Source organism: Lissotriton helveticus, chromosome 3_1 (assembly GCF_964261635.1).
Source record: "Lissotriton helveticus chromosome 3_1, aLisHel1.1, whole genome shotgun sequence".
NCBI classification, from domain to species: Eukaryota; Metazoa; Chordata; class Amphibia; order Caudata; family Salamandridae; genus Lissotriton; species Lissotriton helveticus.
The window spans coordinates 490,853,110-491,141,467 of NC_136061.1; the positions used below are offsets into that span (position 1 = coordinate 490,853,110).

At 45.6% G+C, this 288,358-nt stretch overlaps 1 protein-coding gene across 1 annotated transcript; it reads right to left on the reverse strand.

Moving 5' to 3' along the window:
- Positions 1 to 7,091: 7,091 nt before the first annotated feature.
- Positions 7,092 to 172,363, reverse strand: INPP1 (inositol polyphosphate-1-phosphatase). The gene is made up of 6 exons (XM_078680376.1): positions 171,959 to 172,363; positions 99,172 to 99,390; positions 68,161 to 68,221; positions 34,110 to 34,310; positions 10,804 to 10,978; positions 7,092 to 8,222 (listed from the first exon to the last, which is right to left on the reverse strand). Exons 2-6 carry the CDS (start codon positions 99,373 to 99,375, stop codon positions 7,649 to 7,651), a joined length of 1,215 nt encoding a protein of 404 aa, XP_078536502.1. The 5' UTR covers positions 99,376 to 99,390; positions 171,959 to 172,363; the 3' UTR covers positions 7,092 to 7,648.
- Positions 172,364 to 288,358: the final 115,995 nt, after the last annotated feature.

Sequence of the window (288,358 nt, forward strand, 5' to 3'; positions counted from 1 at the left end):
TGCTAAGTCATGGTCAGGTTCATCTGACGGGTGCCTGACCTCTGGGCGAGATTATGACCTTGGACGGTAATTAATGTTACCAGATGACTCCGTATCACCTGGGGCAATGAGCTGTGATGCGGGCTTTCCTTCTGTATATCACTTTTGCGTAGGTGCAGATGCTTGCCTTGAACTAATCCGAAACTACAACACCCATAATGCATTAGGATGCTAAAGTAAAACCCAGCACGGGCGGCCGGCCGTGATGGCGAATAACGCTATAATTTAAAGCCCAGCTTTTGCGCAGGGGGGACGGCGTCCACCCGGTAAGACCCCTTAAAATAAGTGGGGGGACGCCGTCCACCCGCGTGGTACCCCGACTCGAGCCCTGTGACCAGTGATGACTGCCTAATTAAATATTGGCACTGCTTGATGAAATTAGGTTTTACTAATGAGCAGTTGCACAATATGCACCATCCAACTGCACTGAAAAGTGAGGCAACAAAGGCACAAACTAAGTAAAGTTATTCTGCTCACATCTTAGTATTCAAAAAGTCGATGGCTGTCTCCGATTTGTTTCATTTGAATATAATAATGGGAAGAGGGACCCGTTCTTCCAATTCCTAGCAAATCATACCTTCTGGAGATTCTTCCTCAATTTGTTTTCAGGAGATATCCTCTACAAGAGAACTTAGGAAGATGGAACGACCTGCCCTGTACAGAAAGAACCTGTGTACTCTGCAAGGCTTGTTGATCCATGTTTCAGCATATTTTATTCGTTTGCTCGAATTTGCTGTATCCAAGGAAAAATAAAACGTACACAATGTTCCTGGGCAATAATATCAAAACCTCATTACCAGCACTAGATTTATCATTTTCCCTGCAACGCCTTCTGTTGCATAGAAGGTTTTCAAATATGTTCAATGTTTGTACTCATTTTAATGAAAGTTGTTTAAATTAATTCTTTATAATACACTTACTTTTATTTGAATATCATGTTTAAAGTATTGTTTTGTTGGCCTTCTGTTAAACTGTATATCAAAACTAAATATAAACTTGTACTAAGCAAATAATTGTTTTATTGAGATGTAATCCGGCCTCGATAGAGTAAAATAAATCATTCTTTTTGGTGACATTTAAATAGTGAGCATGCTACGCACTCTTCTTGCATATGATGTGGTTCCCACCTTCTAACAATGAATTAAGCTTTCAAGCGATTACAAGAAAGCTAGGATGGAACTGTTGTTCAGCCATATATGTTAGAAATTACAAGTGCTCAAATAGCCTGACAATCCTGTATGATAAAGAAGTAATTTATGTACTGGCTGGAATGCTTTAAACATTTTGTTCTTTCAGTAAAGTAAAAAATGTCCAGTGCTTGTACATCAACCAGTTGCAGTCCTCGTTATGACACCGCCATACCAAACAGTAGGTTCCATCTGATTTTCTGCCATTCGTGATTTTTTAATATCTTTTTTTTTTGCTTCATTTATATAAAAACAAATACCTCGAAAAGTTATTTTCATTCACACTTGTCACTTTATACAAGCTCCATAACACCAAAGTTTTACATTTTGGAATTCAGCAGACTTCCCCTTGTGTGTAAAACTTAAAAAAGATAATCAAGACATTGGTACACTGAAGAGGCATTAAAGAAAGTGCATAGTTATGACAACGGAATGGAATAATGCTAGCAGTACATTGAAACATTAACAATTAGGACACTAAAGCATTAGGTAACTGAATATGGAACTAAAATACATTATAGACCAGCTCGTGCAGCTAAAATTTCCAAATCTTAAAAGTACTAAAGAATTAATTACATTAAAAAAAAGTTGCCACTGTTAGCAAATTACAAAATGTGCATTTACCCATATTGGTACAATAAGAACAGACTAAGAGTGACCAGCAAACCATAGGATAGATCTATGGGTCTAAAACCTAGCGGGGTTACCCCGTTAGGGGGAGGAGCATTGCCCACCCTGCTGCCAGCACAGCAAACATCAAATAGAAAATGGTAATAACATGATTTTATTGCTATTTTATTTTTCAGCATGGCCAGCCCGAGCCATGTGTCAGGGCAGGGTGAGCCCATTGCAGCGGATTGTAAGCAGGCAATAATGGTGGCTAGTACTCCAGTTTAAAGTGCGCATGTCACTTTGACCGGCTGTCTTGTTACAGCCAGTCTGACGTGCACTTTAAAACTCTCCAACCCAAGCTGCCTTAGACAACAGGGCAGAGAGCAGGCACAGTCCTCCAGTGCTTGTAGGTGTGCTAAGCCAGCCTGCTCCAACCAACCTGGTTCTTCTCTCTTGCTGGTTAACAGGATGAGAGCAGCATTGCATTGGTTAGGGGAGTCCCCACACTGTCTACAGACACAGACTGCGGGACTGGAGTAGGTAAATACATATTTTTTTTATAATTTACAGTTGTTATTTTTAAGCACTGACATACAGTGTGAGAAACTCGCACTGCCTTCAGCCTCAACTGCAGAGAGCTCAATCGTGGCCCATTATAAACACCGTTGATAACAGGCCACGATTGAGAGTTTTGAGGTTATGCCTAAGGGTATTCTTGGTGAGTGGATCGAAATATTCACCTGATCGCCACACACCTTTCAAATACATGCAGCAGCTACAACGATCACATAGAAACACCTGTCTTCAAGTAGTGAGCTGGAAGAACAAAGATGAAAGTGCTCCGGGGAAGAAGTTTCTCTTTTCAGCCCGATTGTCCAAAATAACTTCACAGTGTTATCAAAGCTGTGAATCTGGTCCCGAAAGATGCGCAAATAGGCATGCTTGATTAGCCGAATGTCCTTCATTTAACAGGTTTCATTTATTGTAGAGTATTTTTTTAAAGAAAATATAATAAGCTTGACAATCTGTTAATACACCTGTACACAAGAGTTACGGTTCCCATGCATTTAACATGATCTTAAATGTTGATTTTGTTTTGTTGTTATACTATCTGTCCGGGGTGGGGGTGTTCAGGGAATGGAGTTGTTCAATACTACTTTTTTATTTTGGAGTTCGAATTGTTGATTGCAGTGCATGTGGGATTCTGAGCTACACCTTTCCAATGCATGAGAAGGTCTTTGTAGGCACCTGGTCGGGAGGAAGCAGTGTCCAGTCTGGTCGAAAAAGCATTGAAAATAGCCATAGCTGAATATCTTGATGTGGAATATTTGGGGCATGACGGGTTACTCTAAATGGTATAGGATTCACTCATTCCTCCGACATCATAAGGTGAAAATAGCCTGTCTGCAGGAAATCCATCTCCTCTAGGATGAGTCCCAGAAGCTGGGGAAGAAATGGTCGGGGCAATTGTTTTCAGCTACTTATTTCTCCTATGCGCGGGGTTGCTATTTGGATTGTACCCTGGGTACCCTTTCAACATACTTACAGTAAGGCAGATATAGAAGCAATCTTCTGATCCAAGGTACACTGGATGGTAAGGCTGTCACACTCCTCAATATCTATGCCCCCAATGTCGATGATAAACTGTTTTATGACCCCATTCAGGATCTCTTGGAAGACAGTGTTGGGACTCCGAAAATTTGAGTGGGGGATTACAACGGTATCCTGGATGGGGATGTGGATCGTCACCCACCCAAACGAGGTACTAAGGCACAGATGTTGTCCTTCCTTGCAATGGTTATGCACAACTTGGGGTACCGCGACAGTTGGCGTGTTCTGCATTCTGATGGCCGCAAGTATACATGTCACTCCTTGAACCACAACACCTATAGTCGCCAGGATTGCATACTGGTGGGAAATATAGACATGCAGAACTTGGTGGGGGTGAAGCATCTGGGGTGAATTCTTTCCGATCATGCATCAGTGTTGCCCAAATTACAATGGGGCACAGACGTGCACCGTGTGCGGATCTGGCGCATGCCCTCTGACCTCTTGGCAGATGCTGTGTGTCATGACGCACTGGCGACTTCCTTTGCTGATTATTTGGATGTTAATGAGGGGTCTGCTGCTTCTAGAGCTATGGATTGGGAGGCTCTCAAGGCAGTCATGCGCGGGGCCTGCATAACAACTACCTGTGGCGTGCAACAACAACAGGAGGCTGAGCTGGGGGTGCAGGAGCATCGATTGGTAGATCACCAAGGCTCTGAGGTGTTTTCGCCGAGGGTGCGGGAGGGGGAGCACCGGGCACAGCGAGAAATGATGTCGACCTGGGACTCTTTGGATAAGTGCACGATCAGGGTATATTGTCAGCATCTATACAGGGAGGGGTACAAATTCGGTAGACTTTGGACATTGACATTGCGGTGGGAGAGGGAGGTCCCTCCTAACCAACATGTTTGTGCTCCTAGCAGAGAACCTGTGACTAGATGCCGGGATATCCAGGGGGAGTATTACGCAGGGGAGTTGGGTCCCCTGGGGCAGATTGAAACGTTCTTCACAGACGTGGTGTTGCCTACCTTGTCTCAAGACCTGGTGCAGGTCTTGGAGAGCGATATTTCCTTAGAGGAATTGGGTGCGGCCATGCAGACCCTCCACAGATCCAAGACTCCAGGTGGAGATGTATTCCCTGTGGAATTTGTATCAGATTTACTTCCGTTACACTTAGGAAAAAATCTCTACCGGTCCTCCAGGAGGCTTGGGCGAACAGAATACTTCCACACACCATGAGGGAGGGTATGAACTGTCTTCTACTGAAGCCTGGGTGTGACGCAGCTAACCTCTCATCATATAGACCCCTCACAATGATCAACATGGATGTCAAAATTCTATGTGAACTGTTGGCGTTACGCTTGGGGAGAGTGATTCACGAATTGGTGGACGAAGACCAATGGGGCTTTATGCCGGGCCGTAGTACCACCTTTTATTCTCCAGAGGCTCATACACCTCTTGCACAAATCAGTGGATGACGATTGTGAATTGGCCTTGGGTTCTCATGATCTATAAAAAGCATTTTATATGGTGGAGTGGCCATTTCTGATTGCAGTGTAGTGGGCGATTGGGTTTGGCTCCATCTTTTGTAACTGGGTGCAGCTCCTATACACTAGCCCGACAATATGTGTCAAGATTGGAGGCAACCTCTCTGAGGAAGTTTGGAATGGGATCCAGGTAGGGTTGTCTCCTCTTGCTGCGTCTGTTTGGTCTCGCTATTGAGCCTTTGGCAATTCTCCTGCATAAAGGATTGGAGTCATGGGGAATTTGAGTGAGTGGTTCAACACATGTTATCTCTCTTTACATAGATGACGCGCTGGTGTAGGTCTCCTTCCCCTGCCAGGTGGTGCCAATCTTAATGGGGCTCTTCACTGCCTTCAGGTTCATTTCAGGAAATCACTTGTTTTCACTTGGCAGCTTGATTGGGGTGCCCACTGCCTGTTTGCCGGCTGCCTGGGCTCGGCCTCTGCAGGAAAATGAAGGGCTTTAGGTACTTGGGTATATAGGTAGACCACACTAAGGATGTGTACTGGCATCTGAATGATATACTCATAGCAGGCCTCAAGTGCTCCGTGGCATTCTGGAATATACTTCCCTTGTCGGTAATAGGCAGGGCTGCAGTGGCCAAGATGGTTTTTCTTCCTCGCTGCCTTTACTTGGTCCAAACTGGAATGTTTCCACTGATTCCATCTTTCTTTCTCAAACTGGATAGCTTACTTAGTTCCCTAGTCTGGGCTGAATAGCATAGTAGAGTGGCATTATTGATCCTCAAGCTTGATATGGAGGAGGGAGGTCTTGCTATACCGGACATACTGCACTATTATTATGCGGCCAACCTACAGCATGCAGCAAGGTCGCTGACAGAACTGAATAACTGGGAGAAGAGATTGTTCCTTGACATATTGGGGGACACGCTGGGGTGCTTGCTAATGCGGGGGTGGGGGTCAGTCTGAGTTCCGTGCGCGGTGAGGCAGGCCGCAGTGATTTGGGAGGCTGTGGTGGAAAAGGTGTTACGCATGGCCCCCGTCGATAGGGAGCATCGTCTTTGGGAACTCGCCCCTTATAGTGGCAATTGATAGGGATATGTCCATGGATCTCTAGAGGGCTGGGGGTTGCCAGGTGACCAACTCCCCGGGGTGGTCTTCATCACGTTCCAGGAGGTTCTGGAGTCCTTTGAAGTGTGATTGGTCACTACCTCCATTATGCCAAGTTAGATAGTGATGCATGCGTGGACTGGGCTGGGTTCCTTATGGCTCCCCAGCCCTCCCTGATGTTGGGCAGCCTGCTTCAAAGGGGACAGGGGAGGCATCTCATTTCCTTATTTTACAAGTCAATCCGGGCGACATGGTACCTGCCCTATATGTGTCACGGGGGGCCTGGGAGTGTGAGCTGGCAGAGCCTGTAGAGGATGTTGACTGGGCGAGTGCGTGTGCTTTTGTGAGGAGGATGTCCTGCAAACATAGGTTCAAGTTACTCCATTTTAATTTCCTACATCGTACCTATGTAACTCCTAGGTACTTAAACAAGGTAGACCCCTCGATGGAAACAGGATGTGGGAGCTGGGAGCCACTGTTTTGCACTTGGCCTGGGCATGTTCCCTGGTTTAGGGATTCTGGAGGGATGTGGTGCCTGAAATAGCAGTTGTGACAGACATTGGATTCAGAGGAACCACACTGGCCTGCCTCTTGGAAGTGGCAGTAAAGCCCCGGGGGCGGAAGATCCACTCTAGAATTCCCCAGCAAGCACTGTTATTGGCAGTAATGATGGTGGCCATCGGTTGGATGGGCACCGAGCACTGTTAGTGTTTTCATCGCAACGAGATCTCCCTGGACGGGGCATGGTGGAGGAGATGAATATGCGTATTGTCCGTATTGATGAGGATGTGTCGGATGTGATAATGTTGTGAGGGTCTCTTCTTAATAAATTTGGTGATAAGGATGAAACTGGGTTGGTGGAGGGCTCAAATGAAGAGGGGTGATGTTCATGCCTTTTGTACCATGGTAATGTGACTATGGCAGTTAAGCATGTATAACTGTAATGTTCATTGCATCGTTGGCTTGATAACTTGGCCCAATGTGCTCTTGTCCCCTAATCATTCTATGTGTCTGGTATTTCAGTTCAACTGTGTAAATTGTTATCTCTAAACGTATTATCATGGCATATGACTGGAATCTCTACCCCTCTCAGAATAGAGCCACGCACCGCTTGATTGTTTGTTTTTATTGAATAAAATCAATAAAATGTTTTTTTTTTTAAATGGTTGATTTTGTCTTGGCTTGTTTGCTTCAGTTTAACACCTGCCAATTGAACATTAAATTTTTGGGATATGGAGAAAGCTTTGTTCAGATGAGGAGGAATATTTTCCTTACAGAAAGCTATACAATCTTCAGGTCTGTTGAAACCCTTGTGTATAACATTGTGTAGGTTTGAGCAGAACGTAAGGCAGCAGTATTACTGAGAGACACCTTTGGCTACTCACAAGTAGCCTTCACAGCCAAGAATCAACAACGTGTTCTCCCTTGCCTAATGTTTATGCTTAAAGTCAGGCCTGGGCCACAATAAATGACGTTTTAGCAGCAATATTAAAATTGTAACCTAAAATATGTGTGCAATGCACACTTCCATAAAACAAACGCCAGTCTTCAAAAATACATACCATTGGTCTGTTCTAAACCAGCATTTCACAAAACAGAAGTAAAAATTCTATCTAAAATTAAAAACATCATACTGCAATACTGTATACTGCAAAATTTTCCTGTACCTTATAAAGGCAGTTTTCTTACTAGGAGGTTCAATAGGTTTTCCAAATGCTTCTTAGACCTGTAAGCCACTATTCCTCCTTTATTGGCCCATCTGTCAGCACCTGTGGCCCCTCCCACTTCTGCATTGTACAGTACCTGTGACAGATTTTGTTCGGTTTGGCCTTGCCTTATTTTTGCCAGGCAGTCTTTCCAGTCCACCATTCCCCCACCAAGAGACATCAGGATGGCATGAGGGGCGCACGAGTCCCACTTGAATGTTGTGTCCTCTGAAAAGATATAAACATCAGCAAGTCCTAGTATGACACACAGACTCTTGTAGCCAGCTCCAGCTGCATAGTGCAGGCATTCTTCGCAGATATCTGAGAGCGCTGTTCTGATGTCCTCAGCTTCGCCCGTACTGGTAACAACTGAAAACCGATGCAACTTATTTTGCATGGCACCACTTTCTTTCCCCAACATCTTTGAACAATCACTATTCGGTTTATTGTCATTAGTTTCAGGAAACGTTGGTTGGGGCACCGAGTGAAAGTTGGCATTCAGGTAGGATATCCCCCAATAGCATTGCCCTTTCCAGCTGCAAAAAAACCCAAAAAACTGAGAATGAGAAATTTCAGCCTATGCAATTTGTTGCTTGTTTTGCGTTTCAAATTAAGATGGTGAAAATGCCTCTACAAGAAACGTGATTTCGTCATAATTCGTCATCGTGCTACCCTCTTATCATGAAGGTCGATAGATGTTGATGTCACATGCATGCAAATGAGACATCTTGTAACAGGAATAAAATGTAGCTACATCAGGCATATGTTTGCAGAGCGTACCATAGAGGTGCGTGGCAGTGATCAGGATAAGGTCGTGCATTCTTACCTAACTTGGAAACCACCTCAGAATGAAAAGGTCTTTCATTTGGCCAATCGTTATGGAGGATGACCACTTTTGTAATTTAGGAGGTGTATGAACAGGAAAAAATGCATTGAATAAAATAGTGGGATATGCGGACTTAATTACTTCTTACAAAGAGGAAAATAGATGGGATTTACTAAACATAAAAAATGCACATGCCCACATACATTAAAGCATTTTTTTGTTTTGCTGATTAGACACAAAAACAGTCCTTTTATTCATCTCAGAAGTCCAATTGCGCAGGATTCATCATAAAATCTTTATTCAAATTAATTTTAGAGAGGATAAAAACATCAGCCAATACATTTTATCCCACCATCTTCTGTTTGAATATGAATGATGTATGATTCAATTTTACCTGGTCCATGTAGCATGTAGTCCTAATGTGCACCGCAGTATATTTTATATACCTTTCTATTCAAGCTGCAAGGGTAGTTCTCAGGGGCATTATATTGGTAGGGTCCATGGTTGAACACTACTAGTATAATGCACTGTCACTGTGGATGGCCTATACAAGTGTCAAACTGCAACTTGATGCTCATGCTTGTTGCTACCCATCTGGAGAAATGAAAAAGCTAAACTCACTGGGGGATTATTTATTGTATTTTATGCAGTACAGCAGCTAGTTATATAACGTAATGAACAAGGAGCTCGGACAATTCAGGCTATATCATGGTACAAACATGCTTAAAAATTTCCTAAGGTACCAAATACAGGACTTTTGCCAAGGTGGAGGAAGCATTCTAGTTCCTTGAGAGAAAAGGTGGATTTGCACAAACCCAGTATGCAGTCTTCCCTACCAATAACACGGTCTCTAGGACATGTACCTACATGATGACAATGGAAAACCCACAATCCCGCTAACTCATAACTTATTTCAGACTCCGGTATCTGCTACTGCATGCATATGTTCATGAAGCAAATACACTATCTTTTTCCTGTGCACAAGCAATTAGGAGGAAGATAATTGGCTCTTGCATTAATGGACAGAAGGTTCACACAATGCAGGTCTGCTTCTCTTTATTGCTTGTGGACGGCAACCTCTTTGGTGTGCAATGCGTGGACCGCGCTGTTGTAAAGTGAAATGCATCTTTGGAATCACATACAGGTAGAATTTGTTAATCAGTGAAATTGTGAAATTTTACATTGATTTGTTATGGTGTCCAAACCAAGGTTTGTTAACCCTTTTTAATTAAAAACATTTACAATACTTTTTTAATTGAAACCCTACCTAGAAATACACTGACAAGTTCTTACCTTTAAAATTTTGACTTGTGGAGTACTTAATGAGTTGTTTACCTAAGCCAAATATTAGTTTTACATAGTTCACTACTCAGTTTATTGAGGTATGTTTTGCAATGTTTTATCATTATGTTTTTTTACATCCGAATTAAATATGATTCAGACTCTCTTTTGCTTCAAGTATTCATAGGTAAACTACAAACCCAGGTGTCAGTGGGCCAAAAGTGTTGTAGCTGCCCTTCCTTCATGCAGTAAGCCTTCTCCAGAAGTTGCGAGGTTAGGTATACCTTTCATTATGATCCAAACTTTTGTTCCACTGCAAGATGGCCAATGAGGGTGCAACCGTGTCAATAGTGTTGGTGACCAGGACATACACTTGAGACAGCACCCTGCTGCACACAAACCACCAAGAAAAGATGAGAGGTTTCAGTCAATGTTGACCTCAGATGAAAATTGAAGAAGTGAATCTTTAGGTGAAAAGCTTCACCAGATTCCCTTTTGTATATTTTCGCTGCTACATATTTGACCAAAATCGACTTTGTTGCAAAAACAAATCCGGGGGACAGGGGATAAAATGCTCTTACTTAGAAAAAACTACAGACATTCAGAATATCAGCAAATATTCAGATTCGAATGTATAACTCCAAAATGGGGTCTGAAAGCAGGAACAGAAATTGGAGAAATGATGATAGTTGCCTCATTACACCAGAATGCCACAGGACTGCAACTCCTTCATATCAAGGCTGTGAAAAGAACGTAAGTGCAGAACAGTGGTTTGCCTCCAGAGTGAAGTGTGTGAAGTTTGTGTATTTTGCAGTATAGGCTGCATGTTAAAAAAGGTCGGCAAGTATGTAAAAGCAATAGTATATGAACAATACGACCCAAACAGTTCTGACGACCAAATAAAGCTGTAATGCTTGTTTCTTGAAGCATGCAAAGAAAACATTAATGCTGCCCAACAGCTACTTTGATAACTGAACTTGTGCATTTGCACCAACAAAACATATATATACCTGAGCGTGTCTGGGTCCTGGGTGGCAAAAGGTTGGTTGACTACACCCATCAGAGGAAGGCCACTGTTAATATCATAGACTCCAATGAGGATCGTTACACACTGCAGTCCAGTGGGGAAAATTCCGTGGTTGGGTTTCACATGTGCAGATCCTTTGATGTACTGGTAAGTTGAATCTAGAAAACACCAAACATATTTTTACAAGATACACAAACAATATATAAATGGATCAACTCAAGAACTGCTTGTATCATGTTGTTTTAAGCTCGGCATTTACATTCACTAACGTCTAAAAGAAGAACAACTGCACAAGTTAGTCTTTTTGAAAATCAAACACCCTTTTTGTTTCATTAGATTTTCATTTTATAATATATTTATTTACACATATACACAGGAGAGATATTACATCCGAAAGAGATAACATTGTCCTCTCCCCGACCAAATATCCTATCTTATTTGTTCCCCTTCATCCTCCCTGGAGTCTAGGATCCTTTACTTTTCCACAATCACTGCTCCTAATTCAATAAATGTTTACATCTATTTTATAATCGCCTTTTGAGCACACTTCCCTTTAACTACACATTGATCGTATAGAGTATTGAGAACATAATTATAGGCTTTCTATAGTTGCTAGTCCAGTATTAATGCACTGGATAGCATATTGTTGTGGAAGCATTTTCTACGCTTTGTTCTACATATGCAATTTTTCCATGCCTGAAAGTGGCCTCTACCTGAAAAGGAGTGCTTGCTTTGCCACTGGCTAGCCAAGAGTTTCTTTGACTACCGGGGGCTGTATTACATAATGTACCCCGGGGGTGCAATGGGTGTTTGCGCCCGCTTTGCTCGTCCCGGGGCAGTTTGGTATTACAGAAGGGGCCGCAGACGTGTGTGTCCTGTTATGTAATACTGAAAGTGCTGGCACGCATACAGCGCCAGCACTTCCTCAAGAGGGCGTGCTCTCATTTGCATAAGGCGTGTCACCATGCAAATGAGGGAATCCCTTTGCCTCTGCGCCATATTACCAACACAGGCGCAGAGGCAAAGAAGCTGTCAGGAGGTGCACTGACAGTGCACCCCTCTCCCCCAAAATCAGCCCTCTGGAGGGTGGGAAAAGGGGTCCTATGGACCCCCAGACATCCCCTTTAAAAAGTGCAGGCAGGTTGCCACGTGCACAGGGGCAGTGAAAACTGCTAAATGACTCTCACCATGGGAGACAACTCTCATTATGCGGGGGTCATTCATTTTGTATTTTCAAGAACAAAATCCTGCATTGGGATTTTATTTAGGAAAATAAAGGTCTGACAGATGGTACTGTCATGTTGACGGACCAGTCGTCAAACTATTAATACATTGACAAGAACTGTTGTGACGGCGGTTTCTGTCCTATCAGCTGATGGCCATCTCTAGATTCCGAGGATGGGTATTCCATCAGGGCGACAGAGTATTTTACTCTGTTACCCGGCGGAGTAAAGACCGTCCTTTGTGGTCTAAATCGGCCCCTAAGTATTCGAAATAAATAAGACGGTGTGCAGAGGTTTATGGACCTCCCTCTTACTGCTGACTACTGCAGTTCTCTACACCCGGAGAGGAATGACTAATGCCTGCAACGTGTTATGGAGAGGCTCCTTAGATTACATGGGCTGTGTGGTAGGCATTGAGGATGGTATCTCCTCGCAGTACTGGGCAGTAAGAGATAACCTAAGTGCAAGGATGGAAGGTTTGCAGCGGCGAGATGCCCACGGGTGATTCAAGCGCTATATTAAATTTAATTAACATAACATAACAAGGTGGGCCTAAGAAAATTAGCAGGGTCACGCTGTGCTATTTGGGTATTTGTCAATTAGTAATGCTCAAAGAGAAAAGTAGATTAGGTTAAATGAGTGGAGGGACGAGAGGCTGCAGTTCTTAGTTCAATACAAACCCAGCACACACAATCAGAACCTCAGCTTATGGACTAATGTTTGGATTTCGTGAATATGAGAAGGGGGATTTTCTGAAGGTCCGGTTGGTAGAGAGTCTTAAACAGTTCAAAAATTAGGGAGGGGCAGGAATCCAGAATGTCAAAACAGAGAAAATTCTGCATCGCTGGAGGCCCTGTGCCTAAAATGTAATCTTATTCTGCATAGTTTTGCCTCAGTGTGGTGGTCCTGGGGTTGAAAACGTCAGGTTTGATTTCATTCTCTTACTGAATTTGCTTTTCTTCAGGTGCCTTATATGGATAACTGTACTCCCTCTCCCACACCGACCAGAATGACCATAGAAACGCATACTTGTGTGCTGTCTATGCTAATTCCTGAAGCCTGCCAGGGCTACTTGCCTCTAATTGCTGTGCAAACCACCACTTTAGCACCACCAGTTGTATTGCTCTTGTAGTCTTCATGTTGTATCTCTTGCCCTTCTACTTCTTCTATTTTCATCTATCTGAGTAGCAACCCACACGCCCAACTCTATATGAGACCAAGCGGTTGGCTCAGGAATAGGTTGAGTGTGTGACCTCAAAGTGGCTGGGTGCCCCCCCATGTCTCCCCCCCCCCCCTACCAGTGCCCTGTCTAGTTCAAACTACCCCCAGTGTCATCCACATGGTCAGGCTATTGTTAGGTCTCACTTTCTGGACGCCCATTTTTCCTGATGACCCACTCCGTCTGTTTGCCCTTCTGCGACCCTGGTCTTGCTCAGAGAACCGCCATACAAAGCATTCCATCCCTGTCCAGATTCTATTATGAATGCTGAACTGCACAACCATTTCAAACAAGAGTCCTCCATATTCACATTCTGCATGTGTCCGATCAACCCAGCGTCTCCTTTCCATCTCCCTTGAAGTTTGAACTCCTTCAGACTCCACAAGGATCTCATCCACGACTCCCAGGCTAGTACTTCTTATGAGCACCCCAGGGCCATCTTGTTTTCCTGATGATCTGAGGGGATTCTCTTTTGTCTTTCAGACTAAATATTATTTGACCTCCATATGGGTTCAGCAGAAAGGTTTTGCAGAATACCATGGGAACTCAGTATTGGGCATCTTGCTTGTCTACCATACTAGCCCCCCATGAAGCTTTTGAAAAAAGCTGGATTGTTTCTAAAAACATTTCTCTCTTTTGCAACACTGGAGAGAGGTTACACGTTTATAAAATAGAGGTATGCAGAACGTTCATGATGAACTTTCTACACTGGTGAATTTCTTGCCAGGACCACGCTGAAGACATATATTGCAGAAGACGCCTCCAAGAATAAGAAAATGGCATCAGAGATAGATGCTAGCAGCAATATGCGGTCTGGTATTTCAACAGGTTAGTAAAGCCAGGCTATTCTTCTGGGTCATCTCTACTCACATTAGTCCACCCACAGAAAGGATAGCAAGCAATGGGCCAAAGAAAGAAGGCATTGGTGGGGAGGGTCAAAAAAGCTTTGATGGGCCGGGGAAACTATTCAGCTGCAGTAGATAGGAAAAAATTATTTGTTAGGCAGAAAATTCCCGAGCAGGTCATTCACCGGCTATGCGTATTGCCACACTGAATTTACCTGGCAATGCATGGCATGCACTCTTTGTCAATAGTTAAGTACAGACAGGATGATTTCTTCGAGGTCCTCAGTATTAACTTTTCGGTTTTAGCACAATAAAGCATGGAAAAAATATTGCTTTAATCATGAAAACTGGGTGCATAGAGTAATGGTTTGTCTCTCTTTTTGGAACATGTTGTGAACTTATTCTTTGCCAACCTACACCAATGCCATCTGTGGAAGGCCCTCTTCAGACTTAAAAAAACTGGCCCAGTTTTAGAATAGCATGTGCTGTGCAGCTTCTCCTAAACACATAAGCCAGTGCAGAGTTTTTGCAATTATGATCAGCAGCACAGCTCATTTTTGTTGTCCACTATAATCTCAGATCCTTCCTAATGGTAATGTAACACAGCCCTTTACGACACATAGTGTTGTGTACCTACACTTTAATATTAAAATACAATGTGAATAGATTGTAAGATAGTTGTAGAAAATAACTTGCTATTCGCATTGGGTCAGCTTTCTAGGACCTCTTCGTGTTTTAAACTAATTGTCCATAGGATTGCCTGCCTTCCCAATTTCGAATCAACCAAATCTTTACAAAACTCATCTAGGAATTCCTTTGTCTGGACCACTTGTTAAGGTGTCACATAACAGTGTTCTAGTAGCGATCCATAAGGTATTCCACCCATATCCCACTCCTGAATGTATGTTCTACTTACCATTACACTCTGAACCACGCACAACTAATGTTGGGTGTAAACCACAACCTGCAAAGTAATGTATTTGTTTAACACGTAATGTAAAATTGTCATGTTGTACTTTCTAAATACTTTATTGAAGGCCAAGGACTCTGAACACAACCCTCTGCCCGCACACTCACAATTTCTACACATCAAGCCACGCAAATGACAAGACATGCTTAGTTTGTCAAGCATCATTACTGATGTGGTGGGGGGGGGGGTTGTAGATTTAACACCCCTTGATATGGGGACTGAGGAACAAATATTAAATAGAGGGAATAAAACTAATATTTCAACTCCAACAAAAACAACACTAAAGATAATGTTGGATAGCTTAACTTAACATTACTATTCCCACTCCAGGGAGTGCAACAGTAGGGAAAGCGTTGGATAATGTATGAGTATAAATTACTATTCCCACTCCTGAGAGTGCAACAGTAGAGAAAGTGTTGGATAGCATAGGGGAAAAAATGACTATTCCCACTCCAGGGAGTGCAACAGTAGGGAAAGCATTACTCCAGAGAGTGCAACAGTAGGGAAAGTGTTGGATAGCGTAGGGGTATAAATTACTATTCCCACTCCAGAGAGTGCAACAGTAGGGAAAGCGTTGGGTAGCGGGAGGGTAAAAATTACTATTCCCACTCCAGGGAGTGTAACAGTAGGGAAAGTATTACTCCAGAGAGTGCAACAGTAGGGAAAGTGATGGATAGAGTAGAGGTTAACATTACTATTCCCACTCCAGAGAGTGCAACAATAGGGAAAGTGTTGGATAGCGTAGAGGTTAAAATTACTATTCCCACTCCTGAGAGTGCAACAATAGGGAAAGTGTTGGATAGCGTAGAGGTTAAAATTACTATTCCCACTCCAGATAGTGCAATAGTAGGGAAAGTGTTGGATAGCGTAGGGGTATAAATTACTATTCCCACTCCAGAGAGTGCAACAGTAGGGAAAGCGTTGGGTAGCGGGAGGGTAAAAATCACTATTCCCACTCCAGGGAGTGCAACAGTAGGGAAAGCATTACTCCAGAGAGTGCAACAGTACGGAAAGTGTTTGGTAGAGTAGAGGTTAAAATTACTATTCCCACTCCAGAGAGTGCAACAGAAGGGAAAGTGTTGGATAGCGTAGGGGTATCAATTACTATTCCCACTCCAGAGAATGCAACAGTAGGGAAAAGGTTGGATAGCGTAGGGTTTAAAATTACTATTCCCACTCCAGAGAGTGCAACAGTAGGGAAAGTGTTGGATAGCGTAGGGGTAACAATTACTATTCCAACTCCAGAGAGTGCAACAGTTGGGAAAATGTTGGATAGCGTAGAAGTAAAAAATAACATACTTATAAATAAAATAACTTTTTTAAATTAATTAATGAATTAATTATTAAATAACTCTAAACTATTTACAAATAGAGGTAAATAATTAATAAAAACATAATTAGCAATGAATAATTAATTAACAATAAAATAATAAATACCAATAAATAATCATTAATAAATATTAATTACCAAATATTGATAAATAAAATGTGTTTAATATCAAAAAAATATAATTATTAAACATTAACCACCACTTAATAATTACTTAATAATATATTGATTAAATGTATCAATAAATATTTAATTGCCAATTAATGATGAAACAATAATAAATTAATTTTCATAATCAAGAAATAAATTATAATAATTACCAATTAATAATTAATGTCTAATAAATTAATTATCAATACCCCCAAAAAAGTAATATTTAATTACATTTCAATTACTTCAAAAATTATTCGGCTTTAAACACACAACACACTCCTATAATAAAATAATACACTTAACATAATTATCATTTAATCAATTAATAAAAATGAATGACCAATTAATAACAATTACTTACCAATTATTAATTAACAATTATATAATTATCAATACCAATCATTAAAAATAAATTATTACTTAATTACAATTAAATTACTTTCCACCCTATTCCCCTATAAACCCACAACCCGCTACGGTACTAAACAACAAAAATAACTTTAAAAACATTATTAACATATAAAAATTGTATACATATATTTTAAAACAAAACACATAACACATACATATTAAATGCATAATAAAATACATAACAATAATATAAATATCGATATTAGTAACATCGATATTAGTAACATCAATATATTTGATATCGATATTACTAACTTTGATATTACTTACATCGATATAAAAAAAATATCGATATTACTTATCTTAGGGTCGATATTCTGTCCATTGATATTCCTAACAACGATATTCTTCCCCTTCAATATTGTGACATCGATATTAGTGTAGGTCGATTTTTTTTCTCTATATTTAGACTGCTCACCACAAACCACACTGGCAAAGAAAGGAGAGAGCGACAGGTGCAACACTCTGGCCTGTGCGCAGTGAGCAGCTGAAAGAATGAAAAGTAACAATTTCCAATTGATAGATATTCTCGAGCCGGGTCCCTGTCTTTAGCTGGGTCTCTGTTTCTAGGAGAACACACGCATTTTGGCTTCTCAGGTTTAAAGGCTGTATAGAGGGGTAAAAATGTTGACCATGAACTGCACTTTATTTCTGGGTAACCAACAGTGGCAATTTATATATAAGCACATAGTGAGTGTAGATATAAAGCATACCTGATGTGTTTTTGGAGGGCATTATACAACAGTCGACAAAAACTCTCTGACGAATAATATATGATGGACAGACAGTGATTTACATTGTACCAATGCGGAAGTCTAGCTAAAAGTCCAAGAAGGTCATTGATAGTAAAACGAGAAATAACTTTGATTTTTACTACTGTAAGACAACTGATTAGTTTAATGTATGAATAAGGAGTAATGAAAGATGTCACTTTTTCCTCTACTTCTTGGAGCACTTTACTGGTCTCTATATATTTTTTGAAGAAGTCATCATGTCATACCATCAGTCTTATATTGACTAATTAGTAAAAAATAATCATTGTGTTTTTCTCTTAGAATCGCTTATATAAAGAAACTTGTATCTCACTACCCCAATTACCCCGTGCTTTACAAACGGATGTAGTACTTACGGGATGCGTATGCATTTTATGAAGGTTTTGCTTGTAGGATTTACCAACATTGTATACAGTTTCACATAAAGGCTGGCTGTGGTCATAATGTGAGGCTCACCCTATCACCAGGTAGGTCACCCCTCAGCCGCCACACGGTCCCCCTGTGCTGCCGCTGCCCGCTGTGCCACCTGTGACTGCCGCAAGCCCTCTCCTCTGCCCAGTCTGTTTTTCTGTTTATTTTCTGTGCCTTTTTCTGCCTTCTTTGTTTTCCTGTATTGGTCTCCTCTTTTTTTTCCGGTCGCCCCTAGTGCCCGTGCCCTACCCCTCCCCTGCCCCCCACCCGCTCCACTCCCTCGCACTTTCCGCCACTGCCAACCTGTGGCCCGACTCCCCTGGTGCCCCATTCGCCAACCCGCTCCCGCCTCCCAGCTGCTCCTCCCTCCCTTAGCCCTTCTTATGGAGGCCGTGCAGCGGACACGCGCAGTAGGTGCACCAAAGGCAAGCCCGCCTGTGCCCGTCTGCGCCTGGACCGCGCCCAGCGCCAGAACCCCTGGCCCCCGCCAAAACCAAGTAACCCGACTGAGATACGACACCACGACCCTCCACGTACTCAACACCAGCCGACCAGCCGCCTGCTACCAAGCCACTCCGAAGTGCACCCACGGACCCTTCTCCTTCCAAACCTGCAAATTCACCTGCGTCCGAACCTACGTCCCACCACCCAGACCAGGCAACAACAACAACCAACAAGTGCATCCTGCTCAACACCCGCCCCGTTCACAAGCACGCCGTCGAACTCTGGGACATCCTCGACACAACAGCCTTCCTCACAGAAACCTGGATGAACGCCTCCTCAGCCCCCGACATCGCCATAGCCATCCCGGACGGCTACAAGATCACCCGAAAGGACTGCGTCAACCAAACCGGAGGAGTAAGTAAGTAAATTCTTTATTGTTTGATTATTTAAAAGCTTACAATATTTCCAATACGCAATCATTTTCAGTTTATATAGTACAATACAATAAAAAATAATAGACAGTTTTGTCCTTAAAATTGAGATGCTTTGGTCTTAAAAACAGTAATAACATTTAAAAATTATTTATTTATTTTTTTCCCTTAAAAACTTTTTTCCTCATCTATTTTTCTAGTTCAGTAGTTATTATCTTTAAAAATTTTACAAAGGCAACATTCATGACTAAATCATTTGGATGAAGACAATTTTTCAGTGCCTGCCTGCATGTTCTTATACCCCGGAGATTAAAGTGAGGTTTGAGTAATGCACATCTTTCCCTACGAAGTCCAGGACAGATACATAGGAGGTGGACAATATTTTCTTCTCCACCTTTGCAAAGTCTGCACAATAGACTGGAGTTAGTTTTTTTCCATGGCAGAGCGTGACTAAGGCCTGGAAGAATTCCAAATCTTGCGTTCATAAAGCATTGTTTACTTCTTTCGGCCCATGGTATCTCCAGGTATTCTTGCACTTTCTTTTTTCCATATACATTTATTACTGTCCACGAATGTTTTCTTTTTGCCAGCACGTTTTTGTCATGTAGAAGTGATAGGTAGTTGGTTGTTCGATTCACTATTTTTTTAAATGATCCATTGTTTATCGTATTGTTCCATATAGGCATCAGCGAAAACTCTTCTAATGCCTCGTGAAGATATCTCCAAGCAAGTGATTTTTTATTATTTTTTACTTCTTGCCAGAGTATTTGTGAAATTTGATTGTCATGGTCATTCTTAAACCTATACCACATTTTAATAAACTGACCTTTTCTTGCTAACTCTTGATTGTTCAAACCAAATTCCAGTCTCATTTGTGCTGGCGAAGCATTGTTTGGGAGGTGGAAAAGAGATCTATATACTTTAGAAAAGTACCTTATTAACTAGTTTCGCATCCGTACCCATTAGTGCCTCACTTCCATATGTAATGGTTGGGAGCAATTTAGCTCCTATAATTTTCAATAGTGGCCCATAAGTTAGGTTCCCAAGGGATTTTTGTGCTATCTTGAATGCTGCTGTTAATGAGTTAGCTTTCCTTTGGATGTCCTGTTTCTGAAGGAGATAAGTTCCCTTCTGGTCAAACAGTACTCCCAGGTACTTGTACACATCTATTTGTTCAAGTTGATTGTTTCCCATGTACCATTTACTTTTTTGTCTCACATTTTTGTTCCTGGACACCACCATGATTTTTGTTTTGGTTTCATTAATAACCATTCCATTTTCATTTGCATACAAAAGTGTTCTGTTGATTAGACGCTGGAGACCTATTTTAGTGTGGCTTAGTAGGATTGCATCGTCCGCATACATCAAGTTGGATATCAGCTTATCCCCCAACTTAGGAGGATGTGCATTAAGGTCATCCAGGTTGGCTGATAAGTCTCCTAGAAATAGATTAAAAAGGAGGGGGGCCAGTACACATCCCTGTTTCAGCCCTTCCAATGCAGGGATTTCCTTTGTTAATGATTGACCATCCCCCATCCTTACTCTTACCCAGGTTTTGTTGTGGAGCAACTGTATAAGATTTAATAGCACAGCTGGGATGCCTTTTTCCAGACGTTTTTTCCACAATAAGTTTCTTTGCACACAGTCAAAAGCAGACTTAAAATCTACAAAACATAGATATAATGGCAGTTTTATCCTCAATGATTTTTCAATTGTTAACGCTAATGCCATGATGTTTGTCATTGTTCCAAGCCCTTTAATGAAGCCAGTTTGATTCATTGGCAAAATATTGTATTCTGTTACCCATTCATTTAGTTTGTTTAAGAGTACTCCAGCAAACAGTTTGGCATCTGTGTCTTGTAAGGTAATAAGTCTATAGTTCTCTGCAAGAGACCAATTACCTTTCTTATATATAGGAGAGATTAGAGATCCTCGCCAGGAATCAGGGATTTTTCCCACCTCTATCACTTCTTTGAACACTTTTACCAAATACGTCGACCAAAAGTCAGGATTTTCTTTGTATAGGGCAAATGGTATCCCATTAGGGCCTGGAGCCCCATCTTTCTGCTTCTTAATTAATTTTATTAAGTGCACTTTAGCAATTACAAATTGTTCTTGCATCTCATCACTAGCTGTACTGCTGTTTTGCATGCTCAGTGATTTTTGCTGCACCATTGTTGTTTAGGTGTTTTTCTAGGAACGTTGCCCATTCTTGTTCTGTTAATGTTGATGAAACTACCAGTTTGTTTGGCCGTACTAATTTGTTTATAATTTTCCAGAATTCTCTCGCATTAGCCTGTTTACTTGCATGGAATAGTTTGGACCATAATTCCTGTTTCGCTTGGTATTTCTCATTCCATACAAGTTTTTTTAAGTGCTGGTTCAATGTTTTTAAGTTAGCCAGGGACTCTTCACTAGTCGTTGTGGAATTTAGTTGTCTTCTTATCCTATTCCGTGATCTTTTTAACTTTGTTATTGTATATGGAAGATTCATATGGGAGTCTTTTTCCTCTGCTTCACGATTCAACAGGATATTGCTTCGGTTACTCCGGGATTGGGGTTTCACTAGTTTTTTTGTAAATTCCACCCACTGGTCAACTGCTGACTCCTTCCTATTTTCAATGAAGCAGCTCCTTATAATATTTTCAACCTTTTCATTCATGCTGTCCTTATTGAAATTAGTCCAAATTAATTTTTTGTAGTTTATCGTTCCAGTATATCCTGGGACAGTATAATATTGTTGGTTAATATTGTTTGTAATATTGGTGGTTATTATCTGCTGACAGTGGTCACTCTCTTCGACTTTAACCAGCTTATAAGAGATTACGTTTTGAAATATATTCAATGAGACCATTGTATAATCAATCCTGGAGCTTGCATTATGGGCTATATATGTGTATGCAGGCGGTCTATCGTCTTTAAATCTACCATTAAGGACTCTCAAACCGAGCGCTTCCATATCCTTGATGAATGTCGTACCTATTTGATTTCGCCCCTTGTTGCTCGTAAAGCCTTGAAGCTCTTGCTGCGGTATTAACCATTGTTGGTCCTGAGATTGTGATACATCATCCCTTATAAATGGTATTAATAGGTTCAGATTAAAATCCCCAGTCATCACGTAGTCTACTAAAGGATTATTTAGCATTTGTTCCAACAGTATAGTATTAATGGTAGCACATATATCAGTTCTGCTTGCTTTTGTTGGCTGGATGTATACATTGATCAGAATTATTGACCTATCATTTTGCTCAGTATATTTGTATTTCAATTTTACTATGAGAATGTTTTTACTATTTGTTGCAATTTTTTCATGTTCTGCTTGCAGACTGCAGGAGACAAAAGTTGCTAACCCTCCACTTGAACGACCGTATCTGTGATTTTTGCTTGCATTTTCATAGTAACCTACATAACCATTCAGTGCAAACGGGTGGGGTTCCCAAGTTTCTCGTAGAAATAATATTTGACATGGTATGGGTATGTGCGTTGGATAGTTTGGACCCTACTCCATTTATGTTCCATGAACACATTCTCAACTCAATTGTTTTTGATTCGGAGATGGGATTTTTAATCCTTCATTGCTCATCATTGTTATGCAGAGCCTGCACAATCCGTTTTTCGTTTATTCCTGATGTGATTTCATTTGTGGAAGGTGGCGGTGCCACTCCTGATGAACTAATGGATCTACCCCGAGCATTCCTAAGTACAGTTCCTTTTTGTTTGGTAATTTGCTCTGTTTGAACCAAATTTGCCTCTTTAATGAATGGAGTTGGATACACTTTCGGGGCCAATTTTGTAATAACTATCCCCCAGGCCTTAAATGTCGGAATTTCTTTTAAGATTTGCTCTGCTATTGGCATTGAATTAACCGTGACCAGTGTCATTTCTTGGGAGCTGTTCTTATCAGCAATAAATTTGATGGAGTTGATGTCATCGTTCTTAATATTGATTAATGCTGGGATTGATTTGAATAATCTGAGGATGTTCCCTCTATTTAATGTATCATATCTGCCTCTGGATTCATATTCAGGGTTAAATATCAGTTGAATTTTCTCAGCAACTACATGATTTTCTTTGCATGGTTTTTCCGTTATTTCTAATTGTTTTTTCTCCTTCTCGTTTTTCAATTACTAATTGATCCCAATACGGAGGTTTCATTTTATGCTCTACTATTGCTTCTGAGTTCCATCTAGGTACGTCGTTCTTGATTTCCCTCAGACATGGCTCTGTGTTTCCATTATAAAGCCCGTCTTGTTGATCGCAGGATTTACTCATTGTTTTTAGTGACTGAGACATTCCATTCCTATATCTCTGTTTAGAATCATTCACCTGGGCTTCAACTTTCTCCATTCTATTTTGTTTTTTAACTGGAGGGTTCGTTCTAGCTATCTCATTTACTTTTATTTCATTTTGTCCATTTTTATCCACATTATGTAACAGTTGTTCCTGTAATGGTTTTTGTGTGAACATTGAGAATATTTTCTTAGGCTCATTGATGGTCAAAGGAGAACTTTTTCTTTCCTTACTTGGTTCTTCTTGTTGCAGTACTCTATTTTTTGTTATACCATTAGATTTAATTGTTTCCTCATGTTCCTGCTGACTAGACTTTATTGTTTCCTCGTTTTTCTGTTGGCTAGACTTTTGATTTTTCCTTGCTTTGCGTAGTTTTTTCCTTTGCCTTTTTGATATAATATAACCGTTTGAGTCTTGTCTCTTACAATCATATTCTCCTATTCCTGCTGTATTTATATCTTTTTCGTGCATTACATTCCTTTGGTTGATTTCAGATATAAGGTCACTTACATCTTGTGTTTCTTCTTTGTCCTCTGCCAACCTCACTATTACTTTTTCTTCTTTGTTCTTTATAGAAGTGGTTTTGTCATCCTCCATATTAACTATATCCATATCTTTATATTTCCTTGTGCCCACTTCCTGCCCAGTTTCTTTCTTTAGAGCATTTTTTGTGTCCTCTATTATAGTATGCAAGACCTCTGGTATTGCTGCAAGTTTCTCCAATAGGGGGGAGCAGATACATTCCATGTCTGTTTTTTGTTTATCATTTTGGACTCTGATTATCAGATTATTAAGCTGTGCGAGTTTGTTGTCTATCCCTGCAACTGCTGTTGCCATCATTGTGAGGAGATCAATCTGAATGTCCATCTTGTTCAATTGATAATTTAATGCCTCTAGGGTTAGCGTTGATGTTTGATAGAATAGGTCCCATTTTATTCCAACAGTTGGCATATCTGTTCCAATTAGGTTGTTTTCAAGCGGAGCTTCATTTATAGGATCTGCTAGAGAAGCAAAATCTGTCTTATGGATGATATTTGCCTTTGAGAGCACATTCTCTCTTGTGGTATTATTTTGCCATATTTTCATCTTTTCTTGGTTTCCATAATCATTATTGTGATCCAGTGTATTAATTGGTCCGGTATGAGTATCATCATTGTATGAGTGAGGTTTCTTCCTAATTTCTACATTTACTTCCAATGGTATTACTGTCAGTTTTGATTCCATCATGCTGCTGACAGTTAGTAGATTTTGTTTTCCTGGCAATTCTGAATCCTTTAAGTTAGCTACGTTGACATTAATTGGGTCCGAAGTGATGGTTGCATTTAGGATATCGTGATCATTAATTTGGAACTCATAGTCCTTCATTTGTAAGACGCAATCTCCTTTTAGGGGAGTGCTTTCAATAAACTTGCCTCCTGTGTTTTTCAGTTGATATTGGGTTTATTGTTGCTTGTAGATTGTCCTTTTCCATATCCTTATGCATAGTAATAAGAGCACCAGCCGGATCTTTCAGGAACTCAAACTTATCCGGTATTTTTCCTGATTTTGAAAACATTCTAGCTATTGGTGAGATTAAGGTTTGATTTTGTCTTAGAGTACTGGCTTTCACATTTGGCTGCTGTAGTTTCTTTGTACGTCTGGTAGTTGTCCCCGCTGTTCTCACTTTGCCGGAGCGCATTCTTACCTTGTATTTTATCCTGTTTAATCCTTACTGCCAACAATTTATTTTCCTTTTCCGGGTCCTCAAGCTCAGGGTTAACACAGTTCCAATATTTTACGTTCTTGCAAACGTGCAGCCTGTGCTCTGCAGCAACAGCATTTATTGTCACAGGGATTCTTTCACAGCACTCACGCTTGCATAAGACCCTCTTGCAGGAGGATTTCCCACTTGGATGGTATTGAGTACCAGGGAGTATATATATATTTTTTTTTGTTTTGTAGTGGCGTTATTTTTCCAGCGAGGATATCTGCGTGTCTCTGCGTGTCTCCACACTCACGCACTCACGCCCAAATACAACAATCAATCCACTAGCCCACAATTTCTTGGTCTTTTCGTCCTCTCTCTGGGCGGGCTTTCCCCCGGTATTAGAGATTATCGCAAGGAAGTCAGTTTGTATGGGGCCGGGTTGTAAGGTTACCTCCTCCTATTAACTGCTTTGCATTGCTGCACTTCTATGCCTTCTATGCTTCCCCCCCACCTTGTAGGCACGCCCTTCCAAGCCCGTCTGCCCTAACGATAAGGGACAGCTGCCGTGAGGAAGGAACAGGGTCCGGAGCAGGGAGGTTGGTTAAACGCTGCAGCAGTTAAAACAATAAGGCAGCAAAGCAAGAGTCCTTACCTAGTGCCAAGTGTCCTTGTGTGCTAATAGTCTTATTTACTGGCATTCACCAGCACCAACACACCTCTTTAATTCCTCTGTAAGTCCACAGTGCTATCAAATGATTCAATCGCCTTGGATCAGTATTCACCTTGTAACAGCAGTCACCTTGGCACACCTTGGTACAATAGTCCTCCTCCCAGTACACAAGCCGACAAGTTCACAGCAAACCAAGCCGCAGCGAGGCAAGCAGCACAGATCCCCTGCTGCTTGTGCTGCTTTACTAGGTAGTCAGGAAATCAGCTGGTCGGCATTGACGGAACTGTGATTCCCAGCCACCTCCCGGCAATGCTTATTTGGAATGGGGTGGAACGGGGTGGAACGGGATGCTGCCGGCTAACTCGTGCCCTGCGGGGAACTGACGCAGCTGCCGTGGGTTAGGGGGTCAGACCAGCACCAGCGCCCATGCCTGCGACGTTGCCCGGTTCCTGGACACCAAGCCTGTTCTGGTGCCTGGTGAGTACCCGGGTCAGGAGGTGGGGGGCGACACGGGAGACACGAGAGCAACACCTCTGCAGTATCGCTGAGGGGCTGAGGAGCTGCAGAGCCTGGGGCTTCAGCGGACTCACAAAAGCGAAATCGATTTCGCTTCACGAAAGCGAAATCGAAACGCCGCGGGTCTCTGCGGACTTACTGCGGGTCTCTGTGGGGTTTCGGGGATCAGGTCCTGCCGCTGCGGTTCAGCTCAATCCCCACGCCACGCCACCGCAGCTGCTCCGCTCCGCTCTCGCAGACTCTCTGGTCTGACTCTCTCGCAGCTCTCGCTCTCGCTGCTCTCTAGCGCCACAGTCGTCACACGGTGAATGGGCTTCACAACTCCCCAGATGAGACCTCGATGGAAAACCGGAGGAGGAATCGCCATCATCTACAGGAACACCATCGACGTCACGACCAACTCCGAAGATGCCCTCACCACCGCCGAACACCTACACTTCCAGATCCACACCGACCCCAAGACCACCCTCAGAGGAACCCTCATCTACAGACCGCCGGGCCCACGCACACAATTCAGTGAAGCCTCTCTGACTTCATCAGCCCACACGCCCTCGCCTCATCAGAATACATCCTCCTAGGGGACCTGAACTTCCACCTGGAGAAAAACAATGACAACAACACCACCACCCTGCTCGACAACCTCGGACTCAAGCAATTGGTGAACACCCCCACCCACTACGCCGACCACACGCTCGACCCCGTCTTCAGCCACTCCACCGGACTACACTGGACCGACCACAGCTGCATCCACTTCACCTTTAAGAAGACCACATCCCACTGCCGCCCGCAACAGATCCCTCGTAGATGCTGGAGCAAAATCACCGCAGACCAGCTAACCACATCACTGAGCCAGAACCCACCCATCACCACCACTGACACAGACGACGCAGCCCGGAACCTCACCCAGTGGATAGTCAACTGCGCCGACGCCCTTGCACCACTGAAGAACCCTCCAGGCAAGCCCGGCAGCAGGAAAACAACATGGTTCACCGACGACCTCAAAGAATCAAAGAAATCCTGCAGATCCCTCGAGAAAACCTGGCACCGCGAACAGACGACAGAAAACATGACAGCCCTCAAGAACGCCACCCGCAATCACCACCACCTGATCCGCACCACCAAAAAGACATCTTTCAAAGAATGGCTGGACAACAACACACACAACAGCAAGGAACTCTACAGCATCGTAAAAGAGCTCTCCAATCCCAACGCCAATAGCAACGACATTCCACCGTCACAAGAACTCTACAACTCCCTTGCCATGTTCTTCCACCGCAAGATCACAGATATACACAACAGCTTCGGCGCCCAGACTCCGCCCCCAGCCACCGAACCAACGCCCCCTAAAACCACCCTCAGCGCTTGGACTCCCATCAGCACCGAAGACACCGCCCGCGCTATGAACACCATCCACTCCGGCTCTCCTTCCTTCACCACATCTTCAACAAAGCCGACACCATCATCGCTCCCCACCTACGGAACGTCATAAACAACTCCCTCACGTCCGCCACCTTCCCAGAGAGCTGGAAGCACGCAGAGATCAACACCCTACTGAAGAAACCCACAGCGGACCCAAAGACCTCAAAAACTTCCGCCCCATCTCTCTTCTTCACTTCCAGGCGAAAGTGATCGAGAAGATCGTCAATAAGCAGCTGACCGCATTCCTTGAAGCCAATGGGTCCCTCGACCCATCCCAGTCCGGATTTCCAGCCAACCACAGCACCGAGACCGCCCTCATCGCAGCCACCGATGACATCAGGACCCTACTCGACAACGGGGAAACCACCGCCCTCATCCTCCTAGACCTCTCAGCCTCCTTTGATACAGTCTGCCATCGCACCCTAATAACCCACCTCCACAACGCCGGGATCCAAGGCAAAGCCCTGGACTGGATCACCTCTTTCCTCTCCGACAGAACCCAGCGAGTCCACCTCCCTCCCTTCCGCTCCACGGCCACCGAGATCTGTGGCGTACCCCAACCCTCTTCAATATCTACACGAGCCCCCTCGCCACCATCGCACGCAAACACAACCTCAACATCATCTCATACGCGGACGACACCCAGCTGATACTCTCCCTCACCAAAGACCCAGCCACCGCCAAACTCAACCTCCAGGAAGGAATGAAAAACATCGCAGAATGGATGAAACTCAGCTGTCTGAAACTGAACTCAGACAAGACGGAGGTCCTCATCCTCGGACCATCCCCATCCGCCTGGGACGACTCCTAGTGGCCCGCAGAACTAGGCACCGCACCCACACCCACTGACCACGCACGCAACCTGGGATTCATCCTGGACTCCTCTCTCACGATGACCAAGCAAGTCAACACCATCTTATCTTCATGCTTCAACACCCTACGCATGCTCCGTAAGATCTTCCGGTGGATCCCTACCGGAACTAGAAAGACGGTCACTCAGGCACTCGTCACCAGCCGACTTGATTTCGGGAACCCTCTATACACAGGCACCACAATCAAACTTCAGAAAAGACTCCAACGCATACGGAACGCATCTGCACGACTCATTCTCGACATCCCCCGCCACAGTCACATATCAGCCCACCTGAGAGACCTGCAGTGGCTCCCCGTCAGCAAAAGGATCACGTTCAGGCTCCTCACCCACGCACACAAAGCGCTCCTCGACATAGGCACCGAATACCTCAACAACCGCCTCACATTCTACACTCCAACACGCAAACTCCGCTCCGCCAGCCTCACCCTCGCCACCGTCAATGTATATCATGATCCGCAGAACCACGGCCGGAGGAAGATCATTCTCCTACCTGGCGGCCAAGATGTGGAACTCCCTTCCCGCCGACCTACATCTGACCAAGGTCCACCTCACATTCAGGAAACCCCTCAAGACCTGGCTTTTCGAGCAGTGCCCCAGCGCCTTAGACCCTCACGGGTGAGTAGCGCGCTCTACAAGTGTATTGAATGATTGATACAAGTCCCTTTTTGATTTTGTTGTTGTTTTTAAATACACAACAAAATGGTGCAAACACAGGACACTATCAACATGAGGAACAATTTCACTGCTGGATGTCTGTGGGATACTACTCCACAAGCAGCCTTCATCATGTTTCACTTAATTCTCAAGATCAAGACCCTGGTTTTAGCGCAACATTTTTGACAGGTATTTTATTTTTCATGTCACATAAAGGGCCCCATTTCAAAGTAAAACATCATGCTACACCCACCTACAGCGCTACGCTTCTCAGGATACTGACACTCCTGGTAATTATTCTTGTATTTCTACTAGTCAGGTTCCTCACTAGTATTTTTTATGTTTGATTTAGCTGCACAGTCTACGAGATATTAATTCAAATCGTGCTTGAGTGGGTGACTCTGAGATGAGTCGACACCTCATCTCAGATCAAAATAACTTCTGTACATCGTTACATGGGATATCCCCGGGCCAGTGCCCGATGGATTGTCAACCTTTGAGAAGTTGGGAAACTCCAGGAATATCTGCAGGCCAGGCCCAATTAACACGCTGTTTGGCAACACGTGCTGCACGTAGCGAGAGGTAAAACAATTAAAATAGTGGTTACCTTATATGCTAAGGTATCTTTCACACACATGTAGTTCAATTTATTTCACACTTCGTGGAGTTCTCCACACATAATTTAAGTCTGAATCTTTTTCGTCTTCAAAGTAAAAATTGTTCAGCACATATTTGTAGCCTAGCATGTGTATACTCCCTGTATGCGGGCACCTTTTACCAAATAGAAATTGTGTATATTGCGACTGTAGATTAACTAAGTCCTATGATCGGTTTCTCTTGACTAGAATATAACTGGCACATTATATAAAGTATTGCTAAAGAGCTAATGTATACACCGCTCCCTCCCCCGTACTATTCACTAGCACTCAGAAAGATCTTGCATAACACGTCTTAAATGTAATAAACCAGTATAGTATATGACAAATACATTGTTCGTATCTCTAGTTGGTGTCATTGCTCGTCGCAGAGTCAGTTAAAGGAAAAGGGGACTGAAGCGGGTTTCTCTGCCTGAAATAAATGTAAAACCTTCTTCCCATGTTTGAAAGGTGCATGTTGCTGACATGATTTCCATGTGTATTTTGACTATTAGGTTGCTATTGAAAACAAGCATGGCAAAGAAATGAACTGTCGTTCACGTTTGTACACGCCACGTCTTCACAGGAAATCACAGAGAAAGGAAAAGAGAAACGTATTTTACAAGGACGGGGAAGTGTACTGTGTGGATTTCTTTGGAAGCGATGCAATGACTGCGTTATCGGATTTGTGATAATGTTGTGCCAAATTTTAAATAATAGAGTGAGCACTAAAAATAAACGTGACACACTAAGAATAGAAAGGGATTAGAATAAATGTATATCATGGTTTATGTCGAGTAGGTTTATGAGGTCTGAAAACACTTTGATAGACCTGTATATATGCACAGTTTAGAACAAATCAGAGACTATTTTGAATTGACATATATGGGAGTGTTGTCCCCAGCTGACGACATTGTTTTCTGCAGGATTCCAGCCTCTTCACTGGTGTAACTAACTATCTGAACGCTGAACCCGGATGCAGTCAGCAACTATCATATCACTTCCTGTCCCAGTCCTTCCCCCAGGTACTGTAATGAGGCCTGACTGAAATGATCCTGTTGATTATCGACTAACCCATGAATGAATAATTGCGCAATAAGAACAATTCAGACTTATCTTTTACTAGCAAAAAAGGTCACTTTTTATTTAAGACAGTCAAAAACAGAATATCCAATTCTTTGCATTTCTTGCTACAGAAAGAAAACACATTAATACATTTCCCCAAACATTTCCCATAAATGACTTTAAAGCCAAAAACACATTTCCAACAACTTGTCAAATGATAATCCCAATACTGTACAATCCCGAACCATTCTTTTCCTCCCCATTCTTTTTCCTTAGCCATTTTACCCCTAACCTCCCCCCACCCCCAGAGGGAAAGGATAAGTCCGCTCTAGACTATCCTAACCCCCAGCGCCTACAATCTTAAAAGAACGGATAACTGTAACAACTGTCATAACGTGACAGATTTTTTTTTTTTAAAGAAAAAAAAAGAAAATTAAAGGAAAAGAAACTAAAAATTAGGGAGGGTGGGTGGGACAAACAAATCTGCGCCACACTCCTCTAGCCTGTGAAATATACGTCACTCCCGCCCCACTCCCCTCGTCACCCATAGACCCTCCCCCTGACCAATCGCGCTAGGTGGATTGTTCCACCGCGCAAACTCTCCCAGGGGGACACCGGCTCGCGCCAAGTCCCCCTGGGACCCAATATTAGCACACACATCCACATTTATGGGTACTTTGGGGGCGAAAAATCAAAGACAAAACCTCTCTACGATATAAGATTGGGACATACGTATTTGGATAAGTAAGTTAAAATTACCACATGTTTGATGTTATCTGATCTCTTTCTCATTACATAATAGTCTTCTCCCACATTCCCATGTCATCGTAATGAGATGTGCCAGGTCACATGCTAGAAAGTGTTTTCACATTCGATTTGTGTCAGTGTTTTTCACCATAGATCGGGACATCGTTTCTTTTCTTCTTAATTAGAGCAGAATTCCAGGTATTTCTTCCATTTTGCAGTTATTTATAATACATTGCTAAAATATCTCTTATTGCCCTCAAGAATTCTGGAATCTGGTTTTTGGTGAAGCTCATCTCTCCGGATTCAATTACCTGAGCATTCTCTTGTTTGTTCTATAAATCGTACTTAGCATAGTATATAACACAGCATGGCGTAACATATGAAATTGTTTGTAGCTCAACAAGTGTGCTGTTGTTTTGCTGCACCAAGAAGAAATGGACAGGCCAATAACTTCTATAAGCCCACGACAGTAAAACTTGCCAGGCACATTCCTGCCAGTATGGATGGCATCACTGAAGGTGATCACTGCCTCGATTTCACCAAGACAGCGACTGCACCAGCAGAGATCACTTGTTATTCACCCTGTGATGGGCATGACAACCAGGGTGGGAGGTCATCTTTTTTCCGCAGAGGTGCATGTAGAAGCGAGCTTGGTCTGCCAGTGCTGTTTGTGGATTTCTTTGACATTAACATCCTAAAGGTTAGGGCGTCATAGGAGTGCAGCATGAGGTTTAGGGGTCATTTGAGTACACGATGACAAGGGGGGGGGGGGTCGTATAGGTGCCATTTAAGGATTTTAGGGAGTATAGTGATGCATCACAACATTGGTGTAGATCCAGGAGGGCTAGGCCGATGCTATATTATGGTTATGTAAATGATGTTCCTATAGATCCATTTTATGTAAATGTATATTATGCGGACATCCTAAACACAGGATTGATTTGGCACGCCTCAATGTATGAGTGATAGTCCAGCATTAGATCATTAAGTAGCAAGTAATCCAAAAGTGCCCAGAGCAGTTTTACTGTGTTTTTAGCAATATGAAAACCTTTGAGAGATAAAAATAAATTGAAAAATGACTGAGGGAAAAAAAGTATATAAATATATTTTACACCTAAAATGGTTCTCATGTTATTCAGTGAGACTAGGTTCCCAGTACATTTAAATTAACAGATTTTTGTCACAGACTAGTAAAATTCCTCCATTTAAAAAAATATATATATTTTAGGTAACTCAATATGTTGAATCAATTAGGGATGTTTAAATGGTAGAAAATTTAATGGTAACTGGCTTAGGGAAAGCTAAGCAACGGCATGGTTTTATCATATCTTTTGCACTGCCCTGTGGTTTGCTGACTTGACAAGAGTAGGACAAACCAGGATTATACCATAATGGACAGTGTATCTGCAGGTTTATCTTTATAGAATAGTTTAAAATACCATTGCTGTTTTTTACCATAAGGAATTTAACTAATGGTAGGCACCAGGGGCAAATATCTACAAAATAAAGATACCCGATATTAAAAATGAAAAGGCACTCATAGTAGAAATGAAAAACAAGAAAGGAATATTCAGGTGTACATATAAGACGGATTACAAACATTTTGGGCCCGATTAGGATTGCGGTGAATCCGCATCCTCGGGGCCGGCGGTCACCGCCGGCCCCGAGGATGCGGATTCACCGCTGCAGTGATTCACAAGACCCCCGCCAGATTAGGATGGCAGGGGGGGTCGGGAAGTCCGTACGCAGCTTTTCCGCCGCGGTCCCGCGGCGGAAAAGCTCTAATATGGTGGCGGTGTCTATCAGACACCGCCAGCCATATTAGGATGCATGCGTAAACATGCTTTTCCACGGCGGCTTTTCCGCCGTGGAAAAGCATGTGGTCTTTTCAGTTTGGGGGCCCGTTGCGGGCCCCCAGGGTGTCAGGGGGTGCACATGGGGGGTACCTATGGTACCCCCCTGCCTTTACATGAACAAAGCGGCAGGCACCGCGCGGTGCCTGCCGCTTTGTACATGTAAAGGCTAAACATGCATTTTTAACATTGCGGCGGGTGCTGCTTCAAGCAGCACCCGCCGCAATGTTAAACATACAGGATGTGACCGCCAGGGTGGCGGTCACATCCTAATTCGCACGGAGGGACCGCCGCTGCCCCTGCGGACGGTCCCTCCACCTCTGGGATTGCGGACGGACGCAGGTCCGTCCGCCATCCTAATAGGCCCCTTACTTCGGATTTTCGATATCTGTGTTAATTTATTTAGAATAGATAACAAAATAGAACCTAGAGCACGGAACTATTTAACTAGTTAGTACCTTTTTTCAGAATTGAATTTTGCAGTATTCTAGCGAAATAAAAAGCAAATGTTCCCCGTAAATATATAAACCAATGCAAATATTTTTTCTTAGTGAGACTAAATATGTGGTTTTCCCTTTTACAAATACTAAATAAAGCAATTGAATGAGGTCACCGATTCATGATTTGCCACTGCATTGTGATTAATGTGCATAAGTTTTTGTATCTTACCTATGGGGTCCACCCATATCCCCATAATAGTTTGTGGGATGTCCACGTCCACATTATCCAGAGCTGGATCCTCAAAGGCAATCTCCTGATGAACAACCTTGGCCAGGGCTATGGATGCAGCCTCGTTACCATCCAGGACGACGCGGAGGAGGTCTGCAGTCTCTTGCTCAGTAGGGCAAACTTTTACAATGATCTTTTCGCCTTAAAAATCAAGAAACAAATAACATACACAGTTAAAGTGCAAGATGAGTATTATGTGAATGCGTTTGCCTAAATAATAGTATATACTTGAAGGATTTCTGAGAGCAGATTTCAGGGAGTATTAATTTTAGAAGAGATGGGCAAAGAAGGAAATGTTCATTTTCACACGCCTGTATGTTACCAAATTTGTCATGATTTCTGAAATGATTTGATGAACAATAATAATTGCAAAGCTTTCTGCAAAATGTGTCCAAGTACCAGTCAGTGTTCAGGGTTCGTTCGACAAAATCGATCCATTCATACTGCTGTGAGGACCTCCACTAACAATAGCCATACTACTCAGCAAGGCGTGAATCCAGAAGGGATTATATAGCACAAATACATTTTTACCTCAAAGCGTATTCGTGATAGCTTGTAACTCTAGATTGCAATAAATTAGCTGATATTTTAAATATGAAGTGAATTCCCCGACAATATATACCGGCTATCACCCCTTCAAGTCAGTTAAGCAGGTGAGCAGATGGTTAGAAACGCACAACTGAAATAAGGAGTTTTCTGATGGTTAGTATATTCTTTTGAACTTGTGACCACAGGCACATAGACACTATAATGACTAGTTACCAAATACACTGATATCGAAGAATTCTGTAATTGCCCTTACAAACGTACCCTTATTCTTTCTGTTACAAATGAAACGTATCGTGCAGCTATAAGAGTAGTCAAGTTGGAATAGTCCAATATGATGTTTTCTATGAGTAGATGTGGCCTGGTTCTCTAAGCTCTTTTTCTGTTGGTAGGTGTGACATTCTACTCAAGATAAAGGAGTGACACTTTGATTTGAAATAAGCTACATTAACTCCCAAACAAAACCTTGTGAATCAAACACAGTGGGCCTGATTTAGAGTTTGGCGGAGAGGGTCCTCTGTCGTAAACGCGACAGAGTCCCCTCTCTGACAAAATGCAGGTCCACCTGCCTCATTTAGAGTCTGTGGACCTTCAGTATTTCGATGTCGGAGACTACTCCATCTGTAGCGTACATGTTCACCTTTGACAGCCTGACTGAGTAAGGGCTGTCAGAGGTTTTGCCATTTGTCTGCCCGCCCTATTTGGAGTGGGCAAACAAATGGGAAGTTTTCACTGTCTGTCACTGCCAAGGATTCAATGAAAACTTCATAATGGCCTGCTCACCAAGGGAGAAAATTCCCATGGCAGGGGGGTGTCATTGCTTTTTTGTAATTTCCAAACCAGAATTTTGTTTTTGGAAAAACCGCTGTCATGTTGACGAAGCCCTCTGTCAGACTTTCAGTGCATTGACAGGAACTGCTATGAGAGCGGTTCCTACCAATGCAAGAGATGTCACTTGGCTGACAGACATCTCTAAATTCACCAGGCGGATACGCCCTCAAAGCGCTGGAGAACTGCACTTCATCGCTCTGATGAAGTGAATCCCATCTGCTGAACTTAAAACAGGCCAACAAGGCCGGATTAAAAAAAACATTTTTGACTGGTGCTTTTTTGATGACTTTGGAGGCAAGGTAAGGTGGTGCTTTGTGTAAACACCTTTTTACACCTTACTACGAAAGCAGGCTTCTGGCGGTCGTAATGTGTGACAAGAATGTTTGTACATCTTTATTGAGACGCACTTGTTGCAGAGGTAACATGTTCTGTTTGTGTTGCTTCATTCTGCATATTTGCACTGTGATGCTGTGTTGTACGGTGTTTGTTGTCTTAACTTCTGTTTTGACTCTTTTTGTGGTGGTTGGTTCTGTTATGTTTTGAATCCCCTAATGTAGAGGAAGTGAACATCACATTCGTCTGGGGGTTCTCGAGGAAACCCTGGATTCTTTATGGTGTCTGGTTTCTAGGAATGTCTGGGTTTGGTAGATTTCCCTTGGAGGAGCAAAGCACAGACTCAAATACCACAGCTTCCCACATTGCCAAAATGGGTCCACTTTCAAGGCAAAATCTGGAAGCCTCTATATTATATTTGGGCACTTCCCAAATGTGGGTTATAGGCCCAGCAGCACAGGCGGGGTTCTGTTTTTATAATGAGAAATGGGGAATGCTAGCAGGCTGGAACTTAGGAGATCCCCTCTGAGTTCTGAACCTTCCCTTACAGGCATGTGAGGAGAATGCATGATTATAGCCAACATTTGCAGAACATTCTGTGCCTAGTTTTCAGAAATGTCTGGCTTTGGGAGGTTTCTTTGGGTGGCAGCCAAGCCCAGACCCAAATACAGTATCTAGCAACAACAGTAAAATGATTCAATTTTTATGGCCTATCGCCATGGAATCTTGATGACTCCATGGTGATAGGCCAGACATACTGTTTTAATTGAGATAAGTGCAGGAATACAGACCAAGAGAACATTTGTTATTAACAGCTGAATTTCTATCCATTTTTGGCTTCCAAATGTGTGCAAAAAAAGTTTTGCAAGATGCCATCTGAATCACAATAGTACAGGTAACCCCAAATTCAAAATCATTATTAGCTGCAGATAAGGTGTTGGCAATGGGTATTGCTTATTTTGGACAACTAACAAAAACGAAATAGTCCTTTAACCAGAAGGGTGTGACACATGTGACAGTATACTATTTTTGTAAATCCTCCATCTTGGCAAGCAATAAGAAGAAAACATTGTCATCCACTTCTATTTTTACAGACTTACTTTTATTATTATTGCTCATTTCAACTATTAGTTTCTTTGGGAAAACCCTCAGCCAGGTACACAAATTCCAAATTGTGTCCAATTTTTAGAAATGTATAGGTTTTGGGATTCACCCATTCATACTTATTTCTATCACAAACTACAAGCAGGTAGGAATAAAAACCAATAGCAAATATGGACTACCACTTAAAGTGCTACAACATTTCCAGCCAAAAGCAGCTACATGCCTTTAAAGTTCCTGTTACAAACAACCATTTATCACTGCATACGGTGGTAAAATAGCACTGCTCCAGCTCTTCAACTATTTAAGACATCAGTCACCCAAAACTGTGGCAGAGACTTTACTTTAAACTAGCACCTATATTGTTTACTTTGTGATACTGCCAGGTAACAGTTCAACATTGAAACAAACAAAAAAATGCTATTCGATGACAATAGCAAATATACTGAGTAACACTTCCCAACATTAATAAAAAAATATAAACAAAGTATTCATTTGTTTCCTGGGAGCAGTCTTGTAGATACTATTTCTGTATTTTAGACATGATGACCACTGACAGTTAGATATATGTTGCTGAAAGCTTAAACAGTATTCTTGTAAATAAAAACCTTTGAGAAATCAGCAAAATTCTGGTAATTCACAAATGACTGATTTAACCTTGAAAAGCAATAGAAGTCATTTGATGTTCTATTGCTTTGAACTAGTGACTACGTCTGTCACTATGTTAGCATTAATTTTCGAAGGATTCCGTGATGAACCATACACATCTCCCATGACTGATTATTTTTTAAATGTAAATGGTCACTGTGTAATAGAAGTCACGCAATGTCCTATGAATGGTTCAACATAGATGTGTATCGGTATAGGTGAAAGAAGTACTAATTCCGTTAAGTGTATACATTTAAGCATTTAACAGTTTTGCATGGATGCGTCTTTTCTCCGCTTATCATTTCCATAGACATGAAAGGTAATGACATTCAAAGCTCATTCAGCTCTTTTTCCAAGAGAAATGAATGGAGTGCAGTGCAGGTCAAAGTGGAATCAACATCCAACACATATTCCACCCACATTTATACAAACATCACACTCCATCGAATGTATTAGACAGAGCCCTGGAGCTTATGCATGCTGTAGGTCCTACCCCATACCTGATATTTGTCTCATGTGGTTTCATTACAGTATTCCAGCCTTACAATTGGACAAGTAGGTACTCGCATGTTTTTTTTGGGGGGGGGGAATCTTTTTATTAAATCAGAGAACAAGCTTCAGATACAAGCAATTCCCAATATACAGATACAATTTATGTGAAACACATGACAGTTACCAGACACTGTAGCCCGCACAGTTCTATACACAGCCGGATTAACTACGACAATTCACTCTCCTAGGGTAGCCTAAGTCACCCCAGCCCCATTTGTTCCATCAGAGGCCTCTGTACAATGTCCAGGCCCCCCCATATTTTCTCCCACTTTTGAGGGCAACCACGACTTCGATAGACCACCTTCTCCGTATTGTGACACCAGCCCATAACACACAGCCATGCTGCTACTGTTGGTGTTTCTGTCGCACCCCATGCACGTTCAATGTTCCTCTTAGCGACCCCCCTGCTAACGCAACCACAGCTTGGCCCACGGCGGCCATGTGATCTTTCCCGTGACGCGAAGTATGTGCCATCTGGGCTCCAATGGAACATGTTCGCCCACCACAGCCTCCATTATGCGGTACCTGCCCCTCCAGTACTTCTGAATCCTGGGGCAATCCCATAATATGTGGAAAAAAGACCCCCTCTCATCGCTACCCCTGACGCATAGCTCGAAACCGCTACCTTGAATACGGACCTGCACCAATCTCGAAGCGTAGGACCTATGAAGGAGGCGGCGCTGAACCAGCCTGAAGCGCGCCCTGATGGCTATTCCTCTGGGGCTCTGGAGGGCCTCCGCCCAATCATCATCCTTCAAAAGTCCCACCTCCGATTCCCAGGCCTACATCAGGGAACCCAGGCAGTCCGGGGAATTGTTTACTAGTTTTTTGTAGGAGAGTGACACCGCCTTCTCAATCATGGGATCTAAAAGGAACCGACCCTCCAGTGGATATTCCAGAAGCACAGTCCCTTCTTTCAGATGGCAATGGGGTGCCAAACACAGCTGTCGATATCTAAGGAATTTGCCTCCTCCATTTGGAAGCCCTTCCGCAGATTATCGAATGTCACCATTTTCCCACCTTTCCAGACGTCCCCGAGTACATCAATGCCTATCAGGTTCTATGACCGGAACCCCTGCAGATGTTGTACTTCCCTCAGAAAATCTACCCTCCATAGTGGAGCATGTTAAGTGAGTTTTATCTCCCACCCAGTCATTTTACTTGCTTAATGCCAAATGTCAATGACCGTCTTTGTGTGTGGTGGCAGGTGTACTGAGCCCCTACCCCTACGGTACAGTTCCTCCAGGTGGCTAAGTTCACCTAGTGCCAATCCATCCACCCTGTATGCTGGTTCCTCAAGCGGGGGAAAAACCAATCCATTAACATTGATAAGGTGAGCGGCCCAGTAATATTTCCTGATGTCCGGGACTGACAGCCCCCTTTCGTACACCCCGCTCTGTAACTTTTTTAGCGCAATTCTCGGATTGTCCCCCCTATAAGAGTTTGCAGAGCTCCGACTCAATCGCACGAAAGAACGTTTCCTGGATGCGATAAGGAGTATTCTGGACTGCGTAGAGCAAACGTGAGAGGGCCATCATCTTGAAAAGGACCGCCCTGCCCATAAGGGAAATTGGGAGCCCCCTCCAATGTATCATCCTCATGTAACCTGACTAGCTGCGCCTGTAGATTCAGTAGTGTAAACTCCTCCACAGACTTGGTTATCCAGATACCCGAGTACTTAAATGCATTTTGCAATACCATCTCTGAGCATGCCGATGTCAGGACAGGAGGGTCCCCAGCTAATAAAAAAAACAATGATTTGTCCCAATTAATGCGATATCCAGAGTAGGAACCGAAGGACTGTATTATATGAATTAGTCTATGGATTGTTTGCAGCGGCCTATGCGCATAAAGGAGGATATCGTCGACATACATGGATATGCGCTCTTTCCAGCACCCCCTCCATATCTATGCCACTCAGTACTGGGTCTCTCCTGATCAATGCCAACAGCGGTTCAAGCGTCAACGCGAACAACATCGGGGACAGCGGGCACCCCTGATGAGTTCCCCTGTATAACGCAGAGGCACTAGAGACGTCCCCGTTAACCCATACTCGTGCCATCGGAGCAGTGTAAAACAACCGGATCCACTTTTGCAGTTGCGGGCCATTGCCCACCTTCTCCAGCACCGCAAATAGGTAGGACCATTCGATACTATGGAACGCCATCCTTGCGTCCAGTGAGAGGAGACCGGCTGGGACCTCAGGCCGCATGACTCCAAACAAGCGTCTCAAGTTGAGTCTTGTGCTCCTATGGGGCATGAAGCCAGATTCATCTGGGTGGACCAAGGACTGGATGACAGGGCCCAAATGGTTTGCGATAATCTTGGCTAAGACCTTGGCCTCAAAGCTTAAAAGGGAGATAGGTCTGTAGGAACTGCACAGGTAATGCAGCTTACCCTTCTTGAGGAGTACAACTATAGTCACCATCCTTGTGTCCGCAGGTAGTTGGCCCTCCTGGAATACCTCCCTAAACATGTCCAACATGTAGGGGGCCAGCGTGCCTGCCACACATTTAAACAGCTCGGTGGGGAGCACGTTTGGTAACGCCGCTTTCCCGGTTTGTAGGTCTGGCATGGCATTTTCCACTTCTTCAACATGGAAGTCAGAGTCTAGAGTTTCCCTGTCCTTCGACCCCAGAGCTGGCACAGAAATATCCTGTAGGAAGTCAGTACAACCAGACTGTCCCCGCGTGGACTGGGACCGGTAAATGTTCTCATAATACTTGGCAAAGATTTCTGTCAGAACCTCACCCCAGTACCACCCTGCGTTCCTTCTGCGGATCGAATTTAAGAGACCCAGTTGTGGCTTCTGTCCCTCCTTTCCAGCGACGCAATCAATTTGTTGGCTTTATTGCCCAGATCATACACTCTCGCTGCGTGGCAATCGCGTGAGCCCAGGCCGCGTTTTCTTCGAAGTCCCAGAGGGCTTGTACTTTGAGTTTGCGCTCCAGAGCCAGTATCTCCTGCTCGAGGCCCTCGAACTGGACTTGTTTTACCCTACGTTGAGCACCACTCGCCGCCTGTACAAAGTCCCTCGCCTCCACCTCGTATGCTTCCCTGAGGATGCAGGCAGAGCTCACAGATTCAACATTTTTGGAAAAATATAGCTCTGTGCGCTCCTCAAAGCACTCCCGAAATTCCTGATCCCGGAACATGAAGGGATCAAGTCACGGGGGTAGGTACCAGTCGCGAGCCGGCCCATGCAACCTCACCACCACCGGAGAGTGATCTGATATCCCTCGTGCCTTATGACACACTCCCTGAAAGAGGCTCGCAGAGTAAGTGTGTGTAAAAATATAATCCAATCTTGCCCCGCTGCCGTGTGCCGCAGAGATAGGAGTGTAGTGTCTAGACATGGGGTTGTGGCTTCTCCATAGATCCACCAGTCCCAGTGCACATGCGAACGTGTACAATGGACGGGGCCCCTGCGCCACCAGGGGAGAACTTCCCTATTCATCTCGGGCGCCAGTGTGTTGTTCATGTCCCCTCCCAAATGCAAGAGCCTGTGTGGGAATTCCAGTATGAGCTTACTAAGATCCGGGAACATGATCTCATGCAGTCGTGGGAGAAAATACGCGGCGCACACATTTACCACCTGACCCTCCCACGTTCCGGATAAGGCAGCATAACGACACAGGTGGTCGCACCACGTGCGATGTATCACCAGGGGTACCACATTTTTAATGAGTATAGCCATACCCCTGGACCCGGACATGAAACCAGCATGTACCTGCAGTGAACAGCCATATCTATTAAGGGATAAATACTTGTTACCTTTGAGGTGCGTCTCTTGAAGTAGGACGATGTCCAGTAAGTGTCTGTGCATTTATTGCAGAACCATAGTGCGTTTAATGTTATCCCCAAGGCCATTCACATTCCAAGAGAGGATTGTTAGCGTTTTAAAAGGTCATGTGGCAATTGTGATACTCTATGCCCCCCCCTTGCAAATGAGGACCCCACCCCTTACGCGCAGCAGAGCCCTGCCCAATGGAACATGTCTCATGGCACACGTGTTGAAGCATCAGATCTGAAGCAATAATCAGCCCCTGGAAAACACAGAATAAAAAGGCCCTTTACAGTACCCCCCCCCACCCTGCAACCCTGCCTCGTAGGTCTGAAACATCCCACATCCCCAATAGCAGAGCACCTGTCGCCCTATTGAACAACTAACTAGTATAGGGCTGCCTGGCACCACCACCCGATATCTCTCTCCCCGGGCCCGCAATTCCACCCAGCTACATATAGAAAAACTGGAACATACAAAACGTTTGGCCCGTTAGGCTGTGTCCCAAACTTCAGTGTCCCCTGAGAATGAGCGTTGCACCTCAGCGGTAAATGAGAGTCTGTACCTTAAGCCCCACATAAACCATGCAACAGTTCGCTGAAAAGAGTCCAGTCCCTTACTTCCCAGGATACCTTGCTTCACTCGTGGGGCTTCCAGACTGAGAGCTCCTGGATCTCGACTCAGACAGAACCTCCTTGCTGCGTCGACTCGGGGACTCGAGAGTGCAGTAGCTACTCCCACGCCAGTTAGTTTCCTCTCGTCGCCTGTGTACTCGGGTAGGTGGGGGGTGGAGGAGGGGTCCTCCGTCCAGCCATTGTTGGACATCTGCAGGCGATGTGAAAAACCAGAATTTATCACCGTCCATAACCTTGAGCTTGGCTGGGAAAAACATCATATATTTTATCCCCTTCTCCCTAAGGGCACGATTCACCCCGTCAAATTTGCGCCTCTACTACTGCACTTTCAAAGTGAAATCCGGGAAAAATAGAACTGTTGAGTTCTTGTAGGGGAGATCACCTCTCACTCTAGCCACCTTCAAGATTACGTCCCAGTCTCGCAAGTTCAGGATACGCACAATGATCATCCGAGGAGGGACCCCGAGTTTCGGTTTAGGGATCGGAGCTCTATGCGCTCTCTCAACAGAAAACAGGGTGGACAACCTCTTAGGCTTGAGTGATTCATGATAAGGTCTTCAATGAAGAGGTTCATACTGGGGCCCTCCGCCCCTTCAGGCCCTCTCACCACCCTGATGTTATTGCGGCGGGCGCGCCCTTCCTGATCATCCAACTTCAGGGCCATCAGCTTATGTTGGTGCGCCAGCTTCTGTACACGTTCCTCCAACTTGCGCGTCACCGATTGGAGCTCCCCTATGTTCTCCTCGGTTGCTGTAACTCTCTCTGAGGTTTTCTGCATGTCCAATCTCATGAAGTTCATCTCAATTGTGACCTTGCAATTTTTGTTTCCAGGTTCATAGCCACGGATTGGATCGCCGTCATAATTGAACTAAGGGATTGCTCCTCTCCGTTTGACTTGTCCCCAATCGCCCCCGCCACGGATGCCAGCTGACGCGGGGCCGCATATTTATCCAGTTTATTAGACTGCACCGCAGCCGGGCCACCTTAGGTTTTGTCATGATGGAATTCAACTAGTTTGGGGACGAAAGTTCACTTCACCGCCTTACAGGGCGACTTCGCGCCACCATCCTGGCTTGATGCTGACCTCCTGATGCAACAGGCGCACAGTCTGATTATGAGATCTCCCCCTTTTGTGTGTCGTAAGGAGTAGCAAAAGGTCCTGCCTGTTGCACACACAGATCCAGGAAAATGGAGGGCACAACAGTGGTGCCCAACAGCCCCAGGATATTGCTGTGGCTGTCCACTGCGGCTACCAAGATCCCACTGGATCTGCTCTGCACCCTCCGTGGGATGCACTGGCCTTTCACAATCGCCAACCCCACGGGGTCAATGGTAGAGTAGGGGGCCTGTAGGTACTCCTGCACCCCCCTCCAGACTGGCCAGGTAGGGGCTCCCCGTCTGCCGCGCTGTGCCCGGCCTCACCTCCTCAGGCTGCCTCAAAGAGATCCTGAAACCGCCAGCGGCAGATATCAGGCCGGATGGAGAAGACTGCCAACGATACAGGATCTATGCGACCTCCAGGAGCCGTGTTTGAGGCACTGAGTCTTCCGTCAATCACTGGCCACACACTGCGGATCGCAAGCACAGGAGGTCCCGGGACAGGCGTGCCAGGTGTAGACCGTGTGACCTGGCCCTCGACCACTGGTTCCAAATCCTCACCGAGCCAGGGAGGAGGCTTGTGGATACTGCTGCGCTTTGTTTCAGCAGTCCAGGGAGGGCCCACCCGCCGGCCACCTCATGCGGTCTTTATGCTCTCTGGCACACCGTCACCACTCAATTACCGCCCCAGGATCACCCCGCAGGCGTCAGGCTGTACGGGGTGCCCTGCCGGCAGTACTCGCGCTGCGCGGCTCCAGGGAATAACACCACAGGTGAAGGGACCAGCTCCAGCTGCAGGCCCTATGCACTGGAACTCGGGTGTCGGAGATCCCGGGCTGCACGCTCTAGGTGCAGGTTGGCAAAGTACGCGACCAGATGGTGCCAGAAAGTTACGCCTCTATCATGGCCGATGCCAGGCCACGCCCACCTTGTTTTTAAATTTTAAGATTGTTCTGGATTTGCTTCTGTCCATCATCAATTACTGATTTCCAAGCGCAAGCTTATCAGCAGATTGCTGCCTGGGGCGAGTGCCTGGTTTCAGAGAAAAACTCTTGCAATTTATGTGATTCTGCTCAAGTTAATTGTCAAGTTTAATTGAATTTAAAGGTATATGTGAGTTCTGAGTGACAACAAATAGACAACAAGAGCATAACCTGAGTTGTCTATGATGTCACTCAGAACCTCTGAGGTGAAAAATGTCCCAGTAACTCACAGTTACCAGTCTATAATATCGTGTTATGTGTGGCTCTTAAAATCATCTACCCCTTCTTATAATTGGGAAGCTGAGGCAAAAGGATAATATATAATATGGCCGCTCCTCCCCGTCTAAACTTGAAAAAAGACCTTAGCTGGCATACTTAACTAACACCCATCACCTTCCTACCCTTTTTTCCACCCTCCTCAGCGTTTTTTTTACTTTCAATCTAAGCAAACAAGTAACGCTGTGCCGACTCATATGGAGTTATAATAAAATATTGTTTCATAGAAAAGCTGACCAATAGAATGATATGAGAAGAAGTCACTCCTTATGCGAGTCCCTCCCGGCTTCCATCCCAAAACCTGACTGAAATTCCACACAACTTGCCTCATATAGGCCCATTGCCATTCTTGGACCGGACCACAAGATTCTGGGCAAGACGCTTGCAGCTCGGTATGGCCAGCTACTACCAGGATAGGTGCATTCTGACCAGAACGGATTTGTCCCTAGTCGCAGTACTTCACAGGATGTTCACCGCCTTTTTCATATACAAGCCTGGATACGCTGTAAATTCCCTCGGGCGGCATGCTTTATATTAGACCTGGAGAAGGCGTTTTTGCCTTAATCTTTTTGATGTGCTGGACCACCTGGGGATAGGGCCTGGTTCCTGGCCTACACAAAACTATTATATTCCAATCTAGTCTTCCGTGTGCCCCTGGATTGCCTTATTTCTGCCCCGTTCTCTGTCCATTGGGGAAAACGACAGGGATGTCCCCTAGCCCCTTTCCAGTTCGCGCTCACAATTAACCCTCGGCGTAGGACTACGCTACGCTCGCGTAACCCGGAGCGTAAATTGCGCGAATTGCATGTAGCACAGTGCAAAAACGTGTAGCGGGCATTTTTTGTTTGGTCGCGGTCCTCAACGTCAAGTTGGTGACCGCGAGCGAGCATAATAACATCCCAGCAAGACTTTTTCCTCATTCACGATCAGCAACATCAAGTTGCCGATCGCGAGCATGGAAAATATACCTCCCGGCGAGATTCTCAACATGGGGAGGTCAGGTTTCTTATATGCTCGCGACCGCTTGCTATGAGAAACTACCAATTCGCGTTGAGCGGATTGGTACTCGAGCGGCAGAAAACGACCACTTGCACTGTGCAAGATGCAGTTTGCGCTAATTGCACAGTGCAGACAAGCATCCGGAACTGTGAAATCAGTGTGAACAGCATTTTGCACAGTGCCCTATGCAGTTCGCGTAGCTTGTGTAGTGCGAAGTGCACTTCGCATAGCTACGCGTAGTACTACTATGCCAACTACGCCCAGGGTTACTCACAATGGAGCCACTTGCAGTGCGCCTCTGTAGAGAGAGCCTGGAATGGGGCATTCCACTGGCAGATAGGACCCAGGCAACATCTCTGTATGCCGGTGAATTACTCCAATGTGTGTGAGACATTCTGACTCATCTGATGCCTATCTGGGAAACACTGTCGGAGTTTGCCGCCGTGGCAGGGCTTCAGGCCAACTGGGAGAAATCTGTCATTTACCCGCTCCACCCTGGGCAGATCCCACGAGAGGTGTTCCTGGGCACCTCCTGCCTTTGTTGGCAGAATCAGGCCCCCGCTATCTGGAATCTGCCTTTACCTCTATGAAAGGAACCTTCATTGAGTTCTAGCGAGCATCTGAGTCCAGATGCATTTCTGGAGTACACTGCCTCTGGTCCCTATAGGTAGGATAGCCCTGGTGAAAATGGTGGTGCCTCGCCTCCTCTACCATTTTGCAAACCTCCCGGTTGTGCCTGCTTCTTTTTTAAGGTGCCGGAATCCCTCCTCGTCGCCTTTGTCTGGGGGTCTGGTCGCTGTCGAATGCCTCTATCCAAACTGCAGATGCTGTCCGGCAAGGGGTATCTCAGGGCACCATACCTTGAGGGGTACTTCTTAGCGGCGCTATTGCAGTGGTTGTCTTGTTGAATGGCTGAGCATTACCTAGGGGAGGCCTCCGTAGAGGCGGCCCCTTGTCCATTCTTGCTCTCAGGCAACTACTCCTTCCAGGCTCCCACCGCACGACTACATGGCCCCTGCAGATGATAGTGGCACGGGCATGAATGTCCAGGATCCATCGCCTCTCTCAAAAGAGTCCCCTATTCTACCCTGAGCTACCCCTTATCGGTCTACGCTGGGGGCAAGACTATTACACTGCACACTATGGGTTTGGACTGCTCATTCTCTCCTCAAGGTGGCTGAACTCTTCAAGGAGCAGGACCCCCTCCCTTTTGCCCATCTACCTGAAGAGAGAGGGCTGCCACTGGGACAGTTCTTACTTCATCTGCGGTTCCTTCACACTTGTGGGATCCTCTGGGACGCACCCGGTCCTGTAGACCATTCTGACAATGGGGCCAGGACATCACCCCATCACCTGGTTGTATAAGGCCATAAGAGACTTGGTGGCTACATCCCTCCTCCCCCTTTACCTTAAATAGGAGGTGGAGGGGGAATTTGGATGGGCCCTACATGAGAAGGAGTGGGAAAGGTCGCTCAAATTTCCAAAGAAAGTCTCCCGGAATGCACATTTTAAAACATACAATTCTTCACACATACATTCATACATTCTTCAATTGCCCGGGTGTGAGGCAATTACACCGCCATTTTCACAGTTCGAATGTCCATGCTGCCGCACTGTGGATGCCACATTTATGCACATGCTGTGGTCATGCCCAGCCCTTTGCGCTTAACGGTGCACAGTGCACAACACACTTCGACGGTCACCGGATTTCCAGACATCTCCTGGAAGGCATGATCCCTTGGCATCTTTAAGAGGAAGAAGCAACACACAGTGCAGATGCGGTTCGCCGCGCTCGCACAACTGCTGGCAAAACACACCATCCCACTACACTGGCACTCACAACTACCCCGCCGATAGAGGCCTGGAGAGGCGCCCTATGCAAGGGGGGTGCAGCAGAGGAAGATGTGCTTCATGCGGAGGAGGTACGGCGGCTCTGCCGCAGACCTCTCTCCCCACAATGGGTTGGTCTTCTCCTACGCTTTCGGCAGTTGGGCGAGGGAGAGGACGCAATCCCCGAATCCCCTTGTCCCTCGAAGGGTAAACAGGAGGTACCCTCTTGCTCCTCTGAGAAGGCCCCTATCCGGTGTAATGATATCACTACCATGTCCCTCTGAGCCTCCCTCTACCAGTGTGAAAGGGCCTTGTTATTATATGCTATGTTATAGAGTTTATAGAGTGTTTGTGTACCCAAAGGTGTCTTGCTGCTGCCCTGAGTAAGCAAGATCTGATTCGGTGGAAGGTGCTATATGTTCACTATGGCTTAAAAGAGCCACGTTTTTAATGCTTTCCTAAAATGTAAAAGATTCTGGGAATTTTTTAGTTTAATGGGAGGGAATTCCACAGTTTAGAGGAACATGTTACAAAGATTTTTGTTCACCTCAAAATTTTTACTGCCCGAAGAGTGTAAAAGTCCTACAGAAATGCTGACTAAGAGCTACTGGTCAAATATTGTTTAGTGCCTTAAAGGCAGAGAACAAAGCCTTCAAAGCAATATTTTTTCCATCTGCAACCAGTGCAGTTGGTTCAATGCCATGGATGCCGACTGACATTTGGGGAGGTCAAAAATGAGAGAGCCTGCCGAATTTTGTAAGATTTGAAGTTTGGAAAGCATTCTTTGCTGTAGTCCGATGTATAATCCATTGCAATAGTTCCGTTTGGACAAGACTAGTGCTGACATAACCAGTTTTTGTAGATTCACAGGATATTAGGTAATATTTTTCTCAGAGTCTTCAACAGAAAGAAAACCGCAGAAGCAATTTGATTGATCTGGTTTTCAAAGGATAGTTTTCTGTTACAAATGACCCCCACATTTCTAATTCTTTCTACTGGGGTTGGGACCGGGCCCATATCTGATGGCCAACAATATGGAGACCAAACATTTGTGTTCATTACAAAAGGCAGAACCTCCATCTTACCAGAGTTTAATCTCAGGCAATTTTCAGCCATCCAGCTTCCAATGTTTTTAATTCAGAGGCGGAATTGGGGCTGCTGTAAGGATCGGATTCCCTGCGATCGACACCACGATTTGTGTGTCGTCCGTATAAGAGACAACTGAAACGTCGAAGGTTCTCACGATTTTAACCAACAGGCTGATATACAAATTGAATATAAGGTGGGGCTTAGTGGTGCTCCTTGAGAAACACCACAAGGAAGGTTCCATGATGTGGAGGCAAAATATTCTATTATGATGGATTGTTCCCTATCCGCTGGAAAGGAGATCAGTAAAGGTAGGTCTCTGTCTCTGAAACCTAGCTCATGCAGGCGGTTGGTCAGAATGCCATGATTGACAGTATCAAACACCGCAGAGAGATCTAAGAGTATCAGGGTTGCATTGTTACCTTTGTCAATTGTAGATCTAATGCTCTCTGCGGCTACTATGAGAGCTTACTCTGTGCTGTGCTGGATACGAAAAACAAACTGTGAGTCGTTTAACAAGCGGTTTTAATTTATAAAAGCAGAAACTTGTAGATTGAGAGCTTTATCAACTATTTTGGCTGGCAGGGGCAGGCAAGATATAGGACGATAGTTGGCAGGACCGGATATTATAAGAGTGTTTATTGTTATACTGTGCTTTGCCAGGCCGGGTCGCCCCCACGCTCCTCCTGCTCCTGTCCTGTTTTGCTGTTTTGCTGCCGCCACAGGCGACCCAGCCGCTGCTGAGCCGCCCGCACTTGTCTTTTCCCACCGCTGCCTCCCTGCGGCCCCGCCCCCGCTGGCCCTCCCGCTCCTGCCACCCAGCGGACCCTCCCTCCCGGCTCCCTTCTTATGTCGCCTCCACGCACGCGCAGTGGTCACGCGCAGCGGGCGCGCCGATTGTGCGCCGAAGGCAAGCCCGTCTGCGCCCGTCCGCGCCTGGCCCGCGCCCAGCGCCAGGACCCCTGGCCCCCGACGGACCTACGACGCCGCCACCCTCATCGCACTCAAACCCAACCGACCGAGAGCCTGCCACCGAGCCACCCCGAGACGCACCCACGGACCCCTCACCTGTCAGGCCTGCAAGTTCACCTGCCTGCGGACCTGCACCGCACCCGCCAAGCCGAGTACCAACAACAGCCACCTCAAGTGCATCCTGCTCAACACCCGCTCCATCCACAGACACGCCATCGAACTTTGGAACCTGCTCGACACAACCTCACCAGACGTCCCCTTCCTCACGGAAACCTGGATGAACGCCTCCTCAGCACCCAGCATCGCCATCGCCATCCCAGACGAATACAAGATCATCCGGAGAGACCGCGTCAACCAGACTGGAGGAGGCATCGCCATCGTACACAAGAACACCATCCGCATCACGACCGACTCCAACGACACCTTCACCACCGCCGAGTATCTCCACTTCCAGATACACACCGACCCAAAGACAACCCTCAGAGGCACCCTCGTCTACAGACCCCCGGGACCACGTACACAATTCAACGAAGACATCACGGACTTCATCAGCCCGCACGCCCTCCGCTTCGCTGACTACATCCTCCTAGGGGACCTCAACTTCCACCTGGAGAACAGCAAGGACCGCAACACCACGGCCCTGCTGGACAACCTCGCCAACCTCGGACTCAAGCAACTGGTCAACACCCCCACCCACTACGCCGGCCACACGCTTGATCCCGTCTTCTCAACCAGCAAGCACATCACCTTCAGCCACTCCACCGGACTTCACTGGACCGACCACAGCTGCGTCCACTTCAGCTTCAGAAGAACCACGACCCACCACCACCCGCAACAGGTTCCTCGCAGGAGCTGGAGCAAGATCACCGCCGAGCAGCTCACCACCTCCCTCAGCCAGAACCCACCCGCCAGCACAACGGACCCCAACGAAGCAGCCCGCAACTTCACACAGTGGCTGACCGCCTGCGCCGACGACCTCGCGCCACTTAAGAACCTACCCAGCAGACCCAGAAGCAAGAAAGCCTCCTGGTTCACCGACGAACTCAAGAATTCCAAGAAGAACTGCCGCACCCTCGAGAAAGCCTGGCTCCGCGACCAGACCACAGACAACATGACCGCCCTCAAAGACGCCACCCGCAAGCACCACCAGCTCATCCGCACCACCAAGAAGAAATCACTGAAGGAACGACTGGACAACAACGCCCACGACAGCAAGGAACTCTTCAGCATCGTCAAGGAGTTCTCCAATCCCAGCACCGGCAACAATGACATCACTCCTTCACAAGATCTCTGCGACTCTCTCGCCTCGTACTTCCACCGCAAGATCGCCGACATCCACAACAGCTTCGGCGCACCTTCCACGCAGCCAACCGTCGAACCAACGCCCCCCACCGCCACCCTCTGCAGCTGGACCACGGTGACCACCGAAGACACAGCCCGCACGATGAACACCATCCACTCCGGATCCCCAACCGACCCCTGCCCCCACCACGTCTTCACCAAGGCCGACTCGATCATCGCACCCCAACTCCGGGACGTCATCAACTCATCCTTCAACACCGCCACCTTCCCGGGGAGCTGGAAGCATGCCGAGCTCAGCGCCCTACTGAAGAAACCAACAGCGGACCCCACCGACTTCAAGAACTTCGGCCCCATCTCGCTCCTCCCTTTTCCTGCCAAAGTCATCGAGAAGACCGTCAACAGACAGCTTGCAGCCTTCCTCGAGACGAACGGATCCCTCGACCCCTCGCAGTCCGGGTTCCGAGCCAACCACAGCACCGAGACCGCCCTCATCGCAGCCACCGACGACATCCGACCCCTGCTCGACAACGGGGAAACAGCGGCCCTCATCCTCCTAGACCTCTCTGCAGCGTTCGACACCGTCTGCCACCGCACCCTAGTGCAACGCCTCAGCAACATCGGTATCCAAGAAAAGGCACTGGAGTGGATCATCTCGTTCCTCGCCGGAAGAACACAAAGAGTCCACCTCCCCCCGTTCCGTTCCGAGGCCACCAAAGTCATCTGCGGCGTACCACAAGGATCATCGCTCAGCCCAACCCTCTTCAACGTCTACATGAGACCTCTTGCAACCATCGCACGCCAACACAACCTCAACATCATCTCCTACGCCGACGACACCCAACTGATCCTCTCCCTCACCAGAGACCCAGCCACCGCCAGAACGAGCCTACACGAAGGGATGAAAGACGTCGCCGAGTGGATGAAGAACAGCCGTCTGAAACTGAACTCAGACAAGACGGAAGTCCTCATCCTGGGACCATCGCCCTCCGCCTGGGACGACTCCTGGTGGCCTCCCGCCCTGGGCACCGCTCCCAAGCCAACAGACCACGCACGCAACCTGGGCTTCATCCTGGACTCTTCCCTCTCGATGACCAGACAAGTCAACGCCGTCTCTTCATCGTGCTTCAACACCCTGCGTATGCTCCGAAAAATCTTCCGCTGGATCCCGACCGAAACCAGGAAGACGGTCACCCAGGCACTCGTCACCGCCGTCTGGACTACGGGAACACCCTCTACGCGGGAACCACAGCCAAACTACAGAAAAAACTCCAGCGCATACAGAACGCCTCCGCCCGACTCATCTTGGACATCCCCCGATGCAGCCACATCTCCGGCCACCTGAGGGACCTGCACTGGCTCCCCGTCAGCAAAAGGATCACGTTCAGGCTCCTTACCCACGCACACAAGTCTCTCCACGACCTGGGCCCCAAGTACCTCAACGACCGCCTGACCTTCTACACACCGAAGGAGCCTCGCCCTCGCCGCCGTACCATGCATCCGAAGAGCCACCGCCGGAAGATCCTTCTCCTACCTGGCAGCCAAGACATGGAACTCCCTCCCCATCCACCTCCGGCTGACACAGGACCATCTCGCCTTCAGGAAACAACTCAAGACCTGGCTGTTCGAGCAGTAGCGACCCCTCCCTCCCCCAAGCGCCTTGAGACCCTTCCGGGTGAGTAGCGAGCGATACAAATGCTATGATTCATTGATTGATTGATTGATACAGGGGAGAATCGCTGCTTTTTCCCATGAATTGGGGAAAATGCCAGTGCAGATAATTTCGTTAAAAATGAGTGTGACATGTGTGCCAGTGGTCTTGGTTGAAAACTGTAATAAAGAAAACTTTAACATTGAAAAATTCAACCACATTTCGATAGTATTAGAAAACGTGTGTCCATTCCTATATTTCCTCAAGCTTGACACTCTGGACTAGTTCGGAAATCTTTGAAAATGAACTCATTTTACTCTTGTTAACTGATCAAACATCTTAACATTTCTGGTTCGTGCTCTTAGATAAAAAAAACGTGCAGCCTGATACAAGGGATGTGGGATTTATCTACTGGTTATTGTGTTTTAATTATAGTTGTCACAGACAAATGTGTTGCATTGATTTGTACTTTGTTTGAATGTGTAACCAGGCTGCAATGCCTTGAATACTAATTCAGAAACAATACAGTGGGACAATCAAGCACTTTCTGTGCTGCATTTATCATCTTTATGGTTAAGGACTGCAGGGAATTCACCCTAAAACCTTGAAAGTAGATTTATTTGATGCCAACATGGTCTTTATTTCCCTCAACTTTGTGATTCTTTACGTGGTGTCCAGGAATCGTCCAACGCCTTATGCTCCCAGCTTGCCCTTGGAACTTCTACCCAGTTCATACTCCTGTCATGGATGTCCAGAACTGGGGGCGTGGAAGGAGAGCGGGCTGGACACATGGGGGGGGGAGGGGTGGGGACATGTATGTGGACTCGCAATTGCAAACATTTGAGGAATTAGTAGATGCATATGGGGTGTCGCAGGGATCCTTTCTATTGCATGCCTTGCTGGCATGCCACTACTTGCAAGCATGGGACACTGATCGGGCAGAGCCTACTACTTCACACCTACTTCACACACTGTTCACACATGGCCACGACCGACGAGACATAACAGCCATATAAACTTCCTTCAGATTGGACGATCCTCCTGCATCGGCGACACTGCGTGCGAACAGTCTATTACCCTAACCGACAAGCTGTGGTTGCAATGTCTTAACCAACCAAAAATCATTTCGGCCAACGCCAGGGTAAAATAAACACAATGTAATTATCTTTATCATACATACCTCACTCCCCACAGACTGGGACATATGTATAATACCGTCATGGACATATGCCCCAGATGTCGTGACCAGGGAGATACATTTACACAAATGGTATGGAATTGCACTACCATTCAAATATTTTGTTCTGAGGAGGCCACTGTGCCTACAGAAGCGGCAGACGTGCGGGTAGAGGTGGAACGCCTTCACTTCCTGTTGGGAGTCACAAGACGCATTTCGTCCCGTAAGAATCTGAACACATTTCTGGATCTTGCTCTAAACTTGGCCAAGCGCAAAATTGCCATGACTTGGAAGGCACAAACAGGTCCCAAGATCAATGCATGGCTACTTGACCTTCCAAGGGCATTGGTCTTGGAACATACAAATCAACAAGAGACTGTGGCATGGGCGTCAGTCCCCTGGAGGTAAACACCTATACAATGGCAGGGATATTTATCCGTGATCGAGACCAAACTCTCTGCGGACTCACCCCCCCTTACTAATTTTGCCTGCTCCTGCTGTGACCCATGGCTTTTCCTCCCCTCTGCTTCCTCCCCTCAGGTCTGCATCCCCCTCTCATCCTTGATACACACCCCTATACACGACCCATTACACCCCTACATTTATACATACGTCATTTATTATTGCACCAGACCGTAAATGTACTTATGATAATATTTCCATGTAGAGATCGGTATTCATTCTCTTTTTCTTTTTTATTCAATTTACTGTAGAACTGGATTTGAGGAACAATGACCGATTCTCTTTTTGGTACTCCTGTTACAATCTGATTGCGTTCGGCTGTGCAGCGCACAGCCAAAGTAACAAACTAGCCAGCAAAATGGACACTAAATGTCACTTAAATGAGTGTCTCCTTATACCCCTACCTATGCCATTCGATTGTATTGCTATTCTACAATGTTAAAAGCCAGAATCATCATGCAGATATTATTGATGTTACTTTATTGAAACTAATAAAAATCATTATAAAAAAAACGTTATGATTCTTTCCAGCTATAAAAAGATAACCGTTATTCAAACTACAAAACTATGGAAGAATGGATTACATGCAAGACTTTTTATTATTTGCTACTGAGCTGTTTTTAGGTCGAGCCTGGGGAGCGCATGCGCTGCTCTGCGAGCCATGCTGTACTGGAATATGAAAAGATAAAGGAAGGTGGGAGACCCAGTACACCCTTGCGGGCTTGGGCAGATACTGAAAGTTTAGATGTCAGCAAGGGAATTTATTTGAAGAAATTATTACCAGATTTCAGACTTGAATCTTATTTATATATATTAGTCTGTTCAATCAAAATTGGTGTCTGATCTCTATTAAATTGTTTGTCTACCAATTGGACAAGAAAATCATTTAAGTAGAACGATCAAAAATAAAAATGAACACGGGAAATCTTTCTTATCAAAAAATATGTTTTTTATATATTTATCATTCATAGGGTACATTTCAACAGTTAAAGCAGATTGTAATGCTTTCAAATGAAAAATAAATTTCTAAATCATTCCTATAATTCATCTGAACAAAAAGTCCAATCCAATAAAGCATGCACTACCTGAATTAGTGGAAAAAGCGATGTTTGCTTTCAAACGTGGTCCAAATTTAAGAGATTGGCTAGTGCATGCTTAAAGACACACAAGAGACAAATATAGTTGATAACATGCAACAACTGCTGCCAGTGAAAGGCCACTTCAAATGTAATTGTTGTATAGCCTGTGCCTCAACAAGCAACATAAAATCCTTCTAATTGAATGGAATAACCACCATAATCAAACATTTTTCGAATTGCAAAACCACTAACGTGGTGTATTGCATAAAATGTCCTTGTGGTCTGCCATATATAGGTAAGACCACCCAGATGGTGAAAAAGCGAATCTTACAGCACCAATCTAGAATTCGCTGCAAAGTTGAAAATGCCCCACTGGTTGTTCATTATATCCAGTCAAAACACACTGAAAAAGATATGAGCTGGTGGGTAGGGAAGGTCGTTAAACCGACTATCAGACAGAAAAATGTTGATAAATTCTGACACTAAAAGAAAATCGTTGGATTTACCAGGCCGACAGCATTAAATCCGGCTTGCATTATTTATTTATTTATCTATTTATTTAACTTTTAAGGCGCGCAGCTACCCACACAGGGTTTCCCGGCGCCAAGGGATAGATTAAAAGAATGAAAAGAGAACAAAAAGCAGAATATTGCAGAAAAAGCCATATCTTGAGGCCTTTACGAAAGTTGAGATAAATGGTTTCAGTTTTCAATGAGGTAGGCAGGGAATTCCAGATATTCGGGCCTAAGTGGGAGAACGAGCGACCGCCCATTCTCACCAACTTAAATCTGGGAATCACTAAGTCACCTTTACAGGGAGACCTGAGAGAATGTGTGGGATAATATGCATGAATGAGTTCCTGTAAATATAAAGGGGCAGTGCCCTGTTTGATCTTAAATATATAGCAAAGAGCCTTAAGCTTAACTCTGCTTGCAATCCTGAGCCAGTGACGGTCCAGGGGCGACTGGGAAATGGAGACTCTGCACGGGACATGGAATAAAAGTCGTGCAGTCGCATTCTGCACAACCTGAAGCTTTCTAAGAGCTTCTTGGCGCACCCCCCAGATAAAGAACGTTGCCATAATCCAGGCGAGAGATAACTAAGGCTTGGACTCAGCCACAGAGTGGCATACGTTAGCATGTATTGTGTAAAATGTAAAAATATCAAACCATCCTGAGAAAAATGCAGTTTATTGAACCAATACAAGCATTAACAATATGCATAGATCAAGATGAAAGTACAAACAATGATGCCCATGAATCTATACATGAGTTCAATGTCACGATGTATTGTTTAAGTTATAGCATAAATCCACACAACTTGATTTCATTACTGTTCAATTTAAGATCGTTTACAATATGCATGTTAGAAAGTTTATTAACTCTCTCTCAAGTCAGATTGTGAGTGCTTTAGAAGCAACATTAAGTGTTCCAAAATGTTGTTCGATCCATCTGAACGACAGTAACTCTAGTTCTCTACACCAAGGGTAGAATGAGAGCGCCATATACAGCAACAGAGAATGATCCATAACTATACTGGTGTTATATCAAGATACTTCTATGTAGTTACCCCCAGAAAAATGGAACTATATATAATCCAACTCTCAATACTTTGTATGGGTTAAAATACTTAGTTTAATTTTTTTAAATACGACACTCCAAGATGGCAGATATTAACTTCCATCTTCCATAATCCATTGCTTCTGGCTCAATCATTAATGTTGAGGTTTGAAAAGATATATAACTCTTGAATAACCGCTGACTGCCGTAAGGGTTAATCCTATACATTTTATATGCGAGCATGAGTAGCACCAGTCGACTGCATGTTTTACATTAATTCAACCCTTTGATTAGTCAGACCCCTTGGGTCGGACATGCCTGACGCGACACTCGACAATATATATCTATTTTTTCAAATAACTGTCACAATGGTTGTTTGATAATACATGAATTATGTGCATGAATATTATCATACTGCACAAATGATTTAACAAAAGACGTTCTTAGGTGGCCGACACTAACCGGCATATCTAGGATGGCTCCATCTTTGGGTGTGGACCTTTAAAAGGAGAGACACACCTAAGTCAAGTTGATGCTCGATCTCGCGTGACTTCCAAAGATTTGTGCGTTCCGATCTGGCAGGTCTCAGCGTCTCTACATTCCACGTTGACAATTAGTCTTTGCAAGTAAGTCAAACGAAGATGTGTTTAATGTTAACGTGCACAACTTTATCTGAATGAGGGTGCACAATTTTATTCTGAACCATCTTTTTTGCTTTGTTTAGCAAAACAAGTTTGCCGTTAACAAAAGCCGTTCACTCATGGTATTTTTATAAATATCGGAATGTTCGTAAAGTTTCAGACCTATGTTTTATCAAGCGGCTAAATGCAGCACTTAACATTCACATATGGCCGGCGTTGTAATGAGATACATTTTTGCAAGCTCACGCCACCCGTAGCATCCAATGTCTCGTCGAGGCATTTTGTATATTAATGCAATAGTCTTGCTCCAATACACGGCGCTGTATTGAGATTTTTGATGCCCATGCCACCCGCAGCGTCCAAAGTCTTGTTGAGCGATTGTATAAACTAATGCAATGGTTTTGTTGTAATTCACGTCGCGGTATACCTCTACCCTAATAAAGTGGCGCTGTAACGATAAAATTAGGGGAGAGAAAAGCACAATGCCCAAGTTGACGGCAACTGTGAATGACTCGTCGGTTATAGTGTCATTCCTATGGGGCTCAGGCCGCCGTAGGGTGGTGCTCCGGACCTTGCTGAGACCAAGAGCGGAGGGGGGGTTGGCGGCACCGGACTTTGAGACTTATTATTTGGCAGCCCAGTTGCAGTTCTACACCCAGGAAGTCACGCGTGAGTTCCGAGGCCCGGAGGACCTGAGGGGCACTGGCACGCCCAGACACGTTTTATCGTATATTGCGCTGCAACAGAAACTAGAGTTGAAACACCTCACTCTAGAGGACCGCACCATACGATCCTGCTGGAACCGGGTACATCGCAAACTGGGCAGACCACGACCCTATGCCCCGGAGATCCCGCTGGGAATGCTTACTGCATTGCCCCACGGCGGAGACTGGTCTCGTCTCAGTGTCTGGGAAGACATGGGGATACAGACGGTAGGTGACCTATACGAGGATGGAGTGTTGCTGTCCTTCCAGGCCCTTCTGGATCGTTACGACATCCCCAGAGGCGACTTTTTGATCCATGCGGCAGTCACAAGAGCGCTCCAAGCTCACTGGAGGACTGGTCACGAAGAACCGCAACTCTCAGCGGCATGCCAATATGTCATGATGTCCGCGGGGACATTTAAAGCGGTGTTGTGCCTCTACTCCAGAATGGTGGAAGAGAGATTGACCCCCCTGACGGCCCTCAAGGCCAGATGGGAGACTGATATAGGTAAGGAAATTCCGGAGGCCTTGTGGTCCCAGCTGCTGCTGAGGGTCTGGAAGGGGACGCGGAATGCACGATTCCAGTTAGTCCACTTCTACGTGTTACATAGAGCCTATCTGACCCCGATGAAGCTGCAGCAGTACTTTGATCTGGAGACGGCAGCCTGTCCTAGATGTAGAGCAAGCGGGGCGGACCTTCTTCACATGCTGTGGTCCTGCTCTATGCTGACCTCCTATTGGTCAATCGTAGGAGACACGCTGGCCGCAGTGACTGGTAGATCGCTACAGATGGAAGCAGCTGTGGGGATCCTACACTGGTTTCCGCATACCCCTAAAACTAAAATTACTAGTAAATTCATCGACTTGGATTACTGTTAGCTAAACGGGAAATCACTAGACACTGGAAGGCGCGGGTTGGTCCGTCGGGCACTAAATGGCGCAATGAACTGCTTAAGTGGGCGGGGAGTGAGAGCACGCTGAGATTTCAGCAGGCGAAGCGACGACAGGATGAACGGGCGCTAGAGACGGCGCAAGCTTGGGAAACGATAGTGCAAGCCCTGCGCGACCATAACACTCATACTGACTCAGACAGTACAGAGGGGAACAGCCTGGATCCCAATGACGCGCCATAATAGAACAGGGCTACCAATGCAGACTCACGGCCACTTTATCACTTGATGAGAGTCCACAAGTTAATCTACCGATGACGAGAGGGGTGGTGGGTGGTGGGTGGGGGATAGAGGAAGTGGGGTGGTTTCGCTGCCATACGGCGCCAGAACAATGAGTCGTGATGAACAACACTTTATTCCTCTGGGGGGTTAGATAAGTGGAGGGAGGGAGGGGACATTGTTTGAGGTGTTTGGATAAAAGCAGATGGGATTTATTCTATTACCTGTAATATGCTACGTAAATGGCGAGAAATACACTGCAAGAGAATGGCACACGCCGCCCGACCCCCGGGTTGTGGGCTGAATGGCCGTGTATAGAGGTTGTGTGGATCCCACCCACACTGGATTGTGACAGAATACAGATGCCAACGTGGTAATTACTTTAACTTCCTGCAATAAAAACCAATTTACAAAAAAAAAAAAAAAACTGTGAATGACTCGTCGGTGTTTAGTATTTGTAAATAGAATCGCATAGTTCCATCGTACATAGCAAAGCCATAAGTGGCAATTTTAAACATGCCGACTTTGCATTCCCGATAGGATTCAAATATGATATCCAACTATTTGCATTATATTCACTTGCCAACATTGAAATGAATGTCCACTAGGTAGTCACTGTTTTACATGATCCTTGTTAATAAGTCTAGAATAATGAGTGAGAATTTCAATTCTGACTTTCCAGATTGGTAAGCGAAACAAGAGCCAAAATAAATTAAAAGGAATAAAGGAAAGGACTGGTCGCGAGAAAAAAAATTCTACACACAGATCAGTCTATGAGACAAAAAAATCTGTTAAATGTCTGTAAAGAACAACAGAGGTAATTTATGCCCGCATTTCGAGTTGTAGTCTCTTGATATGCCCATTTCTGATTTTAGACAACCAGGACTGCCAAATAGAAGCCATTCTGATTATACGGATTCTGAAGTCACAACAGAATTGATTCAAAAAAGTAAGCTGATTTAAAAAAACAAGCTGATTTGAAATGAATGTACCACTAGAAATGGAAAAATGTTGACAAATAGGTTTATTATCCTGCCACAATGAATTTGTTTGTTTTTTGATTAGGTTTATGTAGAAATATGAAATCGCTGTAGACAATTGGTTGTCAGTTGCACACGCGTTATCTGTTATGAATATAAAGATTCACAATCATTTGGACATAAAAGTAATGTTTTACATTATGTCTTCTTAGGGGGTCACTGCTACATGCTCATGTTTGTTGTCCTGAAGAAGGTCGTAAGGAGTAATACAACAAAAGACCGAAACATCGACTACCATTTCTCAATCTACTATTAACTATACAAGTGACCTTTAATTTAAGAAAAATAAGAGTCACTTGCTGTTTTGATTTATTGGATTGGACTTTTTGTTCAGATGAATTATAGGAATAATTTAGAAATTTCATTCAGCTTTAACTGTTGAAATGTACCCTATGAATGATAAATATATATAAAATAAATATTTTTTGATAAGAAAGATTTCCCGTGTTTCTTCATTTTTATTTTTGATCGTTCTACTTAAATGATTTTCTTGTTCAATTGGTAGACAAACAATTTAATAGATATCAGATACCAATTTTGATTGAACAGACTAACATATATATATATATAAATAAGATTCAAGTCTGAAATCTGGTAATAATTTCTTCAAATAAATTCCCTTGCTGGCATCTTCTAAACTTTCAGTATTGGAATATGGACTTGAAGCCCTGTCCACTCTCCACCCATATTTGTAATTTGCTTGTGTCATTGTCCTCCGTAAATGCTGGCTTCTGATTCGTTAATAGGCTTGTTAGACCCTCCTTAGTACCGCCTTGTCTTCATTTAAAACCTCCCATGAGGACTAGCCCTCTTCCTGCAGTTGTTACACGGTACGTCCTATTTAGTCTGTAAGCACTATTTTCTTTAATAGTTTCCCCTACTGCAGGCACTACATGCTTTCCTACAACATTCAGCATGCCCTGCATGCTTTCACGGGGTGATTTTACGCAAAAAGCATTTGTTTGTCAACTTGACAAACAAAAGCTTTTTTTGGTAAATGCGTCCCATACAGTGCTTTCACTTTAATAGTTGTCGCGGACCTTTCTTTAGACACAGCTCGTCTAAAGGTAGGGTGTGGCCTTTATTATATGAAAGTGCAGCATGGGGCGCTTGTAAACAACAAGCATTTGCAATGCTATAGGTCTCGCATCTGAGAAACTTTGGCCTATTGGTATTGTAAATGACAATGCCTTTTATTATTGCAGGTTTTTTAAAACACAAATAAAAGGCATTGTCATTTACAATGTCAATAGCTCAAAATCTTGCATTACAAATGCTTGTTTCTCTTGAAGACACATGGTTATAAGGAAACAGAATGGTGAACATTGTGGACTATACCTCAGGACTGTTGGGGCTCAAGTATCCTGCCCTTAACTGGCAGTTCTCAAAACACTTTGCAGAGGCCAGAAGGTCACAAGCCATAGTGATAGTTTATAAAAACTCTAAATAAATAAAAATAAACAGCAGAAACCCATCCCTCTTCTTTGAGTTGTTTAGCTGTTGATCTCAATTAATTCTCCTATCAATGTGTGCAATGCTTTAAGAAGTGATAACCAACTTCTTTTGACTGGAGCAAATGTGTCATGAAATATGCTTCTTACTTCCTTTTGGTCCCTTTCCGGGCATTAAGGGTTTGGAAACATTTATTTGGGCTTTGCAATCGATTTCAGAAAACTTCACAAGGTATATGGTTTAATTAGTCATTGGTATCTGGCACACTACTTTGTCTGAATTCATAATCTGCAGACTTTTGCCAAGTTTTGGGTGAACAGATGTTTGCTTGAATGTACAAGGCAGGTGGTGCTTGGCACTGTGAGTGCCAAAAATGTGCTTGTCACAGGGGGGTCTTGCAAACATGAGGAAGGGGATATCAAATGACTTCCTATGCCTAAGGAGCAACGTCCAAGTAAGCCCTACTTCCAATCACATTTAGAGATGAAAAATATTTATAGCCGTGAAACTGATGATGCCATCACTTTGTGATAGTAGTATGTCCGTCTAGAGCACAGGCATAAGGTGTGGGGTGGATTACATGTGCTGGGGTAAGAACTAGCTGTTGGCACCACTTGGGATAAGGGTGACACTGATGAAAGAGGCATAGACAGGGCCACACATAGAATGAAGCTCTCTTTCGACTTCTTCCTTCATACTCGGTCCTTTTGAAGCATTCCCATTATCAGATTCATATCCTTTCTTTCATGAAGTGTTTGTTGCAGCAAATTTTTACACAAACCAAAGTAAACACCCACTTTTTCTAGCGGACCACAGTTTGAAATTTCTTTCAGCAGTTAATGATAACTTTTTAGCAGGATATATTTTGGTCCAGCTGTAGCTTGGCCCATCTTAGGTCTCGCTCTATGCATTCAATCCAAACTACTTTCCGCTGGGCCATTCACTCTGGCTCTGCTTTGCAGCTCCTCGACTCCTGCATCGTCCACCTCGTTGCGTTAAAGTCCTCAAGCATGAGAGAAGGAGGCTAGCACGTGCGTCTCCAGCTTCTCAGTTTTGTGATGCAGATTCCATAAGGACAGCCAAGATCGCCCACTTGGAAATATATGTTATCACCTCTTTCATAACCATATCTTAATTTTCTCCTTCAGTTTACTTGGTCAACAAGACTGGTTTCATATTATGTAGCCACTGCGTGATGTCTTCTTTGATCTGAACTTGGAGTTCTCCAGACCATCTGCACACTGTTCCTGTCCAAGCAAAATCTTTTTTTTTTTTGCCCATGTCCAGTCTGTTCCCTCAGTTGAGGGGTCCATGTCTTTACCCTTTTATGCTTCCAGTGCCCAACGTAATCTACGCTGTTAGTGGGTCATTGCCACTAGGGTGTCGGAGGCCTGTTTGCACACCTAACTGGTTAGTAGCTTTTTTAACATGGAGAGAGGCCACAAGGATACGGACGTGATGTTGAATATTTTGTGTGGTCTATCCAATGGCTAAACTAAGATCATAATCAGTAAATTGTGAGCACTTGAGCTCAAGTCCCTTTCTCTGTCGGACTGAAGTGAGTTGAGTGGTATCTAGTTCAGAAATCAATGTGCATCTCACAGCCTGCTGGCAGCCAAGTATCAGAAGTATTGATTCAGACACCACGGTTTTGCCCCTTCGACGGTCACTATTGCAAACCCCACGTGCATGCTGAGAACGGCATCCCTGCCTTGCGTGGCACAGTTCTTCCCAAACCATGGTGGTTTTACCTTTTATTTGCTCACTGCTGCTGTTCTGCTACCCTACCTTTTTATATACTGCGGAGTAGGTTGGAAGAATATTACTGGATGCAGTGTCAACTCAGAGCCCCTTTTCTGGATACAATTTGGTAGTCTCAGAGGCTAGATGCCACTCCAGTTTGAATAGTCTATCTCTGAAAGCCTGGGAATGTTAACAGAGGGGCAAGGGCATTCTCTGATAATATTCGCAAGGTCTGCATTGGATGCATTTCAAAGCAACCTGTACAGCAGCAAGCATCAAGTGGGCAAAACAGCAGACAATGGGTTTTCCAGCTGACAGTGCTGCTAGGGAAACCATTATTCTGCAAACCCAAGAAGATCCCCAAGCAAGCTCTAGACTTCTGATGAGGCATTCTGAGAGGTCAGCAGACCGACAAGAGGAACAGCAGGGGACACAGCTCTCTGTGTGGACAGAAACTTTAATGCACCGGAGCAGGGAGAGAGACCCTGGTTTGAAGGCTCTGTACATCCTAATTACCTCCAAAGTGACTTTCAGTCCCTTTGGGAAATTGGTTTCTCTAGCCAGATAAGTTGGTGTCAAGTTCAGGAAGCTCGCTTCCTACATGTGGATTGTTCTGGAGATATTAGAGGAGCACATGAGATCTAATTATTGTTAGACCTGACAGCCCTAGGGTGATGTTCCCTTCCACGTTTTGCCTTCCTCCTCCACCTTCCTGTCCTCGTTTTGCAGGCTTTAGGAATCTGCACACTTTACCACTGCCAACCTGTGCTAATGTGCTTGTGCTCTCTCCCCTAAACATGGTAATATTGATTCATAGCCAATTGGCATATTTAATTTACTTAAAAGTCCCTAGTAACGTGGTAATACCTGTACCAAGTGGCCTGTGAATTAAATGCTACTAGCGGACCAGCAGCACTGATTGTGCCACCCAATTAAGTAGTCCTTTAACCATGTCTCAGGCCTGCCATTTCGGGGCTTGTGTGTGCAGTTCTAAACTGCAATGACCTGGCAAGTTTAACCTCTTGCCAGGCCCAAACCGTCCCTTTTATTTTTTACATATATCACCCCGAAAGTAGCCCTTGGACAACTCAGAGGGTAAGGTGCACTGTATTTAAAAGGCAGGACATGTCCTTGTAGTGAAATACTCTCACATATGTTTTTGCCTACTGCAAGGCCTAGCTCTGCCATAGGATAACATTGGTATTACCTTATTACATTCTATAAGTATAATTTCCATTTGGGAAGAGATAAACACTTCAAGTCTGGTGTTTCTAGAATCACAATTTAAAGTTCAAACTTATGGTGGAAATCAGATTTTAAATTGCAATTCTGAAAATGCCACTTTTAGAAAGCTGCAAAAACAACAGTTGATGGACAGAATGCAGAACAATGTCATACATTCACACTAGTACAGAGATCTGGGCCTAAATCCATCGTTTTTTTGCTCACCATGCCATTCCAGTTTGAACCCAGCCATATGCAAATTAGTCTGGACCCTGTGCCCCATTGGAACAGTCCAGCCCGAACTGCCAAGCCAGGTCCTCCCTGGACTGGAAACAAGCATCCTAGGACTGGTTTCGGGCTTTCAGCCCTCATCAGCAAGGATAGCTTGATTCCAGTGGCATGAAGAGCATGGGACTCACGTCTGAGCAAACCCGTCCCACTAGGGGTGACAAATGCAAAAACAACAGGTGATGGACAGAATGCAGAACAATGTCATACATTCACCCCAGTACAGAGATCTGGGCTTAAATCCATCATTTTTTTGCTCACCATGCCATTCCAGTTTGAACCCAGCCATATGCAAATCAGTCTTGACCATATGCCCCTTGGGAACAGTCCAGCCTGAACTGCCAAGCCATGTCCTCCCTGGACTGGAAACAAGCATCCTAGGACCGGTTTCAGGCTTTCAGCCCTCATCAGCCAGGATAGCTTGATTCCAGTGGCATGGAGAGCACAGGACTCACGTATGAGCATACCCGACCCACTCGGGGTGACAAATGCAAAAACAACAGTTGAACAGTTGAAGGACAATGCAGAACAATGTCATACATTCACCCCAGTACAGAGATCTGGGCCTAAATCCATCGTTTTTTTGCTCATCATGCCATTTCAGTTTGAACCCAGACATATGCAAATTAGTCTTGACCCTGTGCCCCATGGGTATGCCCAGACGTGGGTCCCTTGCTCACTCTGCCACTGGATTCAAGATAGCCTGGCTGATGAGGGTTATGAAGTCGAAACCGGTCCCAGGATGCTTGTTTCCGGTCCAGGGAAGACATGGCTTGGCAGTTCGGGCTGGACTGTTCCGATGAGGCACAGGGTCAGACTGATTTTAACTAGTAACCCAATTTCTAACAATCATGATCACCTTTCCCGTCTAAGTCCCATGTCCACAGTTCTCTCTGGTAGTGTCTTTCCAAGATCTGGGCTTCACCAAGACCACAGACACAGTTAGTTGACCAATTATCCCAGTAAGTTACCCTGAGAGGCCAATTGGTCCCGTCCTCAGTGGAGGGTTATCTACCTGCCACCAAACATAGGCTGCTCCTCTCCAACAATGTGGACTGTCTTTGGGGGCCCGATTTGGCTTTTCATCTAAGTGGCTCCTCCCCCAGCCCACCCTTTTATTTCCAGACTCAAGGAGTAGCTGAATAGTGCTCACCAAATAGCTGGCAAAGCACAGAATAACCTATGTCCAGACAGGAATTAGGTGGGATGCAGCAAGAGGTGGAGGTGGATGGAGCTGCAGGGGAACATGGACCACCAACCCATAAGGTTTAGGCGCGACAGTGGGGCACCATCCATAACTTTCTTAGCAGAATACTGATAAAAGAATAAAAAAAAAAAAACTAATTAGAATGAAGAAAAACAGAGCCACGAGTAATGGATGTAAACATGCAAGCTTATCTACATCAGTCAAATTTTCTTGGCATGTTACCTTGTCACATATCAGACAAAATAAAGTATTCATGTCAGGCAATATAATAAAGGCTCTCTTGTGTTTTACCAGAATATTGGTTTGGTTTATATAACCAAAAAGTGGATAAAATGGATAGTATGACTTGGACAGACAAACATAATAGACAAGTCTTTGGCGACTTAAAAGAATGAGATAATAGTATATCAAGAAAAGCAATAGGCTCTGGGAAATGTGTTTAATTCCATGGACTCAACACCATCGTGTTTTAAAATCCAAGACCTTCTGTTTCATCCAGAAGTCCCAGGAGGCCAAGCACAAACCCAAGGACCCCTCCTAGTGAACAGCATGGGTAGTTTCACAAAGTATACAGATGTTCTGCTTTAATGCCTAGATTCTCCAGATTAAGGGGTCTATTAGGATCGCGGATTTTCCGCATCCTCTGGGCCGGCGGAAGCCACCGCCGGCCCGGAGGATATGGAAAATCCGCTGCGGACACACCAAAGACCCACCGCCAAATTAGGATGGCTGGTGGGTCTTGGTTTCAGTCTGCCGCTTTTCCGCTGCAGTCGGCTTACAACCGTGGCGTAAAAGCTCTAATATGGTGGCGGTGTCTCTCAAACACCGCCAGACATATTAGGAGGGTGTAGAAGAGATGCTTTTCCGCGGCGGGTTCTCCGCCGTGGAAAAGCATACGGATCTTCACTTCAGGGGCCCGTTGCAGACCCCCTGGGTGAAGGGTGCACATGTGGGGTACCTATGGTGCCCCCCTGCATTTACATGCACAAAGCGGCAGGCACCGCGCGGTGCCTGCCGCTTTCTGCATGTAAATGCACTGCATGCGTTTTTTACATTGCGGCGGGTGCGGCTTGAAGCCGCACCCGCCGCAATGTTAAAAATAGAGGATGTGACCGCCAGGGTGGCGGTCACATCCTAATTGCACAGGAGGGAACGCCGCAGCACATGCGGATGTTCCCTCCTACTCAGGGCTCACGGACGGACGCAAGTCCGTCCGCGATCGTAATGTGCCCCTAAGTGCACTACAAAACCTGTGTAAGTGTACAGCTGACGGGGTCAGTGATAAAATCCTTAGAAAAAAAGTTCAGATGGAAAGAAAGGGTGCAAGAATGGCACCAAAACCCACAAGGCTCACTGGTACTACTGCACACGATATCTCAAAGAACCATTCCAGCTGCCATCCCAAGGAGGAATCAAGTACAAACCAGGATTGAGTTGAATTAGAAATAGTTTATGAAATAATGATAATTGACGACAACTCATTTCAAAAGAATAAAAACAATTTGGAGTCACATTCCTATAAGAGCATAGAGCAAAAATGCAGGGATTATAATATTATTATTATTTTACAAAAAAAACATGAAAATAAAATTAGAGAAACAAAATAAAATCTAAATACATACCCAGGTCATTGGTAAATTCATTAGATTCTTCTCCATCAATATTTTTTTCTAAGCCTGGAAACTGTAGCGTAAGAAATAGAGCATTTTACTTACTTTATTAACAAGATAGATAAAATAAGTTTTAAAACAAACTGATTACAAATTGGAAGATATCTACCAAACCTTCTGGCGTAGCATTAAAGTGTTTTGAACATTTTAGTCTTACAATTCATAAAACAAATTTTTATTCCGAAAGGGAAATAATCGAAGTATTCTGTCCAGAATAAGCAGTTCTGGACAGAATACTTTTGGTGGCTAGTAAGAATAATTAATTTATATAACGTTAAACCTTGGATGAGATTTACAAAAGCTAGGGCAGTGTCCTGTCACAGGCATTTGACTTGAAATACAATTTCTCAGATGTATTTATATAAGTATGCGTAACAGGGCAAGGAGGACAAGGCCAGTGACAAGTGGTCTGGCGTATTTGTAAAGATCACCCTAAAATCAAGGTCAGAAAGAAGTATAATGCGTCTCTAGCAGGCATAGTGCAGCTCTAACTGACAATAGAAATCAAAAATATCTATATTACCTCAAACATTCAATCATCAGTGAGGAAACAGGATACTAAAGAACAGGAGGTCAAGAAAGAGCAATGAGGTAAAGAAGAACCACTGAGCAATAGAAAATGATATGTCCAGGCCCCCTTCATTATAGAGTCCTTCAGGGGTGGTAAGCACTCCACCTGCGCTCAGGCCTACCTTACTGTGCTAAGATCTCCCTAGACAAGGATTGAAGTATGGAACTACAGTGGTAGATGACAATCATAGATACATAGAATGGCAAAGCCATCTTTCACCCCAATTCCAGACCTCATTATTGAATCCAAGTTGAGCAACCATGGTTGGTGCATCAACCTAGAAAATCTGTCTACTAGCAGGCCTTAGTCTCAGGAAGAGTCCTCCCCACACATTAATTCTCAGTAACTGCTAGCTGGCATCTTCGCCTTCAAGAGTTTCTTTTGCCACAAATCCGATTGCTGTATCCTTCTTTGGATGGACAGCATTTCTGTGGTTAATTATAGGAATAAACGGGGGGAGGTGGGGCACATCCAAGACTTCAGCTTCTCTCATCCTGGAACGTTTAAACTTTTGCCTAGAAGCGTTATAGCTTCTGGGCAACTCAAATGGTATAGAAGGCTGGCTTTCATGTCACCTGAGTGACTCCAAGGATTGGATGCTGGATCACCAAATGTTTTCAGAGATTTCCATACTCTGGAGCCCATTAGAAGTAGACTGCTTTGCCTCCCATCTCAAGATGTTCCTGAGCAGGTGCCCAGGTCCAGTCCCTAGGGCAGCGAGCACCTTTCTCCAAGATTGAAGTCCTGTCATGGGTTACACTTTTCCTTTCGCTTTAACTGATTTACTGCAACCTGCTTCACCTTCACAGAGTCATTTTGGCTCTCCAAGCATTGCCTCACCTCCTATAGGTCACCATAGCACTGCCTTGTTGGTGCTTTTTCAGATAATCTGACATGTTAGAAATAAAGTGCCTAATGTACGGTCAGATTGTCCCAAAGAGTAGATGGGGAAATGTGTACATTAAGATAAGATTCAAACAGCATTTTAAATAACATTCAATAAGAATTAGCCTTGCCTAAAAGAGGTTTGAGATCAGTAATTTAGATTAAACTACGATCTATCTCAGACCTGCAAATACTGGCGGCACAACTCCCACATGCAGCCATCTGATACATGGAGGGTGACAACTTGGAGAAGCGATTACTGGTGGGTACCTCAAGAATGGAGCATTTGCCAAAGTGTCTGATGGCAGGTTCACAGCTAGATAAACACAGCCTGCATGTTGTACGATTGGTGACGCAGCCGTAGGAGAGGGTGATAAAAGGGGTGAAGTGTAGAACACTTTTTTCTCAGCAGCTGCCACTGAGACCCATCATGATTATCAACAAGAATATGACCATGGCGTTATGGAGAGAGGGTTTGACACACTTGGAGACTGACATCTGGGAGATCGCTGTATTACATTTCAGGAAGCCCAAGAGTGTTTTGAGGTAGGCCCAGTGTGGTTTTTGCAGTCTGCTAAAATCACAAAGACAGCAAGAGAAATCTGGATGAATTTCCAGAACACACCAAACTGACCGTACACGCTAGATGTACCTTTGGATATGGGGATTTCCTAGACACTGACGTTTGTACATGGACATTAATCAATCAATCAGCCTAATTTATAACACGTGGCTAATCACCCGCGGGGGGTATCCAGCCACTGGGTTCGTGCTGGGGTCAGTCAAAAAGTCAGGTCTTGAGTCCCTTTCTTAATTCCGGAAGAGAGGCTGAAGTTCGGAGGTGAAGCGGAAGGTTGTTCTAGGACTTGGCAGCGAGGTAGGAGAATGGGTGTTCTCCACTGTGGCTTCAATAGATGTGGGGAATGTGTGAGAGAGAGGTGGAGTGCAGGCGTCTGGAGGATTGGTGGAAGTTCAGGCAGTGTTTGATGTATGCGTGAGTCAGAATCTTGAATTGGCATCTTTCTGGATGGGGAGGCAGACTTCAACACATGGCACTTCATTTGTAGGTTTCTTGAGCGTACACACATTTACTGTTACTTTTACACCAATAGATTTTTGGACGTGATTGGACGGCACATGGCGATTTCATTTGGTTTTACATGCCGCATGACAGCATTAAACCTTCCTTTATCGCTTCACATTATCATCATCACTCTTTTGCACCGCTGACTCACCAACGCTCATGGTTTTACCTCATGACCCACATTTTCTTTGCTCTGGCACAACTTCAGCGATGTCCAGATGCATTTTCTGTCCGTTTCTTCAGAGGTGATTTTATTTAATACTCTCCACAAGGTGACACTCGGTGACGGTTTATTCATCTCTGAGTTTGGTGCCCTCTGACCATATTTCTGCTCTATTCACATTTCAGATATTTTTCCCTGACGAAAGGCTTTTTCAAGCCCGAAATGCATGGGGAGACATATATCAAACCTATGAGCATCTAATACATTTTTTGATGTACAATACTCGATACGAAGTGATAATATAGATAAAATAATAAAACAGCTTTACCAGCTACAACCTGTCATGGATCTTCTTCTTGACAGCTTCAATTAAGAGTTTTTAATCCCACTGTGGTGGAATTTATGCTGTGCTCAGGAGGACGTCACCTTACCAGATGACGCTACCTTTGAATGAGGTCAAGAATGAGTCTGGCAGCGGAGCCCTACATCATCTGGAGTCTCTTCAGGAGCTGGGAGGTGGATCCTACGTAGGGTGCATCGCTGTAGTGCCGCCAGGAAGCCAGTGACAGTTTTCCTGGTGTTGATGGGGAGCCATATGAAAGATTTTTCGGAGCTTGCGAAGAGTATGGAAGCAGTGGAGTAGACTGCATTGATCTGGTATTTCATGGTGACTTTGCTGTCCAGGATGATGCCAAGGCTGCGAGTGTGGTCTCTTGGTGTGGGTCCGAGTTCAGAGGGCCACTATGTGTCGTTTCACATGTTGAACTTCAGACAGTTGGCCTTCTTCCAGTTGGCGACGCTCGTCATGCAGTTGTGGAGGTTGGTCCTAGTGTTGGCGAAGGGGTCTTCTGAGAGCACGAGGATGAACTGGGTGTTATCTATGTAGGAAATGATGATGGGGCCATGGGTTCTGACGATGTTGGCCAGGGGTCTCATGTAGGTGTTGAACAGAGTGGGGCTGAGGAATGAACCTTGCAGGACACCGCAGATGATGCTCTTGGGTTCCAAAGTGAAGAGTGGCAGTCGGGTTCTTTGGGTTCGTCCTGTGGGGAAGGATGCGATCCACTTGATGGTGTCTCCCTGGATGCCAATGAGGCGGAGTCTCTTGATGAGATTGTGATGGGATACGGTATGGAACAGTGCTGAGAGGTCAAGGAGAATCAAGGCTGCTGTCTCTTCCTGGTCGAGGAGGGTCCTGATGTCGCCAGTGGTAGCGATCAGGGTGGTCTCAGTGCTGTGGTTGGCTTGGAAGCCGGTTTAGGAGGTGTCCAGCAGAGTGTTGCTCTCCAGGTGTTCGGTGAGTTGGTGGCTTTCTCGAGGGGGGGAACGGGAAAGTTTGAGTTTGCTTGGGTCAGCGGAGAGTTTCATGTGCTGGGGGTCTGACCTCTGCAGGTTTCCATTGATCAGGGAAAGCAGCTGTGGTGATGGATTCATTGAGAATAGGGGTGAGTTTGTTGCTGATTTCCTTGCTCCCGAGTTTGAAGAAGTGGTTGGGGCAGGGGTCCGTGGGTGCTCCGGAGTGGATGGAGTTCATGAAGGCTGTCAAGCTCGGTGTGTTGAGTTATTTCCATGCGGGAGGATGGTTGTGGGTGGCGTTAGTTGGCGCGAGGAGGCTGTGGAGGTGTAGATGGTGGATATCTTGTAGTGGAAATACTCCACCAGCGTGTTGCAGAGTTCCTGGGAAGGGGAGATTGTGTTCTCGGTGGCTGATGGGTAGGAAAACTCTCGGACAGTGTTTAAGAGTTCCTCCCTGTGGATTGAGCTTACTTCCATGAATTCTGCCAGGGCGCATATTTTCGTATCTTCCAGGCGTTAATGGTATTTGTTGAGGGCTGACTTGAAATTGGCTTGGTCTGTGGGGTCTTTGCTGATGCACCAACATCATTATAGCCATTTGCAGGTGCATTTCATGGTCCTGGTTGAGACCAGCTAGCTTGTTTGGTTGATATCCTGGTCTTGGCGGGCTTGAGAGGGCTCTGTCGGCACAGTTGGTGATCCAGGCAGTGAGGTTACTGATGGCCTGTTCAAGGTTGGAGGTGGAGTCCGGCTGGTGTTCAGGTTGTCTCTCCATTAGGCCTTGTTCACTTTGTTCCAGCTGTGGTGGGAGGAGCTGGGAGGCATGATGGTGTTCCAGGGGGATCTTGCGATGGTGAAGTGGACAATGGCGCGGGCAGTCCAGGTGCGTTGGATGACAGACAGAACTTGACTGTCGCTAGCTGTATCACAGATTTTGGTGGCGTGTTTGCAGAGTGATTGGGCATTGGGCAGGAGGCAGTGTAATAGTTCTGTGGTGGTCATGGTTGGCACTGTGGGTGTGTTGAGGGTTTCCGTGAGTGTGGTAGGTCCTGAGTCGCAAGTGAAGAGACAGTGGTGGCAGGTGAAAGGTACTACAATTGATCGAGGAGATGCGAGGCAGCAGTTGTTGTTGCGGCATCTGGGGTCTGGGGTTCAGAGCTCTGCGATAAACAATGGACAGAGCTCCCTGCGAGACAGAGATGGGATGGGGACCTCATACAGCAGCTGATGGACAGGAAGTGGGGTGCGGCATGTGCACTGATTTAGGGAGAGTCTAGAAATGCCAGCTTCAAATTAGCGTACCTCTATGAATTTCATTGCACATGTCTCTCACCAGTGCGGTTGAGTAGCGTGTACCCAGGCAGACTGGACACATGTCCCAGATGCGGAATGAGGCGGGTGGATTGCATACACCTAATGTGGGGCTGTAAGCATATAGAATCATACTGGATAGTATTAGTGAACTGTCTCCAGAGAATCACCAATACGGTTTGAACTCAGTGTTGGGCACTGTCTCCTAAATCTCTTTGCATGCTCCAAGAATCGTAAAATGTTATATAGGATGACACTTCTGGGATTAGTTCTAACAAAGAGAAAAGTGGCTATAAAATGGCTGTCCCTCATGGGTCCCCCTCTGCACCAATGGACTAGTGATATTGCCGAGTGGGCTTTTGTGGAGGCTAGGTGTATGCAGGAGGTTAAGACTGATGAAAAAGCAGAGGAGGATAGTCAGATGTGGGATGAAATGTTGCACAAACCGTTGATGAACAGGCCTCATAGGTCACACCCTCCATTACATCAGCAGAAAACACTGAGGGCGAGTATTGATAGATTGGAGGGAGCGAGGGTAAGATGTGTGTTAATGGATCCCCATGGACTGGTGCAAACCGCCCTTCCTCTACAGCCCTGTTGTGTAAAGGACTGTGTTCATGAGACATCTGACTTTGCAGTGTATCTTCTAGAACTGAAAATAAGCCCAATGAGCATTTATATGCGGTTTGATTGTTGTAAATTGAAAATGAAAAATAAAGATGTTAAAAAAAAGTTAAGGGCCAGATGTAGGTAAATGCATGTTTGCAATTCCTTAATAGCGATTTTTAGGGAATTGCTATTAAGGAATCGTAAAATGCCATGTAGATAGAATCGCAATATTTTTAGCAATTACCTAACATTCCTTAATTATGAATCGCAAATTGCGATTCGCAAATAAGGAATACCTTCCCATTCGTTTCTATGGGCCAAGAGGCCCATAGGAATGAATAGGAATTGCTGCCGCAATTTGCGAGTCACCAAGAGGCACTCGCAAATTGCAGGGGAAATTTCAAGGGTGCCAGGGTTCCAAATGGAAACCCTGTTGCACCCCTGAAAAGTGCATGTGTGCACATGTGGCGCACGTACATGCCCTAAGGGCATGAATGTGTGCCACATGGCACTAAAAAAAAGCAAAAAAGTGTTTTTTTAATGGAAATCGCTAATTACCATCAACTTGAAGTTGGTGGTAATTAGCGATACCTGAAGGTTAAAGTGCACTTTCTTTTGGGCTACTTACATTGCATTTACGGAATCGCAATTTGAGATTCCTTAAATGCAAGAGCAAAATAAGGAATCGCAATATTGCGATTCCTTATTTTGTTAGTAGGTTTCAACTTACCTACATTGCTCGCTGCCAAACAGCGATAGCAAATGCTGAAATTCTCCAAATTTCAGGATTAGCGCTCGCTATTTGGCCACCTACATCTGGCCCTAAGTGCAATACAGAAGGCAAAAATATACCAAAGTCAATTAAGATGCAGAATATTTCAGTCAGAAGTATAAAGCTCAGAAATCACTTAAAACAGACGCAGACGCTTTTTCTGGCTCAACCCCCAAAACACGTTTTTATAGAGAAATTAACTATAGAATGCAAAGGAAATCTCACAGTGAGTATAGGGTGAGCAAATGTATCAGCATATCATCAAATCATAATTAAGCATTACAAAAAGTCTTATAAAACCATCATCTTAGCCCTATACCCTTAAATAAATAATATTGAATCCCCTGTGACAAATGCTAGTACCAATCTAGTTAAATAAACAATTAATATCTTGTTAAGGAATAGTCCTACAGTGAGCAAACAAGGAAAAGGCCTTGGAGAGCAAAAATTTAACTAAATAACTTCCTCTAAGCCTTTCCAAGAACAGCATGTAAATACAAAGAAATGGTGCACATTTTATTTACTATGTGTGGTGTGAATGAGAAAATAAAACATGGCTACTTTTATATCCAAGATGGAGTCAATAAATAATTAAGGCCTAGTTCGGCCTATGCCAAGAAAACACAGTTCTGTACATCACAGCATTTTCGTTCCAACTGCAAAATGGTCAAATTACTGCGCAAATATTATTTAAGTCAAAAATAACACCAATACCATCCTTCCTGGCACTCCTATTGGATTTGAAAGGGCACCCCCAGACCTGCTCTTAAACCAGCAGTGTCCCGCGCAGGTCAGAGTGGTGGGGCCGGATTGGGGGGAGGGTGGATTTCAACAGACGACGATGAGGGGAAATTAATTATTTATTTAATTTTCCCTTTTGGTTGTCTGTCAAATCAACCCAACCCGGCCCCACTGCTCTTACCTGCACGGGTTGCGGCTGTCCTAAACAACCATCTTTCTCTCCTAGCTTGCTTAGTCTTATGGGTAAGAGAGAAAGGAACCACCTTTCAGGGAAGCTTCTCACCTCCAGCCACACATTTGGACCGTTGGAACAAGGAAAGGTTAATGCTCAGACTAGGCTGCCTGGGTTTTTTGTTTTTTGCAAAGAGACATGGATCCAATGTATGCCTCTTCTCTCATCCTTAGCCCATTTTCTTGCCTCCTCTTTTGACAAAGGCTTTTCTTGTTGGACCATCAATGTCTTACTTGCTGTGGTTTGACAGCTCCCTCCTGCTTATTCCCTTCCCTTGGACAAAACCCCTTTTCTTCTTTATGATCAGGAGAGCTGTTCACCCCTCACGTCCAATTTGTTCCACCTACACTTCCCCTAGGGGTGTTAAAATTAGTCCTCCTATGTCTCTCAACACGGCCCTCTAATCCAGACTTCTCCGTCAGGCAACTCTCTTTCAAGATAACCATCCCTCTTTGTCAGACATCCTTCAAACACATATTATATATCAATGCCTTATTTGTTCACCAATGTTTCCTCATCCCCAATGGGGTTGTCTTCATCAACGCTAAGAATGCCACGTCTGGCGGCTTGCTCCTACACCCCATTTGAAACTGCATCACTAGCTGCCTCAAGGATTATGAAAGGGGCAAAAGCTAACTCAGCTCAGGCTCCAAGGGCCAACTTATTATTTCCTTCAGAAAGTCCCATCAAGACTTTAGTTAACCACCTTAGTCCAAAGGGTCCATTGTCTACTATCCAAAACAGAAATCAGTGTCTCCAAATTCAGCACTCAGGGGTAGGCGAGTGTAAACAGAAAAAGGGACAAATAGCTAACAATAAAGAGAATAAACAATTTGATGGGATATGGACATATGCTGCCCTCAAAATGGCAAAAAAATACTTTTTGCTGACATGCCCACTTGAAGGATCTGCAGATACCAGGACTGCCTTTTCATCCTGGATGCATTTGTGATTACAATGATCCTGACAAACATAATGGGTAAGTGTGTATAAGAGAATGGGGGAACATTAGCCCACAACAGAGAGGATGGGTAAACATAAAAGAAATAGCTCTTGATTTCAGGATCAGGATCTGCTGCTCCAAAGCTAGCACCGTGGATTCAAAAGAACTGTGAGGGGCCACAAATCCACTGTATTATTTTGAATTCATGGACCGGATTTAATGTTTGCCGATTAAAAAAAGAAAGCATACCCATAGAGCCTCAGAACACCAAAGTGTGTGAGCATTTAAATCTGTGATTATGATGGGGCAGGTGAACAGAAATAACATTGGATTAAAACACATATGAAATTATTCATAAATCTTCAGTTGATGGGAAATTAGGATTATAGCAGAATCTAAAATCCACTTAAAATTCACAAAGACCACTCTGGGCATGGCAGAACACCCTGCCAGCTAACCTCTAAGTGGACCGGTGTTAAACAAAGGACTCTTGCTATAAGCCAGGAACAGAGCTCAAAGGGGGCTGAGCCAATCAGCATCAACGTGCTGAACATGGCCAATGGCCAAGCCCTACACACACTCTACATAGGGAATGGCTGTAGGCAATTAACAGTCAGATTTTGGATACAGGCACTGAGCTGTGGGTATTATCATAGGCCAGACTCCCCACCAATAGTACAGTAGGAAGTTGGCTTTGAAAAAGCAAACATTCATACTCTGTGAGGCCAGTTACAGAATACACAATGGGCATGAATGTGGCGGCTATACATCCTTGCTGCTCGGATGTGCCTAGGAATAGTGCATGTTTATGCTTAACTGCAGCTAAGCTAAAGCTTCAGATGTGCTGGACCTCAACAATGGTCCCCGAAGACCAGTTTCTCGAAGAAGAGCCAGTTTAGGCTGAAGTGTTTGGTCTTCAAGCAAATGAATCAAGAGTAGGTTATTGCTTGCTATATGACTTTCTTTGATCTGTCAACAGATCCGGTGTTACTAAATGGGCAGTGTTACAGCCAAACCATTAAAAGGTAGAGCTATTTTCAATGGCCAAATAATTCCAATTTCAAGGCCCAAACATACCTGAATGTTCTTGGCTGTCGGCAATGGGTATGCTCTGTGGCTCCCACTGCCAACAGTGGCGGGTGAGTGGGGGGTTTTGAACTGATGAGCTTCATTGGACCCGTCACTCAAAAAACTCCTGAATGCTCTTTGCTGTCTGCAATGGGTATGCTCTGTGGCTCCCACTGCCAACACCATCAAGGCCACCTCTAACTCAGTCGGTGTTTGGGGAACTTGTTGAGGAAGTGGTGAGGCCTTCCCTCTTACGTTACCACTGAGCCCTTTACCTTCAAAAAAGCCAGAGCTTTCACTCTCACTACTCCCTGTGGAAAGTGAAAGGGGGACTCCATAACACACTGAACCTTATACAATCTTAACCAGTTCTTTCTCCATCAGAAGTTCATGGTGCAGACTCTGGCCAGGTTTTGCAAGCAGTTATATATATATATATATATATATTCACTGAAAAAACCATAGGTTATAGACCATATATAGTTAGGAATTAGCATTTACAAAACCTTGAAAATTCACTGAAAAACCATAGGTTATAGACCATATATAGTTAGGAATTAGCATTTAAAAAACCTTATTTTACTCACACAAAACCATTGAAATTCCATATATAGTTAGTTGCACTAACTATATATCGCGCACCTGCAATCCACTGCTGATGATGTCACATATTACATCATTCATGACATGGTCAGTGACATCACTGATGACATCACTGATGACATCTCAAATGACATCACTGATGACATCACTGATGACATCTCATTTGACATCAATGACCACATCACTGATGATATAATTCATGTGACAATACAATGCATCTCCTCACATTTTAATATAACCTCTGTTTCACCCAGTGTTAAATACAGAATATAATTTTTGAAACCATTGACACACCAATACTAGTTACTACATACGCACTCACTGATTCCTACGTCTACACACACCTTCACTCATTCACCCATACTATCATTCATACATACAATCACTCATCTTTACAACACTATCATATGCACTCATACACCTATACAGACACTCACAGTCTGCCACTCATCCATGGAGTTACTCACACACCTAGTCAGTCCTGTAAAGAATCAATGACACTTCCATTTTCTTGTCTATACAGTTAAACATAGAGCACCTTACATTTTCAAACATATACTAACACATACTTACCTTGTTATACAATCATTGATACAAGTACACATTGATCTGCACAGAGTCACACACCTCCCAGCCAGCCACACACACACTCAGTCTCCCATACAAATACTTGGACAATCAATCAGTAACCCATATAGTTAATCATATAGCTACTGATCAAAACATGCAGCAGTTTACAGAACAACAGACATAATGATGCACAAATTAAGACACTTTAGTCACTAACCCATGCACTCAGTGAGACACATTTAATCACTCACTCATGCATTCAGTCATGCACCTACTAAATCCTTTGTCCAGACACTTATACTTCCACTCATTCTTCAATATGTAAGACACATTTTAACTTTACAGAAACATACAGTCACTGGATGTTGTCATCAGTGATGTCATCAGTGATGTCATTTGAGATGTCATCAGTGATGTCATCAGTGATGTCACTGACCATGTCATGAATGATGTAATATGTGACATCATCAGCAGTGGATTGCAGGTGCGCGATATATAGTTAGTGCAACTAACTATATATGGAATTTCAATGGTTTTGTGTGAGTAAAATAAGGTTTTTTAAATGCTAATTCCTAACTATATATGGTCTATAACCTATGGTTTTTTCAGTGAATTTTCAAGGTTTTGTAAATGCTAATTCCTAACTATATATGGTCTATAACCTATGGTTTTTTCAGTGAATTTCAATGGTTTTTTAATAGCAAATATCATAAGCTGTCGAATGTCAAGTACGTGGTAAGTGAAAACATTTTCGTGTTTATGCACACTGATCTGCTTTGAATGGTGCCCCCCCCCCCTCATTTCTATTAGGAGTACTCTCTCTTTGCAGATAGTGAAAGGTAGTTAACGCAGGTCTTTGCCCCCATTGTAATCCGTCGTGCCTGCTTCTCTCTCCATTTGATTCATTGTTATCCAAGTATTTACTGTTTTAGAATTAGTTCTCTTTGGTTCATTCTCTATTTACAAACAAACACAGAGTCGCAATACTCTGTTTAGTCTTTGCAGATAACGAAAAATCGTGTAAAAAAAAAGAAAAGGAATCGAGCAAAATCAGTAGGCCACTAATGGGATCTCTTTTTGACCTCGCTAAAATAGAAACATTAGGAACAACCCCTCATGACAAATACAAAACTAGTGAGATGAACTGAACTCCACACAATGATGGCTGCAAAACAGCTCGGCTCCGCCACCCACCCCGCCCAAAATAACGATAAAGAACGGCTGCCATGATTGGTTGCGGAATGACCACGACGGAGCTACGAAATGGTGCTGCTCTCATGCTAACCCCAGCTTCAGTCTGAAACATCCAGAAACACTGTAGACTACCAATTCGATCAGTTCCGGTAGCGCCCCAATGTAACCCGGTAGAGAAGAACTAGCCCTCCCCTCTTTGACTGATGGTTCTTGTTGCCTGTCCCTTCTGTTGTCATTTAACAGAACTATTTAGCCTGCTGAAAGGGGTTGTGTTCCGACCGCTGGTTGGTGGAGACATTTTGACTATATTCTGTACCTGCGTTGTCGCGTAATGCGTCATATGACGCGCCGCGTTAGCGCATCCGGAAGTCATCCGGGGCGCGCAGCGCGTAACGTAAGCATAACAAGTCATGTGACTTGTTAATAAAACTTTTCATTGGTTCATTTTACTTTTCTTATTGTAATGATGAAAGGCTTGGTCATATGACCTAAAAATTACGCTTTTCATTACTTCCGAACATTATTTTTTCTTAAATATATGTTATAATGTTCCAGGCTAATGTACTTTCCCGGAAATTTTACAACTGTCCTGCAAGTAAAATATATTCTTTTTTCGAGAAAAAGAGCGTTTCTTCGTCCCATGACGGAGCCGTTGAGCAAAAGAGGGTCGACCTGCTGTCTTAGTCGCCGATACGCCTGAATATGAGATTCTTATCGATCACTTTATGTTGCAGGAATAGAAAACACAACAGCCCTTGACCATTTATCTTTACTGCGTTCCTTCGTATTATACCTTTTACCCTTCATGTAATTGGTCTGCTTTATTTCACTTGCCTTTTAATGATTCTAAAACAGTGACTATTATTAAAAACTTTACCAATGTATATACTACTACCATGTTTTCTTTTAAAAACCTTTATTGTGAAAATTTCATTATACAAATACGAGCCTATAACCACGTGGGCCGGCCACGGAGCAAACTGTAATCGTATATGATGAATAGACATTTACACTGTAGAGGAACGTAACGGGCGGGCCATTAGGTTGCAAGAACTAAGGTGTCTAACAGTTACGGAATCGGTGGACGTACATTTTATAATTAAAATACGACAGGGCCAGTTACAATAAAATTATCTAGATATACATTTGCGGGCAAGTACCATGGGTGACGTTAATTCGAACTTTCAACAGTACAGTAATCAATAACACATCAGAACTTAATATCAATAGGGATGTCGAAATATTCAATCAATTCTCGTCCCCGCCCGCCATGTGCTTCAAAACTGCATACGTATCTCGTGATTTCAAGGTTCTGCAACCAGTACACAACAAGGAGTTACGAGTCCCATTTATTCTGGCGCCATTTTGGGCGAGGACGGGCAGGTCCAGGATATAGTCAAAATGTCTCTACCAACCATCGACTATGATGATGTTCATATGCTGTATTTATTAGAGTAACACTCATCTGTCCACATGAAATTAATTTGCCACAATCTAAACATGTCATTTTAATCTTTCCAAAGTTCTTCTAAATATTTGGGACCGTTTCCCTTGCCTCTGAAGCTCTCAGTGCCACTTCTTTGATGAATGTACTAGCAGGTCAGGGGTTCTCCTCCAAATCTCTCTTTTATGCAGCACTATAATTAATTGGTGCCACCTCTCCATATGACGATGCATGGTATAGTTACCACAACTATATTTTTTTTCGGTTCCTCTGGAGAGTTCATCGTGGCAGATGAAGCGTGTAACGTACCGGGCATTTACCTTTTTTTGCATGTACAGGAAAGGAAAAAAAAATCGAGCGTCCGAGTTCTAAGGTGTCCCAGGGCCATTTTAGTGGACCAGGCCCAAATCCAAAGAACAGGCCGCCATTTTGAGAGTCCTGTTGCAGCCGCCTGTCGCTGTAGCATCAAGAGCAGCCGAAACTCAGCTGAATGGCAGCTGAAACGGTAAAGGGGCGCCCCACTACAGCAGACGAGCCAGGCCCAAATCCAAAGAACAGCTATCTCACAGGCTAATGGGGCGACCCACGCCGAGTTTCAGCATTGTAGGATGACCACACAAGTACAGCAACTTGCTAGACATCACCTCGGTGCCATCCGGATCTCGGCGCCCCACTGCAGATGAAGTGCCTCTCAACTATGAAACCACCACGGTGACATCCGGATCTTGGCGCGTTGTGCTGCCTTCGGCCTATTCGCACATCGGTCCGCTACTGACGCCATCTCACAGGCTAATGGGGCGACCCACGCCGAGTTTCAGCATTGTAGGATGACCACACCAGTACAGCAACTTGCTAGACATCACCTCGGTGCCATCCGGATCTCGGCGCCCCACTGCAGATGAAGTGCCTCTCAACTATGAAACCACCACGGTGACATCCGGATCTTGGCGCGTTGTGCTGCCTTCGGCCTATTCGCACATCGGTCCGCTACTGACGCCATCTCACAGGCTAATGGGGTGACCCACGCCGAGTTTCAGCATTGTAGGATGACCACACCAACTTGCTAGACATCACCTCAGTGCCATCCGAATCTTGGCATCTCAACGCCTAGTGGTATCTTCCATACAAAAAATATTGTTACGCTGCCTTTGGCCCCATTCGCACATCAGTCCGCAACTTAGACATCACCTCGGTGCCATCCGGATCTTGGCATCTCAGCGCCTTGTGGTGTCAGTCAGAAAATATTGTTGTGCTGCCTTCGGCCTATTCGCACATCGGTCCGCTACTGACGCCATCTCACAGGCCAACGGGGCGCCCCACGCCGACTTTCAGCATTGTAGGATGGCCACACCAGTGCGGCAACTTGCTACACACCACCTCGGTGCCATCCGGATCTTGGCATCTCAGCGCCTTGTGGTCTCTTCTACACCGGAAATATAGTAGAAAATATTGTTGCGCTGCCTTTGGCCCCATTCACACATCAGTCCGCTACTGACACCATCTCACAGGCCAACGGGGCGCCCCACGCCGACTTTCAACATTGTAGGATGGCCACAGAAGTGCGACAACTTACTAGACACCACCTCGGTGCCATCCGGATCTTGGCGCGTTGTGCTGCCTTCGGCCTATTCGCACATCGGTCCGCTACTGACGCAAACTCACAGGCCAACGGGGCGCCCCACGCCGACTTTCAGCATTGTAGGATGGCCACACCAGTGCGGCAACTTCCTACACACCACCTCGGTGCCATCCGGATCTTGGCGCGTAGTGAAGCTGCAGCAGCTGCAAATAAGCTTCAGACAGTGTTACAACCGCTGCTCAGAACTCTCAACTATGACACCACCTCGATGCCATCCGGATCTTGGCGCGTTGTATTGCCTTCGGCCTATTCGCACATCGGTCCGCTACTGACGCCGCCTCACGTGCCAACGTATTTTCTCCGCATTTTATACCCTATGCCGCATAACAGGTCATGTGACTTGTTTATAAAACTTTTCATTGGTTCATTTTACTTTTGGTTTCCTAATGATGGAAGGCTTGATCATATGACCTAAAAACAACACTTTTCATTGGATGAAAACTTTTTTTTCCCCCCAAACGATGAAAGCCCCACCTTGTTTCTGGATGTTTCAGACTGAAGCTGGCGTCACCATGAGAGCACCACCATCTCGTAGCTCCGTCGTGGTCATTCCGCGAGCAATCATGGCAGCCGCTCCCCACCAGAAGCCTGCAGGAGTCGGGGCCCCCAAAACTTTTGATGAATTCTCAAGGCGGAGGGGACGCTTTCGAGAATGGGGTCCAAGACCTAGCAGACAAGCGTCCGATTTCCAAGGTGTCCCAGGGCCATTTCAGTGGACCAGGCCCAAAAAGGAAACAGCCTGCCGCCATTTTGAGAGTCCTGCGACAGCCGCCTATCGCTGCACCGCAAGAGTGGGCGCAACTCAGCTGAATGGCGGATTTTGACACAGTGGACCAAAAGCGGACGGAATGGCAACTGAAACGGTAAAGGGGCGCCCCACTACAACAGACGAGACTCCACCTGGAGAGGCCCGTTCACGCCGCCTCCCCCGGGGCGCTCCACGCCGTTATTCGGAGCAGCATTGTAGGATACCAAAACCAGTGCGGCAACTTACTGGACATCACCTTGGTGCCATCGTTCTGCTGCCTTGGAACTATTCGCACAACAGTTTGCTACTGATGACCCACCCCCCGCGACGCCCCACGCCGTTATTTGCTGGGTGGCAACTTACTAGACATCACTTTTATGTCATCTAGATTTCGGCGCGTTCTGCTGCCTTGGAACTATTCGCACAACAGTTTGCTACTGATCACCCACCCCCCGCGACGCCCCACGCCGGAAATCTGGACGTTGTGCTGCGTTGGGACTATTCGCACAGCCGACCGCTACTTCGTTGTTTTTCTCTAAAAATGTTTATATGTTATTACTATTTTTGTTTTCTTGTATATATTTATAAATTATTAAAGTTTTATAATCTTACTACTTTGTCGGAGTGCTATATATTTTTAATGTGACACATAATTGTAAAAACTTTGATGTACAAAGAGTCATCCCTGGAATCTTCCGCTTCACGCTCGGTCCCCTCCCCAATCACAATACAGGATGGTTTTCAGATAATAGCAACGCTTCTGCTGTGACGGATCTCATCGAGTGTGGGCCTTGATCTACTATAACTCCTTTGAAGACGGGTGATTCTTTACAGCTGTGGCCATAAACTACATCTGCAGGGCTAGCTGATAGCCTAGGACCGGCCTGGACAATCGGACACAGAGGAAAAGGAGTGTCAGAGGGTGCGGTAGTGAATAGGGCGAAAGGGAGGTGTCGGGCGGGCACAGGGTGTGATTCTCAGGGAAGAACAGCGCAGATGGGGGGAGGTTTATTACCCATGCATAAAACAGAGAGCGGGGGTGACCACTGCCTGGGGGAGATGCTTGCGAGGGTGGGGAGCCATGCTAAGGATCGACAGCGTGCACAGAGTGGATCTGGTCAAGGCATCTAAAATGGCTGCCGTGCACGACAAAAGTGTGGCATTTGAAAAAAGACAAGATGGCGCACACAATGTTTTTCAACAATTCCTGATTTCCTTCGAATCGAACGTTAACAGACGTTGGGGCATATTACCAAAGTTAAGCGATATTTATCCCTAACGATGCATTGCAAAGATTTTTTTACCGTCAGAAATTATCGCAGATAAACCTTGCTATTATCAAGGTTTATCGCAAATACGATAAAAAACGAGCGCAATGCATTAATATCGCTGAAAACTCCGCGATATTCATGCATTACCGAGCTAATGCTCTTAGCCATGTTATCCACCTCCCATTGGATAACATGGCTAAGAACTGCTCAGGGCAGCTGTTACTTTTTGGAGATATTCGCGCTTATCTCGAATATTTCCAAAAGTTGATAATAGGAGATAGCGATGTTAGCGACTGTTTCCAGTCGCTAACATCTTGGCATGCCCACTTTGCATGTCATTAGTGATAAATATCACTCACATGCAAAGTGGGACCCAAGATGGTCGCTATCTCCTACTAGCCGTCGCTAACTGGTGTTAGCAACAGCTAGGTAATACACATATAATTTTATCTCCGCGAAGCGGAGCGCTGTTACAGATATATATCTTGTTTTTGAACGTTAATTTCTCAAAATGCACTGAAGCACATATATTGAGACATAGCAAAGGCACATCGGGCTACCAGTCCCTAATATTTTACCAAGTTTCGTGCAAATCCATTCAGCCGTTCGATTATTATTATTATTTTTTTTTTTTGCCCCGCGGGGCCCTTTTAAAACCTCCACATCAAACCTAGGGGGTCAGCGAGGATCTACTATGCCCCCTTATGGTCATTTGCCCCTTCGCTTTGGCCTCCTCTTGTCTCTCGATCCTACCGAGAGACAAGATGGCGGCCGCTACGTACTGTTTGGAATGTTTACAGACACCGGAGAGCCAATCAGCTTCGCTTCGCAAAGCTCCGTAACGCGAAAAGTACGCGAAGCGGTGCGCTGTTACAGATATATATCTTTTTTTAAACGTTAATTTCTCAAAATCCACTGGAGCACATATATTGAGACCTACAAAAGGCACATCGGGCTACCAGTCCCTACAATTTTGCCAAGTTTCGTGCAAATCCATTCAGCCGTTCGGGCTAAAAGTGAGGCCAACCGCCCTATGGAAAACTCAATGTTAAAAACACGTTTTGGGACCCCCCTTTTTTCTCGGCCCCCACTGGACGAACCCCCCCCAAATTTTCAAGGGCTGCTCAGAAACAAAATGTGCCATTTTCCTGAAAATTTCAGCCGATTCCGTCCACAAACGCCAAAGTTATTAGACATAGAATTTTCAAAAAACCCATAGAGAAAAAATCCTAACAATATATACCTACTGGCGACCGCCAGTAGGTAATATATATATATATATATATATATATATATATATATATATATATATATATATATATATCGTTGCAGAATCTGTTGTTTTTTCGGCGCTTTCCACACCACACAGAAAGAAGGACCTCCAGAAGCAGGAAAATTGCTGGTGAAGAGTTTTAATAGCTCGCATGGAATAGTATTTTCGGCATGACGCGTTTCGGTTAACAGGTAACCTTGATCACATAACGACATAGCAGTTTCGTTTGATTTTAAATACTCATTTTTTTCAAACATTGCGATCATGTGATAAATAAACAGTGAAGAAATACTTCTGTCCATAATATGTCCTTAAACAACAATGATTTTTAGTTGTGGGAATCAACCAGTAAAAAATATATCACTAGTAATGTACGAGTACAAATTTCCTGCATTAATGCATTTGCTTTAAAATTTAAATTCGATAATTTTGCATAATAAATAGTTTGACTAAATACATGTAGATGCCTATTTGAGAGAATTAATTTTCTTTCTCATTAATTTTAGATCGTTCCTGTTTGATAAGAATAACGGCCTAAATGCCTTTCACAGTCTTTTGCATATTTTGTATAAGCATCTTATATATAAAAAAGCGATGATTCGTATCATAACAATTATACAATATAAGTTTAAAACATTTCAGCTTCAATGCCTATAAAATCAATATGTGCAAAATTATGCTTATTAGTGCAAATTGAGTTTTCTGTGCAAAATGCAGCAAATTGTTAAAGTAGTACCCTATACATTGTTCCAATCAGAACCAACATTCCTATTTCAACTATCATGATTGTATCCCATGAGTTAACACTGGGTTATACGGTTATGAGGATCCAAGCCTGGATATCCAACATTCACCCCACTATATAAACTCACAAGAAATTATGGTTTATAGACTAGACAGAAGGTGCATAGTGCTGTACAAAATGAGAAAAATAAGTGAATACATAAATACAAAAGATTGGTGTATGCGGATACAGATATTTAATCAAATGACAATTTCTCTCACGAATTCTTTTAGCAGAAATTGTAGATTGAGTTATTTTTGTTTTTAACAGAATTTCCTTATAAGAATGTGAGCATATCCTCAGTGGTGTTTAACCCATTGGGAGACTTGCTATTAAGGTTAAGTATGTACTTCGTCTCCAACTGCCTTAACATGTTCTCCCGATCTCCACCTCTTTTCGGGGTTTGAACCGCATCGATGACAAACCAGGATAGACACTTAAAGTCTTTGTTATGTTCGACCTTAAAGTGTCTCGCCACCGGATAGGTGGAGTCACTATTAATGATTGCTCTGATGTGCTGTAATATTCTCACGTGCACCGGCTTGATCGTACTGCCTACATACCTTAGGCCGCAGGTGCACGTGAGAACATAAACAGCAAAATCAGTGCGGCAGTCATAGTTCCCCCCTTATCTGTTGATCATTTTTACCAAAGGGTGTATTGTATTTACTGGTATTGACACCAATAGTGCAGGCTCGACATGTAGAGCACTTAAAAAATCCTTGCTTATATATACTAGCTTATCCATCGCGCGTTGCTGCGATCTCCGAAGAAAGGAAATTCAAGGAAACTCGTTATGATAACATTCAATTTACATTGTGTCATTTTGATTGAAACTTATTCATTATAATATGGAAAACATTTCAAAGTGTCGTTTTAATTCTATTTATTTATTTGAGTGCTTGTGGATACACGATTTTTAGTTTTTCCGTCTGGTGCCTACATCAGTATTCTAAAGATTATGAGGGCCCTGGGGGGCCGATATTTAAATATTTTTTATGCCAGAAACCTTCGCGGAAGTGTACTCAACAACTTTCCAAAGTTTCCTGGCGATCGGATGAATGGTGTTTTAATTCTATTTATTTATTCGAGTGCTTGTGGATACACGATTTGTTGTTTTTCCGTCTGGTGCGTACATCAGTATTCGAAAGATTATGAGGGCCCTGGGGGGCCGATATTTAAAACCAGTTTATGCCAGAAACCTTCGCGGGAGTGTACTTAAAAACTTCTCAAAGTTTCATGGTGATCGGATGAATGGTGTAGTAATGCATAAAGGACAAACAGACAGACATACATTCGTTTTTATATATATGTATATATATATATATATATATATATATTCACTGAAAAAACCATAGGTTATAGACCATATATAGTTAGGAATTAGCATTTAAAAAACCTTATTTTACTCACACAAAACCATTGAAATTCCATATATAGTTAGTTGCACTAACTATATATCGCGCACCCGCAATCCACTGCTGATCATGTCACATATTACATCATTCATGACATGGTCAGTGACATCACTGATGACATCACTGATGACATCTCAAATGACATCACTGATGACATCACTGATGACATCTCATTTGACATCATTCTTGTGCTAATACGATAAACCTCTTCAGACTCTAATATAACCTTAGATACACTCAGTGTATACAGACACTCACACACTGTCACTCATCCATGGAGTTACTCACACACCTAGTCAGTCATGCAAAGAAACAATCTCACCTCCATTTCCTTAACTATACAGTTATACACACCTTACTTATTCAAGCATATACTAACACATATTTACTCTCTTACACAATCCCTGATACAAGTTCACAATGATCCATACAGCCACTCACACATTCAGTGGCTCTCATGCACAGTTAATTATATATGCCAACTCTCACATGTACTGTGTTTTACATATGTACTTACTATGACATGTAGCATTGAGATATCCATTCACTCATCAATACACTCATGCACACAGTCAACTGCCCATGTAGCTGTTTCCACATGCACTCTTGAACTCATACACCTAGTGAATCAACTGCTGACACATCTATGCACAGAGTCACACACCTCCCAGCCACCCCCACACAAACTCAATCTCCCATACAAATACTTGGGCAACCAATCAATAACACATATAGCCTCTCGTATAGCTAATGATCAACACATGCAGCAGTTTACATCACAACAGACATACTGATGCACACATTCAGACTGTTTAGTCACTAACCCATGCATTTAGTACGACACATTTATTCACTCACTCACAGTCAGTCACGCACCTACTAAATCCTTCATCCAGACACTTATACATCCACTCATTCTTCAATATATCAAACATATTTAAACTTTACAGAAACACACAGTCACTGGATGATGTCATCAGTGATGTCATCAGTGATGTCATTTGAGATGTCATCAGTGATGTCATCAGTGATGTCATTTGAGATGTCATCAGTGATGTCATCAGTGATGTCATTTGAGATGTCATCAGTGATGTCATCAGTGATGTCACTGACCATGTCATGAATGATGTAATATGTGACATGATCAGCAGTGGATTGCGGGTGCGCGATATATAGTTAGTGCAACTAACTATATATGGAATTTCAATGGTTTTGTGTGAGTAAAATAAGGTTTTTTAAATGCTAATTCCTAACTATATATGGTCTATAACCTATGGTTTTTTCAGTGAATTTTCAAGGTTTTGTAAATGCTAATTCCTAACTATATATGGTCTATAACCTATGGTTTTTTCAGTGAATTTCAATGGTTTTTTAATAGCAAATATCATAAGCTGTCGAATGTCAAGTACGTGGTAAGTGAAAACATTTTCGTGTTTATGCACACTGATCTGCTTTGAATGGTGCCCCCCCCCCCCTCATTTCTATTAGGAGTACTCTCTCTTTGCAGATAGTGAAAGGTAGTTAACGCAGGTCTTTGCCCCCATTGTAATCCGTCGTGCCTGCTTCTCTCTCCATTTGATTGATTGTTATCCAAGTATTTACTGTTTTAGAATTAGTTCTCTTTGGTTCATTCTCTATTTACAAACAAACACAGAGTCGCAATACTCTGTTTAGTCTTTGCAGATAACGAAAAATCGTGTAAAAAATAAAGAAAAGGAATCGAGCAAAATCAGTAGGCCACTAATGGGATTTCTTTTTGACCTCGCTAAAATAGAAACATTAGGAACAACCCCTCATGACAAATACAAAACTAGTGAGATGAACTGAACTCCACACAATGATGGCTGCAAAACAGCTCGGCTCCGCCACCCACCCCGCCCAAAATAACGATAAAGAACGGCTGCCATGATTGGTTGCGGAATGACCACGACGGAGCTACGAAATGGTGCTGCTCTCATGCTAACCCCAGCTTCAGTCTGAAACATCCAGAAACACTGTAGACTACCAATTCGATCAGTTCCGGTAGCGCCCCAATGTAACCCGGTAGAGAAGAACTAGCCCTCCCCTCTTTGACTGATGGTTCTTGTTGCCTGTCCCTTCTGTTGTCATTTAACAGAACTATTTAGCCTGCTGAAAGGGGTTGTGTTCCGACCGCTGGTTGGTGGAGACATTTTGACTATATTCTGTACCTGCGTTGTCGCGTAATGAGTCATATGACGCGCCGCGTTAGCGCATCCGGAAGTCATCCGGGGCGCGCAGCGCGTAACGTAAGCATAACAAGTCATGTGACTTGTTAATAAAACTTTTCATTGGTTCATTTTACTTTTCTTATTGTAATGATGAAAGGCTTGGTCATATGACCTAAAAATTACGCTTTTCATTACTTCCGAACATTATTTTTTCTTAAATATATGTTATAATGTTCCAGGCTAATGTACTTTCCCGGAAATTTTACAACTGTCCTGCAAGTAAAATATATTCTTTTTTCGAGAAAAAGAGCGTTTCTTCGTCCCATGACGGAGCCGTTGAGCAAAAGAGGGTCGACCTGCTGTCTTAGTCGCCGATAAGCCTGAATATGAGATTCTTATCGATCACTTTATGTTGCAGGAATAGAAAACACAACAGCCCTTGACCATTTATCTTTACTGCGTTCCTTCGTATTATACCTTTTACCCTTCATGTAATTGGTCTGCTTTATTTCACTTGCCTTTTAATGATTCTAAAACAGTCACTATTATTAAAAACTTTACCAATGTATATACTACTACCATGTTTTCTTTTAAAAACCTTTATTGTGAAAATGTCATTATACAAATACGAGCCTATAACCACGTGGGCCTGCCACAGAGCAAACTGTAATCGTATATGATGAATAGACATTTACACTGTAGAGGAACGTAACGGGCGAGCCATTAGGTTGCAAGAACTAAGGTGTCTAACAGTTACGGAATCGGTGGACGTACATTTTATAATTAAAATACGACAGGGCCAGTTACAATAAAATTATCTAGATATACATTTGCGGGCAAGTACCATGGGTGACGTTAATTCGAACTTTCAACAGTACAGTAATCAATAACACATCAGAACTTAATATCAATAGGGATGTCGAAATATTCAATCAATTCTCGTCCCCGCCCGCCATGTGCTTCAAAACTGCATACGTATCTCGTGATTTCAAGGTTCTGCAACCAGTACACAACAAGGAGTTACGAGTCCCATTTATTCCGGCGCCATTTTGGGCGAGGACGGGCAGGTCCAGGATATAGTCAAAATGTCTCTACCAACCATCGACTATGATGATGTTCATATGCTGTATTTATTAGAGTAACACTCATCTGTCCACATGAAATTAATTTGCCACAATCTAAACATGTCATTTTAATCTTTCCAAAGTTCTTCTAAATATTTGGGACCGTTTCCCTTGCCTCTGAAGCTCTCAGTGCCACTTCTTTGATGAATGTACTAGCAGGTCAGGGGTTCTCCTCCAAATCTCTCTTTTATGCAGCACTATAATTAATTGGTGCCACCTCTCCATATGACGATGCATGGTATAGTTACCACAACTATATTTTTTTTCGGTTCCTCTGGAGAGTTCATCGTGGCAGATGAAGCGTGTAACGTACCGGGCATTTACCTTTTTTTGCATGTACAGGAAAGGAAAAAAAAATCGAGCGTCCGAGTTCTAAGGTGTCCCAGGGCCATTTTAGTGGACCAGGCCCAAATCCAAAGAACAGGCCGCCATTTTGAGAGTCCTCTTGCAGCCGCCTGTCGCTGTAGCATCAAGAGCAGCCGAAACTCAGCTGAATGGCAACTGAAACGGTAAAGGGGCGCCCCACTACAGCAGACGAGCCTCCACCTAGGAAGGCCCATTCACGCCGGCTCCCCCCCCCTTCGGGCACCCCACGCCGTTATTCGGAGCAGTATTGTAGGATGGCCACACCAGTGCGGCAACTTGCTAGACATCACCTCGGTGGTAACCGAATCTCAACGCCTTGTGGTGTCTCCTATTCAGAAAACATTGTTATGCTGCCTTCGACCTATTCGCCGCAAGTGCGCACACAACTCAACTGCATAGCTTGCTAGACACCACCTCGGTGCCATCCGGATCTTGGAATGTCAGCACCTTTTGGTGTCTTCTCTTCAGAAAATATTATTGCGCTGCCTTTGGCCCCATTCGCACATCAGTCCGCTACTGACGCCATCTCACAGGCTAATGGGGCGACCCACGCCGACTTTCAGCATTGTAGAATAACCACACCAGTACAGCAACTTGCTAGCCATAACCTCGGTGCCATCCGGATCTCGGCGCCCCACTGCAGATGAAGTGCCTCTCAACTATGAAACCACCACGGTGACATCCGGATCTTGGCGCGTTGTGCTGCCTTCGGCCTATTCGCACATCGGTCCGCTACTGACGCCATCTCACAGGCTAATGGGGCGACCCACGCCGAGTTTCAGCATTGTAGGATGACCACACCAGTACAGCAACTTGCTAGACATCACCTCGGTGCCATCCGGATCTCGGCGCCCCACTGCAGATGAAGTGCCTCTCAACTATGAAACCACCACGGTGACATCCGGATCTTGGCGCGTTGTGCTGCCTTCGGCCTATTCGCACATCGGTCCGCTACTGACGCCATCTCACAGGCTAATGGGGCGACCCACGCCGAGTTTCAGCATTGTAGGATGACCACACCAGTACAGCAACTTGCTAGACATCACCTCAGTGCCATCCGAATCTTGGCATCTCAACGCCTAGTGGTATCTTCCATACAAAAAATATTGTTACGCTGCCTTTGGCCCCATTCGCACATCAGTCCGCAACTTAGACATCACCTCGGTGCCATCCGGATCTTGGAATGTCAGCACCTTTTGGTGTCTTCTCTTCAGAAAATATTATTGCGCTGCCTTTGGCCCCATTCGCACATCAGTCCGCTACTGACGCCATCTCACAGGCTAATGGGGCGCCCCACGCCGACTTTCAGCATTGTAGAATAACCACACCAGTACAGCAACTTGCTAGACATCACCTCGGTGCCATCCGGATCTCGGCGCCCCACTGCAGATGAAGTGCCTCTCAACTATGAAACCACCACGGTGACATCCAGATCTTGGCGCGTTGTGCTGCCTTCGGCCTATTCGCACATCGGTCCGCTACTGACGCCATCTCACAGGCTAATGGGGCGACCCACGCCGAGTTTCAGCATTGTAGGATGACCACACCAGTACAGCAACTTGCTAGACATCACCTCGGTGCCATCCGGATCTCGGCGCCCCACTGCCGATGAAGTGCCTCTCAACTATGAAACCACCACGGTGACATCCGGATCTTGGCGCGTTGTGCTGCCTTCGGCCTATTCGCACATCGGTCCGCTACTGACGCCATCTCACAGCCTAATGGGGCGACCCACGCCGAGTTTCAGCATTGTAGGATGACCACACCAGTACAGCAACTTGCTAGACATCACCTCAGTGCCATCCGAATCTTGGCATCTCAACGCCTAGTGGTATCTTCCATACAAAAAATATTGTTACGCTGCCTTTGGCCCCATTCGCACATCAGTCCGCAACTTAGACATCACCTCGGTGCCATCCGGATCTTGGCATCTCAGCGCCTTGTGGTGTCAGTCAGAAAATATTGTTGCGCTGCCTTTGGCCCCATTCGCACATCGGTCCGCTACTGACGCCATCTCACAGGCCAACGGGGCGCCCCACGCCGACTTTCAACATTGTAGGATGGCCACAGAAGTGCGACAACTTACTAGACACCACCTCGGTGCCATCCGGATCTTGGCGCGTTGTGCTGCCTTCGGCCTATTCGCACATCGGTCCACTACTGACGCAAACTCACAGGCCAACGGGGCGCCCCACGCCGACTTTCAGCATTGTAGGATGGCCACACCAGTGCTGCAACTTGCTGGACACCACCTCGGTGCCATCCGGATCTTGGCGCGTTGTATTGCCTTCGGCCTATTCGCACATCAGTCCGCTACTGACGCCGCCTCACGTGCCAACGTATTTTCTCCGCATTTTATACCCTATGCCGCATAACAGGTCATGTGACTTGTTTATAAAAATTTTCATTGGTTCATTTTACTTTTGGTTTCCTAATGATGGAAGGCTTGATCATATGACCTAAAAACAACACTTTTCATTGGATGAAAACTTTTTTTTTCCCCCAAACGATGAAAGCCCCACCTTGTTTCTGGATGTTTCAGACTAAACTGGCGTCAGCATGAGAGCACCACCATCTCGTAGCTCCGTCGTGGTCATTCCGCGAGCAATCATGGCAGCCGCTCCCCACCAGAAGCCTGCAGGAGTCGGAGCCCCCAAAACTTTTGATGAATTCTCAAGGCGGAGGGGACGCTTTCGAGAATGGGGTCCAAGACCTAGCAGACAAGCGTCCGATTTCCAAGGTGTCCCAGGGCCATTTCAGTGGACCACGCCCAAAAAGGAAAGAGCCTGTCGCCATTTTGAGAGTCCTGTGGCAGCCGCCTATCGCTGCACCGCAAGAGTGGGCGCAACTCAGCTGAATGGCGGATTTTGACACAGTGGACCAAAAGCGGACGGAATGGCAACTGAAACGGTAAAGGGGCGCCCCACTAAAACAGATGAGACTCCACCTGGAGAGGCCCGTTCACGCCGCCTCCCCCGGGGCGCCCCACGCCGTTATTCGGAGCAGCATTGTAGGATACCAAAACCAGTGCGGCAACTTACTGGACATCACCTTGGTGCCATCGTTCTGCTGCCTTGGAACTATTCGCACAACAGTTTGCTACTGATGACCCACCCCCCGCGACGCCCCACGCCGTTATTTGCTGGGTGGCAACTTACTAGACATCACTTTCGTGTCATCTAGATTTCGGCGCGTTCTGCTGCCTTGGAACTATTCGCACAACAGTTTGCTACTGATGACCCACCCCCCGCCGGAAATCTGGACGTTGTGCTGCGTTGGGACTATTCGCACAGCCGACCGCTACTTCGTTGTTTTTCCCTAAAAATGTTTATATGTTATTACTATTTTTGTTTTCTTGTATATATTTATAAATTATTAAAGTTTTATAATCTTACTACTTTGTCGGAGTGCTATATATTTTTAATGTGACACATAATTGTAAAAACTTTGATGTACAAAGAGTCATCCCTGGAATCTTCCGCTTCACGCTCGGTCCCCTCCCCAATCACAATACAGGATGGTTTTCAGATAATAGCAACGCTTCTGCTGTGACGGATCTCATCGAGTGTGGGCCTTGATCTACTATAACTCCTTTGAAGAGGGGTGATTCTTTACAGCTGTGGCCATAAACTACATCTGCAGGGCTAGCTGATAGCCTAGGACCGGCCTGGACAATCGGACACAGAGGAAAAGGAGTGTCAGAGGGTGCGGTAGTGAATAGGGCGAAAGGGAGGTGTCGGGCGGGCACAGGGTGTGATTCTCAGGGAAGAGCAGCGCAGATGGGGGGAGGTTTATTACCCATGCATAAGACAGAGAGCGGGGGTGACCACTGCCTGGGTGAGATGCTTGCGAGGGTGGGGAGCCATGCTAAGGATCGACAGCGTGCACAGAGTGGGTCTGGTCAAGGCATCTAAAATGGCTGCCGTGCACGACAAAAGTGTGGCATTTGAAAAAAGACAAGATGGCGCAGACAATGTTTTTCAACACTTCCTGATTTCCTTCGAATCGAACGTTAACAGACGTTGGGGCATATTACCAAAGTTAAGCGATATTTATCCCTAACGATGCATTGCAAAGATTTTTTTACCGTCAGAAATTATCGCAGATAAACCTTGCTATTATCAAGGTTTATCGCAAATACGATAAAAAACGACCGCAATGCATTAATATCGCTGAAAACTCAGCGATATTCATGCATTACCGAGCTAATGCTCTTAGCCATGTTATCCACCTCCCATTGGATAACATGGCTAAGAACTGCTCAGGGCAGCTGTTACTTTTTGGAGATATTCGCGCTTATCTCGAATATTTCCAAAAGTTGATAATAGGAGATAGCGATGTTAGCGACTGTTTCCAGTCGCTAACATCTTGGCATGCCCACTTTGCATGTCATTAGTGATAAATATCACTCACATGCAAAGTGGGACCCAAGATGGTCGCTATCTCCTACTAGCCGTCGCTAACTGGTGTTAGCAACAGCTAGGTAATACAGATATAATTTTATCTCCGCGAAGCGGAGCGCTGTTACAGATATATATCTTGTTTTTGAACGTTAATTTCTCAAAATGCACTGAAGCACATATATTGAGACATAGCAAAGGCACATCGGGCTACCAGTCCCTAATATTTTACCAAGTTTCGTGCAAATCCATTCAGCCGTTCGATTATTATTATTATTATTTTTTTTTGCCCCGCGGGGCCCTTTTAAAACCTCCACATCAAACCTAGGGGGTCAGCGAGGATCTACTATGCCCCCTTATGGTCATTTGCCCCTTCGCTTTGGCCTCCTCTTGTCTCTCGATCCTACCGAGAGACAAGATGGCAGCCGCTACGTACTGTTTGGAATGTTTACAGACACCGGAGAGCCAATCAGCTTCGCTTCGCAAAGCTCCGTAACGCGAAAAGTACGCGAAGCGGTGCGCTGTTACAGATATATATCTTTTTTTTAACGTTAATTTCTCAAAATCCACTGGAGCACATATATTGAGACCTAGCAAAGGCACATCGGGCTACCAGTCCCTAATATTTTGCCAAGTTTCGTGCAAATCCATTCAGCCGTTCGATTATTATTATTTTGGTTTTTTTTTGCCCCGCGGGGCCCTTTTAAAACCTCCACATCAAACGTAGGGGGTCAGCGAGGATCTACTATTCCCCCTTATGGTCATTTGCCCCTTCGCTTTGGCCTCCTCTTGTCTCTCGATCCTACCGAGAGACAAGATGGCGGCCGCTACGGACTTTTTGGAATGTTGACAGACGCCAGAGAACCAATCAGCTTCGCTTCACAAAGCTCCGTTGCGCGAAAAGTACGCGTCCTGGGACGCTGCCCGGTCCGCTGTTACAGATATATATCTTTTTTTAAACGTTAATTTCTCAAAATCCACTGGAGCACATATATTGAGACCTACAAAAGGCACATCGGGCTACCAGTCCCTACAATTTTGCCAAGTTTCGTGCAAATCCATTCAGCCGTTCGGGCTAAAAGTGAGGCCAACCGCCCTATGGAAAACTCAATGTTAAAAACACGTTTTGGGACCCCCCTTTTTTCTCGGCCCCCCCTTGACGAACCCCCCCCAAATTTTCAAAGGCTGCTCAGAAACAAAATGTGCCATTTTCCTGAAAATTTCAGCCAATTCCGTCCACAAACGGCAAAGTTATTAGACATAGAATTTTCAAAAAACCCATAGAGAAAAAATCCTAACTATATATACCTACTGGCGACCGCCAGTAGGTAATATATATATATATATACATATATATACACACACACACACATACATACATACAGGCTTATGCTTGAGAAAACATCTTCACAATGGGGATGTTCTTTGTCACTTTTGTCCCCAATTGCTATTCATTTTTATCTCTGGTCTTTTGCCTTTTCCATCCAAATTTTCTCATGGATTTGAACTTCAGGAAGTCTTACCCGGGGCTCTTTCACAACCCTGATTCAGGGTGGTTTTGCTTCCTCGCTTATCAACCTCAATCTTGCCTCTCAACTATAATCAAGAACCACCAACATTACCAAGGAGGTTTTTTTGCCCTTGTGGCATTTTTACTACTAAATGGGAAACACTTAAGAAACTAGACACCTTTCACATGTGTACTAAAATGTACGATGGCACAAAGCTACTGCGAGTGAGTCACCCTTTTCAATTACTTGAAATCTAGAGAGAATTTTTTTGTGTCCAGTCCTTTACACTAGAGGACTGAATCTGGTCTAAAAACTCATGTTTTACATACTTTCCCAACTAACGCCCTACTACAAAATGAAGCTGCTGTCATAGAATGTAATATTCTTGATAGTCATTAAATCTAAAGTATTTAAATAGAGTTGCCAGCCCTTTGTGCCTCAGAAACATACACAATCTTTCATCTGGAGCAGATAGTATTTGAAACGCACTGCTACTTTGCTCCACAGGTGTTGTCTGAGTTCTACTTCAATGATGACTTACCTCATACACTTCAATCCACATCTAGCTTCACACATCCTTAGTTAAGGTGGAAGTAAAGAGCATTATTATAAGGCAGACAATTGAATTACACCTTAACAAAACTTGTCATCGCATACGCGGGTGCGGATGCAGGTATGGTGGAAGCCTAAATACTAAGAGGGAGTAACCATAAAGAGAACATTACTTTACACCTCATTTCAATGCATGCCTTACCTTCTTTCCTATGTCATGTTTGATAACTTCTTGAACTAGCACATCTGTTAGTGTTTTGAAATCAGTCACAAACTTCTTGTTCTTCTCTCCTTCCTTTTTTTCTTCTATTAAAAGCTGGAAAAGCGATTCCTCCAGTCGCACAGCACGAGCGATACTTGCTGCTTTTTCAGCGGAACGCACCAGCTCACGGAGCACTGCAGACATTTTGTGTTATTTAATCTGTAGTTAAAAAGACAGTGGAAAAAACCTTAATCCCAATATGTTAAAATATTTTACAAAAACAACGGAAAGCAGCATATGATCTTATTAGCCAGCTGTGTATATCCTACGTTTTTCTACAACTGTCATTGTCCAAAGTTGCTTGGTGGAAGATGTGGGTTTGTAAAGGGTGAATGAAAACACCAACAAATAACACTTGAGTTATTCAGTTTAAGAATACTGAAAATGACTAGTCACAACAAGTCTAAATAAACCCTTAAAATACTCTTTAGCTCAGCTAGGAGGATACTAATGAGGCAGACTCAGCCTTCCATCCTTTCCAAATGGATAAACAGAGTACCAAAAATTGGGTAATTGTAGCATCTGTTATTTACAGTACATAGAACTGGCTAAAGTGCGGGATTCAGAGATATTGGGCAACCCCCTATGCTTTTTAGGGCTCGGCCTACGTCCCACGAAGTGGGCGTGGCTAGAGTCCTTTACTGAGTGCTTCGAAAATCTAACCTACGAATTCCAGAGAAGCTCCTGATTTTTGCTCGTTATTTATGGCAGCTGCATGGCAATTGGGCCTCGCATGCCTGTCTTTTTAGAAGACAGCACGTAATAGGCCACAGACGGTATAGTTGCTGCGCCTCGTGCATATTCCGTGCGGACACGAGCAGCAGAAGGCCATATTTCTTCAAATAGCAGCTGTCATGGCTCGCGGTAATTGAAGACAGATGCTGGGCGTGCGTGCACCATTGTTTGCTGTCTGCTCTACGAAGCCTCGTTTTCTCTGCTGTGTGTGTTGTGCGCATGCCGCCTCCCGGTCAGAGCTTGACTTCAGTCTGACATTCTGACCCTCACAGAATGAACCTCCCCACTGTCTTTGCTACTTCTTGTACGTTGTACACTCACAATTGTCACTATTGCAACTTTTGCTTCTGTAATTTGTTCACTTGTAATGTTCTCTTATATCAGCTCTGTTGCTTTTGTCGAGCGCTCTGTCACCTTCGCGTAAAGTCCGCGCTATATAAAATAGCATAAATAAATCCACCGACTTCGCACCTCCCCTCCCTGTTGTCTCATCACCCATGCTGCCACCAATGCTAGCTGCCTGCTAACTGACTAGCTAACTGCATAGCTAACTGCAAAAAGTGCTTGCACTGCCAAGCATAAACGACCACGCACATGCCACTCTCAAGCTCGCGTGACCACATGCACGCTACAACACCGAAATACCCACAGCAGTCACTGGCGACCACTCAGAAACTTGACATTTATTGCTGACTCTTTATTCAGAAAGTCGCGGTGTGCAATAGAATCATAATACTCGGATTTGTATAGTGCTAAAGACTCGTGCGGTTCTCCAGGCGCTGTGAGATGAAATGATTTGCCAGAATCCCAGGAGTTCAGCCGATGCCGAAACTCGAACCTGGACCCCCCAGCTCCAAAGTCGGCTGCTCTGGCAGTTACGCCACACCCCTTAAAGACAGTTTGGGCATGACACGTCATCATGCGCTTGGAGTGCACGGCAGACCCGCCCCTTCCAGGCACCTCGGGCTGCTGTGGTTTCCTGCCCCTTGTGTGGTTCTTGCTATTTTATGTGTTTGTCTCTTCGGGTGATGCTGACAGACAGACAGACCGACAGACCGCGCTGCCTCCTGACACTCTTCGGTTTTGTTTCTTCCTCAAGACGCCGCAGCCCCATCCCTCCGGTGTTCCTGCTCCTGATGTTGAGTTGAGAGGGATAGAAGGTGCTCCGATGTCTGGAGCAAGTGTTCAAAATCCGTCCTGAGGTGAATATGCTGCAATGCTGGTCTGTGATACTCTGGGCAACGTTCAGGTTTATAAGACAACTGTCTTGTTTCTGATTTCACTAATGGTTCATGTTTAAAAAACAGTCCGATAAGGGGCAAGATGGCCGCTAGTGCGCTGTAGAGTAAGTCGCATTTACTCCCTCTCCCGACCGGGAGAATGAAGAAGGATTATTATCTAAGGCGGAGATGTGGCTGGTTTACAGGATAATACAGAAACTCCTAAAGAATACCGGACACAAAGATCCTCATCTTCAACAGCAAGTGTATACTGCGTGCACAACTTTGAAGGAGTGCTGGAAGCGTGTATACGGCGGCGTGAAGATAATGTCTCAGCGTACGAGACACGAGAAGGACAAGGATAGAGAGAAGCTCTTGCCGACAGTAAATGGCGCGAGTCAAGCACTGAGTAATAGCTCCCGGACCGGGACTATACCGAAAATGCCACTACCGTACAAAAGATCAACACCCGCTTTGAGTGCGACTCAGAAAGCACAGCAGCGGAAAGCAGAAAAGGAAAAGAAAATAGGCTTAAAAGCAACACAAGCTGCAGCAGTACACAATGAAACACTGCAAGTAACGCAGAGTTTAAATAAAGACAATGCCAGGAGCGTACGGAGTATTGGTGGGACGGCAACCAAGGACGCCAGAGATGCAAACCTCAGACAGCCTACCTTGACAGAGACATTTAACATGAAGATATCGACTGGGGCTACAGTCAGACCCCCTGTGAGCCGCTCTCCCATGGGCGACGCCGAGTTCGATGCGGGAGGAGAGATGGCCGTCCTCGAGGACGTCGGCGTCGGGATTGCTAAGCAACCTGGAAGAGCCGCGATGAACAATACGCTTCTCGCGGGAATAGACGGAGCGGCAGAGAACCCACAGAGCCGGAATCTGAAGCAGTCGGCTATTGGTATGAACACCACGGAGATAACGGTGATGGGTGAGACGGAGGAGAACTTGCAAGGCACAACCCAGACCGGGAAAATACAGAACCGGAGCTCGGACCAACTAGTGACTGGCATGCCCCCTGGGAATTCAGCTGAGTTTGAGGAGACGGAGTCTGCGGGGACGGAGATTGGGAGGTTATCGGAAGTAGGTTGCGATGCCATCGCAGGGGCTGAAGGTATGAATAACGCCCAGATGATGGATGCATTGTTACAGGTAGAGGCAGAATTAAATAATGATGTAAGGCAGAAGCAGTGTGCAAAATGGGGGAGTCTCGCAAGTCTGGACTCACAGAGAGAACGTGAAGGGGATAAGTTTTACTCAGTTAATGAGGGGTCGGACTCCTCTAGTGAGGAGAAGGAAGATATAGAGACTACTGATATAAGCTCGGACGCCGAGGAAAGCAGTGGCTCTAAGGATATAAGCACTCAGAGAAGGAGGAAATCTGCAGCAAAACGAGGCTCTCTAGTAAATATAAACAAAAAACTTGTATTGGATTATTCTGCAACATCTGGCATCTATCAGGGGGCATTCAGGGGAAAGGCATAACAGGAGGGGAGGGGAGGAGAGTGGAGCCGCACAGCATGCTACATTAGACCTGCTGGTCGATATGTTAAAACAAATACAGGGGGAAGCCAGGGCAGAGAGCCGTAGAGCAAGGCATGACACTAAAAAAATACAGGCTTCTATAAGAAAAATGAATAAAAAATATAAAGAGGTCGAGGAGAGAGTAGTGCTGGTGGAGGAAAGAACAGGAATGCTCGAGGATGAGGTAACGGACTGGCAGATGTTGAAGATGGAGCAGACAAAGTCGTGGAGGATCTGCAGTGGAAAAATCGAGGACTTTGAAAATCGCCAGCGGCGTAACAACGTGAGACTTCTTGGACTGGAGGAAGGGGTAGAGGGGCAGGATGCAAGAGGGTATGTCATTAAGTTATTAAAAGGAGCATTTCCGGAAGCACAGTGGCAGTGGGAGGTAGAGGTCCAAAGGGCACACAGGTTTCCACTAACAATAAAAAAGAAACGAGGTGGGAATCAGGATACTCTGCCAAGAGCCATGTTGATCTTTTTTGGCAATTTCTTGGCAAGACAATAAATCATGTAAAAAGCCAGACCAGATTCTAAGAAAACATTTGAGGGGGTCACGTTGTTTGCGAGACCTGACTTTTGTCATGTGACTGTGGAGAGGCGGTGGCGCCTTAGGCAATTAATTGCTCCTTTTCGCCTGCAAGGTGCAGAGGCATACTTAATGTTCCCGGCGAAATTGAAGGTTATCACTGGAGGATATACTAGAATGTTTTTTTTAGAAGTAAAGGCGGGGGAATATCTAGAAGAGTTGACTGAACAACGTAGGGGGAAAAAATAACACAGTAAAAGAGTGATGTATTGGATTTAAAATCTGCTGATAGAATCAGGAAAGCTACGGGTAGGAGAGGGAGGGCGATACTACAACGCGAGCAGTCACACATAGGTCATGTATGACCTATTTGCCTGTGAAAGTGGGGGGAGGGTGAGGGATGACTGTGGGAGGGGAGGGCAGGGAGGGGAGTAGGGGGGGAGAAGGTTTGGTGATGGTTGGGTGGAGAAAACAGCACAAAATGATAAAATACATAAAGAAGAGGAAGCATGGGTATATATAAGGAAAGAAGAGAGTTTTAAGATGGCAGGCAGTATGGAAAATCCTTGTAAATATACATGGCGTTAAGGGTGGCCTCTCTGAACATATGTGGATTGAATAACGGAGGGAAAAGGCAGAAGGCTGCAGCTATGCTAAGGAGGTTAAGGCTGGACGTGATATGCCTCCAAGAGACTCATAGGACAAATTCATGTTGGAGCAGATGGGGTATGATGTTCTTGCTCATACAAATCAGGATAGTAGGACAAGAGGAGGAGCTATCTTAGCTAAGAAAGGGGCTGTCAAAATAAAAAGAAAAAAAAGGAGGATCAGGAGGGGGGATGGGTAATAGTGGAAGTGGAAACATCCGCTGGGCACTTCACAATTGTTTCTGTTTATGGCTCTACTGATGATGAACCGGAGGTTTTTGAACAGTTGGATTTGGAACTCGCATTGTGGCCAGAGCCTGTAATATGTTGTGGGGATTTTAATATCAATGGTTTGCATGGGCTGGGAGTGACGGGCGGGGGAGGGTATGCTGGGAGGAAAAGGAAAACTTGTATTGCGATAAATAACTTAGTGCAACATAATGTACTGGTAGATGTGTGGGCTAATAACAATCCGCTAGGGACAGGGAGTACTTATTACTCAGCGCCACATAGGATGGTCGCCAGGCTGGATTTTTTTCTTCTGTCAAGTTCTAAGATAAATGGCGCCCAGATAGAGCGGCTGCCAAGGATTATATCAGATCATAATCCGTTGGTGTTAAGCCTCCCGCTGGCTAGCAGAGACAGGGTAAAACAGTATACCTGGTCATTTGAGAGAAGACTTTTAAAAGAATAAGGATACCTTAATCGGATGCAGAAATGGATTGTACAGTTTTGGGAGATTAATAGGGGGTCCGCTCCAGCTAATATGGTCTGGGATGCGTTCAAGGCCGGAATTAGGGGGGAAACCTTGAGCTACACATTACAGAGGAATAAGAAGGAGAAAATCAAGATGGATATGTGGCTGAAGGAATTGGAGAGGCTAGAAGAACGTTTAACCCAGGCACTGCTAAATCATGAAGCAATAGAGGGGTTATTGCTGGAAATAGAATTAAACAAAGCAGAAGCAGGGGAAAGCTTGGTACAGAAGGCGGCAGGGAACTTCCTGGCTAAAAAAGAAAAGTGCTATGAATATAATGAGAGAGTAGGCCACCTATTGGCAATCCGAATCAGACAAAAATTAGCAGCAGGAGAAATCAAGGAAATTAGAGATAGCACAGGCAACATTGTAGATAAGGTGGAAGAGGTACAGGAGGTATTTAGGGAATTTATATGCACAGGGTTTAAACAATATAGGACTGGGAATTATGGAGTACTTGGCAGGAATACCACACAACAGGTTACATGAGGAGGAGAAAGAGAAGTTAGATCTCCCTTTAACTTTACAGGAACTAAGAGTAGCAGTGACTAATCTCCCCACTGGGAAAGCTACAGGGCCGGATCAACTACCGGCAGAGTTTTATAAAACATTCTGGGACACAGTGGGGGAGGATATGTTGGAGACTTTTAGACAGGCGCAGATGAGTAGGTTAGCGCCACCGTCTTGGGCAGGGGCAGATATAGTGGTGATATTGAAGAAAGATAAAACCCCATTAGAACCTGGGTCCTACAGACCAATCACCCTTTTAAATGCGGACGCAAAAATCTTTTCTAAAGCATTGGCACAGAGATTAAGCAGGGTTATAGAGGGGTTAGTCAATAAAACACAGCATGGATTCATTCCTGGAAAGGGGACCACCCAGCATACTAGACAACTGATCACCATTTTAGATGCTGCGGAGGTTGCCAGGGATCCTGTCGCGGCCATATTTCTCGACGCAGAGAAGGCTTTTGACAGGGTCTCCTGGGAGTATTTGGGGAAGGTTATGGAGTGGTTTGGGACAGGCGAGGGTTACATCAGGGCAATTCAGGTCCTATATGAGAAGCCGACAGCGAGGGTGAGAATTAATAAGAGTTATACAAGGGCAATACAGATAAGACGTGGGACCAGGCAGGGTTGTCCCGTTTCACCCTTGCTGTTCGCTTTATATTTGGATCCCAAGCTAAGAAGATTAGTTTGTAATAATAATATCCCCCCGGTCAGGTTGCACGACATGGATTATAAATTATTTGCCTATGCAGATGACGTGGCGCTCATTACTCCGGAACCAGGGAGGGCTATAACTGAGATAGAACAGGAGGGTATGAATTTCGGGGCAGTATTGGGGTATCTGATTAACAAAGGGAAGACTCAGATAGTTCAGAACAGATACACAACATACCAAGATGCTAGAGTAGTCCCTGATGCGTTATATCTTGGGATTAGGGTGACAGCGGACTTAGATACCCTAGTGGGGGTGAATATGGAACCATTATTAGCTAAAGTTAAAAAGAATACTGAAAGGATTCACAATTTACATTTGACACTAATGGGACGCATAAATGTGATCAAGATGGTCACATTCCCGAAATTTCTTTATATCTTTAGAGCCATCCCTCTTCTTTTTGATCAGAGTTGGTTTAGTAGGCCGGAAGTAATTCTTAATAGACTGATTTGGGCACAAGGGAAGACCAGGAGAGCCTATAGATACATGACACTCTCTAGGGAAAAAGGGGGATGGGGGCCCCAGACTTTAAACTTTATTATTGGGCCGCGGCCATGCAATATCTTCAAGGGCTGATAGGTGGTAGGGGAGAGACACAAAGGGATGACAGATCTACCTTCACAAATGTATATAGAGTACTGATAGGGGGGGGGAAGCTGAGAACGCTTTTTTAAATGTGATTGATTATAGTTATTATAAACACACCAGGTTTAAGACTCTAAGAGCGCCCTATAACATTTGGAAGGCGGTAACTAAAAAGCTTGGAATGGGGAGATACAGTAGATATACTTGACTGTTAAATAACCATTCACTCCCGGGGGACATCTTTAGGGATGCAACTATGAGGGTTTGGGACACTAAGGGTATCAAGAAGATCGGAGATTTAATGGACATGGAGGGGGAGATATTACAATTCCAGGAGTTACAAAATAAATTTGAAATACCTACTAATAGTTTCTTTAAGTATCTACAGGTGAGAAGCTATTTGGTAAATAAAAAGGGTGGTCCTACAGGGTTTAACCATTGTAGAATATTGTATTACTTAGAACGGAGTAAGCATTGTACTATCCGACAGCTGTATGTAGAACTGTGTGCCCTTAAAAGCGACGACAGGGATAAACATGCTAGTAAGTGGGTGGAGAAAGTGGAGTCTAGCCTGGATGGATTTCAGATGTCTTTGGATTTAGGAAGTTCAGTTCTGTGTTCAGCAATGTTGCAATCACAGCATTACAAAACAGTGTATTCCCTCTATCATACCCCGGCTAGAATTGCACAGTGGGGAGGGATGTCAGGAATAACCTGTCCACGTTGTGATGCAAGTAACGCTGACATAGTACATATGCTTGCGCAATTCCCACAACTACATACTCTGAAGGGAGCAATTGAGGAATTTCTGGAGGGTTCATTGGGGATCAAGATCAAAATGTCTGATGAATTAATAATGTTGAGGGTGATGGCAGGGGCAGAGGAATCCCATATAGAATTTTTGTTTATGACAGCTGCTGTCTTTCGGATCGGTATTGCGAGGGCATGGCTGGACAGGATACCTCCAACATTTCAAATTTGAGTAGCAAGATTATTGTCCACGTATAATTTGGAGAAAGCGATATACGACAGCAAGGGCAGAAGGGCAAAAATACGGGGAGGGAAGATATGGCAACCCATAGCTCGGTGGAAAGCTGGGCAGAATGGTTAGGATGCGGGTCGAAAAACTGCATGCATTATTGGAAAATGTAGTTTGCTTCTCTTTATTTTGTACTGCTTGAAAGTATTTTGTATTTTGTGTTTTGGGTTTTGCTTACTTGTGCTGTAACATGTACTGGGGTGAAAATATAAAAAAAAGAAATTTAAAAAAAAACAAAAAACAGTCCGATAAATAAGTACTTCCCAGTGCATTGATATAATGTGACATATTAACGTCACAGCTTCTACATGTTAAAGAAATGCACTTTTTAGTGCAGAGTGTGAGTGAGTGCAGAGTGTGAGTGAGTGCAGAGTTTGAGTGAGTGCAGAGTGCAATAGGTCTCGGATTTATTTGAGTTAGAGGTAATGGCATTGTGAGTGCAAAGTGTGAGTGAGCAGAGTGAGTGCAGAGTGAGCGTGAGTGCAGAGTGAGTGAGTGCAGAGTGAGTGAGTGCAGAGTGAGTGAGTGCAGAGTGAGTGAGTGCAGAGTGAGTGAGTGCAGAGTGAGTGCAGAGTGAGTGCGAGTGCAGAGTGAGTGTGAGTGCAGAGTGAGTGCAGAGTGAGTGTGAGTGCAGAGTGAGTGTGAGAGCAGAGTGAGAGAGAGTGCAGAGAGAGTGCAGAGAGAGTGCAGAGAGAGTGCAGAGAGAGTGCAGAGTGCGTGCAGAGTGAGTGCAGAGTGAGTGCAGAGCGAGTGCAGAGTGATTGCAGAGTGATTGCAGAGAGTGCAGAGAGAGTGCAGAGTGGGTGCAGAGAGAGTGTAGAGAGAGTGCCGAGTAAGTGTGAGTGCAGAGAGTGAGTGCAGAGTGAGTGTGAGTGCAGAGTGAGTGCAGAGTGAGTGCAGTGTGAGTGCAGAGTGAGTGTGAGTGTGCAGAGTGTGAGTGCAGAGTGTGAGTGCAGAGTGAGAGTGCAGAGTGAGAGTGCAGAGTGAGAGTGAGTGCAGAGTGAGTGTGAGTGCAGAGTGTGAGTGCAGAGTGTGAGCGCATAGTGTGAGTGCAGAGTGAGTGAGTGCAGAGTGAGTGCAGAGTGAGTGAGTGCAGAGTGAGTGAGTGCAGAGTGAGTGCAGAGTGAGTGGTGAGTGAGTGCAGAGAGTGCAGAGTGAGTGTGAGTGCAGTGTGAGTGCGAGTGCAGAGTGAGTGTGAGTGCAGAGTGAGTGTGAGTGCAGAGTGAGTGCAGAGTGAGTGTAGAGTGAGTGTGAGTGCAGAGTGAGTGCAGAGTGAGTGTGAGTGCAGAGTGAGTGCAGAGTGAGTGTGAGTGCAGAGTGAGTGCAGAGTGTGTGCAGAGTGTGTGCAGAGTGAGTGCAGAGTGAGTGCAGAGTGAGTGCAGGAACACTGGTCCCAGCAGTACAGGAACACTGGTCCCAGCAGTACAGAAGCATGAAACAGTACAGGAGCACTGGTTCCAGCAGTACATGAACACTGCTTCCAGCAGTACAGGAGCATTGGTCCCAGCAGTACAGGAGCATTGGTCCCAGCAGTACAGGAACACTGGTCCTAGCAGTACAGAAGCACGGAAATCACAGTACAGGAGCACTGGTCCCAGCATTACAGGAGCACTGGTCCCAGCAGTACAGGAGCACTGGTCCCAGCAGTACAGGAACACTGGTCCCAGCAGTACAGGAACACTGGTCTTAGCAGTACAGAAGCACAAAACCCACAGTACATGAACACTGGTCCCTGCAGTACAGGAACACTGGTCCCCGCAGTACAGAAGCATGGAACCCACAGTACAGGAACACTGGTCCCAGCAGTACAGGAGCACTGGTCCTAGCAGTACAGGAACACTGGTCCCAGCAGTGCAGGAACACAGAACCCACAGCACAGGAGCACTGGTTCCAGCAGTACAGAAGCACAGAACACACAGTACAGGTGCACTGTTTCCAGCAGTACAGAAGCATGCAGTGTGTGAGTGTGCAGGGTGAGCAGTGTGTGAGTATGCAGGGTGAGCAGTGTGTGAGCATGCAGGGTGATCAGTATGTGAGTATGCAGGGTGATCAGTATGTGGGTGTCCAGGGTCAGCAGTATGTGAGTGTGCAGGCTAAGCAGTGTGTGCATATGCAGGATGAGCAGTATGCGGATGTCCAGGGCCAGCAGTGTGTGAGTGTGCAGGGTGAGCAGAGTGTGCGTATGCAGGGTGATCAGTATGCGAGTATGCAGGGTGAGCAGTATGTGGGTGTCCAGGGCCAGCAGTGTGTGAGTGTGCAGGGTGAGCAGTGTGTGAGTATGCAGGGTGAGCAGTACGTAGGTGTCCAGGGCCAGCAGTATGTGAGTATGCAGGGTAATCAGCTTTTCAACAAGCTCACACACACACCACCAGCCGTCACTGCACGCTTTCACCAGGCGCACACACACACCACCAACCATCAGTGCACACTTTCACCAGGCATACACACACCACCAGCCGTCAGTGCACGCTTTCACCAGACACACACCACCACCCGTCAGTTCACACCAACAGCCATCACTACACACATCAATTGTTAACGAATCCACAATTAACTATTGTACCAATAGCAGTATTGCAAACTTTACTTTTAAACATAATCATCTAAAGCTCAGCATGCTACAATTGCTCCAATTCCAATCCAAACCACATAATTCCATTACACACTACATACATACACTCCATAACACATGGCGAAAAGACATTGCCATTTACAATGCCATTTCCTCTAACTCAAATAGATCCGAGACATATTGCATTTCTAATGCTTGTTTGAGTGGGTATCAGCCTTTAGCCTGACAAGAAGCTAATTGGAAGCATATGCAGATCATGATTTAGCAGTGACGGCAGACCAGCTGTGTTGCACTCCCTTAGAAATCGAGAGGACTGCTTAGCAGTGGTGGCTGGCACGGTTTGGGGGTGACGGGCCAGGAGGGGTGGCGGGGCAGGAGGGGGTAAAGAAAAAGACAATTACACTTACCCCCCTCACCGCGTCTCTCCTTGTCGTCCCTGGCAGCACCCATGTTCCCCTAAGCCAATCACAACTCTGCAAAGCAGTGTTTTGATTGGTCTGAGAGCCGTAGTTCAGCACTCAGACGGGGAATGGTAACCTGGGAATGCAGCCTGGGTGGAGAACATGCAAAGTGTGCATTACTGTTTGGCAGGCCCAAGACGGCCAGCCAAACATTCATGCGTACTTACAGAGTGCCCACCACTCCTCCCACTGCTCCTCTGTCAGCAGAGCAGACCTGCACACAAAGCTACTGTAGCAGGAAAAAATGTAATGATAATAACATCGAGTTATTATCATTTTATTTTTCCTATTTATTTACACTGCTGGAAAATAGTTGTGCGACTCTCCTCTGCCTCAGTGGAGGAGCCGCCACTGCTGCTTAGTTTCCCTCAGTGGGCCTGCTGGCCTTGTATCTCTCAGCCGACAATCCAGATCTCTGTTTTTTACCAGATCAAAGAAAGTCACATGAAGGATCAGGGACAAGACAAGCTAGAGAGCACAGTGTGAAGAATAACAGATGGATGCAGAGTGTCAGCTCTGTCTCACTCTGTAATTCCAATATGTGAGTAGATCTATAGGGCTCAGCCCGAGTTAAAATTTCTTGAGTGGGATGTTGCATATGTTCTGGGACTTGAAAGCAATTGTGGGAGTTGTAGGTAGGACTCACCTCATGAAAGAGACTTGTGTTCCTAGTTGAAATGCAAAACCTACCAACCCAGGCGAACACCAGCGAAGGAGGTTGGCACATAGTATGTATTCCTCTGTTCATTTTGGTAGTGAGGGTAAAAACAGTTCCTACACTGCTAACATCCAGATGTAAGCATTAGAACCATATTGGCTGCTGGTTCGCAATCACCAGCCCTCAGGCACTGGAACCCCTTTTTTGGAAGGCACCATACTTTACACCACCTCCGACCCACCTTTTGGAAAAAGTGACCTGTCACTACGAAGTGGTCTTTATTCTACTCTGGAGACATAGATGCTAAAGGATAGGGTTGGATTGGTAAACTGGGCATTAGGAAAGGGTGGGCCGCTCTGCCCCCACGCACGCATGGCTGGGCCCGGCCCCCCTTTTCCCCCTCGCAATTGATTGGCCGGTCCCGCCATGACCCGGAAGCGGTGTAAGTGCTTCCGGGTCAAGAGGGGGGGCGGGTTTAAGAGCCTGGGGGGCGCGGGAAGCACCCACTTTGTGCCCGCGCTCCCCAGGCTCGCTCCTCGCCCCGCTGTGGGGGCCGATAATTTTCTCTCTCCATTTTTTTTTCAGGTGTGTACATCGGCATCGGAGGAGCGAGGAGCAAGTCGGCTGGCGGCGCTTTTTTCGCGGCGAAGCGGAGGGGTCTGGAGGACATCATCGAGTCGAGGAGTGAGCTCGACTCGGGATCGGCATCGGAGGAGCGAGGACGCAACTGTTGTTTCCGAGGCCAGAGCACACACGAGGATCCGCGCCGGCTGGGGGATTTAAATTGCCAATCGGGCGCGAGGTAGTGTGCGGGCTCTTGAGGCGGCGGGAGAGCGAGAATCGGCTCGCCAGAGCGAGCGGGAGGCTGTTGCTCTGCACAGATTCAAGGTATTGTGTCAGAGCGAAGCAGGGTCGGCTTGGGCAGCAGCTGGATGGGAGACCAGCTCACATACTGAGTACACTGCTGATTTCGTTTAAACTGCCCTGGTTTCTCTGGGGGGGCAACGCTGATTACTTGCAAAGGTGATATACATATATGTGATACTGCCCATTTAAAAAGAGTAATTTTGTACGTGAGAGCAAATGTTGGTGAGGGTTACTTGACTCAGTTAAATTCTAAAGAAGCACACACTAGTAAGTGCTGCCAACAAGGAATAAAGGGGTCTGTGAGAAGGTGTTTTGTAAGATTCAGACAGTTTAAATTATCCAATAAAGCACACACTAGTAAGTGCTGCACTTGCCAACAAGGGATAAAGTGGTCTGTGAGAGGGTGTCTAATAACATACAGACAGTTTAAATTATTTAGCAATTCCTACCCCTAAAAAACTTCATTTATTAGCTATCTACGCAAGTTAGGGTGGGGAGTGGTGTGCTATTTACTAAAGAATTTGCTGTGTTGTGTAGCTAGGAATCGGTTATACTTCATTTCTCGGTTGTAACATCCCTTTCATTGTAGGCTTACGCACAGGGTCTGCTGCTGATCGAGTAGCCGAGGAGCTCACGGTGGACGGCAGAATCCGAGGACACGGGCAGGCCTGCATTTCACTGCTTCTGGCGGGCCGCGCGGCTTGAGTTCGCTCGCCCAAACACGCCAGGCTAGCTGGTGTGTGCGGTCACAGTTGCGTAGTGCTTACGGCCAGCCTGCGAGCCTCCAACTTGGAACAGGTACAAGGCACATTGTGCCAATAATTAACGCATTGTGCAGTGTAGGTGCTAGAACAGTAGGAATGTCTGGCAGACGGGGTGCAGGGAATTCGCGCATGGAGCTAATGTTTCAAACCATGATGCGCAGAATGTCAGCAATGGACAAGAGATTGGGGAAAGTGGACAAATTGGGTAAGACTGTCGCTGAGTTGGATGCGAGGGTTGAAGCGCAGGCAGGGCCATCGGGGAGGCCCAAGCGGATCATAGTGCCACCGAGACCGAGGGGGGAGTTCGAGAGCCCACCGAAGTGTGGCAGAGCTAAGAAGGGTTGTAGTCGTCCCCCCAAGCCCCTTTTAGGAGGGGGGTCCCCAGGGCCAGTCCCGAGTGGAGCGCCTGCTGCACCTGAGTCGCCCACGCCTGCCCCACTAATCCCGATAAGCGTGCCGATAGCACCAGTCACGCCACCTACTAACCCAGTCCTGGTAGTGGTCCCACCAGTCATTCCAACAAGCCCACTACCTGGGGTGGGTCAGGTACCCCCGGAATTAGCAGCACAGATAGCAGCAGTGCTTCCATGGTTGGGGATTGGGGGAATGTTGCCTTCCGCAGCTGACCCCACGGCCGAGGCACAGTGAATGGTTGCACAAATCATGGTGGCAAAGAGCGAAGGTATCGTGCCAAGCACACCAATTTCTTCCCAAACAGGTCCGGCGAACAATGCGGGGACAGTCAAGACCATAGAACCACAGCGACTCGCTGACAGTGGTAAGGAGGTTGCTTTGCCGCTATTAGGCGAAGGCATGATACCCTCCAGGGGGGGAGAATTTGGCGCAACATGTCTCACAAAGTGTGAAAGAGTTAATCTGGGCAGACAAATAAGTAAATATTTTCTCATTGCTGATTGACAACAGGGAGTGGGAATATGCTAAGTCGCAGAAAGATATGATGTTGCCTAGTGAATGGCAGTCTCAGTTGTATAAATTCAGGGTGGAGGAGACGCTCAACAGCTGGATCAGGGCTTTTTCTGTCTTTGTGGCGATTACCGCGGAACGTTCACCTGCAATGCAGGCGGAGATGGCTTGTTACCAGAGTAGGATTATAATGTTCAGTGACAACCATGGTGGGGATACATGGAAGGAATATGACATAGCGTTCAGGAAGGCTAGGGAATTTGACTAATCGTTAGCCTGGGACAAGGTTGACTCAATTTCCTGGCATTCTCAGTTTACAAAAGGGCAATCTGCAAGCGGTGGCGCTAGCTGGAACAAGGGATATTCGCCCAAGCCCCATCAGCCCTTTCAGCAGCCCTTTCGGTCAGTGCAAGGGGGCGGGGGGGGGGGGAAGTGGGCAATAAGGCCAGAGGTAATACAGACGGGAAGGGCGTGTGCTAGGATTTTAACAGGCGAACATGCACCAGGCACGTGCAAATTCAGACATGCGTGTTACATATGCGGTCACCCTTCCCACCCAGAAACGACATGTCGTTCAAAGGGCAGTACTTCAGGTAACAGGGGGAGAAGGAAACCCCATTGATGTGTTGGCTATGATTCCTTGGCTGAATAGATACCCAGACCATAACTCTGCAAGGATGCTGCAAGAAGGTTTCACACATGGTTTTCGGATTCCGGCTGGGGGGTATACCGGGACACCGCAGTGTAGGAACCAGTTGTCAGTAAAGCACAATCCAGGGGTGGTAGCGGCAAAAATTGAGAAAGAACTGCGCCTAGGTAGAGTAGCGGGTCCTTTCCTGGACATCCCGGTACCGAATTTTGTCTGCTCACCCCTGGGGGTGGTCCCAGAGAAAGAAAAGGGCGAATTTAGACTCATCCACAATCTGTCAGCACCGAGGGGCTTATCATTGAATGATGCGATTGACGAGAGCATTTGCAGTGTGAAATATGCGTCTTTTGACCAGGCAGTAGAGATGTTGAGAGTTTTGGGCCCGGGGCATTGATGGCGAAATCAGATATTGAGTCAGCATTTAGATTACTGCCAGTGCATCCATCCGATCAACACCTGCTGGGTTCTTTCCTTCGAAGGCAAATATTATATGGACATGGGTATGCCCATGGGTTGCTCTATTTCATGTGCCTACTTTGAAACATTCAGTTCATTCCTGGAATGGGTTCTGAGACAATCTACGGGCCACCAGCATGTGATGCATTACCTCAACGATTTTCTTTTGCTGGGGGTGGCGGGGTCACAGGAGTGCGCGTGGACATTGCGGGAGTTTTGCGTGCTCATGCGTGCTTTTGGGGTCCCGTTGGCACCAGGAAAAACAGTGGGTCCAGCTACATGGTTGGAATTCTTAGGCATTGAACTTGACTCCGTTGAGGGTTGTTTCAGGTTACCCAGGGAAAAAATTGCGAGGTTCAGGGCAGCCCTGCAACAATGTTTGATGAAGGAGAAAGTCACATTACAGCAGTTGCAGCAGACTGTTGGCTAGCTGAATTTTTCACTAAGGGTTATCCCTATGGCACGCCCATTTTCCCCGCTCAATTGCCCAAGCAATGAAGGGCCTGCGAGACAAGCACCACCACACGAGACTGTCAGTTGAGGTTCGCCAGGACATGCGGATATGAATAGCATTTCTGGAGGATTTCAATGGCAGGGTACTGTGGGGTGCCCCCACTGTGACCTCAGCAGAGCTGGGTTTATGGACTGACGCTGCTGGCAGTGTAGGGTTCGGCGCCATACTTGGCAACAAGTGGGTGGCGCAGAGGTGGCCCACTTGGTGGGAGGAAGGTGGTTTGACAGCAAACATTGGGTTCCTAGAACTGTTCCCAATATGGGTTGCTTTAATGGTCTGGCCTGATCAATTGTCTAATCAATCCGTCATTTTCTGGTCGGATAACATGACGGTAGTGGACTGCAGGCAGCAGGCAGAACGGTGTAAGTTGATACTCTGCCTTATGAAGGAGATTGTGCTAAGATGCATGAAATTGAACGTACAATTCAGGGCCAGACATGTTCAAGGGGTCTTGAATAACGCAGCTGACGCCCTTTCTCGCTTTACGATGCAGGTATTCAGGGAGCACCTACCAGCTGCAGAGGCTTCACCAGCACACTTTCCAACAACACTTTGGCAGATTGGTGCCCCCAACTACAGGACCTCGTGGCAGCCAGCCTAGCTCCCAGGACCAGGACAGCTTACAAAGGGGCGTTCAGGTATTACTGAAATTTCCTGGGACAGGATTGGGAGGCCAGATGGGATCAGTAAGCACACTTTACTGGGTACATGGACACATTGCACAGGGAAGGGTGCTCAGCGGCGACAGCTAGCAGACACAAGGCAGCGGTATCTTTCAGACAAAGGGGGCCAGGGATCCTACAAAGAGCTTCTTAGTACGAAAGGCTTTGAAGGGGTGGCGGCACCTACAGGCAAACACCGCAGATGGCAGAAGGCCAATAGGACTAGAACGGTTGGCAGTGGTATTGGTCGCCCTGCCTGACACATGCAGCTCTTCAAGGGAGGTACTCTTATTCAAAGCCGCCTTCTCCCTGGCATTTTACGGGGCATTGCGGGTGAGTGAACTGGTGGCCCGCAACAAACTTGACAGGTTTGGTGGTCTACAGTTGATGGATACTACCATACGGGGCGACTCAATGTGGGTGACCATTCAGAAATCCAAGACTGATCAGGAGGCCCGGGGGGAGAGTTTGGTGCTACACCGGGCACCGAACAACCCGTGCTGCCCAGTGTCGCATGTGGAGGCGTTCATCAGACAACGGGTGGGCGTGGCAATGGGAACATTGTTAATACATGCGGATGGTACCCCGTTGACCAGGTTTCAGTTTCAGAGAGTGTTAGCAATGGCTATCGCCAAACCAGGTTTGAACCCCACGGAGTTGGGAACACATTCTTTCAGGATAGGGGCGGCCACCGAGGCCACTGCAAGGGGATTGCATGTCAACAGTGTGAAGAGAATTGGGAGATGGTCTTCCAATGCTTATAAGCGTTATGTGCGGCTGCACATGTTGTGAAGGTCACTCCACCCCTCTCCCCTGACACCTGCCTTGTTTAGGTTTACCTTTCAGTTTCTCGGGCCTGTGATGCAGGGCGGAAACTACTACAGGATCATCAGATGCAGCCATCAACACCTGGGCATCGGCAGGAAGATAGGAGGACGACGCATGTAGTATGGATTGTTGGTCATTCTTATGTGAAACGTGCTAAACCAATTTTCCTTTCAGGAGGGGGTAGACGGAGGGCAGAGAGCAGGGGTTTCAATGTCACCTTTCATGGCAGAGTGGGGCTCCGCCTTAGCCAGCTTAGGGGCTACATCTCTGACTTACTTGAAAGACACGCCACACCGCCCTCAGCGGTTATCCTGCATCTGGGTGGGAACGATTTGGTGACGCTAGGCAGAAGGGTCTTGTTGGAAGAGATTATCTCAGCGGCGGGTTGGCTGGCGAAGTTGTTACCAGATTGCACCATAGTGTGGTCACAATTGATACCTAGACTTCAGTGGAGGGGAGCTGAATCAGTCAGGGCGTTGAATCACTCGGTAAAGAGGGTCAACAATAAGATCAAGAAGCTGTTCCGAACACCTCACCTGCAGAATATCCCACATGGATGCATTTGGGGAGATCAGTTCTACTTACGGGATGGGGTCCACTTGACAGAAGCAGGTAATGACCTATTAGTAAGGAATATACTAGCATGGTTAGAAGGTTCGTCGAGGCATGTATGACCTTTCAGTGTAGGTATTTTGGGGGGGCCAGATAGTCGGTCAACTATGCTGGCCTGTGGCGGTAAGGTCATAATCGGTGAGCAGCAATTTAAGGTCCTTAGGGGGCGGCACCATTATCGAATGGGGTTGCCCAGGGAGAGGGGCCACTGGTCTCTCCTAGAACTTCAAGGGCAGGATATCCGCTTGCTTGGAAGGGTGCGGGGGAGGGAGTCACGCTTTTCTCGGGCTGGTAGCCACCCCGCACATACACTATGACGTCAGCAAATGGCGCGAGTGTAAGGGCCCTCCTTTTGGTTAAATGGAGTTCACGGAGCGTACGAGGGTAACCAGGAGAGGGAAGAACTCTCCCGGTAACCGGGCCCTTGTTGCGCATGCGCACTCGTACGTGAGTGCGCAGCTGGAAAGGATCTGACACCGGTTAGCGACCTTGCCGTAGGCCCAGAAATTATTAGAATGCAAAATTGATGTAGGATGTTAGATTCGGTTAGGAAACATGCTGTATTAGACATCTGTTAAGGTTAGCCCTTCATACCGGTCTACCTTGCTGTAAATTGAATGTCTGAATTTTGCATTTAATAATTCTGTAAATAATGTTTATTTTCAAGTTTTAATTTTGTTTTCATATTTTAATAAATACGGCCGGGGGGTCGTGAGACCCCCTGCCTTCCAAAGAATTCTCTCGCCTGGTGGTTACTACGTCTATGGTAAATGTTGTTGCATGATGAGAGGGGGGGGCAGTAGTCCCAGACCATGAGGAAAGGGGGGGCCGCTTGGCCCCCACGCACGCATGGCTGGGCCCGGCCCCCCCTTTTCCCCCTCGCAATTGATTGGCCGGTCCCGCCGTGACCCGGAAGCGTGTAAGTGCTTCCGGGTCAGGAGGCGGGGCCGCGGGGAGGGTTTAAGAGCCTGGGGGGCGCGGGAAGCACCCTCTTTGTGCCCGCGCTCCCCAGGCTTGCTCCTCACCCCGCTAATTTTCCCCACCCACCATCCCTATTAGCAGGATTCAGTTGGGGAGTAGGTAGGCATCACCGGTGATGGTTCTGAATACTGTGGTTATTGATGTATTTTCTTCCTTAGGCCTTTTTTCCCTTCATAGGTTTCTTAATTGTCGTATTTATTGAATGGTCAGGCGGTAAGGTCATAATCGGTGAGCAGCAATTTAAGGTCCTTAGGGGGTGGCACCATTATCGAATGGGGTTGCCCAGGGCGAGGGGCCACTGGTCTCTCCTAGAACTTCAGGGGCAGGATATCCGCTTGCTTGGAAGGGTGCGGGGGAGGGAGTCACGCTTTTCTCGGGCTGGTAGCCACCCCGCACATACACTATGACGTCAGCAAATGGCGCGAGTGGAAGGTCCCTCCTTTTGGTTAAATGGAGTTCACGGAGCGTACGAGGGTAACCAGGAGAGGGAAGAACTCTCCCGATAACCGGGCCCTTGTTGCGCATGCGCACTCGTACGTGAGTGCGCAGCTGGAAAGGATCCGACACCGGTTACCGACCTTGCGGTAGGCCCAGAAATTATTAGAATGCAAAATTGATGTAGGATGTTAGATTCGGTTAGGAAACATGCTGTATTAGACATCTGTTAAGGTTAGCCCTTCATACCGGTCTACCTTGCTGTAAATTGAATGTCTGAATTTTGCATTTAATAATTGTGTAAATAATGTTTATTTTCAAGTTTTAATTTTGTTTTCATATTTTAATAAATACGGCCGGGGGGTCGTGAGACCCCCTGCCTTCCAAAGAATTCTCTCACCTGGTGTTTACTACGTCTATGGTAAATGTTGTAGCATGATGAGAGGGGGGGGCAGTAGTCCCAGACCATGAGGAAAGGGGGGGCCGCTTGGCCCCCACGCACGCATGGCTGGGCCCGGCCCCCCCTTTTCCCCCTCGCAATTGATTGGCCGGTCCCGCCGTGACCCGGAAGCGGTGTAAGTGCTTCCAGGTCAGGAGGCGGGCCGCGGGGAGTGTTTAAGAGCCTGGGGGGCGCGGGAAGCACCCTCTTTGTGCCCGCGCTCCCCAGGCTCGCTCCTCACCCCGCTGTGGGGGCCGATAATTTTCCCCACCCACCATACCTATTAGCAGGATTCAGTTGGGGAGTAGGTAGGCATCACCGGTGATGGTTCTGAATACTGTGGTTATTGATGTATTTTCTTCCTTAGGCCTTTTTTCCCCATGTACAGGAATATTTGTTAAAGGTGCTTAAGTTGTTGAGTGATATGTAATTACTTGTTTTCTCCTTAGGCCTTTTTTCCCTTCATAGGTTTCTTAATTGTCGTATTTATTGAATGGTCAGGCGGTAAGGTCATAATCGGTGAGCAGCAATTTAAGGTCCTTAGGGGGTGGCACCATTATCGAATGGGGTTGCCCAGGGCGAGGGGCCACTGGTCTCTCCTAGAACTTCAGGGGCAGGATATCCGCTTGCTTGGAAGGGTGCGGGGGAGGGAGTCACGCTTTTCTCGGGCTGGTAGCCACCCCGCACATACACTATGACGTCAGCAAATGGCGCGAGTGGAAGGGCCCTCCTTTTGGTTAAATGGAGTTCACGGAGCATACGAGGATAACCAGGAGAGGGAAGAACTCTCCCGGTAACCGGGCCCTTGTTGCGCATGCGCACTCGTACGTGAGTGCGCAGCTGGAAAGGATCTGACACCGGTTAGCGACCTTGCCGTAGGCCCAGAAATTATTAGAATGCAAAATTGATGTAGGATGTTAGATTCGGTTAGGAAACACGCTGCATTAGACATCTGTTAAGGTTAGCCCTTCATACCTGTCTACCTTGCTGTAAATCGAATGTCTGAATTTTGCATTTAGTAATTGTGTAAATAATGTTTATTTTCAAGCTTTAATTTTGTTTTCATATTTTAATAAATACGGCCGGGGGGTCGTGAGACCCCCTGCCTTCCAAAGAATTCTCTTGCATGGTGTTTACTACGTCTATGGTAAATGTTGTTGCAGGATGAGGGGGGGGGGGGTAGCCGGTAGTCCCAGACCATGTGAGCAACCGGCGGCGGGCCCGTGCCTGAGGCCCAGTTGTGGGCGGATTGTTTTTCATCCAGCGGTACCCATTATGAAAGGTTTAGGGTGAGGTGTGTTGTCCGGTTTCACCAATGGCTTTTGGGGCCTAAGCGTGTTCTCTTGAAGCCTGCAACAGGGGCACAGACGGTATCTTGCAGCCTCCCCACCTCATAGTAGAGGCTCTCTACGTCCTTACCCATCCCTTGCTGGACTGGCCCATTAGCATATCGGGCTGGTTTGAACCACCTATGGACACACAATAATGTGTGGTGTGCAGATTAACCTGAGCGAGGAAAGGGGAATGAGTAGGAGCAGGATCTCTGGAGCCCAGCTGTAAAAAGCCATTTCTCCTCCTCTCCTAACTGTATGAGGCCAGTAGTGTCCTTTCTCTGACGCCTCCGCATGATAGGCGTGGGGTGGGTTCCCGAACAACCTCAATGGAGCCTCAATGGAGCCCATCTGAGGTGGGCCATTCCATAACCTCACCTCCTTGTAAGACACCTGCATTTCACTGCCCTTGTCCCAGTCCCATCAGGTTCTCGGCACATGCCCTGCAGCAGTGCTGTCCCTCAAATCACACAGACCTTGCCACTAACCGAGGAAGAAACAAGGGGAGGGAAGTTAACAAGTAAGGGGCATAGAAAGGGTAAAGAAGGGTCTGAAGGAGTGGGTAAGGTGTGAGATAGGATGGAGAAAAGACAGAGACAGGGCTATGGAAAGAGTAAGAAGCACAGAAAGACACGAAGAGCGAAGGACAGAAAAAAAGTGCTGGAAGGAAAAAGTAGAATTGTGGTAAAGAAGCAGGCAAGGTAAAGTTGCAGAGGGAGTAGCATAAGTGAATGGAAGAGAGATTAAGGACGAGAAAGAGGTAAAAAAAAAAGAGAACAAGAAGGATGAGAAATACTGAGATAAAGAGGGTATGGCAAGGTGAGAGGAGAGAATTCTGTGTGTGCACGTGCATAAAAGAGGGAGAGATAAGAGAAAGAGGCGAAGGGCCATGCGCCTCATCTGCTGCGCTTCCTGGGAGTGTGCAAGTGATGTGCTTTAATTTTTTGTGATACAAGCACTGCAGCTGGGTCAACATTTGAAAAGCTTACATTTTTATCTGCTGTGTGCATTTGTAGAAGATGGCCTCCATGCATTTTTGTAAGTACTGTCTAAAGAAGTGTCGCTTTTGCCCAAATGAAAAGTACTCAATATTCCTACCTCAGGATGATTTTGTTTTTCTATTCCTAAAACACTTCACCTGCAGGTCGCGGCAGCAATCAGCAGCAACGCAGCTCATTGAGCCCTCTTGCTGGAGCACATTACTAGTAACTAAGCCAACATACCATGGGAGCCTTCGAGGGGCTATTCACAAGGCCTCTACATTCATTACTACTTATGCCCTAGAGCTCCGCAGTGAATCAAGCAAAGCATACCTCTTCCCCAACCTCTGGAGCACATGTTGGTGTGTAGAACACATGCACTGAGTACTGCCACTTCTAAGCAGCTGGCGCTTTAAAGGTGCTTTATTGGGACAGGAAGAACACTTCTAATACTTTAATAGGAAAATACCTGAATTTCTAATGAACAAGTAACTTACCTTTGGTAATGCCTTTTCTGGTAGAGGATCTACCTAACCATAGATTCCTCACCTTAGAATATTCCCCAGGTGTCAGGCTGGATCTAGGAAATCTTGTACTCCGTGTCGGAAGTGATGTCCCAAATATGTTCCACCCCCGGTCTGCACCTATCAGTTCCTTTTGTGACCACTTCTGCTGGAAAAACGTTCAACCATACAAAAAACAATGCTGAACCAGTGTGCAGTGTCTAATGGGATCTTTTAGGTAAAGAGCGGTGATGATGGGAGGGTGGTGACCATTCTGTGGTTAGATAGTGACTCTACCAGAAATAGGCATTGCTGAAAGTAACTTGCTCTTCTGATAAAGGCTTCTAATTGCAGATTCATCACCTTAGAAAAAGTACCCAAGCAATATATCCACAGAGAAGGGTCTGCAAACTAGCTTAAACTAAACTATCTTTCAGCACTGAGTGGGCGAAATGCTCATCTCGACAGACCTGACTGTCCAAGCAATAGTGCTTTGTGAATGGGTGGAGTGACACCCATGTAGCGACTTTGCAGATGTCCAGGACAGGTACTCTGCATGCCAACGCAGTAGTAGCAGCCCTGACCCTGGTGGAATTGGCCTGCATGTCCTCAGGAGGCTGCTTTTTAGCTAATGTGTTGCAGATCTCAATGCAGAGTACAATCCATCGAGAGATTGTCCGTTTCTGCACAGCCATGCCTTTCTTTGTTCCAGTGAACCTGTTGAAGAGCTGACCATCCACCCAATGGTTTTGGTGCAATCAATGTAGAAAAAGAGAGCTCTCTTTAGGCCCAGGCTATGGAGTCTCTCCTCCTCTTTAGAAGGATGAGGTGGAGCGAAAAATGTAGACTGGGTGATACTCTGACGGACATGAAAGGGGGTGACCACCTTTGGTGGGAAAGAAACACGCATCCTAAGGAACAGTTTATCAGGAACAAAGCTGTTGTACAGAGAGTGAACTTACAGAGCTTGACGCTCACTGACCCCTCCTCTCCCACATCCACCCCCCCCAGCTCCCCAGCTGAAGTAATGGCCACCAGGAAAAATGTCTTGATGATCAAGAGCCACAGTGAACATATATGTAGGGGATCAAAGTGAGAACACATGAGAAACGTGAAGACCAAACTCAGGTTCCACTGGGGCATCACTAAATGGGTAGGAGGGAACATGTTACAAATCTTTCAAAAAAGAGTCACAACTGGTGACTTGAACAGGAAAGGTTGATCTAGCAGCCGCATGAAAGTCAAAATAGCCAACAGGTAACCCTCAATAGTGCCTAGGGCAAGACCTTGCCGGGCTAAAGATAAAACAAATAGCAAGGCCTCCAACAGGGATGCAGAAAGGGGGTTCACATAGCGTGATGAACACCAACCCACAAATGTATTCCAACAGGCATCTACAGGCTTAGTGGAGGAATGTTTGGCTGCCAAGATGACATTAGAGATCTTGGGAGGAAGATGAAAAACCATTAACAGTCGCCGCTCAGTCTCCATCCATGAAGGTGGAGAGTTTGCAAATCCAGGTGCAGAATCCGGCCCTTTTGTTGCAACAGGCAGGAGCTCCTCTCAAAGGGGCAGCCTGATAAGAGGACTGATGCTCATGCTCAGGTGTTCAGGATGCCATACTCTCAATGCCCAATCCATAGCCATCAAGATGTCTTGGGCCAAATCTTGAGAATTCAAGGTAGGAGCTGTATTGGTGGAGAGGCATACAGGAGTCCAGTTTCCCTCGAGGCAGAACATGTCTTGGATCATGGTCTTGGTAACTCGAAAAAGCAGAAGAGCTGACAATGCGCTTTCTCAGCATTAGCGAGCAGATTGAGACAAGGTTCTCCCCATTCTTGTAAGAGACCTTGCTCCACCACCGGATGTAGTCACCATTTGTGATTTGCAAGGCACAGACAGTTTGTCCACCCTGGTGTTCAGAAAATCCACCAGGTGCTGCTCAATCAGGAAGATGTCCTGCGCTCCAGCCAAGTTCAAAGGCACAGGGTCTTCAGGCACAAGGTCCATGACCCCAATCCATCTTGTTTGTTGCAAGGTGTTGTCTGTGAACACCTGAACCAGCCTTCCCTTGATGGATGGGAGGATTTTTTTAATGCCAGGTGGATAGCTCTCAACTCCAGCAGATTGTCGTGGAGCAGAGCCTCGCAGGAGGCCAGAGAAATCTCCAACTCTCCCAGGTTCAAACCAAGCCCAGAAGTGATGCATTGGTCACCACTGTCAGCTCTGGCTTGACTCAATTGCGCTCTGTCAGCCAACACTGCAGATTTCTTGCAGGCTCTTTCAAAAGCTGGACAGGTTATACTAGTGTTGTACCCACTGGGACTTCAGGTCCCACTGCAGAGCCCACATATGCCATCTGTCATGCTTCAAAAGCAAGATTCTGGAAGCCACCAGACCCAGCTGCCTCAGGGTCAGTATTACAGAAACCTAGGATTAAGGCTAAAACATCAGAATCATAGCCCGAAGATCCAGGAGTCTCCTCTCCAGAGGAAAGGCAAGGACTGAACTATATCCAGAATGGCTCCAATCAAAGGGAGTGTCTGAGAAGGTGTCAGATGTGACTTTGGCATGATGATAGTGAACCCCATCGGTACAAACGCTAGTCTGGAGGTGGGTGACAACTGCCTCATGTGAGCCCGTTTTTAGCAGCCTGTCGTCGAGGTAGGGGAAGACCTCCGAAGATGTGCTGCAACCACCGTCATCACTTTCGCGAACACTCGAAGGACACTGGTAAGGCCAAAGGGGGGCACAGCTAACTAGAAATGCCTGTGGCCCACATGAACTGCAGGTAATGCCTGCAGGATGGGGATGAGGAAGTATGCGTCCAGCAAGTCCAAGGCTACCATTTAGTTTCCAGGGTCCAGGGCAGACAGACCTTGATCGTACATGATCATCCTGAATTTCTCTTTTCACAGAAAGGGATGAAGGGAATGGGATGGAGGCCTCCATCCTTTTTCGGCACCAGGAAGTAGCAGGAATAGCCACCACGCCTTTCTCTGGTACTGAAACCCTCTCAATAGTTCCTTTAGCCAACAGAGCCTGCATTTCTTGATGGAGCAACAAGATATGGTCCTCCATCAGTCCTTTCAGGTATGGTGGCAAGGGTGGAGGAGTTTCCATTAATGGGAGAGCATAGCCCTTTGGCACAATTTGGAGCACCCACCTGTTGAAGGTTATATGTTGCTCCATTTAGGCAGGAGGTACCAAATCCTGCCGCCAACGGAATGACAGTGCAAGGTGAAGGGCGTAATAAAGCAGCTTGGAGGCTGCTGTACGCAGAGGAGTGGGGGACTGGACAGCATGCTGGATATGACTCTTCCACCCTTTTTGGGATCCTCGATGCCGGGCATGGAAAAGCTGGGCAGCCAGCTGGACCGGGGGGTAAGGCTGATAGTGCAGAAACGGATAGGTATCATGGCCGTGGAAGGGGTGAAAGGACTGCTGTTGTGAGCGGGATGCTAAGGGAGAGGCCCAGGGACCTGGAGGCAGCTCGACTTTCACAAAACAGTTCAAGTGCCGTATTGGTTTTGCCACCAAACAAGAGGGAGCCATTGAATGGCATGTCAATGAGGGACACTTGCACATCCCCTGAAAACCCAGAAGACCCCAACCAGGTGTAGTGACGGGGTGCTAGAGTAGAGGCCATGGCCCAGCCTAGGGAGTCTGTGGTGTCCAACCCACAACTGATGGTGAACTTCACTGTTTCGCGACCATCTAAGGCTAAGCTGAGTATGGCACAGCAGGTAGAGTGTGAGAGCAGGGCCTTGAAGCACAACATTTGGATGGGGAAGAAGAAGAACACTTCAACTTCTTCATCTTGTGCTTCCTGGACTTACCTGAATTGAAAGAAGTACTCTTGGAGTGGGAAGATAATCATCTGTGGAAACAGCTCTCAGAACAGCTGTGTGATCTATCTTGGAAACAGCACTGAGCCTTCTTGTGACGCACTGCCAGGAGCTTTATCGCATGCTCGTGAATCACTGTCTGGTGCATCAACCTGCACTCGATGCAGGCTGTGACCAAACACCAAGCATAAGAAAAAGACCAAGTGGGGATCAGAGACAGACATCTGTCTGTGACATTCCCCGAAAGGTTTACACCCTGAAGGTTTAGGAGCGGATATGTCCTTAGCACACTGGGAACAATTGCTCAAAAGTATTGGCCAAAAAATGATAGTGGGGGGGTGGCTTGAGAGGCCATCATGGCGGACGCAGCTTGAACGAGCTCCGTGCGTCCGCCTCTGTAATCCTGCATTAACCTACTGATACCATTTGGTATACTTCTCTGTCGGCTACTGAACTGTCCCGGATCGAAAGGTGCCCGGAGTACAGTGTCATTTCAATCGCTGGCGGCCGATTTTCTACGGCTGCTGAGGCTGCCTGGGAGGCGGCGTATATTGGGTCTGGTGTCGCAGGCTGCCACGGGCCCTCTGTGAGTGGCTGCGGGGACCAGAACTGGAGCCTGCCCCGAGGTGAGGAGCCGGGCGGCACAAGGGGTCCAGTGCGCATGCTGAGTATGTGTTTGCTTTTGTCCTACCGGGGCAGCTATTGCGGGACAATCCCTATGCGGCTGGGCGCTAGTTCCGGAAGGGCCTCGCGGATCGGCCCACTGTTGTTGGGGCTGCGGGTTGGTCCAGGCTGGGGCTCGGCTCGCGGGGCCGCCGCATTGGTCCTTGGCATTTTGGGTTTCAGTGGCGGGCCTCCTTTGTTGCATGCCTGGGCTATGGTGCCTAGGAGCTGGCCCGTAGCCAGTGAGGTCCCTGTGGCGGGTAGGAGGTGCGGTAGCGCCTGAGACCTGGAGCCCACACGGGCCGTAGCCAGATGGCGGTGGCACGCTCACAGCCTTGATCTAGATCCCTGCTGCGACATCAGCGGACCATGAGATATTCTTGTGGGACCCCCCTGGGGGCTTTGGAATACTGCTTGGCGACACCGCCTGACTGGTGAGGGACAGAGGCTACACAGCACGACATCCAGTCAGCGTTGGGCCCACGGTGTGCCTGAGCTCTGCGGGACATGGAGGACTGCCTTGCGGTGCAGGTTTTACAGGGGGGAGTGGAGGGCTGGTGGTCCTGCGCAGTGGGTCCCGTTAGCGGGGCCTACTTGGTTTCCCACCTCGGGTTGCGGAGGCGGCTGGGCTAGGCCTGGTTCGGCTTGTGACCTTGCAGTGGGGATTTCCATTGAGGACTGGCCCGTTGCGCCCTCTCTGGTGCCCCCTGTGTGGCGGATTGGTGTGGTCGCGATCTTGAGACCAGTTGCATACCTCCCGGAATTTCTAGCCGTTGGCTGAGATGGGGAAAGACAAACCTACCGCCTCGAGTCAGAAGCAGAGCACCCTGGACCAGTATGCCACGTCTGCCAGTGGCGTCTCCCCACCTGGCCCTTTGCCAGATAATGCAGTCTTGCTGGCGGCCATCACGGATGCAAAAGACTTGCTAGAGGCTAAGATAGGCACTGTTGGCATGGGAGTTTCTTTTTTACATCAGGACTTGAAGAAAGCGGTAGAGCAGATTACCGGAGCCGAGAAGTGTGTGTCCACAGTTGAGGATAATGTCACGAGTCTCCAGCAGCGCGTTAATAAAATGAAGGCAATATCCCAAGAACTAGCTACTCGGGTGAAGGCAGAAGGCCGTGCACGGCACAATAACCTATGCTACATCGTTTTCCCGGAAGGATGCAAAGGTAATTCCATGAATCGCTTCTTCACCTCGTGGCTCAAGGACCTGCTGCCTGCCGAAATGCCCTCCACGTGCTACGTGGTCGAGAGGGCTCATCGGACGCACTCCTCTTTGACTCCAAGCATATAATGATTTTTCCGGACTACGCTTGCCTGGTACAGCAGCAGCGACAATCCTTTACAGCAGCGAAGAAACGCTTACGAGACCTCAACATCTCCTACATGCTGTTGTACCCAGCCAGACTCCGGGTGGTGTATAACACTAAGACACATTTCTTTGACTCCCCTGAAGCAGTCTTTGCTTGGTCTGATGAACGGGTGCACATGAAACTTCGCTCCCTGCCGCCGCTGGATACAGACTCATCCAGACGCTCCCAAACGAATAGGGCGAAATCCAAGCCACAACATCGATCTGGATCATCTCGACGAACGCTTAGCCCAGAGCACTCTTCTTTACTTTTCCTTCGCCTGCATGGCTTCTAATAGTCTGTAGCGGATGTGGCACAGTTCTGAACTACTCCGCCTATCCAGTACCGAGAAGAGGTGGACGCGCTCCACTATGGTTGAACTGATCAGGACACGAGTACCCTACTGTTAAGGGTTTATGTGTTGTAGGGATCCATTGGAGGGATGGTTCTGGGACCTACGTCTAGGGTCTTGGGCTTTGTCGTGCCGCAACAGATGCTCCGATTTCTGGGGGGTATCAGGGTGGGGGGTGGAGGGTTGGGGGGATGGGTGTTTTCAGGAGTTAGAGTTTTGTAGTTCTCATTTCTGTTACGCATGCAGACACATGTCCCAGGCCCCACTAGGCTGACTACTATATTTTGTCCCACCACTTTATCTATGGCCACCCAGTGAGTAACTTCTCACATGACGGAGTTAACTGTAGTTACATGGAATGTCCGGGGACAGCTTAATAAAATAAACGAGGGCCTATCCTGAGTCAAGCCAAACGCTACAGTGCCGACATTCTCCTCCTGCAGGAGACTAACTTACTGGGTAATAAGGCCCCATGCCTAGCTAGGTTTGGCTATCAGCATGTGTATCATGCAGGGTTCACCAGGGGTTCCAGGGGAACAGCCATTCTGATTCATCGCCGGGTTCCATATCTTCACACTAAGCAATGGATAGACCCTGGGAGGGCAATACGTCCTTTTGTCGGTTTCACTCTATGGGGAACCACTCACTTTAGGCAGTATTTGGGTAGTACATTTGTAGACAACATTACCCGCGAGTGGGGCAAGCTTCCGGAGAGTCTTTCTATTCTGGGAGGGGATTGAAACGACACTATGGCACCGTCCGATAGGAGTCGTGGAACTGATGTTGGCTCTTCAGCCTTCTCCTCTAAATTGTCGTTGCTGGCCGGTACGCTGGGATGGGCAGATATATGGTGAGAGCATCATCCCGCTGAGACAGGTTACACGTATATGTCTATGGTGCATGACCCATGTCCCGCCAAGATTACCTCTTTGTGCCGCGAACTTACATCCATAAGTTTTCTCAGGCTTCCCATCTCCCTAGGGGGTTGTCAGATCATTTCCCATTGAGGGCGATACTTCACTTGCACATACCGAAGCCCCTCTTTCGATGGCGAATGTCCCCCTGGCACTTCGAGATCCCGACTACCAAGAAGGTCTTGAAGATGCACTTCAAGACTACCTTACCCTGAACACTGACTCCGCCCTCACCAAAGAGGACCTTTGGGAGCCATGTAAGGCCACTCTCAGAGGGGTAGACATTATCTACCGGACAAATGTTATGCGTAAGCGCTCTGCCCAGCCGACGGAGCTTAAAGGCCAATGTGCTCCACTCGAGACACAATACACATCAGATCCTAGTCCTACCCTCTATGGTAACCTCTCTCTCTCATGCACCAACGGTTACATCAACACCTTATGGATGAGGCTAAGGACATATGGTTGGCATCTCAACATCGAATGTACCAGTGGGGGCACAAATCGAGCAAAATGATACATCGACTCTGTCAAAAAGGGAACGTCCCAACTGTGGTTCCAATTATTAAAGGTGACGATGGTGAATTACATTCCTCCCCCACAGCTGTGGTCACTGAATTTGCGTGTTACTTTACCACACTATACACACAGAGAGAACAACTTTCAGAGAAGACTATAGTAGAGTTTCTTCGCGATACCACCCCCCCCCGGAGACTGACTGACCAAATGCGGGATCACTTGGATTACCCCATTATGGTAGAGGACCCAACGGCGGCGTTATCGGCGATGTGGCCCGGCCGGACTCCTGGTCCCAATGGGTTTCCCATGGAATTTCTCCGTTCTCATATGTCTACATTGGATCCACATATGCTGGACACAATACACGAGGCCCTCGATGGGCAGTTATTGCCCTGCGACTGGCGCCAGGCGGAGATAGTTCTCTTTTTAAAACCAGGTTGCCCTCCAGAAGATCCATCCTCATACCGCCCGATTTCCCTGATCAATTTTGAACCCAAACTCTTGGGGACGGTATTAGCAGATCGCCTACGAACCTGCATCCAGGAGCTGGTCCACTTGGACCAATCTGGTTTTATGCCACATCGCGCCACCTGCCATAATACTCGCTGGGTCCATAACGCTATGGCACTGGTCCCTGAGCTGGGACGTCCTGCGGCTATGATCCTCGCCGACATAAACAAGGCTTTCGATTCCCTGAGTTGGGAGTATTTATTTCAGCTGCTAGCGGCCTGTAATTTCGGCCAGCGGTTTCAGGCATACGTGCCCCTGTTGTATACTAAGCCCATGGCTTCGGTCTGTGTCGCCGACCAGTCTTCGTCCCCCTTCCCCATTGGCCGTAGCACATGTCAGGGATGCCCCTTGTCTCCACTCTTATTTGCTTTGGCGGTGGAGCCCCTGGCGATATGGTTTTGCCGTGATCCGGTGGTCCGGCGTTTTGATTGGCCCAATTCATAATCGGATCGTATACAATTTTTTATGCTGACTATGTTCTATTTTTTTATGACTGACCCATGGATATCAGGCCCGCGCATTTTACAGATACTTCATGTCTTTGGCTAGACCACTGGCCTTCATATGAACTCTTCTAAATCTGTATTATTCCCAGTTTGTGGGCAGAAGGGTGGGGGCATTTGGGCATCTCAGCTTAGACATGCTACGGACGGCTTCCAATATCTTGGGGCATATGTTTCTCCCTGCCACAAGACGTCCTGGTCAAGAAATATTACTCCCCTCCTTGTCCGGCTACGCGAAGAGACCTCCATATGGTCTTCTCTGCATCTCTCGCTGTACGGGCGGTCGGCCTTTTTTGGTCTCGTGACCTATCAATGCGCATGCGCATTGAGAGAAGCGAGACTATAGGGCTTTAAACAAAGTTTAACTAACTGTGGCGATTTGGTGCTGTGCCCGTGCGCTTTTAGGTCAATGCGCTTGCACATTGACCTAAAATGCGCGTGCACATCATCAAATCGCCATCTGTTCCCAAAGCCACACTCCTCCCACACCTTTGAAGTGAAGCTTAGCTTCACTTCAAAGGCCCCGGCTGCTTCACACCCTCATGCCGCTCTCCCCGCTCCGCCCCCTCCCCTGCCCACCGTGTGCATTTCTCCTCCCCCCCTCCCCACAGCAATGCCCTCCGTCTTGTTTCCTTTCTTGTTTGTCGCCCTGCCCTTCATCTGACTGTATTTGTTGTCCCTTTGCAACTGTTCACTTCTTTTGGTTTCCTTTAGCCCCCACCTCGGTACAGCTTCGATTCCATCTATGATCTGCTTGTTTGTCATCTTTCACAGGCACGGCCATGCCCTGCGCATAGCGCCGTTCAAATGCACCCGTGCACTCTGACCAACAGCGCTATCTTGGCTCTCCTTCTGTTCTATGTCTCAGAACCGATAGTTCACTCATGAATGATCTTATCACCGGTCAGATACCTGAGGTTCTCCTCATCTCTGAGACCGGGATTAGTGCGATGCGACCCCTGTTCAAAATTAGAAGAAATCACACATAATACCAACGTCGTCTCCTGGAACCATCTGAATAAAAAGTGCCATCAAATATCAGATGCATCAAATCACCACTGCTATCCTTGAAGTGCGGAGACAAAGTGCATGAAATATTGCTGTAATTATATCTGAATGTAAAGATCGGGATCTAAAAACCGGGACAAAATGAACAAATATATTCCAGAGTAAAGTCTCAGCTCAGATCTGATACTCCCGTGCACCAGCGATCAAAGGGTGCAGGCGTAGCTTTTTCATCCAGACTGCAAAAACTGCCACTCCATTCCGGAGGCCTGATCTGGCCCCATGCTTTGTGATAGACAGGCGCAAAGAAGCAACAACATCTTCCTCTGTACTCTCTATTCTATCTCTCACTCTGTCTCTCTCTCTTCTACCTCTATCTCACGCAAATTCGTTGTCCCTTTGTCTCTCCCTGTCCCTCATTGCGTCTCTCCTCTCTCCTTTCTATTTTACTTTCATTCTTTCTCTCTCTTTCTCTATCTCTCTCACTCTTCCTCTCTCTCTCCCACTCTCTCTTTCTCTCTCACTCTCTCTTCCTCGCTCTCTCCCTCCCACCCTCTCTCTCTCTCACTCTCTCTCTTTCTCCCACTCTCTCTCTCCCACTCTCTCTCTTTCTCTCTCTCACTCTCTCTTCCTCGATCTCTCCCTCCCACCCTCTCTCTTTCTCTCTCTCTCCCACTCTCTCATTTTCTCTCCCTTCCAACCTCTCTCTTTCTTTCTCTCGGACCCACTCTCCCTCTCTTTCTCCCACTCTCTGTCTTTCTCTTTCTCCCACTCTCTCTCTCTTTCTCCCTCCCACTGTCTCTCTTTCTCTCACTCTCTCTCTCCCACTCTCTCTTTCTCCCACTCTCTCTCTTTCTCTCTCTCTCCCTCTCTTTCTCTCCCTGTCTCCCAAACTCTCTCTTTCTTTCTCTCCCACTCTCCCTCTCTCACTCTCTTTCTCCCACTCTGTCTTTCTCTCTCTCTCTCTCCCACTCTCTCTCTCCCACTCTCTCTCTCTTTTTCTCTTTCCCACTCTCCCACTGGCTCTCTCTCACACTCTCTCTTTCTCCCACTCTCTCTCTCTCCCACTCTCTCTTTCTTTCTTTCCCACTCTCTCTTTCTCTCTCCCCCACTCCCTCTCTTTCTCTCTCTCTCCTTGCTGCTTGTTTTCCACAATCAGAGCACTCTCCTCGCTGCTTCCCCTGTATCATCTTAAGTTTACACAGATGCCTCCTTTTCTGCATAATTCTATATTGTTATTGAAACTAGTGCGTAATTTATATTTGAAAAAAAAGTAAGTGTCAGGGCCCTTCTTTGGATGCCACTGCAGCCTGCACTGCCAATAAAAGTACCAGTACAACTACAACACCTTGCAATGTTACAAGTGTAACAATTCAAACTATTCCAGGACTCCCAATACGAATGGCATGGAATAGTCTCAATTGCCATTTTCAATGCATTTTGAATTATTAAATACTGTTGTTGCTCTCATCTTATAATTAAACAGACAGCGCCACCATGTGTGAACTGTCATTAGCGCCGACACTGAGAATAAAGTGCCCGTACTGAGCCCTGGAAACCACCGGTTCAAATTAATTGCTGCGTTCCCGGTATTCATTCCAAACAATCTCTATTATACATGCACACCACACCAACCACCACCCTTCTTTCCCACATATGAATTATTTATGTACGGCCTCAGAAAGGAATCATTTAAATTTCAAACCTGTAAAGTTCAATTCACAGTTTCTGTATTTTGTGGTCGCCTTTACATAGTGCATTACACAGTGAGTTATAGCCCTCAGTTCACGACAGGCGACACTGTTTCAAGCTGTTTTCAAGCTTTCAAGCCTTATTACAAATCACAAAAAAGATGTTAATATTTCACTTCTGTTCTTGGATTTTCGTCACAATAAAAAACACTGAATATAATCTTCACAAAAGTTATTTACAAAAGTTTAAGCTATTGCCATTACAAATTAAATACAGTATTTAACAATTTAACAAAAAAAAATAAAAGCCATTGTTATTTGTAATATTAATACATCTAAGTCACGTAAATAAAAAACATGTTGCATTACAAATGCTATAGGTGTCACATTTGCGAAAGTTATAACTATTGGCATTGTAAATGACAGAGCTATTAATTTAGCTATTTTAACAAATACATAAATAAAAAAAAATGTAATTTATAAGACCAATAGCTCAAACTTTCCTAATGCGAGACCTATTGCATTTCCAATGCTTGTTTTATTTTAAGATGGTTTCTCTACCCAGGGTGCTCTATCAACTCCAAAATTTCCCGTAATACATTCCGCTGTCCTGGTTCGCGCAAATCAATACTATACCTAGTACCGTCCTCTGGGGTGGAGGTGCGGTAAGAGTGGCCCTGCAGACATGTATACAATGCTCTTATTGTGGTGGTATAGCTGCCGCCGAAGTATACTCACATTATGCAGCTTCTCATCTCTTGGTAATAAATGACTGGTGGTACAACTCACCTATCGACTCAGCATATAGAACACGCAGCACTGGCGGGGACCCTCTCTTACAGTTGCTTTACGGTACACAGAAGCTTGATTCTCTGCCTCACGCCAGTCAAACAACGATTCAATTGTGGAGGTTCATGGTACGGCGGAGGGGTTGGCGGGGGCGCCTGACCCATGCTACGCCATTGTGGTAGGGCAACTATCTGAGTCAGGTCACAGCTTTGAGGGGGTTCCACCAGTGGGACCTCATCAGCATCTCCACTTTAGGCAATGTCATGCGAGGCACAACACTTAAATCTTTCCAGCAGTTACAGGAAGAGTTTTGACTTAATAAAACTAAATTTTATAAATATCTCCAGCTCCGCCATGCGCGCATCCCTACGATCAGGCATATAGACACTCTCCCAGAATTTTACCCGCTGGAGGGCCGCCTCCTTATGGGGGATTTGGGCGCCCACAAAATACGACAGGTTTACCAAACACGGACTACACATGTCAGCACGACCCTTCACAAGACTCATAGGGCATGGCAGGATGACATCCCGGAACTGACTGACGACGACGATTGGGCGGAGGCCATAGCTAGCCGTAGAGGCGCTACGGTGTCCTCTAGATACCGGCTTATCCAGTTCAAATTTGTCCATAGGGTATATTACACACGCCTTCATCTTTGGAAGATGGGAGGTATTATTACCTCCCCACAGTGCCTACACTGTGACCTGGAAGAGGGGTAATTTTTCCATACGGTGTGGGGCTGCCCTGCTATACAGCGCTTTTGACGTAGGGTTCAGACCGGTTTTAAGGAAGTACTGTCATGGGACCTCCCGCTGGATCCCCGGTTGTTTGTTCTACAAAGTACAGCGGATATAGGGGTGGGGGGGGACAGGTATAAGCAACATTTACTTTTTCTAGCGCTCACGATTTCCAATCGTGATATCGCCCAGCTCTGGAAAGGAACTCCCCCGCCGACGATGGGAAAGTGGCGCGGGGCGCTTGATACTTGCATGGGGGCAGAAATGGCAATTTTTCAGGCATGGGGTTGCCCACAAAAACACAGGAAAATTTGGTCCAGATGGGCTAATTACCGGGGTATAGATCTTCCCCCACTTCCCTCGCAATGCCCGTAAGAACCTACATATACTGGGTGTTAATGGCCATCTCCTTGGCTATTTTGTCCGGCCTTTTTATTTTTTGTGTACAGGTTGTCAATGATGTATGCCTATATTGGGGAACGGGGACAGTAAGCGTGAAGTTTCGGTTGTTACGAAGGTTTTGTTTACCAAATGTACCTTGCAGATGTCTCAATTTGTGTAATGTGCTATTTTCTTATGTGCAACTTATCTGTCGGATACTTACTAACGAGGTACATTGAAAATGCAATAAAATGTTTTGTTTTTTTTAATTATAGAGGTAGCGCTCTGCATCCGTGCTGTTGGCACGGAAAAGAACTGATGTCAGAGTGCCAGGGTGGTGTACATATGGGCACCGCAACATCACTTTCGATGTGGAACCGATCGACGCCACCTATCGGCGTGCATAGGTACTGCTCACGATTTTTCACATCCTGTCTGGCACCAGGGGAATATTCTGAGGCGAGGAACCTGCAGTTAAGAGTTTCTATCAGAGGGGGGCGTGGCTTGGACGGCAATGGAGACGGTCGTCTAGGTCCGTCAGCTCCACATCCCTGAGGGGTAAACAACCAGCCAAACCGGTCAGAGAAGAACAAAAGGGGCAGCACGAGGCGTGGGAAAGATAGGTGCAGCTGATAGAGGAACAAGAGGTGAAGAGCGCAACCACAGGAAGAGGAATGAGCGCCTGAACCCACCGAGCACCCACAGACAGCGCTAAGGAGCAAGATGGCGACGTGAGGCAAGAAGAGGCAAGAAGGGGGCAGCCACGCAGGAACGGAACGGAGCGAGAAGCAGGAAAGAGGCCCCCACCTCTGAAGCAAGGCAGCCGCGCCTGGTGGCCTGGGAGGACAGGTTAAACGGTCCCAGCAGCTATAAGCAAGTCAAGCCCGCAAGTCAAGCCCGAAGTCTGATAAGCGGAGCGGACGTCTCGTCACAGCGACATTAAATAGGTCGGAGCACAAAAGGAAAGGAGCGGAAGCAAGCGACTCCTACCTACCCCGAAGCCGAGGCGACTCCAGCGGCGGGGGACCAAAACGAAGAGAACCGGAAGTGAGTGCCTACAAGGCGCCATTGCCGGAAGTCTTCCCCGATCTTAAGAGGAAGACGGAAGGTAGGCGACCGAGTGACCCGGAAGCGGAAGGGGAGCCACAAGGAAGCGAGAAAGCGACAACGGACAAGGAGACGGAGACGTGCGGCGACCATCAGAGGCTGAAGACAGGAGCGCAACTGGTGCTGGGAGCTGGAAGGGGCGAGAGGCGAGACTGCCGAAGGAGAAGAGAGGCGCGCCGAGAGCGCAAGGCAAGAAACTAGCAAAGGCGAAACGGAGACGAAGAGGAGCCCAGTAAGTGCGCCCAAGATCAGAAGGTGCCGGCAGGGGGCAAGGAACCAGTGTGACCGAGTGCGACCGAGTGTGAACGGCAAACGAGGCTTTGTTAATTAACGGACACTGGACAAGGGGGGCTGCACAGAGAAGCAGGGGGCGCAATATCTGACACTCCCGGGCACACGCTAGACGCAGTGAGGGGGGCAGAGAAAAAGCACAAAGGCACGAAACACCGAGTTTGCCGAACTCTAGCTAAATCGGCCACCCCAGCGAGACAAGGCAACAGGAGCCAGGACGGGCAAGCGAACACCCCCCCCCAAAAAACGACAAAACGACTATAGCCTTCGGGCTTAAACAGCCATAACACAAACATAACAGCAAAAAAAACGGCCCAGGCAGCAAACATGCACCACAGAGTGTGCCCAGAGCGAAGGGAGTGCTAAAACCTCCCGCATGCAGGGCGAAACGCCACCTCTGCGCCAAAACAGCCCACGGACATTCCCGTTGCATCGCCTCGACGAAGGCCGAGACGCAAAAGAGCAAAGAGCCCTGTGAGCGGGGCAGCCTGCACGCTGGCAGGACCAAAGGCAAAAACAAGAACAAGACACATCAGGGAACCAAGCAGATACAGACAAGCTGCCCAACCGCCTACTTCAAAATCAACGAGCACACCCAAGGTTGCACAAGCGGGAGGGAGGCTGGTCAACATACTGTCAAGAAGGGGCATCAGGACGATGGCGGGCAGTGATGGAAAACCAGCAAGTGAGCAGCAGAAGAAACCAAAATTTGACAATCAAGGGTCTCCGTCCAAAGCTAGAGGAGAGCCTGTCACACTGGAGACCATCCTGCGGAAAGTGAACGAAGGCAATGAGGTGGGAAGAGAGACAAAACTCAAGCTGGAGAACATACAACTGGAGATGGCGGCCATTAGAGCGGACCTCCACAAAACAAACACAAGAATAGAAGCTGCAGAAAGCCGAATAAGCTCGGTAGAAGATGAAACAAGCAGACACACCAAGGCTATAGCAGAGCTGAAAACAGCCACAAATGCTGTACAAAAACAGCTAGCGGAGAAGGACGACAGGGCAAGAAGGGGCAATGTAAGAATACTGGGAGTGCCGGAGGGGGCTGAAGATAAGGCAGGCTCCTGTGCCGCCATGCTAGAGGAGATGATCCCACAACTTACAGGTATCACCTTCCAAAGAGGCTTCGAGGTACAAAAGGCGTACAGGATACCAGCGGGGAGGCCAGCCACAGGCAGAGGCCCAAGAGCGATAATCTGCAACCCGCTGAGACTAAACCAGACAGAGGCCATATTTGCCTTCGCCAGGAAAAATCAGAATCTAATGTGGGCCGGCAGCAAGATAGTATTGACCCAGGACTATTCAAAGCCGACAGTGGAGCTAAGGAAGGGCTTCCTGGCACAAAGAGACATCCTGCGGAGAAGAGGAGCCACGTTCAGCTTCGTCAGCCCAACAAAATTCAAGGTAACAGACAAATGGAAGACGATGTTTTTTGAATGCCCGGAGGCTCTAAAACGATACCTGCAAGGTCCTGCAGTGGAGGACATGGAGGAGAACAAAAGCCCAGGGGCAGCAAAGAGGAGCGCGTCGCCGCTGAATGAACAGTCGGAGTAAGAGACACATACCAAGCTTCAGCAGGAAACGCAGAGCAGTGATCTACCTCAGAATGTAAGACAAGGAAGTTCACCAGCAATAGAGAGACTGTGGAAAAAAAAAAAAAAGAGACCCGAGTAAAGAGCACACCAACAACCAAAGAAGAAACCAACTCTACCTCAGGGATGATGCGAGCAGAGGAACTTTGTCGTCGCACACCCTTTTTGCAAGTAAGGGAGGGAGGGGGGCGGGAAAGCGAGAATGGGGGAGTGGGGAGGGGGGGAGAAGGGGAGGGGGGGGTTTTGTACATGGGCTTACTGACTATCTTTCATTTCTCTGCATCTATTGCATCTTTTATTTCTCTTTCACACTCGCACAAAGCAGGAGCAAAAGGAAACATGATGACATGATGAGGCACATGACGAGGAGAGCAAATGAGCCTAAAGGGAGCCCACCAGCACAGCGAACACAAAGCAGCATCAATGACACATAACGGCCAGAATAGCATAGGGTCAGATATCAAAATAGTCTCCCTAAATGTCAAGGGGTTGAATAGCCCGGTTAAAAGAAGGAAGGTGCTCGAACACCTAAGGAAACTCAAAAGCGACATTTATGTGCTGCAAGAGACCAGACTAGAAGAGGCAGACATCCCGCGACTAAGAGCTAACTGGATAGGGGAGGTGGTGGGGTCGCCAGCCCAGAACAAAAAGAATGGGGTAATAACACTAATCAGCAAAAATTCGAACCTGTCTCTTACAAGCTACCAAGCAGACACCCAGGGCAGGACACTAGTGACCAGTCTCAAGCGCGCAGGAGAGACCTACCATGTCGCAAACATATACGGCCCTAACAGTGAGGATAAACAATTTTGGGAGGGGGTAGGTGCCCAGCTACACAACCTACCAATGGAAGATCTATTGATCGTTGCGGGAGACTTTAACCAGGTCCTAGACCCAGCAATAGACAAGCACCCCTGTAGACACTACCCAACCACTAGCCCTAACATCCTTAGGAATCTGTTCACAAAACTGAGGCTTAAGGACCCGTGGCGCCTAAGCAACCCGGACGCCAGAGAATATACATTCTACTCCAACCCCCACAACTCCTATAGTCGGATAGACTATATACTAATGTCAGAAACACATACACACCTCATAGACCACACAGAGATAGGACCCAGAACAATATCAGATCACGCACATATAAGCCTATCCCTATCAGGCAGACACAACGAGAAGCCAACACGCAGGTGGCGATTCGATGACGGCCTTCTTCAACACACATCGGCGAAGGCAGAGATAGACACAGCAATTCGAGATTATCTGACAATCAACGACACACCGGAAACACATAGAGAGGTACTATGGGACGCCCTTAAGGCGACCATACGGGGGATAGTAATGACAATAAAAGGGAAAATGAACAAAGCAAGGAACAAAAGGATCGCCGACCTGGAGAAGGAGATCAAAACACTAGAGAACAGCCACATAGCCAGCCTAGAAGACAACAACACACTCACAGAGCTAACCAAACTGAAGTATGAGCTCAACAGGATATTAAGCGAAAGAGCAGGGACCTGGATCAACAAATACAAATCAATCAACCTATGCACGGCCAACAAAGCGGGGAAAAACCTAGCAATCTATCTGAAAGGGAAACAAAAGCAGCATACGATTGGGGCAATCAAAGACAAACACAACAAGGCCCAGACTGCCAATAAGGACATCCTGGAGGTATTCAGGGACTTCTATGAGGGTCTATACACAAGAGACGACACGCTAAAAGAGGACGGGGGCGAGGAACTCCTTAACAGCATAGCTACACCCACACTAACTGACCGGGAACGAGACGTCCTAGAGCTCACAATCACAGAGGATGAGATAAAGAAAGCCACGGCCGGCCTCAAAGATAACAAGGCACCAGGGCCTGATGGCTTCACAGCAGGGTTCTACAAACAATACCTGACCACACTCCAACCCACTTTGAAACAGGTTTTTGAGGAGTGCGTCCGCAAAGGCCGCATGACCCCATCAATGGCTGAGGCAAATATAATAGTCATACCAAAGGAAGGAAAGGACATGACAGAGGCGAAGAACTTCAGGCCGATCTCACTCATAAATGTAGACTGCAAGATATACGCGAAGATACTAGCCAACAGGCTTAACGCCTACCTACCTAAACTCATACACAACTCCCAGGTAGGGTACCTGAAAAACCGCATGTCCCATGACAACACCAGACTGCTATGCCATATAATCAACCACTCGGCCCAAAGTAGCAAAGCGGCCGTAATGATAGCCCTAGACGCCGAAAAAGCGTTTGACAGAGTCTCATGGCCCTATCTGGATCACTGCATGGGGAAATTCGGGCTAGGACCCAACTACAGGAGGATGGTGATGGCGCTCTACAACAGCCCCAAAGCACGAGTAGTAGTGAACGGCGGGACCTCAAACATACTGAACCTGGGCAGAGGCACACGACAGGGTTGCCCACTCTCACCCGGCCTCTTCCTATTGGCAATAGAACCGCTCCTAACAATGATACGAACGAACGAAGATATAGCTGGGGTGCCAATAGGGGGAGAGAAATTTAAGCTAGCGGCGTATGCAGATGATGTGTTAATAATGACAGAAGACCCTGAGAGATCTATCAAGGCACTGACAGACACAATTGAGAGGTACGCCCAGGTCTCAGGGTACAAACTCAACAAGGACAAATCAGAATGCAAGCCCCTAAACATCCACACAACAAGTACAGTACTCGGGACGTCAGGCCTAGCGTGGCAAAATAAACCAATTAAGTATCTAGGCATTCTCTTCGAGAGGAACTTGAGCACGACACTAGAACATAACGAACAGGTCATAATCCAGAAAATCAAGGCCAAAGTAGACGGATGGTCGCCCAAGTTCACAACATGGTGAGGGAGGGTAGAAACAATAAAAATGATGCTCACACCAATGGTGAACTATATGCTAGCCATGCTACCCCTAACCAACACAGATGACTTCCACAAAAAGATAGACAAGATACTGAACGATTTCCTATGGAGAGGGAAGAAGGCCAGAATAAGCTTGCAAAAACTCAGACTATCAAAGGAACAGGGGGGGCTAAACATAACAAACTTCAAACGATTCCACGAGGCGTGCCTAGCTAGACAGGGACTGCACTGGCTAGACCCAAGACAGGACTACACACCGGCATGGCTAACACTAGAGCAGGGGTTGCTAAAAGGTATGAAACCCATCACCCTCCTCACGGCCACCAAACACCCGGCAATAAAAGATAACCCGGTACTCAGAAACACAAAACGAGCTCTGCTGAAAATCGACAAACTTCTAAACACGAGCATCAAAGGAGGGCCCTTTGAATCACTCTGGCACAACCCATCGCTAAAATACAGGGGTAAGGTCCTAGACATGCGCGACTGGTATAGCCAAGGGATATCCACAGTCAGGGATCTTAAGAACAAGGGCACTGACGTAACATTCGACACCCTGAAAGGAGAGCACAACCTAAACAGCGTAGAACTATACAACTTCCTGAAGATAAAAGTAGCAATAAGGAAGGCGAACCTCAACACCCAGACACCCTCGATACTACAGCTGGCTAACAGCCTGAACACGCTAGGACACCAGGTAGCACACCTGTACAAGATCCTAGGCCCCAAACACACCAAACTCAATGACAAGGTCATAAACTTCTGGGGGGAGGCAGCAGGTCAAGCACTCAGCGAGGAAGCTAAAGCAGAGCTATGGAGGTCCACCAGTCGGAAAAAAGTGACGGCCACGCTGAACCAGACAAAATTTTGGCTGATACACAAGGCATACTGGACACCAGCCCGATTAGCCACAGTAGGCATTAGAGACAGTGACGTGTGCTGGAACTGTGATAAAGAAAGGGGAGACTTAGAACACCTCCTACTAAAATGCCCAAAAATCAAGGACTTCTGGGGGAAGATCAGAACACTTATCCACGAGATCACAGGCATAGACATACAAACAGACCTCACAAGCCTGGCCCTAGGGTTCACGTCCCAGGCAATCACAAAGACAGAGGACCGGGACCTCATAGATCTCCTGCTGACAGCCGCAGTCAAAGTAGTCCTAACTAACTGGAAGGACACATCAAAGGCGGCTCCACAGGCGTGGCTCAACTGGGTCACGTTCCTGAGGGGGGCGGACAACATAACAGCAAAACACACACCGAAGACGCACAAGCAGTCGACAATGTGGGGATCTCTAGACCACTACCTGTCATCACACAAGCCACCGTAGGCGTGAACGAGATACATCTGAGGGTGCTTGCTGAAATAGGTCAGTGCTAACAGAACAACACATCTCCTACTTTATCTATATCTCTCTCCACTGTCTCCCCGGGGCGGCGCGGGGCACAAGATGATTGATCACAGAGACGTACAAATGCCATGAACACCAATGGACGCAATATGGACTATGAGACTATGAGACTAAGAACTGGTGAATGATCTCAAGAGCACGGACTACCGCCCCCCCTCCCCCTCTTCTCTTTTCTTCCGCCTATTTTCTTTTCTTTTTCTTTTTCCACTCATGTATAAGCCTCTTACCTGTATGTAAAATTATATTTTTCTATATACAATAAAGAATTTCAGAAATTAAAAAAAAAAAAAGAGTTTCTATCAGAAAAGGCTCTTAATAATGTTGTGCAATGTTTGTGGGTCTCAGGCCATCTCCAGCAGTCGGGGACATTCAAGCTGCCTGCCTCACCTCCCTATGCCTGGGTCACAGTCCTGACTCTCCAAAAAGCAAGAGAAGACAAATAGTCAGAGACGTTTTAAGAAATGGGCAGTTTGGAATATTGCAAAGGCCCCAACCTTCCAAGGTCCCTCCTGATAAAATGATTTCTCACTTTCTTTTTTCTCAGCTCTGACTCTTTATAAATTATAATCAGCACTTTCTACCTTTCTGTTAACATCTGTTTCTCTCCTCACCAATCATTTGCTCAAGCATCTCTCACTATCTGCTTTCACCCTTCTTTACAGATCTCTATTTTTGTCTACCCCCTCTAACTTGCTCTTCACCTTACCGCCTGCTGTTTTCCTTGCCTCTCTCCATGCCAGAGGTATCCAACCTTTTCTGTGACAAATCCTACTTCTGTTGAATGAAAATCATCCTGAGCTACTAATATTATTAGTGCTGCAATAATGACCACGCAAGACAAGATAACATTAGTGGCCCCCATATGCAAGATTACTTGCATGGATCACCTCAGTATCAGCCAGAACTGCTAGCAGCAATGTAAAAAAGACTTTATCAATTTTGAATGCCTCAAAGGGGGTAATAAATAGCATCTGTAGCTGCAATGTACCACATGTTCGATCACTGAAATATCAGTTTTAAATATGTTTTGAAAATTGAGCACTTATTCTCGAAACATCAGCTAACGAGTTCAGAACATACACACATTTTCATCTCAAATACACGCTCTCTATTGTGGTATACATATATTGATTCAATCAAGTAATAGCGTCTAATTCAGAAGTCTGGTCTGCATGCAGTAAAGCTACTCATAGGTATGTGGAGAGCTACCTGTAGCTCACAAGCTACTTATATGAGAAGCCTGCTCTATACCTTCGCTCTCATTTTACTTCACCTTTTGTTACTTCATTTCTCTTCCTACCTATCTTTGTTTGCCTCACCAGTAACTAAACCCCCGCCCATAGCTATCTACCCCCCCTCCCGACTACCTTTATGTCACCTCTTATTACTGGCTACCTCTCTTTGTAGGCATCAACTATCCCTCTGTCTCATATTTCTACGCTTACTTGCCCCAGCTCTTCTACTGCACTCCTTTTCTTTCCCTCTCTCTTCACTGACCTCTACACCTCTAAGTACCTACCACTAAATTTCTCATGAAGCCCCTGCCTGCCTCACTTCTCTCTTTAAAATACATCTCTCTGTATCTCACCGGTTTTCTACGTCTCTCTTCTACTATCTGAGCCTTTCTCTACATCTCTTCCTCCCCAATCCATCTCTACCTCGCCCCTTACTCCCACCTCACACTCCTTTCTATCTCAATGCCCTGTCTGTCTCCCCATCTACTTTACCGCTCTTTCAACCGTATCTATTTCTTTATCTCACCACTCCATCTCTGCCTCACCTCTACCTTTCTCCATCCTTTTTTCACCTCTCTCTACTTAATTTCTCGTACACTAGCATATCTTTCTCCCCCCTACATTTCTCTCTCTCAATAGCCAGCCTCTCCATTGCCCTCATTATCACGGTCTAACCTCTGCATTTCTTTTTACCTGTAGTCCCTCTGCATCACCTCTCTCACAACCTTACTCCTATACTACTAATCCCCTTTTTCTACATCTAGCCCTCTTTTTAAACTATTATTGCCTTTTATCTCTCCCTCTCTTACAAATTTATCTCCGAATCACCTTTCCACACATATCCTCTGCCTCTTTCTTTTTAAATCTCTCTACATCACCTCTCAGGTTCTTCCTCACACTCACTCTTCCTCAGTCTGAATCTCCCCTCTTTCTCTACCTCACACCTGTATATCGTCACCTATTTTCTGTAAATAATAAAAAAATTAAATTTACCCCCTCAATCTACCTTTCTTTCTATTGGACTACCCACTTTACCGAACCTATCTTTCTGTACTCTATTCCTCGTTCCATCCCTCTCTCCATCTCACCACTGTGTCTAGCTTGCATTCCTCTTTGCTTCTATCGCTTCTTTTTGCCTGTGTTACTCTACAGCCCTCCGTCTCTAGCGCTCTCTAACTAAACGCTCTTCCTACATTACCTTTCTTTAATCTCATCCCTCTGGGCCAGATGTAGGACCCTCCAATTTGCGTCTCGCAAATTGTGTCGCATTTGGGACTTGCAATTTGCGACTCACAAATTGGGATGTATAACAGGGTCTCAGACACCGTTAGCGATTCCTAATGGGGTCGCAATTGCATGCCTCATGAATCTTGATGAGGCTGTCACAATTCGCGACCCCATTGGGAATGGCTAGCATCCCAGGGATGGTGGCCTGCTGGGTTCAGCAGACCACCATGTTCAGGACTGCTTTTAAATAAAGCAGTCTTTTTTTTTTTTTTTTTTTAAATGCAGCCCGTTTTCCTTAAAGGAAAACAGGATGCATTTAAAAAAAAGAAAAATGAAACTTTTCAGTTTCATTTTTTTTAAGGGCAGGCAGTGGTCCCTGAGACCACTGACTGCTCTTAAAAATATTTTCTCACATACTCACAAAGGGAAAGGGGTCCCCTGGGGACCGATTCCTGTTTGTGAGTGGTTTACCACCTACTTGAAGTAGGTGGTAAACTGCGAGTGTTTTTTCCGGCCGCATATGCAGTTGCAAAACAATTGTACATGGCATGGTGGCACGCTATTAGGAAGGGACGCCCCTTCCTAATAAGGAGAGTCGCAAATGCTATTTTGCCAGTCAGTGACTCGCAAAATAGAATTTGTACATTCCTTTACCCTTTTCTGCAGTTGCAAACGGGAGGATCTCCCATTTGCGGCCGCAAAAAGGGTCATATATTTGGCCCTCTGTGTACCGCGCCCCTCTCTTTACATTTCATTAACCCAATCTCTCGCTCTCTACACATCTACCTCTCTACCTTACTCCAGAATCTTAGCTGCTGCTCTGCCTCCCTTTTTCTATCTACTTGCTCCCTCTTTTTACCTCTCCATATCTTTCTTTCTGCACACCTCACCATTCTCCTTCTACCTTATATGTCTCCTTATCTCACCTATCTCTATCTTCCACCTCACTTTAGTTTACATCTCACTGTCGCATTCACATTACCTTGCTGTCCTTTTAATTTTGCCTACTCAGCAGAGCTGGAAATCACGATCTATTCAGAGAAAGAAAGGAGAGACACTGCACAGGAAGAGAAGTAAGCAAAAATAACTTTATTTCGCCTGATATAACAGTGAAAATCATCAGAAAAGTGCTTTCCTTTTCACTGTTACAGCAAGAGGGCCAATGGTGAAGAGAAGAGCCCCATCTAAGAGGAAGGAATCATGGTTTGGACCAAGGCTTTCAGTGGCCCTGGGGCCTAGGTAGAAGGCAGGCCACAAACCACCCATCCAAATCCACGCAGTCACCCAGCCCTTTGTTTTGTGTAACTCTACCCAGCCAGAAAGATCACAGGTCCAGAACATCAACTCCAGGGAACCGGCAATTTCACCTTTCATACCCACTCCCCTCCCCAGAGGTCTGACCAATGCAGACTGACCTAAACCCTTCCATCTTGGCTTTGGATTATATTTCTATGAGAATCAGAGTCCATGGCCTATAAATGGTTGGGGTGGGGGTAATTTCCAGGTCTTTAAGTGGGATGAAAAACAAGGGGTGGGGGAGTCTCTCAAAGGGACGTGGCATAAAAACCGGTAAAATAAAAATCTGTGTTTGGGATAGTGTGCCACCCAACTGGTATTTTGCTGCATCTGTCATTGCATCCAGGTATATAATACAACAAGGAACATTGCACTTGCAACAAGCCAGAACTATTGGCATTGTCAATGGTTATTAGTTGCATAAGATAAGCAACTATAGCTTCGTTGTATATAAAATTGAAAACGCTTCAGTTCTGAAAAGATGAGACTGTGAAAGAACCATACCGAGTCTCTTTGAAGTTACATCAAAAGCAGTGACGGGTGGTACAGCTGTAGAGTTAAGATTCACCCTGAGGGTTAGGGCAGAAATGAAGAGCCCCATATTGACCCATCTGCACCTGCTTTTTGGAAAAGCGGGTGATGGCACCTGCAGGGCCCGGCTCACTTAAAGCTCAGGTAACTTCCTTTGTTGTGCCAGACATTTACACTGCAAGTAAGTATTCGGTTTTAAAGGCTGCAGTGTTTCTAGTCTTGGTGAATATTATTGACCCCGATAAACTTTTGTTTACCAACATTTTTACAGAAATAAGTCCCATGTTACTAATCTAGCAGAGTTTCATGAACAACTGCAAACCACAAATGCGGACCACTATTTTTCATGTGCCTTGGCCGAATTTTTAATCCCAATCCGATGATGCTTTACGAAAGGTTTTACTATGATAACCGTTTACATTTTTAAGATATTTTAACAAACGCAATTTTAAATATTGGCAATCACAACCGTTGCTTTACCCTCCCTAATGCAAGATCAGTCCATAAACCATGCTACTGCTGCCCCCGCTGACCGGGAGACGCTGGCTCCAACTGAGTAGTTTATTTACATATTCAGACCACGCCCTCGCCGGTCTGCACACATCGAGCTCGACAGTGTTCAGCTGCTAAAGCCGGAAGCCAGATTCGGATCAGCAATTAATCTTTCACGCCTCAATGCGTTTCTCTTTGCTTGAGCACTTGGCACTGGACAAGTTTGGGCAACACTTTTTTTCGCAGTTTTATAAAGCGCGAACTCGATCCGAAGGTATTGGAGCTCTTAACATGAGCACAAGTTACAAAGGACACGTTCGTGTTTTTAGGTACGAGGAGATAAACTGGCACATGCATTAACAATGCCATTTGCGATTCCTTATTAGCGAAAAATAAGCATTCGCTAATAAGGAATAGCAAAAGGCTATGCATGTAGAAATAGCATAAAAAATAGCGATTTCCAAACATTCCCTATTTGCGACTCGCAAATTGCGAGTCGCAATTAAGGAATACCTTCCTATTCATTCCAATGTGCCTCGAGGCCCATAGGAATGAATGGGAAGACATTCTCAATTTGCGATTCTCAATTAGAGAATCGCAAATTGAGAATGCTTGAAATTGCATTCTCAATTTGCGATTCTCTAATTGAGAATAGCAAATTGAGAATGTCTTCCCATTCATTCCTATGGGCCTCGATGCACATTGGAATGAATGGGAAGGTATTCCTTAATTGCGACTCGCAATTTGCGAGTCGCCAATAGGGAATGTTTGGAAATCGCTATTTTTTAAGCTATTTCTACATGCATAGCCTTTTGCTATTCCTTATTAGCGAATGCTTGAGGTGCCAGGGTGTCAAAAGGACACCCTGTTGCACCCCTGAAATCTGCATAGGAGTACATCTTGCACACACACATGCCCATGTGTGTGTGTGTGAACGATGAAAAAGTTTTTGCTAATTACTATGAAGCTCCACTTCATGGTAATTTGCTCCCCCTATTAGCGAAATCGCTAGTTTTTTTACTTTAATGCATTGCATTTAAGGAATCTCAATTTGCGATTCCTTAAATGCAATGGCAATTTAAGTAATCGCAATTTAGAGATTACTTAAATTGCGGTTTTTGCATTTGGGATGATGCATCCCAAATGCAAAAATACCGGTCGCAAAGGGGCAGATTCTGAGAATCTGCCCGTTTGCGACCGGTTTTTGCTTTGATGCATGTGGGCCAAGTGATTTGCCGAGAATCACAGGATGTTGGGCCGACTCCGAGACTCGTAACTAATTCCCCAGTTCCAAAATCGTCAATTCTGGTCGTAAGGCCGCATCCTCTCCCATATCCTGACCTCTGCTATGTATATTTTCTAGATTAGTTCCAAAATCGTCAATTCTGGTCGTAAGGACGTATCGTTTCTTCTGCTATGTATATATTCTATATAAAACACTGAGTTTATCTTGGTAGCCAAATATGTAAATATGTATAATATAAGGGCAAGCGAGATGCAAATCAAGGAAATGGTCAGAAAATGTTTCAAACCTACTGTTGTGGAGCCCGCCTTCAGTGTGCACCTCAACTCGTCGCCTGATCTGAACAGCACAAGGTCTTAAAAAACAGGTAAAAAAAATACGGAAAAATGAACCACAGACAGAAATAAGCATTTTCGGGGTCCTTCGGAATTATCAGCGGTGTTTATTATGCAATTGACTAGCTCTGTGCCCCAAGTGAATGGGGAATATAATTTACTCACACGTTGCAGTATCGTCAGAAAAGTGCGGCGTGATTTATGGAGAAGTAAAAGGGAAATAAGCATTGGCAAATGTAGTAGGTAGGGATTTAATGCGCTAATGCACGTAAATGACTTTGCCTCATTCATCCATGTGTTTGAGTGGTTTAATATATTAAAGCCAGGTAGATTGGTTTTGCCAGTGCTTGTTGGTTCTGCACATCTGTAGAGTGAGCGATAAATTGAACACTGTTTCTATCCCTCCCTTTAACGTACATCGGATTCTTTCTGACAATTATGCACATTTGACAAACTACTTAGTATTTTGTATGTTCTTGTTGCTGTGAAAGAACAAGAAAATCTGCTCCATTGTGTCGGTTGCTCGTCTGCTAAACAGGTTTAGTTGTAAGGTACTTACTCTTTCTGCTGTGTCTGAAACGTTGACAGATGCATGCTTTGACACGTCAGCCTACCTTTGCCAGTTTTATGGCGGGCTTGGAGTACTGCTGTTTGCAACCAGCTTTTTAAAATATAGATGGAGAGGATTTGGCCTTGCTCAGAAGAGTATTTCTGTCTCAGATCACACCATTGGATGTTTTGTGCATCATTCGGCCTCCTTTGGAAGCACTTCCATTGGAATCCATGAAGGATTATTTCGAATATGAAAAGTGCACTCAGTCATCACGCTGTTTGTCAGATAATTTTTGCATGCAACACATGTAAACAATTTTTGTGACCATTTGTACTTGCATGTGTTGGCACATTAAAGCCTGCCCCATTGACTTTGCCAGTGCTTGCTTTCTCTGAGGTTTTGTGTTTCTGGATGCAGTATTTCATCGTACTGGCACTTGGAAGAAGTTGGCAATCTTTCCTGTTATCCGTTTTCAGGGGAGGACTATTATCATATCAGCTCAAGGGATTAAAGACTATAAATGTGAAATTTTAGTATACTCATCTAGTGATGTGTCACTGCACACCTTGAGGGAATCTTTCACAGAAGGAGTGGAGATACTCAGGTGAAGATTTTTTTAAAGAATCACTGGTAAAATGCTCACAGCTACCTTCCAGCAAGCGTGGGGCAGTAACATCAGAATTTCACAAGTGCTGATGGAAGATGGGGCACATTGACCCTAAGATTGCCACTAAAAGTCTCACAAGGTTGCAGCTTTTATTGTTGATCTTGCAAGATTTTGGAGTTGCCATCTAAGTGTCAGGCTCTCCTGATCTACAAAGGGACAATGACTTAACAAACAAACTAGCTGAGGAAGATCAGACTCACAATCAAGGCCTAACACAAACATTTAAGAATTGCTGCTGCAGTGAAAAAAAATATACAGAATGCAGATATGAAATCTACAATTGAATGTGACAAAAAGTGTTATGATTGAGATTATTTCAGATGTAAAATAGCACCTTCAGCATAGCACAAACAATAACTCACCAAACACCTGAAAGCATGATGGTAAGACAAAAAAACTTCTCTAGAGTGATCCAAGATGTGAGAGACACTTTCTTAAAGCAATGACTGAGTTGTGTTAACCCGAACAAGCCAATGGTTGATAGGGGTCTACTTTATGTTCATTGTAAACAATAGGTTAAACTAACCAGAGCGTCTCCAACAAGCAGATTGTGAGCTACTGAGTAGATCTCCAACTACCTGTAAATATCTCTCCTGTGTGCAGCCCAGACTACTAAATAAGAAGTGTTTGCATGGTTGCATTAAATTATGTATGCCAAAATTGAAAAGTGTGTTAGAGACCCAAAAAGCTCATGTGTGGAAAGAAATGGTTGAATATCCAAAATATATTTAAAATTATCGAAGTGATAAATAAAGCAGCGTTGGGGAGACTCGTTACAAATATTATTAACTTGGTTCCATAGTCATATGTAGATATAGCTGTTATCTAATGCACATGTAGAGACATTCCACATTGACAAAACCTTTTTTAAATTAGTGCTGGCAACCGTGCTCTATGAGGTGAGGTGATCACTACTGGTAATGTAGCAATTTGTGGTCACTAATGTAATTTTGTCTGATGTGATCACTATTCCAACTCTAGCAATAATAATATAAAATGCTCAGGATGCTTTTTATTGAATAGAAGTATCTCTTATTTCTGAAAAGGTTAGAGACCCCTGCTCTAAATCAAAATCTGTTTGACAGATTTTAAATTCAGAATTATCTCACTCAAGACAATAGCTTACCAAAATATCCACACATTTAAAGACCATTTAAAATGTGCTTTTGCTTTCTCTTTCACAACGGATTCAAGGCGATGCTATCAATTTTATAAAGGGACATGGAAAGTGCAAGTTGGGTTCCTTCAAATTGACATTATCTTACCATATATATTTCCATATCTTTTGAGAATCACAGTGGCCCTATGTGCAGAACATTAAGAAGGATTTGTATTGGTTTGTTCAAGAGAAAGATATGCACCACTGTCCTGGTTTTGGAAACCATTCCCTACACAAGTATAGCTATGGGCTGACTCAATTTACCCAAACGGTTATAAAGTTGATATATAATACCAGCGGCCCTGTGGTCTTAATATTAGAGAACATCTGATTTTCAATGTCAAAGTCCTCAAATGTGATCAGTTGTTCTAGGGTCAGAGGTTGCAGCAAAGTCCCGGAGGGCCATATCAATTCCAGAAAATCAGAATATCCATTGACTATGTGAATTAATACTATTGAGATTTGGCTCTCCAAGACCTACATTAAACACCCATGGTCTAGGACTTTTCTAGTATGGAAAACTAGTGCAGATTTTTTTTATATATTTAACAAATATCTTCCGTTTATCTTAATCTAAATTAATTCCTTTGAAGAGCCTATACAATTTGAGGTAAGAAAATGCCATTTGACTCTAATCTGGTGTGTTTTTGCTAGCTCTTTTAAGAGCTCCAGCTAATTTGCAGACATCCCAAACTATTGCCAAAGATAGCTTGGTTGTGATAGTTTTGAAATAATGTCCAAAAGCATCAGAGATGTTCTCCTCCAACAGAGGTTTTCTCACAGTATGAGGTTGGTTGTATGCATTTGCTCCATCATCTGGCAGGTGTATTTTCACAATTACCTTCAGATTTCAATAGAATTCCAAGAACAGTTTTGTGCAATCGCCGGGTGAGGAAAATATACTTAAACCTAATTCCTGTATATATATTAGCAAGTATAGTCCAGCTGTGGCTCCTCCGCTAAGGCGGAGTGTTGCTCCACTGCTTTAAAGTAGTGCAAAAGAAAATGATAATAACGGAGCGTTATCATTTTATTTTTTGTATTGTGGTTGCCGTGGTGCTCGGTTAGGGCGTGGCTCCCCACCTCACAGGAAGGAGGAGTGGCTGCTTCTGCTGCCTCTAAGGTGAACATGACTGTTTGGCTGGCCCTTTTGGGCTTACCAAACAGTCTTGCACACTTTGCATGTTCTCCACCCAGGCTGCATTACAGCCTCCGATTGGGTGTGTGCGAATGTTTAAAGACAGCAGGACATGGGCATATTGCCTTTGCCTGTGTATCTGTGTGTGTGGTTAGAAAAGGCAAAACACTGTTGAGTATTTCTTTATGGTGGTGAGTAGATAAGGCCAGGTGTTGTGAGGGGAGTAGGAAGGCAGATTTTGGAAGGTGCTGAAAAGAGCAGGCATTGTGCTGTCCATGAGTATAAACCCACCAGTAATGTGTCTGCATGAGGGGCAGGAAGAGACCTGCAGCTGTGTGTCGATGGATGTTTGTATTGTGTGTTCAGGTTGTGTTTGGCTGAATAATGATGTCTGTTCCCTGAATTACGTTATCTAATTTAGGTAGGAGGAATGCCTGGCTGAGGTGATGGATAACCAGGCAAAGTGATGCCAGAAAATTTTTGCAACTATGCTATATGCCAATACTTTGTGGAAAAAAACACCACAATATAACAATTAATGAGAAAAATTGCTTAGTCATGAAGCAATGTCTTGCTATTAATGACCATATTATCGTGAGCAGTGTGTGGCATGGTAGTGCTCCGTCCATCCCTGGCAAAATCATGTGGCATTAATAACAATACCACTTAGAATGGCAATGACACTGTGACACTGAAATATCCTCGGCGTTCAGGCGGTCAAGCATGGTAATATCAGGAGCACTGTATGGTACAACACAATGCTGTGGCACGATAGGTGGTACTCTTTGTGACGCTGATGGCAATGTTTCATGCACTTAAGAGTGACGTCCTGGCGCTGGCAGCTTGATTTTTTTCTCAAAGTGCGTGCTGTTTCTAGCAATGATGGGTAGATTTTTCGGGGGAAAAGGATGAATTTTATTGTGATGGAGGTGGGGACTGATCATTTTATGCTGATAGCCGTGGCACTTCCCCTCCTATTTACGGATATTACAACATACTATAGGCTCTTTTGTGACTGATAAGTAAACAGCCTGCACTGTTAATTAGCTATATTTATTTACACGTTTGCGCTGAATTATCAATACTTTATCTGTTTACTGCAGTCCCAGATACCTGCACCGCTTTGATGGGGCACACTTGTCTGTTGATCTCATACCGCCACCTCTGTATATTAGACTTCACAAGGCCCCAGGCGCTTGTGAATCAGTGTGCCGTCTGCCTTCAGAACCACCGACCCCATGCTCAGCATAGACCAGCAATACTTGCGTGATGATAAAGCCTCGAGCAGTATTTCTGACCATCGGAATTCAATGCCTGCTTATCTGTACCCGTCTCTTGTTTGCTGTTTGTTGGTGCATGAAAGAGTATGAGCATGTCATACATGTACCAGGACAGTTACAGCTTTGAAACAAGTAAGCCCTTCGTGACAGCAGTAAACAAAGCTCAGTCGGGCACACAGGGGTTACAAACCATACCTTTGCTGCGGGCAGTGCTCATTGTTGGAGGTGCTCGGACGCAAAGTAAGCCCTTCGTGTAAACTAGGATTTCAACTTTGAACAAAAAGCGGTGAGGTTTAGTATTAAATCTGTTTTATTGACAGAATACAGCGCAAAGAACAAAAATAAAGTTGCCTACAACCCAGCGGGCCGGCCAGAGAAAATTCAGTTGTGCAGTCAGATCAGTAATAGCAACAAGGCTTCAGATTTGAAACACAGCAAGCCGCCTACAACCCCGCAGGGCCGGCCGCGTATGAAAAAGGAGGAGGGGTGCTGAAGGATGCTAATACTCCAATACATTAGATAAGCTGGATGCCGCAGGCCGTCAGACGTCTCTGGAGGCAAAAGCCCTTACGCATTGTTCCAAGTTCAATAGTAAGACCTATGAAAGGAGAAAGAGAGTGTACTCTATCCGAACGCCAATTACATACATCGACAGCTCCCCTCTAGATATCCCCTAGGTAGGGAACAAGAGCGACAAGGAACACTTGCTAAAGTGCCACTGTAGACCAACTTAGGCTGCGACATGCGCTCTTGCAAACTCTAAGGAACAAGAAAAAGAATTCATCGGAAAAAACCTATGGAATAACGACCCCCCCCTAATGCCCTGGAGCATCTTATAAAGGTCCGAGATCAGTTTTTTATCAGTTCGAGGTGTGATTAGCCAGTGTTCATAAAAGGTAAGATGTCTGTCTGCTGTGGGGCGCACTTGGTCACGGAGTGCCAAATGTCTCACTTGTAGATAACAGTCTCTCTGTTTCTGGCAGCCCGAACTCTTGCCGTATCTGGGAAAATGGAATAATGCCTTCCGGCGTGTACATGTGGTATAGCACCTGACAGCCCGCCGGCCTCCAATTTGCGTAGGTGGCCAAGTCCGTCCCAGGTGCAAAGTCCGGGTTCTCCATGATAGGGGTAATGGGAGACAGAAAGGTTGTGAGTTCATGGCTCACATTCGTCCGATCCCAAACCTCTAGCGGCACTCTTGTGGCATGAGGCATACAAGTTAAGGGGCCTATGCTGTTTGCTTAAAAATTGAATCCTCTGCAGGGGCCGTCCTACAATGGCTTGGTCCTGAAACAACCAATGCTTCCCAGATTCCCACCGACTCCATTCCACCAAGAAGCGTAGTTGAGCAGCCTGGAAGTATGCCGCCAAATCTGGAAATCCTATTCCTCCCTGTTCGGGGGGGGAGCATCGCCAGCCGCAGCTTCATGCGTGATTTCCTCCCATTCCATATAAACTGCGCCAACTCAGATTGCATCAGTTTTATCCAACCCGGAGGTGGGTGGAGGGAAATTGTGCGAAAAAGATGCAAAATTTGGGGGAGAACTGTCATCTTAACCGCCGCGACCTTACCCAGCCATGACAATGGGTAGTGTCTCCACCGTCCCAACTCGCGCCTTATTTTCTGTCGTAGATGAGTATAATGGAGGTTAACGGTCTCCGACAGGGAAGGAGCAAGCTGAATCCCCAGATACGGAGACGCGTCCGTCGCCCACTGAATGGAGAACTGAGCCTGCAACGATGCCCGGGTGAGCTTTCCCAGGAAGAGGTTGAGGGCTACTGACTTGCACATGTTAACTTTAAACCCGGATACGCGGCCAAAGGCCTCCAGATCACCGAGACACGCGCGCAGTGAGTCCGTTGGACGGGAGAGCGAGATCAAAACGTCGTCAGCATATAAGCTGATTGTGTGGACATAGCCCCCCCATCTTGATCCCCGTCACCCGCGGGTCGAGTCTCAGAAGCTGCGCCAGCGGTTCGATATAGAGAGCGAAGAGCAGGGGCGACAAAGGGCGCCCCTGCCTCGTGCCTCTCTTGATGGCAAACCGGGAATCTGTAGCAGTTCATCACTCGGGTGCAGAACTTCGGACCCAACCCAGCTTTCCCCAGAACCTTCTCCAGGTAGGGCCAGTGGACCCGATCAAACGCCTTCTCGGCGTCAATGGCCAACATCATTTATTCCCATGCCGTGCGAGTGGCTTTTTCTATAAGATGGAAGACTCTTTTAGTATTATCAGAGGTTTGATGCTCTGGGATAAACCCTGCTTGGTCTGGGTCGACAAGGGCCTCCATATGCAGTGCCAATCGGGCTGCCAAGATTCCCGTGTAAAGTTTAAGATCTACATTGAGTAGCGAGATAGGTCGGTATGCCTCACATAGTGTGCGGTCTTTCCCTGGTTTAGGTATCACGGCGATGGAGGCCTCTAAGAGTTCTCCAGGGATCGCTCCCGTCACCGAAAAGGAGTTAAAGAGCCGCGTGAGTATAGGAGCAACTTGGGCACAGAATATTTTGTAGAAACTCACCGGGAAACCATCGGGACCCGGTGATTTCGCTAGTTTCAGGCGGGAGATAGCTGAAATAACTTCCTCCAGCCGATATCATGCTGCAGGTGGTGTGCCTGGTCCCGTGAGAGGGACCGGAGAGGGACAGAGGCCAGGAAGTCCGTTTCATCCCCATCCGCAGGAGGGTCTGCGGAATAGAGCTTCATGTAGAAGTCGCTGAAGGCGCGTGCGATATCATGGTCCTCCGTAACCCGCGTACCGCCCTCCTGTAGAATCTCCTGAACTGCCTGCCATTGCGTCACCTCACGTAATTTATGCGCAAGAAGGCGCCCGCACCTATCTCCCCCAGTGTGGAATGCGTGTCGCAATCGCAGCGCAGCGAATTCCGCTTGATCCTGGTAAAGAGCCGCCACCTGTTACCGGACTGCTTTCAACTGCCTCCAGATCCTAGGAGCCCCCGCGCTATGATGCATTTGTTTGAGTTCTCTAGTTTTCTGTGTGAGTTCATCCCTCTTGCCCTCACGCTCTACATTCTCCGCGGCCGATATAGCAATGAACTCCCCTCGGAGAACGGCCTTCAGCGCAGCCCATAGTGTGGCAAGTGCAGTGTCTGTGTTACTGTTATGTGAGAGGTAGTCTGAAATAACGCGTTGTATCTTGGTGGTCACCTCCTTCTGTGCAATAACGTTTCCCTGAGGCGCCAAACCCTGCGTGCTCGTTGTATAGCTGGCAGAGAGAGGACCACTGTCACTGGTGCATGGTCGGAAAGAGAAGCTACCCCTATGTCTACCTTGGTAACCATTGCTCGTGTAGGTGTGGACGCAAGCAGGTAGTCGAGGCGCGCATATGTCTTGTGTGCGTTCGAATAACAGGAATAGCCCCTTTCGCCCGGGTGAAAACTACGCCACAGATCCTGCAAGCCTAATTCGGCTAGGCGGGACAGGCCTTCCTCAGAGAGAGCACCAGTCTGGGAGGTGCGCTGACACGACCTATCTAAAGCATTGTCAAGCACTAAATTTAAGTCTCCTCCTAGTATAATGTGACGGTCAGATGTAGTCGTAGCCTCCGTGAGAGCCCTATGAAAAAACTGCTCCAGGCCCTCGTTGGGACCATACACAGAGCCCACCGTGAACGTAGTGTCACCCACAGAAAACCTATAGGACAACAACCTCCCCCTTATCTCTGCCGCTTTATGAAGGACCTTGCCCCTGAACTTCTGGGCCACCAGTATAGCAACCCCCGCCGTCTTGGTGGTGTTCAATGAGAAAAATTGAAGGGGAAATTTACGGGACCTGAGGCGGTGGCAATCTTTTAGTAAGAGGTGCGTCTCCTGTAGGAGGCAAATATCGGCCTGGGAGTGCTCTAGGCATAGCAGAACCGCCCTGCGCTTCACCGGATTGTTGAGCCTTCGTACATTCAGCGTGAGTATTTTAAGTTCTGTGACCGGCATCTATCCTAAGGGTGAGGCGTCCCAGGTCGTAGGACAGTATGCACCCATAGGGCCCAGGGTTAGAGACCTAGCATAGACCCAAACACTCGGTGGACCACGAACCATCCCTCCCCCCAAACCCCTTCCTCCCATCCCAATACATAACCTGTAAAGAGAACAATAAAGAACAATGACATATAGTCCGTCAACCATAGTTGATCAGTAAAAGGATACCGGGGTGTGGCAGCAACAGAAAAGTCCTCACACACTCCCGTCAACGGCCGATGCCGTACAGAATCAAACCTTCGGCCAGGCGTAGTGTCCCGATTCAGCCGGGTTGAGCGCCGTAAAGCTCTGCGGATACCGCCTCCAAGGCCGATCTCCTGCCTTCCAACACCTCTGCAGCCCTGGGTTTCTTAAGCCGGCGTCTGCGACCCTGCTGTCGCCATTTGGATCTGGGTTCATCCGTCTCCTCCTTGGGGTCTTCGTCGCCGTCCTCAGACTCCGGAATTCCACTCCCAGCAACTTGCTAGCCTCCTTCAGGGAGCGCAGCTGGTATAGCATGTTGTCAATGCGAAACACCAGCCTCAACGGATGGCCCCAGCTATAGGTGATATTACGTTGTTGAAGGTGCAAAGTGATAGGCTTAAAGGTTCTCCTCCTCTGCAGAGTGAGAGCAGATAGGTCCTGATAGAGCACAGGGGAGCTCCCCCGAAACTGGAAAGGGTGGAGCTGGCGCGCTTTTTGGAGGATGGCCTCTTTGGTGTGGAAATCCTGGACACATACCAGTATGTCTGGTGGGGGTGCCGACGGTGCCTTCGGGAGACCCACTCTGTGTGCCCGGTCCAGATTCAGCTCCATCTCCAAAGGCCTATCCAGAATGTGATTAAAGAGTTCCTGGAGTAGGAAAAGAGATCCTTCGAGGCATCATCCAGTTTAACCCCTCGAATACGAATGTTGTGGCGCCAGGACCTGTTTTCAAGGTCCTCGACATGGGCTTGGAGGTCTACTTGTTGGTCATGGATCCGGGAGATCTCTTGCTGCAGAGACGCGATCTCCGTGTCCTTCCCGTCGCTTTTATGTTCCAGGTCTGCCACCCTTTCGCCAATGCCGTCCATCTCTCGCCGAACCTCCCGAATCTCAGATGTGAATTCCTGCTTGAGTGTATGGATATCATCCTGCAGGGCAGCAAACATAGATTCAAGGAAGGCTTTAGTGATGGGTTCCGACCCCTCTCCCTTTTCCAGCTTCGGACCCGGGGTTGCCGCCGCTGTTGTGGAGGCCATGGATCCGGTTTGCTATTTGAGGAACAAGTCTTTAATGGTCTTGTCCTTCCTGGTTCTGTAGGAGGACATCGCACTCTCTGTGCCGCTTCAGATCAGATGCAGCTGATCGCCACGTGCCGCCGTCGTCAGCCCCTCCTCAACTAGTATTGTTAGCTAAATATGGCTCCGATCCGTCGGGGAGGCGGTAGGCCAGCTGGGGCACGAGTATCTGGGTTTGACGAACCCCCCCGGAGGCTCGGGCATCTCAGTTGAAATTATTTGTGGACCGCCACTCTAACACCAGCGTCCTCTACACCCGTCCGGGGGCATCAAAGCAACCACGCGGCTCAGGAAGGCAGTCCATGCCCCGTGGGTAGCCCTCTACTCCCAGGCGGCATATCGAAAGGCGCTCCGCTCACCGGAAAACTGTGTTGGGCCCACTCCAGCGTCCTCGGTCATCCGGGCCCGCAGCCACCTCACAAAATGTCGGCCCGTCGGCCCACCACAGCGCCCCCACCTGGCTGCGCCTCTCGCAGCGCGTCAGGGCCAATGAGTCCGTTTGCTCAGGGGGTTGGGGGGGAACGGCCTCACCGCTAGTCCTGTAGCTCCGAGTTCTCCGGGGGCCCCAATGAATGATCTCAGCTGCTCCTACCCCATGCGTGTCCGTCCTCCAGACCTCTCGAGCGCGCCGATGCACCCGAGCCCCCAGGCCAGTCGCTCTCCGGCCTGCGGCTCCGCGCCGCTCTCCTGTCAGCCGGCGGCACCCACAGCTCCACCAGCGGTGTCCCACGGGCGTCTAATCCGGCCGTTTCTTGCCACCCAGGCTCCTCGCCGTACTCCCAGATGTCCGCCAGGTGAAGCACGGGGCAATGGGTAGCTCCGTCCCAGCCAGATCACAACGCCGCCTCTGCCCCGGCGGAAATGCCCCCCTCCTGCCCCTCAGGCTCGTGCAGGAATGCGGGTCCGGGGGCAGGTCCAGAGCAGTCTCCTCGCTCCCGAAGTGCACTGTGAGCGGTCCCGCACTCCCTTCCGCCGAGGTACCGCCAGCTCCCGGTCACTGTCTGACGGAGAGGCGGGCCACCCGAACCACCGCTGCTCCGCTCATCAACAGCTTCTGCGGCCTCCAGGCCCATCACCTCCAGCCCACTCCAAAATGGCGGCCCCCTCCATGACGACGGGGCCTCCAGGCAGCACCGTACACACGGCAGCGAGGGGGGCCGACCTTAATAGTGTCCCCTGCACCCGGTGATCTCCGCAGGCCGGCCGATGCCTCCTAGGCCGCTCCCATTAACAGACCAGGCCAGCGCCATGGGTCTCTTTACAAGATGGCGGCCCGGCTAAGTTCACGTCCGCCGACTCCGCCACAGCCCCGCAGGTGAGCACCAGCACCTTCCTACCTGGCCGTCGCCGTCCTCTCCGCCAATCCGTCCTCCGTCCTCCAGGCTCCCCAGCTAGGCAATGCCGACAACACGGCCAGCTCCTCCCCTCGCCTTCCCGGCAGCGGGTCCCGGCCCCATGGAAATCGCCCGACTGCGGCGATGACCAGGCCGCAACCCGGATCTAAGCTGCCCCACCGGGTCGCCCAAGCTTCTTGCCTCTTCACACCAGGTCACAGACAAGCCCCGTGATCGAAGGGCCGCCGACCGAAGCTATGATGACCAGCTGGCCAGTGCAAATTCGGGCCGTCGGCGCGAGCAACCGGGCAGTGCGTCCTCTCACACTGCCATCCTGGCCACGCCCCCAAGCGGTGAGGTTTACTGATCCAAACAAGGTGAATGCCGAAGAGCAACCAAGCCTTACTCACACTGCAAGGCACTGAGCGCACAGCCCGCTGCCATCCAGAGTTGTAGCCTCCTCATTCGCATGGCAACCAACGCCCGGTCAGCGAGAGGAAATGCATCGGAGAGCACGGAAAGGGGGCAGCTGTAACTGGAGCTGCCATTCTTCAATCTGTTTGAGTGTACGAGGGTCCAACAAAGAAGGAGACGGCAGTTGGACTAGAGAGCTGGAGACCAGAGTAAGAGCCGGTGTTGGCTCAACGTTCAGTGATTCTTAGCAAATCTCCTAAACTACTAATTTAAATACACAAATCACGGGATCTACTAATTAAAATTTAAAAAAACAGCAATCTCGGAGTGTTGGTGTTAGGGGGGAGACAAAGTAAAACAAGCATTTGCAATGCAATAGGTCTCGCATTAGGAAAGTGTGAGCAATTGGTATTGTAAATGACACATTTTTTTAAATATGTGTTGGCTTTGAAAATATATAAATTAATAGCATTGTTATTCACAAAGCCAATAGCTTACACTTTCCCAATGCAAGTCATATTGGCTATGGCAATGCTTATTGGTAGCAAGCAAGGACAGTGCTGTTGTGGTGCTGAGTGATGATGTGGTTGGGCTGAGTGATGTGGTGGTGTATTAGAGTGATGTGGTGGTGTCCCCGAGTGATGTGGTGGTGCCCCCGAGTGATGTGGTGGTGCCCCCGAGTGATGTGGTGGTGCCCCCGAGTGATGTGGTGGTGCCCCCGAGTGATGTGGTGGTGTCCCCGAGTGATGTGGTGGTGTCCCCGAGTGATGTGGTGGTGTTCCTGAGTGATGTGATGTTGTCCCCGAGTGATGTGATGTTGTCCCCGAGTGATGCGATGTTGTCCCCGAGTGATGCGATGTTGTCCCCGAGTGATGTGGTGGTGTCCCTGAGTGATGTTAACTGGATGGCAGCCAATTCGATAAAAATTAACCCAGAAAAAAACGAGGAGCTCATTGTTCCAGCCCAAAATAGCCCTTGCTCTGAACTGTTCTGGCCCTCAGAATTAGGGGTGGCGCCGACCCCAGCACCAGTAGTAAAGAGCTTGGGCTTGAAGATCGATTCCGACCTATCAATGTCTAGCCAGGTATCAGCAGTGGTGGGTAACTGTATGGGCCTACTTAGGCAACTGCGGAAACTTGCTCCACTTCTCTCCACTTCGGCCCTACAATCAATTGTATCAGCTACGGTTATTTCCCGGCTACACTATGGGAATGCCCTCTACTTAGGCATCTCACAGAGGCTATTGAGGAAGCTGCAGGTGGTGCAAAATGACGCAGCCAGATTAATTTTCAGCCTCCCTAGGTGTACGAGAGCCACCCCCTTGCTGCATAAATTGCACTGGCTGCCTATCGAACAGCGGGTGCACTTTAAGAGCTTGTGCATAGCCCATAAAGCCCTCTATGGAGATGGGGCAAAATATATAAAAGTCAGAGTACAAAAGTACGTGCCAGGACGGGCTCTGCACTCCACAGAGGCATGTAAACTAGCCTCCTCTAGATACAATCTCAAGACCAAAGGAGGCAGAGCGTTCTCGGTCTTCCTGCCACGGATCTGGAACGACCTACCTGAGTCCTTGCACAGGGAATCAGCCCTGCTCCCCTTTAGAAAGTTGTTAAAAACCCACCTGTTCAGAGAAACACTGACATATGTTTAATCCTCCGTCCTGCAGTCATGCAGGGCCCTGATCCTTCTTTAAGCGCTTAGAGACCAGTGGTAATTTGCGCTATATAAAAATAAAATAACATAACATAACATGTGGTGGTGTCCCCGAGTGATGTGGTGGTGTCCCTGAGTGATGTGGTGGTGTCCCTGAGTGATGTGGTGGTGCCCCTGAGTGATGTGGTGGTGCCCCTGAGTGGTGCCCCTGAGTGATGTGGTGGTGTCCCTGAGTCATGTGGTGCTGTCCCTGAGTCATGTGGTGGTGTCCCTGAGTCATGTGGTGGTGTCCCCGAGTCATGTGGTGGTGTCCCCGAGTCATGTGGTGGTGTCCCCGAGTCATGTGGTGGTGTTCCTGAGTCATGTGGTGGTGTCCCTGAGTCATGTGGTGGTGTCCCTGAGTCATGTGGTGGTGTCCCTGAGTCATGTGGTGGTGCCCGTGAGTGGTGCCTCTGTGTGATGTGGTGGTGCCCCTGAGTGATGTGGTGGTGCCCTTGAGTGATGTGGTGGTGCCCTTGAGTGATGTGGTGGTGTTCCTGAGTGATGTTGTGGTGTCCCTGAGTGATGTGGTGGTGTCTCTGATTGATGTGGTGGTGTCCCTGAGTGATGTGGTGGTGTCCCTGAGTGATGTGGTGGTGTCCCTGAGTCATGTGGTGGTGTCCCTGAGTCATGTGGTGGTGTCCCTGAGTCATGTGGTGCAGCAGCACAGAGACTAAAGCTAAGAACACGCAGGGGTGAGTGCTACAAAGCGCGTTCAGTTTATCAAAGCACAGAATGATGGAGCTGGGAAAAAGCAAGGGGAAACAGGAAAACACAGGGAGAGTGTATAATGATAGAGGCAGCGAGGGCTGGGGCTTGGACAGCAATCAAGTACGGGTCGAGAAGGCACTGAATGGGAGAACACGGAAAACACCCAGGGCCAAGGAAGGAAGATGCAAGCACACGGGAGAGCAGGCGGAGACCAGAGGGCAAGGAGTAGCAAGCAAAACAAGCTCTTGGCATTGCTGTGGCGGGGGGGACGGGGGAGCGGGAGCGCATTCCTTTGAAGTCTGATGTGGGGGCGGGGGGCGGGGGAGCGGCAGCCTTTGAAGTCTGATTGGGGGGGGAGCAGCAGCCTTTGAAGTCTGATGCGAGGCACAGACAAATGGTGGTGTGTGACGTGGCTGGCGCTGTGCACGCGCATAGATCACATGAACTGTGTATAATCCGCCGTTTTGGTAGACTGTTCTTTTCCCCTTACTATAATCTCGCTGGAGCAATGCGCAAGCGCATTGGCTCAGACGAGACCTAAACAAGCAGCGAAGGAAGAAGCAATAAAACAAAACGTTCTTCCAAACAGGAAATAAAGAAGTCATGCATATGTACACCGTATTTTACCGGTGCTCCTCAGCCGAAAGGAAGGCTAAAAGGACAAGCAGCGAAGGAAGAATCAATAAAAAATAGTTCTTCCAAACATGAAATAACTAAGTCATGGGTATGTACACCGTACTTTACCGGTGCTCCTCAGCTGAAAGGAAGGCTAAAAGGAAGTCAGGTATCGGCTGGCAGAACGAAACAGGAGGCTGCAAAGAAGAATAATGGTGGAATAAGCCAACTGTAAGCAGGAGGTGGGAATAGAGTGATTTTATTCAAGACAACAGGTCTTGCAGACTGCGCATGGCACTGATGCTTGACCTAAAAATAGAGGTAAACCTCTCCCAGGGATAGGGATGCAATTTCCTGGGAGAGCTAGGGTTACTGTTCATAAAACATTATTACGGGCTGCTCCACCTCTTACAGCCCCCACATAAGACACTGACTACCTGTTGGTGTGGCTCTCTTCTTTTGGGGCACAAGAATGCAAAAGGCAGATTTCAGACCCCTTGTGGGGCATTATGGGCACTCCAACTGGGAGCAATGAATACCTAATGAGCGAGTATGCATGCTCTTATTTGTATACTCTGCGGCCTTAAGCCATTTTCTTGTTGGCCCCTCTCCCAATGCCTTATTTTTCACTGGAGCCAGAGGGGGGGGGGGGAGCGCTAGGGCCCTGTACAACCCCACCAGCTCCCTGAATGCTTCTACTGTGCAGCACAAGAGCCAGAATCTTCCTTTCTGCTTCAACTGTATGATGGAGAAGTATGTCTGATTTTCCAGTCAGTAGATTGTCCATAAAGAGACCTTTAACAACCTCACCACCTTGATCATTGGCAATTTACATTCCTAATACTATTCCCGCTGAATTCCATTTGAGAACCCTCTGCTTATACCTGTGCCACAGTTACTCTTCAACTGGTTGCACTCAGCTGTGAGTTTTACAAATCATTCGCTAGGCCCTCCATCCCACAAACAACCATAAATTAATTATTAATATCCAGAAAGGATCAGGTAAGTTCAGGGTAAAGGGTGCCTTCTTCATCTCACTCAAAAATATAGCCAGATCCCCATATATGGTATGGGGTCTTACATCATTATTTTTGGTTTGGATGTTTTCCATCACTGAGTTACAGGGTTGGCCTTGTGAAGCAGTTGGTCCTTAATCTTTGCAGATATAGTACAGTTGTTCTGCAACAAGATGTTAGGCAATCAAAATACTAGGGCCAAATGGGGCTACCAACACTGAAGCTCAGCACTGCACTGTTGCACTTACTAGGTGTCGGTAGGAGAGTACTGGGTGCACTTCTATTTTAGTAGCTGTCACAAACTGAAAAATGCTAAGATACTGTTATGAGTAGTCGGGTTCAAAGTTCGATAAACCCATTTGTTGGGCCACATGATCTCATTAATCTCTCCACAGCAAAAATGGCATTGCAAGACATAGTATCAGACATAATGAAGTCACATAAAATTTGTGAAAAGTGCTGTAAAGACTTCACACTTGAACGACTTGAGAATAATCCACGTATTAAGCAGTTTCATGACCCAATGAAAATGAACAAACTAACAAACTAAAAATCTTCAATAACATGTCCAAGAAGAAGGCAGTGAACAGCAATGGCAGGACAATCAGGCAGGACAATCATCATGAAAGCAGACAAAGCACTATTTGATTGAATCATTGTGACTGCACAGAATCATAACCTTCAAATGGCGGATGTACTCTCTCATCCTTTAGGACCTTTGCCAACTCCAGAAAGTCAGTTGCGAAAGTCAAACAAAGCGGTTTTAGCAACATACTTGAAGATAAATGTTACCCCCTGCTGAGGAAATACAAGGAAATTGAGCTATGCTGATTAATGCTATAGTTCTTTTTCAGAGTGTAAAAGGAGAGGAATCAAACTTTTGTGACGTGGCTATGTTGGTCATGTTCATGGCTTTGCGGGAAGGAACTAGGAGTCAAAGAGTCTATGTTGTGTTTGATACGTCTTTTAAGAACAGCGAAAGGACAATTAGAGGGGAAGAACTCGGGCCCCAGTTACAGAGCATCTCACCTTCCCAGATTGTCAGACAGTGGAGGAAATGCCTTAGCCACGTAAGGAAGAAAACAACTCTCACTGCATTTCTTGTTAACGAATAGAGGAAGCCAGAGTATTTTGCTAAATTTGAGAATAAAAACACTCTTCGCAAACTATGACGATAAATGCTACAGGGAGCCACAAAGTGCCCGATCTCAACAGTATACACAAGGAAGCAGATGGTTGTTTGCTGCTGCATGCTGCACACGCAACTAATGAGGCTTGTAAGGCAGTCATGATAAGCACAGATGACACCGATATGTTTATTATGTCTTTGGGATTCTATGAAAGAATCATGGCTAAATTGTTTCTGAAATGTGGTACTAAAATACGCATGTGAATCGTTGACATTGGGAAAATAGCTTAAACTCTTGGTGAAAATGTTTGTCTAGCTATGATAGGTCTCTCTCCATATCTTTACCTGATGTGACACAGTAAGCACATTTGCGGGAAAAGGAAAAGTAAGCGCATTCAAAATCCTGTCTGCCAACAGACATACACAGGAGACAATTTCGCAGCTCGGAGATGAATGGGATCTCTCTGAAGAACTAATGGACAAATTGGAGCAATTCTCGTGCTTGCTGTATGCACTAAAATATTCAGTTCATCATACGAATGCATTGAGATATCACCTATTCAGCGCAAACAAACGGTAATATAGACAGTCATCAACTTCCACCTGGACTGTCTGAAGAAACATGTCGAACGGGTTTACTATCAAGCAGCTATAAGCAAGAGATATCTTCTGAATAATCCAGAGACACCTAGTCCAATTGGGAGAAGGTGGAAGTTGGAAAAACACGAGGGAGCAGAACAACTGATAGTGGACTGGATGGAGGGGCAGTAGGCACCTCAGGCTGTGCTTGATCTACTAACTTGCAACTGATTTAGGAACTCCAGACTGCCAACATGTGTCTGCTGTCTAAATGACCTCAAGTGCACTGACGTGCAGACTTCCCGCCTGTGAAAATCAAACAGACGCCGAGAATTATGACACGTATTCAGAAGAAGATGATGTTGACAACGGATGTGCAGCAGCGGTTCCTTTGTGGGAGTGGAGGAGCGTCTCCCACACCCCCCCACGCCCAGCAGATAGCTTCAAAAACGCAATGATAATAACATTATTTAATACCATTTTATTTTTTATGCTTTCCGCCAGTAAATGGAGTGCCAGGGCAGGGTGGGGCCAGTGCGTCCCTCCTGCCAATGACTGGCAGCAGTGAGGAGTGGCCACTTAAGTTTGCATTACGCATGTTGGTTTGGCCGGCTAACCGACATGCGCAATTCACACCTCTCCAACCCAGCTGTCTTGGACAACTGGTTTGGAGAGCAGGCACAGGCCTACAGTGCCTTTTAGAATATGGAGACAGCCTGCTGCAGCCAATCAAGACGCTTTAGAACAGCATCTTGATTGGATGAGAGAATTGGCTGTGGGCTTAGCGCAGTGGCGTAACAAAAATTGTGGGGGCCCCCCTGGAAGGTACACGGAGGGGTCTCCTCTGGACTCTATCAGGAGCTCTCCGGCAGAAGTTCTGTGCGAAGCTTGGGGCCGCGGGGCCTGTGTTAAGACCCTGGCTTCACTCTTGGAGGACTTGCTGAAGAACACGGAGGACGTGCTGCAGAAATTGGAGCAGCAGTGTAAGTAAGGTAAGTGATATTTTTTATGTGCATGTTTATGTTAATGTGTACATTGTTATGTATTTATTATGTGTATGTGTATACGTTATGGTTTATTGGGGGCCCTCCTAATGTGACTTGCCACCAACAGCCACTGCGAATGTGAATGATAAAATTGTGTTTCTATTCACTCATGACATACATTGCCTATGTTAGATGTAACAACTATTATTTGAAATTGTAAGTGAAAATATGCATATAATCTATATCAATATATGAGGAATACAATGAAGTTGTAGTGTTATTATTTTAAGGACTATATTATTATTACAATTAATAATTATAATTATTTTCAAATAATATTGAATTGAACCAATCTGGTGGAATTAGATTTATCTTTCCACATATTATGATGAATTTGTATGCTAGTTATCAAAAATATGAAAACCATTATTTTTTCAGCTATGGTTGCTAATACAATAATATCAGACAAAAGGCAAAGAGTGATATCTTGCTATCACATATTTTCCATCTCTATGCATCCATACCTTGCAGAACAAATGTTAGAACCCATCCCCGAGTAGTACCAATGTGGCCTAAAGTTGGGGACCTGGCTCATGGCCTAATAGCTGAATCAAGAGCAATTTAGGAACGTAATAATTCTCTTAATGGACCTAAAGAGCATACACACAATGACATACAGAATTATTGTATAGAAAAGCCATGCCCCAAATCATGCTGTTCTCATTTTTAATAGCATTTTGTATAGGATTTAGGAAATGTTTGATGAACTTTAGAAAAAGTAAACAAAAGGTATCCTCTGGAACAAAACAATTGAAGTAATTATCTATGTGAATAAATTCTACATCATCTGACACAGAGGTTATTGCTATTGTGTATGTATTTTTTGAAAACATCCCTTTTCTCCTTTATTTTTCAAATATGACTAATTTATAAAATAATATAAATAAAAAACATATATTTTTGGAATACTTGGTACATGTATGTCATTGTGTGTATGCTCTTTAGGTCCATTAAAAGAATGATTACGTTTCTAAATTGCTCTTGATTAGAAGTATTTGATTCACCCTGATTTAGGAACTACCGTCAAGGGTACCCCTTTCTTTACAAGCATCATGGCCTATTAGTGTAAGCATTGGGACAAGGAATAGATGAGGAGGTAATTCCTTTTTAGGTTTCGCCCTGGGCGTTGCAACTGCGTAGCAGTTGCTCCGCCCACGGCAAAACCTCATGATCCTACATATGGACTTTGGTTCCGCCTCTGTCTCCCATTGGCTAGCTCCATAAATGGAGGCTAGCCATTGGGAGACAGAGGCTGTCAATCACGCTTTCCCCTGAAAACGCGATTCGGGGGCGTTTCTCTGACTTTTTTTAAGTCCCGCCCCTTTGTCCTGGGCCGCGCTGTCATTGGCTGCCGGCCCGTGACACCCCCGTGACGTCATTCCCCGGGCCGCGCTGTGATTGGCTGGCCGGCCCGGGACCTGACTTGTTTGTTGTTATTACCTTGAAAACGATACACCAGACATGCTTGACTAAGGTGGGTTGCGATAATGCATGCAGGCACGTCATTTTCCAAATATATGTCAATAAGGGTTTATGCAGTAGCAATTTCAGAAGAATCTGAACAAATGCCGAGGTTGGAGGCAGGTCTGGTGCGCAGGCACCAGCGAGATCTCGATGAAAGCTGCAGCGGCTCCAGAGCCCGTTCCACTACAGTCCCTGCCGTTCAACAGCGACCTCCCTGGGGGCCACTGTTTACGGGCTGTGGGCCCCAGCAGTTTTGCTGCCTAATTGTCAGGTTATTGAGGGCATCATCTGGTGGTCCCCCGAGGCAGAGGCTTAGCGCCATTTGTAGCACAAGGGATTATCCAGTGGTCTCACCGGAGCGCGCGCGCGCTCTCCGTTCTGAAGTCACCCCCCCTCCCGCTGTCCGTGTGCCCGTTAACCCGCCCCCCTCCCGCTAAATGCATTTCCCGATTTCCCCCCCAATCATAGGGACTCTATCTCCATCTCTGGAAGACTTTGGGGCTCTCAGTCCAGGCTCTTTCCTCACCCCTTCTCTCTCTGCATTCACCCCGTCCTGCTCAGCACCCTCTTTCTGTCCCTCCCTCCCCAACCCCTCCCGCCTCCTATTCTCTCCAGCGCTAGCTTTCGCAGCAGGCGCTTCCCTCTCCGTGGTGTAAGTGAAACCATATATCGCGTCCTCCTCCTGACGAGGTGTTGAAGCGTTTTACGGAATGTAGCCACCTCTTCCTCCCCCATCTGCAGCTCTAGCCTCTTCCTCATCTCAGGGTCTCTCCTCTCCATTTTTCTACACCCCCACCATCTGCTGCCTCTCCATAGTCTCTCCCCTACAACCGCAGAGTCCTCCGACCTCTTCCCCACCTCTCCGTCCCATGCCCCCTGCTCCCGCCATCCGGTGTCCCCTCCTCTCCCTCCTGGCTATCCCGTTTGGGGGGTCTGCTGAGTGCTCCATTCCTCTCTTAAAGGACCAGTGCCTGCATTCTTCCCTCACCTTCCCCCCGTTTCCATGGCTGCTCTGCATTCCTGCCCCACTGCCCCTTCCGTCCCATTTCACAGAGAGGCCTCTGAGAGGCCCAGCTTCATGTAGGGGAGGCAGGGGGCCCTCAGTCTGCACAGACCCCTGTGACACCAAAAGGCAGGAAGATGAAACAAACACCACGGTGCACGGAAAAAAAGAGACTAAACGCTCAACTGGGAAACAATACTAACCAGAGCACACCCACATCTGCTTCCCCTTAGTAAATGTTACTTTGACGTTCTTGTCACAGTGCAAGCGTTCTTTCCTGGCACTATCCTCAAAACTCTCTTCTCACTGCACCAGGCCTAGTTTTATATTTTTTATCCTCCTGCACGTTGGCAGGAACATCCTGCAAGGACGCTTAAATCATTGGTTTTCTTCCAGGATGTCACCCAATCTGCGCTGGGGCTGCTCCTCCAGTCAGGTAAAAACGATAAAGGCTGAGACTGGGTTTGCTCTCTGGGGGTCGTCTGAAAGCACTGGCGCGAAAAGCAAAGCTTCACTTTGAGGCCAAGAAAGAAATCTTGTGTTACAAAGAAACGAGATGCGATGTAAAGTGACCTTTTTAAACGCGACTGCTCGCTGAACCCTGGTCTCTGCAAGCAATGAATACTGGCTGTGAAAGCACACATTTGGACAAATGAAAAATGCCCAGTCTATAGTCCCAAAGTCACATTCAACAGCTCACACTACTTTATGACAGGTTGCATCTGGGGTAATAGAGAAATCTATCTGCCTTTGGCATTCGCAGTCTTTTTTTTTTTTATCACACAGAAAACATACTTTCTCGCACTGGGTTCTCAGATCAAATGAAACTAGATAAGCTGAACTGTAAATGTTGGGAATACTTGTCACAAGTTTTTTTTTTTACTCTGTCACTCCTTTCCTCATCACGGTCCTTCCTGCTCAGACAATAGGTCTCACATTTGCCAGAGATTTAACTATTGGCATTGTAAATGACAATGCCATTTATCTGTTTTCAAAACCAACATAAATACAAATGTTGTCATTTACAATGCCAATAGCTCTAACTTTTCCAAAGGCGAAACCATTGCATTGTAAATGCTTGTTAAAAGGTTGTCCAGAGAGCTTGGTACAGGTGCCCAATATCACATCTCATCTCCAGATAGAGCAGCCGTTTAGAGGTACTGTGAGGCAGTTTATCAATTAATCTGCCAGGGGATAAACTCGTATTTTAGCGGACGTTTTTTCTTCTTTCTTCACTTTTTGTAATTTGCATCTGTATTTATGCAGTGTATGAAAGTCTGATGTGACTGCAATTGCATTGCTAGCTACAATAGCAAACATTTCTGCAGCACACAATACTATGGTAGTCAAGGTTACATTAAAGATTTGAGGTTAAGTATTGTCATGTAGAGTAATTGCATTTATGTAGCACTTCTTACTCTGCCAAGCCTAACTCCACTCCCTTGCTACCCTGGACTCCCCCCGCCCCCTTTAAACCCCACCTGCCAGTCTTCCTATTTTAGGGGCCCCGCAGATGTTTTCTAATTCCAGCACTGCAGTGGTGGTATAAAAATAACACAGGCAGGAAGCGCGAGCCTGAGCTGTGGGCACACGCCCACTCTGAACACAGTAATTACGTCTGGGCTACTTGGCCGCTCGGCACTCTTCGCCACTGGGCTATTTCTGTTCAGCGTTCTTCAAAATGTTCATTCTGATTGTATTAACGCCCCCTCTCCGCACGTTCATATTATTTTTTTTTTAAAAAGTGCTTTGCCCCCCTCCCCTGCCTGCTCCCTGAATGGAGCGGTCCTTTACATGACGTACAGGCAGCGAGCGAACATAGGCAGGGTTACTGTACCTGGCTAGTAGGGGTCCCTTTATTTCCAGGTATTCTGTCAGTGACCAGGGCCGACGAGGGGCTGCCGGGACCAAGGGAGTAGCCACGGCCTCGCTGCCCGTGCTGCTGGCTTTTTCCGGGCTTCTCCCCTGTCTCGGCGAGGGCAGAAAGTGTGGCTCAGGCTTTTATGGGACGAGGTGTCCTCCCCTCAGTAGGTGGCCGAGGGTCTCCTGACAGGATGGGTGAGATGTGGCAGTGCTCTCAGCCTCTGCCCCAGGGTTGTGCTGCGGCTTGGCCCCTCCCCGCAGCAGCCCCCGCCCACTCTCTCCATGACACTGTCAATGGAAAGGCACCAACACGCGTGCTCCAGGAAACGGCTTCCTAGCAGCTGAGCCGCCTCTCGGCTCCGAGGCTCCCAAGCGCAGTACACTCCCCCAGACCAAACCGGGACACTTTCCGCTTTTATATCTTTGTAAACTGTTATTGCACAATCTTGTCCCCCAACAACAACAATATAGTGTTTTTGTTCACGTCCCTTGTTTCTTGAGTGCAGGCACGAACCGCGTGATTAGAAGTTTTAAGTATCCACGATGCACTCTGCTCGAATGGAATTTTCTTTTCTTTTATTGTAAACCGTTTCCACTGCCAAGGTTAGTGTCCCTTCACAGGGATTCACACCTACGAAACGATATGTTTGCACGCTTTTGTACGCTCTGCAACTGAAAGGACATTACCGGACATCACCCTCCATGTGAGGGCTATCATGAGGATAGGCTGAACAAGGCTTGCAACATGCTGTGTTCAAAATAAGCTATAATTATTCAGGTTTTGTGATTGCCGATTAGCGTAATGATGGCATCATCAGAGATGATGTCATATGACTTTTTCATAGATAAGGTGTCATTGGCCCAGCAAATGATGCATGATGCAGAGAGAGATGACAACAGTTGTTCTGGTCACTAGTTCCACAAGCTTCACAAAGCCAATACGTATGAGCTTAGCAAGCCCCCGAATGGCCGCAGGGCCGCATTGCCTGAACTGCTCCAAATACCAGTTTACGTGGAAGGCCAAACATTCAAGGCAAAGTCCAACCGTTTGCAAATGTCCCTGAACGTTTAATTAATTTGCTTCATTTTCACAACTGTTCCTGTTTCATCTTGAAATTATGGCTTGATTGATCTTAGTTTGCAAACCTGCGCAGGGTTTTCACTTTCACTATAATCAACAGATCCTCTAAATTGATGTTGTCCAACTGAAGTACACAATTTTATATTTATCAATGATAATCTGAACAAGCATTGGCAAAGCCTAAAGTTCAGATTTTTTCTTTTATAAAGGCAGTCCCTTTTACGTTATCTAAATTGGAGGGTTTTTAGTAACGAAGGATGTGTGGCGCTCTGCTCTATAAACGTAAGTGTTAGTGAACTCTACTGTGTATGGTGCAACCAGGTAAGGAGATAAGCTCTATAACCCCTGGGATGCATGTAGGGAAAACCTACACAGTTAAATATACAACCAAGTCCTGGGCAAACATAAAAATAATTATACAGTGATAATGTACCAACACTGTTCAAGTGGATTCGCAAGCAAAGATCAGTAGTCCTGGTGGTTACAAAAGTTTCTTTGTCTTTGTCCTTTGTGTCAATTGAGCAAAAAAGAAACCAGCCAACATGTGTTTCATCGCAAATGGAAATTAATTCTGCAACTTCCTCATGGCTGTCTCATGGATACAATGATCTCGGTAGTCGCTCCGCCGGTGATAATTCCAACCCGGCCGGCCAAGTTGAAGTCCTATAATAATGGACTTTTCTGTAAAAGATGCACCATGATGATGGTGATCCGGTATTTAGTTATGCCGTGAGTTTTCCGAAGGCGATAATTGGTGTGTGTCCTTAATAAGGATCCAAAAGCGTGTGTGCTGTGGCTCCCCACAGCAGTTTGCTGTGTTCCGTGTCACGTGATCAGCCAAAAGCCGGTCCAAGGATGCTTGTTTCCGGTCCAGGGAAGACATGGCTTGGCAGTATGGGCTGGACTGTTCCCATGAGGCACAGGGTCAGACTGATTTGCATATGGCCATGTCTGAACTGGGGTGGTGGAGTGAGCTAAAGAATGATGATGGATTAAACCCAGATCAGTTGACTGGGGGTGAGTGCTTGCAATGTTCAACACTCCGTCCATCATCCCCTTTGGTTTTGCTTTGTCCACTGTGTCAATGGCATGTGCACTCTAGTCAGAAACCCCAGCGGTAAGGGAGGAAAGAGAGAAGAGTAGTCCCAGCAACTGGTGACAGTCTCTCTGCTGCTCTGCTGTCAGTGTGGGAGAGAAGACAATCCGTCCACTGACCCATCCTGCTCCTTAGAAACTGTAGGTCTGGGAAAGGTTCACTCTCCTTATCCTCAAGACCCTCTGTCACCAATAGCATAGTCACTTCAGACCTCTCATAGTGGGGCTTGAGGCGGTTATCACATGTAGGTCTCATAAGGGCTTCCCAGGGGTCTTGAAGTCCACTAAGTAGGTGACCTCCCATTTCCTCTTCTAAACCTCATAGAGTATGGTCCACCGATCCTGCAAGGCTTGGGACTCCACAGGCTCCATCTACCACACTTTCTGTTCAGGTTGGTACTCCACCAGAATGGCCTTCTGGTCGTACCACAGTTTCATCTCCTCTTGGCTGGCCTCCATCATCTCAGTGGCCTCTTTCACAAAGCACTTTATCTGAGAACTGAGAGCTAACATGTAGCTCACTGTGTGATCCTGGGCAGCACTGTTCTCCTCTTTCTGTATACGTTTTCTATCCAGTTCCCAGTACTTGCCCAAGTTCCTGACTGTGTCCCAGACAGTCCTGGACAGTCCCTGACACCAATAGAAGCAGGTGATTAGTTGGTCTAAGGTTTTGGCCTGCCCCAAATGGACTGCCAGTGAGATGTCATGAGCTAACTCCTGTACCCAGACGCAGGAACCATAGGCTCACTATACAGGAGACCATTCTCACCATTTGCCTGGTCGCCATAGGCCCTCACGAGTAAAACATTTGTGCTGCACCTTGCAGAGCTCAGCTTGAGACAGCCCTCCCTCAGCTTGCCACCCGGCTAGCTTGGGCAGGTCTCCAAGATCAGCAGTATCTTCCACTGTAGGTTTTGCAGGGTAATCCTCAGGCCCAGCCTCCTCCCAGACTGTGGCAATTTCTGGGGTGGATGTGCTACTGTCCTTTGCTGGAGACGCTGATTTGGGAGTGACTCGGAGCTGAGGGGCACGTTAAACTCGGCGGGACTGCGAGGACCAGAAGGCCAGGTAGCGAGGTAACCGGACGCACCTGGACCTACCCACGCCCTCTTCCCGCCCATCACCTCCTCCATATAGTTAGACTATCATTACCGGCCCGCGGGACGCGCCTGGACAAAGGGCGGACAGTCTGTGACAGTCCGGGACAGGACGCGACTGGGCCGGGCCAGGGACTCTGATCCTTTTGTGGAGGACCTTCGTGACTCTTAAACAGTGAGACTTAAATCTAAATACCCTTTAAGTATCTGTATAAGGTACTGTGTTCTATTTTGTGTACTCAGGTAACGCTCACTCTTAACTGCACCACCCTTATCATCTAATCGAATCAAAAGGGTTCACTAGTGCTAAATACCTTGGATAATTATCTGGTGAAGGTAGTGAGCAAAATCAACAGTGAGAGACGGCAGTCATTAGGGTTAAGTTGTTCCCCTATATCTCCTACATCCCTCACTTTGCCTAATGTGCAACCCTCACCTGAATTAACGGCACGGGAAGATAGTAGCGTTATTGTGAATCCTGATTTATCTGCTAGTGATACCCCTGAGTTAAACACTGCGCCCATAATTGATTTAGATTTATCATTGGATACAAGGGAACAGAATCGACCGACTCCTAAGCCTAGACCAGTCAGAGCATGCAGGAAAGTGCTGTCTAAACGAGGGGGGTCACGCTCAGCTAGAAGAAGGTTAGCTTCTCCACCCAAAACCCCAGATATTGATGAGGCTACTCTGGGGAAGGGTGTTATCGAGAAACTGGAGGATGACCAAATTAAAAAACTAGTAAGCATGCTCGACTTGAAGATCAAGGGTATTGGTAAACCCCTTGTGGCTAAAGTCGACCAGCTTACTGCAGAGGTCAATAGACTGGGTGCCCTCCTCAACAAGACTCTGGAAGAACTAGGTGGCCTATCAGCATTGGTGCCAAAGGGCTGTGAAAATCAGGAAGCTCACCGTGGAGGAGGGGATAGAGATAGTGAGAACGTAGTTCAGCAACCCCCACCCACCCAGCCCCCAGTAGGTGAGGAGGGTCAAACTGTAATCATAAAGGCCCCTCCAACAACACACAAAGAACCACGTAAAGAGCGAGACTCGTTTCAATTTGTAGTTGAAGCTTCTCCTTTAGTTTTGATCCTGGCAAACGCTCCTTCTTTAACACCTGGGCAGGTAGAGACAACAACTTCTCTAATTGATAAAGCACTCCACTGGCTGACGAAAAACATGAAGATATCACCATGGGGAAAACAGCAGTTGGCAGGGGAAATTATTATCGCTAGAAGGGTAGCATGGCTTGGGGATTACCCCAAAAAATTCAAGGGTAACTGTATAGCCTTGAACTTTTCTAGTCCTGAGGTGCTTCCAAATATATTGGCAAACGTGTTCCCCCCACAACGTAGGGATTCTGATATGATGCCATTAACCCTTGATTTCTTCGACAGTAGAAGATGGAGTGTAGTGAACCATAGTAGATCACGGTCGAAACGTGCCCCTATGTTGAGAACAGAGGGGAGGGATGCTCAAACCAGAGATGGTGGTATTAGATTGGAAAATCGGTTTGGGGCCCTGTCCGATCTGAATGAATGTGATTGACTCGTGAGGACCGCTAGATCTAGAATGATGGTGGCAACAGAGATTGGCAGGAAGCACGGTCCCAAGGATAGGAGTGAGCCACAAATTAACATGGTCCCTATACCACATACAACCTCAAGGGAAAGATCCCACTCCATTGGGCAGCGTATTGAGAGTAGGGACCTTGGCCAATTAACCTGCTCGGACCCTGTTGGGGAACATGACTGCCCGAAACAGATGGGGCCTCTCTAGAGAACAGCTGCATCGTGCCTACAGTCACCGAACATCAACTAGTGATTGAGGACACGAGTCTAGCAGCTGAAAACCCGCGGGATCCATCGAGTACTCTGTCAGGGGTGGCTTTTCTTTCCTGGAACCTGGCTGGTATTGATAATAAAATATCTTCCCCTGAATGGTGTAGTTTTGTTGACCAGCACGATGTCATCCTTTTTCAGGAAACCTGGTCTATGGCTCCAGTTTATCGTGTGGGGTTCCTTAATTTCCATGCGTTAGCAACTAAAAAATCTAAAGGTCGGCCGGCTGGGGGCCAAATTATTTGGGTCCAACAAGCCCTATGTTGCAAGGTACACCAAACTAGTCCCCCGCCGAATGACATCCTGTCAGTTAACATCACATGGGAAAATGGTCAAAAGGTGGCCATATTTAACATTTGTGCGAGGGGGACAGGAGGGAGGCAAACATCTGAGGTAATCTTAGCTCTTGACCAGCAGCTTGAGGCACTTTCAATACAGGTGTCTATCATAGTAGGTGGAGATTTTAACACCACTTTTGAACCCCTTGGCCAAGAGGATCAGTTTCTCGCTGAAGAGGAGGACAGTAAATGGGGTGTCCCCCAGCTCGAATTACCTGCTGTAAAAAGATGGTCAGCTGCAGCAATACAGCTGAAGGCCCTATGTTTAGTTAGAGGACTTAGAGCAGCAAATGGTCGTACCCCGTCTGATCGCATGGGAAAAAATACCTTTGATAATGGTAGGTATTCCAGTCGCATAGATTACATCCTGGTGGATATAAGGGGGTGGTACAGTCTGATAGACATGACTGTTAAAACTAAGATGGAAAGCGACCACAACCCACTCTGCATGGATTACCAAGTGCAGATGGGTACTAAAGAATTGAATCCGGGGTGTGGGAAGGTCACCTTGGACATAGTCGCTTCCAATAATATGCACCATATTAAATGGGGTAGTTTCATAGAGAAGCCTGAGAAACTGGTGGCCCTTAAAAACATGGTTATTGAAGAAGTGGCTAATTTAAATACTCACATTAACAAGTTAGACTTTCCCCAAATAATGTTTGCGGTACATAACCACTTATTCGCAAAACTTCAAATATTTTTTAGGAAAACTATAAAACCAGATAAGGGAATTAATAAACTACCGAAGGAGGGGTGGTACAACAACGCATGTAAAGTAGCCCGCCAAAATCTGTGTATAGAAATAAGGAGCAAGAACCCCATAGAAGTTAGGAAGGCAAGGGAGATCTATAGGCTTGCCCAGAAGGCAGCTAAGAAACAGTGGGATGAGGATCAATGGCGTGACTTGAAACTGGCCTGTGGAGCAAGGGATTCAAAACAATTTTGGGCCATTGTGAAATGGGATGGAGGAGGTGTAGCTGAGGCCCCCCAAAATAACGTTGCCAAACAAGAATGGGTAGATTTCTTTAGACCACAATATGCACGAAACTCTACCGAAGAAGACTGCCCACTTCCCCCAATTATTTTTTACCAGAATCAGCTTTTTACATCCAAGGACGTTAGCATAGCGCTAGATTGCGTGACTGGGGGAAGAGCCCCAGGTATGGATGGCATTCCTGCTGACGTGTTTTTAAGTGATAGATCATCTTGGTGTAGGTATTTTGAGTGTCTAGCTAACTCGGTGGCTAGGGGTGCGCCAATCCCACCCTCATGGAAAGGTGCCGAAATAATACCGGTCTTTAAAAAGGGTGACAAATCTCTACCCAGTAACTATAGACCCATCGTTCTTATAGACTCAGCCCAAAAACTTATGGGTCGTTTAGTACAAAATAAACTGCAACAACGGATAGAAGAACACAATATTTTGTCCCCATACCAAGCCGGCTTTCGGCCATGTACTAGCTCAATTGACCAGGTTTTTAATTTCATTGCACTCTACTGGAGGAACGTGGCCCTGACCAAGGGGACCCTTTATGCGGTCTTCGTAGACCTAAAATCGGCTTTCGATTTAGTCCCCCGTTCCAAACTTTGGAGGGTTCTCGCTGAGTCAGGGATATCTCCGGGACTATTGACCCTCTCGTCCGCCTGCATGAGAACAACTACGCCAGAATCAGATGGGGGATGCAGGGTGAGGTGACCGACTCATTCCCTGTCGAGCGTGGTGTTCGGCAGGGATGTGTATTGGCGCCCACGCTGTTTTCATTATACATCAACGGTATTGTGGACCATCTTAACCGTTCCCCCACTGACGCCCCGATTATGGCTGGGGCCCGCGTGCCAGTTCTCATGTTCGCGGACGATACGTTGATAGTTTCCCGGACCCCGAGCGGGCTCCAGAAGGCTGTGAACGCGTTCGGAGAATTTTGTCATCTGCGTGGACTTGAGATAAACACCTCAAAAACCAAGTTCATGTCCCTGAGTCAGCGCAAAACCTTCAAAGGTACAATTAATTTTAATGGAACTCCACTAGAACAGGTAGAGGCATTCACGTATTTGGGAATATCTCTCCAGAGCAATATGGGCTGGAAAATCCACATTGATATGGCTGTTTTAAAATTCCATCACCTAGCGGGTGCCTTAGCCACAAAGCATAAAGCTTCCTTTACAAAGCCAATTACACCTGCCCTAGAGATTTATAATATGAAGGTCAGAAGTGCCTCTTTGTATGGTTCTGAACTCTGGGGATTCAATAATCTAACCCAACTGACAACGGCAGAGAACAAATTCCTACGTTGTCTAGTTGGGGTACCCCAAAGTACTCCTACCATTCCGCTTTTATATGATCTCGGCAGGAAAAAAGTTGAGGATATAGCACGGTTACGGCCCCTATTGTACTGGAGGCGTATCTGGACAACTCCAGAACTAGCGCATTACGCCCTTGCACTAAAGGATATTATCACGGCTGACCGTTTTCACAATATCCAATGCCTTAAAGAGATAAGGGGCTTATTAACAAAATTGGAGCTTGATCATCTATGGGTAGATGTAGACGTCCCAAGCTTCCCGTCAAAAACAACTCTGAAAAAAATGTATTGGGAAATGATTTGGATGTCCACCCATAGTACCTGTATAAACACAAATTTAACAGGACGGTTCCTTGATTTTAAATCTCGCTCACTCTGTGAAGCTTACTGGGATATTATAGAGAGTCCGCTTGACCGAAAGCTGTTTTTCCAGTTTAGAACTGGAACCCTACCTGTAAAAGCTTTCAGTTATAAGTGGTCGGCAAATTGGGATGACAAATGCCATAATTGTAAAACTTTGATCGAGAATGTATCCCATATGCTGTTTGTATGTCCCCTCTATATACGCCCTCGTAGCAAGTGGCTAAAACCAATATGTATTAACATGGGCACCCGGAGATACATTGAGGCACTACGGATATTGGAGACTGATTGTTCACCTTGCCTAGCGACTGCTGTGGCCAAATTCTTAAGGGGGGCTTGGATTATCGCACCCGCACTTTAAAATCCTTAGATTCCAGCCAATGATTTTTTAAAGACTCTCAATAAGATGATTGATCATGTTTTCGTATACATCAGTTTTTTAAAGTAAAAAAACATCTTTTTAGAACATCTGTTTTTTAACTTGTAAATGACAGCTTTAAGATTTAATAACTTTTTAACATTGTATTTTTACTTTGGTTAGTATTTATAATAATTATGTCTAATGATTGTATGAGGAAGTATAATTTTGCTTTTATGACATGCTGTCGAATAAAGCTTTTTGAAATTTGAATTTGTTTTGCAGGGTAATCCTCAGGCCCAGCCTCCTCCCAGACTGTGGCAATTTCTGGGGTCGCTTTCCTGCATCCCTTGCTCCTTCTATTCGTGGCAGGTGCCTCGGTCACTGTTTCAGGCTCTAGGTTCTTCTGACCACCCGGATGGGCTGACATGGACTGTGTGGTCATAAGCACCCACTTAGGAAATCCCAACATCACCAGATGGGACCTAAGCTCCACTTTCTTCCAGATAGTGTGCTCTTCTAGATCATTCCACAACAGACCATCAACAGGGATTGATGGTCTCACAACTACTCTTAGAGACCCTTTGACCTCCCCCCACTGTAGTGGAACTAAAGCCACAGGTTAGTGACTTACCTGGTTGATACCTATCACAACATGGTGGGCTACATCAGGGATAACCTGCTCTGAGGACATCAGATGACACCTCACAGTAGTGATGCTGGCAGCAGTGTCTCTCAGAACCTCACCCTCTCTCCATTAATAGTGAACCACTGCTTGTACTTCTTAGTATTATCAGGTATGTGAGCTTCAGGCACAACTTCTTTGTCACCCAGGCACACTAGGGTAATCTCTGAATTCTCCCCAAAACTATCTGGGGCAAGCTCCTCCCGCAGCACTACATTGGCAATGCCCACCAGTGAGGGACTGTTTGCTGCATGGGCGGATTGCATTCCCCTTATTGTGCTCTCACTGCTAGCAGTCATAGCACTTGGGCTAGGAAGGCCCCTGGGGCCTCTTCACACTACACCCTCCCTTCTAATAATCAGAATTCGATTGGCACCCCTTTTTCTGAAAACTCTTTTGGAGGCATATAGAGAACTCTTTGTGGTTTTCCCTGTCCACCCTTCTTGGGGTCCCCCCAAAGTTCCCTTCATTGACACTCCTTTCCTTGCTCTCTGGGGACAGTGAGTTTAGAATCAATAAGGTGTTGGTGCAACCCTGGAAAACATTACTGAACATTTGCTCCTTCCTTATCAAATTGTAAAGTCCATCATAATCATGTACTTATTGGAGTAATCCACAAAATCATCAGCTTATAACTGGTAGGACTGCTTCTGGTTAGCTCTTAACCTCAGATGGATACCTTTCTGGTGTTAAACTAAACTTCGCAAGAAGGGTTTCCTTTATGTGGGCACATCTCAACCGGTCACCTTTGTCAAGGATCAAAAAGGTATCCCTCCCCTATAATGGGCATGTGCTTTCAAAGTCTAGCCTCCCAGTCCTCCTCTGGGACTATATGCATGTAGAAGGCCTGTTGTGTGTCGATTTAGATACAGTATATAGGTTTCCCGATTTATGCCCTTATATAGACATAATTCGCATTGCCCATATTTAGGCATAGAAATCCTACCCTTATTTAGGCATTATTCATGCTAACCAAATACAGGCATGGCCACCTACATCTGTCCATCCACGTCACAAGTTTGTCAAGGTTGCTCCGCAGGATCCGAAAGTCGAAAATAAGGGTCCACCTCCTGACGTTACCAACACCCTGAATATGTAACACAGGGTGTTCGGACTATCAGGCGAGGGAAAGGAAAGGGAAAGGGTCAGCAGGGACAAGAACCTGAAACGACAAAAGAACAGGCATATATAAACAAAGTCAACAGATATGTCTACTCTCATGAATTCTCACTAAACCCTTAATACCTGAAAGGATGTGTAACAATTCATTCTGCTTTCAATATGCTTGAATTCGGTCATTACACTCCTGCAAACAAACATACCACATTAGTAGCCTTGATTCATGAGTACCAGGTGTAAACAGAATTTAGAGTATTGAGCAGATAACACACCATTTGAAATAAGTGAGTAAACTTCTTGACCCAAACAAAAAGGTATGTCTTTGATATCCCAATCCTTAAGGAGAAAGTCTTAGCAAGTTTGGGGACTAACTTAGTCCTAAGCATTCCACCAAGAACAGTGTCCAAACCAAAGTCAAAGTATCTAAAGTTCAAATGAAGGATAAAAGAAAACAAACGGCGGTGTGTGGTTGCGACCACCACTACTCTCCGTTATAGGAAACTAAAGGAATAGACCTCTGCTTCTAGAAATGGCAGCACGTGGTTGTGACCACCACCGTGCTTCGCTCATTGAATTTCAACCAGAAACAAAAATGAATACATGACTGGCAGCGGGTGGTTGCGACCACCACAACCGCTTTGGAATAGAACTTCTCTATAAGCTTGAAAGTGCACACGGAAGCCGGTAGGAACCAACCCCTTGCTCCGCTGCCACTGATTGTAAACAAGATCCTATTGCATACATAAACGGAAACACGAGGCGGACTACCTCCGTTTTCCGCTATGCCCCAAATAGCTTATCTTCTAAAACCCAAATAGCCTGATAACAGAAATAGCAGCACGAGTTAAGACTGACACTCGGAGCTCCGTAATTAACAGTGAATACGGTACTCAGGCTTCGGGGCACGTTAAGAACGTCTCCGCGCTCCTCCCATGCAACCCCCTCTCACCAACAATGTTCTATGCGGCAAAATCCGCCACGACTCCAAGAAACCAGGATCCAGGCTGGGTAACTCCTCACACGAACTTCGGCTGGCCACAACTGAAACAGGAAGTAGAATTACACGCACCAGCCAATCGCGCAGGTTAGAGATATACTTCCTCATTGCAGAGGCTCATGGGATTTATGGTCTATAAACAGTTAGGCAGGCGCAACACGATAAATCCTGACAGTAGGTCCTCCTCCCTAGCGCCTCCTAGGGTCAGGTTTCGCAGGATACATCCTATGAAAAGAACGGACAGCAACAGGGGCATGCACATTCGCACAGGGCTCACAGGAGTCATCCTCAGCCGAATAACCCTTCCAGGAAACCAGGTACCACAGAGCACCCCTGCACCATTTAGAGTCTTTAATGCTCCTCACCACATATTCCAGCCCCCCATCACACATCACAGGCGGAGAAGCACGGCATTTAGCTGACATGGCAGGTTTCAACAGACTGCAGTGAAATACAGGATGTATCCGAAGCGAAGCAGGAAGTTTCAACTTGTAAGCCACAGGATTGATTTGTTTGAGCACAACATATGGGCCGATGTACCTAGGGTGAAAAACACTCCGCAGCTTAAACCGTATGTTACGGGTGGACAACCAGACCCGGTCTCCCACTCGATACACAGGACCCTCCTAGCGATGGCGATCTGCCCATCGCTTGTAATCATGTTTGGCCTTGATCAAATGTGTGGTCACCCGTCTCTGAACAGCATGCAGATGACGAACTTGTCCCATCACAGCTGGTTGCCTACCCACTTCCTCAGGAATACTGATGGGTATTACTCTCGCATCAAACCCATAATTGGCATAGAAAGGAGATACCCCCACCGAGCTGTGCCAGGTGTTGTTGCATGCCAAGACCGACATCCACAACAAAGATACCCATGATTCCTGGGCTGCTAGGGCATAACAGCGTAGATACTTCTTCAAGGTTTGATTCAAAAGTTCTGTCTGCCCATCCGTCTGCGGATGGAAACTGGGAGAAAGCGTGGACACTATTTGCAAGGCCTGACACCAAGATTTCCAAAAACGGGCGATAAACTGTGGTCCCCTATCAGAAATGATGACTTCAGGTACACCATGGAGGCGAATGACATTAGTTAGCAACAACTGTGCTGTTTGCCCAGCTGTGGGAAGGTTCCTGCATGGAATAAAGTGTCCCATCTTGGTAAGACTGTCCACTACCACCAATACAGCCGTTTTCCCTGATCCAAAGGCATCCCTGTGATGAAATACAAGCTTATACTTTGCCATGGTCTCTGTGGAGTGGGCATGGGCATGAGTTTCCCTTTACTCTTAATACTCTCACTTTTGGCGCAAGCACAGTCTTCGCAGTTATTCACCCACAATGTTATGTCTGAATTCATGGTCTTCCACCAGAAATGTCTTAACATTAACTGTATGGTTTTCTGCACTCCTTGATGTCCAGCCACCGGAGAATTGTGACACCCTACAAAAGCCACCCTTCGAACTTCCAATGTGGGTAAATACAATTTGTTATTTACAAAAGGCAACCCCTGTTTCAAAGAACGGCCTATCTCTCCCCTGCTCCAAGAAGCCTAAGCAACGTTAGACCTCTGATTTTTTTATGCTGTCCATCTGCCCTTAACACACAGATCACTTTGGATGGCTCCACAATAGTTTCTAATGGTGGTCTTGTGCTGGTATTCTCTCTATTCTCCAAACGGGACAGGGTATTGGCCTTTCTATTATCACTGCCTGGTCGGAACGTGATCACAAAATCATATTCTGCAAAAAATAGCATCCAGCTCTTTTGTCTCTGTGTCAAATGCCTGGCTGTCTTCATGTACTGAAGATTACGGTGATCAGAATATACAGTGACTGGAAACACCGCCCCCCCCCCCATAGATACTGTCTCCACTCCTGAAAAGTCCTTTTAATAGCCAAAAGTTCTTTTTCGGCTATCGTGTAATTCAGTTCTGCAGAACTCAATTTCTTTGACAGATATGCCACTGGATGCAACTGTCCAGTATGCTGATCCCTTTGTGACAAAATCGCTCCTATAGCTTCATCCGAGGCATCCGCTTCTACAATGAAGGGGAACTCAGGTTTTGGATGAGCCAATATAGGTGCTGAAGTGAAAGCTTGCTTGAGATATCAAAAGGCATCATCAGCTTCCTTGGACCAATGAAACACTACTCCCTTTCTGAGTAAACGAGGCAAAGGAACAGCTACCTGTGAAAAATGGAGGATGAATTTTCGGTAGTAATTGGCGAAACCCAGAAAACATTGCACTTCTCTCACAGTCTTTGTCACAGGCCATGATTGTACTGCCTGGACCTCACGTTCTGCCATTTGTAATTGTTCAGGGCAAAGCATTACTCCCAAGAATTCCACCTTTTTCACACTGAATTCACACTTACTCAATTTACAGAAAGGCTATGTTCCCTCAAACGCTGCAGAACTTGAATGACATGGTCAGTATGCAAGCTAACCTCCTCTGAGTAAATCAGAATGTCGTCTATGTATACCACAACACTTATGTCCACGAACTCCATCAAGACATCGTTAAGAAAGAACTGGAACGCCGCCGGGGCGTTGCACAACCCGAACGGCATCACAGTGTACTCAAATAATCCGTAACGTGTCTTGAAGGCAGCCTACCATTCGTCCCCCTCACGAACATGTACCAAATGATACGCTCCGCGGAGATCCAGTCTGGTGTAAATCTGGGCGTTTCTCACTTGGTCTAATAAAACAGAGATGAGGGGTAGAGGGTATCTGTTGCGTACCGTGTGTTTATTTAGTATTCTGTAATCCACACAGGTCCTCAAATCTCCGTTGGCTTTTGCAATAAAATACAAAGGAGAGGCGGCCGGGTATTTAGAAGGTCTAATGAAACCTATTTCTTGATAATGATCTAGGTACTCCTTCAGATGTTTGGTTTCTAGAACAGATAAGGCTTAAACACGACAGGAAGGTATTGGTGCCCCATCCACTAGATCTATTCAACAGTCATACTCCCTGTGTGGTGGTAACTTCTCAGCCATACTCTCACTGAACACATCTCTGTAAGACTGGTATGCCCTAGGTAACAACACTTCCTTTTCAGCCGCCGTGGCTATGACAAAAGGAAAAGACAACGCAGCTGCCTGAGAGGGTTGATGTGAAACAAAATGTGCCTGACAATCAACAGATAGGAATCGTATCGTTTTCCCTATCCAATCAATATGGGGATTGTGGTAACTCAACCATGGCATCCCTAATATTATCTCATACTGAGGTGCCTCAATAATGTTTAAAGACAGCTCATCTTTGTGTTCACCTTCAGGGACCAGGACAGACAACACTACCTTCTCAGTTTGTTCTGTGATCAACCCGGACTTTAAAGGTTTATCATCCACCGCCCAGACCTCCTCTGGCTTTTCTCTTGACACACGGTTTAATGAGAGGTTGGACAACAACTCGCTGTCAATAAAATTACCTGTGGCACCTGAATCGATCATCACCAGAACCTGGTAATTATTCTGGCGACTCTCTAAACTCATGGGAAGAACAATGTGCGACATAGAATCTGGAACTGTCTCTATGGACAAGGAAGGGAGCTTCCACTGCATAGTTTCCTCTTTTCCCTCCCTACTGTCCTCCGGTGTGCCATGACTAGGACCTGTAGTAGACACAGCCAACTTTTTCCTGGACCATCCCCCCGTGCTTTTAGGTTTGGAGGGGCATTCTCGTACGTAATGACCTTTCTTACCACAGTACATACACAGTCCCTGAACCCTGCGACAATCTCTCTCCTCTTTGGACAAAGAGGCTCTGACGGCACCTATTTCCATAGGTTTATTCCGTTCAGCAGGAGGAAGCAACCCTTTACGAGAGGCGTTCTCATATCTCGAGTAACCTCTGTCCCATCTCCTCCTCTCACCGCCTCTTTCAGCCAGTCGGCTATACAGCCTCAACGTTAAGTTAGTCATGTCCGCACATGTGGTTGGCTGTGGGTCGATCTGAGCAATAATATCTTTTAGACCTTCCCTTAGTCCTTGATAAAAGATCGACATTTGCTTTTCCTCTGACCAGGATGTTTCCGCCACTAATCTATTGAAGGTTGTTAAATATGTGAATAAATCATTCCTCCCTTGTCTCAGTTCTAACAGTTCCTTATCAGCACTGAAAGTGGTTGCCCTTCTATCGAACACCCTTTTGAACTCAGCTCGAAAAGCTGACCAATCAGACAGCACCGCATCATTATTCCTCACTAGTGAAACTGCCCAATTCGCTGCATCCCGTATCAGGTAAGAAATGGCAAATGCCACTCGAGAGTGATTATTTGGAAATGAGGCAGGTTTGCATGAGAAATGCAACAGAATCTGCGTTAGGAACACCTGTGTTTTAGAAGGATCCCCTGAATAACGCTCAGGACTTGCCAAAGGAATGGGTGGAGGGACTGTAAACTGTATCTGAGGATTAGGAAGGGAAGCATCGAATGGATTCCTAGTTAACTTGTCCACTCTCTCTCTGAGTGCAGTGGTTTCTGCTCTGGACGCAGCCAATTCTTGCTACACTAATACTAGGGCCTGAAGAACATCCTCCATGGATGCCATTACCCCCGACGGCCGGATTGGGCGGAGCAAAATATCGTTGGCGCGTAATTCTGTCAAGATTGCTCTGCAGGATCCGAAAGTCGAAAATAAGGGTCCACCTCCTGACGTTACCAACACCCTGAATATGTAACACTGGGTGTTCAGACTATCAGGCGAGGGAAAGGAAAGGGAAAGGGTCAGCAGGGACAAGAACCTGAAACGACAATAGAACAGGCATATATAAACAAAGTCAACAGATATGTCTACTCTCATGAATTCTCACTAAACCCTTAATACCTGAAAGGATGTGTAACAATTCATTCTGCTTTCAATATGCTGGAATTCGTTCATTACACTCCTGTAAACAAACATACCACATTAGTAACCTTGATTCATGAGTACCAGGTGTAAACAGAATTTAGAGTATTGAGCAGATAACACACCATTTGAAATAAATGAGTAAACTTCTTAACCCAAACGAAAAAGGTATGTCTTTGATATCCCAATCCTTAAGGAGAAAGTCTTTAGCAAGTTTGGGGACTAACTTAGTCCTAAGCATTCCACCAAGAACAGTGCTCAAACCAAAGTCAGAGTGTCTAAAGTTCACATGAAGGATACAAGAAAACAAACGGCGGTGTGAGGTTGCGACCACCACTACACTCCGTTATAGGAAACTAAAGGAATAGACCTCTGCTTCTAGAAACGGCAGCACGTGGTTGTGACCACCACCGTGCTCCGCTCATTAAATTTCAACCAGAAACAAAAATGAATACATGACCGGCAGCGGGTGGTTGCGACCACCACTACCGCTCCGGAATAGAACTTCTCTATAAGCTTGAAAGTGCACACGGAAGCCGGTAAGAACCAAACCCTTGCTCTGCTGCCACTGATTGTAAACAAGATCCTATTGCATACATAAACGGAAACACGAGGCGGACTACCTCCGTGTTCCGCTATACCCCCAATAGCTTGGTAACAGAAACGGCAGCGCAAGTTAAGACTGACACACGGCACTCCGTAATTAACAGTGAATACGGTGCTCAGGCTTCGGGGCACGCTGAGAATGTCTCCGCGTTCCTCCCACACAACCCCCTCTCACCGACAATGTTCTATGCGGCAAAATCCGCTGCGACTCCAAGAAACCAGGATCCAGGCTGGGTAACTCCTCACACGAACTTCGGCTGGCCACAACTGAAACAGGAAGTAGAATTACGCGCACCAGCCAATTGCACAGGTTAGAGATATACTTCCTCGTTGCAGAGGCTCATGGGATTTGTAGTCTATAAACAGTTAGGCAGACGCAACACGATAAATCCTGACAGAGTTCTTGGAAAACCAGACTCTTAAGCCTTTAGGACTTCCCCTTGCTTGGATTATTGATTTCACCAAGAACTCATTTATTATGTATGAACATCTATTCCTTAGGGGTTCATTCATGATGTTCCTCTGCCCGACTTTTACGTCAATACTGGCATTTCTAAACACCTTCAAGGTATAAATATACCTTCACTTGCCATGGCAAACCACGGTTCGGCTGCATACTTGCACGACACGGCTCGCCAAGGCAAGTTCGGAAAGAAGTCGAGTCCCCGCCTGATGCAGTGACCAGATGCTGTCATCATCCTCGCAGAGAATCCAGGTCCAGTGTTTCTGACTCCCCTTGCGGGGTGTTAGAGATCGAGACTCGGAAAGAGATTCCAACCTCTCTCATTCAAAGGTATGGAGCGGACTCGAACCTAGAGGGACTTTTGGCAAATTTTGGCAACACCAGTCTTAAGCTATAGCTAAACTAGACTATAGACGATCAGCACCTACTTCTTACCTCGTACTACACTTAAGTTAGGTACACTGGGGTAGAACTAGCTAGAAGCATCAGGTGAGTATTCACATTTTAGCCTGTTTTATTTATGTATGTATTTTTATGAATATATGTCATAGCTACAAACCATGCTATTGCAGTATTATTTTATCTTACTACTAACGCTGTACGTATTATGCTTCGCATTCTGTCTTACAATTGTAGCAGTTCATATCTCTTGCACGAGAAATAAGACTGTTCAGTAAACCCTCTTAATTGAAACGCCCGTCTATCTATTTCTGTGTAACTCTGTAGAAACTAAGCATGCACGATTGACTGAGTGAAACTGTTATCTAGTGTTTCCACGATTCTGAGCCTGTTCCGATTCTAAGGGAAACAAAGCTGTCATGTTTATGCGGTTGTCAGAAACTAATCCCTTCTTGTTTATTCGAGAAGTTTCTTGTGACCTCTGAGTTAGCTGGCACACACAAGTGATTAAGTTTAATGTACTCGATAGAGGCATACTGACCTCAGTCCTATGCCACATCTATTGCATATATTATTCCAATGTGCAGTGCCTATCAGGGATATAGGAACTAGGAACTACACTACAGGCTAAGCCATCAGCCTCCAACCACTTTTCTATGTCAACCCCCACCACAAAACTAGTCAGTAAGTCTTTGGAAATGTGGACCCCTTTATCCCCGCTAGGCACTTTAATTTCACCACCACCATCCTCACTTTACTCTGAGACCCTTTTTGTCTTCAGGCCAAGTTCTTTCTGGCTGACTTCATGAGCCAGCAAGGCCTTTTTCTATTCCAAAAACAAGGTGGTTTCTTCTCCTGCATGGCCAGTGCCATATTCTTTTCCTACAGGGCAAGGGTTGTCATACGGTTCATATTGTATCAGTTAAATCATGCATTTGGACAACATAAATGTCAAAACTGTGTGAGACTGACTCCATGCACACCATCAGGATATGTTGGCCATATTCCTGGCTGGCTCACAGTGCACACTCTGGACCTTTAAACCTTACATGGTAATAGAGGGCATGTGCAATCTCAGAATATGCAACTTAGACTCCCCAGGGAAATGGTGGAAACAGATCATTCCCTTTCGTTAGTAACTCATGCATGCCCGAAGGGAAATACAAGAAATACTCAGTGGCATTTTTTTATATTGATTTAAAAAAAATTTTTTTTTATTGCAAGCAGGTCAGGGTACAAACATATTTCAATATATTCACAAATAATATAAAACTACATACATCTCACTTTGTATATAAGGACAGCCAAGAGCAAAAAACAAGGATACAAGCTGGAAAAGATAGAGCAAAAAAAAGTAGAACTGAGGCTATCAAGAGGCCAAAAATATATATATATATTTTTACATTGGCTTCCAGTTTACATCAATTAACAAACATAGGTAATAAAAGATCAAAGGAATACAACTGTCCCAATTCCCCCAAGATCCACCGCTGGACCGGCACCCAAATTTTCTATCCTAAAGCTCTTTTTTTACGCCCCTTTGTTTTATATATAGCATGTTCTAGGTTAAACACAGCTAGGAGACGAGCCCTCCATGAAGAGAAAGATGGTGGTTCTGGGCTAATCCATTCTTGAGTAATGCAGCCCCGGAAAATCGCCATTGATATATACAGCAGGTTTCTCTTCTCATCCGCCACTGTATCTGCAGATACCCCTACCAATACTAGCTCTGCTGTTAATTCTACTGGAGATCCAAACAGTATAGATAAAAAGGATTGAATTGCCGATAATACTGGGATTAATTTAGGACAAGAGAAAAACATGTGAACTGTATCAGCTGCAGATAGCCCGCATCTGCTACATAGCGTACCAGGTGTAGTACCCCACTTAGAAATTTTTGCAGGGGAATAGTAGAGGTCACAAAGAACCATGTAATGCTGTGTGCGAGTTCTACCTGACAGCAAGATAGAGTTAGCCAATAAAATAGACTCCTCAACCATAACATTATCAGAGTCCAATTTCTCAGCCCACCTCTCTTGAATATTCAATAAGTCATCTGGGTACAAAGAAATTAACAAATTGTAAAAAAAAACAATCCTTTTTTTAGTATAAAGGCTATCAATCAAGGGGATCTTGTAGAGTCCCGAGCATTCCAAAGGTGTTAAGGTATAAAAAAAGCTATGCAACTGAAGATATTTAAAATAATCAGTGTTTGTGAGACTTAACTTGAGGCAAAGATCTGTAAAGGATATCATACAATTGTTCTGCCATAGATCACCAAGAGAGCTAATTCCAGCATTACGCCATCTAGTCATTGTGTAATCACTAAAGATGGGGGAAAAATATGTTGGGAGGTCAAAGGAGTATATCTCAAGATTCTTGGTATCCCTACATGACGCCGAATTAAAGTCCAAGCCCGGTATGCTGCTTGCAGAATCTTAAATTTTGTTTTTTTGTAGTAACTAGGCTCTATATTTTTTAACAAGCAGCCTCGGGCCTCAACCCCTAGAGCAACAAACTCAAATATAGATGGAGAATGGGATTCTAAAATTGGAGCTTTAGCACCTATTATTAAGGGAGTAATAAATTGTAATACTGACGCAAAATAATAAAAAATGAAATGTGGGATACCCCACCCCCCTTTGCCTTCGGAAGAATCATTTTTTTGTGAGCTCTGCGGTGACGTTTATAGCCCCATAAAAATCTCCCCGACATCCTCTCTAATTGTTTAAAAAAGCTAAGAGGAAATTCAAGAGGCACAGTTCTAAATAAATATAACAGTTTCGGGAGTTTAAACATCTTTAAGACATTATTCCTCCCATATAAAGACAGATGTAGGTGGTCGATACGCTCCAATGTGGAATTAGCCTTCTTGAAAACCGGACCAAAGTTTAGTTCTGAGATTGCTGACACCAGAGTTGTAATTTTGATTCCCAAGTAGGTTGCAGCTGGAACTATGTTAAGATGTGCAGGGGGATTCTGTCCAACATATAATGTTTGAGTCTTGGACATGTTCAGTTTATAGCCTGAAAAAGCACCGAACTGAGAAGCAAGCGCCTCAATCTTTGGCAAAGCCTTTACAATATCTGTGGTGACCACCACCACATCGTCCGCGTAGGCTAATGCTCTGTAACTGGTACCTGCTACCTCTACTGGGCTTATATCCGCTGCCTGATTCAGTTCATTCAGATAAAGATCAATATAAATAGCAAAAAGAAGCGGAGAGGAGGGACAGCCTTGCCTTGTACCACGAAAGAGAGGAAACAGATCAGATGTATTTGATACAAGTTTGATGCTAGAGCATGGTGATTCATACGAAGCTTTCAAGGCCATAATCATACGTGGGCCAAACCCTTTCAAGGCTAAGAGATCCCAGAGATAGGGCCAGGCCACCCTGTTGAATGCCTTCTCGGCATCCAACAGGGTGACCCCTATAGCTGTGTTAGTGCCCTGTGCCCAGTCCATCAAAGCAATGACCCTCCGAACGTGATCAGTGGTATCCCGCTTGGGGATAAACCCGTGTTGCCTTCGTGAGACTATGCAAGATATTATCCCTGCAATTCGGGAGGCTAGTATTTTTTAGAAGACTTTGCTGTCGGCATTTATTAATGAAATCGGCCTATAAGAGGCCGGATTGAGGTGAGATTTATTATTAATTATTTATTGAAGCATTATGATTCTTGTGTAAAATGCATGCACTTGAACAATTAATATAAGGAAACAGAACAGAGTAATCGACATTACTAGGACACCTTAATTAGCACCGGGGCACCTTGTGAGGTAGCTGTGCACTTTAGAAATGTATTGTATTGTATTACTAGGATCGTAAAGAAGATGAACAATTCAACAATTGTATTGTTACATTTATTATAAGCATACATGTATAATCATATCTATACTCCTACCTAGCACTTTCTAACCTTGGGGGTTTAGGTGCTGTGTATCTGCCAGAATATCCTACGGTGATCTAACTCCACAGTTACCTGTGGGTATGTTTCATCTGGGATCACGGTCTTGTGTAGAGCAGACCATCATCCTTCTCAGGAAGGTAGACAGGATTCAGCTGGGCTGGAATTCCGGCATGGGGCGACCTCGACAATGACAGCAAAATGCTCCTCTTTCTAAACTAAGGATTGGTGTCATTTATACAATAAAATTCACCCGTTGTACCATACCGACGCCCCAGGTGGGCCATTATTGTTGATTCTACTCTTGCAGGGCTGTTGCTGATCAGACAACATCAAACATCAACATTTTGCGCAGTGAACTTAAGCCTGGAACAGAATGGTCAAGACCCTGATAATATGCCTATAAACAAGGGTAAATGTAAGCAAATCCATTTCAGAGAAAATTTCCTATAAGTGCACACGTGCAAATGTGTGTCCAGTCAATGTTTAAGAAATATGTTAACTTTAAACGTGAACATGTAAAATGGTGGTGTTCCTAACCTGAGGCCTATGTAACTATATACCACCCCCTCCTTGGACGTAAGGCGACTGAAAGCTTCCTAAAGCATGTGCTAAAATATAAGGTTAAAATCTCTTTTAATATTAAAAGCATAAAGAAAGCCAAATGTATTTAAAGGTAATATAAAAAAGTGCATAAAAGGCTGCATTTAAAGCAATTTTGTGTATAAAAAAAATTACAGAATTAAAAAAATCTTCACTGCTCAAAACTGCCAGATTGTTTAAATGTTCAGAGAAGCAGACGAAACAAAGTTGTTCCCAGCTGCTGCAGACAATGTTTCCATTGGCTAAAGTCAAAAGCACAGGTGCACCACATGCACAGAATATCAAGCTAAATCACAGACTTGTTATAAGAATAACAGGAAATAGTGTCCAATCTTTTAGAAAACTTCTTGTTTATTGTTCCAAAATGCAGGTGCTATTCGTACTGGAGGGAGTGGAGACGGATATCGTAGGAGACAGATCGGGCCGATACAATTCTATCTTCCGCGAGTCGGCCACGGATAGGAGAGGAATACGATCACAAGCAGAATGCCGATAAGAACCACGAGTGCTTAGACTAGGACCAAGAGGCATACTATAGACGACTGCGCTTTCCTCACCACTTTACTACTCCTAAACTGAGAACAATCCTAACTTTAAGACTTTCGGTATTCACAGAAGACATTTAGGAGTCCTAAAGTTAGGACTCCTAACTTCTGTGAATACCGAAATAAGTAAGTGCCTTCTGTGAATACCAAAATGAGTAAGTGCCTTCTGTGAATACCAAAATGGTAGTAAGTTTAGGATTTTGTCTTAAGTTAGTTCTGTGAATCGGGCCCTAAGTGTGGTTTGATGAGATCAATCAAAACATATCTATTGTGTTTTCTGCTGGCAAAAGGTGGTAAATGTACAGTTCTGGTACCTTAAACAGCCAGGACAGGCACAAGCACTCTGTAAGATGGCCCAAAGTACTTTTTTCTGGTATTTTCACCCACAGTAGATCACCGATCTTCGGAATTCAACCAGGAGTTTCTGGTGGTACATTCACTTCATCAGTGGCAGAATATTTCTGTAGTTCGTTGCCGTGTCCGTCTCAGAGGTCCTTCAGTTCCTGTAAGACAGCCAAATGTTCACTGACATAAAAAAAGGTGTTTCCACCACCACTGTACTGAGAATTTCAAGGTCTGGAACCCACATCTTAATCCCAAACAGGACCTTGTAGGGAGGCCCACCACCCAAGGATCTACTTGGCAGATTGTTTAAGGCTCTCGGTACCCCAAACAGGTGATGGACCCAACTGTGACCTGAAGCTAATACTCTAGCTATTAAAACTTACTTCTTTAAGTCACAGTTTTTCCTCTTCACGACTGCTTTTCCCTCAGGATGGTATGAAGAGGAGTAGTGCACAGTTACACCAAATGTTCCAATGGTGTCTCAGTAAGCCCTAGAGGTAAACGCTGGACCCTGGTCTGAATGGAATGCGGCTACTGCATATTTGCAGATGAAGACTTGCAAGTCCTTTATAACATTTAGAGCATCAGCTGATCACTGTGGCAAAACCAATAGGAATTGAGTGCAGGAATCCACTACTAACGTGATGTATTTATTAGACCCATCAGAATTTAGGAGTCTGCAGTGGTCCAAATAAACACAAGCAGGAGGCTTGTTTGAGATCAATAGTAGTGTCTGTGGTGGCTGAGCGGTGGTGGAAACCTGTATCCTTTATTTGTTGATAAATGTCACATTTGTGGACATAATCTGTTTTCTGTTTATATAGACCTGGCCACCAGTAGCATTGCTGCAGTAGTGACATTGTTGCAGCCACCACTACGTGAGCAGATGCTAGACCCTCATGTGCTGCTAGGAGTATTTCTAACCTGCAATCAGAATTAGGGATTACTCCACCCCACCCCACCCTCCCCGTCCAGGAAGATGAGCAAATGGGATGTTTTGTGCACTCAGGTGGTAGGAATATTTTGCTGGAAAACCTTTTGGTAAGGAGGTGCCACAACTATGCCAGCCTTTATATTGTCTTCATCTATTCGTGTGGTAGAACGAGTCACTGCAGCTACATCAGCAATCTGCGCCATTGCCTTTGCGGCTCGATCAGCCAGTGAATTCCCTGCTATGTATATTACTACACGTTGGTGGACGATGAATAACATGAGCCTGTGGCAAACTCGCTTTGAGTTTTGCCACTTTCCCCCATAGCATTCTATGCTTAATTGTGTACCCTTTCGAATCTCTGAGTTCAGACTGGCTCCAATAGTGTAGATACTCATTAGAAGACTGTGTTTGTAGTGTAGAGTCAAAGACATACTCGACATCTGTTAGTGTAATTGAATTGGCCCACTGTATCCATCTTGTATGTAAAGCTTTCACATTAGGAACACTGGCCTTTGTGACAGCCTCTAAGTTTAGAATTGGGGTCGCAACAGTTTTCCGTCTTCCCTGAGCCAATGATCTTTCCTTCATTACATCAGTCTTTACTGCCATCAGTATCTTTTCTGTTGATGCAAAATGCATTTCTTCATTTTTGGTTAGGTGTAATTTAAATGCAATTAGCACAGTTTCACCTTCATTGAATGTGACATATGTGCAACCTGAGGTTCCAGCGATTTTGCGGATCAAGAGATTTGTGGTGTTAACACATGTGTGTTTAAATGTTTTAAAGTTAGCAAGTGAGCTTGTACTGAGCGCAAAATCTCAGTATGTTGTGGTGTTCAATGTTTGCCTGAAAAGTCTGGACAAATTGAATCATTAAACGGTTTTATCTTTGTGCATAATCTGGTATGTACGTTCTGGCAAAATTGAGAAAACCCAATATTGATTGGACTTTTTTCAAAGTGTTTGGTAGTTGTAAATGCACACACTTCTCTAGGAAATGTGTCACTAGACTTTTGCCTTCACTTGACTACTCATATGTATCCCGAGAACAGGACACTAAGATAGGCAACATTTTTTTTTTTATTATTTAAACAATAGACATGCATAGATTACAAAGTTTCTGTGAATGATTGCCATTACAATGCTCAAAATATTTGCTCTTTTCTTGTCTGGCCCATTCTGCCCAGATCCCTTTCCTTCCAATCCTTACCTCTCTTGTATTGCCCAAAAATACACCTACCCACATCACATTTTCAGAGCATCACCCAATTTTAGTACTTGTATAAGTGTTCCTGTCTTTTTCCACTGGGAAGACCTGCAATTTAAAAAATTTTGAATTTGAATTTTTAGTACATGTGAGCAAATACAAGAATTATGCGATCAACTCTGGCTGACTGTGTTGCTAAGTCATCATCTGTCAACTATATGTCATCAATGCTTGGTTGTCAAATCTTGCAACAGTTCCATTACACAGGCTTAGAACAGCCCGAGACTATTCTTATACCCTAGAAGCAATTGACAACATTGTTTTTGAGAGCTGAGGGAGCTAAATGAAGTCATGTACCTGCTTTCAGGCATTATATTTTGGCAGAAAAACCCATTTGAGATAACTAATGTGGTTTTATATTTTTTGTGCACTATATAGTTCATTAGTGCTGCGCCATGGGCGTTTTGTACTGCAAATGTGCATGTAGCACTGTTAAACTGTTTGTAGCCAAAGACTAAGTCATATAAATAATCTGGTTTCATTAATGGAAACAAAGGATTGTTCATTGGTGAGGTGCACATTTCTATTACACCCTGATATTCAAGTTGTGTGAGTATTTTTCTAAACTGTTGTTTTGCTTCATGTTTAATGGGATGTTGTGGTTGAGCTGTGGGCTGGACCTTATGGGTATAATGTGGTAAGGGGATCCTTCATCCCAACCCACGTGATTGTGATATAATGCTGGAGCTTGTGCTAGGGCCCACTCCATGGCGTACGTGTGTTTTACTGATTCTGAAATGAGGTCCGACAAAGCTGGTAGTCATACTGTTTCTCCTAGTGGGACATTTCTAACCAATTCAGGTGGCCAAACTTTTTCAGCCAAGAGAATGTCGTAGCCGAATGCCAAGTTCTTCCAAAAGACGACATTAATAGCATGTGGAATATCCCCCTCCAGCTAGAGTTCTAATTCATATAATTGACTTGGGACACTTAGAGACTGATTACGATGTTGTTTGGAAAGCCTCCGACCGCTAGTTGGAAGTTTTCCGACTGCAGTTGGAGGCTTTCTGACCGACATGATCAGTGTGCGGTCCGACCGCCCGATTACGATGTCGGTGGTCAAAACATAAATCAGCCGGTCATGCCAACTCAGTTCCGAAAGGATTTCAAAGTCTTCCTGCCGATCAGAACCGCACCATAATCCCCTATATATGGCGTTTACACTGTTGGGATTACTATGTTGGTTTCCCACAGCCTTTTGGTGCCAGCCTGTCCAACATGCAAAGGCTGTCAGAAAGTGACTTTGGGGGGCCCATGCCTCTGTGGCCTACGGTTGGTGGTTGAGGGGGTACCTAAGGTACCCCGTATAAAACCCTGCACTGTGTGGCTGTTACAACGGGGTGCCTGCCACAGGGTGTAGGTTTTACACACACACCCATTTCTCTATAAGAGCCTGTATTACAGCTGGGTTACAGCCATAACACAATCTTCCATCGTAATCAGGCGTCAGAACAGCCAACCAGTCCCAAGACCGAGACGGTATCGGTCGGAGGCAACTCCAACCGACATCGTAATTGGCCCCTTAGTCTCTGGTCTGGTGTTTACACCTGGACATAGTCACTTGTTGCTACTACTGCCAGACACCCCATAAGATCCTGACAAACTATCATGACTTCTGCCATTCTGTCTAGCAGAGTCCAAGCCCACTCCACGTTCAGAAGCAGAGTACTCAATATTTGTGGCATGTTTAACTTTTATCCCTGCCACTTTCTCTTTTTGAGGCTTTTGCAGTGGAACTTTTTCCTACTTTTTTATTATGAAGTCAGAAGAGTGTTTTGAATCCTTCTTTGGTTTAACATACTCCTCTGATCTGTGTTTTGATTATCCTCCTCTCTCCAAGAGTTTTTCGGATGATTGATGAAAGGCATTCGCGCTCGCGGTAGCGACTTACCAGGATCCTTGCATTTGCTGACGAGTTTTCCTATCCGTTCGCACGTGCTACGAGATTTTGGTGGCCGACTGCGCGATCCAGCGAGAGTGTGCGATCACGAACACGTCATTCGGACGCGCCATTGGACATCCGCGGTCGCGAGCAGGAAACACGCATCACGAGCGGGCGGGACAAGTTAAACAAGATGGCTGCACCAATTGGCGACCGCATGGGCAAGTTCGCGAGATATTTCCCCCTGAGCACGCAAACAGCATCCCCGAACAGGAAAAATGCATCGCGAACGGGCAAAACAAGCAATTCTGCGTAACTCGGGGAGATTTTTTACCATTTCGCAGAAATTTGCGTAATGCGACTACGCAAATTCCACCCACCCCTAGTTATACCTCATATCAGACAACTCCTGTTGAGGAACTCCACCCCATGGTTTAGTCTTTTCTTTGTTTTTCTTATTATCCGAGCATTTTTAGAAGACTCTGGTGCCTGTTTCGAGTTATCCTGCTGATGCTTCCCCTTTTATATTGGTTAATATCATTGAAGATACTGTAGCAAAATTGCTCATTAATTTCATCCCCAACTCCAGGGCTGGGGCTGCCCGTATTCATTTTGACTCTGTTTGAGCACCTCTAGCAAGACAGAAAATGATGGTGTACCATGTGGGATGGAATAGACTGCAGCAAAGACTGTGCCACCAGTGATGCAGTCATCCATCGGGAGCACTATCGCTAATGGTAGGCACATTGTGTGAATTCTATGTTTTTCCTAGGGTCCCGTTTGGAGAAACACTGCTTCAAGCTGATTCGTTTTTTGTGCAATCCAGAACAGAATCTCATCCTTCCTGAAGGGAACTTTACCCATTATTGCGTTAATAGTCACCGGGCTAATTCTGGGCATCACCAATTGTGGTTGAGCAGCTTGAACAGTCCTTGCTCGGTTTGCCGTTATGGTTCGCATAACGAATTGTATTAGTTGTCTATATAATGTAACTATACCTGTGTATAGTACAAGTAACTTTTGAGCTGTAAGGTTTCTTATATCTGGATAAGGTGTGGGTAACCGGCTAGAAGTGGCTCTGTTGCTCCCTTGTCTGACATTTTCATGTGTCCCTGATATGTCAATGGGATTTATAAATCCTCATATGGTCTATAGTTGTTAGGTACTTGTGATTCAGTGTATATGTTAAAATTCCCCGTGTTGGCATTTAATGTCGGGAATGTGATCCATGAGTAGTATACCTCTGTTCTATATGCTTAATGGGGCTCTACCACAAAGGTAATGTCCCCACCCGTCAGGGTGAGCCCATGGTGTAATAACATTTGTGATAGTGCATGTCTAGAATTTTGTGGCAAAGCCACTTGTGCTGGATCAGCTATGTGAAAATCTGGAATTCAGAGAGGGTACCTCTGTGAGGTGATCCTTTCGAAGGTTCAAGCTTGAACAACCTACAGCCAGAAATAGGGGTTCCTTACTGTGCCATGGAAAACGTTTTCCCTAACACCAAGGATGCCTCAAGTTAATTGGTGAGTAGGTTCTTTGTCGCAAAAAGGAAAAACTTATCGGAAGAGCCATTAAATACGTACCCAAACTAGAAAATTGTTAACGCTATGTCGTACAGTTCATGCCATATCATTAAAATTGTGCATTTGGACAACATAAACGTCAAAACTGTGTGAGACTGACTCCACGCACACTATCAGGATATGCTGGCAGTAGTCCAGGCTAACTCACAGTGCACCCTCTGAACCGCTAAACCTTAGAAGGTACTGGAGGGCATGTGCAACCTCAGAACATGACAACTCTGACTCCCTAAGGAAATCATGAAACAGTTAATTCCCTTTTATTAGTAACTCACGCATGCCCAAATGAAGACACAAGAAATACTCAAATTTTCATTTCAATTATTTATTGAAGCAGTGTGATTCTTGTGTAAAACAAGTGCACTGCAACAATTAGTAAAAGGAAACAGAACAGAGTAATTAGCATTAGAAGAATCATAAAGTAGATGAACAATTCAACCATTGTGCTGTTACATTAATTATAGCTATAATGAACAGGCGTCCCTTATCGCTAAATAAGAATAAGTAATAATCTGGGTACAAAACGATAATGCCCAAGGAATATCCAATCAATTATTATAAAATAGTTTATTATTGTATATGAAAATAAAATTGGTTTGTAGGGGTATGTACCCCCATGGGGCACCTGAACAGGTATCACACAAACACACAGGCAAAAACGGTTTTGTGGCAATAAGAGTTACATAAAATCAAATTCACACTTCTGTCATAGACAACACTACTGCACCAAAGAAACAATTTTGAGTAATCATACAAGTCAGAGTGATTCAGTTGACAACGTTTCGATCTGCTAACCATTTGAGATCATCATCAGGACAATACAATGTTTGCATGGATGCATAAATCAATATGGAAACAAGTAAAGACAAAATAGAACCTGTAAGAACTAAGAGAGGGCTAGATAAAGAGAAAGGTGAGACGGGGAGAAAGAAAGGAAACATTTATTTTAGTCACTTGAAATAGTACAGAATCCATGCAGAAAGGTCTCCGTTCTGAGGGCAATTGTTACTAAAACCTGCAGAAGACTCTGTGTGGTGTCTATAGTAGGTAATAATATGGCGCACAACCAAGGAGTTCAATGAAATGTTCCCTGTCAATAAGACAACCTTCTGTTGGAGTGGTCCAATATAAATGAGTAACATGCAGAGTGCTCAATAGTATGCGTCATACACAAATCACCTGTGAGAATTACACAAGAATCACTGCCGCAAGACAAAGTTGTTCCGTGCAGTGCCTCTTGCCAAAATAGACAACCAGCAGGTAAAGTTGTCCGCTAAAGGTAACATGCGTAGTGATGAGTAGCATGCATCCAACAAAAATATTCTGTGAGAATACCTGCAAGAATGACCAAAATCATATGGCTGCACCAAGAACTACCCCAGTCGAGTGTCCTTTCATCCACTGAGTGTGTTCCTGGAATGGGAATACGAGTGGCACTGTCTTAAATAATCAGATTTTACACATAGGACTAGCCAGCTTTATAAATACAGTGCCCTAAAGAAAAAAACTTTAAAAAACCACACACCTAGCACTAATTAATCTAATGTGGATAGTTAATAAGAAATCAATGCATGTATTCAGAAAACGAGACAATGCCCAAAAGCCAAACTCCAGAATCAAGGGTTTGCTGACCCTAAAAGAAGATAATCAATATATGAATGGCCTGTTGTGTCAATCCATTTGTAAGAGACTAGGGCGCATGCATAAACAAGGAGGGTGGGTTTTCCTGTCAATGATTACTTTTATTGATATATTGTTTTCATGAAAATAACTGATGAGCTGGATGGTGCTCCTCGGTTGGCAGGTGTGAATGAATTTTTCTCTCTTTCTCCTTTGTAGGTATTCGGTGCAAGGGGAGGCACCCAGAATCTCAGAGAAAGAAACAGTGGTAAGTAAATGTAAGGGTAGGGATAAAGATGAACTGTCATGACACCATATTGTGCTTGAGATGGGAAATGAACGTGAACAATTTATAACAAATAAAAGAATGCGAGGAAGGACCAAGGATGTATAAATAGCAACTTTTCCTCCTTAAATTCGAAACACATGGCCATAATGCAAATGACTTGCAATGGCAAGTGGTTGATGTTGTAAAAGTACCAGAATGTGGAGGTAACAGCAATTCTCAATAAAGAAGAACTTAAATGGATCTTGAGAACGGACAGCTTCCACAGTGAAGTATACCGACTAGAGGATTGCTGTCAGGAACGAACAGATCCCGAGTAAAATGGAATCACGGAGGAATTTTAAAAACATTTCTAATAGCTCCCTTGCCCCCTGGATTTCTAGTATGTCCACCTCTCAAGAGGAAGACGTTCATCTGGCGGTTTCGCAGTTTGAAAAGGCCGTTACTATGGCATTTGACGATCTGGCTCCTGCCCGGTTGCGTTATTCGGCGAGGAAAAAACCATCGACTCCGTGGTTCTCTGAGCACCTAAGACTCATTGGCAGGGAGTCAGGAGACAGGAGCGTCTCTGGCATACCAGCTGGGATCTAAGGGACAAAGAGGCGCATAAGATCTTACTGAGGGGCTATAAGGTGGAGGTAATAAGGGTAAAACAGGAATATTTTACGGCTCTAACTGTTTCACTCTCCTACCCGAAAGAGCTCTTCAAGATTGTTGACTCTCTCACATCCCTGCAGATCCAGGATCCTGTCATTACCTCTCAGCAACTTTGTAACAACTTGGCTCTTTTCTTTCAGTCTAAGATCGCTGATATTTATTCAGCTTTAGAGCTGCAGAGGACTTTTATTACTGAGCCCTCTGTCCCCTCGGTTTCTGTACCAGTTCCGGCTGAGAACTTTTCCTTGGGGCGCCTTGCCTTCTTTCCTCCTCTTTCTTTTCAGGAATTAGAGAATCTCCTGAACAAAACTAGGTCTGGTTCCCCATTAGATGCATGCCCACTTAAGATCCTCAAGCAGTGCAGGGAATCTCTCCTGCCCCCGCTTGTTGAGATTATGAACAGGGGTATGAGGGACGGCATCTTCCCTCAGCAATGGAAGAGGGCAGTGGTAAAGCCATTGCTTAAGAAACCATCTCTTGACCCTGGGGCATTAAAGAACTTCCGCCCTATCTCACTGCTCCCTGCTCCGGCGAAGATGCTGGAAACCCATCTGAATAAGCATCTCGCGGGCTTCATGGAAAGTTCAGGTCAGCTGGATTACTCGCAGCATGGTTTCAGGAGGGAACATAGCACCGAGTCTGCCCTTACCATAGTGCTGGACAATATCCGCACACGTGCTGATAAGGGCCTGACCACCCTCCTGATCCTGCTAGATCTCACGGCTGCCTTCGACACCCTTTCTCCCTCGGTTCTAACATCTCGCCTGAGGGAGATTGGGGTTGAGGGGTCTGCCCTGCGTTTGCTGACCTCCTTCCTCGACCAGAGAGAGCAGAGGGTGATGTTGGGGGATTTCCTATCTCCATCCCTGGCTGTGCATTGTGGGGTTCCTCAGGGGTCGGCATTAAGTCCGACCCTTTTCAACATCTATGTGACCCCACTTGCCAGACTGATTAGATCTTTCGGGATGGAGGTAGTTTCCTATGCCGACGACACCCAGATCCTCGTCTCTCTCTCCCAGCCAGCCAGCTTGGCTGCCTCCAATTTTAGATCTTGTATGGAGGCAGTCGCTCAATGGATGATCTGCAATTCATTGAAGCTAAATGGGGAGAAGACGGAGGTCATGGTGTTCGGAGGAAAAGGAAGAGATATGGTCGGCGAATTGGTGGCCGGACTCACTGGGAGCGTGTCCTGTCCCTGCCACATTGGCCAAAAATCTAGGAGTTCTGATTGATCCTACCCTCAGCATGCGTCAACAGGTCAATAGAACAGTCTCAACCTGCTGGGGCATAATTTATGTACTGAGGAAAATTAGACACTAGCTCTCTCAGCCGGCAAGAAAACAAGTTGTGGTCGCACTTATTGGCTCCCGTCTGGACTATTGCAATGCGCTGTATGCGGGACTAAATAAGGGTCTGCTGCAGCGCTTGCAGGTGGTCCAGAACGCGGCGGCCAAATTTGTATTAGATCTGCCCAGACGTGCCTCGGCACCTCCGCCAGAAAATCGCTACAGTGGCTCCCCATTGAAGATCGGATTCTTTTTAAAACTCTGTGTATGACCTTCGGGGCCTTGGCTAGAGGCAGCTCTACTGGGATTGGATCCATCCTGTCCCTCTATAGCCCCACTAGGAAGTTGCGCTCTACCAACAAATTGTTGTTATCAGTTCCACGCACTCGTAGCGCTAATTGGGGTGGCAAAGCCTTTTCCACTCTGGCATCTAAGTGGTGGAACACTCTTCCGGTGGAACTTAAGTCCCTCCCCACCATGCAGTCATTTAGAAAGGCTCTGAAAACCCGGCTTTTCGCGAAGGCATATTTGTAGTTGTGTTCTGCCTTTCTGTTTTGATCTGTTTTGTTAGGCGCCTTGATGCCTTCGGGTTTTAGTTGCGCAGTATAAATTTTATTTCATTCATTCATTCATTCAGAGGATTGGACGTCTCTGATATGAATCACTCTGATGGTTCAGGACTGAAGAACTATGAGCACATAATGGGATGTATTTCCATCTCAAGTTTCCTGATGCTGCATTTTCTGGTTGACCGTTACCTTTTTACATGTCATCAGCATGCATCTAAGATTATATTTCTCTCCCTTGTGGCAGTTGACACCCATAGACAGGAACAGGTAGATAATTTATTATAAAGGTTTCATAGAACACATAGGATGGGCCATGAGTTACGTGATGAACCATGAATATACATAATTGTTGAACACCTCCTTACCTGAGGTGTGTGCCGTTGTATATGGGATGATGTTTATATATTTTGTTTATATATCGTTCATGTGCGCAATGCACAGTGTTTTGCATCTTGCCCGTACACATATTTTATATCTTGAGTCCACATTTTGTAATTTTCTTCTTGGTAAGCCGCCAATCTAGGTCTTTTTATGGGAACATTTCTTAATGCTCATTATGACATTATTTATTCGCTCTAAAAAACCTTTTCTAGTATTTTTCTTTACTGTTTTAATCTATTTTAATATAGATACTGCTGATTTAGGGATTATTTGGGACAGTACGTGACTAGTCCCTTCTCTATTTGTATTGCTTTGAAGAGGTGCGCATCTCCAGCCACAGCCACTGGCTTACCGCCAGCTTGCTTTGGCCTACCAAGTTGGCACTACGGTAAGACGCACCACCTCCTCCTGCGTTCATTCGTAGCTCGACATAGCTGCATTGGTATGTTCATTTAGAAAAAGTTTCTTTTTATAGAGCCAGCACAACTGAGTTCCGGCCATGTCCTGCTCTTCCGGCAAAATTCAATCCCCTGATTGAGATGGGTAACGAATTTGCTTTCATTAGGTATGTAGGTCTGCATATTAGCATATTTATATGAGACAGATTGACGCAACAGGCTATTCATATATTAATTATCTACTTTTAGAGGCAGCGACCCCTTGAATCTGGAGTTTGTGCAACAGGCATTCTCCCAGTTTTCTGAATGAGTGCTTTGGTTTCTACCCAACTATCCACGCTATATTAATTAGCGCTGGATATGTAGGTTTTTTAGTATTTTCTTTCAGCACTGCATTTATAGAGTCTGGTTAGTCCTATGTTCACAACAAACAACAAAGCAGACCAGGTCAGACGATGATGTGTAACTATACCAGTGACTCAGAAACAAGTTGAATGCATACGTGCATCAGCGCTGCTGGTGGTTATTGGCAACAAAAAGCTAGAAAAAGTCCCATCAGACCACCCTTTATGGTGGAGTTTACGTCACGTGGGACTCGCTGATCATACCATACCACATCTGGCCATATAGTGCTGTTGTGGAGATGGATGTCAGTCATCTAGCCATAGTGTTTGCCATCATGTGGACAGAATGATGTGCAGTGCTCAAGTGATAAAGGTGAAGTAAAATTGACTACCCTAGGCTCTAACAAATGTGCATACAGAAACCTGAGTGTCAAAAGTTAAAAACGCCTGGTAGGTAATCTACCCTGTGGCACTGTGCAAGACGGTCGACATGTTTCAGCCTAAGGGACACTATCCCGGCTTTCTTCAGGACCATTGGTGTAACACAGCTACTGCAACTATAACCACAAATGATGTGTTGGGTAAATGACAATAAATTTACGAATAAACTGATACATATCTACCAGAAATTCAAGCGTTATAGCCGTCCACTGGTGGGAGAAGATTGTCTTCTTCCTGTCAATAAACAAAAATAATTGTACAGCAGCACTGAACTACAGATACACAGCCACCTGAATACAGAGAGACCGTATACAAGGAACACATCTGCATGAATACTTTATATTCTGCATACATATAATGAAGCATAATAGCCTAATCACAACGAGGCATTTCCTCAAAGTGATACTCACCCAGCCTTGTGTGGGTGAAGACCTCACCTCACCCGGCAACCGCTCGGGAGTATGAGGCCCCGCTCTACGGTGTAGAAAAAGAACACAGTAAGTCCACAGCTTTACGGTGCCCAAGCCAATCGCTCTACACACTAAACCTAACAAACGTGTGATAAGTACCCCTCTGCCAAACCCAAGTCCTCATAACCCATCTCTGAAGACATGTTAGAAAACGTATATATATATTCTACGAAGTGTCTCATATCGCGAGACTCAATGTAGACATAAGGAAGTGTCTATGACCATTCTCTTTATTGATGTATCAATTACCTTTCAATAAAGTTAAATAGACATCTAACTATTACATCTCAATCGTCTGCTGTTAGTAGGAGAAGTTAGAACTGGCCCCTTGGGGACTAGAAAGGGCTACCCTGAAGTGTAAGCTCTTAAGTGTGCAATGGGATGTGGATCAAAAGAGTCCCCTTAGACTGCCCAACTACACATAGAGCCAGGACCATTGAAGTTCCTTATAATTTTGTATTTGTGTTGCAGATTAACTGATCTTATGTACCCAGAAGGGCAAATCAATAAGACACTCACCTGTCCGTCGGTGCCCCGATGTGTGAGCCAAGCGGAAGAGGAGGTGTCGGTACGGCCGCCCCAAACCTTAAAATAACCTCCCCACGGTGACGTGTAAAACGCGATCAGAGACACTGCTCCGTTGCGCATGCGCAGGCGGTAATGACGCGCCAGCAGTGGATTCCCCTAATTGTTCTCATTGCATTATGCAGTGAAGAAAGAGACAGGTGTCCATCATCAGACACGAAGGGAAATAAAACAATCAACCCCCTTTGAGAGGGCTGCCTTGTGTTGTTATTCAATGGTAAACAGAGCGCTCGAGCGCATGAACAGCGCGGGAGACACTGTTCCCTTGAGCATGCGCCCAGAGGTCCGTAGTGCACCCCGCCTACAGTCTACAATACAGTATTGCAAATGCAAAGGCACAAAGCTGGCGTGTATCTCCAGGCAGGAGAGCCGCCACTGTGCCGAAGAACAGCTAGCCTCTTTGTAAAGAATCGACAGGCCAATTACTAAGTTAAGTGTGTGCTCTCATCGTAGAAATATCCGCACTAGTTTGATGGAAAGTTCATTATCATCGTATTGTGGATATAAATAAGCAGTCAGCATACTGTTTATCTAAAAAGCAGTCAGCATACTGTTTATCTGAAAAGAGCACATTCACAATCTCATAGAAGAAAAAACAGAATAAATCTGTGGCTTAAATTTTGAAATAAAAACCATCCATGGTCTGAAAAGCATTTACGCTAGCAACAGTCACTAGATGCTAGAAAGTGACATAGCTTCAAAAAAAGGGCCCCATAATCGCAAGCAAAATGTCATGGGATTGAAAAATAAACGTCAATGAGGGAAGGGTGTAAAAGAGGCTAAGTAGGCAGAAAGGGGGGACACACACAATTAAGTTAGGTGAGCTATAAAGGTGCAAATAACCAATGATCGCACCTATTTTCAATAGACCCGCAACTAACAAGTTGCTCTTAATACTAATAAACAAAAGGTGTGTGGAGGGTCAAGGGGGATGTTTAACGACCTGTCTGCTAATTCCCCTACTACCAGAGTATACAACAAACAACAAAGCAGACCAGGTCAGACGATGATGTGTAACTATACCAGTGACTCAGAAACAAGTTGAATGCATACGTGCATCAGCGCTGCTGGTGGTTATTGGCAACAAAAAGCTAGAAAAAGTCCCATCAGACCACCCTTTATGGTGGAGTTTACGTCACGTGGGACTCGCTGATCATACCATACCACATCTGGCCATATAGTGCTGTTGTGGAGATGGATGTCAGTCATCTAGCCATAGTGTTTGCCATCATGTGGACAGAATGATGTGCAGTGCTCAAGTGATAAAGGTGAAGTAAAATTGACTACCCTAGGCTCTAACAAATGTGCATACAGAAACCTGAGTGTCAAAAGTTAAAAACGCCTGGTAGGTAATCTACCCTGTGGCGCTGTGCAAGACGGTCGACATGTTTCAGCCTAAGGGACACTATCCCGGCTTTCTTCAGGACCATTGGTGTAACACAGCTACTGCAACTATAACCACAAATGATGTGTTGGGTAAATGACAATAAATTTACGAATAAACTGATACATATCTACCAGAAATTCAAGCGTTATAGGCGTCCACTGGTGGGAGAAGATTGTCTTCTTCCTGTCAATAAACAAAAATAATTGTACAGCAGCACTGAACTACAGATACACAGCCACCTGAATACAGAGAGACCGTATACAAGGAACACATCTGCATGAATACTTTATATTCTGCATTTATATAATGAAGCATAATAGCCTAATCACAACGAGGCATTTCCTCAAAGTGATACTCACCCAGCCTTGTGTGGGTGAAGACCTCACCTCACCCGGCAACCGCTCGGGAGTATGAGGCCCCGCTCTACGGTGTAGAAAAAGAACACAGTAAGTCCACAGCTTTACGGTGCCCAAGCCAATCGCTCTACACACTAAACCTAACAAACGTGTGATAAGTACCCCTCTGCCAAACCCAAGTCCTCATAACCCATCTCTGAAGACATGTTAGAAAACGTATATATATATTCTACGAAGTGTCTCATATCGCGAGACTCAATGTAGACATAAGGAAGTGTCTATGACCATTCTCTTTATTGATGTATCAATTACCTTTCAATAAAGTTAAATAGACATCTAACTATTACATCTCAATCGTCTGCTGTTAGTAGGAGAAGTTAGAACTGGCCCCTTGGGGACTAGAAAGGGCTACCCTGAAGTGTAAGCTCTTAAGTGTGCAATGGGATGTGGATCAAAAGAGTCCCCTTAGACTGCCCAACTACACATAGAGCCAGGACCATTGAAGTTCCTTATAATTTTGTATTTGTGTTGCAGATTAACTGATCTTATGTACCCAGAAGGGCAAATCAATAAGACACTCACCTGTCCGTCGGTGCCCCGATGTGTGAGCCAAGCGGAAGAGGAGGTGTCGGTACGGCCGCCCCAAACCTTAAAATAACCTCCCCACGGTGACGTGTAAAACGCGATCAGAGACACTGCTCCGTTGCGCATGCGCAGGCGGTAATGACGCGCCAGCAGTGGATTCCCCTAATTGTTCTCATTGCATTATGCAGTGAAGAAAGAGACAGGTGTCCATCATCAGACACGAAGGGAAATAAAACCGTGGGGAGGTTATTTTAAGGTTTGGGGCGGCCGTACCAACACCTCCTCTTCCGCTTGGCTCACACATCGGGGCACCGACGGACAGGTGAGTGTCTTATTGATTTGCCCTTCTGGGTACATAAGATCAGTTAATCTGCAACACAAATACAAAATTATAAGGAACTTCAATGGTCCTGGCTCTATGTGTAGTTGGGCAGTCTAAGGGGACTCTTTTGATCCACATCCCATTGCACACTTAAGAGCTTACACTTCAGGGTAGCCCTTTCTAGTCCCCAAGGGGCCAGTTCTAACTTCTCCTACTAACAGCAGACGATTGAGATGTAATAGTTAGATGTCTATTTAACTTTATTGAAAGGTAATTGATACATCAATAAAGAGAATGGTCATAGACACTTCCTTATGTCTACATTGAGTCTCGCGATATGAGACACTTCGTAGAATATATATATACGTTTTCTAACATGTCTTCAGAGATGGGTTATGAGGACTTGGGTTTGGCAGAGGGGTACTTATCACACGTTTGTTAGGTTTAGTGTGTAGAGCGATTGGCTTGGGCACCGTAAAGCTGTGGACTTACTGTGTTCTTTTTCTACACCGTAGAGCGGGGCCTCATACTCCCGAGCGGTTGCCGGGTGAGGTGAGGTCTTCACCCACACAAGGCTGGGTGAGTATCACTTTGAGGAAATGCCTCGTTGTGATTAGGCTATTATGCTTCATTATATGTATGCAGAATATAAAGTATTCATGCAGATGTGTTCCTTGTATACGGTCTCTCTGTATTCAGGTGGCTGTGTATCTGTAGTTCAGTGCTGCTGTACAATTATTTTTGTTTATTGACAGGAAGAAGACAATCTTCTCCCACCAGTGGACGCCTATAACGCTTGAATTTCTGGTAGATATGTATCAGTTTATTCGTAAATTTATTGTCATTTACCCAACACATCATTTGTGGTTATAGTTGCAGTAGCTGTGTTACACCAATGGTCCTGAAGAAAGCCGGGATAGTGTCCCTTAGGCTGAAACATGTCGACCGTCTTGCACAGCGCCACAGGGTAGATTACCTACCAGGCGTTTTTAACTTTTGACACTCAGGTTTCTGTATGCACATTTGTTAGAGCCTAGGGTAGTCAATTTTACTTCACCTTTATCACTTGAGCACTGCACATCATTCTGTCCACATGATGGCAAACACTATGGCTAGATGACTGACATCCATCTCCACAACAGCACTATATGGCCAGATGTGGTATGGTATGATCAGCGAGTCCCACGTGACGTAAACTCCACCATAAAGGGTGGTCTGATGGGACTTTTTCTAGCTTTTTGTTGCCAATAACCACCAGCAGCGCTGATGCACGTATGCATTCAACTTGTTTCTGAGTCACTGGTATAGTTACACATCATCGTCTGACCTGGTCTGCTTTGTTGTTTGTTGTATACTCTGGTAGTAGGGGAATTAGCAGACAGGTCGTTAAACATCCCCCTTGACCCTCCACACACCTTTTGTTTATTAGTATTAAGAGCAACTTGTTAGTTGCGGGTCTATTGAAAATAGGTGCGATCATTGGTTATTTGCACCTTTATAGCTCACCTAACTTAATTGTGTGTGTCCCCCCTTTCTGCCTACTTAGCCTCTTTTACACCCTTCCCTCATTGACGTTTATTTTTCAATCCCATGACATTTTGCTTGCGATTATGGGGCCCTTTTTTTGAAGCTATGTCACTTTCTAGCATCTAGTGACTGTTGCTAGCGTAAATGCTTTTCAGACCATGGATGGTTTTTATTTCAAAATTTAAGCCACAGATTTATTCTGTTTTTTCTTCTATGAGATTGTGAATGTGCTCTTTTCAGATAAACAGTATGCTGACTGCTTTTTAGATAAACAGTATGCTGACTGCTTATTTATATCCACAATACGATGATAATGAACTTTCCATCAAACTAGTGCGGATATTTCTACGATGAGAGCACACACTTAACTTAGTAATTGGCCTGTCGATTCTTTACAAAGAGGCTAGCTGTTCTTCGGCACAGTGGCGGCTCTCCTGCCTGGAGATACACGCCAGCTTTGTGCCTTTGCATTTGCAATACTGTATTGTAGACTGTAGGCGGGGTGCACTACGGACCTCTGGGCGCATGCTCAAGGGAACAGTGTCTCCCGCGCTGTTCATGCGCTCGAGCGCTCTGTTTACCATTGAATAACAACACAAGGCAGCCCTCTCAAAGGGGGTTGATTGTTTTATTTCCCTTCGTGTCTGATGATGGACACCTGTCTCTTTCTTCACTGCATAATGCAATGAGAACAATTAGGGGAATCCACTGCTGGCGCGTCATTACCGCCTGCGCATGCGCAACGGAGCAGTGTCTCTGATCGCGTTTTACACGTCACAGTGGGGAGGTTATTTTAAGGTTTGGGGCGGCCGTACCGACACCTCCTCTTCCGCTTGGCTCACACATCGGGGCACCGACGGACAGGTGAGTGTCTTATTGATTTGCCCTTCTGGGTACATAAGATCAGTTAATCTGCAACACAAATACAAAATTATAAGGAACTTCAATGGTCCTGGCTCTATGTGTAGTTGGGCAGTCTAAGGGGACTCTTGTGATCCACATCCCATTGCACACTTAAGAGCTTACACTTCAGGGTAGCCCTTTCTAGTCCCCAAGGGGCCAGTTCTAACTTCTCCTACTAACAGCAGACGATTGAGATGTAATAGTTAGATGTCTATTTAACTTTATTGAAAGGTAATTGATACATCAATAAAGAGAATGGTCATAGACACTTCCTTATGTCTACATTGAGTCTCGCGATATGAGACACTTCGTAGAATATATATATACGTTTTCTAACATGTCTTCAGAGATGGGTTATGAGGACTTGGGTTTGGCAGAGGGGTACTTATCACACGTTTGTTAGGTTTAGTGTGTAGAGCGATTGGCTTGGGCACCGTAAAGCTGTGGACTTACTGTGTTCTTTTTCTACACCGTAGAGCGGGGCCTCATACTCCCGAGCGGTTGCCGGGTGAGGTGAGGTCTTCACCCACACAAGGCTGGGTGAGTATCACTTTGAGGAAATGCCTCGTTGTGATTAGGCTATTATGCTTCATTATATGTATGCAGAATATAAAGTATTCATGCAGATGTGTTCCTTGTATACGGTCTCTCTGTATTCAGGTGGCTGTGTATCTGTAGTTCAGTGCTGCTGTACAATTATTTTTGTTTATTGACAGGAAGAAGACAATCTTCTCCCACCAGTGGACGCCTATAACGCTTGAATTTCTGGTAGATATGTATCAGTTTATTCGTAAATTTATTGTCATTTACCCAACACATCATTTGTGGTTATAGTTGCAGTAGCTGTGTTACACCAATGGTCCTGAAGAAAGCCGGGATAGTGTCCCTTAGGCTGAAACATGTCGACCGTCTTGCACAGCGCCACAGGGTAGATTACCTACCAGGCGTTTTTAACTTTTGACACTCAGGTTTCTGTATGCACATTTGTTAGAGCCTAGGGTAGTCAATTTTACTTCACCTTTATCACTTGAGCACTGCACATCATTCTGTCCACATGATGGCAAACACTATGGCTAGATGACTGACATCCATCTCCACAACAGCACTATATGGCCAGATGTGGTATGGTATGATCAGCGAGTCCCACGTGACGTAAACTCCACCATAAAGGGTGGTCTGATGGGACTTTTTCTAGCTTTTTGTTGCCAATAACCACCAGCAGCGCTGATGCACGTATGCATTCAACTTGTTTCTGAGTCACTGGTATAGTTACACATCATCGTCTGACCTGGTCTGCTTTGTTGTTTGTTGTATACTCTGGTAGTAGGGGAATTAGCAGACAGGTCGTTAAACATCCCCCTTGACCCTCCACACACCTTTTGTTTATTAGTCCTATGTTCAACATCTGATTTTTTTGTATTATAGTACCACTGTTATTCCCATTCTTGGAACAATTTGAGTAAATGAAACGAAACTCGGATGGAGTAGTTCTTGGTGCAGCCATATGATTTTGGTAATTCTTTTATTTGTTCGCACTGATTATTTTTGGATGACGCATGCTACTCATAACTATGCATGTAAATGTTACCAGACAACTTTACCTGCTGGTTGCCTATTTTGGCATGGACCATTACATCGAATACTGTGGTCTTGCAGCAGTAATTCTTGTGTAATAATGCTCACGGTTGATTTGTGTATGATGCGTGCTATTGACCACTCTGCATGTTACTCACTTATATTGGACCACTCCAACTGAAGGTTGTCTTGTTGGAAGGGAGCATTGTATGGAACAGCTTGGCTGTGCGCCATATTATTACCTTGCAGACACTACACAGACTGTTCCGCATGTTTTAGTCACGATTGTCCACAGAATGGAGACCTTTCTGCATGGATTCTATATTATTTCAAGTGACCAAAATATTTTTTTCCTTTTCTTTTTCATCTTCTCACATTTCTCTTTATCTACCCACTATTTTTTCTTACAGGTTCTATTTTTTATTTACTTGCCTCATATTGATTTATGCATCCAGGCAAACATTGTATTGTCAATCAAACAATTGATGAAAGCCTCCAATACGGTTTTTGAATACATATATGTTGGAGATTTTAATATTTCTGTTTGCCCTCTCTCTAATCAAAGGTTGTGTGGTACTTTGAATCGTGTTGGAGAGCCAGCTATGCACTTCCAACACAATACATATGGAGAAACTTTGAACTCTTTCCTACTCGCCTATGATTTAGAGATTTTAGAGATTGAACAGGACGGGAAGGGTGATAGTTTGCCAACCTTTGTGGGGCGTGGGGCGAACACTGTGATTGATTTTATTTGCATGTCTTCCGAATTAGCTGATTTTAGTTCTGTTGTCAAGGTTGTAGATCATATGGTTAGTGACCACAACTGTCTTGTTATTGAAACTAGGTTTTGGGAAGCTTGCATAATTCCAGACAGTAGTGCTATTTTAAACATTGAAGTACATAGGCCGAATGGATTTAGAATAAGGTGGGCAGGGGATAAGGCTGAAGTAACTTCAAATTGCATTATCTCCTGTTGTTTAAATGATATCACTTCTATTATTGATGAGAAATCAAATATGAAGGCCTGTATCTCCCACTTTACAAAAATCAATGTTTTTATTAGTAGTAAGTTTACTAGGTCTGCTGGAAATTTCAATTACAAAGCTAGGGGATGGTTTGACAACGCATGCACTGTGGCATTGAAGACATTAAAAAAAGCATTATCTACCAAACCTAGAGATAAAACAGTTGTAGTTAAGCTTAGATCTGACTACAATTCGGCTCTTAGGCAAAGGAAAATTGAACTACGTGAGGAAGCTTGGGAGCGATTTGATCTAGCGGCTGTATCGAATAATTGTACGCTTTTTTGGGCAGCAGTAAACAGCCCTTTTTTAAGAGACGATAAACTTCCCATGTTAACCTCAAACGTGGGTAAGGAATCATGGGTACAGCATTTTTCTGCCATTTTTAATCCCGATATGGTAACGTTGCCGTTAAGTTGCTCTTGGCCAGTACTTAATCTAGATATCACCCTACAGGAGGTCCTAAGTAGTATTAGGGCTAGTAAGGGTGGTAAGGCTCAGGGACCCGATGGTGTACCAGTTGATGTATACAAATTTGCGCCCGAGACTTGGGGGCCAGTACTAGCCAAAGTTTTTAATGCTGCCGTTCGCTATACTATTCCATGTACCTGGTCCGAATCCATAATAGTCCCAATTCATAAAAAAGGGGACCGAGGAAACGCCAAAAACTACCGGCCAATCTCGTTGTTGGATTCGTCGGTCAAGATCATGAGCCGTGTACTCCTCGTCCGATTGGAAGAATGGGCAGAGTCTAACAAAATAATGACAGACTGCCAATATGGGTTCAGGAAAGGGAGGGGTTGCATTGAACAATGCTTAAATCTTGAGCTACTGATTGGGAAATACACCCGTGCAAAAAAGGGTTCACTTTACCTCTGTTTCGCTGATCTGAGCAGTGCTTTTGACCTGGTGGATCACGCCATACTATGGACTACCTTGCTAGAAATGGGAGCACCCAGGGAAATTATATATTTTCTGGCCCGTTTATACGAGAGGCTTAGCTCGAGTGTCCGGTATGGGCCTTTGGGCGAATGCACAGATAAATTTAAGGTCAGGAGAGGTATTAGACAAGGGTGTGTATTGGCACCCTTGCTCTTCACTCTGTTTATTAATGAAATAGATTCGATCTTACAGAGGGTGCCAGCTGACGCACCTAGAGTAAACACAAGTACCATCCCCGTGTTACTCTATGCGGATGACGCTGTGTTGCTCTCTAGGACTCCCCGGGGTCTACAGCTTTTAATAGATAAATTTGTGGCCTTCATTGAGAAAAGAAAGTTGGTCATTAATAAAAGCAAGACATTTGTGATGGAGTGCGGAGCTAGTAAGGTAAAAATTAAAAAGCCCTACAGGTATCTCATTGACGGCCAAGTGGTGCAGTCTGTGGAAAACTTCTGCTACCTAGGAGTTAATTTTTCCAAAAATGGCCACTGGGATGTCGAGCACAAGGTGGTGCGCGACAAAATGATCAGGAGTTCCAATGGAATATTTGCTTTTGCAAGTAAATTAGGTAGTAGAAGGCCTAAAGAAATGCTTAAGATTTTTTAAGCTAGGTGTCTCTCGGCTGCCCTCTACGGAGCAGGGGTTTGGGGGGTATCCAGGGTAGAATCCCTACAGGTAGAGGAGAATATGTTCCTGAAAAAATTGCTGTGTCTCCCGACCTCTACGGCTAATAGTTTGGTTCATAAAGAACTAGGAATACGCCATATAAACGATCTATTACTGTTGAGACCTTTGATGTTGTGGCGCTCAGTCTGGATGAAAGACGAAACCTCATTTAATAGGGCTATCATTGAGGATTGTTTACGCCTAGACTATTTCCTTAAAATCCCATGGATCAAGTACACAATTGATTCTTTCTCTAGTGTATTTGGGCTTAACGTTACACTAGATCACTGTTCTGCCTCGGATCTCTCTAAGGAGAGTCTGAAATCAATTTTCTTAAATCATTGTGCAGAAAGACGAGCTACGGATGATCTTAAACTTTCCACTTGTATACGTTATAACCATTTGAATGAATTTGTGGGCCTACACCCTTACCTCATCCAGGTGACTAAAGGGCAACACCGGTTTGTTCTCACCAGGATGAGGATGGGTACGGTCCACCTATTGGTTGCATTCCCTGAGATTAAGAAGCGCCCTACTGGTCCATGTCGGTGCGACAATATTTCGGAACAAAGCACAGAGCACTTTCTACTTATATGTAACCTGTATAGCGAATGTCGTAAATTCTTTTTAAAACCTTTATTTATCAAATTTGGAGCAAGAACTGTTAAAGCGGCAATGATATTACTTTTTAATTTGCATCACCCTGACATCTGTTTTTACACGGCCAGTTTTTTACTTAGGGCCATCAGCTATAGGAAGAGCATGATTTTTTAAATATATTTATTAAATTTCTTATTCCATCTTAATTATTGGAAAATTTTTAATGTGTGTCATTTGATGTTATATGTATCTCACTGTATTTGTAGCTGATTGCGATTGTCAAAGTGTATTTTCTTTTTAATATGTATTGTATGTATGTACTTTTATGGACATGATTTACATGTTTCCGAATAAAGTTTTTTTGAATTGAATTGTATTGTCCTGATGATGATCGCATATGGTTAGTGGATCTAAATGTTTTCGTCTGAATCTCTCTGACTTGTATGATTATGAAAAATTGTTTTTTGGGTGCAGTAGTGTTGACTTTGACAGAAGTGTGACCTTGAAGGTATGTACCTCTTGTCACAAAACCTTTTTTGCCTGTGTGTTTGTGTGATACCTGCTCAGGTGCGACCCGTATGAGTACATACACCTACAAACCAATTTTATTTTTATATAACAACAATAAACTATATTATAATAATTGATTTGATATTTCCTGGGTATTAGTGTTTTGTGCACAGAGTATAACTTATTCTCATTTAGTGCTTAGGGACCCCTGTTACTTATTGCCTTAACTACCCTTAGTCCCTAGATATCCTTGCGTTTCCCTTGTTTGGTTAACATGTTACATCGATTATAAGCGTACTTGTATAATCATATATATACTAATACCTAAAGCTTCCTAACCTAGCGGACTTAGCCAGTGTGAATCTTCCAGAATGCCCTAGGTTGATCTTCCTCCCGGGTTACCTGTGGGTATGTTTCATTTGGAAGCCCTGTCTTGTGCAGAACAGGCCATCATCCTTCTCAGGAAGTTAAACGGGATTCAACTGGGCTGAAATTCTGGCATTGGGCGACCTCGACAGTGACAGCTAAATCCTGCACTGACTAAACAAAGGATTGCTGCTGTCTATATAATAAACTTCACCCGTGTTACCATACTGGAGCCTCAGTCAGGCCGTTATTATTGATTCTGCCCTTGCAGGACTGTCACGGAGCGGACAACAAACATCAACATTTTTCCCAGTGAACTTAAGCCTGGTACAGAATGCCGAAGGCCTTGGTAATATGCCTATGAATAAGTGTAAATGTAAGCAATTCCATTTCAGAGAATATTATCCTATATGTGGGCACATGCAAGTGTGTGTCCAGCCAAGAATTAAGAAAGCCAACTTTAAACATGAACATATAACATGGTGGTGTTCCTCACACGAGGCCTATTTACCCATATAACAGGGTAGCCAGTTGTAGTTTTAGGTTTTTCTCTGCTCCCCTGTCCTCTACCTCTGATTGTGTCAAGCTGCGAGAAGACACACCAGTTGTAGTTTTAGGTTTTTCTCTGATTGGGTCAAGCTGCGAGAAGACACACTGCTCTCTGTTCTGGACAAGGCAGGTGACCTGGATCCTATGAACACCTTCTCCTCCACTACTGGTACTGGACCTCTTGTAAGGGGATCTTCCTCAACTCTGGGCTCACTGCCTGGCCATCCTCATCTTCCTCTATCCTCTGCTCCCTCATCCTCCTGCCCCTGTGATGTAGACTATAACCTGCAGACCTCTTTCCAAGCTCTGAGGGCTATCTGGTACTCCAGCCTTTAATGCCTTTGCTAGTTTCAGACCCCTTTCCTTGTACAGCGACTTCAGATCTTCCATGTTGAGACTCTCAATGCTGCTGAATCACAGGTGCAAAATATAGGGATGGGAATGAAATGTAAGCAAAACTCTTTTTTTTAATGGACCAATTCGAAATAAGAGGAAAATTGAAAAATCTAGATTACATTTTGATGTCAGATAAAAAGGAATTTCTAGTTTTACCACAAATCTCTGAGTGGTACCGCAAAACACAAACACTGAATCCCACTGCTGGACACCAGTATAAGAAATTGGGTTATTAGCTGAGGGCATAAGTACCCACCTCAAGTAATAATCACAATCCTTGTCAGGTTGAAGCACTAAAGTCACTAAATAAACCTGAGCGCAGCCCCCTGGGGAGCTACGGTCCATAGCAGACAGGCTGAACTAAGAGGCAGTACAAAAACAGTAATAAAGTTGAAATGGAAAACAAAAAAAAAACAAATACATTAGAAAATGGAGTTAAATGTAATGATCAAAATCACAAAAATCCAATAGGGGTAAAGGGAGATACAAATTTAGATTGTTTTAACTTCGTGCCAAGAAGCGCCAAGAAGCTCAATGGTTGGGGTAGAGCATTACCTAGGTGCAATTTGACGCTGATCACGATGGAGAATGGGCCAGATACACTAACCAGGTTCTTCCTGGTGAAAGATTTTGCCTTCTGACTTTGGTCCTTTAAGTCCCAATCAACCACAGGAATACACTTCTAAAGTTTTACAGGGCCTCAGGGGAGGCACTTAGAGACCCTCATGGTGGCAGGCAGTGACCTACAAATGGTCTAGTCCAAGTCCAGTTGCCTCTGGTCAGATGGGCAGTTGCAGTAAAAAGGCCTCTTGTAGCATCCCTGTAGCTTTAACAGGAGGTCAGACTTATGACCCTTGGAGCCCGCTTCATGTGCCATGGGTACAAAGAGAGAGAGCAGGCTCCATCTTCTAGGCTCCTTTCAGGTATCAGACTGCAGGTTAAGTCTTCTTCTGATCTTCCACAGGTCCAGGAGTGTTCTGATGTGGGTGACTGGAGATGCCACATTTACGCCTGGCAGGTACTAGCCGGTGGGAATCACCCATGGAGACACCAGTTCAAAGGGGTAAAGGTTTCTGTAGTGTTTCGCTCTAGTCTTTTCAGAATCCTTTCTTAGTGTTCTATTATTTGTTCTACTTAGAATGTAATTTAGAATGTATTTTGAATGAATGTAACGGGCTTTTGGAGGCGTTGTATGCTGAGCTGCTGCGCAGCACCTGTTACAGAATAAAGCTACTTCCCATCTCAACTGTATGCGGCTGAATTACTACAAAAATACGTGGCGACGATCTATCGACAGGTGTATGCTACCCACGCAATAAATAAGCTGTTCAAGAAGAACCGACTCAACAGGAACCTACACCTTGGACACGTCGTAATCAAAACCCTCTGACTGTTCCCCTTAACATACGAGGATTTACGAAACTACGGAAATGTCAAGGTTATAAGGTACTGTTTCATTGAACTTACTAAAACTTTACGGCAGCAGCTATTTTTCGCGGTCACAGTGCCGGTTGGTGTGACGTACGAATTACGTACGAAATTAGCGTACAAACTAAAGCAAGAAGGCCTTGCTTAAGTATTCGACCTATCACTAAGAATGGAACGCAACGTTTGCCAGTGAAACGCATCGTCGTTTTTCTTACGTAAGCGCCATTTTAGTGCCATTGGAACGCACCACTTCTATTGAACCGCAACGTTACACAGGTGTCCATTTTAAATATTTTATCGACTCGAATCGAAGATCAGCGTTATCTTCGCTTTGAAAGAAGACACAGTGTTGGCAATACGTCACGGAAGAACGAACATTTTCACCGAATATATCACAAAGATTGGACCATATTGCCGCATTGAAGAAAACGGTATCAGAAGACTTCATTATTAGCGTGTTTCACTTTCTTTCATCACTAAAACTTTAAACCTTGCCTCCACAGATACGTCTATTAATGTATATCGAGATCAGTTTTTTTTTAAGGTCTAAAATTTTATCTTACCTAACATAGTATCATCCAACGTTGTGATAGTGAATATTTATTTCTACATTATTCATTTATGATACTTCACCTACGACTATTAGTAGTTCATTACTGTTAAAAAAAAAATGAGTTTACAAGCAGTTTCTCCTCCACCTCCTTTTCTTGATCTTCCAGGCGAACCACCTATTGTCTGGAAAAAGTGGTTTGATGCTTTTACTACATATCTAGGAGCTATAGGTGCGTCCAGATACAGAGCAGAAAGAAAAAAGTACCTTTTACTAAATAGTCTTGGGTTTGAAGTTCGTTCAATTTTCAAACACTTACCTCCTTTAGTACGTCCTCCTGAAGAGGAGGATTTGGATGATTATACAGAAACAGTCAAATTATTAGAATTACATTTTGATATTAAACCTAGTTTGGTTGTTATCAGACACAAATTTTATAAACGTGAACAGAAACAAGGAGAAAAAGTTGAAGATTTCATTTCTGCGCTAAGAATACTTAGTGCAGAATGTGAATTTGAAAATTTTAGAGATCAGATGATCAGAGATCAATACATTTGTAAATGTGTTGACAAAGGAATTCAGCAGAAGTTACTCTCTTTAAGTAATCCCTCACTTGAAGAAACTGTACGTGTAGCTAAAAGTATTGCATTTTCAAAACTTTCCATTAAGGAACTTGATGGAAAATTCTCTACTCCTATTTCTAAAGATGAAACTGTTAATGTTGTGAAGGTGCAGGAGACTAAAACAAATTCAGGTGGTCGTACAGATAACAAGTTTTTTAAACAGAGTAACATTTGTTTTAAATGTGGGAATTTTCCACATTTCAAGTCTGGACGTCCGTGCCCGGCTAGAAATGTCACCTGCAGACTGTGTGGAAGGTTGGGTCATTTTGCTAAAGTTTGCCAAAATACTAAATGAAATGAGTCTCAAATACAGTCTAACAAACAGTGGAGCAATTCAAATAATTCTGCTTCTATTGCTTATGTTTCTGACTATAGCCAAGATGACACCTCTAGCATTCAAGATGATTTGAGGGATATGATTGCTGTTGTTGGGAGTAGTGTGGATGATTCAGAAAGTGAATGTGTTGACCCTTACACCGACATTGGTATAGGTGATAAAGTAGTTTGTTTGTTGGTAGACTCTGGAGCCAGGATAACCATGTTGACTCAAGAACTTTTTGAAGAAGTTTGGGGTGACCGTAAACTTTTTCCCCCCCGACAGATCTCCTGTCAATTATGAAGGAAGGAGGATCAAACTTAAAGGTTATTTTGAAAATTCTCTTGAGTTTAGAGGTAGGAAAATTTCTGGTAAAGTTTATGTTTCCATCAAAGGATTGAACATCCTTGGATGGTTTCATCAAGGTTTATTTAAGATGGTTCTCCGTCCTGGCACTAAAGATCCCATTTCTGTTGTCCAAGCTGATGACACTGTCAGCGCAAAAGACCCCATCTCTGTTGTCCAAGATGATGTTTTTGTCAACAAATTAGTAGAAGATTTTCCCACAGTTTTTAGCAATAAGCTAGGAGAAGTGAAGGGGTTCAAACACACCATTCGTGTAAAAGACAATACTATCCCCGTTAAACATAAGTTAAGAAATGTCCAGTTTAGTGTGAGAGAACAACTGGAAACGGAATTGATTGGCCTTTGCAGTAAAGGGATAATAGAACCCATTGAATCCTCCCTTTGTCTTTCTCCCTTGGTGGTCGCCAAAAAGAAAAATGGCGAGCTTCGCGTCTGTGTTGATTTACGCAGCCTGAATAAGAACATCTGGGTAGATTCTTTTCCTCTTCCCAAAATCCCTGATATGTTGTCACTCATTGATGGGTCTAAGTGGTTTAGCAAATTAGATTTGGCATCTGCGTACCACCAGGTTGTTTTAGATCCTGCTTCTAGACACTTCACTGCCTTTGTGTCCCCTGTGGGCTCTTTCCAGTACTGCCGTATGCCCTTTGGGTTGGCCTCTGCAGCAGCAGTCTTCCAGAGGATCATGTCTAATGTTTTAAAAGGTATCAATGGAGTTGTCGTCTTCCAAGAGGATGTGTTGATTCACGGAGTCACCTGTGATGTACATGATGAGATTTTGAGAAAAGTGTTGCAAGCATTGTGCAATGCTGGTGTGGTTTTAAAAAAATAAAAATGGGGGTTTTCAGGGCACGAAAGGTGGAATATCTTGGTCATGTGTTGTCTGAAAATGGTGTGGAACCTAGGCCTGGGTTAGTGAAAGCTATAGTAGATAGTTTGCCACCTAAGGATAAAAGTGGATTGAAGTCATTTATTGGATTATGCGAGTTTTACGCCCGTTTTATTCCAGACTATGCTACTAAGGTACAGCCTTTGACCAACATGCTCAAAAGAGAAGTTTCCTTTTTATGGGATGTTCGCTGTGAGGCAGTGTTTTCCTGGATTAAGGAACAATTGGTGAGCTCTAAGATTTTGAAGCCTTTCAATCCCAATGCTGTGTGTACCATTACCGTAGATGCCAGTGGGTTAGGTTTAGGGGCTGTTCTTACTCAGGAAGTAGGTGGTGTAGAACATACCCTGGGCTATGCCTCTAGGGTCCTTCGTGGTTCAGAGTTAAACTTTGCTGTGATTGAGAAAGAACTTTTGGCCTGCTGGTGGGCGATAAGAAAATGTAACCCATATATCTGGGGAAAACATTTCCGATTAAGGACTGATCACAGTCCTCTGGTCTCTGTTCTTTCTGGTGTTAGAGTGAAAGAGCATTCTCCAAGAATTGCTAGACTTTCGACCAAACTACTCCAGTATGACTTTGATGTAACTTATATCCCTGGCAGCAAAAACACAAGAGCTGATTATTTTTCAAGGAATCCCATTGAAGTTGACTGTGAAGATGGTTGTGAGGAGGATTACGATGAGGAGGATTGTTTCGTTGCTTCTGTTGGTTTGGATGATGTGTTTTCCATTAGTGAAGCTGAATGGAGGAAGCACTTATCTAATGATGTTCTTCTTAATGAAGTTCTAAGATGTGTGAAAGAGGGTTGGCCCAGAGAGAAAAATTTTCATGTTTCACTCCAAACGTTTGTGAAGGTTTTCAAATGAACTCTCTATTGAAGGAGGTTTACTTATGCGTGGTGACAGGCTTGTCCCTCCTGGTGACCTCAGAAACAGAATCGTCAAGGGTGCGCATGAAGGTCATCTTGGCAAGACTTTAACGAAAAGGAGGGTCAGAGAGCTTTTCTGGTGGCCTCAAATGGATCAGGAAATTGATACTGTTGTCGAAGAGTGTGTTGTTTGTTCGAGTGCTGAGAAGTGTCTGAAAGTACCATTGTCCTTCCTGACAGACCTTGGGAAAATATAGGTATTGATTTAGTTGGCCCTTTATATCTACTTCCCTCCTCTTCAAGATTTGCCATAGTAGCCATTGACTATTATTCTAAATGGCCGGAAGTTCGTTTTGTTGGGGAACCCAATTCTAAAAATGTGATTGACTTTTTAAAAGACCTTTTCTTACGTGAGGGGTTTCCTTCCACAATTGTGAGCGATAATGGAGTTCAATTTATCAGTCAAGAGTTTAACTCTTTCTTATGCCAGAGTGGAATCAATCATTTGAGGAGTGCCCTTTATCACCCTCAAGCGAATGGTTTAGTCGAGCGCATGAACAGAGTTCTGAATAATTGTGTTCAATGGGCTATTGCCCAACGTTGTCATGTACCAAATGCGGTCAGATCAATGTTGTGGTTCTATCGTACCACACCCCATTCCTCTACCAAAGTGTCTCCTTTTGAGTTGTTACGTGGGAGGAAACCTTGTTCTAAGGTTTGTCCTGGGTGGATGTCAAGTTGGGTAAAGTTAAACTCCCTCAGGAATGTGGATGAGGTCGTTAGAGCTAATGTTTCGTATGCTCAGTCCAAACAGAAACTTTATTTTGATTCCAGGAAGAAAGTTATTGCTAAACAGTTCTTGGTTGGTGACAAGATACGTATTAAGTTGCCTGTGCACACCACCAAAGGCAATGCGAAATTCTCCGAACCTTTTGTCATTGATAAGGTTTGTGGTAATGCCGTGAGAGTGAATATGAAGAACTGGTGGAACACTGCCAGAGTAGTCAGGGTTAATGATAGTACAGAGAATGAGGGTTGTGCTTTTGACTCTTCTTTCAATGGCAGAACCTCATTGCCTTCTGATTCTGTGCGTACTGATAATTTGTCTGCTCCTTGTTCTCCTCCCCTTGAAGGACCTCGAAGGAGTGGTCGTCTCCGTTCTGTTCCTGCTAGGTACCGCTAATGTTTTCTAGACATGTAATGTTTTCTGTTCCTGCTAGGTACCGCTAATGTTTCTAGACATGCAATGTTTTCTGTTCCTACTAGGTACCACTAATGTTTTCTAGACATACAATGTTTTCTTTTTTTTTTTTTTTTTTTTCTCGTTTTTGTTCTTTCTTCTGTTACTGAAGAAGAGAGGATGATGTAGTGTTTCGCTCTAGTCTTTTCAGAATCCTTTCTTAGTGTTCTATTGTTTGTTCTACTTAGAATGTAATTTAGAATGTATTTTGAATGAATGTAACGGGCTTTTGGAGGCGTTGTATGCTGAGCTGCTGCGCAGCACCTGTTACAGAATAAAGCTACTTCCCATCTCAACTGTATGCGGCTGAATTACTACAGTTTCCATGGTCAACCCTACCCATTTTGGGCATTTTCAAGATGGCCAAAGTCTTCAGCCACACTAAACTTGGCCTATTGTTTGCTCTTAAGAGCAATATCACTTCTCTTATCCACCTATTTAAATTACTGACTGGCAGACACTGAGGAGCAAAATGCAGATTTAACTGCCAGGGATATAGCCTGGGCAAAGGTAACTTTCTAAATGCTACCTTTTCCTAATATCTTGAAAATAAAACTCTGCCATTGGATTGGAGTCGTTATAACTATTAACATAGTTGCTTAATTATTCTTCTAGCTGATCCCATTCCTGAGATTCTGTATTAGTATTTAATATGGCATCCCCGTGTTTTTCTATGGAACAGCTAACTCTCCTAGAGGGGAAATAGCTTTGAGTGGCTAGTCACTGTAAGGACCTGGGGAACATTAAAAGATTTTGTGTCCTACTTTTAAATACCATGTAGTCTGCCTTTGTGGGCTCAACGGCCTACCTTAGGGAGGTGAATTATTAGTACTTAAAAGGAAGGTTTTAGGCCTGTAGACTGGGGTTAATGTGAATTTGTCAAATTGGTGGTTTAAAAACTGCTCTGCTGGGGTGTGGCCAAGATGGCGGCGGTGTAGGACGTGTCCTGCTGTCCCTCCCGCACCGCCTGGCTAAATAGCCTTGTTATCGCCTTACATTGCTGCCCATCTGAGCGGACACCGAGGCGGCTGGCGCTCCCTGCTTTGCGCTGGCTCTGGCGCTGGTGATATTGTGGGGGTGACGGGCGATATTCCGCCCTGTTGGCGACTGTGGCCTGGAAGTCCTGTAGGCCCTGCCTGCCGCGTGGAGTGTAGAGGCGGCGAGAGGCCTGAAGGCGGCGGTGGAGCAAGCACTGCGCTGGTGTGGCTGCGTGGGCGGACGAGGCCCGGCCTGGAGGGAGCTACGGGCCCCTGGACCGCAGAGGAGCTTGCGGGTCCTGGGCCTCTGCGAGGCTTGGCGCTGGGCTGTGGACTCGCCCCGGTGCACCCTGTGCGGGGGGAAGGTCGCGGCGGAGCCCGCTGGTCAAGTGGACGCTGGTGCCCCAGGACAGAGGTGAGGAGCGGGGGGCGGCTCCCTGGCAGTGCGGTGATCAGCCCCTGATGCGGCGGTGCGGAGACCCCCGCTTGTGTGCCTGGCAGCGAGGGGCTTCACAAAGAGGAGGCACGCGCGGACCCCCGCTAGTATAGTGCGAGATAACGCTCCTTGATCCGGAAAGGAGTGTGGCCGCCATACCGGGGCCTGGGGCCTAGAGGGTCGGTCCGCGGATCGGCGGACGAGGGGGGTCCCGGTGCGGGGTGCGGCGGTCTCGGTGTGGTGGCAAAGAGGCCCCCCCCACTTGGAGACGGCGCCGGCCTTGAGGATTGGCAACCAGCGGTGACAGCCCACTGGGCAGACTACGGAGGCTCTAGAGGGGCTGGGCCTGCTTTCCCCCCCTGCACAGCTGAGTGCCCAGGAGGGGGCCTGATCGCTAGCGACGGAGCGGGGCCCCTCGAGGTGGAAGTGAGGGGCCAGCCACTGAAGGGGAAAACGACGGAGAACGCTCCTGGCTGGATCGGGCCGTGATTAGCTGGCAGGGCCTGAGAGCTGGAGGTGGCAGGAGTGGAGTGCGTGCCGGCCCACGAGGAGCTTGGCGAGGCTTCCCCCCAGGTCGACGTCTGCAAAAGGTGAATGGGGAGTTGCACTATGGGGCCGTTTGAAAGCCGGTGAGGGCCTAGCACTGGGACGGATAGTGTGCTGAGGTCCAGGTGCGAGTTGGCCACCCCTTGGGACCTGTGCCAAGGGTAGAGGCCCCTGCTTGGCATACGGGGACCCTGCGGCTGAGCATCTGATTGCTGGTTTGGAGCGGTGGCCCTGAGTGAAGCAAGTACTCAGAGGTGGGAGGGAACTGACCGACCCCTCTTGGCGACGAGCTGGGAGTGGGCTGGAAGACTATAAGGCCTCGGAAATGGCGTCCAACAGGGGCAAGAAGGACAAGGCACCTAAGGACCCGCTGTTGAAACAGGGGAGTCGGGTCTCTCCGCTGCCGGATGCCCCGGGGCCATGCGTGGAGGATGTAGAGGCCCCAGCGACCAAAGCCTTTATGATGGAACTGTTCGCTGCCATAAAAGAGGACATACTGGAGATCCGCTCGCAACTCTCCTCCGACATACGCGAAATGAGGCGGGATGTTGATGATATTGGCAACAGGGTGGCGACACTGGAGGAGCATGATGTGAGCGCGGCCGATGAACTGCACCAGCTTCAGCAGGACGTGCTCCGGTTGACCGAGCAGAACCTGGACCTGCAAGCACACAAGGAGGACCTAGAAAACCGCTTCCGGAGAAATAACATTAGGATCCGAGAGGTCCCCTGGAAGGGAGAGGGGGACAGCCTCTGGGAATACGTGACAGCGTTGTTTAGGCAGATTCTGGACGTCGGTGACGATTTCGAGCTGCAACTGGAGAGGGTACACCGCGTCGGCCTACCGAGAAGTGCCAAGGCCCCACCGCCTGACATCCTAGTCTGTGTGCATGACTTCCAGACCAAAGAGCAGATTCTGCGTAAGGCACGGGGCCTGGAGTTAGTACAGTTTCGTGGGCATCAGCCCGCCCTTTTTCAGGACCTGCCGGCCTCCACACTGATCAAGCGTCGCAGCTTTAAGCCGGTTACCACGTACCTGCGGGAGCAAAACATCCCCTACTCATGGGGTCACCCATTCCGCATTATCTTTAAATACAAGGGGAAACTCCTACAGCTCCGTTCCCTGGAAGCGGCTCTCGAGGCGCTCGGCTTGGAGAGTCCGGACCCAGCGGCTGGTGACAGAGAGTGGGGAAAGCATCCCCGGTGAAGAAGCCTGATCCCTCTACAAGCCTTATTGAAAGGGAGGCTGCCGTCTCCTCCATAGCACTGGTGACTGATGGTGATGGAGCAGGGTGAAGGTAGTTTGCTTGGCCAAGTACGACTCGCAGGGTGGTGCCGGGAAGGGATTCCAGGAGCAGAGACTGTGACTTTCCATTCTTCCGGTGCCTAGTACTGAGGGTGCCCTGCATCAGGGTTGGATAAGGTGTTGAGGGGTGCTGTGTTTCCCCCTAAGGATGATCTGCTTGATGGACTTTTGTCATTTCTCATTTGGTTCTCCACATGCCTTGAGTTTGTGCTCTGTTGCACTTGGGGGGGAAGGAGGTTTGGGGGGGTTTGTTTTAGGGGCTCCGCATCAGTCCTCGGGGGGTGGGGGTGGGGGTGGGGGTGGTGGGGTGCCTCTGAAATGTACCACAATGGCACAGTCCCGGGTTCCCTGCTTAGTGCCTTTCTGCATACCTGGCGAGTATGGGTAGGGACTTGAAAATTGTCAGTCTAAATGTTAGGGGTCTTAACAACCCCATTAAACGCGCTGCAATACTATCGCTGTTAGACGGTGCGGAGGGGGACGTGTGTTTGCTGCAGGAGACGCACCTCCTCTCTAAGGATACAAAAAGGATGAGGGACAGACGCTTCCCAGTGCAATTGTGGTCCTCAGGTCCGGCGATGAAGCAAGGGGTGGCCATCCTGTTCAGCGCTAAAGCTCACTGTAAGGTCCTATCCCAACTAGTTGATATCAAGGGGCATATCCTAGCAATTAGGGTGCATTGAGGGGCTACCCGCTTCACAGTGGGCTCCCTGTATGCCCCAAATGAATGCCAGGAATCCTTCTTGAAAACGGCGCTTGCGGAAGTCCCAGCTTCCCTGGATAGGGCTCTGTTGGTGGGTGGGGACCTGAATATTGTGATGGACCAGGAACTAGATAGATCTGCGGCACGCTCACACCAGACAGGGGCCATGTCCCAGGGAGGGAGGCAGTGGCTGCGCGATGGGGGGGTACATGACGTGTGGCGAGTGCACCATCCCCTAGAGCGCGATTTCACGTATTACTCGGCAGCCCGTAAAACATATGAGCGCCTAGACCACTTCCTTGCGAGGACGTCCCTCATGCCTCATCTGTCTGCAGCCGCGATTTCCCTGCGCTCCTTGTCTGATCATGCCCTTATTTCTGTGCAGCTTGCATGTGGTGGCCAGAGGGCGCCGGCGGCCGGTTGGCAACTTAGGGACCCCCTCCTCAACTCAGAGTCTGTAGTTGAACGTGTGCGGGTTACGATCACCTACTATCTTGTAGAGAATGATAAGGGAGGAATGGCGCTAAGCTCCGTGTGGGAGGCCCTTAAGTTGGTAGCCCGATGGGAATTCATTGCAGTGTCTGCGTCCTTGGCCCGGATTCGTAGGGAGAAACGTGAGGAATTGGAAAGGGAAGTGGGAGCGCTCGAAACGATACATAAGAGAACAGGGGCGCCGCGCATTTGGAGAGAGTTGGAAACAAAACGACGTATGCTCAGACATCTCGACCTTGACCGGGCAGAATACACCCTCTTGCGCTTGCGCCACAAGTTCTATCTCAGTGGGGATAAAGGGGGCCGGATGTTAGCGCACAGGTTGAGGGTGCGAGCGCAGCAAGCCACCGTTCAGGCCATCAGGGATGCCAGCGCGATAGGGGTGTACCTAAAAAGGGTCACAATAGGATTCATGAGTGTACGGTCAGGGTGAGGAGTCGTCTCCACCTGTAGGTCTGTCGTCTAACAAACACAGAAAAACAACACTGTTCAAATGCAGAGCCAATCACTCACAATATGTAATAGTTCATAAGAAATGGGTATAAGTCATGAGAAAAAACTCTTGCATGCATACATCTGCTTTAACCCCTTGCATGCACATGACGACACTCTGCCGTCATGAGTCACGGTGGGCGTGTGCTTACGACAGCCGGGGGCCGTCTGAATCCCGCCCACTATTTAAATTGCCCGCACAGCGCGATAATTTGCAGCGCATGCAAGGGGTTAATAAGCCATTACAAACTAATATGGTAAGCCAAGATACATGGTAACCCAGGATAATCCAAAGGACCTGTGTATAGTTTGGTATGTACAGCAATATGGTCCTACGGGCAGGACTATGAAGGAAAAAATACAATATTAATTTCCGTATTATGATCAACACAAATTAATACTGGCGAGAGAGAGAGAAAGAAACCACATATAGAATTTTCAAATTAAATTAAACTTATAATTTAAGAAATTGATAATGTATACATTTATTGAAAAATATCACAGTTACACCATAGAGTGCATAAGAAAGTGCTCATGTGTGAAGTGACACAGAAGAGAAAAGAGTCATGAATATCAAAAAATTCAATAGAACAATGACTAAAGCCATTTAGGGCTGGAGTGCTAGCAGAAGAAATTTGTGAAAGATTCCATTTGAGGGACTCAAGTTGTTTAGGGATAAACTAGACATAATGGTTACAAAGTCGTTTAAGAACCGAAATTTCATCTTATCCTGTAAAGGAGGTTAGTTTAAATCATTTAGATAATGGGGTGGAGTTCATTGGGAATCTTCTAAGAAAGACTGTAAATCATAAAACGTGCGGTAAAAGTAGTTTCAACTGAAAAAATCTCATATGATTCCGGAATCAGTCAATCAGCCTAGATCTCAAAGAGGAAGTTCTGACATGTAATGGGTCTCCTTCCTTCCTACAGGTGGTAGGGGGAAGGATTATGTTCTCTTATGAGATCTGGAAAACCATCCCAGGATCTGGGTCTTGAATATCATTGTATAACTGTCAACTGTTGGCCTCAAGACACAAGAGTCATCATTACTCCTGTCCCCCAAAATCCCATTATAAGCAGGCACTTTTAGAGGGAGTATAGCCTTTATGGCTTCTCAAGATAAAGTAGGAAGCAGTATTTATTGGATTCTCTTTCTAGTACAAAAGGCTACAGACCAATGTTTGACCTGAAAAGAGTCATCTTGTTTATAAAAACAATACACTTCAGGACTATCACATTGCATGATATCAAGAGGAGACTTTATAGCTACAATAGACCAGCAGATGCGTATTTACACACTCCCATTCATGTAAATCATCAGAAGCTCCCTCATTTGCCTATAGAGGATCAATATTTTCAGATCAGAGGGCTGCCCTTTGCAGCCTTAAATCTGCTCCATTTCACCTATGTCATAGCCCCTCTAGTGGCAGTCGTTCACCAGGTAATCTACATACCTCAATATCTAGATACTTGGCTGGTCCACAATCCATGACAAAGGCCCAAACGAGCCGTTTGAACAGTATTGATTGAACACTGTTTCCTGATAAATCTACAAAAGTCCCAGCTACTTCCCTCGCAGTATCAAATATACATTGGAGCAAGATTTAAAACAGATCTAGGGTTGTTGGCCATTCCAGACTGGAGGATACAAAAGTTTCAGAATCATTTATCAAGCTGATGTTCTCTCACTTTGCCTTAGGCAGTGGATTGGTTGCAAGTACAAGGGGATCTATTGGCAACAATCTTTCTGGTGCCTTGGGCCAGATTTCACCTCAACAGTGTCATGGGGCACATTCTTGAGTAGTGCAATCCAATATCTGAGAACTTTTCACATCAGCTGCTGGCGTCTCCTTCAATAGCTGAGGAACTACCATGGCGGTTAATACCTTTATTAGCAATTACCTCTTTCTGGAGTTTCCTGCCTACTGAACGGCAGAGTGGGTCTAGTCAGGAAGGACAGTATTACTGTGACATCATACCTCATGAGACAGGAAGGTACACAATCAGTTTCTCTTGCCAGGATGTCGAACAAGATATTCTCTCGGGCACGGTGTATAATATGATAGATATGTCATTCATGCTCAAAGAGTATCAAATTCCACGTGGACAGGTTGAGCAGGGTGACCCCTTCATCTCAGGAATTGCACCTAAAACCTGTTGATTTGTCAGTGATATGTCAAGCATGGGGGATCCAGTAATAGATCTTTAGGCATCCCTTAGGACTCCATTTGGAAGCTTTTTTTGTTCCAGGAGGAAGGACAAAAGGGCATGGGGAAGGATGGATGCTATTTCCTGACTTTAACCTCAGGGGCTCTTTAATGCTTTTCCACCCTTTCCTCTGACTCTCTGGCTTTTGATCAGGGTGAAGGAGCTGGGGGCTTCAGTGATTGTGATTGTTCCTGGAAAGTACTGCTCTTCTGATATTAATGATGGTTTGTCAGGAGATTCTGATACCAATAGTCCCATCTCCTAATCACTTTCCTCCTCTTTATTGCAAGTCATTGCAAAGGCTGTGGTTGACGGATGGAGGTTGAAAGGGAATGGCTGAAGAGCTGAGGTTTCTGAAATGTTTTAGCCTCAACTGTTCAATCTTCTTCTCTAAAATCAGTCATTGGCCCACCTTTAGTAAATGGCCTGCATCAAGGGAAGCAGTTTCTCAGGAGTCTGATCTGATTCAGAATCTGTCTTTTCTTCCTGATGGTTTTACATTAGACTGAACATTTCCACTATGAGAACCCAAAGAGCTGCCATCAAAGCATTCAGAGGTTCTTGGGATAATCTGTTGAATTCCCATAGGTTAGTGCATGGGTTATTCAAAGGGTTTAATAATTTAAGACCTCCCTTTAAGCCTCTCCTACCATCCAGGAATTTGCTGGCAGTTTTGGAGACTATCAACAATCTGTCCTTTGAGCCAGTGGAGACAGTGAACATTAAATCTTTGACACTGAAAACCTTTTTCTTGTGGGAATTACATCTGTCAGGAGGCTAGGGGGCTTGGGTTCCTCATCTTGTAGACACCCATTCCTTAGGGTATTTGAGGACAATCGTTCTTCAGTTAAAGGCTTCATTTGTCCAAAAGGTTAATTCTCCATTTACAGAGATCAGGAGATAGTTCTTCCAATGTTTTATCCTTTTCCTAAGGATTCAGAGGAGAAGCATTTGAACTCACTAGATGTGAAGAGGGAACTTCTTTGTTATCAGTAAAAAGCTTTCAGGGTGTCGTCTTTCCTGTTTGTTCATTTTGGTCTGGCCTAGAAGGGAGCCAAGCTTTCAATTCAAATCCGTATTAGAAGGGTCGAGTCTTTGATTGCTTTAGTCTAAGAAGAGATGTGGGTTCTATCCCCTTGCGGGGTCCAGGCTAGGCTGAACAAGGGAATGTCAGCCTCTTTGGCAAAGGTTCAGGGAGCTTCCACAGCAGAGACATGCAGCTGATATTGCTGTGACTTGTGTACATGCTGGATGAGGAAAGGGTGCAAAGAGTTTTTATTTTGGAAATAGGAGCAGATTCATGGTCTCTGGGAGGCATCACTGCCTCATGATATAATGGATTAAAGTACGAAAGGCCTTCAAGTGATGCAGTTACTGGCAGTTAATTGGCACTTTTTGCTTAGCAAGTCTTTCCCACTCACTGTCTCTGAATCAAATGTGCACTCCCATGGTAGTTCCTGATAGTCTTGGGAAGGTTGGTGGAACAATTATGAGCGGTCATGTTTGGGTGCATGCCCCTCTGACGTCACACCATGTTTGGAATAGATTAGCTCACTGATCACAGAAGCCCCAATGGGAGTCACAGCAGTATGGGGTGACCTTAGTTCATTAATCAATAGCGATAGGGACTTTCACAGAATGAAGTCATACAATTCACAGCATGTCTCCTCCTACTATTGTGGGCCACCTCTTTCAGTCTTGTCGATAGGTGGCACCTAAATGCCAAGAAGTCCTCTCACTTTACTACAGAACACCACTCATTATCTCGCATACTTCCTATTTCCCATGTTAAATGTGCCCTAGGTGGCAGATGGCCGCATTCTACTAAAGGACTTGTCATATCACATGCTGGGGTAACTCTGCCTTAATACTTTGGTGTTAATGGATGGTAATTTCTCCTTTCATCTCAGCGAAGAAACAGTCTTACTTTAACTTAAATGGCACATCGTATCATAAGCATGACCACATTGAAGTTCCATAAGGTGCTCATATGATGGAGAACAGTGGTGTTCAGATGCAGGCAGAGGCCAAAGATCATTGTAGATACTGGGGCACAATTCCTGAAATTTGTGAGGGAGTATATGTCTATTTGGATAGAATCTCTCCTGAGTCGAAGGGAGAAGACCCCGATGGGCCTGAGACAACTGGTATTTGATTCTGCCTGAGCAATCTGGCGTGCTTTGCAGAGGATAGTCTATGAATGTTGTGTTATGGCAGGGAAACTGCTGTATTGCTGGTCCCAAGGGAGGATCCCGGAAAGCTGCCAATATGCACAGAGTTGGGGGAAAGAGGTGACGTGACGGGAACAAGATCTCTCCCTGAAAACTGAGGAAATCTTGTTGGAACTGCCAACCATGAACAGTGACAAAAAACTTGGCCCAATTGGACTCACAGATGAATGTTTCAAGATCTTGCCCTTGAAATTAATGCAGTATCTGTGGGGGGAGGTGACAGGTAAGCAGACTCTCATGGAAGACCTCTGTATGGTTGCCATTGCTGTTATCCTGAAACCATGCCGATCCATTGAGCACTGTTGTTCCTACCATCCAATCTCCCTTATGAACAATGAGGCTAAGATATTTCCTGAGGCCCTGGCTGTTCACCCTTTCAAGGTAATCTCTACCATAATAGATCCCAACCAAAATGGAAGTCAATAGGCCCATCCAACAGGCTATCTGGGACTACTGTAATTATATTAGTTGAGTTTGAGAAGGGATTTAACTCCCTGAGTTGGAACTGTATATTTGGCAACCTTAAATTGACAAACTTTTGTCTAAGCATTTGAGCCTTTTTCAAACTCCTCTACAGAAACCCTTGAGTGTGAGTATGAGTGTATTAGCAATCAAACCACTCACAAATGGATTGTCTGGTACAGGGCTTGGATTGTGACAATAGAAGAGATGACCGCACCTCCCAAAACGCAGAGTTTGTGTTAAATATATTAGAGGTCCAAAGTGAATGGACTGGCGACTCATTGACATACTTGAGAAGTTTGGGGTGCTTTCTGGCCTTGTGGTCCACTGAGATAACTCAGTTATCCACTTAAGAGGGAATTCAGGCAATACATTTGCAAACCCATAGAGTTGCTGGCGATTGTTTTAAGTGTCTTGTGATTCATGTAAGCAGATATTCACAACAGGCCTGGGAGTTGAACCTGTTGCCTCTTGAGATAATAATAACAATATGAATCACTGTGTGCACAAGGCCCTTGTAGTGATGTTAAATGAAGATCAGGTCACGTAGGTTCTTGTAGAAAGATGTATTTATTAATTAAGTTGACATGAGGTGGTAGTTCATATAAGATAAGATGGTAAGAATAATCCTCCGTTAAATTCCTTAGTAAATCCCCTAGTAAATCCCCACCAGGAGCTGTCACCAGTCAGCTCAATCCTCAGCTCCTAACTGACACTAGCATCAGAACATAACATTCCAAACTGTGATAACATTCCAAATGATGACATATGTGAAACAACTAGAAAGCCAACACTACACATCTTTCCCTTTTACACATTTAACAATTGCAACCAAAAACTAAGATGTTAAAGAGCAATTACACCAAATAATAGGATACAGAAAGGAGGTACGTAGAAATAGGAGAAGAAGATAATTAAGTAACAATGAAGAAAAAGAGAAGGTGATTTATAAGAAAAGAAAAATTACAGTAACATCTAAGAGGTGGAAAATCAAGCAAGATAAAAACAAAGAAGAATCAACAGAGAAAATCAAATAAGATAGAACTAAGAAGAATGAACAGAAACCAAATGGAAATACAAAAGACAACACATCTTCTCCCTAAAGGAAAAGAAGAAAACGATAATAAGAATATGGACACCGAACACAAAATTCACGGAATCAGCAAACACACCAATTGGCCAGACTGGCGTAATAGTGAAACAATGAACTGAGTAGTGAAAGGTATAACCAAGTAAAGCACAAATATGAGAAAGTTAAAATGAAGAAAAAAAATGCTCTTACATGAAAACAATTCGAAATCCCAGAATCATAGGAAGAAAGGTGAACATTAACATCCAACAAAAGCATGAACAGAAGAAAGGTTGCCAGCAAGAATTATTAATTCTGAAAGAAACTTGTAAAAACAGTTAGAAACTGGCAGAAAAATAATAGATAGTGAAAAACTGGCATAATAATCTCTCAACAATATCACATGCATATAACCCTGAAGAAAAATTGCCAGAAAGAATAATTAATTCTGAAAGAAACCTGTAAAAACAGGCGAAAAACTGGCATAGTAATCACATAACAGAATTACGTGCATGTGACACTAAAAACTTTTAAGTAATAATTGAATAATGACAATTCATGTAACGTACGTCTACGCACATAAAAGTCCTGAAAACCTTTGCGCAAAGGAGAATATCATCATAACAATCATAGAGCTCATATAAAATCATAATATAAGGTTTTGTGCACTGAACCTTTAAAACTGACGTCAGCAATCAATTAATAAACCGGTAAAATGTAGACAATATAGGTCCACTCATAAGAGAAACTGAACCATTTACATCAAAATATTCTGTATACCAGAAAAAAACATTGAAGAAGCAGAAAAGAATACACCAAATAATCAAAATAATCACTTGTACTATGCATAGTTCATAAAATCCAATGTACCAAATGGAGAACACATGTGAGAACAATGAAATAAGAAACTAAAATAAATAAGGTAGTCACCGTTGACTATCACCATCAATAATACAAGAAAATGGTATAGAAGTGCAAGTCACCATTGAATTATGATAGCAGCTGTGATATAAAACATCTGCGTCAATTTTAAGAAGGTGCAACCTGAAGAAAAAAAAACGTATTTGCTGCCTCGCTCCGCAAACACAATCATTATGAATAACTGAACTTGCTGTAAAATATAAATGCTTTGATTGTGTGCATGTCACCGAAAACATGCATGGCGTTTATGTCGTTGCACTGTCATAAAGCATATAATTAAAATAGAACTCTCTATCAAAATAAATACCTCTCATGGTGTGCATGTCACCGAAAACATGCAACGTTGAAGTAGTTGCACTATAATCACAAATGATGAGAAAGAATAAAACAGAACCTGGGATGCGAGTGAAGGAAAACCACTAAGATTACCAATATCCTTGCAACGTGGTTGTCAGCTAAAATCACGAAGGTCCGGTGGCCAGACAAAATGGAGGCACACAGAGCGGCGTGGCGCCGGGTGGTTCAAGACGGGTCTGCGATCCTCGAAGCTTTTCAGAGCGTATGCACGTCATAGGAGAGAGTGCAGGCGTCATCCCGAAGAGAGAAGAAGCTGGAAGCCACATGAAGAATGCATGCGTCATCAAGAATAAATGACAGCACAAAAAGTTGAGCACGAGCCCTCTTGCAGAATTTTAAACTTTGTTGAAGGCGGTTCAACTGCCAATGGATGTTAGTCAAAAGGAGGCATAACAATATAATAAAATTAAACCAAGATTCATTGTAAATGTTCATCATACAAGGAAAAAAAAAATATGCAAGCAGAATGAGACGTTTTTTTTTCTTTTCCTTAAACTTCAACTGCACTTAAAAATGAATTTCTCTTGTAGGTAACAGCGAACGGAAGGTTCGTTTACTTGTAAAGATGTAGAAAGCATCGATAACTCTGTGTTTTTTTTAAAATTAACATCCAATAGATGGTAGTAATAGATTGGTAATGATCTATGGAGCTGCTCGTTTAGATCTTAGGGCATTACACAAAATCATTGAAATTGAGGCAGATGTCAGGAAACGAAAGGAGAGAAGCAGTACACGAAGGAAAGGCTCTTCATCAATACATCAGAAGCAGTCTTCGCTCATCAGCAGCAATTTCACATTTCAGGTGTAGCAGTGGACAAATTAAAATCACACCCTTATAAATTAGGGACTCACATGTCAAGTAGGCTTACACATAAGCAGGCTCATAAATTAGGTGCAACAGTTATTAAATCAGGTGCAGTCATTTTTCAAACAGGTGAACCAGTTTTTTAAATCAGGTGGAGCAACTTTTAAATAAGGCGCAGCAGTAGATAACTTAAGATTTTAGAAAGCAGGGACTGGCAGATTAGTTGGAGGACGACCAAAAGAGTGGAATGGTCACTGGCGGGGATTAATAACGTGCCAGTTTGCTAAGAAGTTGCTTGAAGAAGGGAAAACTTAATTGGTTACCTTGATTGAAGAAAGTTCATGTTACAGTTGGTTGTAAATATGAAGAAAAAAAAGTCCAAAACGTCGCCAATTGTAGTGATGTTAAATGATGATCAGGTCACGTAGGTTCTTGTAGAAAGATGTATTTATTAATTAAGTTGACATGAGGTGGTAGTTCATATAAGATAAGATGGTAAGAATAATCCTCAGTTAAATTCCTTAGTAAATCCCCTAGTAAATCCCCACCAGGAGCTGTCACCAGTCAGCTCAATCCTCAGCTCCTAACTGACACTAGCATCAGAACATAACATTCCAAACTGTGATAACATTCCAAATGATGACATATGTGAAACAACTAGAAAGCCAACACTACAGCCCTCCAGAGAATGGGCTGGAATGGTCTAGTAACTCTGGAACCACCACTGAGGTATGTAGTTGACAAAGGTGAACTGGATGAGTTGATTCAGGCAATGGGACTCCATAGGCATATCCAGGGTAGGGTATGTGTGGGAACATGAAGTTCTTTGCTGAACTAATAAAGGATTTTAACATGCAGAAGTCCCAGTTATTTGGATATCTTTAACTTCAGTTAGCAGGAATACAGAAACAGTTGAGAGAAGTCCAAGAATATAGCCTATTAGAAGCAAGATAAATCATCAGCCCACTGGTGGAAACAAAACATTGAAGGTCTACCAAGATCTAGTAAATAATGCCCTTAGATGAAATGCAAGAAGTTAGAACTGCCTGGGAAGGGGCGGTTGGCGCTATGGAGAAGAGTGATTGGCTTCAGGCAAAAATAGCAGCTGTGGACCTAGGGATCTCATCAAATCTTGGCTTAGTCCATTTCAAATACATGCACAGAACATATTGTGCACCAAACCAACTATGGAAAATAGGTAAAATCCCCTCCCCACAGTGTTTTAGATGTTTCAACCCTAAAGGAGGCTTCCTCCATGTAACAAAGGGATGTGAAGGGATTCAAGCATATTGGTCTGGCACATCGAACATGTTAACATAGGTCCTCCACTTTCCCTTAGACATGCCCGCTAAACTGGCACTGCTGGGAATTATAGTAGATGATTCAGAAAAGGGGGTGGTGATGAACAGAGTGTCTGAATTAAGCAGACCACTCTTACCCAGTCCAAAGATCAGGGCTTGATCCATCACCGTTATTTAGCTCACTGCCCCATCCCAGCTCAGAACCTGGCTATATGCAAATTAGTCTGTCCCTGGCCCAGTGCATCATGGGAACAGGGCAGACCAAACTACCAAGCCAATTCTTCACCAGAAAGGAGACAAGCTTCCGGGGACCGGTTTCTGCCATTCCAGGCGTCGTCGGCCCGGCTTGCTTGAATCCTGATGGAGCAGTGAGCAAGGGACTCATGTCTGAGTATACCCTTCCACGCTTATGGTGGACAAAATGATTCAGAAAAGGGGGTGGTGATGAACAGAGTGTCTGAATTAAGCAGACCACTCTTACCCAGTCCAAAGATCAGGGCTTGATCCATCGCCGTTATTTAGCTCACTGCCCCATCCCAGCTCAGAACCTGGCTATATGCAAATTAGTCTGTCCCTGGCCCAGTGCATCATGGGAACAGGGCAGACCAAACTACCAAGCCAATTCTTCACCAGAAAGGAGACAAGCTTCCGGGGACCGGTTTCTGCCATTCCAGGCGTCGTCGGCCCGGCTTGCTTGAATCCTGATGGAGCAGTGAGCAAGGGACTCATGTCTGAGTATACCCTTCCACGCTTATGGTGGACAAAATGATTCAGAAAAGGGGGTGGTGATGAACAGAGTGTCTGAATTAAGCAGACCACTCTTACCCAGTCCAAAGATCAGGGCTTGATCCATCACCGTTATTTAGCTCACTGCCCCATCCCAGCTCAGAACCTGGCTATATGCAAATTAGTCTGTCCCTGGCCCAGTGCATCATGGGAACAGGGCAGACCAAACTACCAAGCCAATTCTTCACCAGAAAGGAGACAAGCTTCCCGGAAGCTTGTTTCCTTTCCAGTAAAGAATTGGCTTGGTAGTTTGGTCTGCCCTGTTCCCATGATGCACTGGGCCAGGGTCAGACTAATTTGCATGTAGCCAGGTTCTGAACTGGGATGGTGCAGTGAGCTAAAAAACGGTGATGGATCAAGCCCTGATCTTTTGACTGGGTAGGAGTGTTTTGCTTAATTCAGATACTCTGTCCATCACCACCCCCTTTTTGAATCGTTTTGGCCACCACAAGTGTGGAAGGGTATGCTCAGATGTGAGTCTCTTGCTCACTGCACCATCAGGATTCAAGCAAGCCGGGACGAAGACGGCTGTAATGCCAGAAACCGGTCCCCGGAAGCTTGTTTCCTTTCCAGTAAAGAATTGGCTTGGTAGTTTGGTCTGCCCTGTTCCCATGATGCACTGGGCCAGGGTCAGACTAATTTGCATGTAGCCAGGTTCTGAACTGGGATGGTGCAGTGAGCTAAAAAACGGTGATGGATCAAGCCCTGATCTTTTGACTGGGTAGGAGTGTTCTGCTTAATTCAGATACTCTGTCCATCACCACAACCCCCCTTTTTGAATCGTTTTGGCCACCACTAGTGTGGAAGGGTATGCTCAGATGTGAGTCCCTTGCTCACTGCACCATCAGGATTCAAGCAAGCCGGGCCGAAGACGGCTGTAATGCCAGAAACCGGTCCCCGGAAGCTTGTTTCCTTTCCAGTAAAGAATTGGCTTGGTAGTTTGGTCTGCCCTGTTCCCAGGATGCACTGGGCCAGGGTCAGACTAATTTGCATGTAGCCAGGTTCTGAACTGGGATGGTGCAGTGAGCTAAAAAACGGTGATGGATCAAGCCCTGATCTTTTGACTGGGTAGGAGTGTTCTGCTTAATTCAGATACTCTGTCCATCACCACCCCTTTTTTGAATCGTTTTGGCCACCACAAGTGTGGAAGGGTATGCTCAGATGTGAGTCCCTTGCTCACTGCACCATCAGGATTCAAGCAAGCCGGGCCGAAGACGGCTGTAATGCCAGAAACCGGTCCCCGGAAGCTTGTTTCCTTTCCAGTAAAGAATTGGCTTGGTAGTTTGGTCTGCCCTGTTCCCATGATGCACTGGGCCAGGGTCAGACTAATTTGCATGTAGCCAGGTTCTGAACTGGGATGGTGCAGTGAGCTAAAAAACGGTGATGGATCAAGCCCTGATCTTTTGACTGGGTAGGAGTGTTCTGCTTAATTCAGATACTCTGTCCATCACCACCCCCTTTTTGAATCGTTTTGGCCACCACAAGTGTGGAAGGGTATGCTCAGATGTGAGTCCCTTGCTCACTGCACCATCAGGATTCAAGCAAGCCGGGCCGAAGACGGCTGTAATGCCAGAAACCGGTCCCCGGAAGCTTGTTTCCTTTCCAGTAAAGAATTGGCTTGGTAGTTTGGTCTGCCCTGTTCCCATGATGCACTGGGCCAGGGTCAGACTAATTTGCATGTAGCCAGGTTCTGAACTGGGATGGTGCAGTGAGCTAAAAAACGGTGATGGATCAAGCCCTGATCTTTTGACTGGGTAGGAGTGTTCTGCTTATTTCAGATACTCTGTCCATCACAACCCCCCCCCCTTTTTGAATCGGGAATTATAGTAGAGGCGGGGCTTCCAATAGGTGGACATGGCCTTCTTGTTTCTGATTTGCTGTAAGTTTCCCACGGCCCCTCTCTTCTAAGAGTGGCTGCGGAGGATGGACACATGTACCTTGTTCAAGAAACCAATTTATTAGCATATGGGATGCTGAAAGAGGCATGTACAATCTGGCAACCATGGATGACTCACTTTGAGATCCGTGTGTCAGCAAGATTTGTTTTGGTGTAGGAATTGCCTTGAATTTATTAATGCTAAGTAGACTGAATGTAGTCTCTAGAAGATGTTTCTCCAGAGGGTGGTGAATGGAGCCTCAGCTCTATTTGCTGCCCCCTGCTTATGCCCTCACCACGACAGCTGCTGACTTATTAGAAAGAGACATATGCCTTGCACAGTGTTATCAATGATTTAATTTCACATGTCATTATGGATGTTATCAACGTAGTCATTGAACGTGTCATGAGAGATGTAATATATCAGGATAGTAGTGCATGGCGGGGGCGAGAGCTATAGTTAATTTAGGCCATGAGATATAGTTACTTGCATTGCTACAACGGTTTAATTTCAGTGGTTTTCCTAGTTTTAAACAGTGGCCGGGGGACCCCTAAAGGCCTACTCAGGGGGTTTGTGACTGCTTAGAAAATAAAATATTAACATATTAATAAAGTGTATCTAAATAAAGAAGCAAATATAGAATTACATTTTTAAAAACATTTTTATAAATTTGAAGGAATTTGAAATTGGAGGATGCAAATTGAGTTAGTATCTTAAGTTAGATTGATCATGGGAAGAATGCAAGTGTATCAAACAGAATATAATATGGACAATGAGTGGCCTCAGTTGAACTTAGAAAAGATCCAGCATTCCAAATTAAATAAAAAAAATATTTTTATTTGGAATGAAATCAAATATTTCATTATTTTTATATTTGTTTGATGAATGCTTGTTTTGTATTTTTTCTGTATTGATTTGCAGCTCCAATGATCAAAAAATGCTTAGGGTACCTACCAAAAGGCCTATAACGTATTTGCCTCTTTACACAACTTCCCATCCTCCTTTCTTCCACTTTACCTTCAGGACTGATCCCTGTTTCTTTGTATTCGACTTCGGGCATGACTTTGTTTAGAAATATTAAGACAAAGAGGAGGAATCCTACAGTGTTACAACGTCAATGGCTGAAAGAAAGGATACCAACTGAGAATTGATCTTGTCAGACAATTTATTTAATTGAATGCTGAAATCCCCTTTGACGTAAGTGCCAAGCAGAAGAAGAAAGTTGTAGGTAAGGAGTTCAATTATCTTGTTTAGGAAAGTGGAGTATTTTCCAAGGCGTGTTAGGTGAAAGTCAATCTCAGGATATTTGTGTTTGAAAAGGAGAGATCGGCTTGAAGAAGCTCAAAGGATGGAAACGGTAGTTCAGCACTGAGCAAACAGAACTGGTTGCTTTTGTGCATACCTGTTTTGCCCTGGCTATGAAGTTCAAAGCTACAGAGCGACAACTCAAGAGGACAGAGTTTATAGTGGAGGAGAGCTTAAGGTCGTAACCCTTGTTATTGGAAGCATCAATCCTGATAGGATTACTAGAACAAGTGGGGAGACACAGCTTTCCAGGGCAGTATTTATTGTACTACAAGACCAGAGGCTCTTTTATGACAAGTCTACTTTACTGACAAAACTCCAGCAGCAAAGATAAAAACACTTACAGAATATAGATAAAGAAAAACATGATCATAATACATATTATCATATTAGCTGTCTAGTGTCTGTGGTGTCCTGGTGACCCCACAGTCAAGCCATCAATCAATAGCTACCTCCAAGTATAACTATCTTTGCAGATCAACAATCCTCCTCTTTTTTGAGACTCTGGGAAAGATACGTTTTAAAGGAGTTTTTTTTCCTTTATTTATTAGATTGAAAGTTATTATTATTGTATTTGTTTTAATGGATATAAGACTGTTATATGCACTAAACATGTCATTATTGGCTCTAAAACCCTGATTACTAATTATTCAGAGTTTAATAAAAGACAGGTAGCTCCAGTGCTCGTTTGATTTAATGTTCATGCTCTTTCTCTTTTTATTGCTCATTTTCACAATTTCGTTTTCTTTTCTTCATTGATGTCTCCTCAGTATTCTGGGTTTTGGAGAATGCATTGATCTATGCTGCACGTCCTTCCTTTTGTTGATAGCGGGTTTCCGTACAGTCTGTTCATGCACTTTTTCTTTTCTTGGGTGCCTGCTTCCCATTGATGCTACATTCCCTCAAAAACATTGTTCCTCTTCAGCTCTGCTAAGAAACATACTTTCTTAATCTATTCCGGCTCATTGTTCGGGCACACCATTACTAATTCTAGTTTTTCATTAATAATTTTCATTGACCTTACTTATTACATATTTTTTTACTGCATATGTTTTAAAAGTCGGCAAAAATAAACTATTTCAGACAAGGTTGAGGAATTACTCATTGGTCTTTGATTGCTGACTTACTCACCACACAGAGGGCACAGATAAATGTAGCATAAAAAGGCTTTCAATTCCATCCCTTGTTATAATTAATGTAAAAAATGAAGAAGGCCTACTCATGTCAATGCAAGCATCAGTAGAAAGCTGTGTACGGTTGTACGTGTTACAGGAAAATACAGGCTTAAGCTGTCTGCAATAGTCGAATAAAAAGCACACATGGAGTCAGGACCTGGGAGGAGGGATGTAGACATGAGCTTTAGTAGAACAGGGAAATATAGCTAAGCCCATCGGAAATAGAAAGTTACAGCCTCGCATTGCAACAACACGTCTTTGAAAAAATAAGTAGATAGAGCAGCACAGAGGCATAGGATAAGTGGGGAGGGTATGCCTTGCAGAGCAGTAGACAAGTAGGGAGTAGAGCATTGTTAGGCTTCAAAGCACGAGACAAGCCTAGTACACCAGTAGTGCAGTGGTTGTCTGAAAATGTAACAATAACGTGTGCACATGAGTCGCATACCATAAATGTGTGATTAAATGTTTTTGCAGAAAGTATTACCCTTTAAAGGATAATGTTCCACTTGAGCAAACGTTTGATGAAATATGCAAATATATGACGTATTTGTGTTTACACAGGTATAAAAGCAACTGACCGTCACATTGTAGGTTGCAGTTCAGATTCCAATTCCACTGAGCTGACTGACCTTCTGCGCATTTTATAAACTCTATACTATATTGTCAACAGAAGGCGTGTCATCTTTTTCTTTCGTCTGGCAACATTTAGCGGGACCAGCCAGTAGTTCATCTCAACTTTCCCAGACCGTACTCGAACTCAAGGGAGATGCTGCCTGCCCTCAGTTGAATGGATACTGCGCAAATATATCAGGTAAGCAGACACTGAGGGCCAGATGTAGGTAATCTGATTTTACCGATTCTTAAATACCGAATTTTACCGATTTGGTATTCAAAAATCGGTAAATGAGATGTAGGGAAAAAAATCGGTATTTTTTACCGAATCGGTAAAATTCGGTATCAGACAATCGGAAATTACCGATTCGGTATTTACCGAATCTGTATTTACCGAATCGGTATTCCCAATGCATTCCTATGGGCCTTTTGACCCATAGGAATGCATTAGGAATACCGAATCGGTAAATACCGAATCGGACAGCAAGCAAAAGTGAAACTAAACACAACAGCCAATCAGGTGCAACCACCCTCCCCCTTCCTTCCAGGAAGTGGCTACACAGGCAGCTGCAAGTAATTAGAAGGTTCTGGAGACGCAGTTGGAGCAGAGAGACTGGGAGCAGCAGCAGACAGAGTTTGTGCTCTTTTCAAATTAAAACATGGCGAGCAGCAAGGACACAGTGCAGGCTGAAAGGGAAAGAAAGCTCAAATTCAGCAGCATGGAGCTACAGGTCCTTGTTGAGGAGGTGGTTAAGGTTCACCACAGACTTTTTGGTAAGCAGTCCCTTACTGTGCCAGAATCAGCAAAAAGGAAGATTTGGCTGGAAATCCTTGAGAAAGTAAATGCAGTGGGAGTGACCACCAGAGTCACTGAAGATTTAAAAAAGAGGTTCTATGACCTAAGGAGCCTCACAAAAAAGAAATTGGCTGACCACCACAAACAGGCCTCCCAAACAGGTGGTGGAAAGAACACTGCACCCCCCTTCACCGACCTGGAGGAGATGGTAGCCACAACCCTGGAGCCTGAAAGTGTCCATGGACTGGGAGAAGTGGACAGCTCGGCGAAAGCTGCAACTAAAAAAGGTAAGATGCATGCACAGCAATCCCCCTCACACCCTCATCCATCCCTCACCCCTTGCAGCTAAGTTACCCCAGTCCCAGGGTGTCTGTGCCAAACTGTAGCAATGCATCATGGTACACGTAGTCAGTTAATGAAAGAGCATGTCACACAGCACTGTAACCACCAAGTTATTCAAATGAATGCAGACATAATGACGGGCAGGCTGCATGTACTAAGTGCTATTACATATGTTTAATTGTAGTGGCTGTGAGACATTTGCACCTAGCTGAAATGTGCTCATATGTCCACAGGTCACACATCCAGAAGGCAGTCTCAGGATGCAGAAGGCACGGCACCCGAGAGGGATGACAGTCAGGAGCCAGGTCCCAGTGCATCACAGGACACAGGTGTTCCGAGTGGGCAGGCACCTTCCCAAGAACCTGACGTCAGTGAAGAAATGCAGGCCTCCCCAATACCAACACAGTCCCCACTATTGCTTTCATCACCCGAAATGCCAGCATCCTTGGAGGTAGAAACACCTGCTGCACACCCTAGCAGGAGGCATATTGTTTCCCCACTGCTGGAAATGGAGACAGCTGCTGGTGAAATGGTGGGTGAAGAGTCACACAACTTGGCTGAAGCTGCCATCTCTGTCACACTGCAGCCCAGCACAGAGCCTGTCCCAAGCACCAGTAGACGGTGCACAGTACAAGGAAGGAGTGTAGGTGCACGTGGGGAGGGGTCCAGTGTCTTCCAAGGCCTGGAGGGATCCATGGTCAGGATTCAGGGGATGCAGGGCAAGGGCATCATGGCCTGTCAAAGACAAATGCGAAACCTCAACATCAACATGCAGGAAATTGGCAAGGGCATCAGGGAGCTGGTGGAATTGAACAAGGGCATGGCAACAGGCATACAGGACATGTCACAATCCATGCAGCAACTGTGCACAAAACTGGACTCTGAAATGACTTCAAGGTGCAGGGAGAAGCAGCGTGCAGAGAGAACAGAGAAATCTATACACCGCCTGGCAACAGCCACATCCCTGCTATGCAGACGTAGCATGAATAGTCAGGAAGTCCTGACTCATAACAGCAATCAGCTCACAAGGGGCATAGCCGGAATGACCGGTGCGCTGGAGGCTCTACTCAATCCCCAAAGTGCACAAACTGCTGCCATTGACGGGCCGGACACTGAAGGTAGCACCAGTAGGAGCAGCACGGCAAGCCCCCATGTCGTAGAGACAAGGAGGAGCAGCAGGTGACAGGGTGAGGCTACAGGCCAAACGCCCAGTGAACAGGTTGAGCCACAAACACCTGCTAGTGCAAAGCGTGGCCGAAAATAAACAGTTGATAATATGGCCTACTGCCATTGCACATTATACTCATAGATCAAAAAGTTTAAGTTGCACATTTGTGCCATTTGAACCTGCCTAGTGACAATATACAACTATGGTGGGTGGATTCAACACCTGTGTGTGTTTGCTCACTGTGAGCATTGCTGTGAAATGCTTACTGTTGCACTTTTGTTCTTTAACATACCTGGAAATATACTAAATTAAACAAAAGCTTGTGCTTTCAATATAGGTTTCAGTGTCATCACTTACTCAGAAATAGTTGCGTTTTATTTCCTCACGTCTGTATCTGCCATCACTTGGTGTTGACACTCCAGCAGGTTGTGTTTCAGGCACAGCAATGTCGTCATCATGATCCTCATAGTCTGACAACTCCACCTCAGTCCCCCTCTTCACAGCAAGATTGTGCAACATGGCACAGGCAGCAATGATCTTACAGCAGGTGATGGGGGTATACTGCCTTGCACCTCCGCTCTTGTGCAGGTATCTGAACCTGCTTTTCCAGATGCCAAATGTTCTCTCAACAACATTGCGTGTGCTCTTGTGTGCCCGGTTATATCTCCTTTGGCTGGGTGTTGAGGGGTCGAGGTAGGGGGTGAGTATGAAGGAGCGGAGGGCATATGCACTGTCTCCTAAAAGAAAATGGGTATGATTTAATCACATGCATACATGTACTGCTTACTGCAATAGGTGTTATAGGGGTCGCACACTGTGTCTTACCTAGGAGGTATCCTTCACCAAATTCACTTGCAGTCAGCCGTGCATAGATGCCACTGTTTTGAAATATATAGGAGTCATGGGTACTCCCAGGGAATTTTGCCATAAGGTCAGTAATTGCGAACTTTGCATTGCAGATCACCTGCACATTGATGGTGTGGGTGGACTTCCTATTCCTGTAGATATATTCTGTGACAGCAGGGGGACAAATGGGAATGTGCGTGCCATCAATGCAGCCAATGATATTGGGGAAACGTGCAATCTGGTAGAAGTCTGATTTTGTTTGGACCAGTTCAGCATGGGTTGCAGGAAATGATATGTAATGCTCCATCCTCTGTAACATTGCGTCAAGGAATTTGTGGAAAAACCTTGACAGGCTGCTCTGGGTCACCCCACCTACCACAGCAACCACACTCTGGTAGCTCCCAGAGGCAAGCAGGTGTAGGCTGCACAGCACCTGCACATGGGGAGGAATAGCGTGTGCCCTTGGGGTAGTGTGCTCCAACAGTGGGTGGAGGTCCCTGATGAGGTCAGTGATGGTGTCTGGGGCCAACCTGTACCTCTGGAGTATCTCTGCCTCTGTGAGCATGAACAGGGTTATCCTCTGTCTGTAGACCTGCTCCTCTCTCTGCCATTCCCTCTCCCCTTCCTCCTGTAGCCTTAGCCGTCTTGCAATCACATAAAATGCCGCCATTGTGCAAGAAGAATTGCATTTTGGGTCCATTTTTATAGGTTGCACCTCTTTACCACCTGATTCCAATCCATGGTAAATACCGACTCTTAAATACCAAACTTCAAGCAAATTCGGTATTTCAGAGCTTACCTACATCTCAATATCCATTTTTACCACTTCTTATTTACCGATTGGGTAATTTACCGATTCGGTAAATATTACCGATTCGGTAAATTTACCGATTCGCAAACCTTTGCGATTCGGTAAATTTACTGATTCTGTAATATTTCTGATTCGGTATTTTACCGATTCGGTAACTTTACCGATTCGGTAACTTTACCGATTCGGTAAATTTACAGATTCGGATGATTTTCGGTCTACTACATCCCGAATGCTGAATACCGGTCGGTAATGGCCGAAAATACCGATTTTCGGCCGTTACCGACCGGTAAAGGCCTTCCTACATCTGACCCTGAGTGTTATACTAAAGTCTGTATATACAAGAGATGGGCAGGCAAGATTCCAGGCCACCATCAAAAGGGGGTGGGAGGCAGGGGATTGGACTTTGTACCTTAAAATTTTAAATTGCATAATTCTTCGGCATTCATAGTATGGAAATGCATGCATGGGGTATTTCTTTTTCTTTTGTCAGGATGCAATGATATGTTTAAAAAAATTTAGGGCTAGATGTAGGTAATTCTATTTTACCGACTCATAAATACCGAATTTTACCGATTCGGTATTTATGAATCAGTAAAATAGAAGGAGGGAGATGTAGGTAAATTCTTTATTTGAATTACCGAATCTGTAAAAATCGGTAAATACCGATTCGGTATTGCCCATTGATTCCTATGGGCTTCAAGGCCCATAGGAATCAATGGGCAATACCGAATCGGTATTTACCGATTCGGTAAATACCGATTTCTGCAAGGGTGCAGGGGGTGTCACTTTGACACCCTCTAGCACCCCAAATACAGGCACGTCTTACATGTGGCACACATACATGTGCTAAGGGCATGTCTGTGTGTCACCTTGCACAGGTTTGCATGCACAGATGTGCATGCACACCTGTATTCGGTATTATACCACCCAATAGGATTGGGTGGTAAAATACCGACTCTTAAGGGCCTGTGGCACTTTCTGAAGTGCCACCTACATGTCATTTACAGAATCGGTAAATTTACCGATTCTGTAAATGACATGCCCCCTACATGCCAATTCCTAAATGCCGGTCGGTAACGGCCGAAATCGGCCGTTACCGACCGGTATTTTGGCTCCTACATCTGGCCCTAAATGTGGTGATTCCTGGTACACACTGGAATACTAGCTAGTGTGAATTCCCCTTTGAAATAGAAGGGAAGAATAGCAGGCATTACCTCGGAGAAAGCTCCTGAAAGAGACACTCCTTTGGGGAGTGGTCTACCAGGCAGTAGTGCAATACCTAGGAGAAAGCTCCTAGAAGAGGCACTCCTTTGGGGAGTGGTCTACCAGGCAGTAGTGCAATACCCAGGAAGAAAGCTCCTAGAAGAGGCACTCCTGACTTTGCCCTGAGCATGGCCAGACCCTTGGTTGCGAATCCAAAAAGCGCATTACTTACAAGTAGATATCCCTCCATGAATAAGGAGGATGACATAAAGGGTACAGAATTGAGTAATGACAAGGGGCAAATTATAGAAAAGTGGCAGGGTTCCCCACCGGCTGTTATACAGTCTGGTATAAGCGAGGAAGAAAGGCAGCAAGATCTTTCTAATATTTTTAGTATTTAAATACAAACCCCTAATGTGTCCTGGAAGTGGGGAACATTATCGCAGATAAAAACACATGGAGTCAAAATAAAACATTCCAAGATAAGCCTAAAGATTAATAATAATTCCCTGTTAGTGAGACTGATAATTCACGTTGACATGTAACATATTATTTTGAATTAAAATGTATATTTCTATGGGCCCATGGAGAATCCCTGTGTCCATGTAATACCCCCGGAATTCATATAATAACAAAGTCACCTATCATATTAGAGGCCCTTCTTGATGCATTCCTCACAGATATTTATGATTCAGGAGTTTGAAACATGAATTGGGGATCACATCCTCGAGTACCGCAAATAGTCGTTTATATTCACGATAATATTGTAACATGTATTGCGTCAGACGCTAGTCCTCTTAGACCCCCCATAAATGCACTTGCTTCAGATATAACCATGGAAGAAGTGTTAGACTAGCATTAAGTATTCTTGATGTTCACCACGTTGGTCTCACAGTTGCATATGTGAAGTCAGGTAATACTGAATGAGATCAATACATGTTCACTACTATTATATATTAGCGATATTCATAGAACACAAATATATTAGTAAAGAAGACAGGTCCAAAGAGGCATAAGACAGTGGGCAAATGAACAAGGGATTTAAAGTGCCACTTCTACTTCAGATAGGAAACGCACACATCCTTAGGGGACCACGGAGACCCCTCTGGAACACATGGAAAAAACGTTCCCTTCAGACAAGAGAAAGATATAAAAGTATTGTAAACCATGGTACAAAGGAACCAAGCGCCATGCCCAGCCATGGCCAAAGGAAGGGACATTTGACAAAGACATAGTTAAACACACTTTGAATTATATTAGCTCTAAGTAAAATAGAAGGAAAAGACAGAAAAGGGACCCCACCATGTCTTTATGGTGTGTATTCCACGATACACAAACAAATGTAAAACCAACAGCATAGACGAGGCAATAACACAGTCCCCTGTGAAGCCACCGCCTTGTGGTCTTTACCCCATTCTGCCATCTGTAGGGTACCAAGATCCCATTAGAGGAGCACCTGAAGAAAAGAGACAAAAATAGCAGGGAGATGAGGCACCTTCAGACCACACCCCTGCAGCTACTCAGACCAGTCCAGAAACAGACCGAAGAGACAGAATTGCAGCACCCCGTTAGACAGGCAGAATGCTCTAGAAGCCCTGCTCCCCTTCGAGTACAATGGACTATCGAACATGTTGTTCTTAGGCTGAGAGTCACTCCCAAAAGAGTTGCAAACTATAGGGGGGCAGTGGAAGATGAGGAGTGGGAATACAGGAGTTCAAATGAAAAGCACCCTAACCGGAGTCCATATAATTTTTCACCCACATCCTCCGCAGGGGTCATTAATGGCAGTAAGAAACACCTCAGAAGTGTGTAAGAAATCAGTCCTAAAAAAGAGCAAGTCATATCTAACACGAATAGAGGTAATAGAATATAAGAAGGGTAGTTACTATTGCCAGCCCTTCTGGGGTGAATTGGCTAAATGGGCTAAAAAGGAGGGAAATAAGGAATGACCCCAGCAAGGGTCTTTTCAACCCATGGACTTAGCAGCTGCCAAAGATTGTATACTGCAGGGGCAGGGCAACCCAGATTGGAACTATCCCTATATGATAGAGTGCCTTGCGGTCTGGAAGAAGTATGCTATAGACAAACCAACTGAAGTGATCCCAAGTAATAGACCATATCCAAGGTAAGGTCCAATACCAGCAAATCCTTGAGCAATAACTCAGTTACCGCCCATTTTCAATGGTGTACAACTGCCTACATACATGCCATGGCCACAAATGGATAAAGAGAATTTAAAGAGGGCACTGTACCCGCTGTTTGAGGGAGTGTGGAAATGGATAGGAGGCTTTGAGAAAAGCACTACTGGAGTGAACCTCACCTTGGGTGATATTAAAAGCTTGTTAAGTTCTCTGGTGGGAGACAAAGTAAATATCATTTATATCAGGGCAGGATTCCTTCAAATAACATTTATAGACACACAGTTGGATTGGTCATCCTTCAACAATATCTGTCAATTTTGGCTGGAATGCGCTCCAGCGGACATATCCAGGGAGACCAGGCATTGGAGCCCTTATGGCAGAGGGCATAAAACTGACTGAACACATTACCGGATTCATTACCAGAATGAAAGAACGATGGGTACAGGAAGTAGGATGTAACTGGGGAAATACTGGAGGTAATGCAATACTATTTTATAATGTATTAGTGGAGTAGTGTGGCTCACTGGTTAGAGGCGGCAGGCCTGAGAGCAGAAGTCAGCCTGGGACCAGGGTTCAATTCCCGACGCGGCAGGGTCGTGGACCTTGGTCAGCGGACTCGATAATTCTCGCTTCGGTGCTTACTCTAATCAGGGGTTCCAGTCGGCAACTCTGGGCATTAGATTGCCTAATCTCCACAACGGCCCCACCAATTCCGGGGATGCCTGGCTCCACCTTGGGGACTCCCAGCAAGGGACCATCCCACAGGGAAAGCCAGGACGGGTTCCCCAGAGTTATACAGCGCCGGGACGCCCCGTTGCTGGGGCAGCTGTGCGCTTTACAAGTATACTACATTTACATTTACATTAAAACAGGGCCTGCCCATGGATATACTAGCAAGCCTAGATGGAGTAGTGAGAATAGAGGCTAAACCGTGGCCAGAAATAGAGGCCCATATACCATATTATTTCAAGTGAAATCAAGAAAAGGATAAGGAAAGGACAGGGAAAGACGTCCACAGCTAAGTTGGGCAACAGAAACTTTAAAAACGAGTACAGAAGGGGCACTTGTAGCAGAACCACAAATGGCTGTCACAACACCAGAGCTGGTGCATGCACAAAGAGGGCAGCCAGTAAGTAAGATAAGAAAGGACTGAGAATTTTTTCAGGAGGCCATGGGCCTGTGCAGGGAAGAAGACAAGGAGGATATACAGCAGGAAAACAGTATTATTATTGTGGCAATATGGGTCATTTTGCAAGGGAATGTAGAGTGGAAAAGAACGATGAGCAAGTGCAGGGATGGATCACTCCGCAGAGGCAGATGGGGCCACAACAGATACAATAAGCTCCCCAACAAAAGTAACACAGGAACTCCTTAATGTTCAGTGGACCGCATAACAGGGGCAAATGCCACAAAATATGTCCCAAGTTGTCAGAAATACTACAGAAGGACCCACATAAGTCCATATGGGAGGAGTAATGGTGCAAGAAGGTAATCCCATGTCTGCTCAACCCCAAATGTCCAGCAGAACATCAGCCAACAGCCATACACAATGATAGAACCCACACACAACCATTATGTGTCCAATACTATTGGTAACCCACATATCAGATGAGGAACCCACTGTGACAGTAGCCATAGGAGGTTGGCCCTATAGTTTTTTTGATCGCTACTGGGGCCCCCAAGTTTTGTATAAAGGAAGGAACACTACCACTTTCTCACAAGTCAATGGACACACAAGGGTTTTCTGGGGTTGTTAGGAGGGTTCTCTTTACTTAATCAGTAAGCAGGACAATAGGAGACATACAAATGATCTAAAATTATCACTATGTACATTGCAGATTGTGCAGCATGTCAACAGTATAGCCCCAATCTGACTTAAAGGTGATCACCTCAACAATACCACGCCCAACAGGTCCATTTAAAAATCTACACTTCGATTGTGTTGACATGATAGAAAGATGTAACAACTACAAGTATCTTATAATAATGGTTTGTCCATTCTCATGATGGATTAAGTCAAGAAACTGTGTACACAATGATGCTAAGGCAGCAGCTAATTTTCTGATAAGAAACGTGATTTTTTTAATAAAATCATTTTTATTTTCATTTAAAAAAAATAACAGTAGAGTAGTAACTATTGCGAGTGTAGCGTAACATCCATTAATTAGACATCTTGTCATGGAGTACAGTAATATCTGAATACATGTCACACCAGATACTGTCAAGCAGGATATCATTATTATAGAGCGGTAGGTAGGGCTAGATTTGAGTACATGCATGGTAGTCAATAGGCCGTACCTACGGGCGATCGCTCTCAACTTCAGCCCTGTGTTGTAAATGGTTCTATATGCCAGCCAATGATTTAAACTGGAGAACTGGGGAGATATCACTGGGGGCACACCGTGTCTGATGTTTAATCACCTGAAAAGGGTCATCTAGTTACCACTGTCTGGCTAGGTCTCAAGTCGCGCTTGCGTGGATGTGGAAACACCTGAAATATCATGGAGAGAATGCTGCGCTCACCGTCTGGCTCAGTTCTGATAAGAAAGGTGATACTGAGGTAGGGATTGGCAGAAGCGATCCGCTCCGAAAACGGGCCCTATTTTGTCAATGCAGTATTTCAACACATTTGCACTGCCCTAGGAACAAAACATAAACTGTCATCGGTTTACCAGTAATGGTATTGTGGAGCACCTAAATGGCCTCCTCAAGATAAAAAATCAACCAAGTGTTACTCTGCAAAATATATGACTGCATTGCCTACCACTGGCTTTGTACGCCCTCACCATTTAACACCACATCAGATAGTGACAGTGATAGCGTGGCAAAGTACAGATGCCCATAAGACAGCTGAGGTTTTAGGGAATTAAATGAGTTGTTATTTGTCTGAGTTATTGAAGCCTGTCAAGTTCTTCTCTAAACAGGTATTGGAAAAGGACAAAACCGCTACAGCTCAGCAGACCTGTCTGATACATGTTGGCCAACATGTATATATGTGATATTTTGTCCGCAAATGGAAGGATCCCAAATTTGACAGCCTCTTCTCGGCTATTAGTAGCCCACTGCATTGAAAGTGAATGGCAGGAAACCATGAATCCATATGAAAGATGTGCGACTGGACCCCGCCTTGCCTTGGACACTTCCACAGACAGTGTGGGAATAAGAGGTGAAAAGAGAGACACAGGAGTAACAATTTCTCCGTTCAGAGCACGAGTGGAGTATTTCACCAACTTTAGTAGCGGACAGTTATGAATTGCTGTTTTTCTTTTCTTTATATGTCTTCATATGCTGGCAGCTACTTTGCAATGGTATTTTACCTCATGTATGGTGTGGAAATTTAGTTCGTGTACTGAACATTATCTACGCCATCTTGCAGACTCACGTATGAGAATACACGACAGCCATTTTAGGTACCATGGTCTCCCTGTTCACGATCGCCCATCAGCACATTTCCCTGACCATGCAAGCCTTCCCCGCGCACCCTGGCTGCCCCCGCGCTCACATGCACAAGCCATGAAACCCCCCATGACTCTGTCTCAGGGAATCACACCCCGCGCCTGACCAACACCTCCTTCCCGTCCATGAATACCCCTCTGTGGATAAACCCTTCCACCACGCTCGATTGTCCACACCAGTCCTTTCCGTCCATGAATACCCCTCCTTTGATGTCCCCTTCCTCTGAGCCTGAACGTCAGCACTGACTGCTGGTCATCCTTTAGCCCGAAGATACAGTTTATTGCCCATTACCGTATGCCCTCGCCTCTCCTGAAAGAGGCCACTATTGATCATGACATCCCCACCCCCGGAGATTCGATCAGGCGCACACATTCCAAAGAGATCGGCAGAACACTCAGCTGCGTGATAGCCCCCTCCCAATCATATGAGGGGAAAGGGTCTCTACTGTTGTCATGTGTTGGGATGGGCTGGAACCGGGGGGTGTCGGAGATATCGTTCTGATGTCATTCTCATGCTCTACAATGTCCCTGTTGTAATAAAGGACGTTCACATGTCTTAAACCAGTGTATAAAAGACCAGGTCTCAGAGAGGTTGGAAGAGCACCTCGAGACGATACCTTGTTGTCCGATCTGACGTGTTCCACTCCGACGGAATAAAACTTGTTTCCTGTCTTCCAGTCTCCAGCGCCTGCCTCTTTATTTAGTAACTTCGTATGGTATTAGAGGCGTTCCACGCCGGGCAAATTTAACTTAGGAAACAACTTCTGAAATCGCCTGACCATTGTAAATTGATCTTTATCAATGGGACTATGTAAAACATTACATGCTAGCAGAAAGCAGTACCCTAACAGAAAAATATATCCCATAGTATTCATGCTGGCTTATTAGATAATATGTGGTATCAGCATATGACGGAGGTAGGTACGCAGACTTCTAACACCTCTTGCTTTGATTGCTCTTTGATCCCACACATCACCGGCTCAGATAGTTTACACTCGTCCAAAGAGGTACTTCCAAAAATTGCCATGTGCCTTTTCCTTTGCAGAATACGAGCAAAGACGCAACCACTGCAGGTCAAACAGAAAACAATCCAGGTAAGCACCACGCAATGAGAGAAAGAGTTAGCAGATGTAATGAACATCCTAACAGACAGCAAAGGGCTAGTAGTAAAGTTAGATGCCTGGCCACGACAGGGATTATGAGGTACAACTTGGAGAGCTAAAATATTGCAGCAGGGATTGTTAGGGGTATCTCGACCTACGCTTTTCAGCAAGTATTACTCCGCCACACCCCGGCCCCATGATTGTCAAGAAAGATCATATTTCCAAGTAAATGGATCAGTAGACGTTCATGGTCATTGGCACCATGGCGCTACAGTTGGGTGCAGGGCTCATTCTCTTTGGAAGGTGAACCAGACTGACAATAGCACACAACAGAAATGTCAGGCAGTATGGGATGAGAACATATCTAGACTAACTTGGGTAGAAACACCAACAACTCTTTTTGAGCAGGTAGAAAACCTTTTCGCTTTGTGTTTCAGGGGAAATTATAGGGTCCCAGTGGGAAACAACATCAAATGCAATGTTACAAGATAAAATGCTGGCATGCAATGGGGCACCTACAGCCTAATGGGTTGTTATTGGAACTGTGGTGCGTGGCTGTATACACGACTACCTTCAGGTTGGAGAGGTCTCTGTTCTTTCTTCACTGTGCATACCCCTTCCCTGACGATTCCAGGAGTGGACATCTCTCAACTACCTGTCCATCCCATGAGCTATCAAACGACTTTGCTGCAACATCATTGGAGGAAGAGAGTATTTCAGTACTACAGCCTGGGAAGATGTCCTGCAAGAGCACAGCCTGTTTAATGATGCACAGCTCTTCTTTGCCAAAATCCTTTCAGGTAATCCAAGCAAAAGGAACTGAACTTTGGCTTCAGATTACCCACTGGGAACTAATGAAAGGCATCAATGCCATTGAAGAAAGCTTTAATGTATCAAAGAAGAGTTGCGAGCTATGAGAGTAATGAATATACTGCAGAGATATGTGTTGGACTGAATGACGGCGACGGAGTTGGGAGTATGTTGCAAGATTCAAGCTGCTTGCTGCAGGTATATTCCAGCCAATGATGCAGATAATGGAATTCTAACAGAGGCCTTACAAACTCTGCATACGTTGCAAAAGAAGATGGTAGACGAGGGGAGTGCCCTCAATGAATGGTTTTCAGGGTGGATCACTTGAACACTATCCTGGATGTCAGGACTATTTAAGGACTTGTTGCCTGTTCTTGTAATATTGCTATTGATGTTCTGTGTCTTCCAGATAGTGATAGGATTTTGCAAAAGGGTTAGTCAGAGGCTGGGAGGGATGTTCACTACTAGACTGATCAATAAAATGCAGGAGGTGATGAGAATGTATACACATTAATTACTCCAAGAAAAAGGGAAGGTGAGAAAAATAGAAATGTCAACTAAAGGGAGGAATGTTATGTTGAATGTATTAAATGAAGTGGCCTACTCATGTCAATGCAAGCATCAGCAGAAAGATGTGTACAAATATACTTACTAGAGGAAAAATACAGACCTAAGCTGTCTGCAATAGTAGAACAAGCATTTGCAATGCAATAGGTCTCGCAGTTGCAAGAGTTTCAGCTATTGGTGTTGTAATTGACAATGCCTTTTATTTATGCATATTGAAAACCTAAAAGCAGTGCATAAACACACACTTTGTGCCTACAGTCGTTGCTTACGAGACGCAAGACTGGCAGTAACTGAGCCTCTTTTAATGCCAGCCTTGCTTCTCGTAAGCAAGGACTGTATGTACAAATTGTGTGTTTACGCACCTCTTGCAGGTTTTCAAGACACATAACTAAAAGACATTGTCATTTACAATGCCAGTAGCTCAAACTCCCACAAATGCGGGGCCTGTTGCATTGCAAATGCTTGTTGCCGAAAGGCTTTCACCTCCAGTTCTGGGAGCAACTTTGCAGAAAACCACCCTACACACATGGCATTAGTTTGTGTGAACTGCTGTGGCTTAGCGGAGGTGTCAGCCAAGCCCAGGGTTGGGAGGAGCATCCAGCCCTCATGTTGGAAATGGCCCTTTTTGCAGGGTTATCCCTAAACTCTTTGCTTCTTCCTCCTTTGTTTTTCCTGACCTGTGGTTGTTGGCTATAGGACTCTGGGCACTTTACCACGGCTGATCAGTGCTAAAGTGCATATGCTCTCTGTGTAAATTGTTTTTGTGATTGGTTATCCATGCTTGGTATATTTGTCTAACCAGTAGGTCCCTAGTGAAGTGCACGGAGTGTGCCAGGGCTGGTAATTCAAATGCTACTAGTGGGCCTGCAGCACTGATTGTGCTACCCACATGAGTAGCCCCAAAGAGATGTCTCAGGCCTGCCACCGCAGTGCCTATGGGCAGTTTGTGAACTGCCATGTTGACCTGGCCAGTGCACCCACTTGCCAGGCCTTAACCGTCCCCTTTCCTACACATAGGACACCCCTATGGTAGACCCAAGGTACCCCTGGGCAGGGTGCAGTGTATGTGAAAGGTAGGACATATACCAGTGTGTGTGTGACATGTCCTGATAGTGAAATACTGCCAATTTCGTTTTTCACTATTGAAAGGCTATCTTGCCCATAGGCCAGAATAGGGAATGCTGTGTAACATGTGTACCTGCATATCTTCTCATAGGAGTGAGATAGAAAATTGGAGTGTGGTATCCCTGAACTTAATAACACATATTTTTAGTAAAGATGTTTTTTAAATTCTGTGTTTGTGTTTGAAAAGAGCACTTTTAGAAAGTGGCTATTTTCTTGTTCAACCTTTCTGTGTGCCTCTGCCTGTTTGTGGATTGCCTGCCTGGTTTGAGAGTGACAGGAGCTGGGGTGGCTCCAGGAGTCTGGGTGAGTCAGCACTAGGCTGAATAGACTGATCTGCATTTGGGGGCCTGAATAGGGCTGTGCCTGCCTTCCACAATGCTACCTGCAACTCCTGCGGTGCGTCTGAAGACCCTGGCCCACATTCACAAAGGAAGAAGTTGTGCACTGGCAAAGTGCACACAGAACTGGTTTGGACTGAATCCAGGGCCCCTTACACCTTGAGAACAAAGACTTTTGGGGTATAAATATGAGAGCTGAAACTCCTGAACTTTAGATCATCCTGGAATTCAAGAGGAACCTTTTCTGAGGAGAAGAGCTGGAGAAACTGAAGAGAAGGATTGCCCTTGCTGTGTGTTCTGGGGCTAACCTACAGTTGCTATTCTGCCAAGGAAAGGAGAAGGACTTTCTGTGTGCTGTGTCCCCGGCTTGAAGAAGTTCTCCAAGGACCTGAGGAGAGCTGGCCTCCTGTTTTGAAGTCCCAGGAACAAAAGGACTTCACCCCCAGCTCCCCCTGAACTCTGCTGTGTGAGTTCTGACCTGCCTAGAGTGCTTGGTCCATTTGTGGGGCCTCTGGAGGTTGTTGCTGCTGTATGGGAGTTGGAAGAAGAAGCGTAAAAAGAACTGCAAAACTCGTCGCATTGCTCTTCTTGCCGCATGTTTCACCGGCGGATCTCGATGGCGCAAGTCGATACCCATCACATCCCCATGCCGCTGCGAAGATCGTTGCGGCACTTGTCGCCACTGCAAGTACCAACGCATCGAGGGATCGCGGCTGAAGAGGACCGACGCCACTTAACACCGCCGCATTGATCGCTGTCGCATCCTGAAGATCTACGCATCATACCTGTGCGACACCCTTTCCCAACGCATCACCTGCGAACCAGAACTGGCACGAAAAATCAAAACATCGCTCCCCCTACAGACCGCGTTCGACGCAACCCGTCCGCTGCGTGTAGCGGGGCTGTCGCATCGCCTCCTCGGGGTCTCAGGAGTGTTGCATCTCTTTAGTTTCGATGATGCAGCTGTTTGGCTTGGGAACTTTTATCGCAGCACCAGGTACATTGGTGCAAAGGCACGCCTTTATCAAATTATATTTTTAAGCTGTGTATGTTGGATTTTTGTCATTTTGGTCTTGTGTAGTTTAGATAAAGATACTTTATTTTTCTAAACTGTTGCGGTGTCCATTTGTGGTGTTTTCACTGTGTTACTGTGAGTGTTGGTACAAATATTTTACACATTGCCTTTGGGATAAGCCTGTCTGCTCGTGCCAAGCTACCAAGGGGGTGAGCAGGGGTCATCTTAAGAGTGTTTCCCCCTTAACCTGACTAGAAGCAAGGGTTACTATTTGGTCAAAGGTACCTACCACTCACAACTAGAGACCCCAAGTTGTGACACCTCGGCACTTAGATTACATCGAATAGGTGGCAGGCGGTGCAGGGCAAAGATGCCCACTTAAGCTGTTCCTATTTGCCGAGATGTGGGGGCGTTGGTCTCCAGCAGCAGAATCCACAATGCCGTACAAGGCACATGTTCCGCTGGCAAGCAGCATCTAACCTTGTTATGCGCAGACAACATAGCCCGAAGGGGCGCTGTGTTCACCTGTGGAAGAGGTCGAAAATTTGAATGGTCTCTGAGATATAGAGCTCCTGTTTGTTTCTGCTTCTTTGCTTAGCCACATGCAGGAACTGCTTGCTGCACTTCCTTGTCTTAGACCCTGTAAACATACAAGTAAACCTGTGAGTGCAGCTTTGGCAGCAAGACACCCAGCTGGAATTGGGTGATCTGATCTTGATGCACTCTGTGGTTCCACTGACAGTGACGCCAGATCCAGCGCCACACACATGCCAGTCAGGGAAACACCATGGGAACAGCCAGCCTTTTGTACACCTTCTGCCTGCCGTCCAAGGAAAGATGATGGGACCATTCAGCTGTTCTCTACAGGCCGAGCCCCTATGCTAGAAAGATGACTGTAAAATGTAGCTCTGATATATAGCCCCTGGTCTTCAGTCGAAGACTTGACAGAATCGGTAATCGCATCTCCACATCCCCTGCTAATCCAGAGCAGATTTCTGACAGAAGAACTAAGCCTTTCTCCTCGCCCCTCCCTTCTTAGTAAAAATATCAGGAACACATCATCTTGTTCAAAGGTTGATGGGAGGCAATGAAACTCTGCCCTTCACAGGGCTCCTGCAATCACACTGGAGGCGTGTTACAGGAAGGCTTGAGTCTGTTTATCCACACTCCTCGGCCTCTGCACGGGAGGAAAGAAGAAATGAGATTTAACAAGAAGTAAACCACATGAGGTGGGGCAAGATGCCCAATGCAAGCGCAAAGGGTTTGGGGGCTGGTTGTGTATGAAGCATTCCAATATAATGGCAACGTGAGAAAATCATGCACCCTGCTGTGCCCACTGCATGAAGGTGGGCGAGCTGTTCCATGCAGATCAAAGGCAAGGTGCGGCCTCCATACTTAAAGACAAAGGGCAGTGTGGGGTGCTGCAACAATTAGTAAAAGAAGTTCTTTCCAACAATAGACGAAGACTGCAAGTGGAAAGAAACTGTAATTAGGCTGTGTTGTTCAGCAAAAACGGAAGTGAGGTAGTATTGAGGGAACCGCTTATGAGGCAACAAAGAAATAAAACAATGCACTTAACCAATGGGAAGGCAGCAGGGGGGGTGTGGGGTTTGCGGTGGAGGGCCCTAGGCCCTCATGTTAGGCGCATGCAATGACCTGACACGGACACCAGATGAGGGTAGTGGGAATGGCCTCAAGCACGTGCGCTCGGCCCCTTTTATTGCCAGCGTCATGTGACACCATGACGTCTGTGGTGGGTGGGTGTAAAGTGTAATACAGACACTTGAACACTAGAACGTGTCCATGCTAGGACACTACATCCCTCCCATTTTTTAATTGCAAAGACCCACATTCAGAAATCAACCTGTGGGGAAAATAACATGTATCAGGATGCAGTAAAGCGTTCAGCTTCCGCAGTGTCTTTCAATCCGCCGCTGCTTGGAATCACAGATGGTGTTCAACCTGTTGCGGATAACATCAGTTCACAGTGGCACCAGTTTGTGGTGCTCGATGGAAACAGCCTGTTGATGACTCTGCGACCAAATTGTCCTCTCAGTCCTTCTTTTGCTCACTTCCATGGCGACGGGTGCAGTTAGAGTTCTTGTGGTTCGCCGGGGAATGATGCACGATTTCCGGCCTTGGCCTTGGCTTTATTTGTAGTCTATGTCCTACTTGGCAAAAGGCAGATCCATTGCAAGGCATCCCTCTCACTAGGATGACCCCTCTCGTCGGTGTTCCCCTGCCACGGGATATCCTTGAGGTCCTCTTCTCGGATTCGCGCTGGGCTGGATGTGTCCACATCAGTTGTTCCTGCGCCGCCGTCAGTGGGGGTATGGAAGAGACGATGTGTCTCACCTCAGATTCCGCAGCCTCGTCCCAAGGTAGCTGTTGGTTTCTGTCTTTGCTTGCGACGTCTTCGCCCTCCCCGGACCTTACGGATGGGCGTCGGAGGACCGTCTCTCGTCGCGGGGACTGCGTCCCGGAGGCCTCTGCCCCTGGGTCACCACGGCTGGCATGTGTCCAGTGTCCGTGTGACCCCAAAGGTGGATGTCACTAACGGTCTCGCTTGCTCCTCTCCGCAGACCCAGGGTGTGCGGAAACATCGTCTGTCAGCTGGTCTTCTTTGCCACTGGTGTTCTTCCGGCCTCGTGTTCCTCTCACCGTTGTCCTGGCACTGGTCACCTTACTTCTCTTCGGGAGTGAGCGGTCTTCGTCTTCCTGCACTCCTCTCTGTCTTTCCTTAGTTGTTTCTCTGTGAGGACGTTGCTTCGCACTGACTTCTCCTTCTACTCTTTACTGTGGCAACAGGCCACATGGATATGCTTCCTTCTTTTCCACGGTGGCAAACGTGCCACTCAGATCTCTCCTTTTCTTCCTTCCTTTTCACGGTGGCAAACGTGCCACTCAGATCTCTCCTTTTCTTCCTTCCTTTTCGCAGTGGCAAACGTGCCACTCAGATCTCTCCTTTTCTTCCTTCCTTTTCACGGTGGCAAACGTGCCACTCAGATCTCACCTTTACTTCCTTCTGCATCGCGACATCACTTGGACCAAACTTGAGTATTCTCTTCTGACCTGGGTCCTCCATGCAGTGCGCGCACCCTGCATGTGTACCCCTGGTCTTGTCCTCGTCGGGGACACTTTCTCCTTCTTCCTCAGCAGCCAGAGTTGGCGTCGCGAACCTTCTTTTCTTGATGCTTTCTTTTCTTGATGGTTGTTGGTGACGTTCGGGGGTCCATGTTTGGAGACCTGTTCATGGTTGAACGTCCTGGACCGGTTGGTGGTCCACTTCTGCCGATGCCTGGCAGGTTGCTTTCGGTCGTCCTGTCGGACTTTGCGCTACAACAGTTCCTGGGGGACCCGTTGTGGGTCAGCATTTGATGGGCGATCATTCTGGGGATCGGCTCCTGGGAGGCGCCATGGTTCTGTCGCGGGTCGGCACTTGATGGGCGATCGTTCGCGAAGATTGTTCTGCGCGATGGCGCTGCATACATTCTTCTTCTTGCTGGCGGTGGCTGTGCGTCGCCACGTGGCGCGTTGTTTGCGCACTTACTGTTCAGGGTTCTGGGACGCCTGTGGCGTGACGTTGGGTAACTTGCTGCTTTGGCTGTCGTCGGGTACTTGATGCCTTGGACCGTTGACGGGAGTAGTTGATGATGCGGTGAGCGCCTGTGGCCACAAGGCGTCGCTGCTCTCTCCGTCCTTTGATCGCGGCAGTCGTTTCCCTGGACGTTCTTTTAGTGCTTGGCAGCCGTTTCCTCCAGACGTCAGTGCTTGGATGCTTCATGAGGCATTGGTGCCTTTTCCCACGTCGCGTTGGAAGTGGCAGTCGCCGACTCCTTGCTGGTGTGTGTGGGTGTCACGGGCGCTGTTGCGCAGTTACTTGCTGCGTGAGGTTGGATGCTTTCTTGCTGCGGGAGTTTAGACGCTTTCGCTGTCCCTTGCGCTGTGGAGAACTTGCTTGCTGCGTGAGTGTTCTTGCGTTGTGCAATGCTTGTTTTAGTTCTTGTGGAGGTAGGTGCACTTTTGCATTTGGCCACTGGGTGGCAGTGTTGCAGGAATTGTTAGCAGCCTGTCTTGTCTTCCCCTGATGTGCACTCTATGGTCACAGTGCACAGGGGGCTGGAGCTGCTGCTGCTGGGAGCTGGTGAGTTTCTTTTGTTTTTCACTTTTGGGGGCAGAAAGGCACAGGCGCATTGTTTGGGCACATGCTGAGTGAGGCACAGTTATCAGGGGTCAATGCTCACATGTTTGTTGTGTGTGCCGGTACTTCCATGTGTGTTTCCTGATATGCAGGAGAGTATGGGCGTGAGTGGTGAGGTACTGCTCCGTTGCTGTGCACAGGGTACCAGACTTTAACGTTTTCCTCTCTGCGTGGCACAGTGTATGGTTGGCGGCGCTGGCCGCTCACAGGCACTTCATTCATTCTAGGGAGCCCACGAGGTGGAGGCTCATCAGACCGGCGGCGGCGCTGTCCGCGTGCATGCGCCTCCTTCTTTCCCCTCCCCACCCGCTGCAGCCTCGGCAGTCCTCGCGGGGGGGGGGTGGGGGGAGATTCTTCCTCAGGCTGGGGAGCGCGTCGCTCCGGTCACTCTCCCTTGGGCGGGGGTGCTCGAGGCGGGCCGCGGGTAGGCTCCGCCGGCTCTGCCTGTTACATGGTTCACTAGTTCTCCGGCACGGCAGGCTCCACTTTTCCCCGGTCTCCCGCCGCAGCAGCTTCACCTTGCTCACGCTGCGCGGCGGAGACCAGCCATGTACCTCGCAGGCCGCGGGTAGGCTCCGCTGGCTCTGCAGTGTCTTTACACGCCGGGGTGCCGCCGGCAGGCCGCGGGTGGGCTCCGCTGGCGTTGCTGAGTCCTCCTTCGCTGGGGGCTACCGGCGAGCCGCGGGTGGGCTCCGCTGGCCCGGATGACGTGGCGAGGGGGGTCAGGAGGCGGTTAGCTACTCCGCTCCCTCCCCCTCGTAGTCGTTGGTGGTTGCGGGTCCGGCCGCACTTCTTTTCACCGCGGTCTTCAGCCTCTGTGCCCCTGCCGCTTCCAAGCACACACGCGGCGGGGGCGGGGGACGACTCGGGCAGGCCGCGGGTAGGCTCCGCTGGTCCTGCTTATGTATGGCACAGTTCGGGGCGGGCACTTCGCCCGTGGGGCTCACCTTCGGCCGGCGGGCCAGATGCTTGGTTGCGGTCGTGGCGGGTAGGCTCCGCTCGGCCCGTGCACCTCTCCGGTGGGGGTCGGAAGCCTCGCGGCCGTCGCAGGTGGGCTCTGGGCGGTCCGCAGCTGCTGGGTGGCACTCGGTGGTGGCGGTCGACGCGGGTGGGCTCCGGTCGGCTTGCTGTATGGCGCCGACGTGCCTACCGGCCTCACGGCGCGTTGCGCCTCGCCACAGGGGATGCCCTCTAGACGGGCAGCTCTCTTCCCCTTTTCCTTTTTGATTAGCCGAGGGTAGTGGCACGCATGGGCTGCACTACCGGCCTCGTCGCCATTGTGGGGTTTGATGGTGGAGGGCCCTAGGCCCTCATGTTAGGCGCATGCAATGACCTGACACGGACACCAGATGAGGGTAGTGGGAATGGCCTCAAGCACGTGCGCTCGGCCCCTTTTATTGCCAGCGTCATGTGACACCATGACGTCTGTGGTGGGTGGGTGTAAAGTGTAATACAGACACTTGAACACTAGAACGTGTCCATGCTAGGACACTACAGGGGGCACAGTCCTGTAGGGAATACAGCAGGTCTTCCAGAAAGCTCATGCACGCTGCCTAGGCTCGACCTAATAAAAAGCACAAATGGAGTCAGGGCTTGTGGGGAGGTTAGTAGACTTGAGCTTTAGTAGAATAGAGAAATATAATTAGACACAGCAGAAATGGAAAGTTACTGACCCCATTGCAAGAACACGTCCCTTAGAAAATATATAGATAAAGCAGCACAGAGCACAGGGTAAGTGGGAGGGTACACCTTTCAGAGCAGTGGACATGTAGAGAGTAGAGCATTACCAGGCTTTAAAGTACAAGACAAATTAAGGACACCGGTAGTGCAGCGGTGGCATGAAAATACAACAATAATTTGTGCACATGAGTCGCAATCCATAAATTTGTGATTTCATGTTTTTGCAGAAAATGTCAACCTTTTAAAGATAATGCTCTGCATGAGCAAACGTTGGATCTCTATTGCAAATGTGTGGCTTATATGCGGTTACACAGGTATAAAAGAAACTGATCACCACATTGTAAATTGAAGTTCAAATTCCAGTTCCACAGAGCTGACTGAGCTTCCACACACATTTTATAAACTCTATACTATATTACAAACAGAAGTCATGTCGTCTTTTTCTTTCATATGGCAACACCTTCCTATAAATCCATAGCATCAAGGCTCTGGTTCCCCTGTTGAAGAGGTCTGCTGAGAGAGGCACATTGAACAGTCAGAGAGGTCATCAAATCAGCTGTTACAACTTCCATTAAAATCATGCAGAATGCAATCAGTCATTCTGCTACTGCATAATTCAAGAAGTTCATTAACTATTTAGCTCCTTGTCCACTGGAACAAACGCAAACCTCTCAGAGACGCAGTTCCCAACCCTTCATTCAAAATAAGACACCTTCAAGGAAAAGATATGCTGGTGCATCTCATGCACAGATTACATCTTCCTTTCACTTAACCCCTTCGACGCTCATGACGAGCTGGGCTCGTCATGAGGTAGCCTCCTCGCACGCTCATGATGAGCCCAGCTCGTCATGCAAAGTGCGCTTTCGCAAAATCCAGCGTACGGGGGGGAATCATGCCGCACGCATGCGGTTAATTTGAGCCGAGAGGCGCATGAAATACCTCAAAAGTGACTGAAGAAAATATAATTCTTGGGAGATCTATATCTTCTCATTCTAGCAGGGAAGTCTGTCACCTTTGATTATAGCCCATCATGGAAACTCAAATGATGGCAACCTGGAAGACCCCAAAATACCCTTAGATACATCTATATCTAATTCTTATTCGGCTGAAGTACTAATAGACTCTTTAGAGGCTCATTTTTTAATTAATGTTATAGCACACCTGAGGTGTCTTAAATTTGCTCTTCCAGCATCAGTCTCCTCATTCTTGGCCCACTGGAGAAAGAAACAAGTTTTAGGAATAAACTCCATGAAGAATGCCCCAGACCGGTAGGTCCACATAAGCTTAAAGCTACACCAGATGTAGATTCTGCTATGATTCCCTTTTTTTCAGGCAAAAGGTAAAGACATAAAAAGGCATATTGACAAAGCGTATGTCAATGCTAAGAAAAGCCTTTAGATGTTCGGGGCATGTATGACACAAATTATCGAGCTGATGGAAGATGCAGCTGTTTCAGGGGGGGGCTCCCATGAATCTTCCTGTTTTGAGAAGTTGGAACCAACAAGCGACCTGCCTTGTAGTTAGTGCAAATATGGTTAGCGCTTCTGAGAGAATGAAAACAATATTAATGAGTACTGGCCCCCCAAGTTAGCTGACAAGGTGGAAAAAGAATTGGGCTCTGAAGCAGAAGGTCACCTTTTTGGGAATAATTTTGTCAAGGATATTTCAGTATATGTACAAACATTTACATAGCTCAATAAGGCACAACAAAATTTGAAAAAAGTTTTTGCATCTCGTGTTTTTGTCAGAGTTGGTCTTATTTCACCAGTATGACTATTCAGAGCTCCTTCAAGCCAACTTTTTCTCCCAGAGGCGGTCATTCACCAGGATACAGCAACAACTCTAGTTATACACTCTTTTTCCTGCAAAGAGGGAATCGGTAACAAGGAAGATACCAACGAGGCAGAGGCCATGCACGGGACAATACAGATAGGTGTTGTCAATTCAAAGATTTCATGCCAGATCGATTAGTTTTGAAAACTATTCAGAGGTGCAAGATAGTGTTTTACACTCATCCAATTCAATTGATTCCTCCCCGACTTATGATTTTCACTGTGTTAGAAAAAGAGTTGATAACAAATTAAGGGGCCTATTATGATGGACGCAGGTCCGTCCGCCACCCCCCCCGAGGTGGAGGGACCGTCCTCAGGGGCAGCGGCGGTCCCTCCGTCGGAATTAGGATGTGACTGCCACCCTGGCGGTCACATCCCGTATATTTAACATTGTGGCGGGTGCTGCTTGAAGCAGCACCCGCCGCAAGGTTAAATATGCATGCTTTGCATGTGCATGCACAAAGCGACAGGCACCGCACGGTGCCTGCCGCTTTGTGCATGCACATGCAGGGGGGTACCATAGGTACCCCCCATGTGCACCCCCCACCCCCTTCACCCTGGGGCCCCGCAACTGGCCCCCAAAGGAAAGACTGTATGCTTTTCCGCGGGCATCATAATATGGCTGGCGGTGTCTCGTAGACACCGCCACCATATGTATGTACTATTTCCGCCGGTCGCGAAGGCGACCGGCGGAAAAGCGGCTGACGGTCTTGCCGTCCGCCGCGGACCCCCCAGCCATCCTAATGTGGCAGGGGGTCTATTCAGTCACCACAGCGGTGAATCCGCGTCCTCAGGCCCGGCGGAGGCTTCCGCCGGCCCGAAGGATGCGGATTCACCGCAATCCTAATCGGCCCCTTAACGTCCAAAGGTGCAGTTCAGAAAGCTTCTCAAAAACTAAAGAGAGACCCTGAATCTCAACGGGGAGGAAGAGAGCAGGGAAAAACAGGTCAAAGAACAAAATGTTCCTCCAATAGATAAATTATAATGGGTAACTACTCCACACAATAATCAGTTGTCCCGCAGATTATAGAACATTACAACATGGTGTCATTTCACATTTTATTGATATCAAAAGGCTAAATAAAGATAAACACTTAAAAACATGTTAAAAATCACATGAACGATACATAAACAGAGGCCCATTACGGAAACACACAATAACATACAAAGCATGACTTTTCTGACATAAAAATAATAGGAATGAGGACAATAATAATCACCTAACGCACAAACACCATATGTGAAAATATAATATACAAAAATGAAAAAGCAGAAACTAGACAATAAACAGACGCCTACGCGCATTTCGGAACACAAAAACAAACATATGAAGCAGACTGATCTGCATTTGGGGGCCTGAATAGGGCTGTGCCTGCCTTCCACAATGCTACCTGCAACTCCTGCGGTGCGTCTGAAGACCCTGGCCCACATTCACAAAGGAAGAAGTTGTGCACTGGCAAAGTGCACCCAGAACTGGTTTGGACTGGATCCAGGGCCCCTTACACCTTGAGAACAAAGACTTTTGGGGTATAAATATGAGAGCTGAAACTCCTGAACTTTAGATCATCCTGGAATTCAAGAGGAACCTTTTCTGAGGAGAAGAGCTGGAGAAACTGAAGAGAAGGATTGCCCTTGCTGTGTGTTCTGGGGCTTACCTACAGTTGCTATTCTGCCAAGGAAAGGAGAAGGACTTTCTGTGTGCTGTGTCCCCGGCTTGAAGAAGTTCTCCAAGGACCTGAGGAGAGCTGGCCTCCTGTTTTGAAGTCCCAGGAACAAAAGGACTTCACCCCCAGCTCCCCCTGAACTCTGCTGTGTGAGTTCTGACCTGCCTAGAGTGCTTGGTCCATTTGTGGGGCCTCTGGAGGTTGTTGCTGCTGTATGGGAGTTGGAAGAAGAAGCGTAAAAAGAACTGCAAAACTCGTCGCATTGCTCTTCTTGCCGCATGTTTCACCGGCGGATCTCGACGGCGCAAGAAGATACCCATCGCATCCCCATGCCGCTGCGAAGATCGTTGCGGCACTTGTCGCCACTGCAAGTACCAACGCATCGAGGGATCGCGGCTGAAGAGGACCGACGCCACTTAACACCACCGCATCGATCGCTGTCGCATCCTGAAGATCTACGCATCATACCTGTGCGACACCCCTTCCCAACGCATCACCTGCGAACCAGAACTGGCACGAAAAATCAACACATCGCTCCCCCTACAGACCGCATTCGACGCAACCCGTCCGCTGCGTGTAGCGGGGCTGTCGCATCGCCTCCTCGGGGTCTCAGGAGTGTTGCATCTCTTTAGTTTCGATGATGCAGCTGTTTGGATTGGGAACTTTTATCGCAGCACCAGGTACATTGGTGCAAAGGCACGCCTTTATCAAATTATATTTTTAAGCTGTGTATGTTGGATTTTTGTCATTTTGGTCTTGTGTAGTTTAGATAAAGATACTTTATTTTTCTAAACTGTTGTGGTGTCCATTTGTGGTGTTTTCACTGTGTTACTGTGAGTGTTGGTACACATATTTACACATTGCCTTTGGGATAAGCCTGTCTGCTCGTGCTAAGCTACCAAGGGGGTGAGCAGGGGTCATCTTAAGAGTGTTTCCCCCTTAACCTGACTAGAAGCAAGGGTTACTATTTGGTCAAAGGTACCTACCACTCACAACTAGAGACCCCAAGTTGTGACACCTCGGCACTTAGATTACATCGAATAGGTGGCAGGCGGTGCAGGGCAAAGATGCCCACTTAAGCTGTTCCTATTTGCCGAGATGTGGGGGCGTTGGTCTCCAGCAGCAGAATCCACAATGCGGTACAAGGCACATGTTCCGCTGGCAAGCAGCATCTAACCTTGTTATGCGCAGACAACATAGCCCGAAGGGGCGCTGTGTTCACCTGTGGAAGAGGTCGAAAATTTGAATGGTCTCTGAGTTATAGAGCTCCTGTTTGTTTCTGCTTCTTTGCTTAGCCACATGCAGGAACTGCTTGCTGCACTTCCTTGTCTTAGACCCTGTAAACATACAAGTAAACCTGCGAGTGCAGCTTTGGCAGCAAGCCACCCAGCTGGAATTGGGTGATCTGATCTTGATGCACTCTGTGGTTCCACTGACAGTGACGCCAGATCCAGCGCCACACACATGCCAGTCAGGGAAACACCATGGGAACAGCCAGCCTTTTGTACACCTTCTGCCTGCCGTCCAAGGAAAGATGATGGGACCATTCAGCTGTTCTCTACAGGCCGAGCCCCTATGCTAGAAAGATGACCTGAGAAAATATATAGATAAAGCAGCACAGAGCACAGGGTAAGTGGGAGGGTACACCTTTCAGAGCAGTGGACATGTAGAGAGTAGAGCATTACTAGGCTTTAAAGTACAAGACAAATTAAGGACACCGGTAGTGCAGCGGTGGCATGAAAATACAACAATAATTTGTGCACATGAGTCGCAATCCATAAATTTGTGATTTCATGTTTTTGCAGAAAATGTCAACCTTTTAAAGATAATGCTCTGCATGAGCAAACGTTGGATCTCTATTGCAAATGTGTGGCTTATATGCGGTTACACAGGTATAAAAGAAACTGATCACCACATTGTAAATTGAACCTCAAATTCCAGTTCCACAGAGCTGACTGAGCTTCCACACACATTTTATAAACTCTATACTATATTACAAACAGAAGTCATGTCGTCTTTTTCTTTCATATGGCAACACCTTCCTATGAATCCATAGCATCAAGGCTCTGATTCCCCTGTTGAAGAGGTCTGCTGAGAGAGGCACATTGAACAGTCAGAGAGGTCATCAAATCAGCTGTTACAACTTCCATTAAAATCATGCAGAATGCAATCAGTCATTCTGCTACTGCATAATTCAACAAGTTCATTAACTATTTAGCTCCTTGTCCGCTGGAACAAACGCAAACCTCTCAGAGACGCAGTTCCCAACCCTTCATTCAAAATAAGACACCTTCAAGGAAAAGATATGCTGGTGCATCTCATGCACAGATTACATCTTCCTTTCACTTAATTTGAGCCAAGAGGCGCATGAAATACCTCAAAAGTGACTGAAGAAAATATAATTCTTGGGAGATCTATATCTTCTCATTCTAGCAGGGAAGTCTGTCACCTTTGATTATAGCCCATCATGGAAGCTCAAATGATGGCAACCTGGAAGACCCCAAAATACCCTTAAATACATCTATATCTAATTCTTATTCGGCTGAAGTACTAATAGACTCTTTAGAGGCTCATTTTTTAATTAATGTTATAGCACACCTGAGGTGTCTTAAATTTGCTCTTCCAGCATCAGTCTCCTCATTCTTGGCCCACTGGAGAAAGAAAAAAGTTTTAGGAATAAACTCCATGAAGAATGCCCCAGACCGGTAGGTCCACATAAGCTTAAAGCTACACCAGATGTAGATTCTGCTATGATTCCCTTTTTTTCAGACAAAAGGTAAAGACATAAAAAGGCATATTGATAAAGCGTATGTCAATGCTAAGAAAAGCCTTTAGATGTTCGGGGCATGTATGACACAAATTATCGAGCTGATGGAAGATGCAGCTGTTTCGGGGGGGGGGCTCCCATGAATCTTCCTGTTTTGAGAAGTTGGAACCAACAAGCGACCTGCCTTGTAGTTAGTGCAAATATGGTTAGCGCTTCTGAGAGAATGAAAACAATATTAATGAGTACTGGCCCCCCAAGTTAGCTGACAGGGTGGAAAAAGAATTGGGCTCTGAAGCAGAAGGTCACCTTTTTGGGAATAATTTTGTCAAGGATATTTCAGTATATGTACAAACATTTACATAGCTCAATAAGGCACAACAAAATTTGAAAAAAGTTTTTGCATCTCGTGTTTTTGTCAGAGCTGGTCTTATTTCACCAGTATGACTATTCAGAGCTCCTTCAAGCCAACTTTTTCTCCCAGAGGCGGTCATTCACCAGGATACACCAACAACTCTAGTTATACACTCTTTTTCCTGCAAAGAGGGAATCGGTAAAAAGGAAGATACCAACGAGGCAAAGGCCATGCACGGGACAATACAGATAGGTGTTGTCAATTCAAAGATTTCATGCCAGATCGATTAGTTTTGAAAACTATTCAGAGGTGCAAGATAGTGTTTTACACTCATCCAATTCAATTGATTCCTCCCCGACTTATGATTTTCAATGTGTTAGAAAAAGAGTTGATAACAAATTAAGGGGCCTATTATGATGGACGCAGGTCCGTCCGCCACCCCCCCGAGGTGGAGGGACCGTCCTCAGGGGCAGCGGCGGTCCCTCCGTCGGAATTAGGATGTGACTGCCACCCTGGCGGTCACATCCCGTATATTTAACATTGTGGCGGGTGCTGCTTGAAGCAGCACCCGCCGCAAGGTTAAATATGCATGCTTTGCATGTGCATGCACAAAGCGACAGGCACCGCACGGTGCCTGCCGCTTTGTGCACGCACATGCAGGGGGTTACCATAGGTACCCCCCATGTGCACCCCCCACCCCCTTCACCCTGGGGCCCCGCAACGGGCCCCCAAAGGAAAGACTGTATGCTTTTCCGCGGGCATCATAATATGACTGGCGGTGTCTCGTAGACACCGCCACCATATGTATGCACTATTTCCGCCGGTCGCGAAGGCGACCGGCAGAAAAGCGGCTGACGGTCTTGCTGTCCGCCGCGGACCCCCCACCCATCCTAATGTGGCAGGGGTTCTATTCAGTCACCACAGCGGTGAATCCGCGTCCTCGGGCCCGGCGGAGGCTTCCGCCGGCCCGAAGGATGCGGATTCACCGCAATCCTAATCGGCCCCTTAACGTCCAAAGGTGCAGTTCAGAAAGCTTCTCAAAAACTAAAGAGGGACCCTGAATCTCAATGGGGAGGAAGAGAGCAGGGAAAAACAGGTCAAAGAACAAAATGTTCCTCCAATAGATAAATTATAATGGGTAACTACTCCACACAATAATCAGTTGTCCCGCAGATTATAGAACATTACAACATGGTGTCATTTCACATTTTATTGATATCAAAAGGCTAAATAAAGATAAACACTTAAAAACATGTTAAAAATCACATGAACGATACATAAACAGAGGCCCATTACGGAAACACACAATAACATACAAAGCATGACTTTTCTGACATAAACATAATAGGAATGAGGACAATAATAATCACCTAACGCACAAACACCATATGTGAAAATATAATATACAAAAATGAAAAAGCAGAAACTAGACAATAAACAGACGCCTACGCGCATTTCGGAACACAAAAACAAACATATGAAGCAGTTCCTTCTTCAGGGCAAAAACCTAGACGTTGAATTTTCATGCAAATAATAGGTCTCACTTGGCCCAGAATTTGAGTATAGCTAATAAGCTGGGAGCCAAAAACAAAGGGCCCAGGATGCAGCATTAAATGGCCCGGGTGTGCGCAGACCAGACAGCAAGATTAAGACGTGCCCCCGATATACTTTTAGACTTGTGGTTTTCAATATCCACAGTTGGGTGGTTGGATGAAGGGAGGTGTCACAAAGCTTGACTTCTGTGCAACATCCAGGAATGGTTACAGGTTGTCCAGTCGTGGCGCGTAGCTTCCTTATCTGTCTCTCTGGTCCTGCCGGAGTAGTAAAACTGGGGCTGTCTCTCTGGTCCTGCCGGAATAGAAAAGTTCAAAAAGCTTCCCTTCACGCTCAAGGCTTTTTTAGCAACCTATTTTTAGTCGGGAAACCAGGCATAGCTCATTGTCCTGTAACAAACCAAAAGCTTCTAAAAAGTTTCGTCCTCTACAGGCATTTTAAAATGGAGAGCATTTACTGTTTACAAAATTCCCTACAACCAGGAGATAGGTTGGTGAAAAAAGATTTAAAAGATGCATACCTATTAGTACCATTTCATCTTTCTTCTCCAGGATTCTCAAAATGGTGGTATCCCTGCTAAGGTTACACAGAAACAAGTTAGTGATATATTTAGACAGCATTTTTGTTGATGGCCTTTTCCAGACACTAGTTACATATACACATGAATTAGGTCTTTTCTCTTCTTCAAGGGTTAGGTTTTGTGATAAACCAGAAGAAATCTGGCTCCTTCACAGACTATTCAGTTTGTAGGCTTCACAATAGACACCCAAAGGTCAGCTCTTTTATTTCCTAGCCAGAAAATCAAATTGATAAAAAGGGAGATACGCTCAATCCTAAAATGAAACAAGCTCTCTCTTCAAAGTTAGTAAAAAATAGTAGGTTTGTTATCAGCAACCATTCAAACAATCTTCCCTGACCCTTTTCCTTATCGCGCATTACACCTGAAAGCTTTTCATCTGAGCACTGGGCATTAATTTCTCTTTCGGTGATGACAAGGCAAAAGTTGATGTGCTGACTCTCCCAGGAACGGAAAATCCATTCTTGTGCAGGCCCCAGTTATCATGTTGAAATCAGACACCAGCAGGACAGGGTGGGGACCTAGATGAAGGGTTGGTGCTAAAAGAAGGAATGTAGTCCCAAGAGGAATTGCAGTATTACATAAATTGTTTAGTACTGCTTGCAGGTTCCCCGGCTTTAAAAAGTCTGTTTTCCTCTCAGATAAATAGTTATATTCTTCTCCTCATAGACGTCTGCTGTCCATTATATAAACAAATAGGGAGGAGTCAAATCTAAAAGTCTTGCAGAGCTGGCCAAGGAACTATGGCCTTATTGCCTAAGCAGGGGGAATTTCCTTCAGGCTGAGTCACTTCCAAGACTTACTTTCCAAATCAGTAACAGATTGGCGTGCAAGGTTTTTACAAGACTGCGGCTGGTCTCTTTACCCTAAAACTTTTCAGAAAATTCTCCTTTGGGGTCCCCTTCATATAGATCTCTTAGCATCTCCTCTGAATCACAAACTTCCATGTTGCTACAGGTAGAGACCAGATCTAGAGGCAGAAGCGGTGGATGCTTTTCTGCAATGTTAGGGCATGATTCAAACGTATGCATTTCCCCCGCTCGCAATGATACTAAGAACTCTTTTACATGTCAGGAGGACTTGGCCTCCCTAGTACTAATAACACCCTATTGACTGTCACTAATGTGGTTTCTTCAGCTTCTACAGCTCTCTGTAGGTTTTCCAAAAATATTTTCAGTGTTTCCCCTCCCACTCACAGATTCTCAAGAGAATAGTCACAAGCTTGTTCTCCAAGGTCAGCCTGGCATGCCCATGGACTTTTGTCAGGATCTCGGTCAGTTATCCATGATTCCTGGGCTGCGCCACTTGATCCAATTATAACTATGAATCGGCATCGTGGGTTAGCTGGTGTGTGGAACGGGAGGTTGATTCCATATCAGCTTCTCCGGTAGAGATTGTAAATTTGTTGGTGTAACCTTTTGTCGCAGGTAAAGCTTATAGGGCAATATATTCATACAGATTGGCATGACTGTGGGTCATAGCCTAGGCAAAGGACAACCAGTTGGAAAAATGTCCTAGTTTGTGGGGCGTTTAAATCAATCCATCTTAAGATTCCACCAAAAGCCAAGCACTTGACTTTTTGGGACGGTAAGGTATTGTTTCTCTCTTGCCCAAATAATTTGTTTCTTTCACTAAAGCTATTTTCAGTTAACAATTCTTCTATATTTATTATCATTCAAAAGAGTTTTCCTCCTTGGGGATGACCTTCTATGTAACTGAATGAACTGAGACCAATTCATCTACATTGTTTTAACCAGCCATTCATGTGTGCAAAACGCTGTGTTGTTTCTTTGTCAAGTTTTATTAAACCCAAACTACTGCTTTTTATTCTCCTCATACCTTTCAATTACTCATTCCATTCCAAAAACTGTTTAAATCAGTTTACCACTCAACTTTGGCTAGATGGTCCAAATGGATCATGGCTGAAGCAGGCATTAATGTTTCCCGTTTTGGTGGCAATTCTGTCATAGTGTTAAACCGCAGGCATAACCGCAACCTGCGGCGCAACCCGTTTCCTCTTCGCCCGCCGTGGTGCAGCCCGGGGCACCCCTCCCTCCTCCTCGGGTACAGCATCGCGGACCGCTGTGCCCACTTCAACGCCGTCGGGGAAAGCACCCGCGACTCCTGTTGCTTTTCGGGCATGCCGCATACTTGCACGGCAGCCCACCTGCTTCCTGAGGCACCTTGGGTGGGACATTACACTCACCTGGTGTAGGCGTATGGTGATCCCCCTTCCTTGGGAGCCATATTGTTGCTCTCCTCTTCACCTTGCTCCCAGATGGCAATAGGGGAGGGTTACCTACCTTCCTAACATGGCGATCTTTCTGTAATGCACTTCACTCATTTCCCTATCCAAGATGGCGACATCTCTCCTTCCTGTTTTGTCACTTCCTGTTCCTGTATGTCACTCCTTGTTCCTGCTGGTGTGTCCTCGCTCCTGTTGGTTCCGTGGCTCCTCTTTTGGTGATTCCTTCCTTCCGTTGGTGCTTATTTTTTCCCTTGCGCCTTCTGCTCCAGCTTGTCTTCCAGTCTCCTCCTGGTTCCTTTATGGGCTCCTGGTCTTCCAGTGTTTTCTGGCTCCTTGTCTTCTCCTTCATTCCTGGAGTCTCATCATCAACTGCAGAGGTATTTTCCCACTGGGGGTTTTCTCTTGGGACCGCTTCTGGAGGGCACAGGCTGCTTAGGCTATCATTGTCGGCAGCATCCTGGCTACTGGAAGGGGTCGCCCCAATCTCGGCCAAACCAGTACTTACAAGAACCGAAGCCGGGAACCATCCCAACACCTCGAGACTGGTAAGACAGACCCTAAACCCGACACATAGGTGTTATGGCATTCAAAGTATTTATTTCAGCTGGTGGCTTGAAGTATATTCTTAAAGCAGCAGATTGGTCAAGATAATCTATTTTTTAAATGTTTTATTTTGAACCAGTTTCTCATGTTTCTTGCAGTGCCAGATGTCGTGACCCGACAATAGGGCACTAGGACCCTGTGGGTCAAGCGACCTGGACACTGGTCACCGGACACCACATCCGGTTGAGGGGGCGAGGGTAGAACAACAGGAGTGGGGATAAGGAAAGGACGTGCATTGTATGGAGCTGCTACAGAGAAGATAATAAAGAAGCGTTACAACCAACCTGTGTAATGTGTGATCCTTGCAGGGCGACCTGAGAACACTACAACTGGCGACGAAGGTATCTGAAGACTCCACGCGTGTCCATAGTGAAGAAAATCACCGAAGAAAACCATGAGCCCACCCTGGATTACATCGCCGAAAGAAAAGAAGAAAAGTGGCCCCTCGATCGAGCGCAGCGACGCGGGAGCCCACCCCGACTGTCTGCAAGATCTCCAACTAATCCGGTAAGCGCTGTGTGGAAGAGCGCGAAAGAGAAGAAATTGGCGCGAGCTCTCGCGAGAGTCTCGGCGGCCATTTTGGAGTCAGGCGGTTTAGACCAATCAGCAAGCAGGAAAGAGGAGCGGCCATTTTGGAGTCAGGCAAAAGGCGATTGGACTATAAGTCTCGCGGGATTCTCGGCGGCCATTTTAAGGTCAGGTGAATCGACCAATAGGAAGCAACGGAAAACGAGCGGCCATTTTGAAAACAGGCAAAATCGAAAAAGGGCTTAAATAAGGAATAAAACCACCAAAAGAAGGTGGAAAAGGGGCAAACAAAAAGGAAATCAAAGGACAATCGCAATAAATATGTCCTAAAAGAGGAAAACAAGAGAAATAAAGCAATAAAATAAAGGAATAACAAAAGAGCTTCAAGAAGGAATAAAAGCACCAAAAGACGGTGGAAAAGGGGCAAACAAAAAGGAAATCAAAGGACAATAACAATAAAAGTGCCCAAAAGAGGAATAACAAAAGAGCTTCAAGGGAATAAAAGCACCAAAAGAATGTGGAAAAGGGGCAAACAAAAAGGAAATCAAAGGACAATTGCAATAAATGTGTCCTAAAAGAGGAAAACAAGAGAAATAAAGCAATAAAATAAAGGAATAACAAAAGAGCTTCAAGAAGGAATACAAGCACCAAAAGAAGGTGGAAAAGGGGCAAACAAAAAGGAAATCAAAGGACAATCGCAATAAATGTGCCCAAAAGAGGAATAACAAGAGAAACAAGTGCCAGAAAGAACACGAAGAGAAAAAGAAAACAAAGAACAAAAGAAAGAAAATGGCAGAGCCAAGACAAAGCGCACAGTATCGCAGACCACTCCCATTCAATATATCAGAACCACAGGTAGGAATAAGATGGGAACGGTGGGTCACAAAATTTGAAAGATATACAGAAGCAACTGATGTAGTAGAAGCCAAACAATTAGGCCTATTCCTAAATTTAGTGGGCGATGAAGTCGACAATCTAGTAGTGACCCTGCCAGCAAATGAAATATCGACATATCCAGACCTAATCAAGTGCCTGACGAACAAGTTCGACCGTCAACGGCGCGTTGAGCAGGCACACCGCATAACAGGCAACAGTCGCGCAGGCAACTGGAAGAAGGGACCAAATGAACAAATGACAAAGAAACAACAAGGGACACCATGCTACAGATGTGGTCTGGAATTTCCACACAGAGGTGCGTGTCCAGCATTCGGCCAAACATGTCGAAAATGCAACCGAAGCAACCATTTTGCCAACATGTGCCAAGGAATGCAGTTTAGAAACGAAAGAGGGCGACTAGGGAGACCGCGAATGACGACAAGCAGACATGTCAGGCACATCGAAACGACGATAAGAAGCTCATCTTTAGAGTCAGGAGGCGAGGAAGAAGAAGAAAAGGTGGAGCGGTTATACCTCAGGTCTACAGACGACGACAAAACGGAAGAAAGCATCGGTCTAGTGGACAAGAAAAGACTCAAAAAGAGAGAGTCTGTGACAATAGACGTGGGATCACATAAAGCAAGATTAGTGCTCTACAGCGGTACCACATGCAACATAATGTGCGCATCGGAATATGACAAGATGGAAATTAAACCATCACTACACCCGTCGAGAGTAGAAGGACCGACAGCCTGGGTATCTCCAATAGTGGCTGTGCCGAAGAAAAAGACTTCAAAAATGAGAATATGTGTTGAAATGAAGATACCGAACACAGCCATTGAGAGAGAACGACACCCAGACGATGAGCATGACAAGGCACTAAGAGATGTATGCTCCGAGCTAGAAAACGCTGAACTAACACTAAATGAAGAAAAATGCGAATTAGGACGAGACGAGCTGGTGTCCTGTGGACAAGTCTTTTCGAAGAAAGGAATCAAGGATTTTGCAACAGTGAGTGCGCAATTGAGAGCAGTGACAAAGCAAGGGCAAAATCTTGAATGGACTACGGAGTGCAGTGCAGCATTGGAAAAGATAAGAGAGTCTGTGACGGCTGCAGATCACCTGGCCTATTTCGACCGGCTGCTATGTACTGAACTAACAGCAGACGCAAGTCCAGTAGGTCAAGGCGCAATACTGGCACAACACATTACACCGGGAAAAGAATCACCAAGATGCACAGTGGCCTATGGAAGTAAAAGCCTGTCAGACAGTGAGAGGGCACACTCTCAACCCGAAAAAGAAAGCTTAGCAGTTGTGTGGGCATGCGAACATTACCACATGTTTATATATGGGAGACCATTCACAATAGTGACGGACCACCACGCTTTAATAACAATAGACGGGAACCGGAACGCTAAGATACCACCAAGGATAGAAAGGTGGGGAATGAGGCTAATGGACTATCATTTTAAAATAATTCACAAGCCTGGAAAGGAACACAACCAAGCAGATTATATGTCCAGACATCCTCTGCCACACAAAGCAGAAGCAACGACCATGGCGGAGGACTACCTAAATTTCATCTTGAAGCATAACACACCAGCATCAATAACAATGGCATAACTAGAACAAGAGACAAAACAAGACCACAACATGGAAGCAATACAGAAAGTGATGAGACAACAAAGGTGGAGACACATGAACAATAATAGCATCATGGATCAAGGGGTCTCAAAAGAGGAATTGCTAGCATTCAAGAAAATAAGTGAAGAACTGTCTGAGACAGAAAATGGCATCCTGATGCGAGGAACAAGGATAGTAATACCAAGCAGGCTGAGAAAGCGAACGATAGAACTGGCACATGAATCTCATCGAGGCATAGTGGCAACAAAACAGATGCTGAAGGAAAAGGTGTGGTTCCCGGGACTGGACAGCATGGTCGAAGAAACAATAGCCCGTTGCCACATCTGCCAAGTGACAGGACCGCCATTCTCGGGAGAAGAATTTAGACGCTGCCTGGTCTACCTTGGAATCAGACATCGCAAGATAACACAGTTGTGGCCTCAAGCAAATGAAATGGCGGAGCGATTTATGGAGACTATAAAAAAGGCAATCCAAAGAGCGAAACTGACCCAGATATCTACAGGACAGGCTCTGTGCCAAGTACTGAGAGACTACAGAAATACCGCCCACAGATCCACGGGCCGAGGCCCAGCTGAACTAGTGCCAGGGCGGTCGAGCAAAACCAGGCTCCCACAAAAAGAAGCAAAGATGAATGCAGACCAAGGTGACATAGCAAGCAAGGACAGAGAGGCGAAAGACAAGATGAAGGAATATGCAGATCACCGGAGACATGCGTCTGTATCGAAACTGAATGAAGGGGATACAGTAGTGGTGAGGCAAAAGCAACAAAGAAAGTCCGACAGCCCATTCTCCAAAGAACCACTGACTGTGACGAAGATAAAAGGACCAATGATAACAGCGGCGGCTGGACAATATAGCATAACAAGAAACAGTTCACACTTCAAGGAGCTGAAAACAGAAGAAGAGGAGGTGTCAACACAACCTACAACGGCCTTGAAGAAAGAAGAATGTGGACGAAGGAATGAAGATGAAGCAAGGCCAAGAAGAACATGCAAGAAACCGCAGAGACTAATTGAGGACATGTAGTGTGACCAAACAGCTCTCTCTCTCTCTCTCTCTCTCTCTTCTCTCTCTTCTCTCTCTCTCTCTCTCTCTCTTCTCTCTCTCTCTCTCTCTCTCTATCGATATCCATATCTCTTTCTCTAACAACCACTATCAGTACCAATAGCAATGATTACAAAATGTGTCATGGAAACTTTATTACGTAACAGAGGGGGAGATGTCGTGACCCGACAATAGGGCACTAGGACCCTGTGGGTCAAGCGACCTGGACACTGGTCACCGGACACCACATCCGGTTGAGGGCGCGAGGGCAGAACAACAGGAGTGGGGATAAGGAAAGGACGTGCATTGTATGGAGCTGCTACAGAGAAGATAATAAAGAAGCGTTACAACCAACCTGTGTAATGTGTGATCCTTGCAGGGCGACCTGAGAACACTACACCATTGTACAGCTTTAGACTTGTCTTAATCAAGCCTCTGGGCTTGTAATAGAATAGAAATCTCCACCACTAAGGTGACAGGAGATTTGGATTCTATTAAAGACATGGAGGCTAAGAATATCCCTCCTGCCACTTCCTTGTTGTTAAAACAATTCTTTTTTTCCTTGTATAGCTGCACTTCAATTCCACACCAGAGAGAAAGTTGACAGGAATGATTTCTAGGCTGGTTATTCTCAAAACTGGATTCTCTATTTCCTGATTGCTTTCGAATTTCTATAAGTTGTTTCTTCCCCAGATGTTTTCAAGTTGGTCCCAAAGAAAAGGAGGATTGCGGCTCTGCAGAGATAGTTACATTTGGAGGTGGCTTGGCTATGAGGTCACAAGGACACTAGACTGCCGACTACAGTTTATAATTATTTTTCTTTATCCATATTCTGTTACTGTTTTTATCTTTGCTGCTGGAGTGTTGCCAGTAAAAACGGCTCGACATAATCTTCGCCCCCTTGTCTTTAATGGAATCCAAACCTACTGTCACTTTAGTCGGGGAAAGATTCCATTGTGAACGAGAAGTGGAAGTGAAAATAGAGTGCCTCTACTCGAGGGCAGAGATAGTAGATACTGCAGTAGGCAACAAGCTTATTCCCTCAAAGGCTAACTGTATTGAGGTCCACACGACAACCTCTAAGGTGACAGCAGACGCCCCTGTGATAACTAACCCTTAAAGAGACTTCTGCAGCCCTGAGCAAAGCAGCACCATCTAAAGCTCCTGGGCTTGATAAGATCCCCGGTGACCTCTTCTGCAGTGAACCTACCATCTGGGCACCCTATTTGTGGTTTAACTTCATCCTGTTAGGAATGGAGATCCTGGACACCTGGGCAGGTGCAGAAATCGTACCAGTCCGCAAAAAGGGCTCACCACTTCTTCCCACAAATTATAGTCCCATAAGCCTCATCGACATTAGTCAACAAATATTTACTCGAGTGCTTTTGGGTCCCCTTCAGAGCTGTATGGAGGAGCATAATGTTCTTAGTCCATTTCAAGCCGGGTTCAGATAAAAGATGTCCACATTAGATCAAATTTTCAGGCTTCAATTGTTACATTGGAAAACTGTGTGCATGGATGGTGGCAGACTCTACTTAATATTTGTAGACCTAAACTCTGCCTTTGAACTGGTACAGAGGGACAAACTGTGTGCAACAGTACTGGACCTGGGGGTTCCAGTGTATCTTTGCCAACTTTTGATTACATGAAGGCAACTTTGCCCAAATTAGGTTTGGTAAACACAGTGAACTACGCCAAAACATGTAGACAGAGGTGTGCTTCAGGGCTGTGTCCTTGCCCCAACTTTTTTCTGCCTTTTCATAAACGGATTAGTTGAAGCTTTAACTCCAGGGAAGGACATAGATGCCCCCAAGTTGGTGAACAGTAAAGTGCCAGCCATGATGTTTTCTGACAACACTCTGTTACTTTAAAAAAACATCTATGGGTAGTATACGGAGGAACCTTTATAAGTTTGATGCCTTCTGCAAGGACAGGGGGCTTGAGATCAACCTGCAGAAAACAACATTTATGGTGTTTAATTCAGGTAATAACACCCGGCCAAATCCGTGTTTGGAAGCTAGACCCCTGGAGAGGGTGTCCGTTTTTGAGTACCTCAGCATCACGATCACAGAAAAATTGACTGGGGAGCACACATTAAAAAGGCTAGTCTGCGGCTAGCTCAGACAACGGGGGGTCTGACAAAGGTATTTCGAAACTCTATTTACAAACCTGTTTTCCCGGTAGTTGAAATATACAAAGTGCAAGCTAGAAGTGCTGCCCTATATGGGGCTGAAATTTGGGGCCACTGTTCACCTGGCAACGTAGAAAAAGTCGAGAACACCTTCGCCAGGCAACTATTTGGCCTCCCTTGTCGCTCCCCCCACACATCGTTCCATCTGGACCTTGGGGTCAGAACAATCGCAAACGAAGCCGCCATTAGACCTATTCTATTCTCGCGGCGTCTGTGGGCCAACCCACAATTGGTTCAGTACATGGAAGAACTGAAAGAGGTGTTGAGTATACAAGGGGTAGAAAAACTACAGTGGCTGGCTTTCATCCAGGATACATGTATGGCTATGGGAAGGGGCAATTTGTGGTACAACCCTGAAGTAACCTGTCCTATAGTATCAAGGAAGTACTTGAAAGGGAGCTACTTGGAGAATAAACTGGCCCGCCTCCAGGGGAGTTCTACAGTAGGCAAGCTTACCACCGTGTTTTTAGAAATTAAAGAACAGTACATATTAGAAACCATACTGGATGACATTAAACCAGCTGCTGTGAGAAGTTATATCTACAGTTTAGGCATGGGTTACTCCTGCTGTGTGCTTTTAAAAATAAATGGGGGGGCTCCCAAATTTTGGGCTGCCCAACCTGTAATAACGCAGAAGAGACGGAATATCATGTACTCTTTTTCTGCCCAAAATATAAGAAGGTGAGAAAACGATGGCTGATCCAGCTATGTAGAAACCTGGAAACCAGGCACTGCATAGAGGCTTATAGTATATTGGAATATGATACGTGTCGCCCTGTCGCATTTTGGGTAGCAGGCTTTTTATTCTCTATGTGATGCACTCGCAGAGCTCTCTTGAAGTTGACTCCCATAGATTTTAGCTGATTATTCTATAACATTTTTACTGAACACTGAATGTCTTTTTTTTTGTATGTAATATTTTTTATTTTTAATGAGCTCTTTTAACTATATTAGCAATGTATATTTGGTTTTATGAATAATGTACATGCAACTAACAAGATGAAAGGTGGTCTCTGGGATAGGGCGTATGCCATGTAAACAGTTTACAGCTAATAGGCAGAGGCAATAAAAAAAAAAAGCTACTGTAATGGAGAGCCAGTTGGCTTGAGCTTGTCCTTACGAGGATTACTGTGTGTTTACTTATGCTAGCTTTCTATATAGCACATAAATTACACATGCACTTTAATGAAGTTTTTGGGTTCTGGTTGGCCAAAACACATTTTGTTTCCATGTCGTATTTATGTGATGAACATGCATGAATGAATTTCATTTTACTATTTTATCTTTGAATCGAATTAAATCAACTGTATCATACATATACTTTTATGGTCATATTGGCCGACATAAAGTTTAAAAGAAGATGAAAATTGGGGAGGTGGGGAGCAATAAGTAAGGAGCAGATAGGGAAGTGGAGAGGGCTGGTAGGATTGGGGGGGTGTTGCTGGAGGAATGCCTAGGCGGGGTCTCTAAAAGGGTGGGAGAGAGGTGGGTAAAGAGATTAGAGAGTGGAATTCCAATTAGACATTTCCTGGGTGATGTCAATCTTTTTTGTTGATAAGCTCCATAGTGGATGAGAGGCTGTGGTTGGAGAGGAGATGGGACACAGCTTAAAAATAAGATTTGTTTATCTAGATTGGCTAAGTATGGCATGTGTCTGGGAGTAAGGGAGAGGAGAAAATGTAGTGAGTGGGTCAATCAACAGGGTAGGCTTCAGAAGAATGGAGGTAGAGAAAGGAGAGAGGGCAGTCCCTGGGGGTGTATATAAGGATAGTTGAAGGGATAATCTTGAGGCCTAATAGATAGTTAAGAGGAGGTTGCATTGCCTGTGAGATAGAGTTGGAGAGAAAGACACCAATTAGTACAGAAGAAGGGACCAGGGAGTGTTGGTTAGAAAGAAGGGATAAGTAGGTTTTGGATCAGATAGTAGGGAAACGGCGCATAGGGGTTGAGGGTGTTGAAAGGTATGAGTTGGTTGGATCAGGGAATGGCGGTGCGGGTGGTAGAGAGGTTTGTTCTGCATGAGTGAGTGTTGTAAGTCAGCAAAGAGTGAGAAGATATGTAGATTGATGCCAGAAGATTGAAGCATAATATTACCATTTTACAAATGCTAACATGTAATTTGCATTTTTGTTTCTGTCAGCCAACTGCACCAAGGTTTCCCTGTGAGGGATTTTGTATTTTTCCGGGATGTAAAAGAAATTGCAAATGGTATTTTCCAAAGGGATGATATTGTGGGAGTACAAGATAAGGATTGTTTTAATTTGTGCATTATCACAAAGAAAAGGGGCCACGGGTCTGGACTAAGAGGAGGTAGTCTAGCTCTCTGAATGTGCCCTGACGTGCAAGAACAGCGGGTTTCCCTTTTCAGGACGATTCCCCTCACACACCACAGGTGTCATGCTTCATCATACGGGTGCCTCCTTACGTGATAGACCTAGTCTAAGCGTGGGCTACAACCCCCTCTCTACAAGGGAGGAGCTCAGGGATGTTTTTAATGAGTCAGGTGGGATATACTAAATCCCTATGTAAAGCTGGTGTGTGTGTGAGAGAAAGTGCAGTGCTGTGATGTGACAAGTTAAAACTGGCTACAGAGTTAGTTATATGTAGCTTTATTCGGCTAACCGGTGTCAGGATTAAAAAGAGTGAAATGCTGATAACACAAGTGTTGACATTAGAGACAATTGTGTAAATCACTCTACCAAAAAAACCTAGGTAGTGTCACGGCCTTCTTCAGGGTCAGTTATTCAGCTACTACAATTAATACGTGAAAATACGTGAAAAAATATGCAAAAACACGTGAATAAATGAAGAGTATAATACCAAGCAGTATAATTGACTGTTCAGTATGTACTGCATATAACCTATAGTGGAGACAAAAAGGCATGATGTCACTGATTGCATACACTGTGTACAGAAAGTCAGAGTTAAGCATACAGTTTTGAAAACCTTCTATGATAAATTTCTAAAACACATATTCATATTTGATCAATATGTAGTCATGAAGGACGTGTGCCTAACCACTGTCGGTTGTCGAATTTACCACGTCTGTCCCGGCATATTGGCCATGTGGCGCGTGCACCAAAACCTGCCAGAAGTAGGCATATGGTATTAAAAACAAGAGATTCCAAGAGAGGGA

Bases quoted from the DNA above. Each gene is read 5' to 3' on its own strand.
- INPP1 (XM_078680376.1), bottom strand. From the start codon at position 99,375: ATGTCTGCAGTGCTCCGTGAGCTGGTGCGTTCCGCTGAAAAAGCAGCA. The intron at 68,222-99,171 runs GTAAGGCATGCA...CTTACGCTACAG, and splicing joins AACATGACATAGGAAAGAAG to TTTCCAGGCTTAGAAAAAAA. The intron at 34,311-68,160 runs GTATGTATTTAG...TTGATTTTTAAG, and splicing joins TGAATTTACCAATGACCTGG to GCGAAAAGATCATTGTAAAA.